The 245,248-nt window shown below is 40.1% G+C and overlaps 5 protein-coding genes across 15 annotated transcripts; 3 read left to right on the forward strand and 2 right to left on the reverse strand.

Annotated features, from left to right (window-relative positions):
• Positions 1-1,425: 1,425 nt before the first annotated feature.
• GAR1 (GAR1 ribonucleoprotein) lies at positions 1,426-10,639 on the reverse strand. Of its 5 annotated transcripts, none has more exons than XM_057706255.1 (7): positions 10,435-10,639; positions 9,977-10,109; positions 8,217-8,371; positions 7,720-7,779; positions 3,864-4,002; positions 2,100-2,165; positions 1,426-1,749 (listed from the first exon to the last, which is right to left on the reverse strand). In XM_057706255.1, the coding sequence occupies exons 2-7, from the start codon at positions 10,095-10,097 to the stop codon at positions 1,736-1,738; spliced, it is 555 nt and encodes a 184-aa protein (XP_057562238.1). In that variant the 5' UTR covers positions 10,098-10,109; positions 10,435-10,639; the 3' UTR covers positions 1,426-1,735. The 5 variants fall into 5 exon arrangements, with proteins under 5 accessions (XP_057562238.1, XP_057562233.1, XP_057562234.1 ...); XM_057706250.1 differs by having other exon boundaries at positions 9,848-10,109; positions 10,435-10,637; XM_057706251.1 differs by having other exon boundaries at positions 9,848-10,109; positions 10,329-10,466.
• Positions 10,302-77,220, forward strand: CFI (complement factor I). 4 transcript variants are annotated; one of them, XM_057706245.1, is made up of 18 exons: positions 10,302-10,320; positions 18,338-18,565; positions 22,376-22,537; positions 23,228-23,457; positions 37,525-37,572; positions 44,224-44,503; positions 46,041-46,194; positions 49,737-49,903; positions 50,776-50,889; positions 51,033-51,143; positions 54,259-54,282; positions 54,439-54,459; positions 57,723-57,758; positions 59,617-59,720; positions 59,955-60,058; positions 64,838-65,115; positions 75,370-75,474; positions 76,818-77,220. In XM_057706245.1, the coding sequence occupies exons 4-18, from the start codon at positions 23,401-23,403 to the stop codon at positions 77,033-77,035; spliced, it is 1,821 nt and encodes a 606-aa protein (XP_057562228.1). In that variant the 5' UTR covers positions 10,302-10,320; positions 18,338-18,565; positions 22,376-22,537; positions 23,228-23,400; the 3' UTR covers positions 77,036-77,220. The 4 variants fall into 4 exon arrangements, with proteins under 4 accessions (XP_057562228.1, XP_057562224.1, XP_057562226.1 ...); XM_057706241.1 differs by lacking the exon at positions 10,302-10,320 and adding an exon at positions 10,693-11,021; XM_057706243.1 differs by lacking the exon at positions 10,302-10,320 and adding an exon at positions 10,693-11,009 and having other exon boundaries at positions 11,772-18,565.
• Positions 77,221-87,059: 9,839 nt separating this feature from the next.
• Positions 87,060-109,902, forward strand: PLA2G12A (phospholipase A2 group XIIA). 2 transcript variants are annotated; one of them, XM_057706256.1, is made up of 4 exons: positions 87,060-87,496; positions 105,570-105,646; positions 107,001-107,166; positions 109,371-109,902. In XM_057706256.1, exons 1-4 carry the CDS (start codon positions 87,280-87,282, stop codon positions 109,487-109,489), a joined length of 579 nt encoding a protein of 192 aa, XP_057562239.1. In that variant the 5' UTR covers positions 87,060-87,279; the 3' UTR covers positions 109,490-109,902. The 2 variants fall into 2 exon arrangements, with proteins under 2 accessions (XP_057562239.1, XP_057562240.1); XM_057706257.1 differs by lacking the exon at positions 87,060-87,496 and adding an exon at positions 90,499-90,959.
• A 5,346-nt stretch (positions 109,903-115,248) lies between these two features.
• Positions 115,249-130,238, forward strand: CASP6 (caspase 6). The gene is made up of 7 exons (XM_057706249.1): positions 115,249-115,370; positions 120,595-120,637; positions 122,466-122,612; positions 123,019-123,095; positions 125,245-125,420; positions 128,795-128,954; positions 129,618-130,238. The coding sequence occupies exons 1-7, from the start codon at positions 115,331-115,333 to the stop codon at positions 129,854-129,856; spliced, it is 882 nt and encodes a 293-aa protein (XP_057562232.1). The 5' UTR covers positions 115,249-115,330; the 3' UTR covers positions 129,857-130,238.
• Positions 130,239-131,165: 927 nt separating this feature from the next.
• MCUB (mitochondrial calcium uniporter dominant negative subunit beta) lies at positions 131,166-228,248 on the reverse strand. 3 transcript variants are annotated; one of them, XM_057706247.1, is made up of 9 exons: positions 228,041-228,222; positions 153,802-153,877; positions 153,089-153,259; positions 149,159-149,263; positions 137,481-137,641; positions 135,368-135,571; positions 134,662-134,778; positions 133,211-133,304; positions 131,166-133,089 (listed from the first exon to the last, which is right to left on the reverse strand). In XM_057706247.1, exons 1-8 carry the CDS (start codon positions 228,134-228,136, stop codon positions 133,227-133,229), a joined length of 1,008 nt encoding a protein of 335 aa, XP_057562230.1. In that variant the 5' UTR covers positions 228,137-228,222; the 3' UTR covers positions 131,166-133,089; positions 133,211-133,226. The 3 variants fall into 3 exon arrangements, with proteins under 3 accessions (XP_057562230.1, XP_057562231.1, XP_057562229.1); XM_057706248.1 differs by lacking the exon at positions 131,166-133,089 and adding an exon at positions 159,307-159,422 and having other exon boundaries at positions 133,093-133,304; positions 228,041-228,175; XM_057706246.1 differs by lacking the exon at positions 131,166-133,089 and having other exon boundaries at positions 133,093-133,304; positions 228,041-228,248.
• Between the last annotated feature and the right edge of the window lie 17,000 nt (positions 228,249-245,248).

Genomic DNA, 245,248 nt, shown 5'->3' on the forward strand with positions numbered 1-245,248 from the left:
ATCATCAAAGTATCTTTTACAGAGCAGCTCAGTGATACCACATTATCAAATGCATTAATGTTAGGCTCCCTAAACATATGAACTTGATTCAAAACCAAATGCCCAGGGGAACTTCCCTGGCAGTCCAGGGGGCACAGGTTCGATCCCCGGTTAGGGAACTAGGATCCCATATGCTGCACGGTACAGCCTGGGGTGAGGGGGGAAATGCCCCAAAGGAAACCCAGGAAGAACTATTATAAGGAAGAAAAGAGAAAAATAAGATACGGAAATAAAGGTTTAAAGATGGCTAATGACCAAAAGATATACCTAAGGTAAAAAGTAAAATCTCAAGTGATTTGTCTACTGACCTATACATTACTTCCATAAGCCATTTGAGACTTGTTAAATGTTAAAAAAACAAAAAGCATAGGAACTCGGCACTATTATTTGTCCTTGGGACAATACCATAGTCACTCTAGTGTTTGCTATGTCTTTTACAGACCAAGAGTCAAAACCCTGGCCCTAACTCTCAATGAAAGTTTCAACCCAAGGATTCTATATCAAATAGCCTCCTTTCCCAAGTTGTAAAAGCATAACTGCTTCTCCCTGTGAAAATTTTCAACATGTTTGTTCATCATATATACTTATGGCTTACATACTTATTGATCCTAGTACAACTCCTTTAATCAAAAAAGAGCAGTAAAACCCAAAATATCGATTTAGGCAGTATTAGGTAAAGCATGCTAGAAAACTTCAAAAAGATATGGCAACATCACTCCCTCTGAGAATGAGCACATGTGAGGGGGGGAAATTAACAGCAGGGGAAATTATCCTATATTATAGTACTCTAACTTGCTGTCATGACTACATCTTGATACTATAATAGCAATGAGGACCAAAACCAATTTCACTTGTAATGTCCCCACCCACGAATCTGAACATGCAGCAGGCAATCAAATCTTTATTTATGCTCAATAATATCTTAAACCTTGAGTCCCTTAAAAAAAGGAACATAAAAGCATTCAGTAAAAATTTCAACATTCCATCTATGTTGGATGAGAAAAATTAAACATTTCTTCAGAAATGTCTTGAACTTCTAGTTCTCAACTTGAACAGAGCTGTTTCATCTTTAATAGATTCATAACAGTATTAAAATTTTCTAATCAATTATTTATTACAATTAGAGAAGCTGCCTTATTAACTTTGATTTATGTATTAACACACAAAAGGGAAAAATATAATAATGGGTGGTGATGTTCTTATATACAAAAGGCAAACATTTTGAAAGCAAGTGTTAATTTATAAAGAATGTTTGAAGTACTGCTCTACTAGCCTATTTTTTTAAAAGATCAGTTACATATGTAAACATCCTTTTTCTCTATCTTAAATCTACTGGGTTGTCCCTTTTAACTCAAATAGCTCTCGTTTAATAAACACAGCTCTAAATAACTTAAAGGAATACAACAATTTATTTTAAAAATTCGAATATGCTTCAAATGAAAGCTGCCCCTTTATTAAACACCCACAAGTTCCAAACATTGTACAAAACATTAAAAACACTTGTTCATACTCTTTTAGAGCAAAATTGCCTGTTCTGCTGCACTCGTTTTTGCATGATGTTGACATTTTAGCGCCACTGTCATAAAATGACCATTTCTTCAAGATGTGCTCAAGAAACAAATTTCTGATCCATAGCAGTAGATCATGAGGTTAATGCAGAAGTCAACTGGTGAAGTTTCTCTGTCAACTGTTACAGTTAATGTCCTCTTCCTGATTAAGAGAAAACGCAAGTATTAAGCATATAGAAAAATGAATTTTTAATAACACTATTACCCAAAACTCAAGTTTAAAATCAGTTCTTGTAAGGTTTAGCAAAAGAACTTCACCAAATTTAACTGTCATTTATATTACACCTGTTTGTTTTTCAAATTAATACTACAGCAAAGTAAAGTAGAAGCAGGTGAAAAAATTCAAAGGGAAGAGTGATATAAAGTGAAACTATATTCAGCTAAAGCGAAGAACACCAGTGTTCTATATACTTGCTGACAAACAGAAATAAAAGTTGATAGACAATACCATTTCTAAAAATGCAGTCATTTAAAGTTTTTTTTTCCACTCACCTCTGAAACCACCACCTCCTCTTCCTCCTCTGAAACCTCCACCTCCTCTTCCACCTCTAAAACCACCTAAAAATAAAGGAAACAATCATTAAATAACCGTAACCTATCATATTTTGATAAGCCTATAAATATCAATACAATTCTTGCAATTATAAAGAATATACAGAGATTCACATATTTTATCTTACAGATTTTTTTTAAGATAAAAATGGAGAAACTGTAGTAGTTTACCAATCCAGAAGCAGGCTAAAATACTAGGTTACAATTTTTTTTTTTTTTTTTTTTTTTTGGGCACACGGGCTTAGTTGCTCCGCGGCATGTGGGATCTTCCTGAAGCTGGTATCGAACCCGTGACCTCTGCATTGGCAGGCGGATTCTTAACCACTGCGCCACCTAGGAAGCCCTAGGTTACAATTTTTTAAACAAGTTTTCTGTTTTAATAAATCAGAAAAGCTTGTTACTTTAAAGTTCAATTTAGCCCTACTGTTAAATGCAAGAGTACTTCAATTTTTGCTTATAGTATATACTTTTTTAATTGAACTAAGGCTCTTTAATCTAAGAACAAAGGGTGGCAGGTATGGGTGGTTTGGCTCTGGGGATACTTCCATAAACACAACGTTTAAGGTTAACGGAGCTGCAAACAGACCAACAATGATGTTCACATGCTGATGGGCCTTTACATTTAAAAATTTTAAAGCATTTTTTCTACTATCCAACACGTTTGGCTTCCTATTGCAGTCTCTACTTTTACTCATTTTAGGGGCTAACTCTGTAAAGAATGGTGAAATATAAAAAGAGAAATTATAAAATGAGGGAACAAACACATACTTCCAAAATGCTGATATAAAAAAAAATTAAGATTTTAAGAAAACAGTATTGTGAATGCTTTGAAATGTTATATACAATACTGAATATAGAATGGGAGTGAAGGGATCTCCATTCATCAAATTCTCAAAGGTGTACTTCCAAACATACTTAAGAAAGAAATATGTTAATATCTCTTAAGAGATTATCGCCATGCTACCTGGACCCCACAAAGGCACATTTACCAAGTGAAATGATAATTGAGGGGCAAAAGGAAAACAGAATTCTCTCTTTTCTGATGCATAACAGAAGCTGTCCAACCCCACTTTGCAGCTCCTCTTCCTCACCACTTTGGCTCTGCCCATCATCCTGTCACCCACCCGCCACATCATTCACCGATCTAAGCATAGCCAATGCTGCATCCCACTTCATCCCCAGCCCTGCTCATCATCCAGCTGCCCACAATGATGAATGTACCAGAGCTGTGGGGAAACATATATATCAAAAAATTGAAATCAAAGCAATGAATTTTTGGTAATAGTCTTTGATATAACATCAGAAGATATGGGTTTTACTTCTGAGCTGCAAATTGTTTGATTAGGGCAAATTCACTTTTGTAAGCCCCCATTTCCTCATTCATAAAATAAGGATATCACCCTCTTTCACAAGGTTTTGCTAAATATTACAAGAACATACTTGGATATTAAAAGAATATATGACCAGCTCCTGGCATATAATCACCACTCAATGATAGTAACTAAAAAATTATAATTAAGATAATCCTACACTTTGTAGAAACTAAGCATCATTACTATGGTAACCTGCCAAAATGTGAAAATAGTTTTACTAAAAAAATATAACCATAAGGGAGCTTTACCTATATACAAAATTAAATCGTACTACGTAAGTTGGCTGTGACTTCGAAATCTCATTAGATATTTTCCCCCACGGGTAACTTACCACCTCTACCACCTCTGCCACCTCCGCCTCTTCCTCCTCCTCGACCTCCCCTGCCACCGCCTCTTGGAGGTCCCTTCTCCCCTGGAGGTCGAGGTAGAAACCTCTGTAATGGCAACAGCTTATATGGGTCTATATAAAACTGGAAGTGTAACAGAAACAATTAGTGTGATGAGCTGGGGGTAGTATAGTATAATCATTAAGAACCTACACACTAGACTCAAAACTGTTCAAACCCCAACTCTACTACTTAGTACTGTGTAGCCCTGGGCAAGGAATTAATTTCTTTGTGCCTCGGTCTTCTGATCTGTAAGACGAAGATAAGGTACCTACCTCACACATTCCCTGTGAGGGTCAAGAGTAATGTAAGAATACATAAAGCACTTAAGTAAAGCATGACATGCTACCTATTTCAAGACTTCAATAAAGGATCAAATCAATAACTATTTACTGAATATACTACATAATGGAGATGTGGAAACTAAACCCACACCATATTGAGCATTAAAGAGGTTATTTTTCACGACAATGAAATATAGTGGGGTATATTTCACAAAACACACTTGGGGCTTCAAAAAAAAAAAAACTATGGTGTATTACTTATAACAAGATGTCTGAATCCCTCTATCATCGCCTTATCACTCTTCTTCCCTTCACAAATATGTCCCTCAAAAATACTCTCCAGCTCTGCATTGTCCAACATGGCAGCCATTAGCCACATGTGACTATTTACATTTAAATTAATCGACAATTAAAAGTTCATTTCCTGAGTCACACTGGTCACATTTCAGATACTCAATAGCTACAAATGGCTAGGAGCTATTGTATTGGGCAGGAATTTCCACCATCACAGAAATTTCCATTAGACAGCAGTGGTCTAGAGACTATAATAATAATCTAGACTAGATAAGGAGGGCCTGAACCTGAACAGTGGATCTTAAAATAGGAGCAGTAGAATGTACAATCCAGCACATACAATAAAAAAACAGTAAATAACAAAGCCTCAAATAAATAGTACTGTGGGAAAAGGCAGGCATCCAAATCAAATTTAAGTGACTATTACAGACAAATTCTTTTTTTCAGGTCACCAAATGAGAAGCCTGGCTCACAGGCCCACCTGTAGTAGCACAATTTCCCAGTGGGTACTTAGCAGGGCTTCTACAGCCAGCAGCCATATGCCAGCAACAAGGCATTGTCCCCATCTCATTTCCTATTCCAACTTGGCTTCTGGACCAACCACTCCATGGCAGGCTGCATGATCTGTTGATTTCCAAGTTGCTAAATCCAATAAACGCTTTGGCAGTTGAGTACTTCCTCTTGGAAACATTCTGTTCTCTTGACTTTGGTGATACCACTTTTATGAAATTCTCCTGGTTTGCTGCCTCCTTTACTGGCAATTACCTCTCAGTCACCACTAACAGACATATAAATTTAGGAGGTGCCCCAAAGCTCTTTTCTTCTCACTTTTTCTTCCTACACTGTATCGTATACTGTCTATGCAATGACAATTTCCCAAATCTAATGCTAGTCCAGACTCTTCCTTTCAGCTCCTAACTATGTGAACATCTCACAAGGGCTGCAAACTCATCACGTCCAAAAGTGAACTCATTATCTCCCCCCAATCCCCTCTTCTCCAATGTTGCCCATTTCAGCGAATGGTGACACCATCCACGAAGGTGTTGAAATTAGACATGTGAAAGATGGTGATATTTTTTACTTCGCCAGCTAATCAATTACCAAGACCTATTGATTCTACTTCCTGTATCTCTCATAAAACCATCCACTTTTCTCCATTTCCACTGTTACTACCCTAGTGCAAAAATATCTCTTTCAGGACTAAAGCAACAGCATCCAACCACTCCCCTTCAGACACAGTACTGACCTCTTTCCAGGATGCCCTTTTATTTTTCTAGTGCTCTCTTTTAAGTATAAATTTAACCATATATATCCTGACAGTTAAAAGCAAAATTAAAACTAAAGTCTAAATTCTTTCCCATGACCTGAAAGCCTTAAGTAATCTAGCCCCTGCCTACCTCTCTAGTCATTAATTCACAACTTTCCCCACTCCTCCTAAATGTTCTAGGTCCAAGCTATACCTCTGCCGTTTTCAGATCCTTAAAGTGGCTTACTATCACACTTGCACATGCTGTTTTCCCTACTTCCAATGCACTTCCTCCTCCTCTGTGACTAGAGCAGTGGTTCCCAAGTGCTAGCCTAACCTTCATCAAAATCATTCAGGAGCTTTCCTTTTTAAAACTGAACCCTCCAAAGGAAACTATAAGGGAAATGAAAAGACAACCCTCAGAATGGGAGAAAATATTTGCAAATGAATCAATAGACAAAGGATTAATCTCCAAAATATATAAACAGTTCATCCAGCTCAATATCAAAAAAACAAACAACCCAATCAAAAAATGGACAGAAGACCTAAATAGGCATTTCTCCAAAAAAGACATATGGATGGCCAAGGGGCACATGAAAAGCTGCTCAACATCACTAATTATTAGAGAAATGCAAATCAAAACTACAATGAGGTATCACCTCACGCTGGTTAGTTTGGGCATCATCAGAAAATTTACAAACAGTAAATGCTGGAGAGGGTGTGGAGAAAAGGGAACCCTCTTGCACTGTTGGTGGGAATGTAAATTGATACAGCCACTATGGAGAACAGTATGGAGGTTCCTTGCAAAACTAAAAGTAGAATTACCATATGACCCAGCAATCCCACTCCTGGGCATATACCCAGAGAACATTGTAATTCAAAAAGACACATGCACTCCAATGTTCACTGCAGCACTATTTACAATAGCCAGGACATGGAGGCAACCTAAATGTCCATCAACAGATGAATGGATAAAGAAGATGTGGTAAATATATACAATGGAATACTACTCAGCTGTACAAAGGAACAAAATTGGGACATCTGTAGAGTCATGGATGGACCTAGAGACGGTCATACAGAGTGAAGTGAGTCAGAAAGAGAAAAACAAATATCATATATTAACACACATATGCAGAATATAGAAAAATGATACAAATCAACCGGTTTGCAAGGCAGAAATATAGACACAGATGTAGAGAACAAACATATGGACACAAAGTGGGGACAGCAGGGGTTTTTGGGGGGGGGGGGGATGAACTGGGAGACTGGAATTGCCATACATACATTACTAATGAGAAAAAAAATGTCTAAATGTATGCTTTAAATATATGCAGTTTATTGTATGTCAATTGTATCTCAATAAAAGTTCTTAAAGAAAAAAAAAAAAACTGAATCCTCGTCCCTACCTAAGACCTACTCAGTCAAACTTCTAGGAGTGGGACCTAGAAATACATCTTCTTAAAAGCTCCCCCAGATAATTCTGATGTGCAACCAGGTTTGAGAGTCACTTGTCGTCAACTTTCAGGTCTCAGCTTCAAGCTCACATTCTCAGCAAGCCAACACACTAAATTTGGTCTCATTACTAACATTCTCATACCAACCTGTATTACTCCTTTACAGCACACATCACGATCTTACTGAAGTATCTGTGAAATCATTTAGTATCTGCCTTCTCCCAAATAGCTTGATAATTTAATGTTATATTTAGAAAGCTTTTCAGTAAGTTTTACAGAAAATAAAAAGTCTTCTAGCAGTTACAGAATTGCTAATATGAGCAAGGATTACTTTCTGAAAACCCGAATTAAATACATTACTTTTAAAGATAAGTAAGTTCAGCGTCTGAAGTACAGAATGTCTCAGTTTAAGAGCTTCACTAGTGATACCCTGGGAAAGTCTCAAGTGCCTTAAGTAAAACTGTCCTAAGGTAGGTCATTCATTTACAAAACCAAGGTTCTAGGTATTAAAAGCTTGACTCACCTTCTGTAGTTTTTTAAAGGAAGATGCCTTCATGTTCTCTGACAATTTAACTGAAAAATACTATTAATTTTATTAAGGAATAAGCAATTAAAATCAAAGATAATCTTCTGAATTCACGTGGTTTTAAAAATAACAAGGTTAGAATATACAGAAATATTTAAGAAAAGTAAGAAATGAGTTTCCAAACAGAAGTTTTTATTTTAAAACTTCCAATTCCACCAAACTATTGCAGTGGCATCATCATATCCAAAGCAAGCACATCAACCTTGTGGCACTGATCCAAGTGGCAATCATTTCTAAAACCTTTCAAAATGGAAGTCACACTTATAAGGCCTATCTTTTCAATATATGTGGAAATACATTTCCCTCTCTTGATCCTCCTTTATGGTCCATCTTAGCAATCAATACTCCATCCACTTTAACTAAGCAGCAAGTTTAGTATAATCAATACTTAACTTTTCAATGAGATTGCTACACCTTCCAATCAAAAAGGATACAAAATCTCTAAGTTGTCCAAATATTTCATCCACTTTTCCAATTTGTTCTTTGTTTTCTAAATAAACTGGAGCATTGAAATAAGGCACCTTATTTTCATCTGTGGTACATTTACAAACTATGTCATCTTCACAGGGGTGCAGGAACTCTCCTAATACTGATATAAGACACAAAAATGTTAAAATATAAAACAATTTCAAATGATATTGACCAACCTCTTCTGGAAGCTTTCCCCTTGGCTGCCTGCGATTTCACCATATCTGTTCTGAGGCAGAAAAGCCTTCCTGGGTTAGTATACCAACTCCACAAAACACTAGTTATGTGACCTGGGGTACGGCTCTCACCTTCTCTGTGCTTCAGTGTCTTCATTGTTAATGTAGAGCTAACAACAATACGGACACCTAATACATAGTATTGTGAGGATTAAGTGCAATAATAAATGCCAAGTGCCTAAAAAGACCACTCGACCTACAATAAGTTATTTTATTATAATTATAATAACTGTTATTACTTGATTAAACACTATGCTTCATTCTATTGTCTCTTCTTCCTTCTCCCCATCCCTAACTCTAGGTCAGTCTTTGTTGTTCTCCTGCCCTTTCTTTCTCCCCTTTCGTAACTCCCCACTCCCACCTCTTCACCAATGACTCTTTGATCTTATCCAAGAAGCATGGAATCTTAAAATAACCACCTTTATACTAACTTACTCACCCCAAACTAAAATACTCATTGTACTCCTGCAAAACCAATTCTCAATTCCTATTACCCAAGCTCAAAACCTGGAACCCTTTATTCCCAGTATCAGCCAAGTTCTACTAGGTTTGTTTCCATTGAAATATCTCTCCGGTCTAATCCTTCTTTTTTTCCTCACTTTCACAATGCTCTCAAGGTGTCATGTATGGACTGTTATGGGGCTAGGACCTCTGACTCTAGCCACTGACATCCTCAATCTTCTGTACTGATCCAACCTGCTCTTTATATCAGACCCTGTTCATCCTTTCTCTTCTTTGATGTAGGCTTCTATTGTCAAACCTTGTCTCACTTTCCATGACTTCCATCCTACCTCTTTGATAATTACCCCAAAACTGCTCTAATTAGGTCTTTTTCTTGACTTCCCCTCTGCAGTTTCCCTTTTGAGCAAGTTTTTTACTCACTTCACTTACTTATGAGTAGCAATTAAAAGCAAGGACTTTGGAGTCAGGAAATTTGGCTTTGTTATCTCAAATATATCACTTACTGATCACTTAACCACTATGGCCCTAGCAAAGAAACTTAACTCTGAATCACAGTTTTCTTATTTGTAAAATGAGGACAGTAGAAGTAAGCACACAATATTACCTATTTACATCCTTTCAGTTCAAACTTAAGGTCCATCTCCAAGACGCATTCTAAGTGCCCTTCAGCTTTCTTATCTTCCTCTTACAGACTACTGCACCATTATAAGTCAGTTTACAGCGTCTCGGTAGGCTTGACTCCCCAACGAAACAGCAACCTCTGTATGAGGGAGAGCTGCTGGACCTTTCAACACCTGACTCCCAGTAAAGCTTACTAATAACACAAGCCCACAACCTCCATCCTCCGACCCCATTCCACCCTCGCCCCCAAGTAGGCCAAGCTTTGAAGCCCTACATACAAACTACTTGTTCTGGAGGTCCTTGGTCTTGGCCCTTGTTAAAGCCTCCGCGGCCGCCCCCTCGTCCAAATCCTCCTCTGCCGCCGCCGCCGCCTCTGAAATTACCGCCTCCTCCACCTCGGAAATTACCGCCGCCTCCACCTCGGAAATTACCGCCGCCTCCACCTCGGAAGTGGTTGCTGCTGCCGCCGCCGCGACCGAAGCCGCCACCTCGATTAAAGCCTCCGCGACCTCCGCCTCGAAAAGACATGCTCGCTCCTACCTGGTTAAAAAAAACAGTGCGGGCCTTTCAGCCACTGCGGCCTCTGGGTAAACCACTTAGGCCAGAAACCATAAAAGCGGACAACAATAACGGTAGCAACCCTGTCACCTCACCCATGGCCAGGCGGCCAGCGAAGAGCCCGAACGGTGAGCGTCACCTCCCCATAGGCCTGTGAGCGCCGACCGACCACTCGCCAGCCCCGTCGCCCCCGGTGGGTACCTCCTCCCCCAGCAGGCTGCGAGGTCCTCAGCCGCATTCCCCTCCTCCCTCCGCTTGGTTGCACGTCCAGCCTTCTCAGACTGCCCGGCCCCCTCCTGCCACTCACCGGCGCCACGTGCACCCCAGGCCGGGGTACACACACGCACCCGCCCGGTACTTCCGCCGCACACGAGCCTCTTCGGCCACCGTACCGGCACAAAACGGAGGCGTTGGAGGGAGCCAACTAGGAACTCGAATAAATGGTTTAGGAAACCAGCCAGTCACCCGCGGAACCAGGGACTCTGTCACCTATCCAAAGCAGCCTTCAGCGCTGGAAAAGTATCAGTAATACCTAACGTCAACCGCTACTTTACGACAGTCAGGTCTCCTTGCCTACAGCGAGCAGAGGAAGTGACGTACACGAGCGGCGTCCTTTGCGGCAGGACGTTGCAGGAAGTGCCGTCCTGCGGCGTTTCCCGTGGCGATGGTCGGCGTCGGGGACCGCCTCTCTCTCCCAGCGGCCAGGCATGTTCCTGATGGGAGCTGTCCTCTCACGCGGCACTGCGGTCCCGTCGCTCGTGAGTTGGTGGCGGCTCCAACTATGCTGCCCAAGCCTCTGAGGAGGTTTGAGCCGTGCTCTGCCCGGAGGTGGATCTGGCCGCGTCGGAACCCAGTGGAAGGGCTTGTCTGCGTGTTTCTTCCGTATCTTTTGAAGTACGCACGGTAGTGGGCAGTACTGTGCCCGTCGTTTTGTCCTGTGGTGTCAGGAATGGAAGAGGGGAAAAAAAAAAAAAGTGTGTTTCTGTGAACTTTTAAAGAAACTTATTTTAAAGCCAGACCATATTTTTTATAAATTTATTTATTTATTTATTTAATTGTCTGTGTTGGGTTTTCGTTGCTGCACACGGGCTTTATCTAGTTGCGGTGAGCGGGGGCTACTCATTGCGGTGGCCTCGCTTGTTGCAGAGCATAGGCTGTAGGCACATGGGCTTCAGTAGTTGTGGCACATGGGCTCAATAGTTGTGGCTCACGGGCTTTAGAGTGCAGGCTCAACAGTTGTGGCGCAAGGGCTTAGTTGCTCCGTGGCATGTGGTACCTTCGTGGGGCAGGGATCGAACCCGTGTCCCCTGCATTGGCAGGTGGATTCTTACCCACTATGCCACCTAGGAAGTCCCAAAGCCAGACCATATTTTTATCTTTTATACCAGATAGTTTATTCCTTTGTCAAGTATGTATTGAGCCCGGACAGGACAGTGTCTCTGCTACAAGCCCCTCCCCTTCTGTCTTTAAGTCCTTGATTTGTTAAATTTGATTGGTCTCTTTTCACTTGAATCTTCTGAGACCTCACCTTGATATTTAATACAGTCATCCTCATCTTTGAAAGAAGGTGGGGATTGGTATATTTTTTTAGAGGGTTATTTAAATACTGGAAGAATTTCGTAAACTTAACTATGGGAATATTAGGAATCACAATATGTCTTTTACACTGAAGTAGAAGCTTCTTGAGAAAACACCAGTCACATATATAAAAGAAATTTGGTAAATGAATTTTTATTCAGATTTGATAAATGCACTTTAAATTCTATACATCATGCAGAGGTAGAATTATTCATAACTGCTCTGCTCTATTTTGCTCTGTTTATGTTGTGTTTTATCTCCATTTGGTGTGCCAGTATTATCTACAACTCAGTGTGATGAAACCATTGAAATTTTATGGGACCTTCAAGATTACGTGGTGCCCCTTTATTTTACACGTAAAGAACTGACAGAGAAGCAAAGTAACTTCTGCAGCTAGTTTGAGGGACAAAGGGGAACCATGGATTCTCACAGTCCTCAGTCCTTTGCTGTACCACCACCCCCAATCTTAGTCCGTCCTCTTTCAAAATTATTGATCATTCCAGTTCTCTGTCCTCATGGTAGCATCATACTCTTGGTTTCTGAATCTTTGCTCTCAAACCTTTGAGCACTCTCCTCTGTCATCATTGTCACCATCCCCACCCAACCTTGGTGGCAGTCTCTTTTATCTAAAGCTATCAATTTCTGTTCATGCCATCTAAAGTAGCTTTGTACTGTCGTTACAGGCCTCCTGTTGCCACTACTACACTTTCCTTTGTTATTCATACCCTAAATCACACAATATACAACAACTCAAAAGTCTAGAAATAATTACAGTGAACTACAACATCCTCACATTCTGAGCATCTTTGTTATATCAAAATAAATGCTTCTGGGCTTTTCCTCCTCCCACCTGTACTGCATGTGATGACATACTGAACTTATTATAGCCATCCTCAGGATCCCAAATAGTTCTCCATTTCCTTTAGCAACAAGTCTAAAGTAAAATCTTTCCATTGACTACGGCTTCCATGTAATTAATTTTATTTCCCTCCAGTGCTATACACCATTTCTCTGCCCCATCAGGCCAAAATCATTGCCTTGCTTCTCTTTCTCTGCCATTGGCAATCACTTCCTTCTTGGAAAAGCTCCATTTCCCATCCATTAACCAGCCTTTTTCTATCTTTCTACCCTGGAAGAACCATTGAAGTCATTTTTATGTCTCAGAAAACCCTAAATAATATAAATATATATATATATATCTCCATCCTAGTAAGTTAACATGATCAGTAGCTTATAGACATGTAGACATAGTAGTCCAATAATAATTGTCAGTGCTCTTTTTTTCCAATTGTTGTGAAATACACATAGCAGACTCTACCACATTAATCATTTTGAAGTGTATCCATGGTTCACATTGTGCAACTCAGTGCTGTTTTGAGTAGAGAATGGTGTTTTTCTATGAATCTGGGTTTTCTTGTCCAACTTATTAGCCTGCTCTGTGTAGTTTCCCCCTTCTCACAAAGGATCTCAATTCTTTTTTTAAATTTTTTTATCGAAGTAGAGTTGCTGTACAATATTATATGTTACAGGTGTACAATATAGTTATTCATAATTTTTAAATGTTACACTCCATTTTTGTTATTTTAAAATAGGATATCAATTCTGATGCAGATTAAGTGGGAGAGGAAACTTCCATTATTCATTTAATTTAGTAGATTGCAAATTGATTTTAATGAATATTAATCTCTTTTTATAGGCCTGTGTGTGCATAAAAGTGGGGTTTTTTTTGAAACTAAAGAAGATAATGAAATTTACCTGTTTAGTATGAAATCTTTGTCTTTTGCTATGTGTATGGTCAATTCTGAGTCATTCTTGAAACTTGCATACACAGATTTCATTTTCAGCTGAAATAAGATTGTTTTGGTCACTGTTTTTAAGCTCAAAGAAAAAGCTTGCTCATACAAGTAAGAAGTTGGAAAGTAGAGTAAATGTTTATTACTTTCACGTGAATGGCAGGGTGCTCTTTCACAAAAATCCAGAAGTTGTAGAAGAGCAGATCAGTAAATTTCATCTTATGTTTATAATCATAGTCTTAGAAACTCTCCCTCTTCTCTCAAAGTCAGGTGCGCAGGTTGAGAAGCAGATTCAGAGAAAGGAGCCCTCATTTGGTCATTTACTTGTTAAAGGGGAGGGAAAATATGGTTCAGTTTTGTTCTGGATTCCCCCCAGGTGGTTTGGTCTCAACTTGAGACTTCCTCACTCTCAAGTGCAAGCAGCAGTAGAAACATTTTAAGATTTCTTTTTGCCGTATGTTTTTTCCAAAGATTCAGTTTCCATTTAAAACCAAGAATCTTGTCACTTGAAATCAAGATATTTTCTCCAGGCCCTAGTATACCCACAGTTCACTTTTCAGCTCAAACATCCTGTTAAGAACCGAAATCAATATTAGTTTCTCTTACTGTGTAACAAATTACCCCCAAACTTAGTGACTTAATGTAATAAACATTATCTTGAATAATTTCCATAAGTCAGAAATTCAGGAGCAACTTAGCTAGTTGGTTCTGGCTCTGGGTTTCATGACATAGCAGTCATGATGTAGATGGAGGCTGCCATCATCTAAAGGCACGACTGGGGTTGGAGGATTAATTTCTGAGGTGGCTAACTCACATGACTAGCAAACTAATGCTCTCTTGTCAAGAGGACTCAGTTCCATGTTCTTGGGTATACTGGCCTTTGATAAGTTTAATCATTCTTATATCATCATCCAGAATTTTCTTCATTTCAGCTCCAGAAGTTTTCTGACACCAGCACCTCCTTAGGAGGAAAGCAGTGTGTTGTGAATACATCAGAATTTTCCCTTTTATGAAAGTGAACCATCTCGGAACAATGCTGAAATCACTGATGGGGCACCATCAGTGCAGCTGCCAACACATTTCTTCCAAGATGTACCTTTTGCTTCCAATATGAAGACAAGACAGTAAATGTATCTTGGCCTTTGCTTGTTTTGGGCAGCATTTTATAGAAGAAAAATTTCACCACAATTTACATATCTTACAAGTGCTATCATGTGACGTTTGTTGTTGAAATCTATTGATCCATCAGTCTGGATAAAAGTTTTTTGGTTTATTATATAAAATCTCTTTAGCGTCATGTGACTTGTCATCAATTACATGAATTTATCAAACTTTGAGAGTGAAACCTTTTTAGTTTCTCAAATAATATCTTATCCTGACATTTTACTCTCTCTAAGTTTACATACTAGAATTGTGAGGGTCTTCCCAACTCTGGGGCTTTTTTTCCTTTTTTAGTCAAAAAGTTCTGCCACTTAATAACGTGACTTTTTTTAAACAAGTTTTTTACTCTGGGATTCCAAAGGCCATTTGAAATTATTTGCTTCCTTTCTGTGATTTATGTGTCTTTTCAATTTTGCTGGAGCCATTGCTGCACTTATTTGTAAGTTGTGATTCTTTATCACTATCAGAATTAATTAGGCCTAGAGTTCTCTTTCATCTCCCACTTCGTCTTCAAAAATCACCACATTGAACTCTTAAGTCATGTTTGTAAAACAGGTGTTAATAAACTGTAAAACAAGCAAACTAAACAAGGAAATCACAAAAGAAAAATGAAATCTTTATAATACACTTTTAACATACAAGCTCCAGCCATACAATACATTTGATTGACATGACTCTTAAGTCCCTTATTCTTTACCAGTTATCTCTCCCTATTTTCTTTCATGGCATCTATTGTTGAAGGAACTGAGTTTTTTATCTTGTAGATTTCCCATCTTCTTGGTCATATAAACCATATTTTTCTGTTCTCTGTGTTTGCTGTAAACTGGTAATTGCCTGGTAGTGAGATATGGAGACTCGATTATGTTCAGGTTCAATTTTTTGTTTCAAGAACACTTCTCACAGCATCACACAAGGAGGCACATGACATCTGGTTGTTTCTCTTTTGGTAATGTTAAGATTGATCAGTGGGATCAGTATATCACCCTGATCCATCTGTGAGAAAGTTCCCTGCCCACTTCTCGCCTGATGGATTTAGCAGCTATCAGTGATCCTCACCTAGATTCATCTATTCATGAGGAATTGCAAAATGGTGACATGCTAATTTTATCATTCCTTCAGCAATTATTAGCTGAAATAAAGAACTTTCCTTCATTATTTTTAATATTTATTTTTACCTAAATCCTTTGTTATCATCATCCTTTTTAATGCTTAAATTGTTTCTTTGGCTTGTGAGAGCCCCTTCAAGTTTGGTCCTATGTCTGTTAATACCACTCACTAGCCTCTGATAGCTTCCTTGCTCTCTGACACCAGATGTATCTGACATATCTTCTACATTTCCTACCCCAACTCTTTCTTCAAGGAGCCCTTGTTTCTTTTAGTAGGAAAGGGTATGGAAAGAACGCAGTCTGGCACTAAGGGGTGCTCATTGCTTTCGGATTATCCTGACTTTGCCTTATTGGACAGAGACAGGAGGTACATATTTTTAGAAAGAAAAAAAAAATATGATTTGTACTGATATGTCCAAAGTTAAGACTACAGGGTTTTTGCTTCTTTTGAATTTAAACGTGTGCCTCTCCTACCCTGAAATTATGACATTAACATAATTACTTATTTACTTGAGCCTATATACATATGTATGTGTGTATGCATAAAAAGTTGTCAAATAAGTATCATTGTTATTATTAACAGACTACTGAATCCTATTTAAGATTTTGTTCGTATCATTTTGCTGATATTTTGTTTAGGACTTTTGCACCTATAGTCATAAATGAGGTTGGTCTCTCTTTCTTTTTATTGTGCTCTACAAACTGGTTATGTAGATTCTGACTACAGAGAACTGTGTGGATGATTGTGTAGGAGAAGGTGGGGTGGGATGTGAGGCCTTGGGAGATTGCCTTTACTTTTTTTTTTTTAATTTTATTTATTTATTTATTTAATTGGCTGTGTTGGGTCTTTTTTGCTGTGCGCAGGCTTTCTTTTAGTTGTGGTGAGTGGGGGCTACTCTTCATTGTGGCCTGCAGACTCCTCTTTGCCGTGGCGTCTCTTGTTGCAGGAGCACGGGCTCTAGGCGCGTGGGCTTCAGTAGTTGTAGCACATGGGCTCAATAGTTGTGGCTCACGGGCTCTAAAGCGCAGGCTCAATAGTTGTGGCGCACGGGCTTAGTTGCCCCACAGAAGGAGCAGGGATGGAACCCGTGTCCCCTGCATTGGCAGGCAGATTCTTAACCACTGCGCCACCTAGGAAGCCCTATAGCTTGCTTTTTAAGTGCAGAGATTCCCTAAACCCCATGAAGTTGTACCTGGAATGGTTCTCTGCTTCTCTTGCCACAGTGTTCACACCAGGGGCACTAGGTTAGAACATGTACTGCAGGGAGCCTTTTGTAGGGTTTATCCTGGAGCAAATGCTGAAGTAGGTTTCCCGAAGAATGGGGAACTGGCTTAACTGTTTTGCTCTTTATTTAATTGATCACCTAGTCTATCACTTCTCCCAGATACTGCTGTTTTTATTTACTTTGTAGTCTCCCTTATTCTGGATACAATTGTCACTTGTATCAGTTTAGCATTTCTTAAAACTCCTTTAAATTTTGCAGTTAATCTCTTCCTCTCTGTTTTATGTCTTCCAGTAAATCTTCACTGTTTGTATTCTGTTGATGGACTCCCTCTTCATTTTCCAATGGTGCAATGGAATTATTTTTATTTTTATATTTATTTTCACTGAGATGTTGGAAGGAAAGAGATATAAACTATATAGAATATCAGACATTGTGAGCTATTAATTACATTTTCTATTTGCTAATTGCTGACAAATAGGAAAAGTCATTTTCTTATGTTGATTTTGTATCCAGTGGCTTTAATAAACTTTGACTTTAGGTCTGATAGTTTCAGTTCATTTTACCTAAGTAAACAATCATTTCATCTATAAATAATGGCAATTTTGTCTCTTCCACCCCAATATTTATAAATTTTTTCGTGTTTATTGCCTCCAATAATAACAATAATATTGAAATATAGCATCCTTGCTTTTCCCAACTCTAGTGGGTTTGGCTCTAGTGTTTCACCAGTGTATATGGTGTTTACTGTTGGTTTCTACCCTTTATAAGGTTAATGACCTTTGCTCTATTCCTAGATTGCTCACTTTTTTTAAAACTAAGAAGTGGTATTAAACTCATATCGAATACCTTTTCTGTTTCTTGTGATATACAGATTCTCTTATTTAATCTATGATTTTAATTAAAGATTCTAATATACTGAATCACACTAATAGATATCCTAATGTTGAACACTCCTGTATTTCCCACTTGGTCCCCACTTGGTCATGATATGTTATTCTTTTACTATATTGTGGTTTATGGTATATGGGTTGCTAACATTTACTTAGGATTATTGCATGGATATTAATTAAGATTAGCTTATAGATTTCTTTCAGAGGCTTATATCCAGTTTTGGATGAGTATATTAGAGTATGGCTAATAAGTTGGAGAGCTTTTTATCTTTTTTTGTATTCTGGAAAAAGTTTAAATAACAGAATGATCTTTCTTAAGAGTTGGTAAAACTTAGTATCTTTGGGGGTTTAAAATCTTAACTTTTCCATTTCTTCTTAGCTATTAATTTATTTGAATTTTCTGTCTCTTCCTGAGTCAATTCCAATAATTCTATTTTCTTTGAAATTTTCTTCCAGATCTTCAGATGATTTGATGAATTGCACAGATTGTATCACTTAGGGTTCCACTGACAAGCCACCAAACCAATTCTGGCTAACTTTAGTAAAAGAAAATTCATTTGGAAAATAATAGGACGTTCACAGTACTGGCAGGTGACTAAGCACCTAGGCTTAAGAACTAAGAATACTTAACAAGGCCAAAAGGAATCATAAGAAGCTTATCTTATAGCTGAAACAGTCTGACCGGTACGCTGCTGCTGCAATAGATAATTCACAACTGTTTCTTTTGTTCTCTTATCACTTAACTCAAGAATCAAACACCAGAGAGAGAGAGAAGCTCTTTGATCAGTCCCTGGGCTATGAAAAAGGAATGGGAAGAGGTTCGATGTGGATTTCTCAACTTCCATTTGGAAAGCAGTTACCTGGAATTACTCTCCCACCAAAACAACTCATAATAGAAGAAAGATAATTCCACACAGAAAATTGGGAACCTGTTATGAAGGATAATGGATATTGGCAGCCCCATAAAAATGTCCACTTCAGTAGCCTTCCTCTAAAATTGTTTTACTCTCTTTTTAAAAACTATTTCTCAAAATGACTCGTTATTTATCGTCTACTACTTTTTTACTTTCTGGTTTATTTACTATTGCTTATGTCTTTACTAGTTCCTTTCCATCATTTTGATTCTTTTTGTTATTTTTTAATAGTATTCTTAGTTCATTTTTTCAATGCTTTTTTTGTTATAAAATTTTTAATATGATATGGATATATAAATGTCTTTTTGTTTTCTTCTATTCTTTCTAAGCTTAGACGTTCCACCCCATATAAGGTTTAATATCTGTTTCAATAAAATTTCTTTTAGAGATAAGAACTTTGATTCTAGTTTTAGCACTATTATAAAGGATATCAATAAGAATTTGGTCAGGAAAACCAAAACCACTATAATTATTTTAAGCAGAAAAGAATATCAGAAACAGTTTGCATTCATGTGGGATAAACAACAGTACACATTTTATAATTTTTTCATAGGTCTTATCTCCCAACTTCTGCCATAATAAAGTCTGGAGAGATCTGGGTGTCATATGGACTTCCTGTAAAACATTACATTGTTTTATTACATTGATGGTATTACCTTAATCAGGGCAGATAAGCAAGACGTGGCTAACATGCTGAAAGCCTTGATTAGACACACATGCTCCAGAGGCAATAAATCCTGGCATATCAGTAAAATTTTAGGAAAAGAGTGCTCAGAAATATTCCAGAACATCTTCTCTAAAGTAAAAGACAAATTATTTTGTCTTGTACTTCATTTCACAAAGAAGGAGGCACAAAATTTAGTGAGCCTTTTTGAAGATGTTCCCTTTGGGAACTATTTGATTTCTGGACAGATAATTCACACTGAAGAATACTACTTTGGCTACCAGCACAGGAAAGAGTTCTGCAGTAATCCAGAAGACCCTGTGGTGTTGGAGATATCAGTGGTGGGAAAAAACATTGCAGAGTGTTTGAGGAAGACTCAGTGGGAGAACTACCAATACAAGACCCTGGGGTTCTAGAGCAAGGCCGTGCTACCTACAGAAGAGAATTATATTCTTTTTGAGAAACAACCTATGCACTACTGAACCCTGGTAAATGTGGAACAACCAAACATGACACTGTGTCACCGTGTGGCAGAAATACCCTTTATGAGCTGGGTCCTAACAGACCCATGAAGTACAAGGTTGAGCAGGCCTAGCAAAAACGTAAGATAAAAGTGTTACATCTGGAACCAAATACAAACAGGAGCAAAGGGCACAAGCAAAGTATATGAGCAGATGGCCCAGATTCCCCCTTTTCCCCTAAATCCAAACTGTTGCACCTGTGTTCCTCCCTCAGCTCACACCTGTGGCTCTATGGGGACTCTGGTATGAACAGCTGAAGGAGGAGGGAAAAGTTTGGGTTTGGTTCACAGATGGGTAGGCTCAGTATGTAGGTACATCTCGAAAATAGCAGCTTCATTACAGCCATACTTAGTAATGGTTTTGAAAGACAGTGGTGAAAGAAAGTCATCCCAATGGGTAGAGCTTCAGGTAGCACACCTGGCTATCCACTTTGTGTGAAAAAATAAGTGGCCTATGGTCAGACCATATATGGAAACACAGGCAGTACTAATTGCCTGATCATATTTTTTTCCTAGAATGAAAAATATTCAAAGATTAAGAACAAAAAGGTCTGGAAGAGTAGAAACATGCGGATGTACATATAGGAGTGGGGATGAAGTGTAAAAATCTTTGTATCACATGTTAACGCCCACCAGAGAACAACCACCAGAGAAAAGAAATAATCAACAAAATGACTCAGCCAATTTCAGTCATCAGTCACCTCAGTACTAGCACAATGGGCACAAGAATAAAGTGGCCGTGGTGGTAGAGATGGAAGCTACCCAGGAGGCCAATATCATGGACCCTGAACGTTTCTTTAGCTACTGCCATCAACAAATGTCCAATCTGATAGCGACAGAGACCAATGCTGAGCCCCCAAGATGGCACATCTCATCAAGGATACCAGCTAGCCACTTGGTGGTAAATTGACACATTCAGATCTTTCAATCTTAAAAGGACCAGTGGTACATTCTCACAAGAATAGACATAAATGGCAGGTAAGGATGTACCTTTTCTGCCTGCGTGGTCTCAGGACCATGAGCCAAAGGATTACATAGCATTTAATCCTCCAACAGGGGATCCCATATAGCATCCTGCCAGACAAGGGGACCTACTTTATAGCAAAGGAGGTGTGAGTTTGGGCCTGTGACCGTGCAGTGCACTGGTTCTATCACATACTGTACCACTGTGAAGCTGGCAGACTTATGGAGCATTGGAGTAGCCTGCTGAATGCCAAGCTGAGGTGCTACCTAAAGGCAACACTGTGAGGACTGGGTGCTATCCTCCAGGAAGTAGTATATGCATTGAATCAAAGGACCTTCATATAGCATTGTATCCCCAACAGAGAAAAGACACAGGTCTGGGAGCCAAGGAACAGAAGCAGGAAAGACCATACTTAACAGCACTTCGATGACCAACTGGCGGCTTTATGCTTCCTGTCCCCATACTTTGTACTCTGAGGTCTGTTTCTCAAAGGAAGCACACGTTTGTCCTGGGGCACAACAGGAATCCCACTGAATTATAAGCTAAGCCTTCTGCCTGGTGCACACTGAATTGCTTGTGTCTAGGGACCAGCAGGGAAGAGGAGTCACCATCTTGACAGGAGTAACTGACCCTGATTATTCAGAGGAAGTAAGGCTGCTGTTATACAGTGAGGGTAGGGAGAAATGTGTATGCAACCATATGAGCTACTTAGGTGGCTCTTATGACAGTAAAGGGATAGAAACAGCAACTATGGTCTGAGAAGGGAGTGGTAATCAGGGGCTTAGATAACTCCTGGAAGAGGTTGTGGGTCATGCCACCAGGTTAGCCACTGAGGCCAGCAGAGGTGGAAACTCAGGGTGAAGGGAATCAAGAATGGATAGGAAGGAGGCAGAGGATGAGTTTCAACTGCAGCCCCAAGATCAACTGCAAGGGGAAGGACTACAGTTCCCTCCCTTCCCCCTCTCCACAACCTCCCCCTCCTAAATAATCTCACAGGAAGCGAAGCCCACTGCAATTTTGAAGTAGCTACCCTTGAGGTATATATGGAAAGTAGATCTAAAAGTTGCAAATGGTAGACTGTGAAAGACAGGGAGATGAGTTTCCCAGATCCCCCTTCAAGTAAGGACTGGCTGCCTGGATATGAAGAGTGTGGTCAGTGGACCCTTCCATCTGACAGCAACTAACTGTCAGATCCTTCGGGGTCTGCCTCAGTGACAGAGACCTGCCTCACCTAAGGGTAGGCATTTCCTGGGCAACCCTCACCAGGTGACTGAGCAAGATAGGCAGGATCCAGCCATTTCTGCATGACCCTGGGCCACTGTGACTTGTCACTCTCACTCCAGATCCCCCATGAGCTGGCCAAGGCCTTGTCAAACCCACATTGCAGTCTGATTTTCTGTTCATTCCAGCTTCTCCTCCCCTCCTTTCCTAGGAGCTGATTCCTGATAAGTATCTTGCACCCCAAACTCTGTCTCACATCTGCTTCAAGGAGAATCCAAACTGTGACAGCATTTCTGCTTAGAGAAAATAATTTGATCAAGCAGAGCGAGCTTTGACCGCGCAACAGGCCATGAATCAGAGATGAGGTGTTGAGGTAAGGAATACGACTTTAGTCTCTCCTAAAAACCATCTTATCGGGGTCTGGTTGCCAGTTTGTGTTATAGAATCGGAGAGGCTGTGAGGAAGTAAAGTGAAAGAGCAGAATAGAAAGGGAGAGGATGTGAGGAAGTAAAGTTAAAGGGCCATCAGTCTTGCAGAAGATCTGGAATGACCAGCCTTAGCGAGGGGATATGTTAATTTCAGCCATTCACACAGGTGGGTGGGGCAGATTGTCTGCCTGTAAGCTGAACAGAGGGACCTTAGTTTAACATTCAGGCAGAGGGGCCGTGTTCCCTGAGGCAGGCCATCATGTATGATTATAATAACAAAAGCAACAAAAAGCAAAGATTAAAGTCAAGGAAACAAGTCTAACTGAGGAGTCCAAATAGCTCTTCCTGGTTACAATCAGAGGAGAGCCTGTGAACGATAAAGGAACCGTTTTGGTGAGGATTTTTAATGTATCAGCATAACCTTCAATATGATGACTTCTTACCATTTCCTAGTTTTCGTCCTTACAGAAAAATATATAATTCTATTTTACCAAAACATAAGAAATTTCTTCTAGTGGTTTCTGTCTTCTCTAGAAAACAGAACGGGGCATTGTTCAGTATCAAGTTGGGGCATTAGTTTTCTCTGCAGGAAACACAGTCCCTCAGCTATTTACTGAGGTCTTTTTTCGTTTCAGTTACCGTAAAACTCTGGAATTTTGCCAAATTCTTCACGAGTTCAAAAGTACAAAGCTCTTTAGGAGGCTTGCTCTTTTTAAATATTTTTTCAGAGGTTAAAAATTAAATTTCAAAAGACTATCTGGGGTGCAGAAGAGTCCATGGTGAGACACAGACCCTGATTGTCTCCAACATGAAGCTTGCTCGTGCTATTCTGTTACTTTTGTGCTTCTACCTAAGTTTTTGTGAGGTAAGTAATTCAATATTTATGCAAACTATTTTAAGTAGATATTTCAAATTCTATAAAAATACAGAAAACATCTTAAGGATATTATTTTGACTTAAAGATTTCATAGTTCAGTTGCCAACAATGTCAGTATCTAGTCAGTAACAAAGATTTTATGTTAATATCTTAATGAAAGAGCTTTAAGAAATTGCTTTTTTAATATGCTGTTATCTGTGCATAGAAATTGAACTGAATGAAGATTTTACTAATGTAGATCTATAATTTTCAGTAATTATTAAATCAGTAAACATTTATCAAGCTTCCTCTATCTATATGCAAAGTATAGTGCTGGGCAAATGGCAATACTGAGCTCTTCCTTCAGTAACCTTTTGGTACAGTTGTACAGAGATGATACAAATATGCCAATGAGGAAATAATAGGCAAAATTTAAATGATATTTGAAAACACAAGAGAAGGAACTGTTAATTGCCAAAAAGTGGTACAAATATTATCTGCCAAGGGACTTTAATGAGAGGAAAAATTCCTTCCTGCTGGGAGTTTGGGGAGAGTTTATGGGTCAAGTGGGGTTTGAGCTAGACCTATAATTCTGGGTTAGATTTGATCAGTGGAGAGAAAGAGGAAGTGATTTTTTTCAGCCTGAAAAAGCAGCAAGTGATATGGCAGAAAGATAGCAAAGCACTGGGCTCTTCCAGATGAATAAACCCATTTGATCAGAACAGAGACTTTGTTGGCAACTCAAGGAGTTAAACCCGAAATGACAGACTGTAGCTAGTCTGCAAGCTGGTCTATTAAGGTTAGAAATGTTTGACATTTTAGATACTTATTGATGATTGCCTGCTTTTGTGATCAAAGAGTTTTGAAACAGTTCCAAAATTTGTTTTGTTTTAATGCCTATTTATAGCAGCAAATATTTAAAGAAAACTATCCAAGAAATCAGACTTCTATGCTTTGTTTCTTGTAACTTCTAAAATATATATGCCATGTTTATAATACAGAACAAATGGAAGTAAAGTAAGTGCTTGTTGATTAAAATCAGTTAAATTATTGTAGTCTATATAAGTGAACTACCATGTAGCCATTGCAACTGTGCTTTTATATTTATTGAAATAAAAAAGCCCTCACTAAAAATCTTATTTTTGTTAAAGAGAAAAATACACACACATGCACACACAAATACACGTCTATAACTGCTCATATAAATGGCAATTTAAAAGTTCATGAGGGGTGTATATCAAATAGATAACAGTTGGTATCTCTGAGTAATAGGATTACTGGTGATTTTTATTTTATGTTTTATGCATTTATAAATTTTCAGGGTTCAGAAATTCTGTTTTATTCATTTTTCATTTTTCTTTTTTAAATGCCAAATAAATGTTTATTACATTATAACAAGAAAAATTTGTTTTTTGAAAAAAAGATATTTCAGCCACATTTTGGAATCCTGGAACAAAAACAGAATAAAAAAACAAAACTGAAAGTAGCAGTTTTCACTTACACAGAGGAAAAAAGCCTCTTTTACTGAACAATCATCCAACAATAAAATTGTCTTCATTCCTTTAAGAAACAGCGTTTTGAGAAGAGTTAATATCACATTTGTGAAAATTCTAGAACTTCTTAAAATATTAGATTACGAAAGAAAATGGAATGATTTTTTATCCCACCTGTTGAGAAATAACCATTTTAAAATGGAGGTTACCATAGAGACAACATAAATGTGTTCAAAGAAGTTTTAAAATATATCTACATTTCAACATGAAATAAAATATGTACAACTGGGAGAAACTTCCGTCATTTGGAAAGCTGGGAGCAAATTTCCTTCTAGGGAATAAGGAGTCCCACTCCCTTTTTATATCAAAACATTCTGATGGACTGGTTTGGAGGTGGAGAATGTCAATGATGGGGTGGGCTGGCAGTGGCATAGACAAGTTGTTCTGAATAGTGAAATGAGAATTCTGGTTTTGCTGAACCTACCCAGACAAAGAGGTAAAGGGACTTAGGAAAGGATGGGAGAGAAACTCAGAGCACAGAGGGAGTGGCTTCTGTATCAATAACCAAGGGATATTAAAGAACAGGGAAGCCAAATATTTCAGTCAATATGGTTACCTACTGTGATAGTACTGTGCTGTGACATAATCCCTGACTGAAACCTTACATTTTTATTTTACCCTAAAAGCATATTACAAACCTTGGCTTATATGGGTAATATTTTGGAAGGAAAGAAGTAGGATGTTGTTCAGCAGAGTGACAAGATGCTGGAAAGAGAATATGCACAGGAGGCAGTACGCAATGCAGAGAGTGATGCCAGCAAGCATGGCAAAGGAGGCAAATCCAAACACTTGTCCCTCCACAAAGAAACAGAACAATCAAGCAAACTTTCATAACCAACTTTGTCAAAACTCCAGTTATCAAAGGCTTATAGTACCCAAGTGAATGCTGAGTGAAGGAAAAAGGCAACTTAAAAATGGTAGGAAAACTGTGGCATTTATACTAGTCCTTACCCCATCCTGTCCCCAGCTCAGTGGCAGTTTTGAAGATGGCAATCCACATTCCCAGTGTGGAACTCTAGTGCCTAGCTCTGAAAGGAGCAGAGCAGATGTTATTTAAAAGAATTGTGTTTGTCTGTTCTACCTGGGGGTTACTTGAAAGACTGACACAATGTACTTGTCTTTGTTTCATCTAACTTGGAGCTCAGAGTGGTAAGGCAGCAGACATTCCTCAAAAACATTGTAAAGCAAGCAAACAACCTGCAACCATCTGGGATAAAAGATTACAGTTGAGACATACAATAGAGTACTGAAGCTGTTTGGAAGGAAAAGTTAGAGTTTCAATGGGAAGTTAGGGCATTCAGAAGTCTCTGTGTGATGGGTGATGACTTAGAGGGCTGGGATAGGGAGGGTGGGAAGGAGTCAAGGGAGAGGATATGGGGATATGTGTATAAGTACAGCTGATTCACTTTGTTGTACAGCAAAAACTGGCACAACAGTGTAAAGGAATTATATTCCAATAAAGGGCTTAAAAAAAAAAAAGTCCCTGTGTATACTGGGGGATTTAGAAAGCAACACACATGTCCAGGGCAGGTTGCAGCTCAGAAAACACCCAAGAAGACCCTAAGCCTATACTTTCAGGCTCAGTGCAAGTATGAAGTAAAGGCTAAGACAGAACTGTAAATGGCCTGGCTAAGCACTGAAGGAGTGCCCCAGCAGAGAGCCAGTTTGCAAACCTGGGAGAGGTTTTTCTGTTGTTCTCAATTTGAGGAGTTCCTATTCTTTTCTTTCTTTCTTCTTTTCTTTTCTTTCTTTCTTTCTTTTTTTCTTTCTTTCTTCCTTCCTTCCTTTTTCTTTCTTTCTTTCTTTCTTTCTTTCTTTCTTTCTTTCTTTCTTTCTTTCTTTCTTTCTTTCTTTCTTTTTCTTTCTTTCTCTCTTTCTTTCTCTCTTTCTTTCTTTCTCTTTCTCTTTTTCTTCCTTCTCTCTCCCTTTCCCTTTCTCTTTCTCTCTTTCTGGTTCCTTGTGTTTAAGGAAATCCTTGTCTAAACCCTAGCTGATTGGGAGCTTGAGATTGCCATATATACATTACTAATAAGAAAAAAAATCAAATTGTGCACTTTAAATATATGCAGTTTATGTCAATTATATCTTAATAAAAGTTCTAAAAAAATTAAAATAAAATAAAATAAACCCTAGCTGAATGCAAGGTAAGGAACCAAGACTTCAGGGACCACACATGACCAAAAAACAAACTTTACAAAACAGTTTAGAAAAATTAGTGAACAAACAGCTACAGTCTACAGAAAGCAAGGGAAGCAAACTCTGAGAAGGAGAAAGAATTTGATTTCAAGAATTACTACATTATAATATTCAAAATATCCAGTCTTCAACCAAAAATTATGAAGTATGCAATGAAACAAAATATGGTGCATTCACAGGAGAAATTAAAAGAAATTATTTCTGAGGAGGAACAGACTTCGAACTCACCAGACAAAGACTTTAAGTCAACCATATTAAGTATGTTCAAAGAGCTAAAGGAAGCCAGGAGGATGATGTATGAACAAATAGAGAGTTATCCATGAAGAGACAGAAATTATAAAAGGAATTAGACTGAAAAGTATAACAAAGAACTCACTAGAGGGTTTTAATAGCAGATTTGAGCAGGCAGAAGAGTAAGTGAATTTGAAGATTGGTCAATTAAATTATCCAATCTGAGGAGCAGAAAGAATAAAGAATAAAAATTAACAGAGCCTGAGACCTGTATGACACCATCAATATATACAAAACAGAAATCTCAGAAGAAGAGAGAAAGGGTCAGAGAATATCTGAAGAAATAGTAGCCAAAAAACTTCTTAAATTTGATAACAGATAATAAATCTACAGATTCAGGATGTTTACTGGTCCCCAAAAAGATAATGCAAAGAAATCCACACTAATTATAATGAAGTTATTAAAAGCCAAGAAGCAAAACAGAAAATCTTGAAAGCAGCAAGAGAAAAGCAACTCATCATAGACAAAGGATCCTCAGTAAGATCAGCAGCATCTTTCTCAGCAATAACCATAGAGCCAGAAGACAATGGGATGACACTTTTTAAGTACTGAAATAAAAGAACTATCAGCCAGGAATTCTATATCTAGCTAAGCTATCCTTTAAAAGTGAAGAAGACAGGACTTCCTAGGTGGTGCAGTGGTGAGGAGCCTGCCTGCCAATGCAAGGGACACAGGTTTGTGCCCTGCCCTGGGAAGATTCCACATGCCACAGAGCAACTAAGCCCGTGCGCCACAACTATTGAGCCTGTGCTCTAGAGCCTGTGAGCCACAACTACTGAGCCCATGTGCCACAACTCTTGAAGCCCATGCGCCTAGGGCCCATGCTCCACAACAAGAGAAGTCACTACAATGAGGAGCCTGTGCATCACAATGAAGAGTAGCCCCCTCTCGCAGCAACTAGAAAAAGCCCGTGTGCAGCAACAAAGACCCAATGCAGCCAATAAATAAAATAAATAAATAAATAAATAAATTTAAAAAAATTAAAAGTGAAGGAGAAATTAAAACATTCTCAGGTAAAGCTGATGAAGTTGCTAGTATACCTGCTCTATAAGAAACACACTACAAGAAGAAAAAAGAAGGAAAAAGGGAGGGAGGGAGGGAGGAAGGAAGGAAAGGAAAAGAAAAGGAAGAAAGAAAGAGAAAGAAAAAAGAAAGAAAGGAAGGAAGGAAGAAAGAAAGAAAGAGAGAAAGGAGGAAAGAAAGACTACAAGAAAGGGAGTCCTTCAGGCTGAACACAAGGACACTAGGCAGTAACTTGAAGTCATATGAAGAAATAAAGAACTCCAGTAAAGATAACTACATAGATAAATACAAAAGTCAATGTAATTTTATTTTTGGTTTGTAACTCCTTTTTTTTTTTTTTTTTTTTTTTTTTTTTGGCACACGGGCTTAGTTGCTCCGCGGCATGTGGGATCTTCCTGGAGCTGGGATCGAACCCGTGACCTCTGCATTGGCAGGCGGATTCTTAACCACTGCGCCACCTAGGAAGCCCTGTAACTCCTTTTTATTCCCACATTATTTAAAAGACAAACATATTTAAAAATTATAAATTAACAGGCTCACAGTGTATAAAGATGTAACGTATAACAATAACAGCATAAAAGAGGGGATGGAACTGAACAAGAGCAGAGTTTTTATACACTCTTGAGGCTAGGTTGGTATCAATTCAAACTAGATTGCTATAAATTTAAGAGGTTAAGTATATTCCCCATGGTAACCACAAAGAAAATATTTTTTAATAATCCAAAAAAATGAGAAAAAATCAGAATTGTTCACTACAAAAAGTCAACTAAGCACAAAAGAAGGCAGTAATGGAGGAAATGACAATAAAGGTATAAGACATACAGAAAACAAATGTCAAAAGTGAGGCCATCTTATCAGTAATTAATTTAAATGTAAAAGGATTCAGTTCTCTAATAAATAGGCACAGATTGGTAGCATTGATTATTTTAAATAAAGAAATTATATGCTATCTACTAGACAAATTTGTGATACAAAGACACAAATGGGTTGAAAGTGGAAGGATGGAAAACAATTTTCCACGCAAATAGTAACCAAAAGAGACTTGGAGTGCCACACTAATATCAGACAAAATTGACCTTAATTGTCTCCTGTTACAAGAGGCAAAGAAGACATTAGATATTGATAAAAGAGTTAGTTTGTTAAAAACATGTAATTATAAACATAGACACACCTAAAAATAGACACACCCAAATTCATGATATGACTATTGACATAATTTATGGGAGGAAGAGACAATTCTACAATAATAGTTCAATACCCACTTTTCAAAATGGGTAGAAAATCTAGACAGAAGATCAGTAAGGAAATAGAGGACTTTAATAGCACTATAAGCCAACCTGACCTGACAACTAGGCATGTAGAAGCACTCCTCACAACAACAGCAGAATACACTCTTCTCTCAAGTGCACATGGAACATTTTCCTGGATAGACCATATGGTAGACCACAAAACATATCTCAGTAATTTAAAAATATTGAAATCATATGAAGTAGCTTCTCTAAACACAATGTAATAAAGCTAGAAATCAGTAACAGAAGGAAAACTGGAAAATTACAAATATGTGGAACTTAAACAACATACTCTTAAACAACCAATGGTCAAAGAAGAAATCATAAAGGAAATTAGAAATACTTAGAGATGAATAAAAGCAACGTACAACATTCCAAAACATATAGGATTGGCAAAAGCAGTACTCAGAGAGAAAATTGTAAATGCCTACATTACAAAGGAACAAAAATCTCAATAACTTACCTTTACACCTTGAAGAATTAGAAAAGGAAGAGCAAACTAAATCCAAAGCTAGGAGAAGGAAGAAAATAATAAATATTTGAGTAGAAATTAAAAAATTAAAAAATAGTAAGACAATAAAATCAATTAAACCAAAATTTGGTTCTTTGAAAAGATCAACCAAATTGGCAAACCTTAGCTAGAATGACCAAAAAAGAGAGAAGATTCAAATAAATAAAATCAGAAAGTAGAGACATTATTACTGACTTCATATAAATCAAAAGATTAATAAAAGAATACTATGAATAATTATATGCCAACAAATTAGATAACCTAGATGAATGGACAAATTCTTAGAAACATACAAATTACCAAAACTGACTCAAGAAGAAATAGGAAATCTGAACAGACATGTAACAAGAGATTGAATCAATGATTTAAAAAAAGAAAGAAAACTTCTGTCAAAGAAATGTCCAAAACCAGATAACTTCACTGGTGAATTCTACCAAATAAGAATTAACATGAAATCTCAAACCTTTCACACCCCCACCCCCACAAAAAAAAGGAGAGAATGCTTCCTAAATTATTCTGAGGTCAATGTTACTCTGATAACAAAGTCAAACAAAGATACTATAAGAAAAGGTACAAAGCAGAGATAACAGCTACCTCCCCACCCCCATATTAGAAATTCCAGATATTCCAGTATCCTTCATTCCTGTGTGTAGCTACAGATTTTCATCTAGGATAATTTCCCTTCTGCTTGAAAGACTTTTTTTTTTTTTTAACATTTCTCACAGTGCAGATATGCTGGTGATTAGTTCTTTCCACTCTTGTGTGTCTAAAATATTGTTATTTTGCCATAATTTTCAAATCATATTTTTGCTGGGTATAGAATTATATGTTGATTTTTTTTTCTGGTATTTTTAAAATGTTGCTTCACTGTCTTCTCACTTGCATGAGATCCCTACTGTCACCCTTACCTTTGTTCCTTTGCACATGGGTCTTTTTCTTTGGCTGTTTTGAAGATTTTCTCATCACTGTTATTTGAGCAATTTTTTTAAATTTAAATTTTAATTTTTTAATTAATTAACTTTATTTATTGGCTGCTTTGGGTCTTCATTGCTGCGCACAGGCTTTCTCTAGTTGCAGCAAGCAGGGGCTACTCTTTGTTGCAGTGCACAGGCTTCTCATTATGGTGGCTTCTCTTGTCATGGAGCACAGGCTCTAGGTGCACAGGCTTCAGTAGTTGTGGCACTTGGGCTCAGTAGTTGTGGCTCACGGGCTCTAGGGCCCAGGCTTAGTGGTTGTGGTGCACGGGCTTAATTGCTCCCCAGAATGTGGGATCTTTCCGGACCAGGGATTAAACCCGTGTGCCTTGCATTGGCAGGTGGATTCTTAACCACTGTGCCACCAGGGAAGTCCTATTTGAGCAGTTTGAGATGATATGCCTTGGTGGAATTTCCTTCATGTTTCTTCTGCTTGGGGTTCATTAAGTTTGTTGAATCTGATTTATAATTTTTATCAAATCTGAGAAAATTTCAGCCATTATTTCTTCAAATAACTTTTTTGTTCTCATCTCATTCTCCTCTCCTGTGGAACTCCAATTACACATATACTACATGTATTACACCACTTGAACCTGTCCCACAGCTCACTCATACCCTGCTCTTTTTAAAAAAGTCTCTATTACTTCCACATTTCATTTGGATAGTTTCTATTGATAAATTTTTAGGTTTGCTAATCTTCTGCAATGTCCTATCTGTTGTTAGTTCCATCCAGTGTATTTTTATCTCAGATACTATAGTTTTCATCCTTAGAAGTTCAATTTGGATCTCATATATTTTTCATGTCTCAACTTTGTGAACATATGGAATACAGTTATAATAAATATTATAATATCCTTGCCTGCAAATTCTAACATCCATATTAAGGATTCTGGGTAAATTTCAATCAATTTAATTTTTCTCCTCACTGTGGGTCATATTTTCCTGTATTTTTGCATGGCTGTATTTTTTATTGGATGCCAGCTATTATGAACATTATCCTGTTAGATGCTGGGTGTTTTTGTATTCCTATAAATATTCTTGAGCTTCCTTCTGAGATGCAGTTAAGTTATTTGAAAACAGTTTGATCCTTTCAGGTCTTGCTTTTAAATATTCTTAGGTAGGACCAGAACAGTGCTCAGTGTAGGACTATTGTTTCATACTACTGAGGCAAGATCCTTCTTTGTACTCCTTCCAATGCCCCATGAATAATGAAGTTTTCCAGTCTGAATGTTGAGAACAAAACTATGCACGGCCCCATTTGAGCATGGGCCCTGTTACCTTGAATTCTTTTGGGTGCTTCTTTCCCCAATCTCTGGTAGTTTCTTCATACTCAGATGTTGATAAATACTCAGCTGAACAATTAAAAGGGGATCCTCTACAGAGCTACAAAGCTCTCTTCTATGCTGCTTACTTGTTTCCAGTACTTTATACTGTGAAGTATAGCTGCCTTGGTTTCCCAAGTCTCTCAGCTTTATCTCCTCAACTCAGGGTGTCCCTTGGTCTCAGCTCAAGTTCCCCCTCTCTGCACCACAGTCTGGAAATCACATGAAACAGCTGTAGGGCTCACCTAACTCGGTTGTTTCTCTAGTCTCAGGGATCTCCACCCTGATGTCCAGTGTCTTGAAAAATCATTGTTTCCTATATTTTTTCTATTTCTTGATTGTTTTTGGCTGAATAAGAACTAGGGTAGCTCTGGTATCCTTATAAATCTATCTTGACTAGAAACAGAATTCCTATTTAATTTTTAAAATTTTTTTAATTTTTAATTTTTTTAAAACTTTATTGGAGTATAATTGCTTTACATTATTGTGTTAGTTTCTGCTGTACAACAAAGTGAATCAGCCACATGTATACATATATTCCCATATCCCCTCCCTCTTTAGCCTCCCTCCCAATTTCCCTATCCCACCCCTTTAGGTCTTCACAGAGCATCAAGCTGATCTCCCTGTGCTCTGTAGTAGGTTCCCACTAGCCATCTATTTTACACCTGGTAGTGTGCATATGTCAATGTTACTCTCTCAGTAGTCCCAGCTTCCCCTCCCCCCAGTGTCCTCAAGTCCATTCTCTATGTCTGCATCTCTATTCCTGCCCTACCACTAGGTTCATCAGTGCCATTTGTCTAGATTCCATATATATGTGTTACCATACGGTATTTTTTTAAGCTCTTTATGGGAATATAATTGCTTTACGCTGTTGTGCCAGTTTTTGCTGTACAACAAAGTGAATCAGCTGTATTTATACATATATCTCCATATCCCCTCCCTCCCAAGACTCCTTCCCACCTTCCCTATCCCAGCTCTCTAAGTCATCACCCATCATCGAGTTGATCTCCCTGTGTTATGCAGCAGCTTCCCACTAGCTATCTGTTTTACATTTGGTAGTGTATATATGTCAATGCTACTCTCACTTCATCCCGTCTTCCCCTTTGCTCCCCCCCACCCTTGTCCTCAAGTCCATTCTCTACATCTGCACCTTTATTCTTGCCCTGTCACTAGGTTCATCTGTACCATTTTTTTAGGTTCCATATATATGAGTTAGCGTACGGTATTTGTTTTTCTCTTTCTGATTTACTTCACTCTGTATGACAAGCTCTAGGTCCATCCACCTCACTACAAATAGCTCAATTTCATTTCTTTCTATTAGATGGCACAGTTAACAATTGCTGGGGTTGCTGACGTTGAGTTTTTAAAATACAAATGTAAACTTCATAAAAGCACTTTTTAGAACTTATTCTTTAATAAACATTGTATTCAAAATGGAAGTTAATTCAGCCCACTCTCAGTTCTACCCTGACACAGGTGGTCTCATATGCATTATGCATTGGAATTGTTCAAATTTGCTTTGAGTATAGTTCATCTTCAAACTCTGTGTTCTTATATTTTCCTGGATTTATAATAGATTCAAAATAAAGTGTTATCACAGTGATTGTAAGAATGAAGAAACAAAAAAAGTTGAGTTTTTCAATTTTGCCATTCTAATGGCCATTTAGAATTTTTGTTTTTAAAATATGAAATAGTAAAACATTAAAGGTGTAACTTTTTTTTTGCTAAATGCAAACAGTAGTTCATAAAGGAAATATTTTACCTAATCTGAATAGTATCTTTAAAATGAAATTTATTCTTTTTTATTAATATATTTAATTGTTCCCAAACTGTAATATTATTATTCATTACTGCAGTAGACCTGTGTATAGGTATAATTTTTCCTTTTTCATTAAATATATGAATGTAATTTAAAATACTTACACAGTACTTTTTTCCTTATTTGTACCATACTATGAGTTTTCCTTTTTCCTTTTTTATTTTTCAGTCATGACTTTGTATGTATTTATATATGAAATTTCAGTAAAAGAAAATATTTGCTGTTTAAATTTTTCTCTATAATTTATTATTCATTTCTTTAATGATTTTTGCTGAAAATTTTGTTGTGTAGGGGGGTGGTTTAAAAAGTATCTGTTGTTGGGACTTCCCTGGTGGTGCAGTGGTTAAGAATCCGCCTGCCAATGCAGGGGATATGGGTTCGATCCCTGGTCCTGGAAGATCCCACATGCCACAGAGCAGCTAAGCCCATGTGCCACAACCACGGAGCGTATGCTCTAGAACCCGTGAGCCACAACTATTGAACCCATGTGCCACAGCTATTGAAGCCCACGTGCCTAGAGCCCATGCTCCACAACAAGAGAAGCCACCGGAATAAGTCCGAAAACCACAAGGAAGAGTAACCCCCACTCGCTGCAACTAGAGGAAGCCCATGCCCAGAAAAGAAGACCCAACACAGCCAATTAAAAAAAAAAAAAAAAAAGAATCAGCCTGCCAATGCAGGGGACACAGGTTTGATCCCTGGTTGTCGAAGATCCCACATGCTGTGGAGCAACTAAGCCTGTGCACCACAACTACTGAGCCTGCACTCTAGCGCCCACAAGCCACAACTACTGAGCCCACGTGCAACTGCTGAAGCCTGCACACCTAAAGTCCGTGCTCCACAATAAGAAAAGCCACAGCAATGAGAAGCCTGGGTACCGCAAGGAAGAGTAGCCCCCCGCTCACCGCAACTAGAGAAAGCCCACATGCGGCAACGAAGATCCAACGCAGCCAATAAATACATTAATCAATTAATTAATTAATTAATTTTAAAAATAAAAAAATAAAAAGTATTGGTTTCTTTAACATATAGTGTTCTTACTAAAAACAAGAAAAAAAAAATCCAGCATACAGCAAAAGATATGGTTAGTATGAGGAGAAGTAAATAAAATCTCTCTTAAAGTTTAAGCATATTGAAAGATGTTCAACCTCATTCATTGGGGGAAAAATGCAAATAAAACTATTCTTTGATAACATTTTTATGCATCGAATTGACAAAGATAAAAACGGTTAGTAAGTTATGTGTTCTGTGGTCAAGATTATGGAAAATAGGCCCTGTCATATATTGATGATGGGAATGCAAATTAAAGTAACATTTAGAGAGAGAAATTAGCCAATATCTTTCAATACTAAAACTGCTCATTTCTTTGATTCAGCAGTGTCACTCCAAGATAAGTAAGTACTGACAAATATACTTAGCATATGGTGGAAATGATGTGTATTATATAAGGAGATTCATTACAACACTCTATAATAACAGAACATTGGAAGGAATCTAAATGCCCTTTGTGGGACTAGTTACAGGGCTACTGATTATAAATTGTACTGGTGTTGAAGGGCAGAATTAGAAAGTAAAATATGTGCTCACATATACAGTGATGACCTCGGGAAAGATTTACTAAGAACTATTAAGTGGTTGACTCTGAGGTAGATAGGGCTTGGGTGGGTTAAATGGATAACAGAAAGAGGAAATGTAATTTTTACAAGCACCCTTTTGAACTTGTTTGTAATATTTCCATGTTTTCTATTTTTAAAAAATCAATTAAAAATGAAAAAAACCCAAATTTTCATCCATCTTACATTCATTATAAAAAACAAGACTAAGAACTAGGCCAATGGTTTTTTTTTTTAACTCCCTGAGGCAAAAATGATGGAATTAACCCTAAAACAATATTCCCAGTTTTTTAAAGAAAACAGAGTATAAGAGCCCCTCCTACCTGCACATACCATTCAGCCATTTTCCCACCATTTCCAGCAACAACATACTAGCCCTAGAAAAAAATGCAATATTTATTTAAAAAATAATAAACAACAAAAATAACAAAAGGCCTTATCAAACTTTTTATGTGAACTGGAACAATTCATCATTAGGTATTAATAGAGAAATATACTCTCTCTTTTTCATCTGAATACAATGGCTGCTGATTAAGGAATTGGTTTTACGGATGTTGGGTATGGCTTTATATCAGAAGTAGGTATAATACAAGATGGGTGGATCCAAGGAGAAGAACAAACTGGAGGGAAAAATTACTAGCGAAGACCACAATGAGTAGGAACTGAGGCCATAAGGGTGCCTAAAACTCTTCCAATGGGAAGGTTTCTGATATGGTTGTTAACTTTCAGTATATGAGTTGTTTATTCACTTCTGGAAGAAAGACAAAATTTTACATCGTTTATTCTTTTTGAAACTTTTACATTTTTTTCTCAGTGTTTTCCAGGGAAATCATGATTGTAGTAGTTGGCTAATGCCATAATAATACAATCACCACAAAATCTCAGTGGCATACAAGTTTATTTAATATACTAGTCTGCAGATTAGCTGGGGATAATCTGATCTAAGCTGGGCTCAGCTAGAGTGGTTGTTCGTTGCCATCCTGGCCGTGTTCTTCTCATAGCTATGGCAGAGAAGCAGAAGTACAAACCCAGTTGCACAAGTACTCTCTAAGCATCCCTTATGTCACATCTACTGACTTCCTATTGTCCCAAGCAAGTCACTGGCCAGGCCCAGAGTCTAGAGGTAGGAAAATATACCCTACCCCCAGGAAGAGGGACAACAAAGAACGGGCTGAAGAATAGTAGAATTGGAGCCATATGCAATCTACTACAGTCAGCATCATGTTAGCATTTATATAGGATCTTAAATGTTTATTTGTGCTTTTCCGTGTATTTTGCATTCATCACATCAGCTCTGTGAGGATGTTATTTTTATTCTCCACATTTCATAGAAGAAGAAACAACCAAAAAGGTAAAGTCATTTACCCAAGATCACACAGCTAGTCAGCAGTAGAAGGGGAATTTTCTACTTTTTTACAAAAAGTAGTAGAAGGGGAAAATGGTGGACTTGGTCATAGTTGATCATTCTTTTTCTCTTGTTTATAGGCTTATCGTGAAAAACCAAAAAAGACAACAGTGTGGAGGAATTCAGAGGTAAAGCTATATAGCTGTATACTGGGGTGGAATAGGAGATTGTTTTGTTTCTTTTCTGTTGTCTAACTGTCCATCTAAAATGGCTTCATTAGGGAATTTCCTGGTGGTCCAGTGGTTAGAACTCCATGCTTTCTCTGCTGAGGGTGTGGGTTTAATCCCTGGTGGGGGAACTAAGATCCCGCAAGCCATGTGGTGTGGAAAAAAAAAAGGGCTTCATTGTAGTCCTGCCTAGAATAAAAAGACAAAATTTACATCAAAGTAATTGTTACAGCATCACAAATACCAAAGAAAGGATTAAAAAAAAAAAAAAAGCCCATCTACACAAAGAAAGAAACAACAGCTAAACAAGCTGAATCTTGTTTTGTAGATGACTAGGCTATAGTAGTAATTGCTAAAAATTTTTGCACACATGGACACGGGTATGATCCCTGGTCCGGGAAGATCCCACAGGCCTCAGAGCAACTAAGCCCGTGCACCATAACTACTGAGCCTGTGCTCTAGAGCCCTCGAGCCACAATTACTAAGCCCACACACCTCAACTACTGAAGCCCACTTGCCTAGAGCCCATGCTCCACCATCAGAGAAGCTACCGCAATGAGAAGCCCACACCCTCAACACACCGCAACAAAGAGTAGCCCCCACTCACAGCAACTAGAGAAAGCCTGCGTGCAGCAATGAAGACCCAATGCAGCCAAAAACTAAATTAATTAATAAATTTTAAAAATAACAATAATATATACACTGCTGTACAAATACACTTTAAAAAAACATTTTAAATGCAAATATTTTAATAATAATTTTTACCACTAATCTTTAATGAGATAATGTTATTAAACCCACTTCATTATTTTAAAATTTTTTCATTTTATTTTAATATATTATAAAAGATACCTCACAAAGAGCAACATACACAAATACATGGGAGAGGTTCAATAATGATACAAGATGGAAACCTGTATTTCAATTACTCTCTCTAATATTACTGATTAGGTGACAGGGCTGATAATTTCATATCTGATTAGCTGTCCATTAGTTTGAACCCCATGATGTGGCTGATGAACAGCTTCTCCTATGGCTAGAAGTGTCGACGCTGCCATTTTCTTGTCCATTGGTGTTGCATCTGGCACTATTTTCAATCCGGCATCATTTCACTGTGTGACTCTCTAATCCACTTGTCCATCTGCAAAGATTATTTCAGCTAAAACTAGATCATAGAATCCATAATGTCCCTTAATCAAGCACATGTGTATGATCCTCTGTCTTAAAAACCTTCTCTTGACCCCATATTCCCCTCCAATTATTACTCCATTTCTCTGTATCCCTTTACATCTAAACTCTCAAAAAAAAAAAAAAAAACATTGCTATGCTCAATTTCTCTTTTTTCCATTCTTTCTTGAACCCAGTCAAGCTTGAGTTCCTGCCATTCTACCAAAATAACCTTTGTGAAGATCACCATCTTACTGAAGAAGTATCACATAGCTGCTAGTTAGCCACCTGTATCAGTCAGTATTGGCTGTGCAGCAGTTAGAACCAATCCCCAAAGCTCGGTGGCTTGACACAAGAAAAGTTAATTTTTGCGACGACTGTGGGTCTGGGTGACTCTCCAGTGTACATGTCCTCCATGTGTTGGCCGAGCGCTAGGCTGCTTTGATTCTATGGTTTCTCTGAAACACATGTTCCCATGATCGCTAGGGCAGGGCAAGAGAAAGTTGCATTGTTGAGCACTGGCAATTAAACACTTCTACCTGAAACCAGTACATGTTACTTCAGCTCACATTTCATTGGGCAAAGCAAGTCACCACCATATCCAACCACAATAAGGAAGGCAGTCTTCCCATTTCCTTGAAAGTAGAGTTAAATAAGATTTTAGTAAACAGTATTAATGTTTACCACAAAGATAACCATTAAGAAAATACTTAGAGCCACCACTCCACCTCACACCACCAACTATGCACATCATAGTAGTTTTTATTTCAGATCTGTTATTGTAGGAAGGAAGTGACAAAGTCAATATAATTTCAGTGATGATTTAAATAATTTTGCTTCTGACTAATTTTAACAGCATCCACGCACATTGGAAAGACAAGTGTGCATACATGTATGAGGCACAGCTTATATTCCGTCTACAGCAAAGACTGGTGTACAAATGCACTTACAAACCCCTTTAATAAGGTCCTCAGAGATTATCAGCGCACTGCTTTAGACATTGAGCATCCATGGGTAAATGTGACTCACCCAGCCCCTTCAGAATTCAAGCTTACTGTCATCGCATTTTACACAGTGCATAAACAAACCTTATTTTCACCATTTTCAGCTATTGCCCCACAATAATTTTCTAACTTTCCTTTGATCACTGCCGCCGTCAATAGCCGCTGTGTTGGTGTTAGCCATTACCATCAACCTGAAATTTTAAATGGCAATATTATCATAAAATTGATTCCAACTTATAATAAGAAATTGTAGAAATAGGAAACTTTAATTTTGAAGGCGGTCTTCTCCATCATGCTCTGATTACACCTTCTCATGTCCCCTCCTCAACCTTGTTCCAATAATTTTGCCCCTTGCCTCTTAAAGCTGGAATCTTTCCCATTCTGTTAGATTCCTGACCCTACCCGCCAATCATGATGAAATCTCTCCTACCCTAACAACAAAAATCTCTGTTTACCACGTCCTTTTATGATACTGTCCCAGCCATTTTTTTTCTCCTTCAAAGCCTATAACCCTTAATCTTTTCTGTACTAAAAAGCATGATGATCTTCTTTTTCATTTAATTATTTTTTACTAAATTGATTCAAGTATATAATTTATAAAGGCAAATAATACCATAAGACTTAAAACCATGGTGGTATTAAAAATATTTAACAATTGGTTGGGCATAGGCACTGACCAGGCAGATAAGAGCACTGGCTAATTATCCTCACCTATAACATAAAATACCCTTATCACACATGCCCCTGCTCACCCCTGATTCTCTCTGACTACAGACAACCACTTTCAAATATTTGCTGTTTCTTCTGCTGTTTATATCGGATTCCTGAAAAACATATTCATACAACCATTTCTTTAAACTAATTCTTTGGGTTTTTTTAGCCACTCCATCTTCTTCAGAAGTAGTAGGTACCCCAATTCCTGAGCTGTTCTGGGGTTCTCCAGGGGTAAATTTGCTTTATTCTTATTGACTTCCCTCACTAGTCTTGTTTCAGTTCCCCCGGTCTGCTACATCTGTTACCACCAGCCCATCTGCTTTCCAGCTTCCAACCTTCTGATAACATCCCAAGTTTATAATCCTCTCTCCATTCTCTTTGGCCTTATTAATTATGCCTTTTTCAAAAAGTTATTTTACTCTCATTTTAATGGAACTTGCAATTTTTGTAAAGTCTGTGTTCAGTCTCCCATGTCTGAGCACAAGACCAATCAAAAGAGTTAACTTGTACTTCTGTTTCCATTTCTTCATTTCCCATTCTGGCCTCAACTCACCGAGGTCTGGTTTCTGCCTCTGACATTCTGCTAAAATTGCTGCTTCAAAGGATCCCAGTGGCCTTTGTTCATCACATTCAGTGGCCTTTTTTAAGCCTTCCTCCTCTGAAGCTTTCTGCAGCATTAGACACACAAGCAACACACCTCTGGCTGAAAAGCAAAGTCTCTTGTGCTTATTCCACATCTTCAGCTCCTAAAATGTAAGATTCTCCTCAGTGTTCTATCTTTGTTTTTGTTTTTCACCATTCATTCAATGAATACCAGGTCCACCATGCCCCTGCAGCAAGTCTGTGCTGGGAGGAAGGAGCTTTCACCTGAAACGAAGTTCAGAGTCTAAATGATTACCCAGAAGTGAACATTGTAATTGTTGTTATATATGACTGTTCCTGGGACCAGAAGTCTTTTAATCTTTCACTTTTGCTATAATCTAAGAGTGACTGAAAAGTGGATGACACTTCCCCAAGTTTCTTTCTAAAGATCAAGGAAACATGACACCTAAGAAAGGGATGAAGTTGGGGGAAGAAAATCAAGTTTTTTCTTCTTGCACCCAATTAGAGTATTGTTCTTTCAACAGAAAGATGGTGATACATAAAAGGGTGACAGTCCCAGCTGTCAGAGCACTTAAATTTTGTCAGAGGAAGGTACAGGAGCTGAGTGATTACCAACCTGTCACTCTCTAATAAGTGCTACATAAGAGGCACATGGAACCATGGAATGTACGTAACTAGTAGATTTTATTCTAGATCAATGTGTCAAAAACCAGTGTAGTTAATGACGAATTTGTCAAATTTCCTGGCTATCTGATAAAGTCTATTGAGAAGTGTGTCGGATAGAATGACTTTCACAGCTTTTTGCAGATTTTTATGTGGTTTTTAATTGACTGGTTTTTATTTGTCTTCCTTGCAGCCCTTAAAGATGGTTCAATTTGTTTCTGCCCCAGCTTGCTGTTACTGTAGCTGGAGGGCACTGAGCAAGGTGGGGGCAGGGCAGGGGGTGGGGTGGGCTCTTATTGCTGGAGGCTGGGGAGACTGGACAAAAGAATGCCCATCCTCCAAAGGGGTCCCTAGGGGACAGAGAGCACTGACTTTCCACAGCTGGGTTTTGACCCAGTTGACCTGTTCCCAGTCTTCATTGTATTTCCTCTGGGTTCCCCCAGGTCTAATTGGCCTGTGCCTGCTTGTCTGATCTGATCTCCAGAAAGATCTTCCTCAAATGCAGATTCGCTTCCCTGCTTAAAGTCTCTCAGTGGCTGCCTCGGGACCCGCTCCCTGTTCTTGCTGTTCTTGTTCTCGCAGTCCTGCCTGGAGTGCCTGCCCACCACCCCTGCCAGCGGACACCTCCTCAGCACTCTCAGAACTCAACCCAGACCTCAGCTCTTCTTGGAGATGTTCCCAAGCCTCTTAGTCAGGCCATGGACCCAGAACACTGTCCTAATGGCGTCCCCGGCCCATGTCTACAGGGAAGTTGTCAGTTGGGCTTGCCTGTCTCTCTTCTGGTTGGTGTACCCCTTAGGCAGGGATTTTTATTCCTCTGATCCTGGCCTCAGGCTGTTCCCTGGCACTTACTAACTCTGTCAGTGAATTAACTGATGAATGAGCTAATGATCTCTCTTCCAAGCTTCAGACACACATTTCCCTTTTCTACAAAATATCTCCAAATGTACATCCTTCAGGTACCTCAGAATCAACAGGTTCCAAGCCAAACTCATAATGCTCTACCTTAACTTTTTATCCATATTGATTAATGGCATTATACATCCTTACAATCACTCGGCCTCAAAACCTAATTCTACTGTCAACCGCTACATGCATTAAAATGTCCAATCCTATTGCTTCTGCCTGCTCGAGTGTCCTTCCAAATCATTCTCTTGCTCCGCTCCTGCTGCCTCTTCCTCCCCGGTTTCCTAACCAGTGACCATGCCAATTGAAGCACCCACAAGCCTGTATGCCCATCACCTGGGACCGCTCATGTTTCCCTAAATGCGCTGTACACCATCCCTCCTGTGTTTTGCTATCACCAACCCTCTGCTAACACCTGACCTTCTTTGCCTTGCTCAGATGCTCCATGAGGCTGTTTAAAATGCCCCTGGAGGGACTTCCCTGGCACTCCAGTGGTTAAGACTCTGCACTTCCACTGCAGGGAGGGCACAGGTTCGATCCCTGATCGGGATCCCCGATCCTGCATGCTGCAGGGAGCGGCCAAAAAAATATACCCCCAGAAAGACTTATTCTCTCCCGCTCTGGATCTCCAAGATTACTGTATCTTATTTGGAGGACTGTTATATCACTTACCCCAGTTATTTTGTGTGTTTCTATCTTATTGTCTAGATATCAAGCCCTAGGAAGACAGAGCCCATGTCCTGTGCATCTTAGCGGGATTTTGCACAAAGTAGGAGTTTAGCAAATGGTTTTACATTTATTAATAGAATTAATCAACTTCGTTCCTCAATTCATTCTGTGAGACGATAATTAGCACTCCTTAATTTGCTAGTCCTTAACATGACTGATGAGACTCATTGATTTCTTCAAAGGCAGAATATTATGTTGGCTTTTGGATAATAACAGCTCCCACTGATTTCATGCCTACTACCTGCCAACCATTATACACATTTTACTTCTAATCCTTACAATAACCGTGCAAAATAGAAGGAAACATTTTACAGATGAGAAAACTCATGCTTCATGAGGGTGAGTAACTTGTTCAAGGCCATATAAGTGCCCAAGTTGAGACTAGAAGCTAGGGCTATTTGCCAGACCACATCACCCTCGTCTATATTGTGGGGTATGTGAGTCTGTTTTGTTCCTTTCCTTCATGTACTCATCTTTTTTTTTTAATGTGCCATAATATACTTAAATGATGTCCTGATAACATATGTTTTGACTATTTTTTCATTCTTAATAAACTCCAAGAAGGGGAAGATTTTGATATATAGCATCTAAAGAAGGGTGTATCAACGTATATTCTCATGATTTGAGTTTAAAAATTACCTGTCACACATACCCTTATCAGCACAGAGAATTATCATTGATGGAACATATACTATATGCATTTCTTTCGGAGGGTGATATTGCTCAATCTGAATACCCATGTATCACTGGTTATTTGTAGCTCACGTATGCATCTTTAAAAAGCTTTAATTTTTTGCTGAGTTAATGTTTATTTTGTGCTTTATAGCCCACTTCAACATCAGACACATCTCAAAAGGATCTCGTGGACAAAAAGTGCTTAACTGAAAAATACACACATCTCTCCTGCAATAAAGTCTTCTGCCTACCATGGCAGAAATGCATCGACAGGACCTGTGTTTGCAAACTTCCTTATCAGTGCCCAAAGAATGGTACCAGGGTGTGTTCAATTAACGGGAGAAGCTACCCAACTTACTGTCAGCAAAAGAGTTTTGAATGTCTTCGTCCACAGGCAAAGTTTTTAAAAAGGGGACCATGCACAGGTGAAGGTAGGAAAAGCCTAGTTTATTCTATAAGAAGAAAATTGTCTGCTATATTTTCTATTAGAAAATACTTTTCCTATGAAATGTTATGACAACAACTCAAAATTCTTCTCTAGACCATCAGTGGTAATTGGGGTGATAACTAAAGAAATTAGGGATCATCAGAATCTAGCAAGCCCTTGAGTCTAGCTCATGAGGCCCTGAGGCTGGTCCTTTCCGTCAGTGCCTATGCCACTTCTCCGCTGCCCAGTCCTTCAGAATGATCCCCACTAAAGGGATTATTCCCAGAGCTGTTGAGTTGGTTCAGAACTCAGTGAAAAAGGCTTGAGATTTGTACTGATGTGGAAGCCCTTAGGACTCCTAGCCCCAATAATTTCTTCCAGCATCCATCCCTCCAGCCCCACCCCTTTCCCTAGCCCCAACCCCATCAGCCCTGCTGGTTTAGCTCAGGCCACTGCTGGCCTAGGACATACTCCAACCTAGCAAACTTGGCACATCCGATCAGAGAGCTTGTCATGACTTCATCTAGGTGCCTAATGTAGTGAGGAGGCTGGGACCCGAATATGCAGATTAGTAGAGTGGTTAAGATTTAAGGGTCTGTCAGTCAGATTTAGCTGTAAGCCCCTCCAAGCCCCACCTCAATTATTGACAAACTGTGTGGCCTCTCTGGAATGCAGTTTCCACATCTGTAAAATGTGAGTAATAGTAGTTCCTAACTCATAAGACTCTTGTAAAAATTAAATAAAATGATGTATGTAAAGTTCTGTGAATAGTACACAGAAAGTGCTCTTGAAATTTTAGCTATGACAGCAAACCTTAAGCTCAATATCTTCTGAAATGAATTATCACAGACATTTCATGAATTTACAGAAGAAGACTTAAAACATTCTTTTTAAAGCTACCATGACATACACCAGCACACAGTAACGTAAGTATTTTTGTGTTGCTGGGTTAAGATGTTCAGGTACTGTGAAACAGGAGAAAGAAAGATCCCTAACTGAATCCATCCCTCTTACCCGTTGGAGAGGATGAAAACAAGAGTGGAGATTATTTTGTCAGTGTCAGACTTCTGTTCTCTTGCGACATGAAATGCCTTAAATATATGAGAATACATAAACCTTTCTTACATTTTCATTATTTATTTGGCTTACCTTTAAGAGCATGGATTTTGGGGTCAGATCAATATAGCAAGTTCAGATTCCTGGCTTCGGCCCTTGGGCAAGTAACTTAATCTCATGTATAAAAATGGATAAATTTAGATTCCTTATGTGTAAAAATGGGGATAAATATCACCCCAATTTTCATAAGGTTGCTATGAGGATTTTATGATATATATTTTTTTTTACAACTGGATAGGGTAGCACAGCCACTGACACATAATAAGCCCTCATAAAATGCTTGCTTACCATTATTTGTTAAAATCTTCATGGTGTTCAAGTTAATTAGAAATTATGTATTTCATTACTTTAGAGACTTAATCAAGAGAAGAAAAAGTGAATGCCTGAATATTGCTCTTTTTTTTTTTTTTTTTTTTTTTTTTAAGAACAATTTAGTGTTTTCTTAGAGAATGGAGGAGGAGATTCAGAAGGCATTCTTGGAGTAAAGCTTGTAGACCAAGATGAAAAAATGTTTGTATGTGGAAAAGGCTGGAGCATTACACAGGCCAGCGTGGCCTGCCTTGACCTTGGATTTCAACTGTGAGTACCTGCGTCACTGAATTTTCCCAGGGCTGAATTTAGTATTCCAACTCTTTGTTTTTTGATTACCCTGTCTTTCTGTGCCTCAACCTCCTCAACTGTAACCTGAGAATATTAACTACCTACCTCATAGTGTAGTCATGAGGATAAAATGTGTTCATGCTTGACTAGCACTTAGAACACTGCTGAGCACACAAAGTCTGCTCAGGTATCTGGATGCAAATGCTTTGCTGATCCGTAGACTTGCACATACATTCATTACTGTCTCTGTTCACCTAGGATTATGTCCACTCCTTTGTACCTAATGTTGTTGATATATGCCTTCTCTCTTTTTTTCCTCATTAACCTTGCAGAGATTTGTCTATTTGAGTAGTGTTTTTGATTTTTATATTTGTAAATTTTCTCTTATTTTCATTAACTTTTGCTGTTACCTTTGGCTCTCTCTCTTCTTCTCCCTGTTGCATTTTTTCTAATTCTGTGAGTTAAATGCTTAGTTCATCAGTTTTCAATTTTTCTTATTTTCTAATATAGGCATTTAAGGCACAAATTTCCCTCTAGGTAATGCTTGCATGCCATAACTGTCTATAAGCATCTGCATGCCATAACCCTCTATAAGTGGGTCTTTTATTTATTGTTCAGTTCAAAACATTTTCTGATTTTCAATATAATTTCTTCTTTGACTCATACATAATTTAGAAGTTTCTTTTCTTACATTTCTAATGAATGCATCAGTTGGCTTTTGGTTAACTTTTTTAGATAAATTTCTCATTTAATTGTATTGTGGAGAGAGAATGTCTCCGCATGATAACAATTGTTTAAATATTTTTTGAGACTTGCTTTGTCCTGAGTATATTTTAAATGCTTCATATGCAGGGCTCTGTGTAATAGATGTGTTACCCATTAGAATAAGCAACCATGTTAACTGCTTTATTCAAATATTTTCCCATTTATTTACTTACAAGTTTTCTATGTTTTTATCTTTTGTGTGTCCCTTATAAACAACACATATCTAGATTTTTAAAAAGAACACATTATGACAATAACTGTCTGAAAAGTTTAGTCCATTTACATTATTGTTATTATTTACATTGTTGAACTTATTTTTCCTATGTTGTTTTGGGCTTGTTATTTACCATGCTTTTTCTGTCTTCATGTTTCTTTTTTCATTTCTATTAGGTTAATAAAGCTACTGTTGTTGTTTTCTTAATCTTCTCCTTTTTCTTCCTCTACTTGGTTTGAAAATTATATACATCCTATTTCTATTCCTTTAGTGGTTATCTTTACATTTATACCATGAACCCTTAACTTAGGAAGTCCTTGCCCTCTTCAGGAATAATATCAATACAAAGAAAGTCATTACTGTATCAAGTTTTCAGTATTTTGTTCCACCTTATTTTTATATATTCCTGAAGTTAATTGCTATCATTATATAATAAGCAATTATCATTGCTGTTGTTCAGTCAGTGCTTACTCAGACGTACTTCATGCTTATCAGCTTCTTGTTTAGTTGTTACTTCTTGCATCTCACTTGTTCATTCTGGATTCAATTTTCTTCCTAAACCACATCTGCTAGTAGTTCATTAGTGAGAGTCTCTTGTCATTTAATTGAGCCATAGGGTATTTCTTATTTTTGACAGTTTGTGACCTACAACCTATGATTCAACCTAATGGCAAACTCTCTCACTCTTTGATCTCACTTTGTATCAGCTCATGAACAGACTTCTCTGATTTTAGCCACTGGGTATTTCCCTTAATTCTTTAAGAGCTCATTGAGGGCATTTATCTAGTACTTTTAGATATTTGTAGGTTGAGAGGTCTTTAGATTATTCACCTGTCAGATTGCCCCAAACGGCTCCCATTTGTTCTTATAGTTCAGTGTGGTTTGGCACAGTTTTGTGACCACTGTATCTTCATTATGTATCTGAACCCTTGTTCCCTTTAACTGTTCTCTTTTTCCCTTTCATTGTAATTTATCTGATATTTATATTTCCATTACTGCTTAATTTTTGTTTACATTTGCCTGATGGATCTTCGCTCAACCTCTTATTTTTAACCCATTTTCCCCTTAAACTTCTAGAGAAAAGCAGAGAGCAATTGAATATTCTGGAAGAATAGCTCACCATAACTCATCATCTGTAGGTCACTGAGGTAGACTTTTAGCTACACAAATTCTGAGCAAACTGGGAAGTCCAAGCAATGGCATCTGGATGTCAAAATATCACTTAATACTGTCAAGACTGAATTGAGAGAAAAAAAAAAAAAGACTGAACTGAGGATGTAGCTTAGTGTAAAAGCAGAATGGACCTGCTAGAATTAAGCCAACTTAACCTCCCAGATCCCAGGCAACAATGGGGCTAATTGGGTAAGACTTACAGCATGGGGCAGGTGGAGAGGACCCCAAAAGCAAAAAAAACAGAAGAGCTGGGCTGGGCTTCCTAGGTGGCGCAGTGGTTGAGAATCTGCCTGCCATTGCAGGGGGCACGGGTTCGATCCCTGCCCCAGGAAGATCCCACATGCCGCAGAGCAACTAAGCCCATGTGCCACAACTATTGAGCCTGTGCTTTAGAGCCTGTGAGCCACAAGTATCGAGCCCATGTGCTGCAACTACTGAAGCCCACACGCCTAGAGCCTGTGCTCTGCAACAAGAGAAGCCACGGCAATGAGGAGCCCCCACTCACCACAACTAAAAAGAAAGCCCACGCACAGCAAAAAAGACCCAACACAGCCAATAAAATAAATTTATAAAAAAAAAAAAAAAGAAGAAGAGCTGGGCTGATCTTGCCTGGTTTATATTTACAAAATTCCCTGATAAAATCAATATACTCCCTTCCTGGAGAGATGAGGAGTTAAGCCGTGGAGAGAGGCCAAGAATGACACATCTCAGGTTGGAAAGAAATCAGGAGTGTGGATGAAGAGGCATTCTTCCTTAACAAGAAACAGAGGAAAGGAAATCAGTGTTTGTGGGTGCTTGCCACGTTTTGAACTTTGGCCAGTTTAAATTGTCTTACTTAATCTTCACAAAATTCAATGAAGGGACTTCCTTGGTGACGAAATGGTTAAGAATTCACCTGCCAATGCAGGGGACACGGGTTTTAGCCCTGGTCTGGTAAGATCCCACATGCCGTAGAGCAACTGAGCCTGTGAGCCATAACTACTGAGCCCTCATGCCACAACTACTGAAGCCTGCGTGCCTAGAGCCTGTAATCCACAAGAGAAGCCACCACAATGAGAAGCCTGTGCACCGCAATGGAGAGCCACCACTCACAGCAACTAGAGGAAGCCCGTGTGCAGCAATGAAGACCCAACACAGCCAATAAATAAATAAATAAATAAATAAACATTAAAAAAAAAAAACTCTATGAGGTAGTTATATTCCCTGTTGCAGGTGAAGATATTGAAGCTCAGAGAGTTTAAGCATATTGCCCAATCTATCACCCATATGTAGAAAATAAGAGGAAATTAGTGCTTTACCTCCTACAGTAAAGTTATAAATACAAAGTACTAATTATTCTACCTTAATATTTCATTTATTTGATTTGCAGAGGTGCTCTTGATATTCAGAGAAGAGATCCTCATATAAATTCCACTGAATGTCTACATGTACACTGTCAAGGATTTGAGACCAGTATGGCTGAATGTACTTTTACTAAGGGAATAATGAGCGATTCCGAGGGGTTGGCTGGTGTGGTGTGTTACACAGAGAGCTCAGGTTAGTGGAGTACTTTCCCAATATTTCCCTTTCCTCCGAGGTTGTTTATTTCACACCAAGTCTGTAGTAAACAAACAAATTACAAATACCTTGTTGCCAGTCACACACAATGGCAAAATCATATTTTAGGTTTTAGAGCCAAAATTGGTGCTTTTCCCCTATTGTACCTTTCTGCCATTCAAATATTACTTCTGTCCAGGTTCTTATATGGGAAGTAAAGTTGCTTGACTCCCCTTTGATTCCTTGAATATATGGATTAAAGTGGATATGGCAAACACAAGTCAATAAAATGTTAGAAGAAACTCAGCATCTCCTTTGAGAGGTCAGCTGATTACACATTCCTTTAAAATGGTTAATTGACCACATCTGTGCCTCAGGCAATCACTGCCACTTTTCTCCTTCATCCTGACTTCGGAATATTTTAGCCATGTATATAGTGTTAAAGACCAAAGCCTTTTTTGGTGCTAAAAAAAAAAAGTACCATCAAAATGTAAATGGCACTGCCTAAGTAAGCCTTGGGATGGGAGTGGGGGCTAGTGCAGTAGCATGAAAGGAAAAGGTGAGCACCAGTGTTTGCCAGTGTCAGCAAGGACTCCTGATTCCTGAATCCTTTCCCCCAGTCTCAGCTAGTAGAGACCTCCACAGTAAATGCTGGTTTTCAGAGATTATAAAAGGGCCTCCATAAGCCAGCTTTGGCATTTATTTTCCTTATTAACCATATATACTATGTTAATGCTACTGCCCATACATTTTATATCATTTTTTATTTGGGCCAGACTTTATCTTCATGTACCCATTATTCCAAACACGTGGTAAAGATGTCACCCACAATTCCGTAAATGAATTTCACAAAGTTAATTCCTATTTTACAGTTTCTCCAACAGATGACTCTTTTCAGTGTGTGAATGGAAAACACATTCCTCAGAAGAAGGCTTGTGATGGTGTCAATGATTGTGGAGACCAGAGTGATGAGCTGTGCTGTAAAGGTAAAGATGAATCCAGCCTTTAAATCCCCAAATGCACTCTTCTAAGAAAGTAGAAGCAACTTTACCGTTGAATTAAGATTCCACCTCATTCAATTTTAAGAATGAAAAAAAAAAACACCTCTCTTGTATTTATGTTTGCACAGGGTGCCAAGGTGAAAGTTTTTTCTGTAAATCGGGTGTTTGTATTCCAAAGCAGTATAAGTGCAATGGTGAGGTGGACTGCATTACAGGAGACGATGAAATTGGTTGTGAAGGTAATTTAAAGTTTTGTGGTTACTTTTTTTCATAGTTTGACCCAGGGGTTTTAGCAGGCTTTGTAATTATTTCCTAGATCCAATTTGTCAATAGAGACTGTAAAATGGCAATTTCTTTTTTTTAAATTTTTATTGAAGTATATATAGTTAATTTACAATGTTGTGTTAGTTTCAGGTGTACAGCATAGTCACACACACACATACATATATGTGTGGGGTTTTTTTTTCTCATAAATCTGTTTATTTATTTATTTATTGGCTGTGTTGGGTCTTCGTTGCTGCACATGGGCTTTCTCTAGTTGCAGCTAGGCGGGGGGCTACTCTTCATTGTGGTGTGCAGGCTCCTCATTGCAGTGGCTTCTCTTGTTGTGGAGCACGGGCTCTAGGTGCATGGGCTTCAATAGTTGTGGCTTGTGGGCTCTAGAGTGCAGGTTCAATAGTTGTGGTGCACGGGCTTAGTTGCTCTGTGGCATGTGGGATCTTCCTGGAGCAGGGATCAAACCCGTGTCCCCTGCACTGGCAGGTTGATTCTTAACCACTGCACCAACAGGGAAGCTCTACATGTGTGTTCTTTTTCAGATTCTTTTCCCTTATAGATTATTACAAAATATTGAGTATAGTTCCCTGTGCTATACAGTAGGTCTTTGTTGGTTATCCATTTTATATATAGTAGTATGTATACGTTAACTCCTAATTTATCCCCTCCCTTTTATCTTTAAAAATGGCAATTTCTAATAAAACATTCCTTCTGCATTTATTAACTGGAATTCTGTAGAGAAGAACTATTTTGTTTCCATGAAATGCAGTTCATCACAGAAAGGCAGAATGATATTTAATTCTTTTCCTTTGCTTACCAAGTTTCAGAGCAGTGAATAGGCGCTCTTTGATTTTTGGTGTTCATTGGAAAACCTCCAAAGGCAGAAAATATTTACTAGGTACCTACTGTGTCCCACACAGGCTGACTTCTTGCTCCCATTGATGCTTTCTGAGGAAAAAATCTCCCTAAGTTAATTTATTCATTCATCTACTCAACAGACATTTATTAAGTTCTTACTGTGTGTGCCAGGTCCTGTTCTAGGCGCCAGGGGTACAATGGTGAATAACATTTCAAAATCCCTGCCCCTTCATAGATCTTATATTCTACTGAATATAAGAGAAATAATAAAGAGAAATAAGTAAAAATACATAGTAAAATAATAAGTACTAAGAAAAAAAAATAAAGCAAGACAGGAAGATATCAAATGCCCTGGTGGGGGGAGTAATTTCTGAAATTTTAGATACGGTGGCTTGGGAAGGCTCACTCACTGTTACTTTCAGATAAAGAGCTGAAGGAAAGGATGGAGCCAGACACACAGACATCTGCAGAAGAGTGTTCTAGACAGAGGCACAGCCAGTGCAGTGCTCCTAAGACAGGACCATTCCAGCATGTTTGAGGGCCAAGGAGAAGAAGGCTAGCGTGATGGATGTTCCAGGTGGGGGTAGTGAGAGTTTAAAAAACAAGCAGTAACAGAGGTTGGAGAGGTGCTTGGGTGGGGAGATCAGGGCAGATCAAGGGAGGCCTGTTAGTGAGTGAAACAGAGACTCTAAGCAGAGGAACAGTGTGATCTGACTTTTTAAATCAAGATTACTCAGGCTGCTGGGTGGGAAATAGGCTGTGCGAGGGCGAGGGGAGAAGTAAGGCAACCAGGGAGGAAGCTACTGCAGCAATCCAGGGACGAGATGGTGGTGAGTGGGGTAATGACTGGGCGGGAATGGAAATGATGAGAATCAGTCAGATTCTGGACGTATTTTGAAACTAGAGCCACAGGGATTTTCTGATAGATTGGATGGGGGTGTGAGGACAAATGAGCAGTCCAGGATGGCTCCAGGGGTTTTGGCCTAAGAATAGAAAGGCTGAAGCCACACTCCTCCCAGTACTCTGACTTTTGCCAGTGAAGCCTGATAGCTTCCCCCACCCACAGTTTTACTGAGATATAATTGACATACAACACTACAAGTTTAAGGTTACAGCGTGGGCTTGACACATATATTACAATAAGTTTAGTTACCACAGTAAGTTTAGTTAATATCCATCACCTCATATAGTTACAATTTATTTTCCTTGTGTTGAGAACTTTCAGGATTTACTCTCTAAGCAACTTTCAAGCTGTGCATTACAGCCCCAGTGCTTGTATATCTTATAACTGGAAGTTTGTACCTTTTGACCACCTTCACCTGTTCCCTACCTTCACCCAGCCCCCCACCCCCCCAACCTCTGCCTCTAGTAGCTGCAAATCGGGTCTCTTTCTATGAGTTTGGATTTTTTAGATGCCATCTATAAGTGAAACCATACAGTATTTGTCTCTCTCTGAAGCTCTACAGTTTGATTTCACTGCTTCAGTATAATAATGTTTTGGATTTCTTCTCCACTCCTCCTCTTCTTTCCCCTCTCCCTCCCTCTCCTCCTCCTCAGAATTTGTTAGTTTGCAAGGGAGTAACTACAGCATAAAGCTTACTTTCAGTATTAATTTCTTGAATCCAGATCAAAAATACATTTAGTCAACTGTCATTGTTACTTCAGTTTATCTGTCTTTAGAGTGAGCTCTGCTTTGTATTCTAACAATTCTAATTTTTCCCTCTCTAAGAAAGAGCAAGTGGGAGCAGAGATGTGAAATAAACACATTAATATATTCATTGATCTCTCCTTTCAGCAAACAGATCAGAATCACTAAACCAAGGGAGGTTTGGAGTATACCTTAATTTCATTTATCCTTTATTAATATAAGTTAAAAAGAGTAAATAAATTTTGTTTAACTATATAATAAGTCTGCTATTGGATATGTATTCAAATATATCTAAAATGCGAATCTCTTTTTAAAACTTGAGTTAAAACGATTTCCTTGCTGTGGTGAAATTGGTGTGTGTTTAAATGTAAGATGAAACATTTGTTAGGCTGTATTAAAAATCAAAGTATTTGGTTGTGTACATAAAAATGGCATACTGTGGCTCCCTTTTATCTTTTTGTAAATATTAATTTAAATTGTTATGCTATTACTGAAATATTAATGATTCGTGTATATTTAATTCAAGTGAAAATGATCTCTTTGCTACAGTGACTTTTTTGTTTTGTTTTTAGGAACTGGAAATCCTGAAATTAAAGGTAAACCTATTTTTATAATAGAAAATTTATATTGCACAATTGAAAACAAGAATACGGTGTTCTAGCTTGAAATAGTATGTTCGTTTGTTTGTTTTTTCCAAATAAAAATTATCCTTTGCTGTGGTAACTTTTTTGTTTTTGTTTTTGTTTTTTCAGACACTTTACACATGGCTCAAGGTAAAAATTTTATTAAATTCTCGGGATATTGCAGAATTGAAACAAAACATAAGTACTGCTGTTATCTTACATTTTAAGGTAACTACAACTGAGGATGATATGACCAGTTTTAACATTTGTTTAGGCACAGAGGTCTCTTTCCGCAGTGCGGTAAACTTTCATTCTCACACCCCACGTTCACAGCCTGCTAACCAAAACACCACCCAAGGTGCATTCCCTGCACATTTCACCTCTGCCAAATACCCTCCTCTTCCTTTACTTTTTCTTCAAAGCCAAGGCAGCTCCTGAAGAAATTGTCACCAGAGGAAAGAGAACATCTTTTCACGACAGGCGTTTTCTTATTTACTTTGTAACAGATATCCCCAAATCCTCCAGCTCTTCAGGGTCATCCTTTTCTTCATTATTCATGTAAAATGACTACTGGAAGTTTATGGTCCTCCTCAGGATTTCTCAGGATTCCTGGGTGACTTTTATACGCTCAGGATCACCCCGTTCTAAATGGCTAATTTCAGCTATTTCTTCACATTCCCTCCCTTTTGTCATTTTGCCCTCTAAGGCTGCTGTCCATTTTGTTTTGTTTTGTTTCTGTTTGTTTGTTTCCTCTTCTTTATTCCTTTCCCCTTCCCTCCCTCTTGTCCTTCCTTCCTTCCTATTTTCAGACCTCAGGAGCAAAGAGATGTTAATGATATTCCTCAGCTCACTGCACAGGATCATCTCTGGTCCAGGAAAGGCCCCTCCCTTGCTTTATTTATTCTCCTTTATTCATATACCTTAGTCCCCTTCCCCATAAGCAACCACCTTAATGTGATTTAATGTGTATGTCTTTTTGTTCATATATTGATACATTCTTTTTTTTTAATTAATTTATTTATTTATGGCTGCGTTGGGTCTTCATTGCTGCGCCCGGGCTTTCTCTAGTTGTGGTGAGCGGGGGCTACTCTTCGTTGCAGTGCAAGGGCTTCTCAGTGCAGTGGCTTCTCTTGCTGCGGAGCACGGGCTCTAGGCACGCGGGCTTCAGTAATTGCAGCGCATGGGCTCAGTAGCTGTGGCACACGGGCTTAGTTGCTCCGCAGCATGTGGGATCTCCCAGACCAGGGCTCAAACCCACGTCCCCTGCATTGGCAGCCTTATTCTTAACACTGTGCCACCAGAGAAGTCCCTATTGATACATTCTTATCCAGTGTGTATTGTTATCTTGTGAGCATACATTTGTAATTCATATAGTATTGTGTTCTAGATCTTATATTTCCTTTTTATCTTTTCACAAAACATTACGTTTTTAAGATCTGTCCATGTTGCCATGTTTCCATCTAATCTGTTGCTTCTAACTACCACATAATAAAACACTCTGTGGTGTTCATCTTTCACAAGTTACTCTCTACCTTCTCAGTAATGGACTCTCAGCCCACACTCACTGCAACGAATATCCTCTCCTTAAGGATGTGTGGAAGGATTTCTTTGAGACATCTAGCTGGGCCAGGACTTATTGGGTCTTGGGGTATGCCTCTACTTAATTAGACAAACTAGTGCCTGCATGTTCTCTGGCAGAGCTGTCCTCACCTCCATCAACACCACCCGAGGGCTCACCTCAACCCCACTTACATTTAGTGCTATGCAACTTTCTGATTTTGCTAGTCTCATACCCTCAAGTGACATGGCATTGTTTACAAATTTGAATTTTTGTCGTAACCAATGCTTTTGGGTTTCTCTTCATATGGATACTAACTTTTTGAGTTTCTACTTCCTTGTCCTTCTTCTGTCCTTTTGCCAGTTCACATCTTATGCCTCATTTAATATTGGGACTGCAGTCTTCTTTCTCATCACATTCTAGATATTAATCCATTTTCAGTTTTAGACATGCAAATACCTTCTTCCATTCTGTCACCCATCTATTAACTTTAGCCATAGTGAACTTTATTGAATAGAAGTCTTTAATCTTTGAATTTTTAAATCTTTATCTAATCAAAGTTATTGACTGTTTTTCTTATGGTCTGTGCTTTTGGAGCTTTGCGTTGCTCTTCTAATATCCAGGATATCTCAGCTACACTGAGCTTTCCCCATCTTCCTTTGTTGAGCATTTAATATGAAGTCTTCTCTTTGGTTCACGTTGTTGCTTTTGTGAAAGCTCTGAGCAGAAAATAACCTAGGTGGGTAGCATAATAGATACACGTATGTCTCTCCCAAAAAGAACTTGGGAAATCCAGTGATAAGACACAGGATTGCTGCAGCAAAGTAACATTGCCCCTCTGGGTTGCAACCTCATCCCAGACAGAGCAACACATTGTGGGAATTCACCTGTGGATCCTCAGGTCCAAGAACTCATGATCCGGACCTTGACTGAAATGTACTAGGACAACAGAGTGAAGTTGGAATCATCCCATATAACTTCAAGCAAAAGTCTGAGAAAGGAAGAAGAGAGAATCCGTTTCTGTTTTTGTTTTTGTTTAACTTTTGACTTCTGCATCCCAGATGACTAATAATAACTATGCCTAATACTGAAACTAGTTAAATATTGCATGACCCCTGTGAAGAGGTGCCTTATTAGACACAAAATGAGAAGACCCTTTTTAATGTCAGCTCAGAACTATTTTGGTCAGTGTCTGTAACTGCTCCCTACTGAATATAAAGACTTTGTGAATGCAGAGTTGAAAGAGAAGCTTTTCTTCTCTGAACCGGGCATGTCGTCTGCTCTAAACACAGAAATCTGCAGCCCCGTGAGTCTCACTTGTACCAACAGCCACCTCTAGTTTGTGCCTGAAAATTTTCTTACATAGTTCCTCTTGAGCCTTCATAATTACCTAGCTTTAGAAAGGAAATAAGATGATTTTGTACTGTCCTTCTTTAAAAAAAAAAATGTATTTATTTACTTATTGGCTGTGTGGGTCTTCGTTACTGCACATGGGCTTTCTCTAGTTGTGCCGAGCGGGGGGCTGCTCTTTGTTGTGGTGCGCGGGCTCCTCATTGCCATGGCTTTTCTTATTGTGGAGCACGGGCTCTAGGTGCGTGGGCTCAATAGTTGTGGCACACGAGCTTAGTTGCTCCGCAGCATGTGGGATCTTCCTAGAGCAGGGCTCAAACCCGTGTCCCCTGCATTGGCAGGCGGATTCTTTAACCACTGCGCCACCAGGGAAGCCCTGTACTGTCCTTTTTAAAGGTAGAACAAGGTTTAGACAGAAAATGATTATCAAAGTTTGTATGATGTTAATGATTTAATTCTTACTATAAATACAACTGTAAACATTGGAACCTTTGTTTGATTACAGAAGAAACAGAGGTGTTGACTGCTGATATGGATGCAGGTAAGTTAACAGTATTCTCTTCTACTAGTGCATCACTGCTTAAATTTGCTTTTCAGTTCATGTGTGTGTATGTGAGATGTGTGCAAGTATGCAATATAGTTGATTCAAGTGGCAATTACCTTTGATATCAATTTAAACAGAAAAAAATAACATTACTACTTTCCATGTCATTTTTACGAAAAACAAGCATAAACACTTCTTGAGAACTGTTTTTAAAATGGGTTAACATGTAAGGCTAATTTTGAAATGAAAATACCACTCTAGTCCTACAAAAGGTTTTTCCATTTGTTATGAGCTTTGTCAGGTCAGTTTTGTCAAAAACAACCAGATTTCAAGTGTGACCCAGGACATACGTTTTGAAATAGAAAAATAATAGATGTTAATGAACCTGCTCTTTTGCAATATTTTAAACGATGATTAACAGGAGATCTGTGAAGATCTGTCACTGAGAGCCAAATTTAATTAAAGTATTACGTTTCTGGGAAGACAGTAATTGATAAGAGCTTTCAAGTCAGACTGACTAGCATTAAATCCTGACTCAGTTATTTGTTACTTGTGTGACCTTAGGTGAGTAAGAAGCTCAAATACAAATTGGGAATGACATATCTCCCTATTTTAGGAGGATTGAAAACTGAAGTCCATGTAGGACTCCCTTCTAATTGCCAGGCCCAAAAACTAATCAACAGTTTTTTAAAAATCAGGTAATGAGTGAAAGATTTAGATCTCAAAGCTGCCAACATCAGCCAGAGGGATTTCCAAAAAAGGCCCTTTATTTTCTACTTAAGGTAACATTAATTTTCAGATACTACCCAAGCTGGTTTCACAGTCCTCAATAGATGGGGTCTCTCTTCTTTCAAAGGTCCAAGCAGAAATTTAAAATTTATCATCACACTCTTTCCTGAACCCAGTTCTTAGAGTGGGGAGGACACCCCACAAAATCTTTTTATCCACATTTTTTCACAACTTCTCTCCCTTGAGGACCTAGCTCCTTCTTATACATTCAAAGTAATTGAGAGTGATATTAATTTTCTTTTCTCATTCGGGATTAAGAAGCAAGTTTGCAAAATTTTTCATGACAGGATAAAATAGAGCCAGAGAATAAGAGCATTTTATACTTTACTGTCTTCCTTTGTCATGAATTCTCTTGCAAATTCATGTCTTAAGCCGTGCTCTACTATGTCTCCCAGTGACAAATGTGCCTTGTCTGAGTGCTCACAGAGGAAATATCATCGCAGGTCAAGTGGCTAAAAACACAGCCCCCCTCCCAGCCCAGTGATCCTGGATTGTCCAGGGGTTCCTGGCACATTACCTCTCAGGGTTAATTTGATGATTAAATGATATAAACTATACACAAAGTTCTTAGCATGGGGCCTGGCACATAGAAAGTACTCAACATTAACATCATTCATGTTAATATTAATATTATTGAAAAGAGTCCCATATAAACAGCCTCTAGAAAGTAAAAACTCTGAAAGTGAGAAGCTGGAGTTCTGCCTGTGACCCCCATCCTGGGGTGTCACCCCCATCCTGAGCTGTCACGGTAGTAATGCCTGGGCATGTGGCTTGGCTTCTCTTGTCTTCCAGAGGCTGGAAAATGTTTAACCCCTCAGGCAGCCTCTTTGTGCCAACTAGCCCACCTTAGGCAGACCTTCAGAGAATCAAGCCAATTTTAATATTAAGCCAGAATTTTTAAACAAGGTGAATAGCATAGTTTAGCATCCAAAATAACTTACTGATGAATCTGGCCTTTTCATATTAGTTGTGACCCTGCTGTTTTTATGGCATAGATAATCAAGAAGTTTGCCCAAAAGGTAATGGTTTCAAAATCATAATGATACGATCTCTTCCTTTCTTAAAGAAAGAAAATGGATAAAGTCGTTTTTCCCTAAACTATCCTGTGGAGTTAAAGACAACACCCACATTCGAAGGAAACGAGTCGTAGGAGGAACACCGGCAAAAATGGTAAACCCGCAAAATTCTTAGCATGGGGCCTAGAGCATAGAAAGTACTCAACACTAACATCACTCATGTTAATATTAATATTATTGAATGTCACTTCCCAGGAGCAACCCAAGTTTGGGGAAAAAAGGGGGGCGGGGAATATGGTAATTATAAGAGGCTGAGAGTCTTGCAATGGAAACATCTTCGAGCCACCTGTCTGGTAGGATGGCAGTGACCGCACCAATGTCTTTACAGGGAGACTTCCCATGGCAGGTGGCAATTAAGGAAGGTGAGAAAATCAACTGCGGAGGAATTTATATCGGTGGCTGTTGGATTCTGACTGCTGCACATTGTGTCAGGTAAAAACCAAAAGTCTCCAGGGGGTTTTGGATTTCCTGAAACCATGAAATTCGGTCATAGAGATTGTGGCAGGTAATAAATAAAAACGTATGTAAGAAAAATCATCAAGTTCCACTCCGTTATCTGCTAAACACCCTCTGATGTTCATGGTGGGGATCCCAGAGACCAACTCCCCAGAGTCTATTGTGTTCCCTACAGAACAAATTGTTGATCCCAGCTGGCAAGGACAGATCACACCTGTAGCCACCAAGTTATTTCACTTGGGTCATTTGCATGGATCAAGGTCAGCTTGGAGGACAGAGTTTAGAATTCTGGTCTCAGTTATGACCTTTAGAATGAATGAAACACCACTTAATTGAGCACCCCTTATAGACCAAATACTGTGCCCAGCACTTTCATTTATCTTATTTTTTAATATAACATTTTATTTATTTATTTACTTTTATTTATTTATGTATTTATTTGGCTGCATTGGATCTTTGTTGCTGCATGCAGCCTTTCTCTATTTGTGGTGAACAGGGGCTACTCCTTGTTGCAGTGCACAGGCTTCTCTTGTTGCAGCGCATGGGCTCTGTGGAGTGTGGGCTTCAGTAGTTGTGGCTCATGGGCTCTAGAGTGCAGGCTCAGTAGTTGCAGTGCATGGGCTTAGTTGCTCCTCAGCATGTGGGATCTTCCCAGACCAGGGCTTGAACCCATGTCCCCTGCATTCACAGGTGGATTCTTAACCACTGTGCTACCAGGAAAGTCCCTCATTTATGTTATTTTGTTTTAATATTCTCAACAGTCCTAAGAGGTAAATATTATTCTTTCCATTTTCTAGATAAGCAGACTGAGACTAGAAGTTATGAGGCTGAGTCAAAAATTATACACACTCTGGCTGTAGAATTTATTTTAATTAGCTTTTAGAAAAGACAAACATCATTTTTTGACATAATCTTGCTTTTTTTTTCTTAAGATTTATTGTTTTATTTATTTATTTATTTTTGGCTGCATTGGGTCTTGGTTGCTGCACGAGGGCTTTCTCTAGTTGTGGCAAGCAGGGTCTACACTTCACTGTGGTGCACAGGCTCCTCATTGTGGTGGCTTCTCTTGTGGAGCATGGGCTCTAGGTGCGTGGGCTTCAGTAGTTGCGGCACAGGGGCTCAATCGTTGTGGCTCACAGGCTCTAGAGTGCAGGCTCAGTAGTTGTGGCACACAGGCTTAGTTGCTCTGTGGCATGTGGGATCTTCCTGGAGCAGGGATCGAACCCGTGTCCCCTGCATTGGCAGGCAGATTCTTAACCACTGTGCCTCCAGGGAAGCCCCGTGATTATCCATTTAATGCTTCCACCTAGGAAGTCCCTCCTTGCTTTTCAATACATGTAGTCCATCTGTGAACAAGCTTTCGTATTCCCTCATTAAAAAATGTTTTAGGCTGAGCTGCGAGCCATGAATGCACCACTGTCTTCACTTCTCCATCAGAAATGAATCTTCGTCCTCATAGGGCTGCTTCCAGGGGAAAGCAGGGGAAAGTCTGATGGAGCAAGATCAGGACTATAGGGAAGATGCTTTAACACCTCAAAACGAAGTTTTTGCAGAGTGTCCACAGTGTGGGCAGAAGGGCATGGATGTGCACATCCTCAGACCACAAAAAACAAATCACTGCACGTTGTTCTTCTTTTGTGCAAATCACAAGTGGGACATCCATTTTTACTAACACCACAGTTACAAGTGAATTGATGTAACACGTTCACACCTGCACAGCAGTGACTGGGGAGACAGTAGCCTTGAATGGAAAGTGCTGATAAGACAGTGTGGCCAACGGAAGTGGTTTGTTTTTTTTTTAAATAATTTTTATTGAGATACAGTTAATATACAATAAACTGCATATATTTAGACTGTATAATTTGGTATCCCAATCTCCCAATTCATTCCCCCCAACCCTCCCTGCTTTCCCCACTTGGTGTCCATGTTTGTTCTCTACATCTGTGTCTCTATTTATGCCTTGCAAACCAGTTGATTTGTACCATTTTTCTATATTCCACATATATATGTTAATATCTGATATTTCCAACAGAAGTTTTAATATAACTAGAGTGCGGATAATTTTTGACTCACTCTCATACATAACTTGGCTGAAGCAACACTACAAGTCAGTTGCAGAACCAGATAAAATCAAGTGCAACATATCTGACAGTAACTTAGATGCAGGCCTTAGAAAATCTGCAGATGACCCAAAGTTGAGAGAGATAGGAAATCTGTTGAGTGACACCCATAAAAATCCTCATGGATTGGAGCAATGCACCAAATCTAATTTCTTCCTTCTAAATGACCCTTTTCTCTTGGTTTCTGTGACACGACACTCTCCCGGTTTTCTACCTACCTCTCTGGCCACACCTTCTCTGCCTTCTTTGCAGCTTCCTCCTCCAGTGACAGCATTATTGCTCAAGTGAAGTAATGGAGTTCTTCAATGTGTATCCTGGCTTCCTCTTCTCCTCTTACTTCTTCTTTCTAAAATTATCTGTACTTTAAAATACCACTGTATGCTGACACAATGGTACCTCCAGCCTAGACCTCTTCTCCAACCCTGACCCTACAATACACTGACTATCTTGGCTACATCAGAAATACATCAAATTTAAAAGGTCTAAGACCCAGCTCATGAGATGCCCCTTCCCCCAAGTATGGTCCCGACCCAGTGTTCCCTATCTCAGCAAAGGACCACACCGTTCATCTAGCTACACAGGGCAGAAATCTAAAAATCATCGCATTTCACTCCCTCAACCCTACCACAGCTCAGCCAGTATATCACTGACTCCAGATGGCATCTTTAATTTCCAGCTATTTAATTCTCAAAACTTCTTTCCGTCTTCACCACTACCCTGCTCCACCTCTCTCCTGGATTATACCAGACGCTTCCTAACTGCCTCACCCACATTCACTTTGCCCAGCCCTGCCCGCATCTCTCCATTGCCTACTGTGCAGCGAGTTGCAGTTCCATACCTGGCTTTGACCGCTTCTCGCTTAACATTCGATGGCTTTGCACTCCCCTTGGGATAAAAAAAACTAAACAAAATGTTTAACACAGCTCACTAGGCCCCCAGTGATGTGACCCCTGCTTACCTTTGCCGATCCCGTCTTGCCCCACAATGTCACCTCTTGCCCCTGTTCCACCTGGTCTGGGCTTCTTTCCGTTATTCAAGTGTATCTTGCTCCCTGCTGCAAAGAGACCTTCACATACAGGTTCCCATGCCTGAAAGCATCTTTCCTACCCTGTTTCCCTAGTTAGCGCTACTCATTATTCAGATCTCACCTCAATCCTCACTTCTTTAGACAATCTTCCCTGACTCCCTAAAGTCTAAGCCCTCCTGATATGTTCTCAGAATCCATGTGCTGTGAGTTCCTCTCACTTTTCACGGTAGAATACACATCTTCATTCATGTGATTATACCTTTTTTTTTTTTGTCTGTCTTGAGTCTTTGTTTCTGCGTATGGGCTCTCTCTAGTTGTGGTGACCCGGGGCTACTCTTTGTTGCGGTGTGCAGGCTTCTTATTGCTGTGGCTTCTCTTGTTGCGGAGCTTGGGCTCTAGGCCCACAGGCTTCAGTAGTTGTGGAGCACAGACTTAGTCATTGTGGCACGCGGGCTGTAGAGCACAGGCTCAGTAGTTGTGGCGCTTGGGCTTAGTTGCTCTGAGGCATGTCGGATCTTCCAGAACCAGGGATCGAACCCATGTCCCCTGCATTGGCAGGTGAATTCTTAACCACTGTGCCACCAGGGAAGCCCTGTGATTGTCAGTTTAATGCTGCATCCTTCCCTAGACCCTGAGCTCCGTGAAGGCAGGAGCTATTTCTGATTTTGCTCACTTCTGCATCCCAGTGGCTAGCACAGTGCCTGGTAATAGTAGTTGCACACTAAATATTTGTTAAGTAAATTGAATGGATCAACAGTTAACCTTTAAACCATACTCCTGAAAAACAACCAAAATTAATATGAAACACAGCATTCTTGGAACTCTAAGTTTAAATAAAAGCATCCTAAACAATTCATTAGCTCCAAGAACGTCACTGTTTAACTGTAAGGTGATTCCCTGAGAAAGTGATAGTAGACACCCAATTTGCTGGAAACCACGAGGTGAAAATTGATAGGAAAATGGAGTGAGGCATGAGAACAGGCAATATTTAGCCCATTCAACATTTCAACCAAATTTTAAAACAGCTGCAGTGTTTCAGATATGATACTCAACACAGGCATCTATCCATAGATGAATAAGATCCCATCTTTGACTTCAAGTAGTACAGTCAGACAGGAAGAAAGGCTTGTGAGCAAATAAATACAATGCAAAGTTAGGATGAAGTCAGTTCTAAAGGTCAAAATGTTGATTGCTGAGGTCTTCACCCTGGGACTCTCTGGGGTTCTATGCTCTGACTCCCCATTTCCTCAAGCACATTTCTTGCTAGATGCTCTCTGGTCTCTGCTTAAACATCTCCAGTGCTGGTGCTCTTACTTCAGAGGCTGCCAGCTCATTCTATTTCTGGCATATCTGGTAGTTAATGAGATCTTTATGTCCCTAATATTGATCAGTTAGATGAACTATTCCTCTCTTCATTTACCCACTGACTTTAATTCTCTCCTAAGAAAATTTAATTGGACTGCTTCATGACAGCAAGGATTAAAAAAAAAATCTGGGAAAATGAAAAAGCTCCTTAAAAAGGGAGAATTTAAAGATGAAGTATCAGAAGTCCAATTTATACTTGTTTTTTTCTCAGTATATTTATTTCCCTTTTCCTTTCTGTTGCAGAGTCAGCAAAATGCGCCGTTACCAAATATGGACATCATTTACAAACTTGATAAAACCTGACTCTCAGATAGTTGTTCAGTACATAAATCGAATTATTATCCATGAAAAGTACAATGGAGGCACCTACCAAAATGATATAGCTTTGATTGAAATGAAGAAACACGCAAACCGAAAAGAATGTGTGTTGCCTCATTCTGTCCCTGCCTGTGTTCCCTGGTCTTCATATCTATTTCAACCTAAGGACAAATGCATCGTTTCTGGCTGGGGTAGAGAAAAAGGTATGTTCTACAGTTTGTTAATCAGAATCCAGGGTTGAAAAATGAATAGGAATAGAAATGCATAGGAGCTAACCTCCTAGGGTTCAGAGAGAAACATTGCATCAAATCCAGAAAAGTGAGTGTCCAGCCAAGGCCAGCTCATGGGCATAGGACCTGTGTGGTTGCCCAGCACCCCAGGCTCTGGGCACCGAAGCGCCTGTGCTTGGTATACTGCTCTGCTGTCACCATCATGAAATTCTTAATAATTTTTGCAGGGGCCCCACTTCACATTTTCAATTTTCACTTGGTTCTGCAAATCATGTAATTGATCCTGACCTAGAGTTTCAAAGGATACCTATACTCTGTGATACTGAAACATACATTGTGGGGATAACCATTCACCAAGAAAAAATATAGAGACGGGGGAACATACAGCATGGGCTTTTTGGATTTGTTGGAATGATATGGATGAAAGATAAAAAGGCTTTCAAAGATATAGTCATAATACATCCCGGGTCAGTGATCCCATAGCCCTTCAGCTCTCTCCTCTGCCCTCCCCTAGTCTCCATGCCTCACACCCCCACATCCCACAAGGAGAAAGAGAACGCAAAGAATTCATTCTTTGAGCTTCTAAGAAGACTTGAAGTGTCTTCATTCACATGAATAAGAGATGTAGACACTTAGGGACAAATCATTAGAAAGACATGCTAAGTTGGACAGAGATTAGAATTAATTTAGGCAATGCATTTCCCTTCATCTTGAAGTTTGCCTAGAAATTTAGCTTCCTTTTGACCTTTTAAACTCTCTTTGTAAATAACTTCACTGCTTTGGTCTAAAAGACTCCTATTCTAACACATTCTTTATAATTGCCATATTGAAAACTATAAAATATGCATGTAAATGAACCTGGATTTGTGGTATGTTTGAATACCCAAGACTTACAAAATACTAACGTTTTATCAGTAATGAATTCATCCAGAAAGTATTATGTCTTTATATTTGTTCTGTTTTTTTTTAAATTTTTTTTTATTGGAGTATAGTTGATTTACAATGTTGTGTTAGTTTCTGCCATACAGCAAAGTGAATGTTAAACATATACATATGCATATATCCACTCGTTTTTAGATACTATTCCCATATAGGTCATTACAGAGTATTGAATAGAGTTCCCTGTGCTATACAGTAGGTTCTTGTTAGTTATCTATTTTATTATATCGTAGTGTGTATATGTCATTCCAATCTCCCGATTTATCCCTCCCCTCACTCTCCCCTTGGTAACCGTAAATTTGTTTTCTACATCTGTGACTCAGTTTCTGTTTTGTAAATAGGTTCATTTGTACCATTTTTCAGATTCCACATATAAGCGATATCATATTTGTCTTTCTCTGTCTGACTTACTATTCATGTTGCTGCAAATGGCAGTCTTTCTTTCTTTCTTATGGCTGAATAATATTCCATTGTATATATGTACCACATCTTCTTTATCCATTCCTCTATCAATGGACGTTTAGGTTGCTTCCATGCCCTGGCTATTGTAAATAGTGCTGCAATGAGCACTGGGGTGCATGTATCCTTTCAAATTACGGTTTTCTCCAGATATATGCCTAGGAGTGCGATTTCTGGATCATATGGTAGTTCTATTTTTAGTTTTTTAAGGAATCCCTGTACTGTTCTCCATAGTGGCTGTACCAATTTTTATTCCCACCAAGAGTGTAGGAAGTCTCCCTTTTCTCCACACCCTCTCCAGCATTTATTGTTTGTAGATTCTTTGATGATGGCCATTCTGACTGGTATGAGGTGATACCTCATTGTAGTTTTGATTAGCATTTCTCTAATAATTGGTGATGTTGAGCATCCTTTTTTTTTTAATTTAATTTTTATTTTTTTTAAGCTCTCTATTGGAATATACTTGCTTTACACTCTTGTACCAGCTTATGAGGTACAGCAAAGTGAATCAGCTGTATTTATACACATATCCCCATATCCCCTCCCTCCCGCTACTCCCCCCCACCCTCCCTGTCACGGCCCTCTAAGGCATCACCCATCATCGAGTTGATCTCCCTTTGCTATACAGCAACTTCCCATTAGCTATCTATTTTACAGTTGGTAGTGTATATATGTCTATGCTACTCTCTCACTTCGTCCCAGCTGCCCCTTCACCCCCGCCCCCCCAACCCCATGTCCTCCAGTCCATTCTCTGCATCTGCATCCTTATTCTTGTCCTGTCACTGGGTTCATCAGTACCATTTTTTAAATTTTTTTAGATTCCGTATATATGAGTTAGCATACAGTATTTGTTTTTCTCTTTCTGGCTTACTTCACTCTGTATGACAGACTCTAGGTCTATCCAATTCATTACATATAGCTCCATCTCATTCCTTTCTATACCTGAGTAATATTCCACTGTATATATATGCCACATCTTCTTTATCCATTCATCTGTTGATGGGCATTTAGGTTGCTTCCATGTCTTGGCTATTGTAAACAGTGCTGCAATAAACATTATGGTACGTGTTTCTTTTTGGATTATGGTTTTCTCTGGGTATATGCCCAGTAGTGGGATTACTGGATCAAATGATAGTTCTATTTTTAGGAACCTCCAAACTGTTTTCCATAATGGCTGTACCAGATTACATTCCCACCAACAGTGCAGGAGAGTTCCCTTTTCTCCATACCCTCTCCAACATTTATTGTTTCTAGATGTTTTGATGATGGCCATTCTGACTGGTGTGAGGTGATACCTCATTGTGACTTTGACTTGCATTTCTCTAATAATTAGTGATGTTCAGCATCTTTTCATGTGTTTGTTGGCCATCTGTATGTCTTCTTTGGAGAAATGTCTGTTTAGGTCTTCCGCCCATTTGTGGATTGGGTTATTTGCTTTTTTGATATTAAGCTGCATGAGCTGCTTGTATATTTTGGATATTAATCCTCTGTCCGTTGCTTCGTTGGCAAGTATTTTCTCCCATTCTGAGGGTTGTCTTCTTGTCTTGTTTATGGTTTCTTTCGCTGTGCAAAAGCTTTTAAGTTTCATGAGGTCCCATTTGTTTATTCTTGATTTTATTTCCATGATTCTAGGAGGTGGGTCAAAAAGGATCTTGCTTTGATGGATGTCATAGAGTGTTCTGCCTATGTTTTCCTCTAGGAGTTTTATAGTGTCTGGCCTTACATGTAGGTCTTTAATCCATTTGGAGTTTATTTTTGTGTATGGTGTTAGGAAGTGTTCTAATTTCATTCTTTGACATGTTGCTGTCCAATTTTCCCAGCACCACTTATTGAAGAGGCTGTCTTTTTTCCATTGTATATTCTTGCCTCCTTTGTCAAAGATGAGGTGCCCATATGTGCGTGGGTTTACCTCTGGGTTCTCTATTCTGTTCCATTGATCTTCCTTTCTATTTTTGTGCCAGTACCATACTGTCTTGATCACTGTGGCCTTGTAGTATAGTTTGAAGTCAGGAAGCCTAATTCCACCAACTCCATCTTTCCTTCTCAAGATTGCTTTGGCTATTCGGGATCTTTTGTGTTTTCATACAAATCGTAAGATTTCTTGCTCTAGTTCTGTGAAAAATGCCATTGGTAATTTGATGGGGATTGCATTGAATCTGTAAATTGCTTTGGGTAGTACAGTCATTTTCACAATGCTGATTCTTCCAATCCAAGAACATGGTATGTCCCTCCATCTGTTTGTGTTGTCTTTGATTTCTTTCATCAGTGTCTTATAGTTTTCTGCATACAGGTCTTTTGCCTCCTTAGACAGGTTTATTCCGGTATTTTATTTTTGTTGCAATGGTAAATGGCAGAGTTTCCTTACTTTCTTTTTCTGCTCTTTCATTGTTAGTGTATAGGAATACAAGAGATTTCTGTGCATTAATTTTGTATCCTGCTACATTACTAAATTCATCGATTGGTGCTTGCAGTTTTCTGGTAGAGTCTTTAGGGTTTTCTATGTATAATATCATGTCATCTGCAAAGAGTGACAATTTTCCTTCTTCTTTTCCAATTTGGATTCCTTTTATTTCTTTTTCTTCTCTGATTGCTGTGGCTCAAACTTCCAAAACTATGTTGAATAATATTGGTGAGAGTGGACACCCTTGTCTTGTTCCTGTTCTTAGAGGGAATGCTTTCAGTTTTTCACCATTTAGAACAATGTTGGCTTTTGGTTTCTCATCTATGGCTTTTATTATGTTGAGGTAATTTCCTTCTATGCCCATTTTCTGGAGAGTTCTTATCATAAATGGATGTTGAATTTTGTCAAAAGCTTTTTCTGCATCTATTGAGATTATCATATGGTTTTTATCCTTCAATTTGTTAATATGATGTGTCACATTGATTGATTTGTGTATATTGAAGAATCCTTGCATTCCAGGGATAAACCCCACTTGATCATCGTGTATGATCTTTTTAATGTGCTGTTGGATCATGTTAGCTAGTATTTTGTTGAGGATTTTTGCATCTATATTCATTAGTGATATTGGCCTGTAATTTTCTATTTTGTGACATCTTTGCCTGGCTTTGGTATCAGGGTGATGGTGGCCTTGTAGAATGAGTTTGAGAGTGTTCCTCCTTCTGCTATATTTTGGAGGAGTTTGAGAAGGATAGGTGTTAGCTCTTCTCGAAATGTTTGATAGAATTCGCCTGTGAAGCCATCTGGTCCTGGGCTTTTGTGTGTTGGGAGATTTTTAATCACAGTCTCAATTTCAGTGCTTGTGATTGGTCTGTTCATATTTTCTATTTCTTCCTGGTTCAGTCTTGGAAGATTGTACTTTTCCAAGAATGTATCCATTTCTTCCAGGTTATCCAATTTATTGGTTTATTGTTGCTTGTAGTAGTCTCTCATGATCTTTTGTATTTCTATAGTGTCGGTTGTTACTTCTCCTTTTTCATTTCTAATTCTGTTGATTTGTGTCTTCTCCCTTTTTTCCCTGATGAGTCTGGCTAATGGTTTATCAATTTTGTTTATCTTCTCAAAGAACGAGCTTTTAGTTTCATTAATCTTTGCTATTGTTTCCTTCCTTTCTTTTTCATTTATTTGTGATCTGATCTTTATGATTTCTTTCCTTCTGCTCACTTTAGGGTTTCTTTGTTCTTCTTTCTCTAATTGTTTTAGGTGTAAGGTTAGGTTGTTTATTTGATATTTTTCTTATTTCATAAGGTAGGACTGTATTGCTATAAACTTCCCTCTTAGAACTGCTTTTGCTGCATCCCATAGGTTTGGGGTTGTTGTGTTTTCATTGTCGTTTGTTTCTAGATATTTTTTGATTTCCTCTTTGATTTCTTTAATGATTTCTTTAATGATTTCTTAGTTGTTTAATAGCGTATTGTTTAGCTTCCATGTGTTTGTATTTTTTGCAGTTTTTTTCCTGTAATTGATATCTAGTCTCATGGTGTCGTGGTCAGAGAAGATGCTTGATATGATTTCAGTTTTCTTGAATTTACCGAGGCTTGATTTGTGACCCAAGATGTGATCTATCCTGGAAAATGTTTCGTGTGCACTTGAGAAGAAAGTGTAGTCTGTCGTTTTTGGATGGAATGTCCTATAAATATCAATTAAGTCGAGATGGTCTAATGTGTCCTTTAAAGCTCGTGTGTCCTTATTTATTTTCTGTTTGGATGATCTGTCCATTGATGTAAGTGGGGTGTTCAAGTCTCCTCCTATTATTGTGTTACTGTCGATTTCACCTTTTATGGCTGTTAGCATTTGCCTTATGTATTGAGGTGCTCCTATGTTGGGTGCATAGATTTTTACAATTGTGATAGGTTCTTCTTGGATGGATCCCTTGATCATTATGTAGTGTCCTTCCTTGTCTCTTGTAATAGTCTTTAAAGTCTAATTTGTCTGATATGAGTATGGCTATTCCAGGTTTCTTTTGACTTCCATTTTCATGGAATATCTTTTTCCATCCCTTTACTTTCAGTCTATATGTATTCCTTGGTCTGAAGTGGGTTTCTTGTAGGTAGCATATAGAAGGGTCTTGTTTTTGTATCCATTCAGCCAGTCTGTGTCTTTTGGTTGGAGCATTTAATCCATTTACATTTAAGGTGATTATTGACGTGTGTTCCTATTACCATTTTCTTAATTGTTTTGGGTTTGTATTTGTAGGTGTTTTCCTTCTCTTGTGTTTCCTACTTAGAGAAGTTCCTTTAGCACTTGTAGTAAGGCTGGTTTGGTGGTGCTGAATTCTCTTAACTTTTGCTTGTCTGTAAAGCTTTTGATTTCTCCGCTGAATCTGAATGAGATTCTTGCTGGGTAGAGTATTCTTGGCTGTAGGTTTCTCTCTTTCAGGACTTTCAGTATATCCTGCCATTCCCTTCTGGCCTGCAGAGTTTCTGCAGAAAGATCAGCTGTTATCCTGATGGGTTTTCCCTTATATGTTATTTGTTGCTTTTCTCTTGCTGCTTTTAATATTTTTTCTTTGTGTTTAATTGTTGTTTGTTTGATTAATATGTGCCTCGGTGTATTTCTCCTTGGGTTTATTCTGTATGGGAGTCTCTGCGCTTCTTGGACTTGGTTAATTTTTTCCTTTCCCATGTTGGGGAAGTTTTCCACTATAAACTCTTCAAATATTTTCTCAGACCCTTTCTTTTTTTCTTCTTCTGGGATGCCTATGATTCGAATGTTGGTGCGCTTAATGTTGTCACCAAGGTCTCTGAGACTGTCTTCCATTCTTTTTATCCTTTTTTCTTTTTCCTGCTCTGTGGCAGTTATTTCCCCCATTCTATCTTCTAACTTACTTATTCGTTCTTCTGCCTCAGTTATTCTGCTGTTTATACCATCTAGAGTATTTTTAATTTCAGTTATTTTGTTGTCCATTATTGTTTGTTTGTTCTTTAGTTCTTCTGAGTCCTTATTAACTGTTTCTTGTATTTTCTGTATTTTGTTATTGAGATTTTGTATCATCATTACTCTGAATTCTTTTTCAGGCAATTTTCCTATTTCCTCTTCATTTATTTGGTCTTGTGGGTTTTTTTCCTGCTCCTTTGCCTGCATGGTGTTTCTTTGTTTTCTCATAGTAGTCCAAGCTTCAGAGGTTGCTTGTCCCAGCAATAATGGGGTTTAAAGAAGACTGTCGAAGCCCCAGACTAATGGCAGAGTGTTGAGTCAAACAAATACTAAGTCAAGGAAACACATACATGTATAAGACACACAAATACTGAATCCAATAGAACATAAGGCACTAGAAAGACCTGACAGAAGAACCATAGTATGCTATCAGACAATCAAAGAGAAAACCAACAGAAATTCAGAACCAAAACAGAACAAACCAAAAGCAAAAACAAACAAACAAAGAAGTAACACCACATACACACAAACACAAATCCAGGGAGATACTGAAAGCTAGGATCAAATATAATAAAGAGCTAAAGTACCACCAGACAGACTGAAGATTCTCAGAATCAAGTCAGACAATTATACTTAGAACTAAGATAAAGACAAAAACCTAATAATAAATACCAAAGCAATGTGTCATCTGGAGAATAATGCAAGGAAACAGAGCAGACCGATAATATTGCTTATAAGTATATTAAGATAAAATAAACTAAAAAAGGATAGAAGACAGGGCAACCGAAGAGCGTAGTGTGACTGGAAATATGAAAAGAAAAATAAAGTAGAAATGTATAAAAGATAGAGATGAAAAGAAGGTAGGAGAGATACAGTCAGCACTACAAAAAATTTATTTATTTTGGCTGCACCTTGCAGCTTGTGGGATCTTAGTTCCCCAACCAGGGATTAAACCCAGGCCCTCAGTAGTGAGAGGGTGGAGTCCTAGCCACTGGACAGCCAGAGAATTCCCTGTTCTGTTTTTTTTTAAACTTTTATTATGTACACTCACATGTAATCACAAAAGTAGAGATAAAAGTATAATAAACCTAGTTTTCATCATGCAGTTTTTACAGTATCAGCATTCTACCATTCTTGTTTTAGCTCCCTGAATTGACCACAATCACAATAGTATAATTAGGAAAGTTTATTCATAAAGGAGTTAGTAGCATACATATTTACCAGGTAAGGACTTAAAAAAAAAAAAACAATACTGCAACACCCTTTATACCCAGCAGAATAAAAATGATTCTGTAATACCGTCTAATTACCAGCTGTTTTGAATATGCCTTAATTATTTACAAAATATTTTTATAATCATTTCTAAATTATTTTACATTTACAAATGTACAGTCATTTGTACAGTCATTTTACAATCGCAGTTATCTCCATTGGGATGCACACAAAGTCCACACATTGCATTCAGTGGCTATTTGTCTTAAATCTCTTTTAATCTAGAACAGTTACTTCTTCCTTTCATTTAAAGCGTATTTATTTTAAATGAAACTGGGTCATTCTTATTTTAGAATTTCCACACCTTGAATTTGGATGATTGTATGCTTGATGTGGCATTTAACATGTGCTTCTATTCCATGTATTTTCTATAAACTAGTAGATATATTCTTATGCATTGGTTTATTTATTAATCAAATATAATTCAACACATTTATTGAGCCTTTACTGTGAGTGCAAGATAGTAATGCTAAAGTGCTAAGATCTCACTGATGAAAAATATGGACCCAGCCAACAAACAAGAGGTGCCAAGGCTACAAAGTGGGATGACAAAGGCCAGCTCTCAAGGCACTTAGAGTACAGAGGCGCCATCAAATGTGAATGCCACCACCAGACAGCAGAAGTGACAGAGGCTTCAAGAAGCAGACAAAACTAGAGTTCAGGGGAGGAAGCAATCTCCTGAGCCTTAAAAATCACTTACATGGTACAAGAGCTCCCAGTTTTTAAAGGCCTATCCTGAGTTAGGGGAAATAATAAATTACTAATTTTTGAAAAGCTCTTATTCTGAATAAGGTGGTCACCATAAGACAAATTTGAAGTAGGACTTGAAGGAGAAAAAATAAACTCTTTCCTGATTTGTTGCATACGTTGGTGGATTTGTTTCTCCCTCTCCTTCCCAGAAGAGAAGAATATTAATCCTACATTTAACTGCTGTGTGCTCAGTACACTGCTAGGGTCTGTGGGGGTGTCCTCTCAGAATAAGCCAGAGGTCTCTGTCCCCAGGTAGTTTATAGATTAATTGAGAAGCCAAGTCATTTGGCATAAAATGTTCAGTGTGTAATTGAATTACTGAGTTCATGCATTAATTACATAAATATTTATTAAGTCACTGTTTTGTGCTACCCCAAGGCTGGGTGTTGGTGCAGCAGTGAAGGAATCAGGCCTAGCCCCTGCCCTCCTAGAGCACGTAAACATATCTGCAAGCTGGGAAAAAGGAAGAGGGGAGACGGGGCAAAAATTCACTCTTTATACCTGAGTCATCTCACCCCGTGTTCTTAGGTTTTCTTATCTTCCCTGGACTGTCAATCAGCAACAACACCTAGTCCTTCTCTCTTTTTAGACCAAGTTCAAGTCCCAAATCTGTGACTTAAATGGAAAGGAAATCCTAAATCCTCTTTCAATCACTTTCAAATCATTTAGGAGATAGAGTTCCTCACAGACACAAAAATACATAGATACTGATGACTTCATATGTATTTTCTTCATTTTAAATTCTTATATTAAAGAGTTGTTTTCCCAACAAATATCGTATATTAACACATATATGCGGACTATAGAAAAATGGTATAAAGCAACCGGTTTGCAAGGCAGAAATAGACACAGATGTAGAGAACAAACATATGGACACCAAGTGGGGAAATCGGGGGAGGTTGGGGTGGGATGAACTGGGAGATTGGGATTGCCATATATACATTACTAATAAGAAAAAAATATCAAATTCTACACTTTCAATATATGCAGTTTATTGTATGTCAATTGTATCTTAATAAAGGTTCTTAAAGAAAAATTTTTTAAAATTTAAAAAATAAAAAAAATAAAAAGTTATTTTCCCTCTAACAAGCACTTTCAAGGAAATCAGGGACTATAAGAAGACAGGAGCTATTTATGTGAGCTGATAACAGACTTCCAGCCAACCGCTACCCCCGCCAAGGGACTCAGCGATCAGTGCAGAAGGAGTCTGTCCTCTTCATCTCAGAGTACCCAGGCCAGATGTTCAATGATGCCCCTTGACTATTTTTAGAAAGACAATTATAGAAACTGGGAATACCATCAGTGTATGACTAAATTTGCTGATGAATTATCCTCAAAAGTTTACATATATATTAAAGAATATATATATTCTTATATGTTCCTAATGGTGTACTAAATTATGAAAGTAAATACTTATTTAGATTTCTCATTTGTAACTTCTAAATGTCTGTTTGTTTTCTCACTTTATTTAGATAACCAGAAAGTCTATTCACTTAAGTGGGGTGAAGTTCACCTGGTAGAAAACTGCTCTAAGTTCTACCCAGATCGCTACTTTGAAAAAGAAATGGTGTGTGCAGGTAAGCACTGAGGGGCTTCTCGTAGATGTCTCTACATCCCTTACCAAACATGTTTTTCTTCCCCACTGAGTCACCCCCTTTTTCTGGGCCTCCAACCCTTTCCTTTGGCCTCTGGCTATTGCATCATCAAACTTTTTCAGTCCCTTTCCCTCAGCACAAGTTCCTGCAATCTAATACCAAGAGGAAAAATCTTCCTTAAGCCATTATCCAGCAGTCTAGCAAGGTGATTAAGAGCACAGACTCTGGAAACAGACTGCCTGGGTTTACATTCTGGTTTTTACCAATTACTACTGGTGTGACCTTGAGCAAGTTTCCTCATCTGCAGCATTGGTGATTTTAATAGATGAAGGAAGTGAGATGCAGAGCAGTTATATAAGTTGCCCAAGTCTTACAAGACAACAAGTGGTGTATTTGGGATCAAAACCCAGACTTCTAAGTAAAAATCCAAATGATCTCATTTCAGATGCAACCAGTTGGAAGTAAGTTCTCCCTCCTCAGAAATCCCTTTGTGCTTCTCACGATCCCTTCAACTCTCTCCTTTAACATCACAGGGGTACTACTGCCACTACCTAAAACAACTACAGCAGTCCCTACTTTTGGTGGCGACTCAAAGGCAAGGCACCAGCCAGGGTAGTGCATTTAGGACACTTTATTGAAACCACTTATAAATAGTGGATTATAGAAAAAGGCAGAGTTATTGACATCCTGTAACTTCTTGGATACAGTGATTTAAAATCTTAGCAAGTCATAAGAGAGAGAAAGTAAACAGACCATTCTGTGTGCCCTCCCATCTTAAAATGGAGTTCAGGATTACAGAGGACAAAAGGAGAGAAGAGCACAAAACCTACCAGGGGGCCATAGCACAGTTAAGAGGACAAACTCTGAGGTCTGGCTGCCTGGGTTCAAGTCCAGGCTCTGCCACTTATTAGCTGTATGACCTTAAACAAGGTAGTTAACCTCTCTGTGCCTTAGTCTCATCTTAAAATGGGGATCATAATGATACGTTTCTTATAGGGTTGTGGTGAAGATGAAAACAATGAATGACAAACACATATTAAGCACTCAATGCTGTCTCATCATAGTATACACTTCCACAAAGTAGAGGAAGCAGGAAGAGCACTGGCTACACTTGGAGAATGAGTAGAAGACAGTATTTTCCCAACCTGCATCTCTACAAGTCCGTGGGCCCGCTCTGTGACAATGTGTGTGTGTTATTGCCTGTTAGGAAAGTGTAAGAAAGTCAGTGTCGATGTAGGCATTGGTGGAAGATACAGGAAGTTGTCATGGCAGCCTTGACAAATAGAAGTAAATGCGTGATTTTCTTTTTCCTTTGTCTTTCTCAGGTACAGATGATGGTTCTATTGATGCCTGTAAAGGGGACTCTGGAGGCCCCTTAATCTGTCAGGACGCCAACAATGTGACTTATGTTTGGGGTGTTGTGAGTTGGGGTGAAAACTGCGGACAATCAGAGTTCCCAGGCGTTTACACCAGAGTGGCCAATTATTTTGACTGGATTAGTCTTCACGTAGGAAGGTCTCTTATTTCTCAGCACAACATATAAAACTGTGATCTCTCTCTTCTTTCTACTCTTTTTCTCTCAGGACTCACATTTTAATTGAAATGATACTGCATGATTAGTACTTCTTCAAGGAAAAAAAATAAAGGCAATCTTATTGAATATTTTTTAAAGGTCTCTACAAAATTTATGCCATTTTGGAATTCTGTACAATTCTCAAATAAATATTCTAGTCAAGCATACATATTTTATTTGTTAGAAAATGTGATTAAATGATCTCTTCATACAGGAGTGCTGTATTGATTGTACTAAAGGTTTAGCTAGTTGGATTGGATTCACATAAGCCTGGTTCAAACCCCAACTCTACCACCTACTCATTGCTTAGCCCTGGTCAATTTACTAACTTTTTTATGTCTCATTTTCCACTTTTAAAATGAAAACTGGAATTTTGAGAAAATGAAACTACATACTAAAGTAAAATGTTTGGCATAATACCTGTCACAGGGAAATAACAGACCTCAGAGCTCCTGTCCCATTTTTCTGCTTCTTTAAGGATTCAAAGTTCTTGAAAACTTTTAGTTCCTCATTTCACAAGTTCTCCTCATTTCTTTAAACCTCCCACAGATACCATAACACAACCACTGACCTCCTTGGTGTCAAACTTCAGTCAAGTAACTATTCTCACCTCCTCCCCATGCCCACCAGCCGCAGTAGGTAGTCAGCCCCTCAGAGCATCACACTCTGTGAGCTGCTGCCTCCCGGGCTACTGGTCTCAGCTTCCTTCCCAGCCTCTTCCTTCTGGTCACTTCTCTCACTTTGTGTCATCTAGATTCAGCTTAAATCCCACCACAGTCCAGGGGCCCAGAAATCCATGTCTCCAGCCCTGACATCTCCTAGAGCTCCAGATGGTACTTCCCTGAGCACTTAACATCTCCTCTGGATATCCAATAGCATTTCAGAGAAATAAGGTCAACCTCAAAGTCTGCCCCTTCTTAAACGTGCCCCCCTGTCCTTAGTAAATCCCCTATGGCCCCAACATACAGTGGGCACCCAGTCTCTGTCTATCACATGAGCCTACACTGTCATCACCCCAGCATATTCTGCTTTCGTTTGTCTACCTCTTCCCCATGGTGCTCACCCACCCACCACCCTGCTGCCCCCACTGCACTGTAAGACACAGGAAAAGAAAGATTTTTGTCCTCCTTTCATCAGCATCCCTAGCACTTTGTTCATAAAAGGTGCTCACTGCTTTTATTATTTTTTTTAAAGCACAGCTATCATCCTGAAGTCAGAGGTATATTTTTCACATAAACATTACCTTTAAAACCTGGGGTCCAGATTTTAAAGGTAATGAGGTTTGACACCAAGGAGGTCAGTTCTGGATATGGCCCAATTGTTTTAATAACACTAATACCCATTTCTACATATATTCCAAAATCAGTTACTGCCCAGATTTTTTTCCTTTTCAAAAATTTTAGTAAAATATACATAAAATTTTTTTTAGTATTTTAACCATTGTGAGCTGTGCAGTTCAGTTCAAGTCACATTTTTATGCAACCATCTCCAGAAATCTTTTATCTTCCCAAACTGAAACTCCCGAAACGTTAAGCAGTGACTCCTCCTCCCCTCTCATGCTGCCCATTTTTAACTCCTTTTGTCATTGAATGCGGGAGAGTATTTGGTTACTTATAGCTGTGAGAGAAAGAACCCCAAAGTAAGTGATTAAGATAACAGTTGTTTATGATTTTGCTTTTGCACCTGGGGATTGACTGCACTACCTGGACAGTTCTTCCGTCCTCTCATACAGCTGCCGTCAGAGAGCGGGGGTGGTGGGGGCAGGAGGGGGAGCCAAGGGTCACTCTCAGGCTTCTTCACTCACGGCTCGTGTCTGCTGCCTGGGCTGGGAGACTCAATAGCTGGGGTCCTCAGGCATCGCTCTCTATGTGGTCTTTCCACATGGGCTTTCAACATGGTGACTTGGAGGTGCCAGACTTCTTACATAACAGCTGACAAGTGTCCCAGGAAAACTTGCAGAACATGCACTGGCTTTTTAAACCTAGCCTGGAAAGTCATTTAACCTCACTTCCATCACAGAAACCTGACCAGGTTCAAGGGGAAAAAATATAATCCATCTCTTGATGGGAGGGGTGTCAAAGAATTTGTGGTATGTTTCAAAAGCACCACCTTGTCCAGACCTAGCAAACCTGGAGCATATGACACTTTAGCAGGTATCTGTTTATGAGCAAAAAGAGAAGACTACTAAGGGCTGCAAGCTGGGAAACCCAGCATATGGGCACCCTTAACTGATCTAGGAGGGAGTAGCATCATGGCCCTTCAAAGGACCAGTCTGCCCAGTGACCCGAAACCTGAGGCTTCCCGGCAGAGTGAATCGGGGTGGGGCATGAAGAGTGAAGAGCCAGCTTCTCCATAGCGACCCTGTGTGGCAGAGACCAAGAACAGCAAAAGTGGGATGACCTGACTTCAGGGCTCCCCCGGTTCAGAGGTCTGTGTGAGGGCTCCTGGTTGCACACCACAAAAGCCAATAGAATTGGCTTAATGGAAGAAAAAAAAAAAAAAAGATTTATTCAAATATATCATGCAGTTCACAGAATCTCCTGTAAAGCCAGAAAGTTGGAGGCTACAAAGACCACCGTAGGACTACTCATCAGAGATGCCCACTGCCACTAGCTTGGATCCCAGGCTCTGTGCACAGGCTGTACTGCAGAGGCTGGGCAGTGGACACTACTGCCTCACTCTATGCCATCACTGCTTCTGTGAGTTAGCATGGTTTCCCTGAAGGCGGTCAACGAACAGAGGTCACTGAATGTGGAGCTCTGCTATCACCTCATTTAACCCTGGTCTCAGAACTTACCATCTTATGAGGGAGATGGGAAAATAAATTATAAAGCTGCGTGTTGCCAGGTACAATGGCAAGGAAACCTCATAGAAGAATCATAAATCAGCCTTAAGAGTCCAAGAAGGCTTCCCCAGAGGTGAGCTTAATCTGAATTATGGAAGAACTTTCTAGGCAGATGCAAATGCAAAGGCCCTGTGGCATGAGAAGCCAAAGTCAACATCAAGGGGATGGAGAGCAATTCAGTGTGACTGGAGCCCAGGGTGCAACTAAGGAGCTGGAGAGGCAGGAAAGGCCAAATTAGGGAGGGCCTTGAGCTGAAGAGTTGGCACCAATGAAACACTTTGGCAAGTTCATGCTGGAGACATTGAGGAAGATATATTGGAGGGAGTGAAATGAGGTAGGGAAGAGAGTTAAGAAATTATTGGATAATCCAAGTGAAAAATGATGAATGTGGAAACCAAAGCAGGGTGCTTATAAAGAGAATGGGACTAATTCTACATATGTTAAGGAGTGAAACAGATGACATCTGGGGACAGAGGAGATAGGGCACTAGGCAGAGGGATAGAGTCTAGGATAATTCCCAGGTTTTCTCTTGGATAATGGGGTGATCGGTGTTGCCACTGATTGAAGAAATAAAAGGAAGAAAGGAAGAGAAGTAGGTTTAGTTAGTTAGGGATATTTTTGAAGCTGTGCTGTGTATAGGATCTCAGGGAAGATAATTAGTAGGAAATATAAAGTTCAAAATCAAGCAGAGGTTTTGAAAGTAGCCAGAAACCCTACCAAGAGAAACCACACACCTGAATTTATCCTGATGGTCTAAAACCTGCGATTTCATCTTCTCCAGTGCTTCCTCTTTGTGTGCCAAGTTATCATACGTTCTAGCCACAAAGGTCACTTGAAAACCTCTCTCCCTGACTGCTATGGTCTGAGTGTTTGTGACCCCCTGTGAAAATTAATGAAGGAAAACCTTACTAAAATGGAGATGAGAGGTCAGAAGGGGAAGCTCTCATGCACATACCACTCCAAATATCAGTTCATAGCACAGAGCCCAACAGGAAGAGACTACTTTGCATTCCCAGCAGGAAGTGACACCAGGACTTTACTACCACCAGCAGGAAGAAAAAAGATTCTCTCCTTGCCTGGCAACAGCTCAGCCAATGAGAGAGTGTCACAAATTGGCCAATGAAAAGACACTATACTTTGAGTTCCCAGTTTTCTCCAATGGACTTTTTATTTATAACAGCCCCTCCCAACTTCCCCTTCTCCTCTATAAAAGTTTCCTGTTTTTTGTTTGCATGTGGACTTGCATGTGGTTTGCCATAGTTGCATGTCTTGAATTGTAATTCTCTGCTGCTCCAGAATAAACCTGTTTTGCTGAGAAGGAAGGAAGGAAGGAAGGAAGGAAGGAAGGAAGGAAAGAAAGAAAGGAAGAAAGGGAAAGAAAAAAAGGAAGGAAGAAAGAAAGCAAAGAAAGAAAAAGAAAAACTGGCTGTTTTATTGTTTTAGGTTAACCTCTCCAAATTTATATGTTGAAATCCTAATGCCCAGTGTGATGGTATTAGGAAGTAGGGTCTTTGGGAGATGTTTAGGTCATTAGGTTGAAACCCTCATGAATGAGATTAGCATTGTTGTAAAAGAGACCCCAGAGATTTCATACCTCTTCCATCATGTGAGGACATAGCAAAAAGTCAGCAGTCTGCAACCCTGAAGAGAGCTTTCTCCAGAACCCCACCAGGTTGGCACCTGATCTTGAACTTCCAGCCTCCATAACTGCGAGAAATAAACCTCCATTGTTTATAAGCCACTATGGTATTTTGTTACAGCATCCCAAACGGACTAAGACACTGATCAAGTTTGCCTGATGGTAGATCTCCCCAAGCAAAGAGCCATTACCTTCAACATATCATGGAACCAACTCTTGTTCATAGATCTGATACAGCCATTTCTTGTCCTTCACCTCATTCCCAGCTTGAAAGCTATGCAGCCATTGATTTTTTTTTTTTTTCTTTTTAAAAGGCAGAGGCTGGAACCTAGCACTTATTTCCCCTTAATCTGAACCTCTTTTAGAAACTAACCTTCCGGCTTACACTGGGCAAAGATTGATCATTATGGCTGGAATTGTTTTACCACATGTCATTTATTTTCATCACAATAACGCTGCTGAGGCCATTTAATGAGATGAAAAGACTAAAAAATAGAAACTGCCCTTGATCATTTGCATTTTGTTGATTTTGCGTTATTTCACACAACACAAAGGATTGCATAATATCTTAGTTTCCAAACATTCTGAGTTAATACGTTACATTAAACCCAATAAATTTTGCATTCTTATCTCATTAATACCAGCATATTCCATGATGTCCATGTCCAATGAAGAGACCATCAGGGCTTTTTAGAAAGGGTATCTGACTGATTATCCTTATAACTATACAGGGAAGCTCTCTATAGAAAATACAGCCTAGCTCTTCCCATTCCAAGACATTTAATCATGCAGACAAGTCAGCACAAAAACAGCATATTTTATATTTTCATAATTTGTTTTGATAATTTTGACTATAATTTCTTTCCTCAGTTCCTCTTCCTGTTTTTCCTTCCTTGGACTACAATTGTGTTTTGTCCCCAGTACTCCACAGTCATGTCTTTTATGAAGTTCACCTATAACCTCCATGCTATTTATTTTTTTCCCGAAGATTCACTTTTATTTATTTATGTATTTACTTATTTATTGGCTGCACTGGGTCTTTGTTGCTGCGCGGGTTTTCTGTAGTTGCGGAGAGTGGGAGCTACTCTTCGTAGCATGGGCTCTAGGCACGTGGGCTTCAGTAGTTGCAATGCATGGGCTCAGCAGTTGTGGCACATGGGCTTGGTTGGTCTGTGGCATGTGGGATTCTCCCAGATCAGGCTCAAACCCGTGTCCCCTGCATTGGCAGGCGGATTCTCAACCACTGTGCCACCAGGGAAGCCCCAACCTCCATGTTATTAAATCCGGCGATCAATATCCTGGCCTCACCTTCCTCCACAGCGGCTGGACTGATGGTCCTAGCTTTCTTAGACACAGGAATGCAGCACTCTCCTGTTGCACTTGGCTGCTCCTTCTTAGTCTCCTTTACTGGTGCTTAGTTACCTGACCTCCCATGACTTAGACCCTGTTCTGGTTCTCTTTATATGCTCACTTTTTAGAGGATCTCATCTAGTCCCGTGGCTTAAAAGCCATTTCTATGCTGATGACTTCCACGTTTATTTCCAGCTCTTATCTCACTTCTAAACTACAAATTCAGAATGAGCTTCTCAAACATGGTATGTCTGAAATTAATTTTCTAAATTTTCCCTGAAATCTGCTTCTTCTGCAGTCCTCCCTGTTTTAGCTGGTAAGAACTCTCTGTTTTTTCCAACTGTTTAAGTTAAAATCTCAGTGTCATCCTTGAGTCTTCTTTCTCCCTTCACAGCATATTCAATCCATCAGTATTGGCTCTACCTGTTGGCTCTACCATCAAGTTACATCGAGAACGTTCCTCTTTTCACACGTTCACTGCTTCCTTCTTGGGCCAAGCCATAATAATATCTTACCTAGTTTATAACATCCTAACTGGCTTCCTCATTTCAGCCTCTGTCCATTCACAGTCAACGTGTAAATACAGACAATCTAGCCATTTGCTAGCAGGAAAGACTTGGAAGCTATGGGTTTGCAACAAATAGTGTCTGTCACGATAATAATGGGTTTTGTTGATAAGATGAAAGTGCCCTGTGAAGAAGGCTCTTTTCAAACATTTTGTGCTATTTGGAAGAAAAGATGGAAGTGGATCATCTAGGATTTATGTGATATGGTCAATCAGGGCTGGCTTCATGGGCAAGCATCTTGTGCTGATGCACAAGGCCCTGAAATGAGAAGGGTTCCAAGAAATTGAGTTACTTGTAATGAGGTGGATGGACCTAGAGTCTGTCATATAGAGTGAAGTCAGAAAGAGAAAAACAAATACCGTGTGCTAATGCATATATATGGAATCTAGAAAAATGGTACTGATGAACCTAGTGGCAGGGCAAGAATAAAGACGCAGACATAGAGAATGGACTTGACACAGGATGGGGTGTGAAAGAGAGGCTGGAAGGTAGGGAGAGAGTAGCACTGACATATATATACTACCAAATGTAAAACAGATAGCTAGCAGGAAGCTGCCGCATAGCACAGGGAGATCAGCTCGGTGCTTTGTGACAATCTAATGGGGTGGGATAGGGAGGGTTGGAGGGAGGCTCCAGAGGGAGGGGATGTGGGGATATATGTATACATACAGCTGATTCACTTTGTCATACAGCAGAAACTAACACAGCATTGTAAAGCAGTTATACTCCAATAAAGATGTATAAAAACAAACCAAAAAGAAGGGTTCCAGGGGCTTCCTAGGTGGCGCAGTGGTTAAGAATCCGCCTGACAATGCAGAGGTCACGGGATTGACTCCAGCTCCAGGAAGATCCCACATGCCGCGGAGCAACTAAGCCCGTGTGCCAAAAAAAAAAAGAAGGGTTCCAGACTTGCTTTAATATCTCCTGTTATCACCTTGAAATTAATAATTTTTGAACAAGGAGCCCTGCATTTTTATTTTGTGCTGAGCCCTGCAAATTATGTAGCTGGTCCTGTGGTCAATGCCATACCCTGGTATCTGACAGCAGGAATTAAGAGGAAAAAGTAAATCCTGGAATCACTACAGCAGAACAAATATCTAATGATTGACTATGAAAAGAATGTGAAAATAAAACTTAGAATCTTGTTTTCCGGATAGATGGCAGTGATTTCCATGAAGAACACAGTAGAAAAGGAGATTTGTTTGAGAGAAAAAGAGAAGATCTCTATCAGCCAAAGGAACTGGAGTTTGAGAATTTAATTCCTAAGGAAAGATGAGACAAAGAAGACTAAATCTGAATCCTCAGAGCTGACGCTGTATTTGGGGTATAAGAAATTAGATGAGATCACCAAGGCATAAGTGTATACAGAAAAGGTATAAAAGAGAGACTTGGTGTGTCTATAGCAGGGCTGGAACCATGTAACATTACTATATAGTATTCTGTCTTTTTTTGTGAAGATTTATTCCCATACCAGTGAGTTTCTCTGAAAGAACCAAGCCAGTGTTCTGGTGGTGGAGCTAGGTGGGACCTCAGAGCTAATGTAGTACAACATTCTCACTTTACAGATGAGAGGTACAAACTACTATGTATAAAATAAGCTACAAGGATATATTGTACAACACAGGGAATGCAGCCAATAATTTACAATAACTATAAATGTAGTATAACCTTTAAAAATTGTGAATCACTATGTTGTATACCTAAAACTTATATAATATTGTACACCAACTATACCTTAAATTTTTTTTAATTAAATACAGGAGAAAATAGACTTCTGCTCTTAATTTAATTCCTGACTCATTGTCAAGATTCATACTGGAAGTCCCAGTTTTTCTGCACCAAAAAAGAGTAACTCCTCATTTAAAAACGTTTCATTTTTTTATTAAATCTGGGTGGGAAGTACAAAATTGTTTATGTTATGCTTTATGCTTTTTCGTGTCATTTATTTCATAATAAATATTTTTGAAATTTTTACAACCAAAAAAAAAAAAAATCAAAGCTCCAGAAAGCTAAAAAAAAAAAACAAATTATATGTTTCCTTTTCCCAACTGTTGAAATGTGCTGTCCAAAATTTAAGAAAAAAAATCTTTGACATCTTGTGATGGCAGAAAGAGGCCTTGGGAATTCCCTGGCAGTCCAGTGGTTAGGACTCACCGCTCTCACTGCCAGAGCCCCAGGTCTGATCCCTGGTGGGGTAACTAAGATGCCTAAAGCCACCTTGATTTGACTGGATACTGTCACATGATCGCTCTGTGGGCACCTCAATTTCTTTATTGTAAAAAGGATACCGCTGAAGCACATTTCTCCTCTTCCAGCACTGCGGCTGATCAAAGCCCAAGAGTGCCTGGCTGAGCATCTGAAGGCAGACTTGAGGCAGGGCAGCTCTCCACTAACCCAGCCTGGGGTTGGGCTCATCCGTCTGGCAGGAGGGACGCCCTTTTCTGTTTCTAATTAGACCGAAGGCTGTATTCCTGTAAAGCCGTATTTTGAGTGTGAGAGGTAGACTCCGTGAAGTGCCTGGCACAGAGTAAGCTCTAAACAAAAGAGAGATATAATTCTTATGGCTCTGCACTGCACATTTATTATAAACTCATGAAGCTTGTAACAAACACAAAACGCCAAACTAGAATTTATTGGTAATTCTAATAGAAAGGACACATCTTTTCTCAACACTTGCAATATTGCCCCGAATCTTACAAGTTCTTGGAAACTGCCGGGATAGTAAGATAACTAGATATTTATAGCTCTGGTAAAAATTACCGCAATTGTTATTTAAGGATTCTGCGCCGAGCTGGGAAAAAATACAGGGAAACGTCACTGGAGCTATCAAGTTACAAAATATCTTGAACAGGAAAACTGTGCTTTCCTTTTTTTTTTTTTTTTTTTTTTTAAACTGCGTTGAAGTGTAGAGTAAGGCTTCTTCCTTACCAGGGAAGAAAACTCATGGTTTTTTATCGTCAGACCCTTTTCTTCTTCCAAAATTTCTAAGCCAGCATCTAGCTCTGCCTTTGTCAGACAGGCACCATCACGGCCTTGGGTTAACATGTTCAGTCCCGATATCTCAACCACGGCCACCGTGGTTCAAGAGGAGGTGAGATGCGCATCCGGCCCACGTATCACGCAGAATCACGGTTTCAAACCTCACAGCGCTCTCCTCAAGGGACTACGGGGGCTCATTTCCCTGACGTTGTCTACACCCTGAAAAGCTTGTCTCTCGGGGTGGCTGGGCTGCACCCCCACAGGTCAGAGGAGGTCACGGGGTTCGCCACTTGGCTGCACCCTTACAGCTACCCAGGGAGTTTTCAAAAAATACTGATGCCCACTCGACACCGGGACGAACTTAATTAGCCTGCCTGGGGTATGGCACCTGACATGGGTATTTCGTTAGTTCAACCAAGCCCTCAGGCAGCACTAACACGACGGCCAGGTGGGACGGGCACGGGGGCGCGCCGCGACGCCCACGCGGGTGGGAGGGCGCCGCGGCCACTCTGCGCTCCCGCCTCCCCCTCCTCCTCTGACGCACCACGCTCGGCGCAGGCGCACAGGGGCCGCGGCCCGCCCAGGTGAGCGCGTGAGCCTCGCCCGCGTCTGCGCTGCGGCCCAGTCTCCCCGCGGGAGCTCGTTGCCGGCGGCGAGGGCCCGCCTCCCAGCCGGGCGGGAGGCGCGGGCATGGAGCCGGCCGCCGCCGCCGCCGCCGCCGCCCCCGAGCCGCGCGCCCGCGCCGCTGCCAAGGGCGCCTGAGGGCTCCGTGGGGGTGCGCCCGTCGCGCGGCTCCGGGGACCCGTGCGGCCTAGCACGGCCCGGCGCTGCGCGAATGGCCTCGCTCCCGCGGCCCGCGCTCGCCGTCCTCCTCCTCCTCCTCCTCGTCCTGACCGCTGCCGTCGGGTGCCAGGAGCAGGCCCAGACCACCGACTGGAGGGCCACCCTGAAGACCATCCGGAACGGCGTCCACAAGATAGACACGTACCTGAACGCCGCCTTGGACCTCCTGGGAGGCGAGGACGGGCTCTGCCAGTATAAGTGCAGTGACGGTGAGGGGGACCCCAGGCCCTCAGGGGCCTGTGCGTTCAGGGCTGTTGGGGGGACCGAGGTCGTGGAAGGTGTGCGAGGCCAGGCAGACCCTGACGGCGTCCTCTGCCCCTGGAAAAGCGTAACCACCGCTAGAATCTTGTCATTCCTGGGCGTGACAAACCTGCTGACGAGCTCACACCACTAGAATGTGAGAGAGCGCCTGAGAGTGTATACTCTCCCTTCTGTTTTCGTTGCTTCTGATTTTTTTTTTTCTTTTTCTTTCTTTTTTGTGTGCAGTTGCATGAAAGTTGCCTAAGAACTTAGTGGCGTGCGCATCATGGGGATGGAGTGAAACAGACTGATTTTAGCGCCTTTAAATGAGTCAGCTGAACAGGCAAAACATACCAACCATTTTAAAGTCATGCTGTTTGCACTTTCTCAAGAGTTGGTTTAAATGTTTTTCTGCAAAGCTACAGAAAATAAACTGCGACCTTTGTACAGACTTTTGGTGTACTTTATTGTTGAGAAAGAGTTCTGATGAATCTCTTCTAGAAAACGATTCTGCCAATACTTGACAGGAATCTTTCCTTAGATAGCGGTGACGCTGCCTCCTCATTGTTGGCTACTGTTAATTTTATTCTTTTGATTTACTTTTTCATATTTTTAAACTTTAATTCTATTTGAATCTGAAGACTTCTTTGGCGACATTGTTGATAATAACTATTTCAGGCAGAGATCTTTCTTTTGAAGCCCTTGACTTTTCTTGAATGCTTAAATGTTGTAATAGTTCAGACAAAGTATTTGGGCTTCTTTTTCGAAATGCAGAATGCTAAGATAGTAATTGGGAGATCATGTTCCCAATAAAAGTAGACAGGTTTTGGGCCTAGTTGATTTAATGCTTGGCAGCTCGAAATATGATAGGGAACTCAGTGACTTTAGTAGTAAAGCTGGACTGTACGTGGGTGAATTTGAAAGGGACCTTAGTCGTGTGAAAACATGATGCAACAAGCGGTCATGATTTCTAGTTTTCTGTTAATGGAGGTAAAGAATGAACTATATTTTGTATGCTATGAACTGCTAAATATCATTCCTTCTTAAATGTATGCCTCAGTGCTACCATTAGTATTCAATTGGGAAGGATGTTTTTGTCCTTGTAGAGCTTGTTAGGAAGAATAAGTAATTTGAAGATGAAGTGGTTGCCTTTCCTGAGGCACATGTCATAGTTTTACTTAGTCATCCCCATTCATTAAACAAATATTTGAGTGCCTGTATGTGTCAGGTGTTCTACCAATGGGAGATTTGGCAGTGAAGAAAACTGACAGAATTCCTGTGCATGGAGCTTATATTCTGGTGGGGAGAGACAGTAAACTAAAGAAAATAAGCTGAATCTGTAGTGTGTGTAGGTCTGAAGTGTGCCAATGCTTCCAGAACGGGCAGTGGTGGTGTTGGGAGGCAGTTAGTTTACTCTTTTAAATAGGTTCAGGGAAGGCCTCACTGATGAGAGAATATTTGAGAAGAAATCTGAAATGGTGAAGGTGACACTGCGATGATCTAGGTAAAGAACAATCCAGGCAGAAGGAACAGCAAGCATAAAGGACCAGCGTTGAAAGGCCAGTCAAGGATGACTCTGAAGGTTTTGGCCTGAGCCAAAGGAAGGATGTAGTTGCCGTTTACTGAGATAGGAAAGACTTGAAAGGATCAGACTTCATAAATTTATTATGACTCAAGGGTTCTAGAGTTTAGTTATTTTGTTTATTACATTTAAAATAAAGTATCTCTGAAGTTAAATGGATACTATTATTAAAAATATTATTTTGGTCTTTCCTTTTACTTAATCCTCTTCTCTTCCACAAGCCTCACTAAATTTACCATTGAAGTTTAGAGCAAGGTCTCTAGCATAAAAAACACAAATGAACTTGAGAATTTAGGACATGGTATGCTTCAGTGAAAATCTTTTTGTATCCTAGTAAGTACTATCTGCTTATAGGACTGTGGCTCCAAGTCACCATGTTGATAATTCCAACATAATGAAAATTGTTCTTTAATTGCTGTTACTTGAGAAGTCTCCCAGGAACAGTTTCATCCTTTCCTATATTTTGGAATGTGAGTGACCAAATCAGAACCAAACAGAAACAGGCAAATCTCAAAACTAGAGGAGCATGGTGGTTAAAGGGTGTTTAATAGTTGCAATAAAGAGGTCAAGGGGGCCTTAAAAAAAAGACTTAATGGGGGGAGAGGTGTTGGATTAAAGGGCACAGATTTGTTGCTTTCAGTTATCTTTGCTCTGTCGAAGGACCAGCATTATGGAGACTTGCTCCTTCTGGCAATCCTCCCTAGGGTGGGAATAAGGCTTTATGGAAAGTGAAATAAAGTTACTTAGGGGAGCAAATTTAATGGTCACTATTTTTTTCTTAACTTTTTTCTCTCTGACAGCAGAGAAGATTGAGGGAGATAAATTTCCAATTTCCTTTGAAAAACAGAAAACAAAATTGGCTTGTAAAAGGTTTTTAGAATTATGAATAAGTCATTAATTCATTCAGTGATTGATGTCTTAACAGGATCCCTTTGGCTATTGTGCTGAGAATAAAAAGGGTCAAGGGAGGTGGGCAAGCAAGAATGGAAGCAGAGTGGCAGGTGCAAAAATTCAGACCAAAAATGGTGGTAGTCTTGCTCAGGTTGGTGAGAAGTGGTTGGATTTTGGATATATTTTGAAGGAACAGCCTAGAAGATTTACTAGTGGCTTAGAAGGAGGGTGTGAGTAGAATAAAAAAGGATTCCAAAATTTTTAGCCTGAATAATTGTAAGAATGATGTTGCCATTAACTGAAAGGTGGGGGGAGATCATGGAAAAAATACTTTTCAGTTCATTAGGAAAAATAATAGCATATTTGTATGCTTTTGAGAATGTTTCAGTAGAGAGTAAAAACACTAATGAGGGAGAGAGGAAGAAGAATTATTGGAGTCATGTCCTTAGGTAAGTGAGAGGAATGAATTCTAGTACATAAACAGATTGGCCAAGAGCAGAGATAGACTATCCCTGTTAATAGCAACAAAGGTAGAGGATATAGGCATAGTTGCCAGTTAGGTGGGAGATGTTCAAGTTATCTTCTCATTGACTTGATTTTCTCAGTGAAGTAGGAATCGAGGTCATCAGCTGAGTGAGAAGGTGGGAATGGAAGTGTTGGAGACTGAGGAAAATAGGAAAGTGAATGTACTAGAAAAATAAAGTAGCGTAAGGGTTCTTTGGAGGTTAATAGTCAGGAATTTATTCACTCTTTTTTTTTTCTTTTTTAGGCGCACGGGCTTAGTTGCTCCATGGCATATGGAATCTTCCCAGGGCAGGGCTCGAACCCGTGTCCCCTGCATTGGCAGGCAGATTCTTTACCACTACGCCACCTAGGAAGTCCAATAGTCAGGAATTTAAAGTTTCAGGTGTTTGGGAAAGCAGGTTGGAATTCTGTGCTGTTTCCTACAAAACACAGTGGTAAGATCTTTCTGTGACCCAACAGCCTTCCCCTTAATGCTTCAGATGAAAGAAATTGGTTTGTTGAAAGTATTTACACCAAATTAAGAAAAATACATAGAAAAGAACTATCATTGTCTCAGTCCAGGAGAATCTTTAGATTTCAGCTGCCCATACAGATGATAAAATATAAAGCATCAAGATAAGAGCTGTTGCATAGTCAAAAAGTGAGATCAATGAATAGTATTTCCATGTAGTTGTATGCAATGGATTTGGTTTTTGTTTTGTTTTGTTTGCGCCCTGATGTCCTGAGGGATCTTTAGTTCCCCAAGCAGGGATTGAACCCATGCCCCTTGGAGTGGAAGCACGGAGTCTTAACTACTGGACTGCCAGGGAAGTCCCTGGTTTGTTTTGAAAACTCTTATTCCTATCTCATTTTTTTCCCTTAGCTTTCTGTACGAAAAAGCTAAGAAATTGTAATTTGTAATTTCTGCTTACAAATTTTAGGGGACAGTGACCCCAACACATCATGGATTTTTGGTTTGACTCTGATGTTTCTCCTACTATTGAGTTTTTGCTTGCTTTGTGTATTAGTCTGCTCAGGTTGCTATAACACAATACTACAGACTAGGTGATGTAAACAAGAGGAATTTATTTCTTACAGTTCTGAAGGCTAGAAAGTCCAAGGTCAGGGTTTAGCCAGTACTTTTCTGTGGTGAGGGCTCGCTTCTTGGCTTGCAGACAGCTGCCTTCTTGCATGGTGGGTGTAGGGGGTGCAGGGAAAATATAAATTCTCTGGTGCATCTTCATATAAGGGTACTAATCCCATCACGAGGGCCCTACCCTTGTGACCTCATCTAAACCTAATTACCTCCCAAAGGCCCTGTTACCAAATACATTGAGAGTTAGGGCTTTAGCATATGATTTTGGGAGGCACACAGTTCAGTTCATAGCACTTAGTAAAAACTGGCACCAGTAGAAATGCTAAATATTTTTAATGATCAGCAGCTTATAACACTTTTCATAACACCATTTAAAATGAAATGAATACAGTTGTAATCGTGGTGTCCATATCAACCTTTTTTCTTTTTTTTAATTCTTCTCTTTATTTTTTATTTTCTTTTTAATTTTTATTTTATATCGCAGTATAGTTGATTTACAATGTTGTGTTTCTGGTGTACAGCAAAGTGATTGAGTTATACATATACATATATCTATTCTTTCTCAGATTCTTTTCCCATATAGATTATTACAGAATATTGAGTGGAGTTCCCTGTGCTGTACAGTCCTTGTTGTTTATCTATTTTATGTATAATAGTGTGTATATGTTAATCCCAACCTCCTAATTTATCCTCACTCCCCACCTTTCCCCTTTGGTAACCATAAGTTTGTTTTCTAAGTCTGTGAGTCTGTAAATAAGTTCATTTGTATCATTATTTTTTAGATTTCAAATATAAGTGATATGATATTTGTCTTTCTCTGTCTGATTTATGTACTTAGTATGATAATCTCTAGGTCCATCCATGTAGCTGCAAATGGCATTATTTCATTCTTTTTTATGGCTGATATTCCATTGTATATGTGTAGCACATCTTCTTTATCCATTCATCTGTCCATGAACATTTAGGTTGCTTCCATGTCTTGACTGTTGTAAATAGTGATGCAGTGAACATTGGGGTGCATGTATCTTTTCAAAGTATGGTTTTCTTCATATATATGCCTAGAAATGGGACTGCTGGATCATATGGTAGCTCTGTTTTCAGTTTTTTTAAAGAACCTCCTCCGTACTATTCTCCATAGTGGCTGTATTGATGTACAGTCCCACCACAGTGTAGGAGGGTTCCCTTTTCTCCACATCCTCTCCAGCATTTATTGTTTATAGACTTTTTGATGATGGCCATTCTGACCAGTATGAGGTGATACATCATTGTAGTTTTGATTTGCATTTTTCTAATAATTAGCAATGTTGAGCATCTTTTCATGTGCTTTTTGAAGAAATGTCTATTTAGACCTTCTGCCCATTTTTTGATTGGGTTATTTGTTATTTTTATATTGAGCTAGATGAGCTGTTTGTATGTTATGGAGATTAATCCCTTGCTGTTGAATCATTTGCAAATATTTTCTCCCATTCTGTGGTTTGTCTTTTTGTTTTGTTTATGGTTTCCTTTGCTGTGCAAAAGCTTTTGAGTTTAATTAGGTCCCATTTGTTTATTTTTGTTTTTGTTTTCATTACTCTAGGAGGTGGATACAAAAAGATATTGCTGCAATTTATGGCAAAGAGTGTTCTGCCAGTGTTTTCCTCTAGGAGTTTTATAGTATCCAGGCTTACATTTAGGTCTTTAATCTATTTTGAGTTTATTTTTCTATATGGTGTTAGAGAATGTTCTAATTTCATTCTTTTACATGTAGCTGTCCAGTTTTCCCAGCACCACTTATTGAAGAGACTGTCTTTTCTCCATTGTATATTCTTGCCTCCTTTGTCATAGATTAATTGACCACAGGTGCATAGGTTTATTTGTGGGCTTTCTCTCCTGTTCCATTGATTTATAAGTCTTTGTGCCAGTACCATACTGTAGCTTTATAGTATAGTCTGAAGTCAGGGAGCCTGATTCCTCCAGCTCTGTTTTTCTTTCTCAGTTGTGCTTTGGCTATTCAGTCTTTTGTGTTTCCATACAAATTTTAGAATTTTGTGTTCTAGTTGTGTGAAGAATGTCATTGGTAACTTGTTAGGGATTGCCTTGAATCTGTAGATTACCTTGGGTAGTACAGTCATTTTGATAATATTGATTCTTTCAGTCTGAGAACATTGTATATCTTCCCATCTGTTTGTGTCATCTTCAGTTTCTTTCATCAGCATCTTACAGTTTTCAGAGTATAGATCTTTTTCCTCCCTAGATAGGTTTATTCCTAGGTATTTTATTCTTTTTGTTGCAATGGTAAATGGGATTGTTTCCTTCATTTCTCTTCCTGATCTTTCGTTGTTAGTGTATAGAAATGCAACAGATTTCTGTGTATTAATTTTGTATCCTGCAATTTTACCAGACTCATTGATGAGCTCTAGTAGTTTTCTGATATCATCTTTAGGATTTTCTATGTATACTATCATGTCATCTGCAAACAGTGATGGTTTTACCTCTTTTCCAATTTGGATTCCTGTTATTTCTTTTTATTCTCTGATTGCTGTGAATAGGACTTCCAAAACTATGTTGAATAAAAGTGGCAAGAGTGGACATCCTTCTCTTGTTCCTGATTATAGAGGAAATACTTTGAGCTTTTCACCATTGAGTATGATGTCAGCTGTGGATTTGTCATATATGGCCTTTATTATGTTGAGGTATGTTCCCTCTGTGCCCACTTTCTAGAGAGCTTTTATCATAAATGGGTGTTGGATTTTGTCAAAAGCATTTTCTGCATCTATTGAGATGATCATATGATTTTTATTCTTCAATTCGTTAATGTGGTGTAACACATTTTTTGATTTGCAGATATTAAAAAATCCTTGCATGCCTGGGATAAATCCTGCTTGATCATGGTGTATGATCCTTTGAATGTATTGTTGGATTTGGTTTGCTAGTGTACTGTTGAGGATTTTTGGGTCCATGTTCATCAGTGATATTGGCTTGTTATTTTCTTTCTTTGGTATCTTTGTCTGGTTTTGGTATCAGAGTGATGGTGGCCTCAGAATGAGTTTAGAAGTGCTTCTTCCTCTGCGATTTTTTGAAATAGTTTCAGAAGGATAGGTGTTAACTCTTTAAATGTTTGATAGAATTTGCATGTGAAGCCATCTGGTCCTAGGCTTTTGTTTGTTGGAAGTTTTGAAATCACAGTTTCAATTTCAGTGCTTGTGATTGGCCTATTTGTATTTTCTATTTCTTCCTGGTTCAGTTTTGGGAGATTGTACCTTTCTAAGAATTTGTCCATTTCTTCTAGGTTGTCCATTTTATTGGCGTATAGTTGCTTGTAGTAGTCTTTTGTGATCCTTTGTATTTCTGTGGTGTCAGTTGTAACTTCTTTTTCATTTTTAATTTTATTGATTTGAACCCTCTCCCTTTTTTTCTTGATGAGTCTGGCTAAAGGTTTATCAGTTTTGTTTATCCTCTCAAAGAACCAGCCTTTAGTTTCATTGATCTTTTCTATTGTTTTCTTTATCTCTATTTCATTTATTTCTGCTCTAATCTTTATTATTTCTTTCCTTCTGCTAACTTTGCATCTTGTTTGTTCTTTCTCTGGTTGCTTTAGGTGTAAGGTTAGGTTGTTTATTTGTGATTTTTCTTGTTTCTGCGGTAAGACTGTATTGCTATAAACGTCCCTCTTAGAACTGCTTTTGCTGTGTCCTATAGATTTTAGACTGTGGTGTTTTCGTTTTCATTTGTCTCTAGGTATTGTTGATTTCCTCTTTGATTTCTTCAGTGATCCATTGGTTGTTTAGTAGCATATTGTTTAGCCTCCACGTGTTTGTGTTTTTTACAGTTATTTTTTCCTTGTAGTTGATTTTTAATCCCATGGTGTTGTGGTCAGAAAAGATGCTTGGTGTGATTTTGGTTTTCTTCAATTTACTGAGGCTTGCTTCATGGCCCACCATGTGATCTATCCTGGAGAATGTTCCGTGTGCACTTGAAAGGAATATATATTCTGCTGCTTTTGGACGGATGCTCCAGAAATATCAATTAAGTCCATCTGGTCTAATATTTCATTTAAGGCCTGTGTTTCCTTATTGACTTACTGTCTGGATGATCTGTCCATTGATGTAAGTGGGGTGTTAGAGTCCCCCATTATTATTGCATTACTGTTTATTTCTTCTTTTATGGTTGTTAGCATTTCCCTTATATATTGGGGTGCTCCTATGTTGGGTGCATATATATTTATAATTGTTATATCTTCTTGGATTGATCCCTTGATCATTATGTAGTGTCCTTCTTTGTCTCTTGTATCAGTCTTTATTCTAAAGTCTATTTTGTCTGATATGAGTGTTGCTGTTCCCACTTTCCTTTGATTTTCCATTTGCATGGAATACCTTTTTCCATCCCCTCACTTACAGTCTGTATGTGTCCCTAGCTCTGCAGTGCGTCTCTTGTAGATAGCATGTATATGGGTCTTGTTTTTGTATTTGTTCAGCCAGTCTGTGTCTTTTTGTTGGAGCATTTAATCCATTTGCATTTAAGGTAATTATCGATATGTATGTTCTTATTGCCATTTTGTTAATTGTTTTGGGTTTGTTTTTGTAGGTCTTTTTTTCTTCCCTTCCTCTTTTGTCCTCCTCTCTTGTGACTTGATGACTATCTTAGAGTTGTGTTTGGATTCTTTTTGTGTCTGTGCGTGTGTTATCTGTTGTAGGTTTTTAGTTTGCACTTACCTTGAGGTTTTGCTATAGCAATCTATTAAGTTGGCAGTCTCTTAATTTCAAGTGCATTTCCAGTATCCTGCACTTGTACTCTCCTTTTCTCACGATTGCTGGCTTTGATATCATATTTGTATGTGAATTATTTCCTGCCATTACTGTATGTTTGCCTTTACTGGTGAGCTTTCCCACTTGTAATTTTCTAGTTTCTAGTTGTGGCCTTTTCCTTTCCACCTAGAGAATTTCCTTTAGCTTTGTTGTAAAGCTGGTTTGGTTGGTGCTGAATTCTCTTAGCTTTTGCTTGTCTGTAAAGCTTTTGATTTCTCCTTCGAATCTGAATGAGAGCCTTGCTAGGTAGAGTATTCTTGGTTGTAGGTTTTTCCCTCTCATCACTTTAGATATATCCTGCCACTCCCTTCTGGCCTGCAGGGTTTCTGCTGAAAATATCAGCTTATAACCTTATGGGGATTCCCTTGTATGTTATTTGCTGCTTTTTCCTTGTTGCTCTTAATATTTTCTCTTTGTCTTTAATATATGTCAATTTGATTAACATGTGTCTCAGTGTATTCCTCCTTGGGTGATCCTGTACCTTCCTAGACTTGGGAAACTGTTTCCTATTCCATGTTAGGGAAGCTTTCAGCTATTATCTCTTCAAATATATTCTCAGGCCCTTTCTCTTTCTCTTCTCCTTCTGGAACCCCTATAATAATGTAAATGTTGGTGCATTTAGTGTTGTCCCAGAAGGCTCTGAGACTGTCTTCATTTCTTTTCATTCTTTTTTCTTTATTCTGTTCCATGGCAGTGATTTCAGCCACTCTGTCTTCCAGCTCATCTGTTTTTCTGCTTCATTTGTTCTGCTATTGATCCCTTCTAGTGTAGTTTTCATTTCATTTACTGTATTGTTGGACTCTGTTTGTTCCTTAAATCTTCTAGGTCTTTGTTAAACATTTCTTTTGTCTTCTTGATCTGTGGCTGCATTCTTTTTTCTGAGACCATGGATCATCTTTATTATCATTACTCTGAATTCTTTTTCAGGTAGAATGCTTATCTCTACTTCATTTAGTTGTTCTTTGGGGATTTTATCTTGTTCTGTTGTCCTCTGCCATCTCATTTTGTCTAACTTTCTGTGTTTGCGGTCCCACAGGCTGCAGGATTGTAGTTCCTCTTGCTTCTGGTGTCTACCGCCTGGTGGGTGAGGCTGGTCTAAGAGGCTTGTGCAGGCTTCCTGGTGGGAGGGACTGGTGCCTGCCCACTGGTGGGTGGCGCTGGGTCTTGTTCCTCTGGTGGGCAGGGCCATGTCAGGTGGTGTGTTTAGAGGTGGCTGTGGGCTCAGGAACACTTTTAAGTAGCCTTTCTGCTGATTGGTGGGGCTTTGTTCCTTCCCTGTTTGTTGTTTGGCCTGAGACTTCTCAGCACTGGAGTCTACAGGCTGTTGGTTGGGGGCCAGGTCTTGGCATCAAAATAGTGGTCTCCACGATAGCTCTTGCCAATGAGTACTTTCCAGTACCTCTGCCACTGGTGTCCTTGTCCCTGCAATGAGCCATAAGTGCCCCCTGCCTCCCCAGGAGACCCTCCAAGACCAGCAGGTAAGTGTGGTCCTGTGAAGTCACTGCTTTTTCCCCTGGGTCTCAGTGCACCCAAAGCCTGTGTGCACCCTCCAAGAGTGACATTTCTGTTTTCCCGTGTCCTGTTGATTTCCTGCAATCATGGCTCCCTGGCCTTCAAAGCACAAAGCCCAGGGGTTCATTCTCCTGATGCCAAACCCCCGGACTGGGGAGGCTGACGTGGGGCTCAGAACTCTCACTCCTGTGGGAGGACCTCTGTGATATAATTATTTTCCAGTTTGTTGGTCACCTATGTGGCAGGTATGGGATTCGACTGTATCACTAATGCACCTTCCTACCATCTTGTTGTGGTTTTGTCTTTGGGAGTAGAATATCATTTTTGGTAGGTGCCAGCCCTTTTTTGTTGATGGTTGTTTAGCAGTTAGTTGTGATTTTGGTGTTTGCATGAGAGGAGGTGAACTCAGATCCTTTTACTCCGCCACCTTGTCCTCACCTCTCTCAATCTACTTCATATCAACTTAATCTTTAATAAACAACCTTCTATGTAAGTTGCTTGGAAATAATTATTTGAACATAAAGGTGAATTTAGAACTTTAAAACACTTAAAAATGTTTCAGGAAACTAGTTACTTCCATTTTCTGTTTTGGGTTTTTTTTAGGTTTTTGGGGGGTTTTGTTTGTTTTGGTTTTGTTTTGTGTTTTGCTGTGGATAAAGAATATTTTCATTTCAGCAAGGAATGTTTCTCATTTTTCCTTCTGATAATTTCCTGGGCACCCACTTTGTGCCAGGCCTCTAGGTGAGCAAGAGAAAATTGCTGTCTTGATAGAAACTGACTAATTATGTTAATTTGGTTAATAAATGTTAAAAGAATGAAACCAACCAAGGGTATATGAAATGGATATATAAGGGAAGGGGCACTATCTTAAGAGTGAGCAAGAAAGTCCTCTCTGAGAAACTGCCGTTAGCAGGTTCCTTCAAAAGAAACAAAAAAGAAACACATGCCCCCTTTTCCACTTACACTGAGGAGCTGATTTTACCAGCACTTATTTCATGGTGTTATTGTCCAGTATTTCATGTACAGTAGATCTTGGTTCTTTATTACTCCATTTTATCAACGTCCCTCTTAGGACAGTTTTAAGCATTAGCCCTGTTTGAGATGACTACTTCTTCCATCCTCATGCCTCTGTTTTCATTTTTGCTAGCTGATTTTCTCTGTACTATCTTCCTTCCTCTTTATTCTCCTATAGTGGGCATGTTTTGTTTTGTTTTCTCTGACTTCATTTGCTTCTAATCATTCTCCCATTCAAAGGTAATTATCTTTTTCAAAATGAGATAATGTCTGTATATATTAATACACATGCACACATGTATGTATCACTAACATTGTATACATCAGAATGTTCAGAAATGTTTTTATAGACTCAAAATCAAAGAAAAGTGCATGAGTTTATATAAAAAACAAGGAAGGGAAAATAGAAGTGCTACTGTTGTATGAATATATGACATTGAGAGAAATAACTCTCTTGTTAAAAAAAAAAAGCAGATTAGAAATCCACGTGCCTTTAAAACTCTGGGCGGGGGGGCAATCAAGATGGTGGAGTAGGAGGACATGCGCTCACTCCCTCTTGCAAGAGCACCGGAATTACGACTAACTGCTGAACAGTCATCGACAGAAAGACACTGGAAGTCACCAAAAAACACACCCCACATCCAGAGACAAAGGAGAAGCCGCAGTGAAATGGTAAGAGGGGCACAGTCGCGTTAAACTCAAATCCCATAAATGCTGGATGGGTGACTCACAAGCTGGAGAACAGTTATACCGCAGAAGTACACCCACTAAAGTGAGGGTTCTGAGCCCCATGTCAGGCTTCCTAACCTGGGGGTCCAGCAACGGGAGGAGGAATCCCCAGAGAATCAGACTTTGAAAGCCAGTGGGATTTGATTGCAGGACCTCCACAGGACTGGGGGAAACAGAGACTCCACTCTTGGAGGGCACACAAAAAAGTGTGCTCACCAGGACCCCGGGGGAAGGAGCAGTGACTGCATAGCAGACTGAACCAGACCTACCTGCTGGTGTTGGAGGTTGTCTGCAGAGGTGGGGGGCAGCTGTGGCTCACCAAGGAGACGGGGGCACTGGCGGCAGGGGTTCTGGGGAGTGCTCATTGGTGTGAGCCCTCCCAGAGTCCGCCATTAGCCCCACCAAAGAACCTGTAAGCTCTAGTGCTGGGTGGTGTCAGGCCAAACAACCAGCAACATGGGAACACAGCTCCGCCCACTAAACCAGATTAAAGTTTTACAGGGCTCCGCCCACCCAGCCCAACCCACCATCAGTTCCTCCCATCAGGAAGCACCCAGGAGCCTCCTAGATAGCTTCCTCCACAAGAGGGCAGATAGCAGAATCAAACAGTATCAGCAGTATTTCATCTTGTGGAACTGAAAACCACAGCCATAGAAAGATAGAGAAAATGAAAAGGTAGAAGACTTTGTACCAGATGAAGGGACAGGATAAAACACCAGAAAAACAACTAAATGAAGAGGAGATAGGCACCCTTCCAGAAAAAGAATTCAGAATAATGATGGTGAAGATTACCCAGGACTTTGAAAAAAGACTGCATGCAAAGATAAAAAAGTTGCAAGAAAAGTTTACCGAAGACCTAGAAGAATTAAAGAACAAACAGAGATATGCAACACAATAACTGAAATGAAAAATACACTAAAAGGAACCAATAGCAGATTTACTGAGGCAGAAGGGCGAATAAGTGATCTGGAAGACAGAGTGGTGAAAATCACTGATGTGGAAAAGAATAAAGAAAAAAGAATGAAAAGAACCAAAGACAGTCTGAGAGACCTCTGGGACAACGTTAAACGCGCCAACCTTCACATTATAGGGGTCCCAGAAGGAGAAGAGAAAGAAAGGACCCAAGAAAATATTGGAAGAGATTATAGTTGAAAACTTTCCTAACATGGGAAAGGAAATAGCTAGCCAAGTGCAGGATGCACAGAGAATCCCAGGCAGGATAAACCCAAGGAGAAACACGCCAAGACATATAGTAGTCAAATTGACACAAATTAAAGACAGAAAAATTATTAAAAGCAACAAGGGAAAAATGACAAATAACATACAAGGGAACTCCCATAAGGTTAACAGCTGATTTCTCAGCAGAAACTCTGCAAGCCAGAAGGGAGTGGCACGATATATTTCAAGTGATGAAAGGGAATAACCTACAACCAAGAATACTCTACCCAGCAAGGATCTCATTCAGATTCCATGGAGAAATCAAAACCTTTACAAACAAGCAACAGCTAAGAGAATTCAGCACCACCAAACCAACCCTACAACAAATGCTAAAGGAAATTCTCTAAGTGGGAAACATAAAGAGAAGAAAAGGACCTACAAAAACATAAAACTCTAGGCCCGGGGCTTCCTAGGTGGCGCAGTGGTTGAGAATCCTCCTACCAGTGCAGGGGATGCAGGTTCAATCCCTGCTCCAGGAAGATCCCACGTGCCGTGGGGCAACTAAGCCTGTGCACCACAACTATTGAGCCTGCACTTTAGAGCCCGTGAGCCACAACTATTGAGCACATGTGCTGCAACTACTGAAGCCCACGCGCCTAGAGCCTGTGCTCCACAACAGGAGAAGCCACAGCAATGAGGAGCCTGCACACCACAACGAAGAGTAGCCGCCACTCACCGCAACTAAAAAGAAAGCCCGCGCACAGCAAAAAAGACCCAACACAGCCAATAAAATTAATTAATTAATTAAAAAAAAAAAAACCCTTGACAAGAGAGAACTTCATGATAAAGATTCAGGGAGCTAGAATGGCTTCCCCAAGGGCATAATGCTGATCCAGCCTTCCTCCCTTTCAGTGAAGAGATTTCTAGTGTGGTTGGGTAGATCAGATGCCTGTCGCTCATGGTACTCCAATGAGAAGTGTAGGCTGGATAAAATTTGATTTAGGTGAAACCACAGTTGGCTAAGTGGTCTATCCAAAGGGTTGGGTTAATGATATCATGGCTTCTTGTAGAGAGGGCTCATCTGTAGCAGCGTGTTACAGACCTTTGTCCTGGTTAATATCTGTACCTCAGGTTTGTGAATATCTGGGTATAACAAGTAACATTGGATGAATACCTGTAGGTTTAAAATCTGCTGAACAGTCCTGAATGATGAACTAAAACTAACAAGATAGAGTTTTATAAGCTAGTATTTTAGGCTCAAAAATTAAATAGCGGAAGTGCTGAGCCTCTAGCAGTAGATGTTAAAAAGTTCATTTTAGAAAAAACAGGTGGTTTTTTCTACTGTATTCTGCTGTATTTTAGCACTGAGACATAGCTGAAACATGTACTGGCTTAGACTGTATTAGTACAAGTAGTTTATCCAGCTCAAAATAGGCCCATCATTCCTAATGGTGTTCAGTTTGGGGTGCCACATTCTGGATGTGAGAAACTAGAAGTAATCAGTCTTTGGAGGCTGATGAATGCTCATCAAGCTCAAAAGAGACTGAAGGGTAAACAGCATTACCAATTTATCTATTTATAATGAGTACTATAACTGCCGTGGAGATTAGCCTTCCAAGTCTTGTGCTCATTCATTCATTTATCAACAAATATTTACTGAGAACCTAACCATGTGCCAGATACTGTTCTATGTGTTGGGGGTACAAAACAGACAAAAATTCCTGTCCTCCAAGAGTTTGCAGTTTAGTATGGGGTAGTGATGTAATATGTTAGAAGGTCATATGTGCTGCAGATGGTATGGTCAGAAAATGCCTTGAACGTGAAGAACATGAAGAAGTATGTAGATATCAGGAGGAATCATATCCACCAAGAGGAACAGCACGTTCAGTGGCACGAAGGCAAGAGCAGACCTAGAGTGTCTGTGGCCCAACAAAGAGGTCAGACGTGATAGAATGGAGTGAGGAAGAAAGGAAGAGGAGAGAGAACAATGAGGAGATGAGGTCAGAGAAGCCGTGGGGTGGGGGTGGGGGGCAGATTATATAGGGCTTACAGGCACTGAAAGGACTTTGGCTTTTATTCTGAATAGAATGGGAAGCCATTGGAGGGTTTTTGGCAGAGGAAAGACTTAGTCTGACATATATTTTAATAGGATCACTTAGGTTCACTTTTGAGATTGGACTATAGCTGGAGGTGGTTTTGGGTAGGGAATCCAAAGTCAGGAGACTAGTTAGGTTATGGCAATAATCCATGGTGGTTTGGAGCAGGTTGGTAGCAGTAGAGGTGGTGAGAAGTGGTTAAATTTTGAGTATTTTAAAGGTAGAGTGAACAGAACATGCTGTTGAATTGGATGTGCTGTGTGAACTGGATATAAGAAAATGAGAGAATTAAAGATGGCTGAGGTTTTTTCCCTGAGCATCTGGGAGGATGGAGGTTCTACATTAAGTCCCCTATATATGAACCTTCAAGTTGCAGACTTCCTAAGATGCAAACGTGTGTTCGCATGTTCCGTCACATAAGTTAGTTCACGTGTCTGGCGTACGTTGTCACACATGTGCATCCTCTATAAGTCGTTGCTGCCACAAAGGTTACAGAAGCAGCCATTCAGAATGCAATCCAGTGTTACCGTCTCGTCTATCATGAGAGGAAAAGAGCTATTACCCAGACATCACTGGATTGTTTTTTCAAGAGGGGAGATAGAATTGAATCCAGCAAGGAACCAGAACCTGTGCCATCCACATCAGGCGTGAGTGAAACTGCACCTTGCCCTCCGTCTCCTGTTACTGACCGTCCTTCAGCTCTGCCATCTCCCACCTCCTCTCCCTCCTCCAGTCAGTAACTCTCCTTGCCTGTTCACTCAGTGCCAGCCCCTGTAAGCCAGCTGTTGTACTGTACTACTGTTCTTTTCAAGGTACTGTACTGTAAGATTAAAAGTGTTTATTTTTGTGTGTTTATTTGTTTTTTATGTACTATTTGTGGGAAAAGTATTATAAACCTATTACAGTGCAGTACTATATAGCCGATTGTGTTAGTTTGGTACCTAGGCTAACTTTATTGGACTTATGAACAAATTGGAGTTACAAACGTGCTCTCAGAATGGAACTTGTTTGTATGTAGGGGACTTACAGTATTACCTGAGAAGAGGGAACCGTGGATGGAGCAGGTTTGGGGGTGAATGGCAGGAGGTACATCTTAAGTTTGAGGTATCCATTAGGCATCCAAGTAGTTAGGATATCCTCTCTCTGTGGGCCCTTTGAAGTGGAATGCCAAATCATAAAGAGTTTTCTTAAGAATGAAGGACTAAAAGCAGGAGTGGAAGGATCACAGTGACTCATCAGTGATAGCCTGAAGCATCTACCTTCATCTTCCAAGGGCCCAGAAACGACCCTCCTCTTGGACAGTGCTAGAGAAACTTTTGTCATTGGCTTTCTTTTTCTCTAGGTCCATCATAACCATTCCCTTTTGTACACGTTGTTTTTCAGACTGGGTGGAGCTTTATATCTTCCTTGAGGCTTTACTTGGTCACCTTAGTTGAGCATGTGAGTCTTGGCAGCTCACTGAAACCATTTTTAGTTCATTGCTTTGAGAGGGTTACTTACTTTGATGGCTGATTACTGGAAGGGTTGTTTTTTTTCCTCCTCACTTTACTTTTGGAGGGTAAACTTATCTTTAGGTCTCCTAGTAATAAATGTTAATTGCATGAAAGCTGGTGAAATACTTTGTGTTTCTCCTAAGTATTCAACTGTGGGGTTGCATTTGGAGTAACTGGGATATTTTGTTTGTAGAAGTAAAGATAAATGGTAGCCCCAGATATTTGAAAGGATTATCATGTAAAATAGGGAAGTGGATGGTTTTGTGTTCCCAAGGAGGCAGAGGATTTACATGAAAAAGAGAAGAAAGAACTCAACTGTTAGTGCCTGTCCACAATGGAATAGGCTGTTTCTTGACACTGTAGGATTGTGGGAAATATTCAAAAACTTCCCTATATTGAAGTGATTTCTCTATTACAAGAGGAGAGATTTCTGAATTATCTTCCAACATTTAAGACTGCTTTGATCGTGTTTTCTTTATCTTACTGAACTGTTGGTGCTCTTAAAGAGAGTATAACTGGAATGATAGTTTATTAAGCTGTCTTTATCCCTTGCCTTTTTTCTTCTGTGACAGAGGAATATATTTGTGAAATGGTTGGTTGGAATCAGGGTTAGAACATGTGGTCCTGTATTGTCTTATAATGATATTAAAGTAATTAAATGATCCAGTGACCTTGTCTTCCTTAGCTTTAATGGTTATTGAGGTTTGTGTGCAATGGAGCTTTGGCTGAGGTTGGGAAGATACAGTTCTTGCCGTATAGATTTTAAATGAAAAATGTAAAAAAATGTACAGGAAAATAGAGTGGATTTATCTTTCATATATATGGACCTAGTCTGGCATGTAACCTCTGAAATTGACAGAAGTCCAGAACAGGGATTTATATGTTTGTATGGTGTAGGTTTACAAGTATAATTACATTTTATGAACCACTATAACATTTTGTGAACTATCATGTCTATGTGCACATGTATACATTTGTGCATATTTTGCTTCAGGAGAAGTAAAGATAATTTGGTAGACAAATTAGCATTTTTAATGCTCATCTGAATAAACACATATTCACTTGTGTCAGCATCCTAAATACTAAATATTTCCAAGGCTAGTCTAGCACGTTGTAGACCTTTTTGTGTATGTATTTTCTAACATATTTGAAAATTAATTATGATACCATTTATATTTTATAGGATCTAAGCCTTTTCCACGTTATGGATATAAACCCTCCCCGCCGAATGGATGTGGCTCCCCACTGTTTGGTGTGCATGTAAATATTATTTTTTATTTGATAAGTTTTTATGATTGGTAGGCTATGTAATACTCCTGGTAAACCATCAGTGTGTTCTCTGGTTCACAAATAATTCTGCTTGTTGCAATAGTGATCAAGTTTCTTACATTCTTTTATAGCTAAAATACATTTAATAAATCCTAATGAAACTAAATGGAGTAAAAGTCACATTTTATTTTTTAATCTTGTAGATGTTAATACCATTTAAATGATGTTCCATGTCACAAACATGACTGAGAAGTTTGGAATATAGAAGTAACACAGGATGAAAAAGTATAGGAAAGCATAATATTTTCTATATTAAAACTGGGCTAAGTGGGATAACTGTGTGTTTGTTGTAGGGGAAGCTGAATCTGAGCCAGTTTTATGGGGAAAAGATGCTTTATGAAAGTGATTCCTATACTGATGAACCTAGTGGCAGGACAAGAATAAAGACGCAGATGTAGAGGATGGACTTGAGGACGGGGGTGGGGGAGGGTGGAAGGGGAAGCTGGGACGAAGTGAGAGAGTAGCATTGACATTATATACACCACCAAATATAAAATAGCTAGTGGGAAGCTGCTGCATAACATAGGGAGATCAACTCGATGCTTTGTGATGACCTAGAGGGGTGGGATAGGGAGGAAGGGAGGGAGGCTCAAGAGGGAAGGGATATGGGGATATGTGTAAATACAGCTGATTTGCTTTGTTGTACAGCGGAAACTGCACAAAGTTGTAAAGCAATTATACTCGAGCAAAGATCTGTGGGAAAAAAAAGTGATTCCTAGACACAAGGGTTTTGCATATAAAGTTACTTGAAATAAAGATAATCACACACTCAAAGGGATAATATCTTTAGGGAATGGATGAACAGTTAAAGATTAAACCATAATCTTGGAGCTTAGAAGTTATTAGTGACATTTCATATAAAGTACATTTTATTGAAGGAGGAGGCACAAAATATACTTTGGAATATCCAAAAATCTTACTTGCATAGCTCCTACAGAAGATCTTCTAAAGCTCTTAGCTTTATCTTTCTGTTTTTAAAACTATGTTTCGTGTTTTGGACAGTTGGAAGTTGCATTTGCTGCAAGCAGATGACTGCAAATTCTCTAACATTGCAGGATAGGGAGCTTTGAGGCCTGGCTGAGAAGGAGAGGACAGCATAACATGGGTGGGTGCAAGTGAGAATAATGGAGAGATATTTAACCTGGAAAGCATTTGGAGGTAGATACAGATTTTGGAAATTATCTGTATAGCAGTGTTGTCTTTGATTTCTAAGTCTCTCTGAATGTACTGCTTCAGAGAAGGTTTGAATTTCATCAACAATAATCCATCCCAATGTCTCTTTCAGCTTAACATCGGCATTCCTTCCTTGACGAAGTGCTGCAACCAACACGACAGGTGCTATGAGACCTGCGGCAAAAGCAAAAATGACTGTGATGAGGGGTTTCAGTATTGTCTCTCCAAGATCTGCCGAGATGTGCAGAAAACACTAGGGCTAGCTCAGCATGTGCAGGGTAAGGCTGATTCGGTGGGATGGGGATGAATGCAGTTTGTAAAGTTTTACTAGATGCTTTGTGTGTTAGTACAAGATTTACCAATAGAAATCTTTCACTGTGTATTACCTTATCTACGGTGACACAGCCCCTTCAATTTTCTGAGATGAGTCAACGGTTTTGTCATCTAAAGTGATTTACAGTCACAGAAGCAAGAGGTGGTAGGAAATCTTGGGAGGAGGGTGTGTGAGGTAGAGAAGAATTCATCCACGATCTTGTGCCCTGTAGTATAGTTCTAATTATCCAGAGCCTAAAGCTTGAGACTCTGGATGCAGTGAAGTGCAGAATATAGCACATTGGATTCAGAGTAGGAAGTTCTAGAAGATTTGAGTCTTAAATCTGTCTCTTCATATGTATCTGTGTTAGGACGGTCCTCAAAACAACCCCCAGGTTCACTGATTGGCTAAGAGGACTCACAGGGCTCAGCATATCGTCATACTCATGGTGGTGACTGTTGCAGTGAAGGGATACAAAGCAAAGTCAGCAAAGATAATAGGAGTTTCAGTGTCCTCATTTATAGAATGAGAACGAGAATACCCATCTCCGAGAGTTGTTGTAAGGGTAAAATGAAGTATTTGTAGAAATACATATTGCTGTACAAATACTAGTAGTTAACAAGCTTTCTTTCCTGTCAAGCCAAAGAATGTACCATACACTGAAATCAGAAGAGGAAGGCCAATAAGGGGCAGGAAAGGAAACTACCATTTTTAATCACTTTCCATAAGATACTGTGTTAGACTCTCTCCTTTTCCCTTTCCCCTACTGTCTATAAAAGCCTTCCACTTTGTATAATTCCTTGGAGTTTTTCTCTACTTGCTAGATGGGATGCTGCCCGATTCATGAATTGTTCAATAAAGCCAATTAGATCTTAAAAAAAAAATACTGTGCTAGATACTTGAGACATGTTTTCACTGATGTTTGTAGAAGCTCAGAGCACTAGTTGGCCTTTGCCCCTTTTTAAAGGAAGGAAACTGAGGTTCAGCAACAGGTAGCTTGTCCCAAGTTGCATAATTCTGACTCTAAAACTTGTATTCTGTCTACTCCAGTATTACCCAAATAGTCTCATATTATAGGTGTTATTCTGAAATGCTAGTAATAACTAGGAAGTAATAACAAGGAGGAAATCTCTGCTCTAGGTGAAGCTTGAACTCACAACTTCTGTATCCCTTTGAATGCTTTTGGCTAAGGTAAACTAGTTGTCCAGGTGAAGCACAGATAGATGTGTTTCCTGTTATCTGACCTAAGGATATACTAATGTTGCTAAATGATGAAAGGAACTACCTTGCATTCTCCTGTTTAGTAATCATAAGCTTTACACGTCTGTAGTTGGTTGTTTTCCTTAATGGCACAGCCTTTTGGAAAACTGAAAACGCCAAGATGTTCTAATGAAAAGTTTCTTTCTTAACATGAATATTGGAAACTAGAAGTATTTGGATAACTAAAAGCCACTTTGTGTCATGTCCCTGTAAGTATAATACATTAAGATGATCTTACCTGGGTATTCCAGGTTTCTTAGAATAAGAAAAGTTAAATCTATTATCTTTTTTATAGTCTTTCAAAAAAATTAAGAAACCCCACCAGAGGAAAAACACCTTTGATCCCTGTGTCTCCCCTCCCAAGCCAGATTTGAATATTGGTCAGAGAAAGAGCCTGGGGTCCATTTAATACTTTAAGCATCTTCAATGATATGTGATCATTAAAAGCTATTGGCAAGCAGTGTCAGCTAAAAAAAAAAAAAAAAAGCTGTTGGCTATACTTAAATGTTTTGAGGTTTCTCTGTTTTTAACCTTCATTTTTTCTGCACCTAAAAGTCCTTCCTTAAAGTGCAAACTTAGGAGTGTTATCAGGCATCTCTATTAGTGATATTTTTCAGATAAAAGAAAAATTAACAGTGATGAACTGATCAGTGCTATTGAGAGAGACTTATTTGTCTAGTACAAAAAGTTGGGTTGAACAGGTACATGCAAAGAAAAAGTAGATACAGGTAGAGAGGCTGAAATGGAAAGTCTTTGTGTATACATGCTACTAGTTTGCAAGGGTTTGGGACAACTTTTACCTGAAATAGGTTTAAGTGCCCAGTAAGGCTGTGTCTGACACTGTGCTGAAACATGTAATATATGTGAAGAGAGAGAGCCCAGCAGTAATGGCACTTTCTTGCTTTGCAGCGTGTGAAACCACTGTGGAGCTCTTGTTTGACAGTGTTATACATTTAGGCTGTAAGCCGTACCTGGACAGTCAACGAGCCGCGTGTAGGTGCCGCTATGAAGGAAAAACCGATCTTTAAAGAAGATGCTGACAGGTGGCGACAACCGATGAGGACAGAAGAACATAACCTTTGACAAAGAGCAAATGTTTTTACCCATAAAGCTGCCTTATTTTTGTGAAAGGATTATTTTAAGACTTTATTTTGACATTAAAACTTCAAACTAAAGAAACAAATGCAGGTTCTCTTCCTGGGTGATGCTGCCTCAGTGTGTCACACTGTCTTGACCAGCCACAGAAGGAGGCGCATGTTAAGGGGAGAAGTTTTTAAAAGAAAGTCTAACTCAATTTTCACAACTGTATTTACCAAAAAATAAGGTCAAATGTAAAATTCATTATAAAGTATGTTCAACATTATCTTATTTGGAAATATGGGGAAATCTTCACTTAGAAGTATGTTTGTTTACTGTAAAATTTAAAATATACACTTATGCCCCAAAAGATGTGACTTCATTTTTGCTCTTTTAATTAACACATAATATACAGTTTTTCCATAGGTCACTGAGCATATGAATAAGCCACATTGCTATGAATGACAGGACTAGTTATAAGGACAAGGACCATCTGTTTCTCTCATAAAATTGGAACCATCCTCTGGGACCTCTTAAGAAGCGAAACTAGGATATGTAGGTATTAATATGTGCCTAGAAGGTGATATGAACAAAATTCAGAAACCTAGTCATTCCCATTTTATGAACAACTCATGACAAATGTCATATGTTGCTATTACCTTTGCTTAAGTTGGAGAAAAGATGGATTCAGTGAGACAAATGAAGAGTTGTTTAACATACACATCAGAGCATTATATGCTGTCATGCTTTGGTGTTTACTCCCTAATACTTGCTCTTCATGGTAGATTCTGGGATATTTTTAAAAGACTATAAACCTTTTACTAATAGTGGCCTTAATAAAAATTGTTCTTGATACTGTTAGGTTTTTTTTTTTTTTTAAGTCTTTAACTGTGGAATCAAAAGGGATGGAAAAGCAAGATCCAAAGAACCATATCTTTTTTAGAAAATTATTAACAGATGTTTAAGAGCAAATCCAAGACCTTCAGCTGCCTCCGAAAATGTCTGGGAGGATTGGAAGCTTTTCAGTCCCTTGGAAAGCTCAGCTGTGTTCCTCCGCCATTCCCTGGTTACCACTGGTGCTGACTTCAGCCCAGGATCCCTCAGCTTGTTTATCTTTTGGGTAACCTATGGCCAAAGTTATTAAGATAAACTGCTTGGAAAGTCAGAGAAGGCGCCAGGAGAAGTGGTTCTTTTTAAATCAATACGCACAGAATTGGGAAGAATGAAAAATATGTTCTGAAAAAGGGGCCACATTCCTAACCTTGAATATATGTTATTGCTGAGAACCTGATGGCTGAGACGGTGGCAGCTATTCTGCTAGTAGACATCTCCTCTATTAGACAAGGAAAGTGGATCCCTCAGGGCTAAGTAAGCAAACTGGGCTCCAGTTGCAATACTTGACCAGATAACTTTTAATTTATAATAAATTCGTGGATTTTCTTGGCAGCATTGGCTTTCTGAAGAGGACAAAGTCAATGTCTTTGTAAAATATTTAATTCATGGTCATAAATTATGCACAAAACTCAGTAGAAGCCGTTTTTATGTTCAAATTTTTAAAAACTTATCTAGGAATAATTTTAGATTTACAGAAGAGTTGCAAAGATAGGATAGAGGCATCTTGTGTACTCCTTACCCCTAGTGTTCATGTTTTACATAACCATGAAGCGTTTGTTAAGAGGCCAACATTGGTAATTACTATCAGTGAAACTCTAGACTTTATTTGGATTGCACTAGTTTTTCCATTAATGTCATTTTTCTTTTCCAGGATCCACTTTAGGATACACCATGTCTAATTAGCCTCTAGTCTGTGACAGTTCCTCCGTCTTTCCTTGTTTTCCATAACCTTGACAGTTTTGAGGAGTACTGGTCAGGTGTCTTGTAGAATGTCCCTCCATTTGGGTTAGTCTTATGTTTTCCTCATGTTTGGACTAGGGTTATGGATTTTTAGGAAGAAAACCAAGAGGTGTGTGGTTCTTCTCATCAAATCATATCAGTAATTGATTGCTATCAACTTAATGGTTGTGTTAACTGTAGACATGCAGTTGAGGTAATATCTGTTAGTTTCCTCCACTGTAAAGTTACTGTTTTCCCTTCCCGTGCTTCTGTTCTTTGGAAACCAGTCACCAAGTCCAGTCTATGGGAGGTAGGGGGTGGGCAAGATTATATTCCACCTCCTGGCAGGGGAGTCTATCTGGATGTAGTACTTGAAATTCTTGTCATCCCACCCATTTTTTATTCAATTATTTGTATCATTATGGACTCATGCCTATTTCTTCTGTACTGTGGGTAATATTTACAAATTGTTCTAGCTTGGCTGTTGGGAGTTATGTCAGGCTGACTCTGTGTGTCTTTGACCTGCACCATCCTTTTAACTTTTGAGCATCTCCATACTTTCTGGCTATAAAGTAGGAAAGTTGCTTCAGGCTCATCTTATATATTCCCAGCCCCAGCCCTAGAATTAGCCTCTTTTCAAAGGTTCCTTTTATTGAAGAATGCTTTCCAATGGAACTTAGAAACCAAGATCTGGACACTGGATAGCTTGTTTCTACTGGGGTGTCACTGCTTCTAGACCCTCCCAGCAAACAGAGCTAGGAAATATGTGTATATTAACCCATGTATATGTACATATCTGTATTTATGTGTGTATGTATATATTAAGCTGAATATAAGTTTGTACTGTCTTCGCTTGAATTGTGTATGACAGGGCATATATTTAAGCTTGAAAGCTGGTATCTTCCTTATCCACAGAATAAATTAATAAGAAAAACTAACAAAACCACCCCCCAAAAATCTAGCTTTTAGCAGCAATTTGCAAGATGTATATTGATATTTTTAAATAATAAAACTATTGCCTTCAAATAATGCCTTTTTTAAAGTCTTTTGACACACCTCTTCCAGGGACAGAAATGGCTGCATTCATTTCATAGGTGGAGGAACGGAGGCACAAAGAAGTTGTAATGAGGACAGAATTGAAATATGAGGGCAAAAGCAAATTAAACACATCTTCCTGAGCAGGCTTTCCTTCAGTGACCCCCTAGACTAGTCTAGACTAGTGGTACTAATTAAAAAGTTGTTTTGCTAACTTATAACTACTTCTCCCTAAAATGAAAAAGTTATATCTCTGTCAGTATTTATAGAAGTACACTATTGTCAGGAGGTCAGAATGATCATTATTTTATCCTGGTACAAAACAGGAATAACACCTAACAAAGTGAAGACAATGGAATCTTCCTCTAAAAACAACTCTTTTTAGTAGACTGACTTTAGTAACTTTGGGGAGTAAGTCTCCTTTGCTGACAAGTTTACAAACATGTCTTTGTTGGCTCTCAAGTTTTCTTAAGTGTAGGAATCAGAATTACAGAAATCTGTATTTCTATGATTTATATAGGAGAAAACAAGGTTTAGTGGGGTAAACATGGAACAGGGGGTGGGGTGGGAAGGAAGCCAAAATTTAAGTTTTAGAATTATCTCTGAATTTAATTTTATTCCATATATTTCATTCCTTTGATAGGTAACAGTTGGCCAAGGGCTTCAGTTTCAGTAAATTCCATGAAAGTGACTATTCATTATGGCAAGAATCAAGCCATCCTGTCCATTAACTTTTGGTCTTTAGTATATCTTAATTATTTTAATAATATGGAATTGCTTTAGGTTCTTTTATTCTTAAGAAGGTAGGATTGCTTGGTAGGATTCTAATTAGTCTATGGCTCAAACGTGAGCCTGCAGCAGAATCACTGGAGGGCTTGTTAAAATGCGCTACTGGACCCCACCCCCAGTTTCTCATCCAGTAGGTTTGATTGTGTAGGTCCCAAGAGTGCATTTCTATTACATTCCCAGATGATGTTGATATTGCTGGTTCAGAGACCACGGTTTGAGAACTGGGCTAGGTAATCTTAAGTAGCTAAAAATCATACATACGTAACAGGTACTGAAAACTTCACTGTGGGCTAGGTGTACTATTCTAGGAGTTTGGCAGTTCCTGTGTCAACTATTGAGTAAATTTGGTCCCTGTTTTACAGAGAAGAATTTGAAGCTGGGAAAGGTTAAACTGCTTTACTTGCCCATCCTCTCACAGCCAATAAAATGGTGGAGCCAGGATTAGAACCTAGGCAGTATGTTTCCCAATTCCAGGCATTTAACCCTTTTTTACTGGGGGGATCGCTATTGCTTTAAAAAGCTAAAATTTAGCATCTATAATTGTGAAATAAATATCCTAATGCTTTGTATTTATGTGTCTTAAGGTAGACAAAATCTTTAAAATATATACCCACATATGGTACAAAAGTAGAATATTCTGAGATAAGCAGGACACTTAGGGGGAAAAAATAAATTTCTTTCATCTGCTCCTTTCAGATAAATGGAAGGTCAGCCAAATGAAGTTACATTTCTATATAAGGAGTGTTTTCAGGACTCAAGCAGAGGAGACCCTGAAAGACTAGGCAGAAAGACAGGAAGCTCTGGTGGTCAGATAACTCATTCAAACTGGGTAAAGTCCAGAGTGCAAATGCTGAAACCTTGAATCTCATTCAGTGGATAAATATTTGAGCACCTCCTACACACTAAGCAACTGCTTGGTAACCGGGAAACCAAAAGAAGGCCAATTTTGCTTTCAGTAAGCTTCAGACGGTGGCAATAAAAATTTATTGAGCTCTTCACAAGCCAGGTCCTGTTCTGAAAACAGTAATTTAACTCAATTGTCACAGCCACCATATGAGGAAGATACTGATATTCCATGTCTTCACTGCAGAAGGAACAAAGATAGTGATTTCTGAAATATTTTATGCTTACACTGAACTGAACAGTAAATGGCGTGGGGTGAGTAAAATCCTTTGATTTCACATTCTATTCAATGACCAAGCAAGGCTTGAACCACAAGCCCATGTAGGCAAAGTTAGATTTTACTTTTCTCTCCCCAGTAAAAGGGTAAAATTTATAGAAGATGGGACCCTTACACTTACTTTAATGTATTAGAAATGGTGCCTTAACACATTCCGCCCCCCCCCCCCACCCCGTCTGATGTCGGACACTTTTTAAATGCCAAGACCCAGAGAAATTGGAAAGATGAGGCCACCTTTTCTTCCAATTTCAGAGTTGTTCGTTGAAGCAAATTTACACAATAGTCAACTACTCGAAGAGGAGCTCAATTAAATGCAACAAACACGCCCTGGCTCAATACAAGCCATAATCTATAGACCCCAGAGTCCGTCTCCTAATTTCTGCATGATTCCTTCCCCGAATTAACTCTGCTTACAAAAGCCAGACTTGAGAATCCGGGAGTTGCATCTAGTTTACTTCGGGCCGAATCGGCTAGGCAGACAAAGAACGTTTTATCGTATCGTAAATTCTTGCAAATCCTATAAAACACCTCGCCCTGGAGAAAGGGCTAGCAGGGAAACGAGAAAACACAGCCGTACACCTTAGAGCGAGCGAGGAGGAGCAGACCCTGGGGCGGGGCCGGAGCAGGCTCGCAGCTCGGCGCAGGTGATGTGCGGTTGCCTGGAGCCTCCGCTCCACCCCGCCCCGGGACCGCGGGGCCGCGCTCGGGATAGGAACCGACATCCCCCGAGGGCCGGGGGCTGCTCTCCAAGGCGCCAGGCGGACGAGAGCGCGTCGCCTGCCCCGCCCGGGCGCTCTGGCCTCGGCGAACCCCGAGGGAGGGGAAGCGGCCTTGGGCGGCGGGCAGGGAGCCAGGGCGTGGGGGCGGGGGCGGGGGCGGAGGAGGGGGCGGGGGCTGCGGCCCGGCTGCAGGAAGCGGCGGCCGCCCGGGCGTCCGTGCAGCGCGCTCGGCAGCGATGAGCTCGGCGCCGCGGCTCCGCGGGGCTCGCGGTGCAGGTAGGTAGGCGGCGGGGGGCGAGCGGGGACGCGGGCCCCTCCGTTTCTGCTCGGCGGCCGGAGGCAGTTGAGGGTCTTGCAGGGAAGCGCTCAGGTCCGCTGGGCGCAGCGTAGCTTCTGGACTCAGAAACACAACCCGGGAACCTCGCCGCCGCCTCCTCGCGGTGCCCCGTGGCGGCGCCGGGCGCTTTTGTCCTCCCGGCCGTCGGGGCTTGTTTAAACTTTAACTGCGCCCGGTCAGAAGAAGAGTTAACTTTTGGAGGTTGGATCGCGTGTTGTTTCCTCACTTCTAAGGAAAAAGAAGTGGGTGCCGGTAGGAACAGTGGAGCGTGCCCGGGCCGCGGGAGTGCCCGCCCTGAACCCGGAGGCGAAAGCCAGGCCTCGGCGGCCGCACGGCCCCCGGGGCTCTCCCGCATCCAGGAAACCGGCAGTTGTTTGTAAATTTAAGTTAAAGCCACAAGAACTTTTCCCTACAAAATAATCAACTGCTAAACGCATGCTTTAGAAAGTGTTTTCCTGTCACTTATTAATTATATTACCGATAAGGCTTAGAAACTCTGAGCCTGGCCATAGTAAAAAAAAAAAACAAGAGAGAAAGAAAGAAAAAAAGGTTGGGGGGCGGGGGATTTGAAGCGCTGGTAGTCAGTCGATGCAGAGTGCCTTTCTTGCAGAGCTTTTTATTCTTTGCTGCACAGAACAAGCCTTGCCCCAGAGGCAAGTTGTAAAAGTCACCATTGTTGTTCAGGAAGTGGCATTACCCTGACGGACAGTGTGAGGTCCAGTGGCCATTTCCCTTTTGGAACTCGTGGTGAGGGGTGGGAAGCCAGGGCAGGGGTCCAGGATGCTTGAGGGACCGCTAGTCACCGCATGTCCCCCACCATTCTTTTTAAGTCTGCCTTCCTTTTCCTGCTTGCTTTTCCATCTCCACCCCACCCCTTTTCCAATGTGTTCCAGGCCTGACATGAGTCACTCAATGTAAGATTGTTAAACCAATTGTTGATAAGGGAGTAGGGGTAGGTTGTCACAGATACTGCCGTGAATGAAGATGACAACAGTAGACACGGAAGAAATTGGGAGAAATGAACACTTAGAAAGGTTTTTGGTCTCTGGTGGGAGCGGTTTTAACATGGTGACAGGGAGTGCAGGGACTTTGGAATCTACAGGGTCTTTCAGCACCAACTCCAGGGCCCTGACCTTGGACAAGCCTTTTGCGCTTTCTCTGTCTCACAGGGCCTGTGGAGCAGAGTGAGATAAAGTTATCTAAAGTGCCAGGCGATCAACAAATGGTCGTTGGAGGTATTCACAGATTAAGGTGTGGAGGAAAAAGGCATGGTGGAATGGTTGATTGGTTTTGTACAAATTAAAGTGATTTAAGGAGCAAAGAGGTGGTGGTTGCATTATGGTGGAGAGGAAACTTGCTTAAATCAGAGTCAAGAAGGGAGAAGAGGTCAAGAGTCAGGTTTAATGGTGGACCCATGTTTGATGAGCAGATTGCAGGTGAACAGGAATTTGTAAATCTGTTACGTAGGGTATATTCCTCATTAAGATTTTCTCCATGTCAACAAAGCCAGTTTGTTTGTATTCACGCAGTACCATGATACTCGTTAAAGTGCACCCTTCCTGAAAGCTGGTCTGCTGGGTACATACAGTTTCAAGTGACTGGGACAGAGTCACAGTGTATGGTCTCTGGAAGCTGGGTAAAACTGACCAACTCCAGGAAGGTACTGGAACCTCGGTTCTAATGTCTGTCTCCGTGGCTTTCTCTTCTGATTCAACAAACTGCTAGAACAGAATGGCAGCTGGACGTGGTCAGTAATGGGTATTGCAGGATACGGGGTGCCTGTGTATCGCAGAGTGAAGGTTAGAGCCTGTGAGGATCAGAACTAAAGTTTTCACAGCCCAGTTTCTTTCTCCAGCTATCACGTTAACAATGACAAAAAAAAAAACTTTTCATCTTGAGCTACTTAAAACTGGCTGTCTTTCCTAAATCTATATGCTGAGGGTGATATTTGAGGTGACCCAAATACACAATATAAATTACAGCCAGCCCAGGCAGAACTGGGAAGCTCCTGCCTCAAACCATGAAAAAGGAACTTTAAAGACCCAGTGCAGTGTACACCTCCAGTGCTCTCACCCTCAAGAACTTGAATGAGTTTGGTGACCGGCCACTTGGCACAGCTTCCTCCAGGGACACTGCAAGCGGCCTTAGGCTCACCAGCCAACAAGGCGCCAAAGCTGGGAGAGGTGAGCTGCCGGGTCTGCTGCTACTCTGGGCATCACAGAAGAGAGGGGAGTCTTAATAGGAAGTGTCCCCCCTAGAGCAGTGCGGAGTAGCAAGTATCCCAGGAGCACAGTGTGTGGAGTAGGGAGTATTCTGGGTATGGCTGTTTGTGGAGTGGGAAGAGTAGGTCGTGTACTCAGTGGAGCAGTGTGCGGGGTAGGAAGTGTCGCAGGTGAGCACTGGGTGCGGGAGGGCAGTGTCCCTGGGTGCAGCACTGTTGAGTCGGCGGTATCCAGGTAAAGAGGTCTGTGTTCAGGAACTGTCCTCCGGTGGAGCGCTGTCGTAGTAAGAGGTATTTCACACAGAGCAGTGTGCAGAGTAGGGGTGTCCCCGGAGAACCCTGTGGAGCAGGGAGATCCCAGGTAGAGCAGTGTGTGGAGTAGGAAAGGTGGGATGTAACCTCGGGTGAGCAGTGAGTGGAGCAGAAGTATCACTCGTGGGAAGTGTGCGAGAAGGAAGTGTCCTCCGTAGAGCAGTGTGTGGAGTAGAGAATCCTGGGTAAAGTAGTTTGTAGAGTAAGAGTAGGACGTATCCAGGGTAGAGCCGTGTGTGATGGGGAGTGACCTGGTAAAGTAGTGTGTGGAGTAGGATGTGTCCTGGGTAGAGCACTGTGTGGGTGGTACCAGCTACCCTTGGCAGATCAGTGTGTAGAGGAGGAAGTACCCAGGGTAGAGCGTGGTGTGAGATAGGATGTGTCCTGGGTAGAGCAGTGTGTGGGGCGGGAAGGATACCCTGAAGCAGTGTGTAGACGAGGAAGCATCCTGGTCTTTCGCTGTGTGGAGTAGGAAGTATTCCGAGTAGAGCAGTTTCTGGATTGTAAGAATCCCAGGTAGAATAGGGTGTGTAGGAGGAGGTATCCTGGGCATAGCAGTGTGGAATCGGGACGTATCCCCCTTCGAGCTGTGTGTTCACTGGGTCAGCATCCCAAGGAGAGGCGTGTCTTACTAGGAAGCATCAGCTGTACAGCAGTGTGTAGAGCAGAAAGTGTCCCTAGTAGAGCAGTGTGTGTAGGAGGTGTCCTGGTAGACTGGTGTGTGGTGTAGGACGTATTCTGGGTAGAGGAGTTTGTGGAGTAGGAAGTATCCCTGTAGAGCACTGCATGTGGTAGGAAGTATCCCCCGTATCGAGTGTGCGGGGTAGAAAGTGTTCTAGTAGAAAAGTGTGTGGAGTAAGTCCTGTCCCTGGGAGGACAGTGTGTGCAGCAGGAAGTATCCCTGGTATCAGTGTGTGGAGTAGGAAGTACCCTGGTGGAACAGTGTATGAGGTACCACGTAACCTTAGTAGTGGGTGGAGTTGGCGGGATCCCTTTTAGATCACTGTGTGAAGTGGGAATCCCCCAGCAGAGCAGTTGTACAGTAGGGAGGTGCCCCTGGATAGAGGAGTGCATGGTAGGATGTACCCCCAGCAGCGCAGGAACACGAAGTTTCCACGGTAGAGCAGGATGTGGAGTAGCACGGAAACCGTGGGAGAGGGGAAGATGCATTAGGGAGGCTGCTTTTGACTCCTAATCTTTGGTTTGAGTAAGAACTTACTTTGTTGAAAATGCACATTGTCACCTTTCCCAGGATTCTGATTCTGTAAATCTGGGTTAGGATCCAAAAATCTGCATTTTATCACCCATGCCAGGAATTGACGCAAAAGGTTAAGAAAAACTGATTGGGGTCTATTGGACAGGAGAAGGGGAATGCTTGCAAGGGGTCTTGGTTGGAACGCTGGGTGCATTCCAGGAGGAACAGGCCGAGAGTGATTGGTAAAGGGGCCGAGAGTGATTGGTAAAGGGCCCTAGAGTTGAATTCCCCGTCTCACCTCATTCTCCCTCCCTGGCTGGACTTTTGTCAGTGAGGAGACGTGAGGTTACAACAATCAGGCTTCAGGGAGAGACTCCAAGGAGAGAAGGGAACACCACCCTCTTGACTAGGAGATGATGGGTAGGAGCCTGCCCTTAGCACCCGTCACGCTTCCTTTAAAGACCGCAACTGAGAGGTGCATCTTGCTATACTGTTGATATTTATTTATTACCTTCTCTCCCCTCCCCTCTTAAGCTCTTAATTTTATCAGGTAAAAACAGATTTATGAGCGTATGGGCCCTTCTTACAGACGACGCCAGACTGACTGCTATCCAGGACAGACACCACTGGCCACATGTGGTTATTTAAATTAAAATTAATTAAAGTAACTGATTTCCTCAGTTACACTAGCCACATTTCAAGTGCTCAAGACCACGTGTGGCCAGTGGCTGCCCTACGGGACAGCTCAGGTATAGGGACTTCTATCGTTGCAGAAAGCTCTGTTGCACAGCACTGTTCCTGGGAGGAGAGAGGGATTCAGTGAGAGGTTGTTTTGGGGGTGGGGAAGTCTCATCGTGGGTCAGGAGCAGCCGGTCCCCCTGATAGGGTCATACGTGCACGTGGCATTCAGGAGATCAAAATCTTGAGCCTTTTGCCCCTTCCCGTCCTCCACCAAAACGTCTACCTCTTCCAGGTAGTAGGGGAATCTGTGTTAACCACACTGTGTTCAGTTCTCTTGCTTGAATTAATCCCTTCTCTGTTTCAGAGAATATTTGCAAAAACATTTTCTGCAGAAAGCAATTTCATATTTCATTCGAGTTCCGTAATCACAGAGCTATGTTTGTTACTTTAGGCATATTTTGCAACGAATGCATTTGAGTCATATTTTCTCCATTTCTATTTATAATCTTTATTTTGCGGGTAAGAGTTGGGGGTGAGAAAGAATTGAGCTCTTAATCTATAGTATTTGTTTTTGATGAATAGCACGTTCCCTTCCTTCTCCCTTCCCCTTTCTCACATACCTTGACCTTTAAACTAACCAAGACAGAAAGGGCTTAGAGTGTAGGAGTCAAGGCAGCTGGGAGTTCCTGATGTGTTTTGTGACCCTTAAGTCAAAAAGTATATTAACAAAACCCAACTTTTTTTTTTTTAATAGGTGAAGAACAAAACATGACAGAAACAGATGCCTTCCCTAGGAGGTAAAAATGTGCTCTGTTCCAATAAAGGCCTTTTCCTTTGGTGGTCATGAGCAGTCTGCAGAAATCAAAGCAAGAAAGGGACCTGGGAGCTAGAAAGGAGAACTGAGACGGTCAGGTTTTAGCATTTGGAGGGTTGGTTTGTAGACGTGCAGGTTATCTGCTGCCCCTGGTTGTGAAGGGCCCTAGGCTGAGGTTCAGAGTATGAACAGTTGGGAAGGCATGGGCCCTGGGGCTGGGCCTGGGCAGACAATTGTCCTTGGTCGCTGGCTCCTGGAGACCTGGGGGAAAGACACCCATGCCGAGGGATTGGGGGTTGGGGGAGGGGGTTGCTCAGGATGGCCGCTGTTTACCTGTTGGTACAGAAATACTGTGTTGGCCAAAAAGTTGCTTCGGTTTTTTTTTCCGTAAGATGGCTCTAGTAGCACTTAGTTGTCTTTAACTTTATTTGAAACAATTTTGTTAGATTGTATTGTGACAGCTGTCATACCAGCATGCATTTAAACAAAAAACTTATCAAAATTGGTGAATTTTTGTGTAGCCATTTTAATATTGAAGATGGAAGAAAAGAAGCAACATTTCCGACATATTATGCTTTATTTCAAGAAAGGTTAAAAAAGCAACCGAAACGCAAAAAAAAAAGATCTGTGCAGTGTATGGGGAAGGTGCTGTGACTGAACATGTCGAAGTGGTTTTCAAAGTTTCAAGCCAGAGATTTCTCACTGCACCATGCTTCATGGTCTGGGGACCAGCTGAAGTTGATAGCAATCAAATCGAGACATTGAGAACAATCAGTGTTATACCACGCGGGAGACAGCCCCCATACTCAAAATATCCAACTCAAGCGTTATAAGTCATTTGCTCCAGCTTGGTTATGTGAATCGCTTTGATGTTTGGGTTCCACATAAATTAAGTGAAAAAAAACCTTCTTGACCATATTTCCGCATGCGATTCTCTACTTACACGTAATGAAAATGTTCCATTTTTAAAACAAATTGTGACGGGGGATGAAAAGTGGATGCTGTACAATAATGTGGAGTAGAAGAGATCGTGGGGCAAGTGAAATGAACCACCACCAACCACACCAAAGGCCGGTCTTCATCCAAAGAAGGTGATGTTGTGTCTGTGGTGGGATTGGAAGGGAGCCCTTTATTTTGAGCCCCTTCTGGAAAACCAAAGCGATTAATTCCAGCAAGTACTGCTCCCAGTTAGACCAAATGAAAGCAGCACTTGACAAAAAGCATCCGGAATTAGTCGACAGAAAATGCATAATTTTCCATCAGGATAATGCAAAACTGCATGTTTTTTTTTTTTTTGATGACTAGGCAAAAACTGTGACAACTTGGCTGGGAAGTTCTGATTCATCCACTGTATTCACCAGACATTGCACCTTCAGATTTCCATTTATTTCGGTCTTTACAAAATTCTCTTAATGGAAAAAATTTCAGTTCCCTGGAAGACCTTAAAAGGCACCTGCAACAGTTCTTTGCTCAAAAAGATAAAAAGTTTTGGGAAGATGGAATTGAAGTTACCTGAAAAATGGCAGAAGGTAGTGGAACAAAACAGTGAATACGTTGTTCAATAAAGTCCTTGGTGAAAATGGAAAATGTGTCTTTTTACTTAAACACCAAAGGAACTTTTTGGCCAACCCAGTATTTCAGAACTTTCCAGTATGGCTGGGGGGCTTTCCCGAGGCACGTCAGTGGTCTTTCCACCTGGCAGAGGAGGAAGCAGCAGACCTCTGTCTACTCTATATGTTGACCTTGGGCTTGGGGGAGCTCATTATTTAATATGATCTAGAGTGATTGTTTTTTAAACTTTTCATAAACAGAGAAGTGTTTGATCCGGCAGAAACATACAAAATGGACCACAAGAGGAGAGGAATTGCTTTAATCTTCAACCATGAGAGGTTCTTCTGGCACTTAACCCTGCCGGAGAGGCGGGGCACCAGCGCCGACAGAGACAATCTTAAGCGCAGGTAGTGTGGTTTTATCTGCATGTCAAGATGGTGAGATATTTAAGTGATAACTACTTATCAGAACTTGTCCACACGGATGAAATAACAGAGCAAGAGTACTGGAACATGAACATCACTTGGGCAAAGCCTCCCTTAAGAACTTGCCTGAATTTTCCCCAGTCCTGTTCTTTGCATTGTTATAAATATATCTGCATGGTAGATGGCAATATTCTAACTTCAGCCAGTTATCATGAATAAATCCCTTCCTGCTGTGGGTGATCAAGGAAAACCATCTTCGGATTTGATTTTTCTTTCTCTAAAGGAAAGTCAATTTATACGTCACAAAAATGGGTATAGATTCCTCAGATAATTAGAGGTATGTGACAGCTTTGAAGAACTCATAAGCTAACATCTAATTTATCTCCAGGTTTTCAGATCTAGGATTTGAAGTGAAATGCTTTGATGATCTTAAAGCAGAGGAACTACTGCTCAAAATTCATGAGGGTAAGTATCAAGTTTTCCTATTCATATTCCTCTGATGGGATTGAGAGGTTTTTAATTGTCCTATGTGTAAAGACACGTCCAAATAATTAACCGTGTTGTAAAAAAGGCTTGTCCATTAGTTTAGCATGGGTCATGGTTTTTGGTTGTGCCTCTGATTGTGTTACCCACCAGATTTAGAGACCTTTGCAAAGTATTATGCCCCCAAAGTTACAGTCTATATATCATTAGTTACAGTCTATTACTCTAGAAATGAATGAAATGATCTTTTCATTTGGCAATTAAAAGCTTAAAATGCAAATACTACAGATGCTGAGCAGTCATTTTTCAATTGACTCCTTTCATACCCAGGCTTTTTACTGGCTTCAAAATACTGTTGATTTACATACATTATCTCTTAACTTCTATATCATTATGTAGTAGGGAAGTTAACAACTTATGTTTATAATAATCACTGCATGTCATGGATTTTTAAGTAATTTGTCAACGGACTATTATAACATTTACATAATGAAACTTTCTTCAGAGCTCTTTTTTAAAAAATTGAGGTGTAATTGACATATAACATTAGTTTCAGGTATACAGCATAATGATTTGATGTTTGTATACATTGGGAAACAACCACCACAATAAATCCAGTTACCATCTGTCACCATATGTACTCACAAAGACTGTTTTCTTGTGATGAGGACTTTTAAGATTTACTCTTAGCAGTTTTCAAATATGAGTACAGTATTGTTAACTGCAGTCCTCATGCTGTACATTATATCCCCATGACTTATTTATTTTATAACTGGAAGTTTATACCTTTTGACCCCCTTCACCCATTTTGCCACACACCCCTCCCTTCCCCCCCACCCCAGCAGCCACCAGTCTGTTCTTTGCATCTTTGAGCTTGGTTTTGTTTGCTTGCTTGCTGGTTTTTTAGATTCCACAAAGGGTGAGATCATGTCTTTCTCTGACTTACTTCTCTTAGCATAATGCCCTCAGGGTTCATCCATGTTGTTACAAATGGCAAGATTTCTTTTTTCAATGGCTGAATGGTAATCCATTGTATATACATACATTTTCTTTATCCATTCATCCATTAATGGACATTTAGATTGTTTCCATATCTTGGCTGTTGTAATAATGCTGCAACGAATATGAAGGTTCGTGTATCTTTTCAAATTAGCATTTTCGTTGTCTTCGGAAAAATACCCAGAAGTGGAAGTGCAGGATATAGTAATTCTGTTTTTAATTTTATGAGGAACCTTATACCAGAGTTCTTCTTTAATCTGTAAATAATTTCAACTGGCTGCTTACCAGGTTTTCTACTTTGCTTGCTCCTCAGCTCTGGAGGACATCAGTCTCCTGTCTTAATACTCTTTCAGATTGGGATTGCCATACATACATTACTAATAAGAAAAAAATACCAAATTGTACACTTTAAAAAAATACTCTTTCGCATATATATACTACCAACCGTAAAATAGTCAGTGGGAAGTTGTTGTATAACAAAGGGAGTCCAACTCGAGGATGGAATATGCCTTAGAGGACTGGGGCAGGGAGGGGGGGGGGACTCGAGGGGGGGGAGTCAAGGAAGGGAGGGAATACGGGGATATGTGTATAAAAACAGATGATTGAACCTGGTGTACCCCCCCAAAAAAAAAAAAAAATACTCTTTCGGAAGCTCGAGCACTGCAGACGTATAGTGAAGGTGCTGCATTCCTTGGAGGTGTGGCAACACATAGGGAGGTGTTACATAGTAGTTTCTGGGTCTCCCCAGTCTGCTCTAAGAAGGTCTCTGCTGATTCAAAGAAACTTGCCCTGCCAAAATGACTTCGATTTTTTAAGGTGGGTCCCCGTAATAATCCCTTTAGGTTTTCCATGTCATTATTTTGTGTTTTAGAAAAGCTAACAAAATCTGCTCAGCTCTATTACTTTGAACTGTTAATAATTTGGATTTTAAGAAAATCAGGTATACTATGGTATACATTATTGCTTGATTAAGTACTAAAATAAGTTTTTCATTAGACATTTTATATTTCTTATAATTACAAATCCCCCCCATTGTATGTAACTTTATTCTAATATTAGTAAATTAAATTTTTAGATGTAGATAATAAGCACTTTATTTTCATTTCTAAATAACTTTTGGGGGCCTTCACAGCATCAAGCAGCAGCCACGTAGACGCCGACTGCTTTCTGTGTGTTTTCCTGAGTCATGGTGAAGGCAACCACATCTACGCGTATGATGCCAAAATTGAAATTCAGACACTGACTGGCTTGTTCAAAGGAGACAAGTGTCAGAGCCTGGTTGGAAAACCCAAGATATTTATCATTCAGGTAAGACTGAGAATGTCATAGTCTTAATTATAAAGGCCATAGTTCTGTACATGTGATTAGAAAGAACTAAAGCTGATTTCGGAAGTAACTTTCTCCAGTAATCAGAAAGGCCCTTTTTGAATCCTAGCCAGTCAGAGTCACAGTTTGAGCTGTTAATAATTCTTTCCTTTTCTTTTTTTTTAATTTTTTAAAATTAATTAATTTATTTTATTGGCTGTGTTGGGTCTTTTTTGCTGTGCGCAGGCTTTCTTTTTAATTGCGGTGAGTGGGGGCTAGCCTTCGTTGTGGTGCGCAGGCTCCTCATTGCCGTAGCTTCTTTTGTTGTGGAGCATGGGCTCGAGATGCATGGGCTTCAGTAGTTGCAGCACATGGGCTCAATAGTTGTGGCGCACGGGCTTAGTTGCTCCGCGGCATGTGGGATCTTCCTGGAGCGGGGATCAAACCCATGTCCCCTGCATTGGCAGGTGGATTCTCAACCACTGCGCCACCTAGGAAGCCCCAGTAATTCTTTCTTAACATAAAGATCCTCAGTAGCTTTATTCCTTGGATCGACATCGGGAATGACTCAGAGTAATGAATGTGCTCTTCCCAGGCCCAGTCCAGTGTCAAGGCAGAGCCGCTGGACGAGTGTCTGCTGATGGATGAAGGCAGTGCAGGGCCCCTTGTTCAGACCAGGTTCAGTGAGGTTTGGGGGCTGGAGAGCATGCTAGCCAGTGGGAAGAATGTGGGCATAAAGACTTCTAGTCCTAGCTTGCTTCGTCCTTTCACGTTTTCCCTAAAGCCAAGATGTGGTTACCCGCTGCCAACCTGTTATTAGGGATAAAAACATTTGGGGGCTTGAATAACATCATTTGGTACCTCAGTAAGGATTCTGGACAAGAAAGAGAATTCCTGATGTTCCAGTGCTGCAGTCCTCTGTTTGCATGATCAGCATGGAGGCCACACTTCACACCCTGACATAGCCTTGAGGAAGGGAGTAGGGGGCGCTATTAAAAAAAAAAACGTCAAGGATGACTCCCGGTTTCTTGTTTGGACAGCTGCACTGGGGTGTCTGTGGGACATGTCGTTGGAGGTGCAGGTCTAGAACTTGAGCTAAGCAAGCTGGGTGAGAGAAATAAGTTTGGAAGCAATGAGGGGTGGATAGTACTGGAAGGCGTGGGAGTAGAAGAGTTTCCCCACGTCAAGTGTAGCCTGGAAAATGTGTAGAGGGAATTCCCTGGGGGCCCAGTGGTTAGGACTCAGCGCTCTCGCTGCCAGGGCCCCGGGTTCAATCCCTGGTCGGGAAACTAAGATCCCGCAAACTGCCTGGCCAAAACTGAGTGTAGAACAGAACAGGGACACTGAAGAGGAATGAGCAGAGGAAGGATACTGAGGAGGATGGTTCAGAAAACTAGGAGAGAGATCATGAACAAGAATGCCCGGTGAGGGCTCATGAAAAAGGGAGTGGCCAGCACGGTCACACAGGAGAACTGGAAATAACTCCAGGGCCACAAAGGAGGAAACTGTTTTGCCAGGTTTTTTATTTCTCTATGCCTCAGAATCTTCATCTGCGACACAGGGATAAAATGGCACTGCCTCATGGGGCGGTTGAGAGGATAAAACGACCCAGCCTAACAAGTGAAAAGCACTTCCAACAGTGCCTCGCACACAGCAGGCCCCCGTAAAGGCCGCCTCTTACTCTCGCAGCAGTTGGCCTGGCAAGTGGTGGCATTGAGTTCCACGTGTTCTACGTTCCACTTAGGACCATGGAAAATAAGGTCTGAAAATAAGCCTGATGGTACTACATAAGATCAAAATCTCCCTGTAAAAACAGGATATTGGGGATCTTCTATTTATCTGATAACTCTGAAATCCATCAGAACTGTTTCTTTTAAAGCTTATAATTCTTCAACCATTTCAGCACTGATGAATGCATTTATAATACTACAGCAGAATCTTGTTAGAGCACTGTATGAAGTGTACTAGGGCCAGAACAAAGTACAGGCATACCTCGCTTCATTGCATTTTACAGATAGTTTTTTGTTTTTTTTTTTTAACAAACTGAAGCTTTGTGGCAACCCTGTGTTGATGCCATTTTCCCAACAGTGTTGGCTCACTTCGCTTCTGTGTCACGTGTTGGTAATTTTCATGATATTTCAAACTTTTCCATGATGATGCTCTGTGGTTTTGACATTACTATTGCCGAAAGATTATGACTAGCTGAAGACACAGGTGATGGTTAGCATTTTTTAGCCATAAAGTATTTCTTATTTAAAGTCTGCACATTTTTTTAGACATCATGCCATTACACACTTAACAGACTACAGGAGAGTGTAAACATAACTTGTATATGCACTGGGAAACCAAAAAATTCATGTGACTCACTTTAGTGTGATACTCGACGTATTGCTGTGGTCTGGAACCAAAACTGCAGTACCCCTGAGGTCTGCCTGTACACAAATTGGGTGGCTTAGATGACAGAAGTTTATGCTTTTGCAGTTCTGGAAGTTAGACGTCTGAGATCAAGGTGTCAGCAGGGTTGATTTCTTCTGAGGCCTCTCCCCTTGGCTGGGAGGTGGCTTCTGTTCACATGGTCTTTCCTCTGTGCATGCCTGTGTCCTGGTCTCTCTTTATAAGGATACTGGTCAGAGTGGGTGAGGGCCCACCAACAGGACCTCATTTTACCTTAATTACCTCTTTAAAGGTCATATCGCCAAATATAGTTACATTGGAAATACTGGGGATTATATACTATATATTAAAGTCCTCAAGATATAAGTGGGGGGGGGGAGGCAAAATGCAGCCCGTAATAGTTATTTAAGAAATGAGTGTTAGCCTTTGTGTGGGTCAGAATTAGTAAGAATTTGAGCCCTCACTTTAAAGTAGGAGCCAAAGGCAGGAGGCACATTAATAGGTGGTCCTCTCAGGTCATGTGGTGTCATCTTCACCGTTAACTTCTGGCAGTAGCTTGGCAAGGAAAACCCGATCTGGGAATATAAGCCAAATCTGATTAAATAGAAACACCTGGGCAAACACTATAGCTTTGAAAAGAACGGGTGACTCCTGGTGCTACAGTGATGGTGTGGGTAATCCACAAGAAGCTTTAAAATCACAGGTGCTTTCCCCTGTACAGCCTACCGTTCAGTCAACATAATTGGGTGTCGGGTTGAGGATGCCAGTTTTTTTAAAACATTATAAGAAAACAGAAGTAGGAAAAAAACTGTCAGCTCTGGCCTGCTCTAAACCTGAATGCATTGTTTCCCAAGTGCCTTTTTTATAAAGTGACTTGTGTGGATGTTGCTCTGAAGGCGTACTGAATTACACCTCCACTGTGAACATGAAGCACTGGGAAGAACAGGTAAGTAAAGGGGGAGGTTTTCCTCCTTGTCTTGTAGGCGTGTCGGGGAAACCAGCACGATGTGCCAGTCATCCCTCTGGATGTAGTGGATCATCAGACAGACAAGCTGGATGTCAACCTAACGCAGGTGGACGCGGCCTCAGTTTACACACTTCCTGCTGGAGCAGACTTCCTCATGTGTTACTCTGTGGCAGAAGGTGTGTGTGGGTGTTTAATACCAGCATATAATTGGCTTTCTTGGCTAAGTTCCTTGTCAGGTTTTCACCTTGGCTTGATTTAGGTGAGGTCTTTCTAATGGGACGTGTGATTGGGCCGTGACGTTCACAGGCTTAATGGACTTCTTTGTGCCTTGTGATCAGAGTGATATTTAAAAGTGTAAAATACCTTATAGAAAAAGCCTTCCTGAAAACTATGTTAAATAAAGCTACAAGGCTAATTATATTGAATATTAGCAGCAGAACGTCAGTTACTTTTGGTGATACTGTTTTTGTGGTAACACTCATAGAAAACAGCATTGAAAAATATTTTGATGACCATTGTTCTCTGCTCTTGCAGTAAATAATTTTGTGTTTTTCTTTTTTCTAATCACTTGTGTCAAAAATCATTGCCTGGTTACTACTATCTTGGGAATTTTTAGGAAATGGAGACAATTACATAGCATTAACCCCATTTTTATAGAACTGTATGGAATTAATCTTTTTTCCCACATGAGAATAGTCAATGGAGAGAACTTTTAAAACTGTATCATGGATACATCTTAGTCTTCTCCAAGGATTTTTGAGAACTCAGACTTTTTAAAGGTGTTTTTCGGTCACAGTAAATGACCAGAAAACTTCAGTGGCTTCGCCTGTCTTTTTTAGGTTATTATTCTCACCGGGAAACTGTGAATGGCTCATGGTACATTCAAGATTTGTGCGAGATGCTGGGAAAATTTGGTTCCTCCTTAGAGTTCACAGAACTCCTCACGCTGGTGAATAGGAAAGTTTCTCAGCGCCGAGTGGACATCTGCAGAGACCCAAGTGCAATTGGAAAGAAGCAGGTTCCCTGCTTTGCTTCAATGCTAACTAAAAAGCTGCATTTCTTTCCAAAATCTAAGTGATAGGTGCTATTTTGTTTTCTGTATCTGTGTTTTTATATAACGAAGTATCACTAGGTTGAAGCAGTTTAAATGATACAGCAAGTTTAAATGTTTTAAAGCTTTAATGAGAACTTTAAAAAAAATAGTCCATATTGGACATGGTGAAGGGGTTTGATATATGTAGAAATTAAATCCTCAGGGAATTCCTATAAATAAAAATCCACAAGCATCTGTAATACTTGACTTTTGGAGTAAATTGCAAGGTTACTCAAAATATCTGACTGATTTAACTTGTATTTTGACTTTTTATAAAACTTTATAATGTTTTTAACAGGTTTTGAAACCTGAGAGTTTGTTTTCCTTTAATAGTTGCCATTCATTTTTATTAAATTTTTCTAACTCACATTCATTTGTGTAATTTATAGATGACTTGTTTTACTTGGTCATATACATTAATCTACATATGAATTATGACTTTCCGTATAGGACTCTAACTCTCACTTTTTTAAAAAATGATCCTTCAAGAACTATTACATGGCATTCTGAGGAAGAAGTACGAAACACAGTTAATTCTTAGTCCATAGAGGCTACACACTTGGAAAGTTTGATTCTGTCAGTGTCTTGCATGTTGGTTACTATACACTGTCTGGCAGTCCCACTCACACACCATCATCATGTCCATGGAATAATAGATGTTACTTTTTTTTTTTTTCCTGGCTGTGCCACGTGGCGTGCGAGATCTTAGTTCCCCGACCAGTGAATGAATGCTTGCCCCTGCAGTGGAAGCTCGGAGTCTTAACCACTGGACCACCAGGGAAGTCCCAGAGGTTACTTTTAAGATTCAGTTCTTACAAAAATGATATGTAAAATTTGAGTAATATGTTTTGTTAGTAACCTGCCGGAGGCTGAAGATGATTAAAAGTTTGGGCTTTGATAACACACCTGTGAGTTGCTAGTTCAGAAGCAGTGGTTTGCCTGTGCTGTTTCAGTTGTGGTTCAAAGCACATGCCAACTCTATGCTAAGGTCAGTGGGACATTTATACCTTTTTCTGGGGTCATGACAGGGACTTCTCTGTCAGCTGAACATTTTATCTCTCCTTAACCCCCGACCCAGAGGTGCTGCCGACTCTTCTTGCAAGAGCAAATGACTACAGAAACTCTCCTCAGTTCATCCAGTGAACACAGGCCCCGCCCTCTAGGCAAAGATTATACAGCTCTGGTTACCTAAGAGAAATTAGCTGATGTTATTAAAAAGCTCCAAAACCCCACCCCCCCACACACATTTTTTTTTCTCCCCTTGACTGTGATCAGTCAGAGGGTTTATCTGAATAAAATCCTCTGGTTCAGATGCCGTGACATTGGTACCTACATATCTGGGCATCAAAATGACATCAAATTAGAGCTGTGGAAGCAACAGGGACACAGCTAAATTTTGTTTATGACAGTTGTCTCAAGATAAAACAATCCTGTAATAATATTAACATAATTTATTTGGATTCATTTAGTTTTAGTTCCAGTCTGTTTAACTTACAACTTGGAACTTGAGTGGAAAGATCATACTCTATTTCTGTTAATAACTGATCTCTAAAGGTTTAACATAAATGACATGTCTCATTTGAGAAACTACAGTTTAAGTAGTAAAAAAGGTCAGAGTGTCCTGCCTCAGATCACTGAGCTGTCACCCCCTGGGTACTCAGAAATCAGTTTCACCTGTCATAAAGTAAGTACGGTGTGACCTACATACAGTTCCTTCTCTGAAGAATTAAACTTTATTTTAAAATCTTTGTAAAGTGGGAAGATACAAGTCAAAGGGAGCTATCTTTACTAAGAATTAATTTATTTTTCACATGACATTTTCTGAAGCCCTAAAAACAGTCTTTCACATTCTAGTTCAGAGGTCAGTAAACTTTTTCTGTAAAGAGCCAGAGAGTAACTGTGTTGGGCTTTGCAAGCCATGCTGTCTCTGCTGCAGTCAGCCCTGCTGTTACAGTGCGAGAATCTCCACACTCAGTGTGTGTATCAGTGGGCATAGCTGTGTTCCAGTAAAGCTTTATTTACAAAAACAGGCATAGGTATTCGTTTGCCAATCCCTGCTCTAGTCTGCCCCCTCTTCCCAGGTTTTTCTTCAGAGTGTTTGAGAATTCAGAAGCCATCCTTTATACTTTCTTGTCTCAGCTTTTTCCCAGCACTATACCTGAAAATTCTACAGACCTTAAACCTGTCTTTCTTGGGTACCTCGTAGGAGCCAGGCACTTAGGATGGATGCATCAGTGAATAAAGCAAACGGCATTCCTGTTCTTTCATTATTATTAACAGTCTTGTCTCTTCCTTGGAATAGAGTTCTTCAAAAGCGGAACATATCCTAAGGGTTTGTCATAATACTTAACCTGGTCATATTCATTATAAAAACATTAGTTCATATTCTTAGCTTGTTCATAAAACACACTAATATGTGGCTAATTCAGAATCTCCGGGTTTTGGAGATACTGATACAAACCAACAGGTGATCACTGTGTACTGTTCTAGTTAAGGTGTAGGAAGTCTGAATCTAATTTGATCAAAAGATACACCCTGAAAACACTGGTATTTTTTTTTTCAAGCAAATCTCTTAATATCAGGGTGTCATCATTACTCTTTCTGTCCCATAGTCAAACACGGAAAAGGTGATATCCTGGATGATGGATTAAATACCATTAGTTGCACATTTATAAAGATTTATGATCTACTGTGAGTAGATGCTTCAGTCTTTTCTAACTGTGTGCAGTGGGGCAAATTAACCTCTCTGAACCTCAGTTTCCTTATTATTAAATTGGGATTAAAAACAATTATCTCCTAAGATTACAGGATTACAAATAATATATATGTGAAGTTCCTAGAACACTACTTGACAACAAATGGTAAATAGTATCTAAGTAAATACTATTTAAGATGAAACATTTCAGATGACATTTTATAATTACTTTTAACTATATTTAATGATAAAAATCTTCCAACTACTGTGAATTTAAAAAGAAATTAATGACCAGATGATTCGAAATGAAGCCTAAGAACCAAAGTGAAACCAAGCACACTGACCATTTCACCTGCGCACGGGAATGAACACAGGACAGGCTGACAAAGCTTCTTCAGTGCTGAACTGTAACAGCAGCAGCTTTGATTTTGATGGACACATCCAAGCTCCTTCCAGCAGTAAACCTCAACAAGCCGTGAAAATCCACAAACCGAAAATCTCAAGTGAGAACATCAAAGAATACCTGTGTTTAACAAGCATTTTTTTTTATTAATGAGATTGAAACAAATTCAAATGAATTATGGGACTCAAAGTTTTAGTTGCTAAGTTGCAAAATAAACACATAATGGAAAAAATTCACTGACATTTAAAAATGTAAGATTACTTCTTTTCATCAAATTCCTCTACTTGCGTCTGCAAATACAGAGAGTGGCGCACCCGTCTCAGGGCTTCGGTAGCCTGTCCATGGGAAGAAGAGGCACTGATCAGAGAGGACCACAAGCGTATCAGATTACTATTCTCAAGGAATTCTATACCTTTACAGTCTTCTTAAATTAATACATAGATCTAAAACTATGAGTGGCAACTGCCTACAATGTTTCAATTTACGTAGATCCTTTTGTAAAAGATGAGTTTAGAGTCTCTAGTACATCCTTACAGTTCTTGTTATGTTAGTTTTCCCCTTCACAATGATTTTGCCAGCTTATTAAAAAACAAACAAAAAACATTACTCTGACCTATCAGTTTCCCTTTCTTTCTCAACTTCATTACCTTTAAAAAAAAAAATCTTTACAGGGTGCTACTCTAAATAAATCTCCAATGCCTAGTACTATAAACTAGTTGGAAGAACATTTCTTAGCCTTCTTGGATCAGATCATTTAAATGTAAGAGTATCCACTAAATTTTTTTCTTAAAGCATCATATATTCCCGAAGTAATGATTATATGGAATTTAAACATTTTTAAAGGCATATCTTTATCTCCAATGTTTGGAGTACAAATTCTTGTTATATCTTTCCTTTTTTTAAATTTGAGGGATGGGTAGTTTAGACGGTACAGGTAATAAAAGACATGATGATACTGGCTATTAAATGATCACGCACTGAGCAACAGAAGGTATTTTTACCAAAACTTTTGTCTTATAAAATTACGAAGAAAAATTTAAAAAGCTAATGTGTCCACTAGGAGGGCAGAGATAAAAGCTGCCTAGGAAACGGGTTATACGGAAGTGCTCCAGAGCACAGGATCCAGAGTCAAACTTTGGCCTCATACCCTGGTTTCCCCACTTTCTAACAGTGTATATACCTCTGTCTTCTCATCTGAAAGAAGGAAAAGGTGAAGGGCGGACTGCCATGTTGATTCTATTTTTTAAGGAGAAGAAACTTGTAAAAGCCTTTAGAGAGCTTAAAATTGTTTACCAGAGTGCTCCCCTTTCTAAAATTCTACTTTCTTTTATGTTCTTAATAGTTACAGAATCTGCAGTTGAGCTTGATACTGGACTTTTTTCTTTAAAAACACATATTCACTTAGAAGTAGATTTCTACTGAAAACTATTACGTTACTATCTCAAAGTCATCTAAGACATTTTCCATATACATTTAAAGCTATCCCCATGTAGAATACAGATGACAAAAATAAAACTAGGAAATTAGTATCAGGACATGTCAGCTATTTCACTGAACAAACCACAATACAGAGAAGCCTATGTAGGACCAAGATTTAACCTTGAGGATGAGCCACCGATTGAATTTCCCTGACTCTAAATTCTGGATCCCAAACAAGACCGGCTATAAGATGTTGTATTTGCAGTAAGGTACCTTAGCAAGATCTTCTTTTAACTTGTTGTACTGCACCACATCAAAATGCTGTTGCTTTGATTTCTTATGGAAGAAGTGAAGAAACTGCCTACTCCTAGCAGCTGGGTAAGTATAATCCTAAAAACAAAACACACAAAAAAAACAGAACACACCATGCTTTAAGTGAACATAAGACCTCTGTAAGAAAGACACTTGCCTTTGCAACAACAAAGCAAAGGAAGGCAGATGAATAAAATATTTGCAGTGGCCCTCAGAGCCAGCATAAGGCAACACAAGTAAAACATTTAGTCTCATCTGAGATCAGCTGCTCCTTCCAAAAGCAAGCGAGCTGGGAGAAATCACACACGTACGGAGAAAAAGGAAAATGGAGATTTAATCATGAGATAAAGCTAAAGTTATTGGGTGGTTTGCAATACAAATTCAATTTTATTTATAAACACGACACAGAGTACACAAATTTGATGTGTTTTTCTCCATGGAGGAATTTGTTAAGTTGTACTATTTATTTCTCTATAGAGGTTATAGACAGTTTCTCTGTGCTGTATATAAATCTCCATCCTCTGGAAAACAAAATTTAACAGCTGATAAAAACCCAGATAGCAGTAATTCAGTAACTAAAAAGGTTTCATTGCTCATTACTTAACTTGGATAAGGACTTATTTACAAAAGATGTTATGAATTACCATTTTCTTAACAAACTACTCACCTGTCGGGTGACTATAAAGTATGCAAAAAAGACCATGGAATTTGCAAATGTGATGAAGTACGTAACTGGTTCCATGATATCCCAGGAGTACACCCACCAAGTGAGCCAGGCCAATGCCCCGCCCTGAATGGACAGCAGCGCTAACCCAGCCCACAGGAGTCCGTTGGTTTTGACTTCTGAGCGAGCTTCAATTCTAGCTTTCATCTGAGGAAAATAAGAGTGACCGTTAGTTCAGTTTACAGTACACTGATTAAAAAAAAAAAAAAAAGGCAGAAAAGGAAGAAAAGTAAAGTAATGCACATCTGCATTTTTAAAGAGGTCTGATTTATGAAAAAGTAGAATTTATAAAACATATACATTCATGGGACTTCACTGGTAGCGCAGTGGTTAAGAATCTGCCTACCAATGCAGGGGACACGGGTTCCATTCCTGGTCAGGGAAGATCCCACATGCCTCTCGGAGCAACTAGGCCTGTGTGCCACAACTACTGAGCCCTCATGCCTAGAGCCCATGCTCCGCAACAAGAATCCACTGCAATGAGAAGCGTGCACACTGAAACAAACAGTAGCCCCCTGCTTGCCGCAATTAGAGAAAGCCCGCGCATAGCAATGAAGACTCAATGCAGCCAAAAAAATTTAAAAATTTAAAAAATAAAAATAAAACATACATTCATGAGTGATCACCTATTTCCAAATCAATTCATTAATAAACCAGTTTTTAAATTATAAAGGTAATAAAGGTACCTGCCCATGGAAAAAAATTTAAATAGTATATAAGGGTATACAATGAAAAACTCAGAAGTCATCCTCTGAAAGCTAACTAAAAATTACATGCCTATTTTCTTTGACTTAGCAATTTCACTCCTGGGAATTCATCCTACAGGTACACTTGCACACATGTGATTCATTATAGGTTCATTCTTTAGAGTAAAAGACCAAAAATAACCCATCTTTTCATCAAGGTATCATGCAGCTGTAGCAAGGAGGCTCTCTATGTACCAATACAGAGATCCTTCCAGGATATACTGTTACTGCAAAAAGGTGAGTATAGGGTATAATAGCATATACCCTTTCCGGGAAAAGGGAACAAAATAATAATATATTTGTAATCGTTTGCACATAGATAAAGAAAATCTGAAATGATTCACAGGTTTATGGATATGCTACTTGGGAGGACAGTAGGAGGAAAACTTTCCACTGGCCACCTTTTTAGGTTTCTAAATCTTCACACAAGTAAATATCACCAACTTTATAAAAAGGAAAGAAAAAATTAAAATGTACAATCCAACAAATAAAAAAGTCCCTCTCTCTGGCATACCCTAAGTATCAAAAGTTTCTTTTAACAACAAGGTCCTACTGTATAGCACAGGGAACTATATTCAATATTCTGTGATAAACCATAATGGAAGAGAATATAAAAAATGTGTGTGTGTATATATATGTATAATTAACTCACTCTGCTGCATAGAATTTACACAACTATACTTTAATAAAACAACAAAAAAGTTTCTTTTACCTCCAGAAACTTCTTATTCAGACACAAAAATGCACATACACCTATCCATTTTTAAAAATCGCGAGTGGGGTCAGGGGTTTTAAAAATGCCTTTTTTCCCTTAGACTCTTGCCCCTCCTCCCCAGAAGTTTGGTTTTCTTCCTTCCTCCACCACTGGTTAACTTCAGGTGTCAGGAAGCCACTACTCACTTTCCAGTTGGGGTCCTGTTGAGCAGAAGTGGGAGCCGTGGGCCTATTCTCTAAAAAAGAAAGTGTGGCAGTGCTAGTGCACCCCTGCTCATCTCATACGCAGTTACAGAGACACTGTGGCCAATCCATGGAGGGGACACACAGCACAGAGTTTAAGACCGCACCCTGCGGTCAGACCACCGGAGTTCAAGTTCTGGCTCTACCACGTACGAGCTATGTACCTTTGCTGTCTTAGTTTTCTCATCTGAAGAATGAGGACAACAACAGTACCAAACTCATAAGCTCCTTGTGAGGATGAAAGGAGAAAACAAGCCTATGTAAGGCATTCAGAAAAACGCTCACATGGGGCAATAATACAAATAAATATTGGGTATCATTTGCTAACAGACTCAAAGGCGACGTTTCCGAACCTGTTCGAGGGGCTGCAGCTGTCCCTTCAGGTGGTGAATTTCCTCCAGCAGATGGTGCTCTCTCTTTTTCTGAAACTCTTCTAAATGCAAGGCTGTGAACAGTCTGTGAATCAAGGATTTCATGCTTTCCATCTCAGTAGTGTGCTCACTACTCAGTTTTTCTGAGAATAGAAGACATCAGGGAAACATAAGGTAGTCACCACAGCTTTTCCTCCAGGCTTTGTAAGTCCAGGCAGCCAAATCTGAGTGCCCGTGGCTGGCCGCGCCCCACTCCTCAGGGGGCATTTAGTATCGGCCTTTATTCCTGTCTCAGGTGACTCCATTCATCTCTCTCTGGGATAATAAACAACCAGACAGTAGGTTTACAATTCCTTATGTTCGTCCTCACTTCGGCAGCACATACATGAAAAAGTTCATTATATGTTTGTCTTTTTTTCTTTTGTAACATGTCTAGCGCTGTTTCTTTTAAAAAAGGAAAAGTAATGCAGGAATAGGAAGCACCCACCTACCAGAACCCACGTGAATACCTCACCTGAGTTTGCAACACATGAGTTTCCAGGTTATACCTGAGTTAACCTAAGATCCTTCTTCATCCGCAGCTATCTATCCAAAATCATTTCAGGAACCACTGGGGAGGGAAGCTGGTGCACAAACATGCAAACAAAAGTATAATATACATTTGAAAAGCAATTCACGTGTAAGTCTTTCTCAACAAGGTCTAGATCTGAAGGGAAGTTCGTATCAACAAGAAAGGGAATCACGGTTTCTGAGCTTTTTAACACAAAGTTCTTTTGATTACGGACTTCTCTCATCCTTCCACTTCAGGGCATCTATAGAGCTACATAAAACCAGGCTGTAACGATGCCTTCCTGAGGGTCATAACTGTCCCCCACCACTGTAAGAGAATTTGAGGTAGGGGGACGAGGTGAGGGAAGGCTAGACAGACCTTCCTGCCAGGCAGCGGAAACAACTGCAGACAAGGGAGATTTATGATCCCGCTGTCAGTATTATCCCAGTGGCTTTGCAGTCTGCGTCAGCGGTCCTGAAGTTAACTTTCTTCTATCTCCACCCACTTCTTCAAGACTTTACTGTGGTCTTTAATCCCTTCCACATCCTAGGCTAAAGCTGCCACGAAGAGGTAGATACTAGAAGTTCCCTTCTAGCCTTCTGAGATTTGCAGAACAGTCAGAGCCCTTTTGCTTTGATGAAAAAAAAAGTATTGATACATAAAAGGTCTACATACAGAAAAACGGTAGAGATGGAGCATGATTTTTGTCCAAAGCTGTGGAACATAACAAAGATAAACAAAGCCAGACACTAGTTCAAGCGAGAAGGATAGATTTTATTCAGTAACTACTATACTAGGGAAGGAGGTCCAGCACGAACTTCTGTTTGTGCAGAGGTGGAGGGGAGTTTTCAGGGCAGGAGGAGAACATCAAGGGGCTTCAGCAGAAACAGGCAAACAGGGAAGTGGAAATTTACAAAAAGTGGGAATGGAAATTGCTTAATGTGACCAGGCCATTTGGGTCTGTTAACTGGCACTTGTCCAGAAGAGGTAGATCAAGCAGAACAATGAGGTGCCCTGAAAATGTTTATTTCCACTTATTCCCTCAAATGCTAAATGGGAAGTAGAAGACCTTCCAGAGTGTTGGGAACTCACTGGACACGAAATTTCTATCTCAACATGGGTTTCATGCAATAGGAATTTGCAATTTCTTCCATCCTTCTGTCTCTGGGGTTAAACACTGTCCTGCTTTTAAAAAAGAATCAAGAATAGAAGAATGTTCATAATTGTTGAAATGATGGATTCGTTTTAATTTCTTGATACTTAGTCTGTGTTTGAAAATTCCATAAAATATTCAAACATACAATTTAAAAAAATTTAATATTTTTCTTCAAGGGATCTTCAGAGAAATGGCTGATATCAGCGCTAGAGCACAAGATCAGCCTGGATCATCCAGTTACACCAGAAAGTAAGAAAATGCTTCAAATGAAAATGGGGGACAAGTCACAAGGACATGGGAGCCAACGGTGTTCAAATTGTACCAGACATGCTTATCGGGAGCCCCTGAGGCTGGCTCCTGTCTCCTTGTGACTTACTCCCTTTTTTTGTTAGCATTTCTTTATCTTCTTTCTTTTTCTTTTATTGAAGTATAGTTGACTTACAATCTTATATTAGTTTCAGGTGTATAGCATAGTGATTCAGTACTTTGACATATTTAACTCCATTAAAAGTTATTTCAAAATAATGGCTATAATTTCCTGTGCTGTGTAATACATCCTTGTTGCTTGTTTTATACATAGTAGTTTGTATCTCTTAATCCGCTGTCCCTACCTTGCCTCTCCCCCTCTTCTTTCTTCCCAACTGGTAACCACTAGTTTGTGTTCTATACCTGTGACTCTGTTTCTGTTTTGCTATATACATTCATTTGTTTTATTTTTTAGAGTCCACATACAAGTGATATCATACAGTATTTTCTTTGATTAAGCATAACATTTTCTAGGTCCATCCATGTTGCTGCAAATGGCAGAATTTCATCCTTTTTTATGGCTGAATAATATTCTAGAGTGGGTGTGTGTATACATACCACATCTTCTTAAGCCAATCATCTGTTGATGGACACTTGGGTTGCTTCTATATCTTGACTATTGTAAACAGTGCTGCTATGAGCACTGGGGTGCATGTATCTTTTCAAATTAGTGTTTTCATTTTTTCCATATGCATACCAGGAGTGGAACTGCTTGATCATAAGGTAGTCCTGTTTTTAGTTTTTTCGAGGAAGCTCCCACATTCCCACCTACAGTGTACAAGTGTTTCCTTTTCTCCACATCCTCGCCAACATTTGTTATTTGCAGACGTTTTGATGATAGCCACTCTCACAGGTGTGAGGTGGTATCTCACTGCTAATTATTATAGAAATGCAAATCAAAACAATGTTGAGCATCTTTTCCATGAGCCTGTTAGCTATCTGTATGTCTTCTTCGGCAAAATGTCTGTTCAGGTCTTCCACTCATTTTCCATTTGCATGAAATATTTTTTTCCATCCCCTCACTTTCATTCTGTGTGCGTCTTTAGCTCTGAAGTGAGCCTCTTGTAGGCAGCATACAGAAGGTTCTTGTTTTTTTATCCAATCAGCTGTTCCTACGTCTTTTGAGTGGAGCATTTAGTTCACTGACGTTTAAAGTAATTATTGATAGGCATGTACTTACTGGCATTTTATTACTTGTTCTCCAGTGGTTTTTCCAGTTCTTCTCTGTTTTATTTCCTTTATCTAAATCGCCTCCTCCCATCCCTCCCCATCCCCGTGGCATCTATTGATGGTTCTTGCCTGAATTTGGCTGCAATATAATAACTTTTCAATTACAGCCGCCCTCCCACACCTACCAATCAGAATTTGGCATTCCACCTATAAACACGAACCTTCCCTTATTTACTGATTTCTTTATCTCATCATCTATCTATTAAGGCACAGACTCAGTATTACTTCCTCCTACCCCCAACAGTCCACAATCACAGCTTACTGAGAACAGAAACCTCTGGAGCCAATACTGGTAGGACACTAAACTATAATTGTTGAATTGCTGGAGGCTCAGTGCTGACTAATTTGAGAAATAAAAACACTCACACATTCATGAGTTTTACCTCCAGAAGTCCCACCAGGTTCTCACAGTGAAGGTCAGGGATCACAGAAAAACACCTCCCTGCTTCCAGCAGAGAGAGGAGGAAAGTAAGCATTTTGAAATAGCCCTGAGCATTACTTTCTCCATACCAAGGAAATTACAGTCGACCCTCGAACAATGTGGGGGTTGGGGCACTGACCCCCATGCAGTCAAAACTCCACATGTAACTATAGTTGGCCCTCTTTATCCATGATCCATGGAATCAACCAACTGTGGACCATGTAGTACTGCAGTATTTATTGAAACAAATCTGCATGTAGGTGGACCCATGCAGTTCAAACCTATGTTGTTCAAGGGTCAACTGTACTTTACCAGAACCTAATTTGGCCTTGAGAAAGGGCAATTAGCCAACTCCAGGCTCCTCTAGCCTTCCATACAGAGGAGGGGGGAAAAAAAAGGCTAAGAAACTCTCCTGAAGGTTACAGCACAGTAATCCTGGCCCAATAAAAACCTTGAGATTTAATCACAAGATTTCTCCTCCCAACACCTTAACACCACCTCAACAGGGCTCCAGTTCTGTGCAAGACACAGACTCTAATCAAGAAAGAATTTCTAGGGAAACTCAAACACAACAGGGGAGAGAAAAACAGGGATGCCAGAAGAAACTGAAGCCTCTGGTACCTACAGCTATAGCAGACAGTAAACAGCCAAACTCCTAGTCAGATACACATAAAGTCTCACATTAGGGACGTTCCTGGTGGCATGGTGGTTAAGAATCCGCCTGCCAATGCAGGGGACATGGGTTCAAGCCCTGCTCCAGGAAGATTCCACATGCTGTGGAGCAACTAAGCCCATGTGCCACAACTATTGAGCCTGCACTCTAGAGCCCATGAGCCACAACTATTGAGCCTGTGTGCTGCAACTACTGAAGCCCACGTGCCTAGAGCCTGTGCTTCGCAATAAAAGAACCTATCTCAATGAGGAGCCTGTGCACCACAATGAAGAGTAGCCTCCGCTCACCACAACTAGAGAAAGCCCGCAGGCAGCAACGAAGACCCAACACAGCCAATAAATAAATAAAATAAACAAAATTTATTTCAAAAAAAAATCTCACGTTAAAGACCTACTTGCTTCAGTTTCTATTTTTAATACCATGTCCAGCTTTGAACAAAAAATTACAAGGCAAGAAAAAAAGGCTAAAAAAAAACAAAGCAAGCATCAGAATCAGAATCAGATATAGCAGTGATTTTGGAATTTTCAGACCAGGAAATTAAGGCAAATATGATTAAAACGGTAAGGGCTGTGATGGAAAAAGTAGACAACATGCAAGAATAGATGAGTGATGTAAGCAGAGAGATGAACATTATAATGAAGCATCCAAAAGAATTGCCAGAAATCAAAAACACTGTACTAGAAAGGAAGAATGCCTTTGACAGGCTCACCAGTAAACTAGACACATGGGAGGAAAGAATCAGTGAGCTTGAGGATATGTTTATAGAAACCTCAAACTGAAAGGCAAAGAGAAAAAAGAATGGGAAAAAAAGAAACTAAATGTCTAAGAACTAGAGAATAATTACAAAAGGTATAAAATGCATAATGGGAATGCCAGAAGAAGAAGAGAGAGAAAGGAACAGAGGAAATATTTAAAGTAATGATGGCTGAGAATTTTCCAAAAGTTTATTGCTATTGGTTAAAATGACAGCTTGAGATGAAAAAGAAAGCTCTCCTTAAAAAGAAAAGTTAAGACTCTGGTTTCTGGTCTGACATGTAAGGAGCTTGAAAGTTGTCACTCCATCCTAACAGCAAGTAAGAAGCTGAACAAACTGAAAATCAACTCTCTCCTTAGATTGGTGAGAAAACTGAGGTCACGGCAAACTGCTACACACAAAAGCAGAGAGACTGACAGGCGAACACAGGGAATCACAACTTACTAGAGCAGAAACCTTCAGGGAACCAGGGAACTGTAACTGACCAATTTACTGGAGGTTTGGTGTGGACAACTCTGAGTTAAAAAATCCAGAGGGACCCAGTTTTAGGGGGGCATGCCCACTCTTCTGTGAGTTTTACCTCCAGGAGTTCTACCAGGTTCTCATAGTGAAGATCAGAGAAAAATACCCTGTGCTTCCAGCCGGGGGAGGAGAGAAGTAGCCGTTTTCAAACACACCAGAGCATTTTGTTCTTAGCAGGACCGCCCTCAGAGAAATGATTGTAGGATTTTAAAGGATTCTAACTGACCTGGGGGAAGGGAAATACCCAATTCCAGCACCCTCTAGCCACCCTGTCCTACCTAAGGCTGGGATTAAACTGAGATAGATGTGAAGTTCACAGTCCAGGAGCACAGGTTCATTAAAGGCTGAGAGACCTGATCACAGGACTGTAGAACACTTCTCCTCCCCAGCACTTTACAATCATATTAAAGGCTTGTTTACCACAGTTCCCTTTACCCAGTATATATGCCTTATAATTCTTTGTTGAAAGCTGGACACTGTATACAGGATACCCAAGAACTGTGGGAGACTAGAAAAACTGTAACATACACATGGGAATACCAGAAGAAGAAAGAGAAAGGAACAGATGAAATATTTGAAGCAATAACAACTGAGAACTGCCCCCAAATTAATGTCAGACACCAAACTACAAATAGATCTGGGAAGCTCAGAGAATATCAAGCAGGATAAAATGTCCCCCAAATCCCTACACCTAGGCATATCATATTCAAACTGCAGAAAATCAGTGATAAAGAAAAAAAAAAAAGTCTTGAAAGAAGCCAGAGGGGCAAAACACATTACCTACAGAGAAGCAGAGATAAAAATTATATCTGATTTCTCCTCAGGAACTACACAAGCAAGAAGGGAGTACAATGAAATATTTAGCGTTGAGAGAAAAAAAAAACACCAACCTAGAATGCTATATCTTGCAAAATTATCCTTCAAAAGTAAAGGAGAAAGGAAGATTTTCCCAACCAAACAAAAAGTGGGAGAATTTGTTGCCAGTATACTTGCCTTGCAAGCAATGTTAAAACTTCTTAAGAAAAGGAAAATTAAAAAAAATAAATAAAAATAAAAAAAGAAAAGGAAAATTATATAGATCAGAAACGTAGATCTACAAAAGGAATGGAATTCTACACTAAAGAAAGAACAGGAAAGACAAAATTAAAATGTATTTTTCTTTTTCTTTATTCTTAATTGATGTAACAGAACAGTTTGTTCAAAATCATAATAGCAAAAATGTATTCAATGGTTATAGCCTATGTAAGTGAAATTAATGACAAGAGATGGGAGGGAAGAATTAGTAATACATAGTTATTATAAGGTACTTGCAATGCCCATGGAACAGTATATACAGTGTTATTTGAAAGTGGACCTGGATTAGTTATAAATGTATATTGCAAAATCTAGAGCAACCACAAAAAAAAGTAAAAAAGAAGTATTAGTAAAATGCTAAGAAAGAAAAGAAAATGGAATCATAAAAAGCTCAATTAAAACCACAAAAGGCAGAGAAGAGTGGAGGACAGTTAGGAACAAAGAACAAGTACAACAAATAGAGAACAGTAACAGATATGGTAGATATTAATCAAATTATAGCAATAATCATTTTTAAATATCAATGCTCTAAAAACATCAATTGAAAGAGACTGTCAGAGTGGAACAAAAAACAAGACCCAACTATAGGTTATCTACAAGAAACTCTCTTTAAATATAAAGACACATACGGATTAAAAGTAAAGAGAGGGAGAAAGATATACCATATATTAACACTAACCAAAAGAAAGCTGGGGGAATTAACTATGTATGGTGATGGATATTAACTAGATTTATTGTGCAATATATATAGATCATTTTGCAATATATACAGATATCAAATCATTATGTTGCACATCCAAGGCGAATGTTATATGTCATTTATATCTAAATTTAAGAAAGACAGCTATACCAATTTCAGACAGAGCAGACTTCAGAGTAAGGAAGGTTATCATGGATAAAGAAGGGCATTCCATAGTGATAAAAGAGTCAATTCTCCAAGAAGATATACCAATCCTGATACCAAAACCAGACAAAAACATTACAAGAAAAAAAATTTCAGACCAATATCTCCCTTGAACATAAATGTAAAATTCCTTAATAAAATATTAGCAAATTGAATCTAACAATGTATTAAAAGAATTATACACCATGGTCAAGTGGAATTTATCACAGGCATGCAAGGCCAACTCAACACTTAAAAATCAATTAATGCAGTTCATCACATTAACAAGAAAAATCATATGCTCATATCTATAGATGCAGAAAAGCGCTTGATAAAATCCAATACCCATTCATGATGAAAACCCTCAGCAAACTAGGAATAGAGAGGAACTTCCGTCAACTTGATAAAAACATCTAACGTCATATTTAGTGGTGAGAAACTTGAAGCCTTCCTGCTAAGACCAGGAAAAGGGCAAGGTGTCTCCTCCCATCACTCTTCAAAATCATACTGCAAGTCCTAGCTAATGCAATAAGATAAGGAAATAAAAGATAATACATTGTGAAGGAAGAAATAAAATTGTCTTTCTTCATAGATGACATGATTGTCTATACAGAAAATCTGAAAATTGGCAAAAAAAATTGTTGGAACTAATGAGCAATTATAGCAAAGTCATAAGACACAAGGTTAACACATAAAAGTCAACTGCTTTATTATATAACAGTAATGAACAAGCAGAATTTGAAATTAAAAACACACTACCATTTACATCAGCACCTAAAAATGTAAATATTTAGGCATAAATCTAACAAAATATGTACAAGGTCTCTATGAGGAAAACTATAAAACTCTGATAAAAGGTATCAAAGAAGAACTAATAGATAGAGATATTCCTTGTTCATGGATAAAAGGACTCAATATTGTCTAGATATCAGTTCTCTCCAACTTTATCTATAGATTCAACATAATCTCGATCAAGAGTCTAGCAATATTTTGTGGATATCAACAAACTCATTCTAAAGTTTATATGGAGTGTCAAAAGACCCAGAATAGCCAACTCAGTATTGAAGAAAAATAAAGTCAGAGGACTGACACTATCCAACTTCAAGTCTTACTATAAAGCTACAGCATCAACAGTGTGGTATTGGTGAAAGAACACACAAACAGATCAACAGAACAGGATAGAGAGCCCAGAAACAAACCTGTATGAATACAGTCAACCCATCTTCGACCAAGGAGCAAAGGCATACAGTGGAGCAAAGATAGTGTTATCAACAAATGGTCCTAGAAGAACTGAACATTCCTATGCAAAAAAAAAAAAAAAGAAAAGGAAAAAGAAAGAAAGAAAAAGAAATCTAGACTCAGACTTTATACCCTTCACAAACATTAATTCAAAATGGATCATAGACTTAAATGTAAAATCCAAAACTGTAAAAAATGCTAGAACATAAGAGAAACCTTAGATGACTTTGGGTTTGGCGATGACTTTTTAGATAAACACCAAAAGCGCAATCCATGAAAGAAATAATTGATGAGCTAGGCTTCATTAAAATTAAAAACTGCTCCTCTGCAAAAGACAATGCCAACCAAATGAGAAAACAGAGCGGGAGAAAATATTTGCAAGAGAGAGATCTGATAATGAGCTGTTATCCAAAATATACAAAGAAATCTTAAGCCAACGATAAGAAAATTAACAACCTGCTTAAAAAACAGGCCAAAGACTTGAACAGACACCTCACCAAACAAGATATGTAGATGGCAAGTAAGCATTTGAAATATGTTATTACATATTTTAATTGAAAATTAAAACAATGAACTGCTACTACTTTACAACTATTAGAATGGCCAAAATCCAAGACACTGACAACACTAACTGCTGGCAAAGATGTAGAGCAACAGGAACTCTCACTGACTGCTGATGGGAAGACAAAAAGGTACTGCTTCTTTGGAAGAAAAGTCTGCCAGTTTCTTACACAATTAAGTATACTCTCATTATAAGATCTAGCAGGACTTACCTGGTGGCGCAGTGGTTAAGAATCTGCCTGCCAATGCAGGGTACACGGGTTCAAGCCCTGCTTTGGGAAGATTCCACATGCCACGGAGCAACTAAGCCTGTGCGCCACAATTACTGAGCCTGTGCTCTAGAGGCTGTGAGCCACAACTATTGAAGCCCACGCACCTAGAGCCCGTGCTCCGCAACAAGAGAAGCCACTGTAATGAGGAGACCGTGCACCACAACTCTCAGCAACTAGAGAAAGCCCGTGTGCAGCAACAAAGACCCAATGCAGCCAACAAAAATAAATAAATAATAAATAAATTTATAAAAAAAAAAGATCTAGCAATCATGCTCCTTGGCATTTACCTAAATGAACTGAAAAATTATGTCCATATAAAAACCTGCACACACATTTATAGCCATTTTATTTGTAATGATCAAGACTTGGAAACATCCAAGATGCCCCTCAGTAGGTGAACAGATACATAACCTGTGATACATCCAGGCAATGGAATGTAATTCAGCACTCAAAAGAAATGAACTATGAAGCCATGAAAAGACACAAAGAAGTAATGAGGTGGACAGACCTAGAGTCTCTCATACAGAGTGAAGCAAGCCAGAAAGAGAAAAACAAATACTGTATGCTAACTCATACATATGGAATCCAAAAAAAAAAAAAAAATGGTACTGATGAACCCAGTGACAGGGCAAGAATAAGGATGCAGATGCAGAGAATGGACTGAAGGACACGGGGTTGGGGGGCGGGCGGCAAAGGGGAAGCTGGGACAAAGTGAGAGAGTAGTATAGACATATATATACTACCAACTGTAAAATAGATAGCTAGTGGGAAGTTGCTGTGTAACAAAGGGAGATCAACTCGATGATGGGTGATGCCTTAGAGGGCCAGGACAGGGAGGGCGGGAGAGACTTGTGGGAGGGAGGGGATAAGGGGATATGTGTATAAATACAGCTGATTCACTTTGGTGTACCTCAAAAGCTGGTACAAAAGTGTAAAGCAATTATATTCCAAAAAAGAGTTAAAAAAAAAAAAAAAAAGACACAAAAAAAACTTAAATGCATACTACTCAGTGAAAGAAGCCAGTCTGAAAAAAGCTACATATTGTACCAATTTCAACTATAAAACATTCTGGAAAGACAAAGCTATGGAGACAGTAAAAAGATTAGTGGTTGCCAGAGATGAAGAAGCAGAGCACAGAGGATTTGGGGGCAGTGGAATTACTCTGTATGAAACAACAATGGTGAATACGTCATTATACAGTTATCAAAACCCATAAAATGGAGGGGAGGGATAAATTTGGAACTGGGATTAACATATACACACTACTATATGTGAAACAGATAATCAACAAGGACCTATTGTATAGCACAGAGAACTATATTCAATATTTTGTAATAACCTATATTGGAAAAGAATCTGAAAAAATACACACACACATAACTGAATCACTTTGCTGAACCCATGAAACATTGTAAATCAACTATAGTTCAATAATAAAATAAAATAAAACCTTAAAAAACACCCATAAAATGTACAACACCAAAAGCGAACCTTAATGCAAGTATGGACTTTGAGTGAGAACAACCTGTCACTGTAGGTTCATGGATTATAGAAGATGTTCCACTCCGGGGCTTGAGAGTGGGGGAGACTGTGGGGAGGGGCAGAGTGTATGGGAACTCTGTCCTCTGCTCAACCTTGCTGTGAACCTGAAACTGCCCTAAAAAAAAACAAAGCCTACTTTAAAAAAAAAAAAAGAGAGAGTTAGGAGCTGTACAACAGTATACAACTGAGTTCATGATTTTCAGGTCCACTTCTTCTTAACCCAATAATGTCAGATTAAGCATTCAGGATCATAAAATGAAGTCTTAAAAGTCTAAAAAGAGGATATGAGACTAAAAGCCCTGACAGACAACTTCTACCGATCATTTCTATCCTTGCTAGGAAACCTTAAACATTGGTTCTCCAAAGCCTTCTTGGTCATTTAGTTAATTAAAAAGATTCTCAAGACAAGCTTGTTCCCTGAAAAAGGCCCACAGCGAAAGGGAAATGTTAAGATAGTTGCATATCTGTGTTTCTTACCTTTTTTAGGGCACTGTACATCATATGTTATTTTATTCATGACAAGTTTAAAATCATTCATTAGCAAAATTTCCATCAAGGTTGAAGCTGCAAATTCACTGCCATCTGAAAATGCAAACACATGTCCTTGTTTTAGAAGAGTAAGAACCATTTCTCAACACGTGGAAAAATATTTACTAATCCAGGTCTTTACAATACAGTAGCAGACATTTGCCTTTGGGGGCGCGCCCCAATACTGTTCCCACGAGAGGAAGCCTCCCTTGTCACTCTACTGTCCACGACGCTGAACCAAGAAGAAAAGGCAGGCGCCCCCTCTCCCACTCTGTCAGCGGGGCTGGGATCCAGACCGAGGTCCCTGGTGAGACCACCTGCAGACAGCCACGCAAAGATTCAGGGGAGGCGGGAACTCTTCCCAGCAAGGCCAGAGCCCTGGAGGTGGCGGCCGGGGGGTGGAGGTGTGAGCAGCAAAGCCCATCAGGCCATTCCCAGCCTAACCTCTGAACTCAGGCCCTTCTTCAGCTCCTGCCCTCTTCTGAGCCTGGCTTTCCCTCGGTTCCAATCACAGCGCCTGCGGACCCGCTCCCCTGCTTAGCCAGAGTCCATTTCTACGGCTGAGAGCCAAACCCCACTGCTTTGTGGAGGCATGCAGGTAGTAACATTTTTAAAAAGGCTGCCTTTCTCTTATTTTTAACTACTAAAGGGGACTGATCTGTGTTCATTAAAACTTGGTAGCCCAGCAGCACCTCAAACCACCACCACGCAGGGTTCCTTCCCTTTTCTAACTTAGCAAAGATGAGAAGAGGCAAAACTGCAAGCAGGTGCAGGATGGCAGGCACAGTAAGGCACATAATTAAACCTAAGGGGTAAATCTGCACTTTGTGGTATATTTCACAGTGGTGGAGAGAGGTAGGAGAGATTCGAATAGTAATTTCAAATATCCTAGGAACATTTCAGAAAAAAAAAAAAAGAAAATCTCCAGGAAAATGTCAAAGTCAGTGTGCTTTTACACAGCGTCTTTTTTTTTTTTTGACACACAACAAACTGCATATATTTAAAGTGCAAATTTGATTTTTTTTTTCTTATTAGTAATGTATATATGGCAATCCCCATCTCCCAATTCATCCCACCCCAACACGCCCCCATCCCCCCGCCCCGCTTTCCCCAGTTGAGGCACAGCTTCTTATATAGCCTAGCTTTTGCTGTTATATTTTTTTAACTTTAATGTAATCCAGGTGTTAAGATTCAAACTCACTGAACAATAAGCAAAACACTGGCGCTGGTAGGGGTTTCTCTATCATTATTCTTTCAGAACGGTCTACGTATAAGTACGTGATATAAAGTCCAGGATGTATATTTTCGCCTGGCCTGGCATTTGCGTGGCTGCATGCAACCAGAACGACTTCAGCTACACTAATAAGCATGACGACAGGCATACCGCTAGTAAAATCAGGAAGAACCTGGCTGCCTGCCTCCTGTCTGGCTCTCAGCAGTTCTTTTGTTCCAGAAGGCAGCAAGTGAAGGCTGCACCTGGGTCTGTTCCTAGAGTTTGGCTGTTTGGGTTCCTGTTCATCAGCTGGGGTGAGCTCATCTTCCCAGGAACTGCCAAATAATTCAGCCCACACTATGGGCAAAACTGTGACAAGCTTAGAACACTCTTTTCAAGCCCAAATTAAAGGCAGGCAAATTCCACCCACAGAGCCTCTTTTGACAAAGATCAGCAACACGCAGACTCCTTTTATCTGACTTTGCAAGTGTCATTTAAAAATTTACATTTACATGACTTCAAACCCGCTCCTCACAATATTATTATAAAAAGAAATCAAGTGACTATGATTTCTCAGCTGAGGTACTACGTTATGCTTTATACTAGTATAAGAACAGCAAGAGACGGATGTGAAACACTTTTAAGGAGCTGGGATGAGGCAGTGATGAATTCTTCACTTATCCTTGGGCAGGTACTGATATGAATCCCAACAAAGTGTTTTCACTCAGTCCAAAGAGCCCCTTTACTCTAAGATTTCTAGTGTTCTCCTTCGTGCTTTACGTTTCAAAGCTACTCAAATTATTTTTTTTTAGAAACAAGCAGGGTACACATCAATGTTTTAACCTAATTTCATTCATTCAACAAGCACGTCGTGAGCGCGTACTCCAGGCAAGCCCTGTGTGCAGTGCCCTTCTGAGTTCTGGGTTCACATCTGCCTGCTTTGAGGAAGGCAGACCCTACCCTGTAGGGAAGGCCCAGGGGGTTCGGTGTTCCTGTGACTGGCGGGGGGGAACGTCGGTCCAGCCAGGGAGGTAGTATTAGGCCATTGTGGCCATAGGACTAAAACCTTATTTCTCTGATCCTGGTTTTACCAGGAAGAAACTCCCCTTCCCTTCCGGTTAAATCCAAAGTCCTTCCAATAACCCACAACAAGGCTTTCCCTAATCAGCGCTTCCCCTCCTACTTGTACCCAGCTCCCTCCCTTTTCAGTTGAGGGTGGAGCTGGCTCCCACCTCAGGGCCTCTGCCTGGAGAGCTCTTCTCCCGTCTGCATCTTCTCTGTCTCTTCCAGGTCTTCACTCAAATGTGACCTAAGTGAGCACCTCCCACCAACACACACACTCCCACCCCACCATCACTCTGCTTTATTTCTCACTGTAACACATTGTCTAACATATTATATATTTTATTTCTTTACCTTGTTTCTTTCTCCTCTTAAAATCTAAGCTCCATAAGATCAGGAGTTTTAATCTTAATTGTTCTTTGTTCTATCTCTAGCATCTAGAACAGCGCCTGGCATATGTTAGTGTGAAAAAATTAATACACAGAAACCTCAATTAAATAGAGTCTGGAGACCGGAAGGGGGAACTCTCACACCCTGTAAGGACAGCAGAGCTCAACAGGAAGAAGAAAAACTCTTCTCTTTTCCCAGCAAGGACTCGGCTAATGAAAAGCCAGGGACTCTGCTACAGCCCTCACCACTTCCTTTTCCTCTAGAAAAGCCGTCTCCTTCCCTGTCCTGCAAGTCCACACATGGCTCGCCACGGTTGTACACCCTGAATTGGAATTCTCTGCTGATTTGCAATAAATCCATCTTTGCTGCAGTCTGTTTGTTTCAGGTCAACATTTGTTAGGTGCTCAGTATTTGCTGAGTAAATAAATTCTTTAACCTCTATTTTTCCAACTTCTATGTCTATCTCTTTGCTAGTTCTGAACTCGGATAGGAAAGAAGAATGTGAATTTCCTTTTCAAAACTGCAAGAGTAGTCATTAACTTTTAAATAAGTTTATTCTAAGCATGTAATACGACAATAAAATAACAGTGCATTCATTTATTTATATTTGCAGTAGCCTCTGTATATTGGACTGGGGTAAAGAAGTTTTTATTCTCTTTAAGGGGCAGTAGGACCTGCTTTTATGTCCTCAGACAATGAAAACATAAAAGCTATATCCTAAATTTTAAATGTCTATGTGATTAAGTACCTCTGCTGATATTAAACTATATATATATCACACGCATAATAGTTTCCTGAGAACTCATTCTGTCAAAAAACACACTAGACCATAATTGCTTTATAACAAAGATTAATGAACTATTTGTGTATTTTAATTATTCACTGGCTATTTCAATCATTGAGCCTGCATTTCATTTTCTAATTATTCAAATTTCTTACAGAAAATTAGACACTAATGTCTGTGTCCTTAAAATTTTCTCAGAGAAAAATCTGGGGACTAAGTTTATGAAATAAGTAGCTAAAACATGCATTAAACTTATTCCATTTCTTTTCTTTCAATAGAGTTGATTTTTTTTTAGATTACTGATGTGCAAAAATGAAGGACTCAGTAAAGGCCAGCCATTTATTATATAAAGAATCAATTTTCCAGAAAAGTAAAGAACCAAAACAAAGGTTCAGAAAAAAAGACAAAGTTGAAAAAAACATATATATACCTGCTGTGAAGATGGCAGCCGTTCTGATACCTTTATCTTCATTTTGCAGGTCCTGAAGGAATGAACCAACTGTTGATAACATTGGCTTGACTACAAATTGACAGCGCTCTTTTCTGGATGGCAAAGTAAGTGTTATCAAGGGAAGGCCATGTTTATAATTAACTGTGATTTCTGTTAAGAAGAAAAAAAAAGATGATAATAGAGGATGGGTAAAATTTACTTTAAAAATAACTTTTAAATTATTATTAAAAAAATTATTAACTACAAAAATTCTAGAAGGAATGCCTAACTTTCTAGAAAAGTAAAGGAATTCATAACCCTCTGAATTCCTAAAATAATTCGCGTCATTCCTATAATGCCTTCATTATACTAGTTTGCATATTCCCCACCATTCTATAACATTTTTATTAAGCAGGTAGCACACTCTATTATAATTACCTGCTTCGAGTCTTACCGGGTAAAAATTTACTGAGGGCAGAAACTGCTTCTAAGTCATCACTAACTCCTTGGATTGCTGGGGTGGGAGTGTGCCAAAAGACACCAGAGATCTTACTGGAGCAGAAAAAGAAGGAACGGAACTCTGATGGTGGGGTGGGAGTGGGAGGGGCAATACACAAAAAGTCTGTTTTGCTCAAAACTCACACTTCTCACTTTATTTGGAAGAATGGAGATAAATTAGCACGGGGAATCGAAGACGTGATGAGAAAACTTACCATCAGATGGCACCACTGTACTATAAAGATGTGATTGATAGACTTGCAGATTTCCACACAGTTTCACACACAAAACCTGTAAGAAAAAAAACGATATTTTTCGTCCTTTTAGAAAAAGTGGCAAAGCTGAAATAAGTGTCTGTACTAGAAGACCGCTTTAACATGATAGGAAAAGCATAACGAAAAGTTTACCCCACACATATCCAGGTAAGCCCTTAGAGAAGCTCACTAGACCTCTCTGAGCTGTCCCATATGGGAGCCACTGGTCACATATGGACATTTAACGTTAAAGCAATTAAAATTAAGCAACACTAAAAGTTCGGTTTCTCACAGTCAGTCACCTTTGCCACATTTCAACTGCTCTACAGCTCTGGGTCTTGTAACTACTGTATTGGATAGTGCAGAAATAGATCATTTCCATCATCACAGAAAGTTCTACTGGACAGCACTGCTGGGTCTAAAACATCTGAATGGCTACCTTACTACGGGACATCTTTTCAGGGTTTGTAATGGTGTCTGTGTTTACAACAATATTGGTGCTTTAGATACTTACTTAGTGGTGACAAAGACTTCGTTCTCGACCAAACTTTAGTCAAGGTCCTCTAAGCCTGACTAAACCCCATCCTTGTGCACGTCCTCCAGGAACCCAGTTTCAGCAAGAATGTTGTGAAGTTAGTTCAGCCAGAACGCCCCCCCACCCCCCTCACCCAGCAACCCTTAGCATCTGATCAAATTCCTCTTCCTCCACCATTCACCAGGTATTACCTGATCACCCTAGTCAGTCTTCAACAAGAATCCTGCTAGGTCAGGTTAGCAAAGAATTACCCCATCCTCTTAGTAATTTCCCACCCACCGCTCCCCACCCCCACTCCTCCAACTCTGCTCCTTGGATATAAATCCCCACTTTTCCCTGTTGTGAAAGGAATGAGCCCAATCTCTCTCCTCTACTACAAAACCCCCTTGTAGCAGCCCCCCTGAATAAACTCTACCTTACATTCCTTTACAAGTGTCATGAATAACTTTTTCTTTAACAGTGCTTCGGTGTGTATACTTCCAGACTTTTCTGCATATACTGCCACCTTTACATGTGAGTTAAATTTTATGCTAGTGTATATAATGCTAAAGACAGTTTATAAGTCAAGTTCCTAGATGCCAAAGATGATAATTCCTGCTCATAAAGTACTTATCATTTTAATGTGCTGTTGAAGTTTCTGTACTATTATTGAAGAAATCACTTTAGAGGCAACCACCTGACAACCAGGAAATGTTGAAAGAAAGCAGAGTGGCCAGGGAAAAATATCAAAGCTTTCTCAAGCTTTTGCGTACCTAAAAATCACCTGGATACTACAATACTGTCCGTTGCTAAATAGACAGGGCTTGTTAAAAACACAGATTCCTGGACTCCACCCCCAGAGATTTTTGGTCTAGTACGTCTGAGGTAGGGGTAAGAGAATTTGCATTTTTAATAAGCTCCAGGGTTATACCTAAGTTACAGGTGTGAAGGTCATACTTTTGAGTAGCTGGGTTCTAGCAGACCCTTTGTGGCCTTCAGGGCACTATTTCTAAAGTTTCTGCATAGAATCATTTTGAACTCCAAATTTTAGTGCTGGGACAAGGGTTATTACTGCCTTCAAATGATATTCAGTATCAAGTCAAAAGACGACTCGGGCTTCTCTTTTATCACATCTTTTTCCTAAATACAATTCTAATCACTTCACACCCTGCTTAAACCCCCAGAGACTTCAACATTTCATATAAAGTAGAAAGAACAGTGACCCCAGAGTTGAAAAGACTGGGATTCTGAGCTCAATTTAGCTACTTAATAGCGTGAGATCACAGATAAGTCATAGGACTGTGTTTTTGTTCTCTGAAGGGTTGGGTGGGGATAACAACACCTATCTTGTGGAGCAGATATAAGATTAAGTAAAACAAAGTGTCAAGCAAGTGTAAGATATGGTCTATGAGCCTCCCATGAGCAGTACAGGCCGCCTCCCCTCTAGAGCTCCATCACTTACTGTTCTCTTACAGCAGGAACCGAGGCCCCAGCCGGACGAGCTGTGTGCCGTCCACATTAAAGTGCCTCCTTTATCCACTTCTGCCTAACAAACCCTGTCATTCCCTCCAGGCCCAACTCAACGGCCATCGCCTCTCTAAGTCTTCCTGCAGGGTCGTGATGGTTGAGTGGGAAGAGCACAGGCTTTGCCATCAGAACCAAGCTGGAATCCCAGCTTCAACATATCCCAGCTGCCATGACCTCTGACAGGCAGGGGAGGGCTTGGGAAGAAATGGGTTGTGAGAAAAATGAGGGGACAGTTTGGAAGAAAGGAAGGAAGGAAGAAAGAAAAAAAGAAAAAGAAACCCAGGGCGATAGTCAGAAGAAGGAAAATATCGTTCATATGAGAAAGAGCTATTTGAGCTTCAAAGTAAAAGGGAGGCAGAAAGGAGATGTATAACGATCACATGTTGGGGCCAATTCACAAATCAGATTGCTTTGAGAGCTTTGTCGTATTTTATACTACATATTATTATTATTACTAAAACAAAGATGTAATTCACATTCAAGATGGTGTAAGTTAACACTTAAGTGACAACTCTGCTCCATGTTCAAAAACAACATCTGTACCTCCCTGTACCAAAACCAAGAGAGAAATGATGCGATAAGCAAGGCTCAAGCAAGTAGACAGTCTGCTAAGGTTCTGGGTCCTGCAGGAAAAGTGATTCAATGGAAAATGATATATTGTTTACAGCACATTTTGGGGGGGCAGTGGGGTGAGGGGATCATTTTATTTATTTTTCTTTTTTTTAATCAACATATATTTTTATTGTAGTTGACTTACAACGTTGTGTTAGTTTCTGCTGTACAGCAAAGTGATTCAGTTATACATATATATGCATTCCTCTTTTAAAAAGTTCTTTTCCATTATGGTATAGCATAGGATACTGAATATCGTTCCCTGTGCTATACAGCAGGACCTTGTTGTTTAGCCATTCCACGTATAAAAGCTTACATCTGCTAACCCCAATCTCCCACTCCACCCCTCCCCCAACCCCCTCAGAAACCACCAGTCTATTCTCTATGTCCATGATTCTGTTTCTGTTTCATAGATAGGTTCATTCCACATATAAGTGATATCATATGATATTTGTCTTTCTCTTTTTGACTTACTTCACTTAGTATGATAATCTCTAGTCCCATTCATGTTTCTGTAAGTGGCATTATTTCATTTTTTATGGCTAAGTAGTATTCCATTGTACATATGTACCGCATCTTCTTTATCCATTCATTGTCAATGGACATTTAGGTTGTTTCCGTGTCTTTGCTATTATGAATAGTGCTGCTATGAACATAGGGGTGCATGTATCTTTTTGAATTATAGTTTCATCTGGATATATGCCCAGGAGTGGGACTGCTGGATCATATGGTAATTCTATTTTTAGTTTTCTGAGGAACCTCCACACTGTCTTCCATAATGGCTGCACCAACTTACATTCCCATCAACAGTGTAGGAGGGTTCCCTTTTCTCCACACCCTCTCTGGCATTTGTTATTTGTAGACTTTTTTTTTATGGAAAGGCATTTTATTTTAAAGATAGTAGTGTGTACATGTCAGTCCCAAACTCCCATCTATCCCTCCTCCCCCCCCACCCCCCCCAGAACCATTAAATTCATTCTCTAAGTCTGTGAGTCTCTTTCTGTTTTGTAAATAAGTTCATTTGTATCTTTTCTTTTTTTAGATTCCAAATATAAGCAATATCATATGATATTTGTCTCTCTCTGTCTGACTTCATTTAGTATGATAATCTCCAGGTCCATCCATTTTGCTGCAAATGGCATTATTCCATTCTCTTTGATGGCTCAGTAATATTCCATTGTATATAGGTGCCACATCTTCTTTATCCACTCATCTGGTAATGGACATTTAGGTTGCTTCTATGTCTTGGCTATTGTAAAGAGTGCTACAATGAACACTGGGGTGCATGTATCCTTTTGAACCATGTTTTTCTCTGGATATATACCCAGGAGTGGGACTGCTGGATCATATGGTAGTTGTATTTTTAGTTTTTTAAGGAACCTCCATAAGACTCTCCATAGTTGTACCAATTTACATTCCCACCAACAGTGTAGGGGGGTTCCCTTTTCTCCACACCCTCTCCAGCATTTATTGTTTGCAGCTTTTTTTGAGGATGGCCATTCTGACTGCTATGAGGTTATATCTTATTATAGTTTTGCTTTGCATTTCTCTAATAATTAGTGATGTTGAGCATCTTTTCATGCGCCTCCTTGGCCATCTGTATGTCTTCTTTGGAGAAACGTTTGAGTAATATTCCACTGTATATATGTACCACATCCTCTTTATCCATTCATCTGTCGACGGACATTCAGGTAGTTTCCATGTCTTGACTACTGTAAATAGGGAACAGCGCACTTTTTCAAGTCATCACATTTTAGCCCTGTTCACTGGTTAGAAGCCATTTTGGAACTATTTGTAAACTATAGTAATTGATAGGTATGTAAATTTTGTCTAATCTGGTAGTGATCTAATTGACTCCTGACTCCCCCACACCACCCAAACACCAGTTTTATCTCTACCTGCAATTCATCTTAACATTCTTTTTTCCATATAAATTTGTACTGTTTTGATTTTTCCTTTTAACTGGATATAACATCTGCCTGGTTCCTTTATATCATAAGAGTAAAATAAATCCTTTAATGCATGTTCATTCTTATAACTGTATGAGAGTCATATTTTTACCTTTTCCCCAAAATTATCTTTTAATAGTCCAGAACAGAATAAGTAACTGACAGTTTGACCCTTTTGGGGTAGGAGAGACTAAAGCAGCCTATGGCAAGATCAAGCCAAGCTTTCCAGTGATTAGATGCTGTGGTATCTCCAATATCACTGCAACCTCCCAGGATAGGGACCTTAAGGTGGCCAATTTAAGAACCAATTCTGAGCTCTGGCCACAAAAGCCCAGTTGGAGGCAATATAAAATTACTAGCCAGAAAGGGGTGAGTACAGAATGAAAGATAAATTCCTACTTAGAGTCTGCAATCCAGAATTTTACTATATGAGAAATTAAATGTTAAGAAGGAACTAACAAATTTATTTAGAAGATTAATTCCATTTAAGGAAAATAAAAATAAGAGTCATATCCAAAACTGACTTTAACACAAATTATATTTAGAGTCTTCAAAGAGATAAAGAGGAGAATTAGCTTCCAGAAAAATCAATAAGAAATTATGCTACTAAACTGGTAGAAATAAAACAAAAATTAGTAACCTGGATCATTAAGGAAAAAATTTCTAGTAATTAGGGATTTCTAGAAATGGAAAAAAAAAATCTATATACATGTAAAAAAAACCCTCAGCTTAACGAAGCAGATAAATCCTAGACTAGACAGAATCAACAGAAAAGAAAATTAGTGAATTAGACAATATTTCACCCAGGTACAATGCAGAAAGATTCAGAAACTTTAAACCTTTAAAAAGCAATTAATCTCATACCTTGCTGGCAAGAATGTAAAATGGTACAACCATTTTGGAAAACTTTCAGCAGTTTCTTATAAAGTTAAACACACACACTTCCACGTGACCCAGCAATTCCACTCCTAGCTGTTTACCTAAGAGAAATGAAAACTTATGTTCATACAACTGTACAGTGCTCTTTCATTTGCTCCCTCTAGAGCACATACGCCCGGCTTACTACTGCAGTCTGAGCACCTGAAATAGTATAGTACCTGACAAAATATAGGGGCTCAATAAATACGGGGTAAATGAATGTACGAATATCTTCAAGGTGCTAGGGGAAAATAACTATCAATCTAAAATATTATATTCAGGAACATTACTTAAGGTTGCAGGAAATGAAGAGATTTTTCAGATGTACAGAGACCATCGTTTCTTTCCCACACATCTTTGCTAAGGAACTTCCTACAGAGAAGGGAACTAAACCCAGCTGCAGGAGAATATGGTTATGGGCTGTACTGTGCCCTCACCTCCCCACCAAATGCATATGCTGAAGTCCTAACCCCCAGGACCTCAGCATGTGACTGTATTTTAAAGAGGTAATTAAGTTAAAATGAGGTCAGGAGTGTGGGCCCTACTCCAGTGTGACTGGTGTCCTTACAAGAGGAGGAGGTTTGGACCCAGATATGTGCACACACAGAGGAAGACCCCAAGAGGACACAATGAGAAGGTGGCTGTCTGCAAGCCAAGGGGAGGGGCCTCAGAAGAAACCAACCCTGCTGACACCTTCACCTCAGACTTCAGACTTCCAGAACTGTGAGAAAATCAATCTACTGTTTAAGCCACTGACTCTGAGGAACTCTCTTGTGGAAGCCCTACGAAACCAATACAAGAGCAAAGCTGTAAAATATGTTGGTAAATAAACTACTTACTGTAAGAAATTTTAAACCATTTTTTTGTGTTAAAATGAGTGGAAAGATAAACAAGATCTGGCATGCTAGATTCAGTGGATTCTCAGCACATGTGAAGACCCTCATCACATTCAGAAGGAGGGCAAAGACGGGGAGAAACCTAAGACTTTCTTAGGACAGTTATCATTGAGTATGTGTATGTTAAACACTTAAAGGAAACCATTCCATCTACAGGTTCTCAGCGGTAGAAAAGAAAAAAAGAATAGAACAAACTTTTTCAAGGAAAGTTGAAAAAATGCTCTCAAACCCCTCCTCTCCCTTCTGTCTCTGCCTCCAATGACCTAGTTCAGATCCTCGCCCAGATCACTGTAACAGCTTCCTAACTGGCCTCTCTCACCAATCCATCCCAGATCAAGATCTACTCCAGTTTTCTAAAATCACATAAAGTCCAACTATGTCTAGACTTAAAAACCTCTATTTGTTCTCTATTGCAAAGGGAAACAACTCCACAGAACACCTGCCATGAGCTGATTCCTACCCACTTCTGTAGCCTCACCTGTCATCACTAGCACCGCCCACCTCCCAGCCCTCTATTTCAGATCCGCGGAGCCTACTGTCGTTTCTCCAATGTGGCACACTGTTCGTGCTTCCGCGCCTTTGCACGTATTCCCATTCCTGTCTGGAAAGCCCTGCCCGGTGTACCCACCTTGTATGGTCCACTCTTACTCTTAACACTCGTATCTTCCCACCACAAAACCTATAAAAGCCATCTGGACCCACCATCGCTTCCTTCCCTCCTTCTGCAGGCCCATCCCTCCTCAGGTGTTCTCCACCTTACACATCGCAAAGTTTTCTCAGAATCCTAACTCCCTCTTAATCACTGCCTCTCTCACCCTACATGTTCACTGTATCAGCAAACATGCTCTAATCTGTCTCGTCTTTAAAAAGGTCCAAACCTTCCATTAACCACACATCCCTGCAGCTATTGGCCCATGCGTATGTTCTCCTTAGCCAAACTTTTCATTTTGTCTACACTGGTTCATCCTCAACTCCCATTCACTTTTTTTTTAATACTTTATTTTTTTCTTCCAGTTTTATTGAGATATAATTAACATACAGCACTGTAAAAGTTTAAGGTTCCCAATCACTCAAACACGCTACCAACAGAAGGGGGAGAGGCAAGATAGGAGTAACAGCCTATCTTAAGACGTATGAACTACCATGTATAAAATGAATAAGCTACAAGGATATATTGTACCGCACAGGAAATACAGCCAATATTTGATAATAACTATAAGCAGAGTATACCCTTTAAAAATTGTGAATCACTATGTTGTACAATTGAGACTTACATAATACTGTACATCAACTATACCTCAATAAAAAACCCAACATACTACCAACTGGCTTCTGCCTCCAGCCCCTCAACTGTGTAGCCAGACCCCGCCTGAGGTCCAGACTAGGACATCCAAATACTTGACTAACATCTCCCTTACATAATCACATACATCTGAAAGTGAATTTATCCAGAACAAAACTCCTGACTTCCCTCCGAAACCTCTTCCTTTGGTTCACCTTTCCCTGCAATACGTGATCCCTCATCTCCCTGGCTGCTCAAGTCAAGCCCAGGAGTCATTCTTGAGTCCATCAATTCCATCCACCCATCCATTCTACCTACATAGTTCATCCATTTCTCTCCATTTTTGTTTGTTTGTTTTTTTTTATAGTTGTGGCGCACGGGCTTAGCTGCTCCATGGCATGTGGAATCTTCCCAGGGCAGGGCTCGAACCCGTGTCCCCTGCATTGGCAGGCGGACTCTTTACCACTGTGCCACCTAGGAAGTCCTCCATTTTTATTGTTAATCCTCTGGTCCAGGCCACCATTATCTACTGCACCAGTTTCCAAACTTGTTTATTTGTTTCTATCCTTGCTCTTCTCCATGCTACCCTCCTCAAAGCATCAAAAGTGATCTTAAGGTGTAAACAGCGACATCACATTCCTCTGCTTAAAATTCTTCAATGGATTGCACTCACACTTAAACAAAATAAAAGCTTATCAGGGCCAATGAGATGCCACGTGACTTAGACACGGCTTGTCTCACCAGTTTCATCTCATACCCCGCTTTCCTTATTCTGATCCTACTGGTCATCCCTCAAGTCCTAGAACGTGGTGAGTTTCTCAGATCTCAGGGGCATAGCACACCGTTCTGCCTAGAATGCTCTTCTCCCCCATTTTGTATAACTAAATGTTTTACACGCAGTATCTTAATTGATCTTAATGGCAACTGTATGAGATACATACGATTACTTCCCATCTTTTTTTCCATTCAAGTGTATTTATTGATCACTTATCACTTAACTTAGCATTGATAAAATAGGAAGTCATTGGAGAACTGCAGCTGGTAAACGAGAGCCTGTGGGGCTAATCCAACAGGGCTCTGTCCCCCCCCCTTTTTTTTTTTTGGATCTGTTTCAGAACAATAAAATTGAGCAGAGAATACAGAGGTTTCAAATACTCTTGGCCTTTCCCCAGTATCAATATCCAGCACCAGAGTGGTATATTTGTTACAACCCATGAACTATATTGATATACCTTTATTACGCAAAGTTTATAGTTTATATTAGGGTTCACTCTTGGTGTTGTACATTCCATGAGTTTTGACACACGTACGACTTGCATACACCATTGTAGTATCACATAGAATGGCTTCACGGCCCTAAAAATCCTCTGCTCTGCCCATTCATCTCATCCCTCTCTCCTCTCTAACCCCTGGCCACCACAGATCCTTTTACTGTCTCCACAGTTTTGCCTTTTCCAGAATGTCATATAGTTGGAATCATATAGTACAAGGGTGAGTCAAAAATTATCTGCACTCTGGCTGTAGAATTTACTTTAATTAACTTTTAGAAAAGACAAATACATCATTTTTCGACATAATCTCCTTGCTTTTCAATATACCTTGTCCATCTGTCAACAAGCTTTCATATTCGTATTTCGTAAAAAACTGCTGCAAGCCACAAATGCACTGCTGTTTTCACTTCTTCCTCGTAAGGCTGCTTTCAGGGGACCAACAGGTGAAAGTCCAATGGAGCAAGATCAGGACTATAGGGAGGATGCTTTAATACCTCAAAATGAAGCAATCCACGACAGGCTTAGGTTTCAAAAAGTTTGTGCGAGATGGGTACTGAAACAACTCACAGAAGACCATAAACAGAGCGTTTGGATACCTGCAAACAAAATTTGGACCAATACTCTAGGGAAGGCGAAAGTTTCTTAAAGAGAATCATTACTGGTGGAGAGACATGGATTCATCACTATGAGCCTAAGAGCAACCAGCAGAGTATGGAATGGAAATATCCTCAGTCGCTGACCAAGAAAAAGTTCAAAAGTCAACCATGAGCTGGAAAATGGATGCTTACAGTTTTCTGGGATTTTCAAGGACCAGTATTGGAACATTATCAGGGAAAATGTTCAACAATCAACAGTGCTCGTTACAGTGAGATGCTTATTGAAGAGCTGAAGCCTAAACTTCAGATAAAATGCAGAGGACTGCTATCCAAGGGCGCTGTGATCTCGCGTGACAATGCACGTCCACACACTTCTGCCCACACTGTTCACACTCTGCAAAAACTTCATTTTGAGTAAGCACATTAGTCTAGTATCTTCTCTCTGGGTTGTAATCCTCCTTTAGAATTTTGCTCTCAAAAGCATTTCTTTGTTGAATGAAGGAGGAAAGATGGAGAGAAGGAAAGAAGGAAGGGAGGGAGGGAGGGATACATATACACACAGAATATAATTTCAGGGGTCCTGCTGAGGTCAGTCTAGAGAACGAAGGATGACTGGCTTAAATGTAAGTGTTTAAAAGGATATAAATGTGGCCTGGCTGAGACTCTACAGTCAATAGGTGAAAATTATTATTGATTACTAGCCAAGTGCTGTATGCATTACTCCTGTTTCTTTTTGTTTCAATCATGTTGCATATTAACTTCTCTTCTTGGTCTGCCCAGATCAAAAAGAAAAATTTATTTTAACAGTGATGATTCATGTAGTACCTGAAAGAGACTGGAGTATTAAGATAACTGCCTAGTGTGTGCTACAAAATGCAATTTTTGTTGGGCAGATTTAAAATATAAATCTAGAGACAAGTCAGAAGAGTACATCAAAAGAGAATTGCTATATAGCAGTTTGATTTTTGTTTTTGTCCAGAGAAGCAAAAAGAAATCGTGAAAGCTTGGGGCTCAGTGTGATGGTCTACAAAAAATCATGATGCACCACAGGGTGGAAAACTAATGAACCGAAGGATAAGCTTCAAAGCAAAACAATTATGTAATCAAGGAGTTTATCTTGCTTGCTTCACACATTCCACAGAACTCCACCATAGGTGGTACATAAAATATGGTTTAAAATGATTGAGTTTCATTCTTTTTTTATGCTTATATTTTACCCATTTCCTTGTTCAACATTTCTTCTGCATTCTTATTCCTTCCACGTTAAATTTTGCTCACTAGAACTCTGCTTAGTGCTTTCACTGAGAGCCTATGTAGGAGTAGTAAACCCTCAGTCTATGTTATAAATTCAATTTCTATCCTTTTCCTTTTGAGTTTAATCTGTTTACATTTATTGTTACTTCAGATAAATTTGGATATGTCATCTTATTTTGTTCTTTCTATTTATCCTGATTTTCTTTTGCTTCCTTCTTCTTTCTTACCTTCTAATAATTTAACTGTTTCTTTAGACTCCTTTATCTCTCTCTATTGGATTGGAAGTATATGGGTATTTTTGGTTTTTTTTTTCTCTTTATCCTTTTAGGGTTTGCCCTTTACATTCTGAGACATTCTTACTTGGCTTAGAGTGTAAAGTTAATTTCTCTGCCCTGTGGCTGAACAACAGCAGGATCTTAGACAGTATCAATCACAATTAAGAAGGAATTATTTTGACCTTATTTTTTTAGAACCCCCCCCCCCAAACTGGCATGTTGTTTTATACAGTGATTGTTTTTTATACAGCAATTGTTTCTTACATTCATCTGTAAGTTTTCCAACTATTTTGCTCTCCATTTCTTCTTATATCCTGTTTGCTTATGTGTTCAATTTCATGTTTCCTGAGAACTTTCAGTAAGAATCTTTCAATCTCTCAAACTTAATGCTGTTGAAAATGACAGTTTACTGAATATGAAATTCCAGGTTGTTACTTCCGCTCAGAACTTTGAAGATATTCCTTCGCCTTCCAGCCTCTATTAACACATCTTGTGTAAATGTAAGACTTTCTGTAAGATTTTGTTCCATCTTTCTGCTTCTGGGGTTCCACATTTCCCCAAAGTGTGTCAGGTACAGCTCTAATTTCACTTTCCTGCTTGGGACTCATTTTATTTCATTTAAAGATTCACTCTGAGAAGGGTCCTCATGGGGAGAGGAGTGGCCCGAGGTGGAGCGTCTGAATCCAAGTGTGGCTGGAGGGCATCCACCCAGAGGGGCAACTGGCATGGGGGTGTCGGAGCCCAAGCATGGTGAGGAGGGTGTCCACATAGTGGAAGGGGCATTAGTGTGGGGTAGCAGAGCCCGAATGGGGGTGAAGAGGGCATCCCCATGGAAGGTAGGCTCAGAACAAGGTGTTGGAGCCCAAACTGGGTGAAGAAGGCATCTGTGCAGGGAAACGACGGACGTCAGAGATGAGAGGCTGTCACACACCAGAAAGCTAAGCAAATAAGCAAATATATCAAGAAAAATGGAAGTCAGGTTTATTCTGTCAAAGAAGGGAGCTACACTATAGAAAGGGAGAAAACCGGAACACACTCTGTAGTACTGGAATGAAACTGCAAGTATTGGTATGAATTCATGGTTTCTAATATATAAAAATATAAATAAAACCAACAAAATGTTGAACTTCAAAGAATATTGAATGTAGATGTGTATATAAATGTAAAAGATTTAAATTTTATGTATTTATATTTTCCTATAAAAATATATAAAACATTTTCTTGAAGGGGACTGTGAACATTAACATTCCCAATAATGAGCACATCTGGCATCCAGGTCTTGACTTCTAAATACCATTCTTACCCAAAAGGAGCCAGAGCTCCCTGGAGAAATGGCTAATTCCAGGGCTGGGGCATGGAAAGGACAAGATGGGCTGGGAAAGCAAAGAAGTGCCCAATGAATGACGGGAGACATCGCAAAAGGACGCACCAGTCAGCTTGAAGGGAGTCTCAGTGATCAAACCTGGAACGATTTGGGCATTAACACAAATAATAACAGTAACAGATGACAATTCATTAAAAAACCGGGAAACCACGAGCCCGCTCTGACATAATTAAGTAAATAAATGAATTTAAAGTCTGATAAAGAACAAGATGTTTATGTGTATAAAAACAGATGATTGAACTTGGCGTACCCCCCAAAAACAAACAAACAAACAAAAGAACAAGATGTTTACATAGTTTTAATATGCTTCCACACAAAAGCATGAATACCAAAGGAAAAGCAGTAACTGCAAGGGGAAGAAGTCTGGCAGACACCACCTCAATCAAGCCATCAAAGTGCATCTCCTCAGTCACGGGGCAAACTGACATCATGCAGTGACAAAGAATACGTGCAACACCTCTGTGATATTCTCAACAAAGGTGTATAATCTGAATCAAACCCCAAGGAAACACCAGACAGACGCAAATAGAGACATTCTACAAAATAACTGTAACCTTCAAAAGAGTCAACGTTGTTGAAAGTCAAGGAAAGAAGGTGATACTGTCCCAGGTTGGAGATAAGACAACTAGATACAACTGTGATTCTGAAGTTTTTGCAATACAGAACATTACTGGGGTCTAAGAATTAGATAGTGGTAATGTAAGTTTTCTGATTTTGATGGTCATTTATGGTTAAGTTGAAGAATGTTCTTGCCCTTGAGAGGGAATGACATTGTGCCAACAACTTATCCTCCAACTGTCCAGAAACAAAGCGTTCATACAACTTTTCTATAAGTTTGCAATTGTTTCAAAATAAAACAGTGCTGAAAACAACAGGTTTAGGTTTAGGGGCTTCCTTGGTGGCGCAGTGGTTAAGAATCCGCCTGCCAATCCAGGGGACGTGGGTTCGAGCCCTGGTCCGGGAAGATCCCACATGCCGCGGAGCAACTAAGCCCGTGCACCACAACTACTGAGCCTGCGCTCTAGAGTGTGTGAGCCACAACTACTGAGCCCATGCACTGCAACTACTGAAGCCCGCACTCTGCAGCAGGGGAGGCCACCGCAATGAGAAGCCTGCGCACCACAGCGGATAGTAGCCTCCGCTCGCCGCAGCTAGAGAAAGCCCGTGTGCAGCAGTGACGACCCAATGCAGCCAAAAAATAAATAATAAATCTTAAAAAAAAAAAAAATACGTTTAGACAAACACAAAGATTACCATTTATAGAGAGAAGTGACCTCTTAACAAGGTGTCAAACATTTAAAAAAATGTTTTTTGCGTGCCAGTAGGAAACTATGGCTACTGAGGGAATTGAAATTTTTTTGAGGGGGCTTGTCTTTTTTTTTTAATTAATTTATTTTATTGGCCGTGTTGGGTCTTCATTGCTGCAGACGGGCTTTCTCTAGTTGTGGCGAGCGGGCCTACTCTTTGTTGTGGTGCGCAGGCTCCTCATTGTGGTGGCCTCTCTTGTTGTGGAGCACGGGCTCTAGGCACATGGGCTTCAGTAGTTGCGGCACATGAGCTCAGTAGTTGTGGCTCATGGGCTTAGTTGCTCTGCGGCATGTGGGATCTTCCTGGAGCAGGGATTGAACCCATGTTCCCTGCATTGGCAGGCAGATTCTCAACTACTGCGTCACCTAAGAAGTCCTGAAAATTTTTTTTAATTAAAAGATTAAAAAAAAAAAAAAACAACAAGCACAGAAACTCATGTACCCTTTACAAGTTCTTATTTAGGAACTCTTAAGACTCTTGGCATTCTTCTGACATATGTCAGTAAAGCTTAAGGAGAAACTATCCTATTTATCCTTTGACAACCCTTGCTTAGAAAGATTATTAAAAGACCATTCTGAAAACCTTACATAAATCCACCACACATGCAGAATTTAATTATTTCAAGACTGACTCACCGAAACTCAGCTCCTCCTTTCAATTTACATCCCACCTATGAGAAGTCTATCAGTCACTGTACTAATCCAGTCACATTCCCAGGACAGCTTCAGTTATTTATAAAATAAACTGGCTTATACTGTTAAATTTGAACAATACTGCTTCTCTTGGATGTTAACAAATGATCAATTATTTCAGTATTAAAGTCTAGTAGAGAGTATATCACAACAACCCCACTACATGCCATTTCACTAAAAATACGTCAGGGAGTGTGACTGGAGGAAAAATCAGTTTAAAAAAAAATTCACTGCTTTCATTCCTTTGAAGTATCAATAGCAGCTTCTTGTGCTCCAGTCTTTCAGTTAAAAAATAAAAGTTCACTGTTTTCATCCCTTTAAGATAGCAATAGCAGCTTTTTGTGCTCTAACCTTATATTCTAGATGCATTAAGAAAATGCAAGTACCAAGAAGTAGAAAATATGGCTTAAAAAGAAGTCTAGTGGGCTTCCTAGGTGGCGCAGTGGTTAAGAATCCGCCTGCTAATGCAGAGGTCATGGGTTCGATCCCAGCTCCAGGAAGATCCCACATGCCGCGGAGCAACTAAGCCCGTGTGCCAAAAAAAAAAAAAAAAAAGAAGTCTAGCTCATTGGAAAAGGAAAAAGATGCAGCAGCCTGACTTCAAATAGAAAACAACTTTCTGACGTGGGGTGAAGAAGAGCTACTGATGTACAATGGACAACAGCAGGAACTAGCCTAATTTGCATAATGAATATAAATCAGAAGAGCAGTTTATATTTAAACTTCTTAGCTGAAAGGCAACAGTGATACATTGATACAGAAAAATAAAATCAGAGCACTTCCAAATATAAGCCTTTTTAGGAGGACTTTAATTACTCTGCTATAAAAGCACGCCATGTGACATTAGTCTCAGTATGAGGCTTTCAACAATAATGTGCTACAATTTGCCCTTTCCACATCCACAAGTGTAAACTCCATTATTATTGCTTTTTTAGCGATGACTCAGTTGTATCCCATATATATCATTAGATTGTGTAATTTACTTTAAAAAGATTTAAGATGATAGCTGGAAACTGGATAAGAAAAAGCAACAGACTCGGCTCCTGACATTTGGCTGTTCAAAACTATCAAATGGTGAGTTATTATCACCTTTAAAGATATTCAAAATAATGTGGCTCAAGGTCTAAAAACGACTGCAAAAATGCAGTCATAATATTTTACCAACTCGATGTAATTATTCTCTATTTTTCCCAAACTAAAAATATTTATTTAGATACATATGATCTAATATGCATATACTTAGACATACATGTATATATTTATGTATATTTATATCTTATATGTGTAATATGTATATATTTATATACATATTACAATGAATACATATACACACATATTTGTTTATAGTCACAACTTTATATATTGCAAAAGTACTTGAAGATCTATGACAAAAGTGGTAGTTTCATACTGGGAAACGAATGGGCGCTATATAAAGGGAACATATCAGGATTTCTTTAGCAAGTACAGAGTTCCAGGCTATGACACACTCTGCTGTGGGGGAACGTGGAAGTGACTGCTCCCCTGAGTGACAGAAGCTATGCAGCAGATCTCTTTTCACCGGAGATCTGGATGTACAGGAAACTGATAAATGAACCTGCAGTATATAATGCCTGAAAATACAAAGCCTTCCAGTCAACAGTTAATTCAACAAATATTTCCTGAGCATCTGCTATGTGCTGAGTGACCAGACTCTTTCAAAACTTCTGCACCAATCCAGCCATCCTTCCCTGCCTTCTTAGTGTTACCAGAATGAAGTCTTTCTGTGTTCCCCCTTAGGCTAACACATTTCCCCTGAGCTCAGGATTCCATCCCTCCTGCTACACTAGAGACCTCACTTTTCTGAATATTTTCCCAATTAGATCTTTCTCATCAGCAGGTAAGCCTGCTCAAGCCTCTCCGATCTTCTATCTTCCCTCCATCTCCACCCCCCTTTTCCCTTCTTGGCTAAGCGACTCGAAAGGGCGGGTCACATTTGCTGTCTTACTTCTTTTAGCTTTCACTCATTCTTTACCTACTGCAACCTGGCTTTTGTCTCATCATTTCACTGAAATTACTCTCAGAAGGCTACCGCTCTCCTTGTCTCTGAAACAAATGAAAACTCCTTAGTCACTGACGGCGCAGACGCAATCATCGCTCCTGATCACTCTTCTTGAAATATTCTCTTCTTTGGCTTCCGTGATACCATGTTCCCTTGGATCTCTGGTCACATGTTCTCAGTCAGCATCCTTTAGAGAGTCCTCATCTTGTCATCCTTTAAATGTTGGTGTTTCCCAGAGTTCCACTATATGCTACCCTCTCTGACCTCACTATGAATTCTCTTTGGGGGATCTCCACCTAGTCACTACGTTATTTTCCTGACGACTCAAAATTGTATGTAACCCCAATTCAGAGCCTCTCTATGTGCATCTAATTTGTATACATGATGAAATCTTTTAGTATATCTATCTAGCTTATACAATCTCCCATTTTCTAAAAACTGCCTCTAATTCTATCTAGAGCGTAGCAATGATAAGACCCCTAAAACCAGGGCTGTATTATGTGACCCCCAGTCCCTTCACCACAACTGAATGGACTTCTGCTCCAAGTTGGGCTGATCAGATTCCCAAGCCAGGAAGCTGACTGAGGCTAAATCTGTGTTCAAACTAGAATTCTCAAACACTGCTGGTTGACTGTGTAAACTCTGAAAACTGGCAGTATCTCCAAATACATACATACCTAATGGCCCAGCAATTCCACTCCTAGATATAAACCAAGAGAAATAATCACATATGTGCTCAAAACACAAACATAAGACCATTCACAGAAGCACTCTCTGTAATAAGCAAACACTGGAAACTGCAGAAACCATCATCAGTACAATCAGTAAGTGGAGGTATATTCCCCAGGTGGAATATTGCAGCAATGCAACAACATGATGAATCTCACAAATGTACCAAGCAAAACAGTACAAAAGAGTATATGCTCTAAGATTCCATTTATATAAATTTCAAAAACAGGCAAAATAATCCATGGTGTTAGAAGGCAGGATGGTGGTTATACTTCATGGTTTAGGCAGTGACTAAAAGGGAGCTTAAGGGGGCTCCTAGGGAGCTGGTAATAGTCTGTTTCTTGATCTGTTTTTTTTTAAATTAATTAACTAATTTATTGGCTGGGTTGGGTCTTCATTGCTGCATGCGGGCTTTCTCTAGTTACAGAGAGAGGAGGCTACTCTTCATTGCAGTGCGCTGGCTTCTCACTGTGGTGGCTTCTCTTGCTGCAGAGCATGTGGGCTTCAGTAGTTGTGGCACGTGGGCTCAATAGCTGTGGCTCGCAGGCTCTAGAGCACAGGCTCAGTAGTTGTGGCGCACGGGCTTAGTTGCTCCACGGCATGTGGGATCTTCTCGGACCAGGGCTCGAACCCGTGTCCCCTGCATTGGCAGGCAGATTTTTTTTTTTAAGAAGTTTTACTGAGATACAGTTGACATACAATAAACTGCATATATTTAGAGTGTACAGTTTGGTATTTTTTTTCTCATCAGTAATGTATATATGGCAATTCCAATCTCCCAATGGACTCCCCCCCAACTCTCCTCACTTTCCCCACTTGGTGTTGTCCATATGTTTGTTCTCTACATCTGTGTCTCTATTTCTTGGAAGGCGGATTCTTAACCACTGTGCCACCAGGTAAGCCCCATGATCTGGTTTTAACAGCATGGATATGTTCACTCTGTGAAAATGCACTTAACTTACGCACAATGTTCTTCCTATACATGTTATTCTTCAAGATTCTCAGCTAAGTCTGAACTGGACTCCTGAACTGGACTCCTGAACTGAGATTTAAATTCTCCTTTGTGATGATTCTTTACAATAACAGATTTAGTACAGGAATAGTGAGAATAAGTACACTAATGGAGAGAACAAAGTATATAATACAGCCCCAGAGAAAGAAATCATTTAAGAAGAAAAACTTTACATGGGAGGTGCCTTTCAGATAAGAACATTTACCATGTTTTTGCTCCTTATCTAAGCTAATTATTGTCCAGAATTATCTCAAAGGAAGAGAATCAAGATCTGAGAGGTCTGGCCAAATGGAGCTAATCAAGTCATTTTCCTGGCTTTGATGCCGGTTATCTGAGTTGATAGAAGGCTGAGGGCCATGGGGTAGCACAGCTGGCCAACTCCACTCAAGTCCTGCACACCAACACACAAAATACTTTCAATCTATTCTGCTACAGGCATATTTAATGACATGGTTTCCTTTTAAAATCCCTTGTAAAATATTATGTTCTATTCAAATAAATGCAATACAAAAGACTTCAACTGAAAGCCAGGATGATTTAAACTTTAACAGGTATTTCTTTGCTTCTGTCATTTCTAATGTTATGAATCTATAATTGTATGTTTCATTTTGGACTCCTTCCTACGATACAATGTATGTATTTCTATCTTATGGCTGCCTCTTACAGCTCTACTTTCTAACCTCACATCTTACAGCCTCCATCACAGTCTCACAGCCATTAGCTTGGAGTATCAGCCTTAGGGCCTGACACTCACTTGGCCACCACAACCTGACACCTATCAAGATGGTGCTGAAATAGAAATTGGCAATGACAGAACACTCCAAGGGGATAAAAAATAAAAACCAACTAAAAATATCATCACTACTCAGTCAGTCACCCCTGAAAATAACTATACAGCAGAACACATCTTATGGCAAAATGCTCTTTTAGGTCTACTGGCATCCAATAATTTATTTTAGAAAAGAAAGAAAACAAAAAGGAAACTGACACGAAGGTCTAATTAAATATAGAAAAGATGATCATTTTTTTAAGGTGGTTCAGTGAAACCATAACATGCAAACCAATGACAATTAATCCCAATACATAACATCAGAGTGGGTATGAGTCTAGGACCATAGTAGGGACAGGACCCTGTCTGTGCCCTCAAGAAGCCAGCCCTCTGGCTGTGAAGACAACATAACCTCAGAAGGAAAACAAAAGTGCGTGACTGGTGGCTAAGGAGCATGGGGCAGATTACACGTGCAACAGTCTTTGCAGAGGAGAAAAACATTCACTGCATATGCTGGGCCTAGAAGACAGGCAGATGTGTAAAGGAGGAAAGGTCTGGGGGAAGGTATCTGCGCGCACCATCAGCAGAGGCAAGAGATGGGAAGCGTCACTCACACAGTGAGGGGACGGGGAACGGAGAACTGATGGGTTTGATGCGGCAAAAGATGAAATAACGTATTTAATAAAATAGAACTGGGTTTAATTTTGATCTATTATAGGTCAAAACCAGCATTTTTTTAACAACAGAAATTCACTAGTTCAGTACGTAGAAGCTCGTTAGATTTCTTACATTTTGAATTTAGCAAGATGCAGTGAAAGTTGATTCAAATGCAATATAAGGTTAAAAGGCTTGTAAAGGAAAGAACGGTTTAAAAAAATTCTCTCAGAAACTATGTAATCTATTAAGGAGACAGAGGGTGATGAAGCAAGAAAGTAATGTAGAGGCATCAACTCACTAAGGCTTTTATCCTGTGGTTCTCTCACTGATTCACTCTAGCTATGTTCTCTTGGGCAAATCCCAAAACTTCTTCAAGACCTGTTCAAGGGTGTAGTTAATAAGTTAAACTAGGCAAGTGGTTTCAAGTTTTTTTTTAATGTGAAACCCTTGAACGTCCAAACCTATTCCCACCCAGGAGGAATATATAAAATAGACACATGAGAAACTGCTCCGTGACAGTGACCAGCCCGAGTGACCTAACCATCCTGTAACTCTCCCTACCCATCCCACCACTTTGCCACCCTGTAATACGTAGCCCCAGAGATATTTTCCAAACCCGAAGGTCCCTCTGGAACATAAATCATAAGTCTCCAGACGACACATTTCCAAAGGCCTTTCTAGTTTAAGATGCGGGGGGGGAGGTGTTCCTCTTATCAAATGCAATTACAACTAGTAGTTAGTTGGTAGAGAGAAAATATGCAAAATAATACAAACATACCTTAAACATATTAATTTCAACCCAAACCAAATGTTCAATCGTTTGCCAATATTTTGTTGTAAGGTTAAAGTCTTTCTTTGAAAGGGAATCCATTGATTGCTGTAAACCATATCCGTAAGGTACCATCTGACACCTCCAGTTTCTGTTTCTTTCGAGAAAGCCCTTTAAGACCCCTCAGAAGCAATTTGAGTTTAGAGTTTTTCTAGATTTTCATGATTTTTGTTCCTAGGCTTTCACTGTTGGCTTGCCCACATCTAATTCAACAACAGATTTCAGTAACTCACATTCATCAAACTGTCCAGTCTTTCACTTAATTTCCATAAAGATAAGCCTTATAGTCATATTTCTTTGGTTTAAATTATAAAACTACAATAACAAATACAACTAATACAAACATGCTTGGGAACCAACAGCTAATTCTTGGTAAGTCTGCAATTCAATTGACAGGAACAGTCTTAAGAATTCAGCATGCCTGTATCTTTTACAGAAGGAAGGAAGAAGTGTAAGTGGGATTTGGTTGTGAGGAATTTGATTAAATGGGTAACACAGAGCATTTTTACTGTGCATAATTCTCTCTAAATTAAGCATTTTAGAAGCTGCTGTTTATATGTAATTGTGTATTAATTACACACTTCATTAATTGAATTTCTAAACAAGAAGCTGGGTTTGCAAGATTCTCTATTTGTCAACGCTATTAACTTAGCCTCACTGAATACACTTAAAAACAACTACATGAAAAGTCTTGTCGTAGCCAGCTTCCAAAATGGTCCTCAATAATCCACACATCCTAGCATTCACACCCTGGTGTAATGCCCTCCTGCACTGAATTAGGGCTGACCTGTGTGGCCAGCGTAATACCACAGAAGAGACAGTGGGTGAATTCTGAGGCTATGTCATTAAAGGCATTGTAGCTTCTGCTTGGTCTCTTGGATCACTCTCTCTGGGAGAAGACAGCAGCATGCTACGCGAAGATTCAAGACACCCAGTGGAGAGGCCAACGTGAAAAGGAACTGAGGCCTCCAGCCAACAGCCAGCCATGTGAGCTTTCAGGAGGAGATACTGAGCCAGAACCACCCAGCCAAGCTGCTCCTCAATTCCTGCCACACAGAAAACAGGAAAGTTAATGAATTATTTTTGTTGTTTTAAGCTACTTAGTTTTGGGGTGAACTGTTATGCAAGTCTATGATAAATCTAAAATTCTCACTGTTTTAGGTTAAACTTCTCTAGCTTAGAAAAGTGAGAACCTATTCACACTCCAAACTTAAGGGTCAGCAAACTATGGTCCATGAGCCTTTTTTTTTTATTTTATTTTTTTAAATTTTAGAGGTTGTTTTAAAAAAAAAAAAAATGAAAAAGAATGTACAACACCACATGTGGCCCACAAAGTCTGAAATATTTACTATCTGGCCTTTTACCCAAAAAGAGTGCTGACCTCTGCTCTAAACTCCAATAATGGAGGGAGGTTGGAGGGAGGTACTGTTTCAAGTTCATCCTCGACATTCTAGAGGGCTTTAATAATAGTCACCTAGGCTGAGGAAGAATGGAGGACTCAGGAGGGAAGCTTCTCTCCCCAAGGCTGCGCTTCAGACACCTTCAAAGAGGCTGTGGCTATTGGCTACATGAGAAACATGCAGCTGCTGGTGACACAGAAACTTCCAGGAGAGCACCAGCCAGAGCTGGGCTACGCAAGGGGCCTGCCATTTGTCAAGACCAGCTCTCTCAGTGGGAAGAACACAGCCTTGGAAACAGCTGGAGCTGCTGAAGAAACAGCTGGCAGGTGGGGAGAGAAAGGCTCTAGGGTGTTGCTTAAATTGGCCTAAGAGGACCCCTAAGCTCTTACACTGAAGAACGGAGATTCAGACCTGGGAAGGGAAGTACAGCTGACCCTTGGACAACACATATGGGGGGTTAAGGGACCCCTCTGCACAGAAGAAAATCCACACATAACTTATAGTCAGCCCTCCACATCATTCTCAGGTCCTCCGCACCTGTGGAGTCTACCAACTGCAGATCATATAATACTGTAGTATTGACTACTGAAAAGCATCCACATATAACTGGACCCACACAGTTCAAACCCGTTGTTCAAGGGTCTACCTGTACTTCCTGCTACCCTCACCTTGTGTTGGGCTGCACCCCGCAGATCTACAAGACTTGCACTTGCTCAGCTTTAAGACCAAAAAAAAAGAGCCCAGAGTCAGAGACGTCAACGGTTTAATGGATGGTGGCGCTTCATGTCTGGAGCAAGGTCCTAGAGCGACACCCCACCGTGCGTAGCCTATGGCAGGCAGGACATGGCAGCAGTCCTCACTCCCAAGGGAAGGGGAGATTGCCAGTTATAGGGGGAATCGGCGTCGGGTTGGCTCAATGGTTACCAGGGAAACCAGCAGAGGGGCACACCCCTCACCACCCCTTCGATAATAAAGATTGCCCGCTGGAGCCTAGGGCAAGTATGTAGGAAGGTCAGCCATGTGAGTAGGGGGTAAGTGAGGCAGGCACTGGTCAAGCAGAGGGAGCGAGAGAGCAGCCATCTGGAGTGGCCTGACCACACATTTTGCAGCGTCTCTCCAGTCCCTCCACTGACAGAGCCTAACACCGCGCCAGCTGGCACAAGGGGAAGGTTTACAGGGTCCAATTCCAGTATCACAAAGCAAAGAAGGGGAGATTTGAAGCTGAGGGATAATAAGTTGATAACTGACACCATACTCCCTCTTTTTTCTGATCCACTTTGTCTTGCCCTTTTTTTTTTTAAAGGAAAAACATGTAAGCATGTGTGGTGAGAGTCAATATTTATCACTGTATTTAGTAAACAAGCAACAGGCACTCAACTTCATTCTATCATGTAACTTATTTTCACCGTTAAGAAGACCTCTCATGAATTGAAGGAGTTTCACATTCCTATCTAGTTATCCAATGTTGGGGGCAAAAAAAAAAAAGTGTGATAGCTTGAAAAACAGATTACTAAGTCCCAAAGCATAAGAGATTGGGTAATACTCAAACTAGACATGTGTTCCCTATCATCAAAAGCTACAAGTCAACTGCCTGTGTGTGGCATGGTGGTAGATACTACACCAAACAGAACTATAGAGACTGGATGTGTACTCAGTTGTTTCCTGAGCAGAAATTACTTATACAACTTGCTTCCTCTGAAAGAATATTCTCTATAGCAAATTACCCTAGCTTGGTCACATCTGTGATGCTGCTAAGCTCACCCAGAGATTGAATATTTAGTCAGGAAAGATGAAGATGAGAACAAACTATTACATAAAGAATTAAAAGGAATACTAAACGTTCTGAAATCTGTGAAATGGCAAAGCTCAGGAACTCTTCAAATAACAAGTCAGCTCATATAACAGGAGAGTCCAGGGAAGGCCGTTCATATAATTCAGGGGAAAAAGAGGATAACTTTTGCAGCTAAAAATACCCATTTAGAAGAAAACTCTTAGAGGATTCTTTTTAGCCAATAAAAGAAAAAAAGAAGCCATATTTCTCAAATCAAATTCCTAGTAAACTGAAACCATGCACCTCAGATTGGGACTTGAACCCAGCCAAAACCCAAGATCTTCCAACTGAGATCACACAGCTGGTTTCAGGACTTAATGAAGTGCAGGTTCTTGATGTCTCATCACAGAAAGAATTCAGTGAGAGACAAAGTGATAGGTAAGAAGTTTATTTAGAGATTTATTTAGAGAGAAACACATTCTGCAGACAGAGTGTGGGCCACCTCAGAAGGTGAGAAAGGCACCAGGGTATGGGGGTTGTCAGTGTTTGTCAGGGTGGGGAATTTCACAGGCTAATGAGTGGGCAGAGCATTCCAGTACTTGGCCACGCCCACTGTGTGATCCTCACGGTCAGCCTTGGAAATGTCATGGCGCCTGGAAGTTGACTTGTCTGCCATCTTGGACCCATTTGGTTCTAATCAGTTTATGTTATGTCCTCAGGATATGTCATTCTCTCAAAGGTTGTGCCCTGCCCCCTTTCCTCCTATTTCAAAACCATCTAGCTTGGAGAAATGCTCTAGCTTCAGCTCTTAGAAGTTCTCAAGAGGATGGACTGAATTTTAACTTAGGGAGATCAAGAAGGAAATTAGATCTAGGTTTCTCTGAGATCCTACCAACCGGGACCCACAAAGAACTCTTCTCCAGCAACAAGTCCCAAACTGCTGCTCCAAGGAGTCACACCTTGTTGCTCACAGTTTCCTCTGCCTTAAATGACCTCCTCCTCAACTCTATCCTTAAAATTCTAGCCAAGAAGCCAAACAAGAGTGCAAAGGTTGGAGCCAGACTGAATTCGAGTCCTGGTTCTATCTGCAGGACCCAGGGTTCCTCACTTTCCTCTTCCTCAAGAAAATTCCAATTTAGCAGAAGGACAGAAATTATTTTCTCTCCCACATAAGCCCCTGCTGACTCTTCGCATCTCAGTAAATGCTATCCCCATCCACTCAGCTGCTCAAAATCCAGGAGTCCTTCTTCATTGCCCTTTCTTTTCACACATACCATCCCTCAGCAAGTGCTATCCGCTCTACTTCCAAGACAAACTCCAAACTGATCAAGTTCTTCCTATTTTCCCTGTTGCCAACCTTCTCCAAGCCACCAGCACCTCTCCATGGCTCCCCTAAGTACCTCTTAACTGGTTTCCTGGCTTCTACTCTTGCCCTCTTCAATCTGTTCTCCATAGAAGAGCCAAAAATCTTCTAAAAGCATAAATTAAATCTTGTTACTGCCTTGCTAAGAGCTCAGTAGCCCACCCATTGCACTTAGAATAAAAAAATCTGAATTCCTCCCTGGTCTGGCCTCTGTCTACCTCTCTGACCTCCTCTATCTCTCCTCCCTTCGCTCTCTCCTCTCTGGGCACAGCAGCCTCCTCTCTGTTCCTGATATTCATCAATTTCGTTCTTGCTCCGAGACTCGGCACCTGCTGCTTCCTCTGCCTGGAACACCCTTCCATCCTGTCTGTGCACCACTGACCCCTATCATTCAGCTCTCACTCAAATGCTGCCTCCTCAAGTGGACTTCCCACCACCCTGCCCAATGCTGCTCCCACTGCAGGACTCCTCGTCCCTCACCTCCCCGTTTTAACTTCTTCCTAATTCTTATCTCAACCTGCAATTAAATCAGTTATGTGTCCACTTTTCATTGATCTCTCCCCACAAAAACTTCAAGAGAACAAGGATCTTGACTCTTATGTCCTCTTGTCAAGGAGCCATATTTTGGGGTCACGAATCCTAAACCCCATCAAAAGCTATTCACTTCCTAAATTACTTAATGATTCCATTTGAGGAGGCAAAGCCCAGACCCTTTACTTCCCCTAAATCATGCAGCACATCATCTTATATTCAAATAATTATTGAGGCGAATTTAACTCTTCCCCAATACGCTTAGGCTTTGTCAATTACACTAAACATTTCAATGAAAAATTAAACTTCTTTCATCATTCTTTCCAAAATGCTCCCAGATACATGCCAGTAAACACTGGTCATCTTCTACTGGTCACAGAAAAACTTAAAGGATTAAAAATCGTACTGATGAACTCAGTGACAAGAACAAGGACGCAGGTGCAGAGAATGGACTGGAGAACTCAAGGTTTGGGAGGGGGCGGGGGGTGAAGGGAAAGCTGAGATGAAGCGAGAGAGTAGCACAGACATATGTATACTACCAACTGTAAAATAGATAGCCAGTGGGAAGTTGTTGTATAACAAAGGGAGTTCAACTCGAGGATGGAAGATGCCTTAGAGGACTGGGACGGTGAGGGTGGGGGGGACTCGAGGGAAGGTGGGGGGGAGTCAAGAGAGGGAGGGAATACGGGGATATGTGTATAAAAACAGATGATTGAACTTGGTGTACCCCCCAAAAAATAATAAATAAATAAATAAAATTAAAAAAAAAAAGATTTACTTGGGGATAAACTTAGTAGCTTCTGAGGAAATTTTTTAAAATCTCAAAAAACTAAATGTAGAAATAATGAAAATAATGGTCAGAAGCTTAGAATTGAAAGCTGTGATGCATTTGGAGCTGTTAATTTTATTAGAAATTTTTTAAAAACCACAAAAAAACTAATCTCCCTAGCAAAAGTGCATAATGGAATCATTTATCCATTACTCTAACATGTAATATTAGCATTATTTTTCACATATTCATCTCCACGATTCTTCCTCTTCTCATCTCTACCCTTCAATGTTTAACAAATATCCACAAATAAAAAATCTATTGTGGGATGGAGAAAAAAAAAAAAAGGAGCCTGTTTTAACCATACTGTAATAAAACACAGCAAATACACCTCAGCTCATTCAGTTCAATCCTGCAAGTATGAATGTTATCCAGGCTTCCTTAAAATAGAATTCTTCTTAGAAACACAAACAATTAACAGCAAATTCCTAACCCTTCTGCCAGCTCCCATTTATCTTGAAACCCAGCTTTAACTTCCAAAAGCTGTAGACAACAGCATCCAGCCTTTTAAAATTTTAGCTGTTTCTCTGAAGCCCAAACCTAGCTTACAAAATGAAAACAAACTAGGCACAACGCTCAGACACCACCCTGAGAGCATAATTAAGTCTAAACAGCTGAACTGGTAGCTATGCGCTTGTTTGGTAAGTAACATAACGTCACTTATGTATTACAGCCATGATTTCTTAAAGACAATATTGGGCATTAAGATCAAAGTTCATATTACTTTAAAAAAACAGGTGACCATTTAATGATACTTAAGTATGGTGTAAGCATTTTCCCAGAGAAACTTGGTATCTGCTCTACCTTCTTATTTCAGGGGTTTCTCATCTCTGCTCCATATATGTTTATCCCAAACTACTTGAAAATGTTCATACATGGAGGAAAGACTGGATTTCTGAAACAGGCTGGACTGAAATGAATAACAGCTGGAGCACCAATCCTGATTCTGGGACAAAATCCATGACTCTGACAAGCCACCTAACCTCAATTTATTCATCTGAAAAAGATGGAAACGGGAGGAGGTGATTTCTACATTACGACCATCTTTGAAATTCTGTCCTTGTGAAAAGTCAAAACTAATCACAACTGTTAATATTACAAAGAGATGCAGAAAACACAAATGTCAATCAATAAAACCATTACTTGCTAAAAAAAGAGATGTAGGTTCTCACAAGGCAACTGGGACGGCAGATGGGGCGGGGCGGGGGGGATGAAAAACATGTTGGGTGCCTACTGGAGATCTAGCTTCAAAGTTACTCTGGTTTTGTCTCTGAAGTAAACTGCAGAAAAATCAGACTGCTGCTAACTGCCTGTTTCGGGCTGGTCAGAAATAAATCCTCGGTCATTTGTGTAATCAGGTGCAGGGACTGGCACGCAGTAAGTCTTGAAAAACATCTGTTAAATGAATACATTTATTCATTTAAATTTGGACAAACATATACGTGGTTTTGCTTCTTACCTCAAAAGCCTAAGTTTTACAAATTAAAATGAAAAAAAATTCAAAAACACTTCAAATGTTATATAGAGGAGACACAGTTGAGCAGCTGTCCTGTCTAGAGTGCTTTTCCAATGGCCAGACTCTTTGGCCTTTTTAGCTGACCAGGGCTGCAGACCTGAGCCGGGCCACCACCTTCTCTTGGGAATGTGAAAACCTGAATAAGCAGGAAGTGACCAAGGCTGTTGGAGCATCATATAGAGGTGCCCTGGAGAGACAGATGATTTCCTGATGCAGAGTTCACGGACTTGCTCTGGTTCCTGTCCCTTCAGAAGACAGGTAGCCGACAGGTATCCAGCTATTCCTTCGAGAAGCGACTAAAATGTTCTTTCAATAGATTTCTTATTGTTTAAGAAAGTCAGAGTTGGATTCTGTTGTTTTCACCAAGATTAACTGTAATTAATATAGGAAAGGTACAGGACAATACAAATATGCTATATTGCTTTAGCTGTAACATTACTGTTGAGAACGGAGCTACCATCTACTGAAAATCTATATACAGCACAGTTACATGATTTAATCCTCAAGTAAACCCCATGAGGTAGGTGTTCTTCTTCCTGTTTCCCTAATGGGACTCTAGGGTTAAGTAGCTTGCAGGGCCCAAATCACAGAGTCCAAGTTCACATGCAGGCTGGTCTGACTTCAAAGTCACCAGACCACATTGCCTTTAATGTTATCATTTTTATTTTCAAAACCTCCTGGCTTTCAAAGGGCTCTTCATAAATCTGAGTATTCAGAATTATAATTACTTATCCATGTGGCAACTGATATATCACTTATGTAACAGAGCCATGATTCTGAATATTAAATTTTTGAATGTTAAATTTACTAAATCTGTTCTTTAAAGCCTTTGTACTCTTCTTCAAAGTAGTTTCTTTTTAAAAGGAAAAAAAATTGTGATAAAAATTTTTTCTTGTAAATCTCTGCTAGAAAAACCTTCACAGTTTATATATTTTCTGTAAGAAATTTCTAGAAGGAATTTGGGATGGGTGAGAACTGCAAAATTAGGAAGGAAGTGAGGTAGAGAGAATCCAGTGCTGAGTACCAGTGCTGACAAGTTAGTATTGGTAGAGTCTCAGACATCTACGCTACATTTGGGGTGCTGCCTCAGAATGTAGGACACTGGCGAACAGGAACTCGAATCTAGGACACTCGTTTTTAATTGAAATAACAGAAAAGATTAAAACTCAATCCCTTCTGAGCTATAACACTGAGGACCAATGCATTCTGGAAGGACCATGAAGAAAATAACTAGGGCAGATAGCCTAAATGAAGATATTTCTGACTCTACCCCCTGGAAAAGTTGTATTCCATTCAGAAGGACGAGGTGCCTTATCTCACCCTGCATCCTCTTTCCCTTTGGCCCAAAACCATTTAGTGAGCACTTATCATATTTGCTATACACTGTACCAGATCCTGGAAATATACTGGTAAATAAGATACAATCCCTACACCTCGAGACAGGTGAGTAAACAAACAGTGGTAATGCTGTGTGATAAGGTCTAGGATGGGTTAGGGTGCTCTCAGTCCATCCACAGAGACACCTATATAATTTAATCTTGAAGTAATCAGAGCATATTTTAACAAAATTAGATACTTGGTTTTTTAAATGCCTCAGATGGTCCTCAATTTTACATCACACTGACATTTCTATTAAAAAGAAAACACCCTTGAAGTCACACAATTACTTTCCAAAATCCTAAAGATCCTTTAAGATCTTTCCTAGTAAGTTTTAACTTTTTAGTTGCCATCCATTCAAAACTCTTTGCCAATAAATAATTTGGTTACTTTACATATTTTATCCCAAATTTCAGAAACATTAGCTTTTATATTCTTTGTTCCATCTTTTTGTTTAAAATAAACAGACATGTATTATTCCATGTCACCACTGGGTGTGGGAAGGGAGAGGGAATGTGGAGAATGGATTCTTTAAGTTGCTCACAATAAGCACATACTCCTTTCGTAAGTGACAAACACACATATTTATTAATAATACCACAAAATCCACAGTTTTACGTTCACATTTTCTATGGATCGACTTCAGAGGTGCAAGTACACTAAAGTTGTTTCATCATGTTTTTTTTTTTTTTGAGATTAAAAACTATTTTTGTTGGGGAATACTGATTCATATCAGACTATTTCATTGTGATTTAATTATTGTTGGGTAATAACTCTGGTAGTGACATTATAATTTTGTAAGTTGGCATTAAGCAGAAACAAATATAAAGCTGCTGTATTTTATGTACTCTGTCCCTTACTTTATTATAGTATTTTCTATAAAATCTTGAGGGACAAAATTTGCTTCTATGTGCAGCTACTACAGTACACTGTGTTCCTTTCTCTCAGGGTATTATAATTCAATACTGCCAACTCAGATTCACATATTTTTTCTTCTAAGCATTTCAAAGTGTTAGACAGCCTTCACTCCATCTATGGTGCAACATTTCTGCGTGGTATATTAGAAATAACTAGGGTAATCACTACCTTCTCTCAAATGTGTAGGATAAAGATGGAGAAGGAGTACATAAACTCTGAGCCTTCAATTGTACAATTTATAACCAAAACCACTCTTCCTGGTCTCTTAATCTTTCCTCTTCAACCCATTCTTTCTTTCCAATCAATCTGGTCTATTAACAGTTATGGAAAATCAAAGAAAAAAATTCAACCAAACTGGTGAGGGTTACTACAGTTTACAGGTAGAAGATGTCGATGCTGTGGCCCCTTGAGCAAATTACCTAGTCCCTCTGCGCCTCAGTCTCATCACCTGTAAGTGGGGATCAAGCTGCCTCTTTACCACCTGGAGGTGCTTAACAGCACAGAGGAAGAGGTCTGTGAATTTATCAAGCATCATAAAGACAATGTGTTATTAATATAATAAATGCTCTTTACTTTTTTTTGCTTGTTTAAAAATATTTATTATATCAACATACAATTTGAAGTATGGTATTCTGTATATAGGAAAAGCATCCCATAGTAAAGTAAAATTTTGAAATCAACTCGAAAAAGATATCTAGCACAAACATGGCCAGAAATATTCTAATGAACATTGATGGCTATTACAACCAAATACCAGAAATAAGCTAAACGCACTATGCCGTGCACCCATACCAGGGCCTGATTTTTGGTTAATTGCTCTTTATTCTTAATCAACCCCCTATCTCTTTATATCAATAACAAAGAGAAAAAAACCACACAAATTATTGCCATCAAATCACTGGTGCATAGAATCGGTTATGATAAAAACTGAACATTAATGTATGCACGTGTGAGATTACAACAGCTGGCATTTGGGAGGCTCTCAACAAACATTCCTTTCTTTACCTCATATTCTTGTTATATCTAATAAGTTACTTGAAGTTGCTTCATAAGTAGCTATTTAGGGTACATGAACAATAAATTATAGCAGTGAACAGGACCAACTAAAATCCCTCTATGGTATAACCTTTGAATAATTAGGCTAGAAAAGGAAGATAATTGTGGTGCAATAACTTCTAATTAGTACTGTTCAGTGATGAACTGTTTCCTGCCCACAATGTGCAATAAAGAAAGAAATCAGTAAAATACAAGGGCGGGCCTCACCTCTGTTCTGTCACTGGGGCTGGTGAGCCAGAAGGAGTCGCTGTGGGGTTCTAGAATTGAAAGCGACCTCCGTGTTGGAGGTTATCAAGGCACCTGCCTGGCATCTGCAGGGCTTGTGCACAAAAAGTGGAGGAACAGAAGGCTTGGTAGGCAGTGTGCCTCTAACGCTGTTCTCAGGGACATCATGTCCACCCCAAAGGCCTCAGAAACTGATGAGAAAGGATAAAGTATTTAAAGGCAGACAGGAATGAGCATCCAAACTGGCACTCAACAGCCACGTTAATGGGTACATTAACTTCTCTAAATCTCCAGTGTGCTCATCTACACAACGGAGATCACAGTGCTACCTCTCAGAGGTCACATAAGCATTAAAGTTGAGCAGGTGTGTAAAGTACCTTAGCAGTCAGTGAGTGCAACAACATCGCTATTATTCTATTATTATGATTATTCCAATTTCTCAGGCAGAAGCAACATGACCCCAAAACACAATTATAGACTAACTCCACTGATAACCTAAAAGCTTTGTTAATTTCTAGAAAAACAGCAGAACACAGAAAGAGTCAACATTCAACAATGGAATAAGACCAACTGGGATGGCTGGCATATCAGACACCAGTTTGGGGAGGGTAGTAAGAGCATCCTCTAAGAAGCTTATAATGAAGTTGACAATTTTCTTTGCTGCATGTAAGTCATAAGCAAGAAAGAGCCTATGGAAAAAGACCGTTACCTTAAGTACATTTTAGACAATGTAACTATTTAAAGACTAATGATATTACTAGAAAATATCATGACCCTCAGTCAGGTCATGATATTTTATTTCTCTTACAGTTCCTACTTGACTTTGGCCCAGTGGTTCTGTATCTTTGCTAACCATAATTTGTAACTAAGCTGTTTCCTCACTTGCCGTTTGGTTAGGTAAAAATGCAATATATTAACTTAATAAGAAACATAGTAACCAAAAAAGTTAATTATTATATGAGTCTTATCTTGGGTTTCTCCGAAAGTAGAGCCTAAGACAAGGATGTGGGTGCAGTCATGTATTTTGGAGGTGATCCTATGGAACAAGAGTGAGAGATGGGAGGCATGAGACAGGGAGGGATGAAGAGGCAAATCTACGAGTATTTCCAAGGTCACTGTAGAGGCCACAGGAGATGTGCCAGTACCCACAAGAAGCATTTTGTTTATTTTTTTAAGAATTTTGTTGAGATATAATTGACATACAATAAACTGCATATATTTATAATGTATAATTTGATACATATATTTTTCTTATTAGTAATGTATATATGGCTGCCCCAATCTCCCAGTTCATCCCACCCCAACCTCCCCACATGAGAAGCATTTAAAATATCTCCCACGACTGTCAATCTGGAAGACAGGAGGCTGGAGCATTGACTCAGTCTGGTTGAGGGCTGCCTCCTGGAGGGAGGGGAAGGGACACTAACTCCACTGCCCTTCCAGGCGGCACTTGCAGAAAGACAGGGTGTACGTGAGTATTTCACTGCAGGTGAAATACCTGCAGTGGAAGGTGAGTCTGAACTTGCAAGACACCATCCATCACAGCCACAACTAAATCAGAGGTGGACAACGTGGATGAGGAGGAGGACAAGGGGAGTCCGCTAGACATAAAATACCAAGAAGCTACATGTGAAAACAAGACTTCCCAGGCTTTTCCAAGGAATAAAGGGAAGTTACTCTTATTTTGACCTTCCCCAAACAGTTTTGAGAGCATCGTTACCTAAAGTAGGTATAAGAGATAGATCAAGTAGGAAAATAAAAGCTTTGCATATTCCTTATTGTGGGCTTACATGTCTAATTAGATTTTATCTCCACAGGGGTTAACTGCAATATTATTTACAACAACAACAACAACAAAACCCAAAAAACAAAAAACTTGAAGCAACCCAACTATCCAATAATAATGGAAGGGTTAAATAAATTATGAATCTATAAAACACTATTATTATGCATCCATTAAAACTGTTTTCAAGAAAGTATTAACCAGGACATCCCTGGTTGCGCAGCGGTTAAGAATCTGCCTGTCAATGCAGGGGACACGGGTTCAAGTCCTGGGCAAGGAAGATCCCACATGCAGCGGAGCAACTAAGCCCGTGCACCATAACAACTGAGCCTGTGCTCTAGAGCCCTCGAGTCACAACTACTGAGCCCACGTGCTGCAACTACTGAAGTCCGCGAGACTAGAGCCCGTGCTCCACAACAAAAGATGCCACTGCACTGAGAAGCCGCAACGAAGAATAGCCCCTGCTCGCCACACCTAGCAAAAGCCTGCACACAGCAACGAAGACCCAACACAGCCAAAAATAAATAAATAAAATAATAAATTTTTTTTAAAAAAGTATTAACCACACGAGGAAAGATTCATGATAATGATATCTAAAAGAATCAGATCCAAAACTATATATGATGTTCATGCATTTATATAAAAGTATAAACAGGGGGTCTTCAAATTTTTCGTATTTCAAAACCAGCTCCTTCATAACTATACATTTTTCACTTCCTTTACACCAAATTTGGGCTCCAGTGCATCAGCTAACCAACTGTGGCTTGTTGCCCCCCTGCCACCCCAAGCACATGTGAAAAGCTGTGGGGAGCCTTTCTCAGCTGCCGTATTGACTGGCAGGTGCTACAAACATGATAGAGAAGCCCGGAGACGCTCAACATTCTGCAATAAACAAAAGAGAAGAAAAAACCTGCTTTGCCAAAGCACCAACAGTAAAAATCATGAGCTAAGGGATAAACACTTAGAATGAGCCTATGCCAGACAACAGCTCGGTTTTGCAAGCATCTGCGCCAGAAAGCTGGGGCAAATTTGGACTACAATTTGCATATATCACTATTATTTTATAAAACTGAGTGGAGACAGGTACCTCAAAATGCTAATACGAGTGTCACGAAGCAGAGAGACTACAACAACGTGGTGGAGACCAAGAAGGAAATCAAGAGAGGTGCAAAGAGTGGTGACTTTTTAATATGAAATTTCATATTTAGGCTTCTGCCAACTGAATATGCATATATTCAGTTGTAAAGCAAAAGAACGAAATTAAACCCCATGTTCCAAATATGGAAATCCATAATCACAAATTGTGTCCAGAAGATGAGGTATCATTTGCAATTTTATAACGTTCTTACTTTCTTGGAAGAGAACAAATCCACATAAAGTATATTATGCACTATTTGTACTTTTGACTTCAGTATATGTTTTTAAGAACATATATGCAAAACGACTGTATACAGAGAAAGGCTGTAAGGAAAATATCAAAATATTAGTATGGTTATTATTAGTGGTCAAATTATCAGAGGTTTTCATTTTCTTCTTTACTGAAATTTTAAATGAAAGACATAAGTCTGCAATGCCCTCAAGAAAATCCAAAAGTCAGCAAAACAGGCTAAGTTACACATGTTTAAGGTGAGTATCAGGTCCAAATGAAAGCAAAATAAAGCCAAGTATGCTTGGTGAAAGGAAGCACAACAAGATTCAGAGCTGGGCTACGTCCCCATAGCTGGCAGTAAGTGGCTCAGACCATGGAAAATACAGCCCCACTGTGCTTTCTCTACTAGAAGTAAGGTACTATCAAAACTCACCGGCAAAACTTTTAAGATCCATACAAGCAAAAGGTACATTAGTCAGGATAATACACATAATAAAGACCTAAAGTCTGTTCTACTACTAAGATAAAGCAGTAAAAATAATACAAAATTCTCTAGCAGGAGGTAGTTACAACTAAAGCAAAGCTGATTGCTAGGAAAGGAAGTAAGTTAATTAGAAAAGTAATTTAGAAATATGCACGAAAGGGGAAAAACAAGTATCAAAATATTCATTTATTCATTTATCAAATGTTTGCTGAGTGAGTACCCCAAAGCACCATGCATCCATCAGTCCTCATTTTACCTGTATCCTCTTTGAACTTAAAGTTTTGGTCTATGCCCTCCCTGTGGTAATCTGTTTCATAAGTTACTACTCACTGTGTTGGAGGTACTTCCTTTTCTTGCCCGAAGTAGACACGATGGTGCACAAGTGATGACACCTGTCGCTCACTGAGCTCGGGAACCAATGTGAAAGACAGGTGTCGTTAGTCAAGAGTGTCCTCTCCCTCAGCACTGCATATAGTGACCCTTCTCAGAAGTGCCCTTGGAAGATAAAAAGAGTCTTTCACAGATAAAGGAAGATTCTTCTTCTTTGAGGAGTATACTTGTCCTAAAACCAGCTTTTTAAAATTACATCTTTGACAAATATCATGATATCGTGTATATGTGGAATCTAAAAAAATGGTACAGATGAACTTATTTACAAAACAGAAATAGAGTCACAGATGTAGAAAACAAACTTACGGTTGCTGGAGGGGGAAGCAGGGGAAGGGATAAATTAGAAGATTTGGATTAACATATATACACTATTATATATAAAGCAGATAACTAATAAGGACCTACTGTACAGCACAGAGAACTCTACTCAATACTCTGTAATAACCTGTATGGGAAAAGAATCTGTAAAAGAGTGGATATATGTATATGTATAACTGAATCACTTTGCTGTACACCTGAAACTAACACAACATTGTAAATCAACTATAGTAAAAAAGAAAAATACATTTGTTTTAATATGTTGAGACCTAGCAAATAAATTTGTATCTATGACAATCATGTTGTTCAGGATTTTATACACAACCAGCATCTTCAAGTCTCTTCTTTTGGGCTGGCAAGAATCCCCATAAGAGGCTCTTCTAATCGGCATGGAGGAGGTAATCCTGGGGGCTGCTGGCTTTCTGCGATATGGCTAAAGAAAGATGGCCAGAGTGTCAGGACGTGAATCTTCACTCCATCCTCCCGTTTTCCAGAGTATACCAGTTTTCCACCGTGCCTCATGTCCCCAAGCCCAAAGAAATACAACTGTGGGCTTCCTTCCAGATAGGAAAGAGGGCACTTGCCCAGCTGTACAGAGCAGAAAGACAGTCTGGGGTCTCGTATACCTTCCTAAACAGATTTTCAACCAATCCTCAAGTGTAGAGCCCACCATATTTCTGGAAGTACTTGTTCCATCAAACCCTAAAGTGAAAGGGTATGGAGTGGTCATTTCTTGCCTTTCCCCACTGCTGCTCACGATAAGCTTTCTGGACTATCAGTTGGGATTCAACTAAAGACGTAAACCACTGTGAACGTGTGTGTGAGCACAGAGAGATCTGTTATAGAGATCTGGCCTTGGGCAACTGTAGGAGCTGGTTCAGAGGTTTCTATAAGGGTGTCATCTTCATATCTGATTCTAAAGCCGAAGTCCACAGGGCAGGCAGGCAGCAGGAAAGGAAAATGGGTGCAAAGTTGGGGAGAGAAAAGCCAAAAACTACAGCACAACCTGGAGGCCACGAGGACAGACTGAAATCTGTGTCAGTTCCTGCTGCCTCTGACCTTGGTGACAAGGATTCTCGGCAGCAGCCGGGGCCCTTCCTCAGACAGGGAAACACACGTCTGGCCCAGGAGTTAGAGACGCCGAGGAGGATCCAGGAGAGGGTGAGCAGGTGCAGGCCCAGCCGCTGCTTCACGCTAACGCGGTGTCATCAGCTCAGCAACAGAGTGTGCTGGGGCGTAGGCAGTGTGTGCACGGAGCTGTCCTCGAAGGCGTGGACCGGATCCGGGCGACACAGTGCTGGACTTCGAGCCGATGCTGTAATGGGATGAGGCTTGGGGGGCCCTGCGTAGGGTTATGAACGTACGTTTGCACGCTGGAGGAACGGGCTGTTGTATGTGGTTTTCAGATACAGCCCTCTAACATGAGGACTCCCCTCACTGTGGGGGTGGAGGTACAAACCTACCCGTGAGACAAAACAGTACACAGCTGCATGGAACTAAACACACAAATGAGGGCAAGGAAAACTGGGAAACGTGGAAAAGACTGGTGGGTTCTATCATTGTTCACGTCAACATCCTGGCTGGCTATGCTATGACACTACTTTTGTAAAATACGACCTTCGGAGGAAAACGGGTAACGTGTATACCAGATCTCTCTGTATTATTTCTTACAACTGCCTGTGACTCTGCAATGATCTCAATAAATATATCAATTAAAAAACAGGGACTTCTCTGGTGGCACAGTGGTTAAGAATCTGCCTGCCAATGCAGGGGACACAGGTTCGATTCCTGGTCCCAGAAGATCCCACATGCTGTGGAACAACTAAGCCCGAGCGCCACAACTACCGAGCCTGTGTGCCACAACTACTGAAGCCCGAGCACCTAGAGCCTGTGCTCCCCAAGAGAAGCCACAGCAATGAGAAGCCTGTGCACCACAACAAAGAGTAGCCCCCGCTCTCCACAACTTGAGAAAGCCCACGCACAGCAACAAAGACCCAACACAGCCAACAAATTAATTAATTTAAAAAAAAAATGAAAGACAAAGGCAGCCCTCTGATATCCCATTCCTGGGAACCCCTCTCCCACCCCACATAATCCCTTCCTCTTGAGTGTGAGAGGGACCCAGCGACGTGCTTCTAACAAATGTAATTAGCAAAAGTGGTGGGATGTTACTTCCATGATGAGGTTTCAAAAGACTGACTTCTGTCCTCTGGACAAGCTTTGCGACCCCTCAGCCTGCATACTCTGATGAAGCAAGCTGAGTGTGGGAGAAGCCCACGTGGCGAGGAACTGAGGGTAACCTCTGGCCCAGAGCCCGCGAGAAATGAAGCCCACAGCTCATTCCCCTGGTGAGGAACCAGATTCTACCAACAACCATGGAGTGAGCTTAGAAGCCCCGAGGTGACTACAGCGCCAGCAGACACCGGACTTCAGCCTGAGACAGAGACTGAAACATGCCTGGATTCCTGACCCACAGAGACGGGGAGTTAAACATGCGCTGCTTTAAGCCACTAACTTTTGACATATTTTGTTATGTGGCAATAGATAACCAATACAGGCTTCTTGTTTTTTGTCCCTCTGCTTTCTAGCTCCAATGGTGCTGCTTCCTCATGTCCCAATGTCTTTATCCTTGTGGGCTTATATGTCTTTTATTCCTGTATTCTTCCTTTCTTAAGGTTTCAGGAAGGAAACCATTACGTATTTGCTGAACCTGCCATTTCTCACTGAAAGTCACTCAAATCTTCTGTTACCGATTGTGTTCCCCACCCTCCCACCACAAATTCATATGTCAAAGCCCTGACCCCAGATGCGATGGTATTAGGAGGTGGGGCCATTAGCTTCAGATGAGATCTTGAGGGTGGAGTCCCCATGATGCGATCAGTGACCTTAGAAGAAGAGGAAGAGACACCAGAGCTTTCTCTCTCCACCACACGAGGACATGGTGAGAAGCAGCTGTCGGCTACCCAGGGAGACGGTTCTCACCAGGAACCACATCTGCCAGCACCTTGATCTTGGACTTCCCAGCCTTCAGGACTGTGAGAAATAAATGTCTGTTGTTTAGACTACCCAGTCAGTGGTACTGTGTTATAGCAGCCTGAAATGACTAACACACCATGAGACCAACAAAATTGAGGAAAAAAACAAGCAGTTTTTTTAAATGAGTCATTTTACTCTAAAATTTTCACATCATGCATCTAGTCCAGAAGATGAGACTTCTGTTACAAAATGACCCTTTTCATTTTAATCACTTTATCAATGTAGCATAATCAGAGGGCTTTATTTTCTTATAGTTTTAGCTAGCAGTGGAATTTAAAATGCCCCAGTTTGCCATCTGCTTCATTTTCACCAGCATGAGCAATACCAATCAAAAGAAACAGCCTTCAAACATCAGCCCTTTTTTTTTTTTTTTTTTTTTCAAAGAAAAAGAAATACACGCCTAGACTATGGGTTCTATTTGAATCACAGTGAGATCTGGCCCTAATTTCTAGAAATCTGCACTCATATGATATAGAAGCAACTGAATCACTCCTTGCACTTCTCTATTAAGTTTCTATTTTTTTTTTTTTAAAAAAGGGAGAATGTCAGAATTGTGTAAGTACCCTTGGTGGTTGGGGAGATAAAACTTCCCTGGATTTCTCAGCGCTCCTGTAAAACAGCCCAGCCTCCCGAGACACAGAAATATACAATATAAAGATAGTGGATGCTTCCACGTCCCTTAGATGCATTTTACTTTTCACATACCCTAAGGATCAGACCTATAGCCATCTGTCTAGTTAATTGCTCTGATCTGAAAGGGATGATAAAACTTCTCTTATCTCCACAAGAAGCCAAATGGTGACAGCCCAGACTAGGCCCACGGGCTGAGTTCCCAAAGTGCCAGGAAGACTGGAGAGCTATCTCCACATAGCTCTGGCTATCTCTCCAGGTATTTACAGTAGCCCAGGCCTTGGAGACATCTCCTGTCCTAAGAACCTTCAGGAATGCTTAACCTGCCTTCACAGAGATAAATTTACATTCTAAAAGGTTAGGGTTAGAACCCAGGACCCTTTCCATCCTATCTCACAGGAGCAAAGGTTTCCCTCCCTCTTTTTAGGAAGGGAGGGGAGCGACTGCCTCTAAATGAAGAAAATACACTGTTCTATGTCCCTCATCAGTGGGGTGAAACCTGCCACCTATAGAGAAATTCCACGAGCTTTCATGTGTTGCCTGTGGGCCCAGGTATATGGGACCAACACTGCAACGGTATTCTGGATGTGGATCTGGTTGTATCAATAAAGAACTCTTTTCTCTGACCCAGATGCCCCATCTTTTTACAGTATTCACACTCACACACACACACACACACACACACACACACACACACATCAATCACATAGCTACACCGATAGGCTAGCATCTCAAACCCTTCACAGTTCTTAACAAAACAGTCTGGATGAGCAGACCTAAGAGCAAACAAGCAAGTGAGAAAAGGAACATCGACTAGGAAGCAATTTTAGACTTATTTTAGATTTAAGTCTTACAGAAAAAGCCTACTCAGAGGTGAGAGACTCGTACAGGATCATGGAATTAAAAGATACAATAAAAACATGTCTAAAAACCTCCCAAGATCCCCAATGGAGGGGCCGTGGGCCTCTCAATTCTAGCCCATCCTAAGTAGATCTTGCTCTCCAAGCTAAGTTCAGGAATCAGGGGTTTTCCCGGCCCCCTCTCAGGCCAACTCCAACCACTAGCTAGTAGGGCCCCAAGGAAGTCCAAGTACATGACGCAATGTTTCAGCCCCAAAGAGCTGAGCGCTTTTAAGTGTGTGGGCTCCCCCAAGCATCAGATGGATGACTGTGTTGGACTGATCTTTAAAATAGCTTTTTTTTAAGCTCTTTATTGGAGTATAATTGCTTTACACTGTTGTGCCCGTTTTTGCTGTACACCAAAGTGAATCAGCTGTATGTATACACATATCCCCATACCACCTCCCTCCCGCGACTCCCTCCCACCCTCCCTATCCCGGCCCTCTAAGTCATCACCCATCATCGAGCTGATCTCCCTGTGTTATGCAGCAGCTTCCCACTAGCTCTCTATTCTACATTTGGTCGTGTATATATGTCAATGCTACTCTCTCACTTCATCCCAGCTTCCCCTCCACCCCCCCCCCAACCCCGTGTTCTCAAGTCCGTTCTCTACATCTGCATCTTTATTTTTGCCCTGTCACTGGGTTCATGAGTACCATTTTTTTAGATTCCATATACATGAGTTAGCATACGGTATTTGTTTAAAAGAGCTTTTAATCTGAGTCGACCATTTTACTACAATAGCACCAAAAAAGTAGAAGGAAAATGTAGGCTACTCCTGGCATCTGGATGAGAGTTGGAATTTACTACAGGCATTGAGCACTAGTAAGGTAAGGCAAACACTGCATCTGAGCTGCAAAGGCTCAGACGCTAGGGCACCTAATTCCATCCCTTCTCTTTCAGACACGGGCACCAGGGCCCAAAAGGTAAAAGGACTGCTAAGGTCATACAGGTAGTGGCAGAACTACTTGCAGAACTAGAACCCAGGTCTCTTGAATCACGGTAAAGTACTTTTGCTGTTTAATCACTAAAAATCTGCATTTCCTATAGCGGAAATGGGTTGTTCATCACAGCCTGGAACATACGTCCTAAGCCTTTGTTTGTCCAATGAGCAACCTTCTGATTGCTGGCATCTCCAAGGTACCTCAATACAAGGAAAACACCATCCCACATCTGACATACAACATTTCTAACCACCAATTCATGTTCACATGGTTTTAATAAGAGGTCTAAATTTGGCCAGCACAGCTCCGTCCTTACTGGGGATGGGGCAGCCCAGTGAACCAATAAAACCAAGATTTTAGAATCCAAGAGGCCACTCAGAGGATGCAGCAGAGAAGAACATTCTAAGTTAGAGCCGCCTCCAAGGACCTTCTGGACAGCCTTCCCTCAACACAAATGCAGTATAAGGACCTTAGAGACTCTAAACACATGCTTTGGGGTTAACAATACTTAACTCTAGAAATAAGAGTAAAGGTTGCAGAGCTGTTTCCAGTAGTTCTGATGTTTTCCATAGCTCCCAAGACAACTTCTCTCATATAAGACATACAGCCAAAAGAGATCCAAGAGGATCAAACAACACTGGGAGGGATGGAATGGGGTTTTGAATGGAAATGAGGTATTACAAGTTTCACCTGATTTGACATTCAATCTCCAGGAAAGCTCAGCACTTAGGTAAAGCTTCAAATTCCACTGTAAGCCACGATATCCAATTCTGTTCTTAGACCGCAGGGCTTCATTAAATATCCAGTATTAAGAATACCTTCTACCTTCTCCACTTTCACCTTTTTTCTCCAAATGAAGTGATAGCTGGTTGGGTTTGTTTTTGTTTTAACATATTACATGTCAAGGACATTCAATGCCTTTTCGTCCAAAAGTTAAAATTTAAGAATTCTTCAGAGATGATAAATGTCCACCCTATTTATTCTGATACAATGCTTGGCTGATGTAGAATGGCTGACTGACTATATTCTGAACAGCTGAATACAGACTGGTCTATTGAAATGCGTTCCCAATTTACTCCTTTTGATGCCAATTCAGGGAACTAAACAAAACTAACCACCTGACTATGGAAAGCCAACTGCAAATAAAAGGAATTCAATGAGAGAAGTCTCAGTTTTAAGTTCTTAAACAAATCCTTTTTAATCAGTTCTCACTGGTAACACGAAAAATCAAGGGCCCAGATCAAAAGTAAAAGGGAAGTTGACCCAATGTTCCTGAGATTGAGACTCACTCCAGAAGAGCCTCGTTCATAGTCACTGCAATAGCGGGTCCTCCCCATTGTCCCTTTGTCCCAAGTTGGGACACTGCTGCTGGTCGCCTCCTTCCATCCACACTGCAGGCTGAGCTGCCCTGTCTTTGTGAGGTGTCCTCTCCAGGGGCTAGTGAAGGGGCTGCCTCTCCCCACCCCCCTCTCTCTTTTTTTTTTTTTTCATTTGTTTGGCCATGTTGCATGGCATGTGGGATCTTAGTTCCCTGACCAGGGATCGAACCCGCACCTTCTGCATTGAAAGCACAGAGTCTTAACCCCTGGACCACCAGGGAAGTCCCTCTGTCCCTCTTTTTAATGCCAGTGTCTAGTGACCCGACGAAACACCCCACAGTGCCCCTCACAGCGCTCCTGGAAAGCTGAGGGACAGGCCACCAGGTAGACTGCTGCGACCTTCCTGAAGAACACATGCAAACGGGAACCCACTGTAACCCTCACAACAGAATCGCACTTTTCAGCAACCTGCAGAGAATCTATGAAGCGATTTTTAAGGCAGATATTTACTGAGTGCGCAAAATCCACACCGACGGCACACCGTGGTAAATGCCCTGTTGCAGAAATTCTCAGAGATCTGCTGAATTTAGAAGCGGCAGCCTGCAAGGCAGCAGCTGTCATTACATGTAAATGGAAGAGGTAAGGCTACACCTCTTCCCTCAGGCTTTTCTCCTCCTGTGAGCCGAGCAACACTTGGCCAATAACTGTGTCTGGGGGATAAGTCAAGTGGACAGGTGCTTTTGGAGGGCTGACAGCAGCCCCTGGACTGACTACCCTGTTCAAAAGACAGAGAGGCAGCACCAGGGAAATTTGCACAGACTTAAACTCTGCCTCCCTGACTGCATCTCTCTGGTAAAATGCTAGGGAGATCTTTGAGTTAAATGATCTAGAAAATATATTTACTGTCTTATATTACTGAAAGTGATCGTTACAGAAAAATTCAAAATGGCTAAAACCTCTAATGTGGCATCATTAGCTCACATTATGACTCGAGCCAAAGTAGGAGATATAAGTGTATATGACACTGACAATCTTGAGATAATCAAGTTCTCAATTATAGGGGCTGTTTACAAATAAGTCTTTTCCATCTTTCTGAATAAGAACCTTCACGTTGGTGTTCTAAATAAATTCTGCTAACAACTATTATTTCATGCTTTGGACACTTTATCTGATTATTATTACATGCAGACACAGAAAAGAATGGGACACATGTACTTCTCAGAAGGCCCAGAATTGACCTCAAATAATCATTGAGTCTCTTTACATACACTTGAAAGGCAAGAGGGCTGCACCAGGCGTGTCTTCAAGTTCCAAGAGTTGCTTTACCCAACACTGTGACAAAACTGGAAACAAAGAGTGTTTGGAATCTTTCCCGCAGTTTGCTTTTCAACAAAAGACTGGACTACAGTGCTTCTTTCTTTCTTTTTTTGCACAGCTTGTGGGATCTTCGTTCCCCAACCAGGGACTGAACCCAGGCCCTTGGCAATGAGAGTGTGGAGTCCTAACCACTTGGGCCGCCAGGGAGTTCCGGGGACCAGAGTGTCTCTTAACACTCTAGTGATTCCCCGCACACTCCCCAGTCTTTAGCGAAAGCTCCTGTTTTTCCTTAATTATGTAGAAAAATGTTGATTGACATGAAGTAAAATGTGTGTGTTCATACTTGCATACACATACGTGCTCTAGCCTTGACGTGAATATTGGCACTTTCAGCACTGAAAGAAACATTAGTCTGTTGTCTGGAAAAAATGAAGAAAACATTAAACCATGAGTGGAGTCGCCCAAGTAAGTGCCTAAAAAGGACTGAATTTATAACACAGAACAAACCTTAATGTTTTTTTCCTGGCTCGCTTACTTTCAATATCTCCATGTGTACATTACTGCTTTTAAATTCTTCCCGTGACTGATGGAGAAAAAGCACAAGGCAACGTTCTGCTGTGATGGAAATATTCTACAGCTTTATAGAGGGATAGGTTACACAGGTCTATGCCCTGTCAAAATGCATAAGTTGTGCACACACAGGACGTGTGTATTTTTCACTGCATGTAAATTTTACCTAAAACCATAATCCAAAAAGAAATATGTATCGCAATGTTCACTGCAGCACTATTTACAACAGCCAGGACATGGAAGCAACTTAAATGCCCATCAACTGATGAATGCATAAAGATGTGGCACATCTATACAAAGGAATATTTCTCAGCCATAAAAATGAAATTGAGTTATCTGTAGTGAGGTGGATGGACCTAGAGTCTGTCATACAGAGCTAAGTAAGCCAGAAAGAGAAAAACAAATACCGTATGCTAACTCACATATATGGAATCTTGCCCAGTGACAGGGCAAGAATAAAGATGCAGATGTAGAGAACGGACTTGAGGACACGGGGTGGGGACAAAGGGGAAGCTGCGATGAAGTGAGAGAGTAGCACTGACATATATACACTACCAAATGTAAAATAGATAGCTAGTGGGAAGCTGCTGTATAACACAGGGAGATCAGCTCGATGATGGGTGATGACTTAGAGGGCCAGGATAGGGAGGGTGGGAGGGAGTCGCAGGAGGGAGGGGATATGGGGATATATGTATACATACAGCTGATTCACTTTGCTGTACAGCAACAACTGGCACAACAGTGTAAAGCAATTATATTCCAATAAAGAGCTGAAAAAAAAAAAGAACTATAAACAGATATTGAACTCTCGCGAGTAAGTTTTTTAAGCAGTGGCACAGAATGCTTATTTTAAAACTTCTATTTTATGTGTTTTCAATGCTGGAACAAATTACTAAATAAACTGAAATATTGCAGAAAGATTACTCACTGTTAGATATGCAACCTTTGGTGTTAGATTGCAATTGCTGTTATCAAATATGAACTCATGGTATATATGTGTGTGTGTTATATAAAATATACACAGTATGTGTGTGTGTATAAAATATACAAAAATTATATTTATTTATTTATTTATTTTTCTTAGTAGCTTGGTCTTTGACTGGTAGCAAGGAACACACATAGCCACCAGATCCTGGTTTTTACGTTACCATTAGCCACTAAAAGAAACCTAGATTCTTTGGAGAAAAAGCTAAGTCCAAGGTTACGGCAGCAAAAAACACAAAATGAGCCTAGAACATCACACTCTTTGCACCACAAAGTAAGGGAGCACTCAGAGAATGTGAGAACTCACCAATTAAACAGAAAAGTTCCCCGAGCTAATGGACACAGTTTCCAGATTCAAAGGGGCTACCAAGAGCCAGCGCAATGATGAAGATACCTGCCACAGGCCCAACTTTATGAAATTTCTGAACATCAAATTTCTTTGTAGGGCAAAGAAAAAGCTCTATAAGCTTGCAGAAATTTAAAAAAAAAAAGTTGCATACTAAGAACCAAGAAGCAGATTGGCACTGGATTTAACACTGGAAGCTAAAATATAATGGAGACATGCCTCCAAAATTCCGAGGAAAATGCTTTTCTATCCAGAGTTCAATACACAGTCAATGCAAGCAAACTACTCAATGTAAAGTCTTTAAAACACTCATCACGCATGGAAGTACCCCTCCCCCCAAGTCCACTGGAAGAGCTGCTCTACCAAATTGACTGAAGAAACCAAGAAAGCTCCTCAGGGATCAGGATCCGACATGTGAGAGGACGATGGCAAAGAGAGATCAGAAGGGGCAGCTGCAGGGAGAAGCCTCCAGAAAGAACTCCTCGGGAAGACACAACTGAAAGCATTTCTCACTTTCAACGTATTGAGAGGAGATTTACCCAGCCGAAGGCAGGTCTGAGACTGAATTACTGAGTAGCAGGAAGAAAATTCAGTGCAAGCGTATGTGCATGCTTGGATATAGACCAACAATTTTTAACTTCGGGCAAGACAAATCTTGGACAGAAAAGGAAAAGGAAGCCCTGAACACTGAGCTAAGATTATAACTTTATAGAGAGAACGGGAGACAGAAGTACGGGGCCAAAGGGAAGACAGCTGAATCCTCACCTTCCGCAGAAGTCAACAGAAAATGCCTAAAACTGAAACACCAAAGGACAGCAATATAAGCATAGCATTTAGAGCCATGATGGTAAATAAAACCTACCAGCTAAAGAGAGTAAGTGCCTGCTTTTAGGAAATGATGTTTTTCACAGCAAACTGGAAAACTATTGGACTCCTAATGATTGCATGTATGAATCCAATAAAAATAAAAACAATTTTAAAAATTCAATTTTTTTTCCTTTACTTTTTCATAGCCTTTCCAATAAAAAAGAAGTTCAAATTTAAAATCCCATAAAACAGCCAGATAAGATGGAAACTGCATTAGATGTAGTTTTCACTATTTTAAGTAAACAGTATCTTAAAACTGGATTAGAAAGGACATCAAACTATAAGCAAACAAAAGCAAAAGGAAGCCAGGAATAGAGCTACAACAGCATCATAAGCACCTTACTGCTCATAAAATACTTCCAAACTTACCCCTATTCCTAAAAATACCCAAAGGTGGAGAAACTGGAGATCAGAAGGTTACTAACTTACTCTAAGAATTAAAACAGACATATGATATTACTCTTAGCATAATTCTAACAGCCTTCCAGTAGAAAATTTTCAAAGAATATTCCCTCCTCATAAAATAGCAAAAACAAAACAGATAACTGATAAGAATCTATTGAAGAGAAGTCTCCCTAGTTATGTAGGGAGCCTACGGGCAGATGACTCCTCAATGGTAAATTGTTTTGGATCTGTAGTAACTAGAAACAAAAACTGTTCCTAACATTCTCAAGATAAAGCAGCTCTGAATACAGGTTGTGTCTAAGAAAGAAATAGTAGGATTCCTATACGATCAGACAGAAGGACAAAAGTCAGACAGGGAAGTAATGTGTACTGCGCACCCACAATGTGCCAGGTACTATTCCAGGCCCTGGGGATACGAAAGGGACCCGATCCCTGCCCTCATAAAACCTACTGAGCAGCAGGGCTGAAAGAAAGAAAAATACCATGAGAAATGGGATTAAAGTTCACCCAGGAATTAATCTTAAACTACACCAGTGAAAAGGCAAGTCCATAAAAGAAAATCTGTCTATACCCTGGTTTCCATATCCCAGAGCAGGAGGTAGTGACTGAAATGAAGCTTATTTGTAGAACGCTGCCCACGATGCCTAAACCGAAGGGCTCGCTCTACTGCTCTGAACAAAAGCAAGCGGGATGAAAGCTAAGGCATCCAGCACGGCACCCAGGTCTGCAGAGTGGGGGGAAAACACTTCCGGAAGCTCCAAGTCCTTAAATGTTATTCCTACAGAATAACTAAGAACCAAGAAGACAGACCACAGACAGATGGCTTTGAAAGTTATTCCTGCAGGGGGAGATAAATGCCAGCGTGTAGATACCGAGTTAGACCAAGGAGTCAAACCCCTCTGCCCTGCCTTCTGACAAACAGGCTTCTCTGGAACATCAGCCCTACTCATCCACACAAGGCAGGACTTGTTACGCCAGGCATGGACTTCACCTTGAAGCAAAAGGAGTGGCTAAAGACCATAAACTTTAGGCTCCACCTTCCAAAGAAATTTATGAGAGCAACAGTGGTTGACATTTGGAGGACTACTAGAAGAACGCCAACATGGCTATGGAAAAATAACTTCCAAAAGCACAATATATTCACTTTAAAGAAGACTGGCACTTAAATCCTGGGAACCACATTAGTCTGTTAGCCTATTCACTACATCTTTCTGCTTTTTTTACTCAGGCACTATTACTATCAATCAATGGTTTTCCAAGCATGTTTCAAGAAATCTGCAGAGGTGCCCCACACACCTGGAGGGATGACCAGATGGAAAGACCAGACAGATCAGAGTCTGGAACCCCAATGCCATTCACCACAGGTGTCCATTTCATCTGTTTTATATTTGAGGTTTCAGAAACAGACTCACAGACACAGAGAACAGACTTGTGGTTGCCAAGGGGGAGAGGGTGGGGGAGAGATAGACTGGGAGTTTGGGATTAGTAGATGCAAACTATTATACAGAGAAAGGATAAACAGCAAAGTCCTACGTATAGCACAGGGAACTATATTCTCCTGTGATAAACTATAATGGAAAAGAATACAAAAAAGTGTGTGTGTGTATATATATATATATATATATATATATATATATATATATATATATATATATATAAAATGAATCACTTTGCTGTACAGTAGAAATTAACACATTGTAAATCAACTATACTTCCATAAAATAAAGTGAAAAAATACATATTTGGGGTTTCTTCCAAACACAGCCCTTGAAAACAAGATACTTAAATTTTAAAATCTTTTAATTCAAGGTTGTTTATACCTTGTTAGATTCCTGATGGTTTACCAGGTAGCTACAAATAAACAAGGGGAACAAATGGATTGGTAAGAATAAAATACGTCTAAAAATGAACTAATTTTAAAAATGTTAAAATGCAACTTAAAAAGTCATGTTTTAAAATGAACAGGGAGTTCCCTGGTGGTCTAGTGGTCAGGATTGGGCACTTTCACTGCCAGGGCCTGGGTTCAATCCCTGGTTGGGGAACTAAGATCCTGAAAGCCTCATGGCATGGCTAAAAATAATAATTTAAAAAACTAAAAAATAAATTAAAAAATAAAAAGAACAAATGTAAAAGGGCACTTTTTAAGCTAATCAGAAAGTCAAATGTGAAATGCTAAGAAAGAAAGTATCTGGACCAAGAGGTCCTTCTAGTTTAATGTTTTCCCTGCATTATCTAAACCAGTTCAGAGTATCACCTTTTAGAAAAACATAAATTCACTCAAGGATGTAAGGAATTTTATATGAGAACATGAAATGCTGCTGAGAACCGTTATGGTTCAGGTGAATTATGGAATATTATGCAGCCTTTAAAAATTATGTTTATTAAGAGTTTTACTAATATACCAATAACTGCACAAATCTTTTTACAAATTTTATTACTTTGGTATAGTTTAAAATGAAATTTATCAATATTTTCACATATCTCATTTTTAAGATTTTAAATATTCTCCTATATTTTCTTCTAGTACTTCCAAAGTTTCTTACATTGAATTTTTTTAATTTATTTATTTATTTTATTGGCTGTGTTGGGTCTTTTTTGCTGTGCACGGACCTTCTTTTAGCTGAGGTAAGTGGGGACTACTCTTCATTGTGGCGCATGGGCTCCTCATTGCCATGGCTTCTCTTATTGCAGAGCACGAGCTGTAGGCATGTGGGCTTCAGTAGTTGCAGCACATGGGCTCAGTAGTTGTGGCGCACGGGCTTGGTTGCTCCACAGCATGTGGGATCTTCCTGGAGCAGGGATCGAACCTGTGTCCCCTGCATTGGCAAGCAGATTCTTAACCACTGTGCCACCCAGGAAGCCCTCACATTGAATTTTTCAAATCATATGAAGTCTATCTTGTGAATGTACTAAGAACAAACTTACACTTCTTTATTTCTCCAAATGGATACTCAATCATCCTCAAATCATTGACTGAATAATGTACCCTTCTCTTACTGGTCTGAAATGCCACTTTCATAATATACTAAATTCCCATTAGTATACAGTCTGTTTCTTTACTCATTCTTCTATTCTCTCATCCATTTAATTCCTGAATGGATACTACACTATCTAAGTTATGACAGTCTTAGATGACATCTGTGAGGACAAGTCCCTCTCATTTTTCTTTTCTTTTTTTTTTTTTAATTTTATTTATTTATTATTTTTTGGGGGGTACACCAAGTTCAATCAACTGTTTTTATACACATATCCCCGTATTTCCTCCCTTCCATGACTCCACCCCCTCGAGTCCCCCCCACCCTCCCCATCCCAGTCCTCTAAGGCATCTTCCATCCTCAAGTTGGACTCCCTTTGTTATACAACAACTTCCCACTGACTATCTGTTTTACAGTTGGTAGTATATATATGTCTGTGCTACTCTCTTGCTTCGTCTCAGCTTCCCCTTCACCCCCCGCCCCCTCCCAAACCTCGAGTTCTCCAGTCCATTCTCTGTATCTGCATCCTTGTTCTTGTCACTGAGTTCATCAGTACCATTTTTAGATTCCGTATATGTGAGTTAGCATACAATATTTGTCTTTCTCTTTCTGACTTACTTCACTCTGTATGACAGACTGTAGTTCTATCCACCTCATTACATATAGCTCCATCTCATCCCTTTTTATAGCTGAGTAATATTCCATTGTATATATATGCCACATCTTCTGTATCCATTCATTTGTTCATGGGCATTTAGGTTGCTTCCATGTCCTGGCTATTGTAAAGAGTGCTGCAATAAACATTATGGTACAAGTTTCTTTTGGGATTATGGTTTTCTTTGGGTATATGCCCAGGAGTGGGATTACTGGATCATATGGTAGTTCTATTTGCAGTTTTTTTAAGGAACCTCCAAATTGTTTTCCACAGTGGCTGTACCAACTCACGTTCCCACCAACAGTGCAGGAGAGTTCCCTTTTCTCCACACCCTCTCCAACATTTGTTGTTTCCAGATTTTGTGATGATGGCCATTCTGACTGGTGTGAGGTGATACCTCATTGTGGCTTTGACTTGCATTTCTCTGATGATTAGTGATGTTGAGCATCTTTTCATGTGATTGTTGGCCATCTGTATGTCTTCTTTGGAGAAATGTCTATTTAGGTCTTCTGCCCATTTGTGGATTGGGTTATTTGCTTTTTTGGTATTAAGCTGCATGAGCTGCTTGTATATTGTGGGGGTTAATCCTTTGTCTGTTGTTTCATAGGCAATTATTTTTTCCCATTCTGAGGGTTGCCTTTTAGTCTTGTTTATGGTTTCTTTCGCTGTGCAAAAGCTTTTAAGTTTCATGAGGTCCCATTTGTTTATTCTTGATTTTATTTCCATGATTCTAGGAGGTGGGTCAAAAAGGATCTTGCTTTGATGGATGTCATAGAGTGTTCTGCCTATGTTTTCCTCTAGGAGTTTTATAGTGTCTGGCCTTCCATGTAGGTCTTTAATCCATTTGGAGTTTCTTTTTGTGTATGGTGTTAGGAAGTGTTCTAATTTCATTCTTTTACATGTTGCTGTCCAATTTTCCCAGCACCACTTATTGAAGAGGCTTTTTTCCATTGTATATTCTTGCCTCCTTTGTCTCATTTTTCTTTTCTTAACTTTGTCTATTCTATTTTTTTCCAAACGAATTTCAACATGAGTTCATCAGGTTCCATGAAAATCTTATTGCACTGACATTACAGGTTGATTTGTCAATCATTATTTATGAAACCATTCAGTTCCCACAAAACACAGAATTATCAAAAATGACAATCTAAAACAGGTGTTAAAAAACAAAAGCCAAGAAATTGGTGATGTTTGGCCAAGGAAAGCTGTCACAGTGAAAGCTTGGCCCCTGTCTTTGATAGACATGGCAGGAGAAAAGGTCCGACTGACTTACTGCACTCTTATCACCCAACAGAAAAGGAACCAGTTTGCCAGGAAAGGAATTTCTGCTAGTCTTGAACTAGCAAATGTAACCCTTCATAATGGATATAAATAGCAGACAGAATCCTCAATTTGGGGGTGGAGGTAAAACAAAATTTTCTTTCACTTGGCCATTGCCAGTATCAAATGTTACTAAAAGCTGATGATAAAAAACTCAACAGAAAACACAGAAATGTCAGTTTAGCCACCACGGAGTAAAACAACTGAATTCACTGACTCAACACCGTGTTCATTCTCACTGCAGTCACACACAGTTTCTAGGCTGCTGCCCAAGGAAAAAGAATGAGTTACCTCACGGTTTGCGTCACCACAGCAAGACAACAAACTCACATCTATCGGCTGCAAAATCTCACTCTCCCTTTGATATATCACCTGTATGCACGAATATTTTTAAAGATGAGAAATAGGTGATACATTTTTCAAGATGTAGTCTTACCAGTTCCACCACAATTCTACCCGGCCCTTCAGCTGGGACGTTAAGGTGAAAGTTGTGATTTGGCTTCTACAGCTGTAAGGTGAAGGTTACTGCCACATTCAGTTTTAAAAAACTAACTTCTTACATGACAAATGAACCTTTTTTAGATCTGTCCCTTAGATACTGGATGTAGCTCTTCAAAGTTTCTGTATTTTAGATCATATTACAGCCATTAACCACTTAGGATTTTGCTTTGAATTATTTCAAATATATCCACTGAAATAGCTAGTAAGTTTTCATTTCTACTGTGATCATTTTTCCAGTACAACAAAGGCAGCAAAGCTACTACTTACAATGTCTGAAAAAAGAAATAAATACTTCTGAATTTAATTCATTTATAAAGCTTTCAGCATAGGCTTATATGTGTTTTTATATGTGCCTAGGTCTTAGAAAAAGAGTATGATTCTCAATAATGATGCAATACTTAAAACACAGCATTACAGTCATTTAGTCACTGTTTTTTACTAAAATCTAGAGCTCTACCTTTTCAGAGAATACTCTGAGTTCCATAAACTTTTGTTTCAAGGTTGCTGTGAAAGTATAATCTTCAAAAAAAAGTTTTTTGCTGTTACAGGGATTTGGTTATTTCTCCTCCCATCTAACTGTCATTTTCAATCAGACTTCAAAGATTTTTGTTTTGACTCAATCTCTGGATAAACTCAGTTTTTTCTTTGTGTTTTTTGTTTCTTAAATTTTTAACAGCTTTATTGAGGTTTAATTTACATGCCGTAAAATTCGTTAACTTCAAGTATGAAACAACCAATGACCTGCAGTAAATTTATAAAATTGTGAAACCATAAGCTGGATAAACGTAAAGTTGACTATAACACATAACTCTCTTCTATACGGCAGTGGTCAGGATTTTTGCACTGACTCATAAATTGCCTATGAATGAGTTTAAAAGTCAGCTTCCCTTCTTCAGATACATTTATGGCCATTTATCAGAAAAGCATCATAAACTGACCTCTCCACAAGGTCTATGATAAGATGTCACCACTTAGATGTGTGCCCTGGAGTAATACAAAGCCTGCACAACTCTACATGGTGATCCTGCTTTTCTTTAAATGTGAGGTTAAATCAGAGTCCCAACAAAGAAAATATGCTATGGAGGAAAAACAGAAATCAACCCCCACACTTGGAGTTTCTAATCCAGAATTATCCACTTCAAAGTACAAAAGTATCACACATGGTCCCTGATCTCAGAGAATGTCTAGTCTAATTGAATTAACAAGTACAAAACATGGGGAAAATCAACCTACTGTATAATAGAATCAGTGATGATACACACAGTGGAATCAACCATCAGTGGCAAGCCACCAAGGAGAGCTAAGACATGTGAAAGAGAACAGAACATTGGAGGCAGGACTCCAATGGGTAGGACCTGGCTATGCAAATAGAAGGAAATGGATATGAATATCGGGGTACTTTCAAACATCAAGCTCCTTTTTCTTGCTACTTGTGTTATTCATTTTGATCATCCAGGAATTAAGAAAATTTCCTCTTTAGGGGTAATGTGGGGTCTGCCCAAGTCTGGTTTATTATTTTTGTGCTCCAAAAGAGAGGAGAAAACTGGGGCAGTATAGTTTACTGAAAGTACATGTGGGATTCATCATCAGAGGACCTGGATTTAAGTTTTGGCTCCACCACTGACTGCGTGAATAATTTAATGAACCTTTCTGGGCCTCAGTGTTCTCATTTATAAAACAGTAATACCTGTATGACAAGGCTGTATAGAAGTTACATGAGATCATGTGTACAGAAAATGCCTTTTAAACTTTCAGGTACTAAGATATTCTTAGTGAGTTACCAAATTTTCACCCATCAACTGTCTTGAAATTCAGATTTAAGAACTATATTACTATGCATTATTTCATGAGCGTTTAAGAGAATAAGTTGAAAATGTGAGACACTGGACTACTTTCTTTGTGGAGGGGAGAGAGAGAGATTGACTGATTTTAGGTGACAGGAGATGGCTATGTATTAGTTTAATTATAATTTTGCTATAATCTTGCTATAAAATATGATGCTAAAATTGTCTTTTGCATTTCTTGCCCAATATTCTCGGACTGTCTGAAGTCACACGTGACAGACTGACTCTGCAAAGAATTAAAATCTCTTTTAATTAATTGATGTCAATTAATTTTCTCTTTTGAAATCCAACTGCTTTTTTGGGAGAAAAAGTTTCTTTGGAATTTTATTCCATAATTTATTTACTTATTTAGAAACATTTTTAAAAGGTTTTTAGGAAACTTTATACTTTTATCATAAATTTTCATGTGAAACTGGTACAGCGAGGTCATCTTTGCGGTACACTTTAAAATTTAATCCCATAGCTCTTACAGAACTCAAGTATCCATTTCAGACTATGAAACGATCAACTTTTAGTGGGGTTGAGAGCTCTTCTTCAAATGAATCTGCATACTCAAAGCCTGAAGAGATATCATTTTATCTTTTTTTTTTTCAAAGTAAGAGAGACGATACGGCAACCATAAAGCAGACTAGCTGTTGGGAGCGGAGACCTAAGAGGGGCCAGGGTTTGTGCCTTAGCTGCTTCCTTAGATGATCCGTAAATGGGGGGGCGGGTAATCTGGACACCCACCTCCAAGACTTTGGTGAGAGATCTGTGAGATAACGCAGGGAGAGAGCTGACGACAATGTCTAGCCCCTGCTCTGTCTGCGCGAGCATCACATACAGTATGAATCAAACAAAAGCTGTGCTGCCTTCCGTTGCAGCTGGTGTCAAAGAGGGAAAACAATACCTAGAGGCTTGCCTTTGAAAAAATTAGCTTCTTCATTAAAAATGAGTTAATAAAGCACCTGAAATCTTTTTTTTAAATTAATTAATTTATTTATTTTATTGGCTGTGTTGGGTCTTTTTTGCTGTGCGTGGGCTTTCTTTTTAGTTGCGGTGAGTGGGGGCTACTCTTCGTTGTGGTGAGTGGGCTTCTCATTGCCGTGGCTTCTCTTGTTGTGGAGCACAGGCTCTAGGCGCGTGGGCTTCAGTAGTTGCAGCATGTGGGCTCAAGAGTTGTGGCTCACGGGCTCTAAAGCGCAGGCTCAGCAGTTGTGGCGCACGGGCTTAGTTGCTCCGCGGCACGTGGTATCTTCCCAGAGCAGGGATCGAATCCATGTTCCCTGCGTTGGCAGGCGGATTCTCAACCACTGTGCCACCTAGGAAGCCCCTAAAGCACCTGAAATCTTAAGATGGACCAGTAAGACTGAGAATTTTGTAACTTCAGTTTTAATGAATGTTAACATTTAAAGGAACAATAACAAAATTTCTGAGTGACTATCTGTCCAGGTCCTTCAACTCAGGGCCACTACTACCCTGGAGGTGGCCTTGGGTCCACGTCACCCCAACCCCTCAGGGTTACTGCACCATATCTGGAGGTTCGCCTATACCCACAACTCTGTGAAAAGTCCTTTGTGTAAAAACTCTCCTCTAATTACCCTTATCTGACTGAGCCATCTGTTTCCTGTGGGGACTCTGAATGATACAATCGCTTCACACTCTAACAGCCCAGAAGAGTTCCCACATCCGGATGTGCTTTATGCTTTGAGTATTATCTTTGTTTTTCTTTGCTATTTGTTATTTTTGTATTTTTTGACTATCAGTGATGTTTGCTATGTTTCATATGTTTATTAGGCATTTAAAATTTCCTTTTTCTAGCCAATAAATAAATAAATAAATAAACAGGACTTCCTAGGTGGCGCAGTAGTTAAGAATCTGCCTGCCTATGCAGGGCACACGGGTTCGATCCCTGCTCCAGGAAGTTCCCACAGGCCGTGGACCAACTAATAGGTCCGTGCACCACAACTACTAAGCCTGCACTCCAGAGCCCATGAGCCACAACTATTGAGACCATGTGCCGCAATTACTGAAGCCCAGGTGCCTGGAGCCCGTGATCCGCAACAAGAGAAGCCACGGCAATGAGGAGCCCACGCACCACAATGAAGAGTAGCCGCTGCTTGCCACAACGAGAGAAAGCCCGTGTGCAACCATGAAGACCCAACACAGCCAATACATAAAATAAAATAAAATTTCCTTTTTATGAAAATCACTTAGGCCCTTTGCCCATTTCTCTACCAAGATCTTAGGTTTTTTTTTTTTTTTAATAAGTTTGAATGATCTTCAAATATATTTGTCATTTGGATGAAAGGAATAAACATGTACTTGACTTAGCTTAATCAAGAATGGGAGTTTAAGGACAGAGGGATATCCCTCATGGAGTCTAAATGAAGGATTCAACTGGGCGTTGGGAATGGACTAGAACTAGGGACTGGAGTATCATATTCAGATTGGGAACTCCTCTTGATCCATATTTCATTTCTCCTTTTCTCTGCATATCAGCATCATTCTGCTTTATCACTACAAACTGATCTGCACTGCTTCCTGGTCTGCATGGTAGAAAATGATCACTACCCAATAGCTCCAAGTGTATAACTCCACTATTCAAAAGAGCAGCCAGCAGAGATGGCAAATCCTCTACCCAATTCCAAGTTCCTCAGTCGGGTGACCAGTTGAACGAAAGTCATGTCCTACTAAGATGGCCAATTCTGTTATAATCATGTATTTAAGAGCAAGGAAGTTTCCAGAGAAAGCAAGATGACTAGCAGAGACCACACAGGTGTTTTCTAAAGTTTCAAAACCAAGAGCATTACTACGCTAAAATGCAATAGTAATAGTTTTAATGGTCACTGCTATGCCTGTGAAGACCTTTTCTAAGATCTAATAGCTTTAAGTAAGCAGGATAATTATATATATTAAGAGATTTCATCCTAATTCAGTTCCAAAGGTACATTCAGGTAATATAATTATTCTGCAAGAGAGGTTAGACTTGGATGTTTCTACATAATTGCAGGCATCACAACAACTATTGATTACAAAACTTAAGTCACTGCACAAATTCAGACTTCACTAATTACATGGAGGCACAATCCCACTAAATAGAATAAGCTAATTAAATGAAACTGCCTGGGTTCATTATGAAGTGAGTTGCATATGTGAAGAAGGGCTACAGCCTGTTAACAGAGCATCCATGCTTAAAGCTCAAATGGACACCAGGTAGGAGCAGCATGCCTGGGTCACTTCCAGGCAAAACCTCACAGCAAACATTCTAAACCTAAACCTCACAGAAAGATTGATAATATCATATAACTAAAAGGCCAAAACACAAACCACCCCAATCAAGTAGTTAATACACTATAAACAATCCAAAGCTTTTTCTTGGTGGGGAAGGCAGACAGGAAGGGGTGGTCACCAAGGGATGTGCAGCAGTGGATCAATTTTTAGCTAGCTGTTTCAGTTGATCAATCCCCAGACTGTAGCAGTTTCTGAGTCCGTGATGACTGTCAAAGGCTGTGAAGCGGAGGGACCTCACAGAGACGAAAGGCACCTCCGAGTTCACCTCAGCTGACCTCCCAACTGACCTGGACCCTACCCAGGTTCCAACCACGCCTACTTAAGCCTACTTCTTGGCTTCTTGATAATACACCCCTTACTATCTACGCAGTCTAACTTCATCATGCACTTATATGAGTCTCACACTGTTTTTTTTTTAATCTCTCTCTGCTTTATCTGTTCTTGTTTGGGTTGGGTTCTCTGTTCCTAGAACAGTCAAGTTCCCTGATTCCTGGTCTAGACCAAAGCACTGTATTCAAAATGACCACTCCTTTACCAGTGCCCCAACCACAGCCTGGCCTCTGTCTCCCATCCCACCTTGGCCTGACCTGTGAGTGCAGCTGCCACTTCCAAGTACTACAAAGGTGCTACCTCATCCCTCCCGTGATGGTTATCAAGTTCCTGCCTGTAAGCTCCAAATTCACCCTTTTTCACTGCTCTGTGAAAATGAATCTGGGTTCTGCAAATATTTTTCCTTTACTGGCTGGCACTCAAGTTTGTCAGTAGGGGGTGCTGAAGAGACACTGAAGGAAGAAAAGGGGATTTGCTTCCTATTTCTGGTGTTCTCACTGATCAGGCTCCTGCATCAGAGAAGGCTCCTATAGCACCAGAGGATCCTCCAGTGCTTCTCTAGCTTCAGCCTGAGTTTGTCTAGTAACCTAAGAGTCCTGTATTTAAGGAGCAGTCTATCCAGTCTCTTCAATAAGGGATGCTGGGAAAACTGGAACATGTAAAAGAACGAAATTAGAACATTTTGTCACTCCATATACAAAAATAAACTCAAAATGGATTAAAGAGCTAAGTGTAAGACCGGAAGCCGTAAAACTCTCAGAAGAAAACATACACAGCACATTCTTTTACATAAATCTTAGCAATATTTTTTGGATCTGTCTCCTCAAGCAGGGAAAACAAAAGCAAAAATAAACAAATGGGACCTAATCAAACATAAAAGCTTTCGCAAAGCAAAGGAAACCATCAACAAAATGAAAAGACAACCTACTGAATTGGAGGAAATATTTGAAAATATGTCTGATAAGGGGTTAATATCCAAAATATACAAAGAGCTCATACAACTCCATATCAAAAAAACAAAAAATCTGATTAAAAAATGAGAAGACCCGAATGGACATTTTTCCAAAGAAGACATACAAATGGCCAACAGGCACAGGAAAAGATGCTCAACATAACTAGTCATCAGAGAAATGAAAATCAAAACCACAGTCAGCTATCATCTCACACCTGTCAGAATGGCTATCATCAAAAAGACAACACATAATTAATGTTGGCGAGGATGTGGAGAAAAGGAAACCCTAGTACACTGTTGGTGGGAATGTAAAACTGTGTACAGCATGGAAAACAGTATGGAGGGTCTTCAAACGATTAAAAATAAAACTATCACATTATCCAGCAATTCCACTCCTGGGTATAAATCAGAAGAATATGAAAACACTAATTCAAAAACATATGCACTCCAATGTTCATAGCAGCATTATTTACAATTGCCAAGACATGGAAGCAACCTAAGAGTCCATCCACAGATGAATGGATAGAGAAGATGCGGCATAAACACACACACACACACAATGGAATATTACTCAACCATAAAGAAAGAATGAACAATTTCCCCTTGCAACAAGATGGATAGACCTGAAGGGTATTATGCTTAGTGAAGTAAGTCAGACAGAGAAAAACAAATACTGTACATTTTCACTTCTATGTGGAATCTAAAAAATAAAACAAACGAATATAACAAAACAGAAACAGACTCGCAGATACAGAGAACAAACCAGTGGTTACCAGTGGGGAGAGGGGTTGGGGGAGGGGCAAGACAACGAAAGCGGATTAAAAGGTACAAACTACTAGGTCTAAAATAAGACACAAAGATGTAAACTACAGCACAGGGAATATATTTTATAAATTTATTTATTTTGTTGGCTGTGTTGGGTCTTTTTCTGCTGTGCACGGGCTTTCTTTAGTTGTGGTGAGTGGGGGCTACTCTTCAGTGTGATGCGTGGGCTCTTCATTGCTGTGGCTTCTCTTGTTGCGGAGCACAGGCTCTAGGTGCGTGGGCTTCAGTAGTCGCATCACATGGGCTCAATAGTTGTGGCACATGGGCTTAGCTGCTCCGCGGCATGTGGGATCTTCCTGGAGCAGAGATTGAACCCGTGTCCCCTGCATTGGCAGGCAGATTCTCAACCACTGCGCCACCTAGGAAGCCCAGGGAATATATTTTATATTCCCAATATTTTATAATAACTTTACATGGACTATAATCTATAAAAATACCAAATCACTATGTTGTGATATAAGATTGTAAATATAAGATTGTATATATCAACTATAAGATTGTAAATCAACTATACTTCAATTTTAAAAAGAGCAGTCTATGCACTGCTGAACAGGCAGAATATATACAGTTTCTTAAACTAAGCTGAACTCTGCCCATCTATTCTGCCCAATCTTAGGAGTGATTTCCTTGCTGTGAAGCAACACAGAGTGACAAATCTTTCACATGATACCTTCTCAGATGTTTGAAAACAGATTTTGCTTCTTCTCTGCCTTCTTTTCACCAGATTAAAAACATCCAGTCCCTTTAATCACCTCCGATACAAATCCTTAACATCTTACCTGCCTTCTGGATGCACCTCCCTCCCACCAGCTTGTCAGCGTCCCTTCTAAAGCACTGCCCAGAAAGCGCTGGGCAAAATAAAAAGCCCCGATGCAGTCTGACAAGCCTGGTCCCCTAAGGCTTGTGGCGATTAAGACTCTGTACCTCCTTCAATCAGTTAGGAGCCATACTAGCATTCTGGAAATTCAACGTTCAGAGGTGGCTTGTGGGTTAACTGAAACTCTCAGATCCTCTGCACACAACTAACTACCAAGCAGGATTTACTTTTCCTATACTTTTTTCCTCCATCAAGAGACTCTGCCTTCTTCTAGCACTACTAAATTGGTTTTTTTCCCTATTGTTCTTAAAGCAATATGCAGATTAATCTGCCACAGTATGGAATGAGAATAAGAAGCCTCCAATAAAAGACAATTCCACATAACCTAGGATAATCTTTTACGTTCGGGTATTGCCAGGTCAGGCCCAGGCACAGTTCAAAATACTGTAATGTGTTCATTTTGGTGATAACATTTCCAATTATATATATTTTATGTTATATATATTACATAACATCATATATGCATACATGTACATATATACACACACATAGCTCTTTGGACAACTCTTTCATTGAAGCCTAATTTAATGTTTCACAGACAATACAGTGTCCAAGTTCAAGGAATGTATAGGAATCTATGACAATCTAGCCATTTCATGATATAAAACAACTATGTTGAAGTGTATGAAAAGCAATGAGAGAGGAAAACATTTCTAATATTCCAAAGTCAACATTACACATTTAAGACTGATCAACAGTGATATCCAAGCCTGACAAATTAAAATTAAAAAGCCTCTGATTAAAAAGAAGTGATTAAGTAAATAATATGTTGAGGAGACATTATACAAGGTCCTATTAATAAATCTCTTTCTGAATATTCCCTGAACTATAGTAGATTAGTCTCAGTATTATGTTATATACTAAGATACATTTTATTATAAGATTCAGCATCCTAAGCATCTACTTAAGATTTCCCTTTTTTTTTTTTAGGCCACATTTATAACAGGCTAGCCTACAAAATGCCATTAAATTCATATACTAGATATGCATGTTACTTCTATAACTTTCACTCTTGCTCCTTTATCTATTAATCACCACAATTCCTCTAAAGGAAGTCCTTCCCTAACACTATATTGTCAGCATCTTCTCTCAACTATACTGCTTTTCCTCCTTATCAGGTGTCATTGCACAAACCTGAATTCTGGCTTCAAATCCTAACTGAACCATTAGAAGTTACTTCTCTCTCTTCCTCAGCTTAGAGTGTACAAGCGAGACTCCACCTTTTCCTATTAAGTTACAGCCCCGAGGGCAGCTTATAATGAAGCCAACGAAGTGTCAAATGTCCCTGTTCCAGCCTAAATTAAAAATGCTGAACTTCCACCACTTCCTTTTTAAGTTTTCCAGGGAAATATAAAGTTTCCCTATAAATATCCACTGCTGAGGAACACAGACAAACGAAGCACAATAGAGCCTTGAAAATTCAGTGCCCACAAAAAGCAAACCTGTCCTGTTTCTGGCCAAGGGGACTGCAGCAGAATAGCTAAATGTCTACTAAAATCCGATCTGCCTTCTTCCACGGTTATCAAGTGTTCACTGGAACGTGGCTCCCAGCCAGCACTACACCTCTCAGGCCCCTTGCAGCTCAGCGTGGCCATCTGACCCATGCAATGAAATATTCAATGGAACACGAGCATAAGCCTTATGTGACTCTCCAGGCCTAGCCCGAAACACCTCGCAAGCCTGAAAAACCCTTCCATGCTCTTTTGAGTTTGGAAGCCACGTGTTGAAGATGGGTCAGCTTAGGGTCCCTGAATGGCTGTGTGGAGCGTATCTCAGAACCATGTCCTGAGAGAGAGAAAACTGACTTAAAAGAATACAGAAGTTCAAGTATTGTTGAGCCTTTTGTTTCAGCACCACAGCTGATGCTCATCAACAGAGATAACAGAAAATTCATTTTTAAAACAAGGTTTGGAGAAAGAGAATGGAGGAAAAACATACATGATGACTGTAAGCTCTAACACTGGGTTCAGGTGAAAGACAAATGGCGCCCACGGTTTAATAATTCCAAAGAGAAGTAACCTACTGGAATCAACGCCTGGGCCAATGCACCGCCTCTTGAGCATTACTCAGCCAGGTCTTCACCTCCACACCTATCACGTCACCTCCCCCACAGACATGCACACTCACCACAGGACTCTGACTCATCCCCTGACTTCAGACAGCAATTCATTATCTCAGTCCCAACCATCCATTCTCTTCCTTCTCTCACGCGCCAGGCACTGTGGCCTCACGGTTAGGCATAATCGTGGAAAACCACTGGAATTCCTACACATCTTCATATCCTTCCTCTTGTTTGTCCAGTGTACCAGTTCCTGTTATTTCAGCTCCAAGTACAGTGACCATGACTTCATGACTGGTCCTAATGTACTCACTCATCTCATCCCACTGTACATACACTGAACTTCTAAATCCAGATTCATCTTCTAGAATAGCATCTCTATTATTACTGCCAAAATCCTGGTATAGAGTCCACAGATCAGGGGCTGACAAACTATGGCCTATGGGCCAAACCTGGCCTATTGCCATTTTTGTAAATAAAATTCACTAGAAAACAGCCATGGCCTGCATGGCAGCTTTTGCACTGCAATGGCAACACTGAGGATCTGTGACAGACCGTAGGCTGCAAAGCCTAAAATGTTTACCATCTGGATCATTACAGGAAAAGTTTACCAACACCTGGTACAGACCAACATCATTTCTCATAAAATCAATGGCAGCTATCTTCTTATACCTCATTTGTTTAGCACCACTACAAGCACCTGTCCTAGCAGAATAAGAAAAACAAAGATACATAAACGTGTGTGTGTGTGTGTGTGTATGACACCCAAGGTATAAAAGATATGGTACTTATTACTCTTCAGGATTTACCCGTGTACAGAGAAAAGGAATATCCATGGGTGGAGGCAGGCATGTTGGTAAAGCTACATACACAAAAAGCCCTAATACAAGGGAGTATACAAGTACCAAATGAGTAGTAAAATGAGTGAACTACAGGCAGGCACAGGAAGGAAAGATGAGGGAAAATATGAGCAGAGGATCTGAATACACATTTTTCCAAAGACGATATACAGATGGCCAATAGGTACACAAAAAGATGCTCAATATTATTAATCATCAGACAAATGAAAATCAAAACCACAATGAGCTATCATCTCATGGATGATGAGTCTGTTAGAATGGCTCCACTCAAAAAGACAAGACGGACTTGAGGACACGGGGTGGAGGGTGAAGGGGAAGCTGGGATGAAGTGAGAGAGTAACACTGACATATATACACTACCAAATGTAAAACAGATAGCTAGTGGGAAGCTGCTGCCTAACACAGGGAGATCAACTCCTATGACGGGTGATGACTTAAAGGATTGGGATAGGGAGGGTGGAAAGGATTCGCGAGAGGGAGGGGATATGGGGATATATGTATAAATACAGCTGATTCACTCTGTTATAGCAAAAACTGGCACAACAGTGTAAAGCAACTGAATTCCGATAAAGGGCTTAAACAAAAAAAAAAGACAAGAAATAACAAGTGTTGGTGAGGATGTAGGGAAAAGGAGCCCTTGCGCACTGTTGGTAGGAATATAAATTGGTGCAGCCACTATGGATGACAGCATGGAGGTACCTCAAAAAATTAAAAACAGAACGACCATATGATCCAGCAATTCCACTCCTGGAAAGTGGAAATGAAAACACTAACTAGAAAAGGTAGCTGTACCCCCATGTTCACTGCAGCATTACTTACAATAGCCAAGACATGAAAATAACCTTAGTGTCCAACAATGGATGAATGGATAAAGACAACGTGGTGCATATATACACAATGGAATGTGATTTGGCCATAAAAAAAGAAAGAAATCCTGCCATTTGAGGGGTGGGTGAAATGGGTGAAGGAGGTCTAAAGGTACAAACTTCTGGTTATAAAATAAATAAGTCCTGGGCATGTAATGTACAGCATGGTGACTACAGTTAATAATACTGCATTATATATTTGAAAGTTACTAAGAGTAAATCCTAAAAATTCTCATCACATGAAAAAAAACTTGTAACTATGCGTGGTGATAGATGTTAACTGGACTTGCTGTGATCTTTTCATCAAATATACAAATATCAAATTCCATTGTACACTTTAATGTAATATTACATGTCAACTATATCTCAATTCCAAAAAAAGAAAGAAAGATGATTTCCATCTCTGGTAATCAAGACAGCTTTTATTTATGGATATGGTGAAGTCGAAGCTGGACTTTTAACTGGGAACAGAACATGTGCATGGCGGGTGGAGATAGCACAAGGTAGACTGCTATGCTTTACAAAACACATTCCATCCATGTATTGGTTGTTTTTCAATTTCAGGTTTCAACCGTGGGTAGTAACCATGCTTTGGGCTTTTGTAGTATTGCTTTCTGAGAGCCGCCAATAGCATTGGTCTCCTCATGTCTCTGGCTCTTCTACTTTTTTCTTTTTCCACTCTTCTGCTTTTATCTCTCCATTCAGAGACTTCTAGTTGGGCTGCTCCTCCACTGGACAAGATAAGGCACAAACTAAGCTGCTGTAACAAAGAGACCTAAAAGCACAATGGACTCAAGTGAGATGTTTGCTTTTCTGGCAGGTAGGCAGTTGGAGGCAAGTAAGAGGACATTAATGCCATCCAGGAATCCAGGTCCCTTCTACCTAGTTATTCCACCACCATCTAGAAGGCTATATGCCTGCACAGGGTCCAGGCTGGCTCACCCCTTCCACATCTACATTCCAGCCCATGGGAGGGAGAAAAAGGTAGAAGAGAGAAATCAGTTTCCTAATTGCAGATGTGAATCAGAAATCACACTTCTTTGCCATGTGGGCTATCTAGAACTTGGTCACATGCTAGCTGCGAAGAAGGCTGAAGAATGTAGCATCCAGGAATGGCCCAGTACACTAGAGCTAGAGTGGCAAGATTAGTTATGCCTGAGGAAATAGGCTAGGAAGTAAGAGGACTTCATGTGTTTTTCAACATAATCCATCCCCAATCTAATTTCTGTAATGCAGCGTTCCCCAAATTGTATCCTGTAGACCACTCTCCTGGGAGAAGTTGTTAGGAATGCTGCGGAGTAACAGAGGTCTGTGATCAACCTCCTTCCTGCTCTCATATGTTCCCAATGCCTATTAGCAAAGGTATGCAGTGAAGGAACACATCTAACTTGGTTTGGCTTAGCCCAGAATTCTTCAAAATTATAAGAACAGGGAATTTGTTCTTCTGCAACATCTATTAACATCTTAGGAATCAATGTCCTACAGGATATCAGTTTGTGACACAGAGTTTAATTTAATAAACATAATTCCTATAAGATTTTCATATGGTGTCTAAAACTCTGAAACAAGTCAAATGAAGGACCACACTTTCCAGAGAATACTTCCTGCAGCCTGATCAGAGTGCTTATCAGACGCCCAGCTCCTCTCAGATTCCATTCCCTGTGCTTGTGCCCTTTCTTCCTACTCCAAATAGGTCTGCGAAACCCTTTTCCTTACCCTGCTCTTAGAGCTTAGTTGAAATCTCACCTCTTTTCAGCTCTTTAATTTCTAATGACGTTTCTTCTCTGAAATCTCTATTTATTGTCTCCGATATTTGACTCTCATGAGCTAACTGGTGAAAGAACACGTATCTCTTTTATGTGTGTATGTGTTGGTACCTTGTCTTCCATGTAACTTTTAAGGATCTTCTCTGCAAGCTTTCAGCGCTAGCATGAAGCACCACAACTCTTCACTGAGATCTCAGGGCTTAGATAAGAGTCAAAACCCACTTTAGAGACAAGGGAAATATGGGCAATTAAAATGCGACAGACCAGGGCTTGGCTCTGAAAGACCGAAAGCCAGAGAAGTGGCACCTACATCTCAGAGCAGACAAAGCTAACACCAGGATGGCGGAAACAGAAGCCAAACCTTCAGCTAAAACACTGTGAGGAATCAAGCCAGAAGCAGCTCTTGGAGCCGGTGAGGGCGCTGGCACAAGCTCAGGTAGCAGCTGGAATCCCCACTGCTATCCTGCTTTCCCACTCTGTCCCAAAAGTCCAGAAATATTGGGACAATGGCATGTATCTTCTAGATTTATCAAAAGTCCCTATTCAAAGGCCTCAGTTTCTAGGCTGTACAAGTAAAAGAGATGAATGACAACCACTACACAGGTTTACCGATCCAGTATTTGAACATTCAACAGTATTCAACACATTTTGCTATGTACCTTGGAGGGACTCCCGTAACCAGCCCCCAAGCACTGGAAGATGAATGTATGATAATCTTACGCTTGGCAATTACATGCTCTAAAGGAGTATGTCCCACTTCCGGAGTGGTAATGGGGGCCTTGTAATAGGGAAGGGTCTGCACGTTTCTTAATACCAAAAATTATATTCCTTTTTGGGGGGGCCATTCCCAAAAGGTTAATTTTATATTTTGCCCAGGAAAATATAAAATTGTATCTTATAAACATTTTTATAATTGATTTTAAAATGACCATTCTAAACTACGTAGGTTTTAGTGATTGAGCTTTTAGTACCAACACTAATAACTTTTGGCAATCACAAAAACAGCACGTCACAAAACAAAAACCACTATGATCTAATACTCTGAGAATCCCAATTAGGAAAGTCCGCGTCCGTAGAGAACAGCGCCACCTTCCCCACATGCAAACATTCATCCTAAATCACCACCGCACTTTCAGAACCAAGAAAACACTTATACACCAGGCTGTCCTTACAGAATTTATGTTTCACTAAATTATATTGATTATGTCCTTTAAAAATCCTGATGCAAAAGCATTATCTGTGACTCCACGGGGAACTCTCAATTATTTTGTTGTAGTAGGGGAAGAGGAAACTGAGACGGTCAGACGTGAAGAGAATATACCATTAAGGAAGTCTATATGATACATAGTTCTTTATCATTCATCCCTTCATTCCTCTACCCAGTAGCATTTATTATGCACCTACTGTGACAGGGCAGAAGCCATCAGCGATCAGGAGAAGTTTGGGATTGACAATGTACGCACTGCTATATTTAAAACAGATCACCAACAAGGACCTACTGTATAGCACAGGGGCTCTGCTCAATATTCTGTAATAACCTAAATGGGAAAAGAATTAGAAAAAGAATAGATCCATGTACATGTAAAACTGAATCACTTTGCTGTATACCTGAAACTAACAACACTGTTAATCAACTATATGCCAATATAAAATAAAAATTAAAAAGCAAACAAAAAGCCAAACGGCTGAGAGAATCCAGGTGGGAAAACTACATGAACCCAAGTAACTATAGTGCAGGGTAGAATGACATACTGCAGGTCCCGTGGGAGTGAAAAGGAAAGTGTAATTAAATCTGCTGGCAGAGACTTGCAGAGACCACATAAAAACTGGGGTGAGGCAGGGTGGGTGGGTACTGGAACTCAGCCTTGGAGGATGAGAATTCAGGAAGGTGAAGGAAGGAGGGTGATGGGGCAGGGGCGCACTGCCCGCGGAACATCATAACCACCACCAGGGACAAGCCACAAGGAGAGGTATTAAGTGCGTTGTGGCTGGATGTGGGCCTCGTCGGGCATGCAGTAGGAGGTGGGACTGGAGGGATGAAGGCACACGATTTCGGGATCAACTGTAGCTTATGCTTTAAAGCTTGCTTACCTTGGTTTCACTAATAACAAACCCACAATAGCATATTTTCAAGGTCAAAAGAAACCATACTTTCTCCAGAAAAGCAGAAATTGCTTCATGATAAATTATCTGAAACATTCCCAAAGCAGAGTTGCAGAAATGAGTTATCAGACTATAAAACGTCACAACAAATATCCTCTAGCAAGGGCTTAGAGAGCCAATGCTATGCCAATCTGTTTGCACATATTTTCTAAAACAAATTTTTCTTCAGGTTTATGGTCACATTACTGTCACTCTAATAAAAATGTGCGCTTGTATTCCAGCTGCATTACTGGCAGAAAAAAAACCAGTTATTCATCAACAGCTTTTAAAATCCTCTCTTCAAATATCCCACTCATCTACGAGGGAAACATATACCAAAACAAACAAAACATTTGACAAAAGAGACAGCCACACATGAACACAACACACACACCACACACAGTCAGAAAAGCTACAAGGATTCGTCAAGAAGAACAACTACTTCTTTCCTCCAAACAGGTTCAGGGCATTTATTTTTACTGTTATGTCTAAGAGGTTTAAAATAAGTGAATTCATCCTCCAGTCCCAGAAATGTGATTTGAGCCATGCATTCATTATAAAAACACTCCTACTACAACAGAATAATTGAGAGTTCCCAGCGGAGTTAAATACATTAGGATTACCACCTGTGTCCACAGCAGTTTTATAAACCAAACCATCCATTCGATCAGGCAAATATCAGAAGAACCTCAGGTAGAAACCAGACTCATGGTGTGACCCTTGCCAATCATGAACACTTTTCCCTCCCTTAAGTTTGCCACAATAAAACTTTGCACACCTGTCAGTTTCTTGATAAGAGGTTCAATGTTTTATGTCACTCCTTGTTTCTGCTCACAGGCCACAGCAATTTCAACTCTCGCTCCATCTCTCACATCTCTTTTCACTGCTCCTGATTTCTTGCCCTCAAATCTATTCACAGAAGTTATCTTCAATGGACTTTGTTGATGGTGCAGATTTCACACATCATTTCTCATCAGTATGGTGAATCCTAGATAGAGCTCTAATTGTTCACAAAAGAGCTGCCAAACAAAAGCCGGGACTGCGTGCTTTTTATTCCCATAAAGTAAGGTAAAAAACGATGTAAAATCAAATAACATCATGTGTGAGTTAAATAGGAAACTCCAAATAAACTCAGAAGAGTTGACCCAAACTCTATTTTTCCCCAGGTGAGGCTAGTGGAGGTAGCAAGGAACTAGGAATATTTGGGACAGGTGAGGGTGGTAAGAAGCAAAAAGGTGAGAGGAAACAACCTCCGCACCACCACCTCTCTTTAGGAGACAACCATATTTGTCAATTATATTGCAATTAAAACAAAAAGAGAGCCACAGCATCAAAAGTAGATCCTTATGGCCACTCAGTACAATGCAATCAATATGTGTGCTGCACCTTCTATGGGCGAAGCACCGAGGCGACTGTGAACAAGGAGGAGACTGGTTTGCCATGCTTCCGCCATTAACTACTTAGAACATGCTTGTTCAAACACCAAAGAGCTGATTTTTGAAATTTAAGAAAACCTTTTCTATACACCACTCTTCCCCATTAAACGATGATTACAGAAAAATGGGTGAGGATATGAATGGAGCGAAAAATGAAGGCGAAGAGGATGAAACTATGAGTATGGTAAATACGTAAAAGGCTTGTCACAAGGTCTTTCACATTTGTTAGAAGGTGGGTTGAAAATCCGACCCTACGTTTTCTGGCAGCCAATGCACAGAGAGAACACTCCTGGCTATACACTTCACTGTCTGCATAATAAACCCCAAACTGGCTCAGGAGAAACCCAGTTCTAAGACTAGACAGCAGTTTCTGCCGTGGGTCCTTGTAAAGAGCACCTCTTAACTGACTACCAAGTTTCATACAGGCCTGTTTCTGAAAAGGTCTGCCAATGAGCAAAGTTCAGTAAAACATTTGGGTGGGGCATCCCATACCACGCAGTCTAAATACCTAACTCAGAGAACAGAGCTAGTATTTGTTTTAAAACCCAGGCAAATTAATACTGTGGTAAGTTAAATGGAATCAAAAATTACATACTTCTAGAATATAGCTAAGATAAGGCTATTTTATTATCTTTTGGTTTACAGCCTGTAGGGTAGGCCAAGATATCTGTTATATAATATAATGGTTTTAGGATTCTAATGCTAGATTCTCTTGAATAAGCAACAATTCACAGTTGAAATCGCTGGCAATGACAGAATTACATATTAGAGCAAGACAATTCATAATTCCTAAGAGAATACTATCATGCCATCCTCACCACATGTCAAATAAATTCCAATTTCTTTTCAAAGGGGAAAATAGTTATTACAATCATTAGTTAAAACTGCCACTTTACTGTCTGCCTAAGATATAGAGGATTTCCAATAACACAAACATTCTGACACTGACAATATTTTATTCAACAGTACATTTACAACCCGCAGTAAAATAACAAAATGGCAATTCTAGAGATGAAAAGGGCTTTTGAGACCACTTACACAAATCTTGCTTTGAAAAAGGAGTCAACAGGCTCAAAGTAGACTGAATGACTTGGCTAAGTTCAGGAGCTAACTGGTGGCAAGGCCGGGTTGGCCCTCAGATGTCCCAATGGCCTAATGCCAACTAATTAGCTGCTCATTTCTAGTCTATGAAGTAAACATGTTTGGTTTACACAGCTAGTAGATTCAGCCTCCGGTTTTCTACTGTAGTTGCACAGGAACTTCATTCAACAAATATCTATCTGCCAAGCTACAAAATGATTTCCCAGCTTACAGCTTGCTGTAAAACAGAATACTGTTAAATTGCAGTAAACAGTAAAATAAAACAAAAAACCAAAAACCCCAGCACTAATACCTAAGTGCTGGGAAGTAGTAATGTTTAACATTTAATAGAAAAACTGGCCTAGAACTACTCTGAGACCAAAGCATCCATGTCTTTTCTGCAGTGTAAGTACAATCACCAACACACAAATCAACCACTGTCCTCAGGAGACAGCTCTGAAACCAGGATTATAGAATACAACACGCCAATTACAAACACACAAGGTAGAATCATAGGAAAGTGTCAAACAAGAATGACATGTTTATTAAATTCAAAAGATGAAAACAACAGCTAAATTAACATTTAGTGGTGGCATTAGAACATGTATATGCTTTGTTTCTAGGAGTTAAAAAACAAAGCACACTCAATACTTAAACTTTTCTGTAAAGTACACCTGATTTTTTAAAAAATTTTAAACATAGCTAATGTAGGGACCCAACTACCGTACTGGCGGCTTGAAATCATATCAGGGAATCTCTCCAATTAAGTAGCAGAAGAACCAAGTTAAGACAGGCACAATTAGGCAAGAGCTTTCTGTTTAGTGATAATTTACCAGGCACCATGATGACTCAAAGCTGCATCCTGGAGAAGAGAAAGGCCAGCAGGAGCCGTGGATTGCCGTGACAACCAGTCAGCCAGAGTGCTGCAGACAAGCAGAGATGCTGCCACTGGAACGTGACCACGGACACCAGGCCATGCCTTGGCCAAAGGTAATACGGCGTGCTCTGTCTCTCTTATGCTTCAGACTAAATGTGTCCTTTAAAAAGTAATTCTGCTATACTAAACATACCCACGTTGACAAACTTTTTTTCTACCAAAAACACTGGCAGTTACCGACCATGTGAAACAAAAATTGTCTATTTTTCAAAATCATTAAATGCTGCTGTATGGTACACTCATACTTTCAGAAAAGGCCAAATATAATTGAGAATGCTTACTTGAGATACTATTAATGACAAGTCCTTTCAAGCTAGGATTTTATGAGCTGTCAGGTCACATATATCACTTCTTTTTTTTCCTGCTGCTTTCAGAGGCTCTAGGGATCTGAATGCATATAGCAAAAATATATAGAAATCATACTTGCCTTCAGCCACAGGACTTTTCATATCAAATAGGGCAATCACAAAACACTGAAACCTTAGAATGAAAGATGTCCCTACAAATGGTTACTACGATTTGCAGAAAACGGTTTAGTAGCCCTAGCTAAAACTCCTAGGTAGCCAGGATATTTGTCAGTTTCTTTATGGTACAGTTTCAAAGAGCATATAGAGAAGCCACACTCAAAGCTTCTCTTTATTCCTTGGGGGTCTTCAATCAGACAAGTAAAATGATGGAAGCATTTCCATTTCTAAAGTTCAGCAAATTGACTTAATAGCATGGATAGTGAAGACTTAAAACAAAAATCTGCAAATTAGGAACAAACACAAGGCTTCTTAAGATGATTACCTGGAGGCAAAGTATTGTCCTAACCACCGCTGCCCTATGATTAAGCCTAATAAGCCCCACTCTATCATTTTTGACCTCTTTTTAAAAGAGCATCCAATTCCTGCAGGGGCATGCAATAGCACTACCCTGGATAGCTTCAGGTGGGAAATATGAAGAAAAGAGCTTAGAGTTGATAATTTGAGAAAGAGCAGCCAGTCTTTGGATCCATAAACATTCTACTTAAAATGTTAAATAGATTTAACAGAAAACTGAATCAAGCACTTAAGTGTAAGTGGTGTATAGCGTGAAGGGTGTTCCTTGTACTGGGTTGTCTTACTGTTTGGTATATCTTTGGCTATAAAGTGCAACATTTATAATAAAAACACAAATTTCACAAAATGAAAAAGAGCCTCTCTCTCCAATTACTCTATTAAGTCTACCCTTTTACATGTTAAGAAGTTTGTCCCTCTCCTAGTTATAAGGAACAAAATGCCCGTCCTCATTCCCTTTCAAACATTCAGTGAAGGAATTTTTAAAATGCATTTAAACATTTCTTTCACCATTCCAAACGTTGAAGCCCTGAGAGCGCTGGAGGAGAAAATAAGAGAAAAAAATGAACAGGAAGTGAAAGTGACAAGATGATGGTAACCACATCGCTTCCTTTCTGCTCTTCTTTCTAAGCGCACAACGGAAAGAAAAAAATAAATCTTTTTCTCGTTAACAATCTGAAACTAATTTATGAGGGTGTGGAGGCGGCGCTGGGAACTAACACTCAAACAACGCCCTCCCCCACCGCACACACCTGGTACCTTAAAGGCTGTCCTTCCTCATCAGGCTCAGAGTCAGGGCTCCTGGGCTCCTGTCAGGCTCCATCACAATCCCAGTTACAATCAGTACTTCCCCCTCCCCATCTTCCTGTGTCTTTTTTAGTGCACATCCTCCCTCCTCCTCCAAGCGACAGCGCCTCGCCGACCACAATACAACTGTGTCAGGCCAGCTGTTACTCACCAGCACACACTCATGATTCACCCGTCTCTCGGGTCTCGGAACAAAACGCGAGTTTTTCTTGCCTCCTTGGAAGGGAGGTGCTCGCGGTTTTCAGGATAGAAATCCCGCTCTCCTACGACCGCGCGCGCTCGGGCCAGTCACTCTGCTCCCGCTCCCGTTCTCTCAGCCCCCTTCGGCCACGCTGGCACCGACGACCGAGCCGACAGCGAAACGGCTCTGAAAACTTCTTCTAGAGCGTGGTCTGGACGCGGGGAAGCCGCCTCCCGGGGTAAGGGTGTTCCCCCCCAGCCCCGGGCCGCGCGGCCCCACGGGCCCCGCCCCGCACCTTACCCGAGGGGACGCGCCGCCGCACGTCCCCGCAGCCCCCGGGGGTGACCCCGGCTCTGGACCCCGGGGCTCCCTTCCGCGGCCCCGGCGCCTCCCTTGGCGGGGCCCTCCCCCGCGCGGAGCCGGGGAGCCACGGCGAAACGCGGAGGGGACGTCGCGGCCGCCGGGCTTCCGCGCCCGCCGAAGTTGCCCCACGCAAAGTTTTCCAGCCGCCTCCCCCGGCGCCGGGCTCGGGCTTACCCGGGGCATCGGCGGCCGCGGAGGCGTCCGGCCACGGGCTCCGGGGGTCGGCGGCAGCCGCGCGCGCCAGGGCCAGGGGCCCCTCCGGAGCAGCATCGCGCCCCACTCAGCGGGCCACCCTGCGGGCCGGGCGCCTGGCAGCCGGCGTTCTCCGTGGGCGCAGCCTCGCCGGGCCCCCGCCTCCCGGCGCAGCGCGGCGCGGGGCGGGCTCAAGGGAGGGTGTGTCCCTCTCCCCTCTTCTCGGCCTCGCGCGCACCCGGGCGCGAGGCTGTTTTCTTTCCGCCGACCAAAATTTCAGAAGGGAGGGGGGAGAGAAAGAGAGCGGCGTCGGGGGAGAACCGCCCCCCGCATCTCGGGTTTCGGGGGGCAGCACGGACGCCAGGCCGGCCTCTCGTCTTCCCGCTGCTGGAGGGAGCGGGAGCGGGCCGCTCGCACCTTGCGGGCTGCTGCTTTCAAAACTGGCGAGTGATTCTGGGTGCTCAGAATCACTGGGGGCCGCGTGCCCCATTCCACCCCTCCGGGCAGGGAGGTAGCGTGGGGTTGGGCGGCGATCTGCAGAGAGGCAGGGCGTCTCTCGGGAAGTTTCCCTCCTGGACTGAGACGAAAGGAGGGAGACAAGCAGGTCCACCAAGGCTCCACCTCTCCGTGGGCTCCGGGCTCGGGCTGCGCGCGGGGCCGGGGGCCCTCTGCTCACTGGTGAGCGCGGTTTCGCTCGCCCCAGGCCTACCTCTGCCGGACGTTTGCGATTCACTAGATGGTGACCCACCCAGAGCTCTTTGGGACGATCCGTCCCACAGCCGAACTGGCTTCTCCTTTGAAGCACGTTTTTAACTGAAGGAACTAAGGAACTGGAACTTCGTCTTCCCACAAGTGGGAAATCGAATGCTTTGTCTTGGAGGCTATTTGTTTGTAAAAACAGACACAAACCACTTAAGAGCAACGTAGTTCAACTTTCACATAGCTTACTTACAACAGAGTTGCTAGATAAAATATAGGATGCCCAGTTAAATTTGATTTTCAGATAAATAACAAATAATTTGTTTTAAGTGTATGTATGTCCCAAATATCGCATGGGTCACACTTATTCTTTCTTTATGAAATATTTGGGACATACTATATTATTTATTATTTATCTGTAATTTAAATTTAACTAGGCATCCTGTATTTTTATTTGCTAAATCTGCAAGAGGCTTGAGTTAATGAATCAAAGCTGGCAAACAACGCAGCAAGTGGCAAGTCTTACCTGATGACCATCTCCTTTCTTTATTGAAAAAAGATGTAACTTTTCACTACCAAATGTACAATAGATAGCTAGTGGGAAGTTCCTGCATAACATAGGGAGATCAACGCCATGATGGGTGATGACTTGGCCAGGGTAGGGAGGGAGGGGAAATGGGGATACATGTACAAATACAGCTGATTCACTTTGGTGTACCTCAGAAACTGGAACAAGAGTGTAAAGCAATTATATTCCAATAAAGAGCTTAAAAAAAAATGTAACTTTCTATGGCAGCAAAAAGTTTGTCACCACTTAAGGCTGATTCACATGTGGTAATGAGCCCACATGGGAAGTAATTACTTTACCTGAGTCCTTTCTTTGTATCTGCTAGTGTTCCAAATGAAAGAGATTTATCTTGTCTACTGTGAATAATGCTGCAATAAACATGGGAGTGCAGGTATCTTTTTGAGACACTTATTTCATTTCTTTTGGATATATATCCAGTAGTGGGATTGCCGGACCTATGGTAGTTCTATTTTATTTTCTAGTTTTATTTTTGAGGAACCATGATACTGCTTTCCATAATGGCTGCACCAATTTACATTCCCACCAACAGTGTACAAGGGTTCCCTTTTCTCCTGTAGCCAAAATATGAAAACAACCTGTGTCCATCAAAGGATGAATGGACAAAGAAAATTATATATAGATGTCGCATATATATACATATAAGATGGGATATGGGATATTATTCACCCATAAAATAGAAAGAAATCCTGCCATTTTGACAATATAGATAAACCTGGAGAACATTATGCTAGGTGAAATACGTCAGACAGAGGAAGACAAATGCTATATGATCTCATTTATACATGGAAACTAAAAAAGTCAAATCCATAGGATCAGAGAGTAGAACAGTGGTTTCCAGGGGCTGGGAGGTGGGGGAAATGGGGAGATGTAGGTCAAAAAGTACAAACTTTCAGTTATAAGTTCTAACAATCTAATGTGCAGCATGGTGACTATAGTTAATAGTACTGTATTATATACTTGAAATTTGCTGAGAGTAGATCTTAACTGGACTCACCACACCAAAAGAAAAAAAGGTAACTCTGTGAGGTGATAGATCTGTTAATCAATTTGATTGTGGTTACCATTCATGGTGTATGCATATATAAAACCATCACATTGTACAATTTAGATATAAACACTTTTTATTTGTCTGTTAATTATACCTCAGTAGAGCTGGGTGGGGTGGGTAGGGGAGAAAGAAGACTTTTATTTGGAAAGAAATGGAGAAGAGGACACGTGTTCAAAATGGACACAGAATCTGCTGCTATATCACTATAATACTCTTTTCCAACGGGTTTTGGGGGGCTACATTCCCTTCAATTGCCTTTGCATGGGACAACAATTTTGTAATACTTTCTATGGAGAGAATAGAAAAGATTAATGTCTTCTCTCTAGCTTGTTGATTTGTTTTTACATATCATTGATAGTTTAGAAAAGTGTCTTTAAGCATTACAACTCACTGTTGGTAAGTCATGTCAATTCTTTTGATTGTTCTTAGATTTGGGAAAACTTCCATCAAGTGTTTTCATACCTGAGCTGTAACATTTGGAAGAATAGTCCACAAACTAGCTTCTGAGTCCATTCATTCAAGCATCATTTCTTTCTGTTTTGGGTTTTTTGTTTATTTGTTTTTCGGTTTTTTAATTTTGTTTATTTTTGCTTGCTTTTTTGGCATCATTTCTTTTTACTAGCCACACACTCAGGTCACTGGGCGCTGCAGAGCACATTCATACTGCAATGCAATCTCTGGCCCTGCACTTTTGTCACAACAGTAAGTGATAGGTATGTTCTTGGAAGCCATTCCTACATAGGCATGGTTAACAGTACTTAATAATACATGGAAATGACCATGAGCCACACACAATTATCCAACTAAACCCAAAATAAATGTATCTCCAACTCAACTTACTTTTTCTTGGATCTTGAAAATGGCCATGGCCACTCAGCCACCTGACACAAGGGGACATGTGACAGAGGGGTGGTTGGAGAGGAAAGAGAGAGCGTTCTTAATTGATTCCAGTTAAAATATTTTACTTTTAGAAATATTACAAAAACATATCACCATGTGAATGCATTGCTAGGGACCACCCCCTCACCAGGTGCCATGAGAAAGGTTTGTGCAAGTGAAGACCCCTGAAGCTTACGCTAAATCAAATTTGCTGACACCTAAGTCTCCAATACGTGCTATTACTATTACTCCAAACCATTCCCTAACACTTAGTGCCTGCCTGTTTTGTAGAACTTATCACACTATTTATTTACACTCATATCTGGCTCTCCAGCTAGATTATAAATGCAGGGACAGGTGCTGTGTCAGAGTGCCTAGCACAAGACCTGCTTTAAATGAGAGACTCAGTCAACAGTGAATAGATGAAACTAAGCTAATGGACAGGAAGAAATATTGCGAGAACAACGTAAAACCGATGTGATGGAGGAAAAGTCCAGAAGCTGTGGCTCCAGATGGGAAGGATAACAATACACAGAGAAGGAAGTGCCATGAGGAGGCTGGAGGGCAAGGATCAGAGAACTCAGGACTAAAGAGATGCACAATAGGTACAGGAAGGGCCTTTAACAACCACCAGTGTGATTCTATTTATATAAGATGTCCAAAAAGGACAAATCTTTAGAGACAGAAAGTAGATTAGTAATTGCCTGGGGCTAGAGGTGGAATTGGAAGTGAGGTAGATGAGCACGAGGAATCTTTTTGGGGTGATGGAAATGTCCTAAATTGATTGGATGATGGTGATTATTGCCTACGTCTGTAAATTTGCTGAAAATCATTTGTACACAGTGAGTGAAATTTGCAGTATGGAAATGACACCAATAAAGCTGTTTAAGAATTCTTTTTCTAAAAAGCGAGAACAGAGATGCAAGTACGAAGAGGCTCTAATACGTAAGTCGTATTAACGAACTAGCTGGGAGTAACTGTTCTGTCTCACCAAGCTTCCCACACGTTGTGGTGAAGTGCGCTGTCCACCAGGGTGACCCACGTGTGCTGAGCCACTGTTTGGACAGGCCAGCCCCAGCAGTCTCTCCATCTGCAGTGTCCAAAGCCCTCTCACTTTGCTCACCTCCCTCATCATCAGAGTGTGTGGCTGGTAAAAAGAAGCAGTATGTGACATGAATGCCCAGAAGCTGGTCTGTGGAACATTCTTCCAAATATTACAGCGCGCACATGAAAAACACGTTAAGAACTGACATGACATTACCAATAGTGAGCTGTAAAGCTTAGAGACACGTTTCTAAACTACAATGATATAAAACAGAACATGCTAGAGAAAACTATCTTTCCTGTTATCTTTTCTATTTTTTCTATAGAAATTATTACAAAATTGTTGCCCCATGAAAAGGCAATTAAAAGGGATGTAGCCAAAAAACTGTTGGGGGAAAAAAGTATTACGGTGATGTGAGGGGCAACTAATTTATTTTAATGTTTTATTTGGGGGGGGTGTGCTTTAAAAATATTTGTTATTTATGACTAATTTTCTCACTCTAAATATTCATTGCCATGCAAATTTGGCATTCCTAATTTTTTATTATTTTTCTTAAAGTAGGTCTCCCAAATTATATAACCTCAGGTTCCACACCCTTGGATCTGCCTCTGTGGGTCAGGCATACACACTTTGTTATCTTGTTTAGTTATTATAAAAACCTTACAAATTAGTGTTATTAGCTCCCTATTACAGATGAAGAAACTAGTAGGTTAAGTAACTTATCTAAGATCAAAAAGTCAGAATTCAAGCCTGGAACTGTGTAACTGTGATCCAAGATTTTTCGACTCCAAGACTCCAAGGTAAACTTGACCTTACATTGCCTGTCTCTTCTGACATCACTTAACCACCTGACCTTCTCATAGGCACAGCTGGGATTAGGGTGCTGTGAAGGGAGGTAAGTCAATTACAGGGTCAAATCTTTCTTTATTTAAAATTTTGATATTCTGTTCATCATAATTTTTTTGCGTTAATTTTGATTTTTAAAAATATTACATGTATATTTTACCTCAATGACTGAGTTTTTTGGTACCCCTTTAAATCTGGTGCCCAAGGCAAGTACCTCAGTTGCCTCACCCTAGTTTTAGCCTGGCATTACATCCTTAATAAGGACGTGAATATCCAGATTTGTGCTTTAACTTCTAATAAAGGTAGCCCCCAAATTTCATCCACTGACTTTCATACAGCTGGCCTTTGCAGACATTACTCATTTATGTCCTCAAACTGTCATTTGAGAACTCAGTTTTTCATAGATATGCTGACCAGTAATGCTACTGGATTATCTACTATTGGTATCGTTGCCTACCACTGGCAAAGGGGCTAGCTTCAGTCAAGGTAGAAGGAAAGTTTATTTATGAAAAATGTTTTATATGTATGTCACCTGGTCTTACTTGTAAAATCATTTCAATTGAGCAACTTCTCATATATCGTCTGCAGATGCCAGCAGCAGTGGATTGCAGAGTGGACAGGCAGACTGGCTGAGGGGTCCCCTTGAGTATCTTACTTGCAGGCCTCCACACTGATTGAATTCTGGTGGTAACTAGAGAAGAATATTACTCTTCCCTATTCTGCCTCCAGGTCCTAGGCCTTCATTTTTAACAATCAGAGTCATAAAGAACTTAGTACCTAAATGAGAATACATATTATTCTCAAACACGTATGAAAGATTCACAATATAATGACCATGTATCAGGCCTCCAAGGAAATCTCAAAAATATTTGTTTAACTTGCTAACATATAAGCTTTATTCATGAAGTGAGAAATTAACAGAAAGGTAAAGCATAGGGGGAAAAGATGGCAGTGGAGTAGAAGGACGTGGAGTGCATCTGTCTCCACAGATGAATCAGGAATACATCAAAAGATGCAATAATTCCCACAGAAAACCAGCTGAACACTAGCAGAAGACCTTGGACACCAGAAAGGACTGCAAAGATCCTGACATAACTGGGTAGGACAGAGGGAAAAAAGAAAAAAAAAGGAAAAAGAGGAGGAGAAGAAAGGAAAGGGATGGGTCCTACACTCTGGGATGGGGGTAGCTGAAACAGAGGAGAGATTGCCAAATTCGGGGAAATCCCCCCTTATCTGATGTGGAAACCCCCTCTCCCATGGGGAATATGATTGGGTCAGAAGGGAGGCATTTGGGACTGTCCAAAGAGGGTGAAGTGGCCAATCTGTGGCAGACGGGAAAGAGTGAGAAACACACAGAGAGTGCGAACCATGGCTCTGCGTGTCCCGGACTGAGATGTGGGTTCACAGCTGTACAGGGGGTCTGGGAGCTGAAATGTGGGAACCAGAGAACTGGTTCAGGATGAGAAACATTGTTGGCTGTGGGAAGATGGACTGAGGGGACAGGAGGGAAGAAATCCGCAGCAGAGAATGCCTACCGTGGAAAGCTGAGTGGCCACGGTGGTGGCACACTAGTGCTGACTCACACGCAGTGGGGAGGAGCCACAGTTGTAGCCTCTCTTTTGGGGCCTGCAAGGAACAAAGAGAGGCTCCCTCTGGGCCTGGCTGTCACAGTGGACAAGGGATAGAAAAAGCCCCCTGGTGGGGGCTGGCCTGGTGTGCCTGCTGCCAAGAACCAGAAGAAGTCTGCAGAGTGGGCCAGCTCTGGAGACACTCCACTTATACCTGAGCTCACTGGCTCAGGGCGTAACAGGTACCACTGCTGTCACCAGGGCTCCTGCGACATAGGAGGGAGATACTGCTGACTCACACGCAGGGGAAGGAGCCACTATTGTACCCTCTCTCTCCCCACACACCGGTGCCTACAGACAAACAATAAAGGAAGATCTGCCAGTCACAGAGTAATACAAAAAGCCCCCAAGAGCTGTCCATCAGGTGCTTTGCACCAGGCACCAGTAAAGAACAACACTAAGGCCAGATTTCTTATACCTGGGGCCACCAGCATCCCTGCACATTCAGTGTCATCCCCTGGGCTCCTGTGATCCAAGTGGGGTGCTACTATTGAGTCACATGCAGGGAGAAGAGCCACTATCAAAGGCCTCTCTCTTCCCAAACACCTGCATCTGCATATGAACAATAAAGGAAGCCCTCACTGAGGGAGACCCGAAGAGCTCCAAGGCAGCCTCAGGAGTAGACTCTGGCAGTTAGACCACATGCAGAAGCAGGGACGAAACCAAAGCTGAACACCAGGGACATGGGGACTAAGGAAGAGGTTCAAAAAATCTTTCCATCAGCTATACATGCTGCAGACTAAATCCTCGTGATCAACTAGTTAGACCCTATCTCTTTGGAATATCTGAGTAGACAATGAATGTTCCCACAAGTGAAAAAGGTCTAGCTCTGGCAGCTGTGGACTGTGGGAGCAAGCACATACAGGAATTGGGCCAGATCAGAACCTAAGTGGACCCTATAGGACCCACAGCAGGTCCAGAGTCCAACCCAGAGGCAGAGGAGGGCCTCTTGGGGAGGCAAAGGTGGCCTGAGGCCCAAGGTGGGGAGAAGGACAGTTACAGCTGAGACCCCAAGGAAACAGAATTATTATTATTAATTCTATTGATCTGATCCATTCTATGGTCAGTTCTAGCTTTTTTTTAATTACGATCTTAGTCCTAAGGGATCGTCACGTTTTATAACATATTTTTTATTCTATTTTTTACTTTTACTTTATTTTTAGCCTGTTTATATATTTCTATTTCTAGCTAGCTTTTTTGTAGTGCTGAGTTTATCTCCCTATCTTCTTTTCTTCTTTTTTTTAAATTAATTAATTAATTAATTAATTTTTATTATATTGGCTGTGTTGGGTCTTCTTTGCTGCGCGTGGGCTTTCTTTAGTTTCAGTGAGTGGGGGCTACTCTTTGTTGTGGTGCACGGGCTCCTCATTGCTGCGGCTTCTCTTGTTGTGGAGCATGGGATCCAGGAGCATGGGCTTCAATAATTGCAGCACATGGGCTCAATAGCTGTGGCTCACGGGCTCTAAAGCACAGGCTCAGTAGTTATGGTGCACCGGCTTAGTTGCTCCGCAGCATGTGGGGTCTTCCTGGAGGAGGGATCAAACCCACGTCCCCTGCATTGGCGGATGGATTCTTAACCACTGTGCCACATAGGAAGCCCCTTCTTTCCTTCTTTATCTTTAATACATTTCTATTTTATTTTAATTTTTTTTTCTTTTTATATTTCCAGACGTACTAACTATACCCTTCTGTTGCTCTGTGTTATATCCCTTTGTATTTTATTTTATCTTATACTTTTAATCAATATTATTGGTCTGCTCGGTTTCCTAGCTTTATTCTTCAGATGACACACTTCTTTGGATTTTGTTATTAAGTTTTGTCTTTATCTGAGGTCTAATTATAATTGATTTCGTTTTGGGGATCTTGAGTCTATCTGGTTGTTCTCTTGCTCTTTGTTATATTTACTCCCTGTTTCTATTTGGTCACTGTTATATTTGGTCCTTGTTTTCACACTTTCCCTGGGGTCTTTTTGTTTGTTTGTTTTTTGGGTTTGTTTGTTTGTTTTTTCTTCCTTTTTCTTTGGTTTTGAATTTTTGTTGGTTTTCTCTTTAATTGTCTGATTGCATTCTGGGGTTCGTCTGTCAGGTTGTTCTAGTGCTTTACGTTCTATTGGGTTCTGTTTTTGTGTTTCTGCTGCATGTACATGTTTCCTTGATTCAGTATTTGTTTGTTTGAATTAACTTTTAACCATTAGTCTGGGGCTTGGATAGTCTTTTTTAATCCCCTTTATTGCCAGGACAAGCACCTCTGGAGTCTGGATTCCTTGACCACAAGTCAAGTCAGAAGCTCTGGGTGGGAGCACCAAGTCCAGGATGCTAGACCACTAAAGAGTCCTCAGCCACAGGAAAGATTAACTGCAGAGAATTCTCACGGAGACCACTATCAGAGTCTAAGACCTGGCTTCACCCGACTGCCTGCAACTGCCAGTGCTGGACACCTTACACCAAACTACAAACAAGACAGGAACGCAAACACACCCATCAGCACATAGACTACCTGAAGCCATATTAAGCTCAGTTACCCTAAAACACACCACCTGACACCGCCCTGCTCATCAGAGGGAAAAGACTCAGATCCACACACCAGAAAGCAGCCACCAGACCCTTCCATCAGGAAGCCTACTGAAGACACTGGACCAACTCCACCACAGGGGGCAGAGAACAGAAATAAGAGGAATTACTATTAGGCAGCATAGGGAAAGGAGACAGCAAATACTATAAATTAGACAAAATGAGAAAACAAAGAAACACCTTGCAGGCAGAGGAGCAAGATAAAAATCCACAGGACCAAATAAATGAAGAGGAAATGGGCAAATTGCCTGAAAAAGAATTCAGAGTAATGATAGTAAAGATGATCCAAAATCTTGAAAACAATACAGAGAAAATACAAGAAATATTTAGTAAGGAGCTAGAAGAACTAAAGAGCAAACAGTAATGAATGACACAATAATTGAAATAAAAAATACTCTAGATGGTATAAACAGAAGAATAACTGAGGCAGAAGAATGAGCAAGTGAGTTGGAAGATAGAAAGGTGGACATAACTGCCAAAGAGCAGGAAAAAGAAAAAAGAACAAAAAGAATGGAAGACAGTCTCAGAGACCTCAGTAACAACATTAAGCACATGAACATTCAAATCATAGGCATCACAGAAGAAGAAGAAGAAAGGGTCTGAGAAAATATTTGAAGAGGTTATAGTGGAAAACTTCCCCAACATAGGAAAGGAAATAGTTAATCAAGTCCAAGAAACACAGAGAGTCCCATACAGAATAAACCCAAGGAGAAACACACCAAGGCACATATTAATCAAACAAACGACAATTAAACACAAAGGGAAAATATTAAAAGCAGCAAGAGAAAAGCAACAAATAACATATAAGGGAAAACCCATAAGGATAACAGCTGATCTTTCTGCAGAAACTCTGCAGGCCAGAAGGGAGTGGCATGATATACTTAAAGTCTTGAAAGGAAAAAACCTACAGCCAAGAATACTCTACCCAGCAAGAATCTCATTCAGATTTAATGGAGAAATCAAAAGCTTTACAGACAAGCAAAAGTTAAGAGAGTTCAGCACCACCAAACCAGCTTTACAATTCCTAAAGGAACTTTTCTAGGCAGGAAACACAAGAGAAGGAAAAGACCTACAAAAACAAACCCAAAACAATTAAGAAAATAGTAATAGGAACATACATGTCAATAATTACCTTAAATGTAAATGGACTAAATGCTGCAACCAAAAGACACAGACTGGCTGAATGGATACAAAACAAGACCCATCTATATGCTGTCTACAAGAAACCCACTTCAGACCTAGGGATACATACAGACTGAAAGTAAGGGGATGGAAAAAGGTATTCCATGCAAATGGAAGTCAAAAGAAAACTGGAGTAGCAACTCATATCAGACACATTAAACTTTAAAGTAAAGACTATCACAAGAGACAAGGAAGGACACTACATAATGATCAAGGGATCAACCCAAGAAGAAATTGTAAATAAATATCTATGCACCCAACATAGGAGCACCTCAATACATAAGGCAAAAGCTAACAGCCATAAAAAGGGAAATCAACAGTAACACAATAATAGTAGGAGATTTTAACACCCCACTCTCACCAATGGACAGATCATCGAAACAGAAAATAAATAAGGACACACAAGCTTTAAATAACACATTAGACTATCTTGACTTAATTGATATTTATAGGACATTCAATCCAAAAGCTACAGAATACAATTTCTTCTCAAGTGCACATGGAACATTCTTCAGGATAGATCACATCTTGGGTCACAAATCAATCCTCAGCAAATTCAAGAAAATTGAAATCATATCAAGCATCTTCTCAAACCACAATGCCATGAGACTAGATATCAATTACAGGAAAAAAACTGTAAAAAATACAAACACATGGTGGCTAAAAAATACGTTATTTAACAACCAAGAAATCACTGATGAAATCAAAGAGGAAATCAAAAAATATCTAGAAACAAATGACAATGAAAACACAATGACCCAAAACCTATGGGATGCAGCAAAAGCAGTTCTAAGAGGGAAGTTTATAGCAATACAGTCCTACCTCAAGAAACAAGAAAAATCTTGAATAAACAACCTAGCCTTACACCTAAAACAATTAGAGAAAGAACAACAACAAAAAAAAACCCCAAAGTGAGCAGAAGGAAAGAAATTATAAAGATCAGATCAGAAATAAATGAAAAAGAAAGGAAGGAAACAATAGCAAAAATCAATAAAACTAAAAGGTGGTTCTTTGAGAAGATAAACAAAATTGATAAACCATTAGCCAGACTCATCAGGAAAAAAAGGAAGAAGATGCAAATCAACAGAATTAGAAATGAAAAAGGAGAAGTAACAACGGACACCTCAGAAATACAAAAGATCATGAGAGACTACTACAAGCAACAATAAACCAATAAATTGGATAACCTGGAAGAAATGGATACATTCTTAGAAAAGTACAATCTTCCAAGACTGAACCAGGAAGAAATAGAAAATATGAACAGACCAATCACAAGCACTGAAATTGAGACTGTGATTAAAAATCTCCCAACAAACAAAAGCCCAGGGCCAGATGGATTCACAGGTGAATGCTATCAAACATTTAGAGAAGAGCTAACACCTATCCTTCTCAAACTCCTCCAAAATATAGTAGAAGGAGGAACATTCCCAAACTCATTCTATGAGGCCACCATCACCCTGATACCAAAACCAGGCAAAGATGTCACAAAATAGAAAATTACAGGCCAATATCACTAATGAATATAGATGCAAAAATCTTCAACAAAATACTAGCTAACAGAATCCAACAGCACATTAAAAAGATCATACACCATGATCAAGTGGGGTTTATCCCTGGAATGCAAGGATTCTTCAATATACGCAAATCAATCAATGTGACACATCATATTAACAAATTGAAGGATAAAAACCATATGATCATCTCAATAGATGCAGAAAAAGCTTTTGACACAATTCAACATCCATTTATAAGAACTCGCCAGAAAATGGGCATAGAAGGAAATTACCTCAACATAATAAAAGTCAGATATGACAAACCAACATCCAACATCCAACATCTTTCTAAATGGTGAAAAACTGGAAGAATTCCCTCTAAGAACAGGAACAAGACAAGTGGGCCCACTCTCACCACTATTATTCAACATAGTTTTGGAAGTTTTAGCCACAGCAATCAGAGAAGAAAATGAAATAAAAGAATACAAATTGGAAAAGAAGTAAAACTGTCACTCTTTGCAGATGACATGATATTATATATAGAACACCCTGGAGAAAAGGGAACTCTCCTGCACTGTTGGTGGGAATGTACATTGGTACAGCCACTATGGAAAACAGTATGGAGGTTCCTTAAAAAAACTAAAAATAGAATTACCATATGATCCAGCAATCCCACTCCTGGGCATTTACCCAGAGAAAACCATAATCCAAAAAGAAACATGTACCACAATGTTCATTGCAGCACTATTTATAATAGCCAGGACATGGAAGCAACCTAAATGCTCATCAACAGATGAATGGATAAAGAAGATGTGGCATGTATATACAATGGAATATTACTCAGGCATAAAAAGGAATGAAACTGAGTTATCTGTAGTGAGGTGGATGGACCTAGAGTCTGTCATACAGAGTGAAGTAAGCCAGAAAGAGAAAAACAAATACCATATGCTAACTCATATATATGGAATCTAAAAGAATGGTACTGATGAACCCAGTGACAGGGCAAGAATAAAGATACAGATGTGGAGATTGGACTTGAGGACATGGGGATGGGGTGAAGGAGAAGCTGGGATGAAGTGAGAGAGTAGCACTGACATATATACACTAGCAAATGTAAAATAGATAGCTGGAAGCTGCTGTATAACATAGGGAGATCAACTCCATGATGGGTGATGACTTACAGGGCTGGGATAGGGAGGGTGGGAGGGAGTCAAGGGAGGGAGGGCATTTGGGGATATATGTATAAATACAGCTGATTCACTTTGTGGTACAGCAGAAACTGGCACAACAGTGTAAAGCAATTATATTCCAATAAAGAAATGTTTAAAAAAAAGGTAAAGCATCACTACCAATGGAATTTGAATTACACACTTTATTATAAATATTCTTGGATTAAGTAGGAAATAAATTGAAATTGAAAACTATTTTAAAACCACATAGCAATGCAAGCACTTGATATTAAAACTTACACTACTCGGGAAAATGTATAGTCTTAAATCCACTTACTAGAAAACAGGAAAGTCTGAAAGTAAACTATGCTTACAATCTAAGAAGCTATAAAAATAACAAAAATAAACCTAAAGGGTGTAGTGGGAAGAGAATGATAGAGGTAAAAGCATAAAATGAATCAAACTTCCTCTACACTTTTTCTAAAGCAACCTCTCCCAAAAATAGAGTAAGTCAATAAAACCGAAAGTATTTTTTTAAGGCACCAAGACTGACGAACTCAAGACAAGAATGATCAAGAAAAAAGAAAGAAGGAATGCATAAACATAATAAAGGATAGAAAAACTAACCCCCGATAACTGCTTATATCAATCAATTTAAAACTATAAAACCAAACTTGGCTCAGCAAAGAGAACCTGAAGAGATCAACAGTCATAGAGTGAAACATTGTTTAATGATCTATCTGGAAAAAAATCCCAAAGCCCAGAGCTCACTGGGCCAGTTCAACCATAACTGCCAGAATAGATAATATCTGTCTTACGAGGGTGAGTCAAAAATTACCTGTACTCTGGCTGTGGAATTTATTTTAATTAACTTTTTTTTAAACTATTTATTTATTTATTTTTGGCTGCATTGAGTCTGTTGCTGCACGAGGGCTTTCTCTAGCTGTGGTGAGCAGGGGCTACTGTTCATTGCGGTTAGTGGGCTTCTCATTGCAGTGGTTTCTTTCATTGTATAGCACAGGCTCTAGGAGGGTGGGCTTCAGTAGTTGTGGCATTTGGGCTCAGTAGTTGTGGCTTGTGGGCTCTAGAGCCCAGGCTCAGCAGTTGTGGCACACAGGCTTAGTTGCTCCAAGACATGTGGGATCTTCCTGGATCAGGGATTGAACCTGTGTCCCCTGCATTGGCAGGTAGATTCTTAACCACTGCACCACCAGGGAAGTCCCTTAATTAACTTTTAGAAAAGACAAATACATCATTTTTCGACATAATCTCCTTGCTTTTCAATACATTTTGTCCATCTGTCAACAAGCTTTCATATTCCCTCATTAAAAAATGTTTCAGGCTGAGCTACAAACCACGAATGCACCTCTGTCTTCACCTCTTCATCAGAAGCGAATCTTCATCCTCGTAGGGCTGCTTTCAGGGGACAAAACAGGTGAAAGTCTGATGGAGCAAGATCAGGACTATAGGGAAGATGTTTTAACACCTCAAAATGAAGTTTTTACAGAGTGTCCACAGTGTGGGCAGAAGTGTACGGACATCCATACCCTCAGACCACAAAAAATGAATCACTCCACACTGCTCCTTTCATGCAGATCGCAAGTGGGGCATCCATTTTTGCTCTCACTGCAGTTACGAATGAACTGATATAATACGTTTACGGCTGCACAGCAGTGACTGGGGAGACAGTAGCCTTGAATGGAAAGTGCTGATATGACAGTGTGGCCAACAGAAGTTTTAATATAACTGGAGTGCAGATAATTTTTGGCTCACCCTCGTAGAAACCTAAACTTTAGCTAACTTACACAAATTATTCCAAAGCTTCAAAGCAGATGGCAGCCTATCCAGTTCACTTAACAAAACTTGCATAATGCTGATATCAAAATTAAACAAGTAAACATAAAAGCAAGCCAGAGACCAATCTTACACAGTAAATAAAACAGATCCTAAATGAAGTGTTAGCAAACGGAACCCAAGAGTATAATAAAAGAACGGTCAAGTAAAAACTAATCCAAGCTGCCAGGGTCAATTCCCAAATTTCACATTCTCTCAGTCCAAACATGTCCCATCTAAACTGTGCTTGGGGGCTGATTTATTCATGAATTGTTCACTGCCTCCACCCTTCCCCCTCTTCAGCCTCCTGCAGTAGGATGGCTGGCTGCCTCCTGTTAGGGTCAGATCACATCACCCCTCTGTTCGAAAGCCCTTTGAAGGTGTCACACCTCTTTCAGAGTGAAACCTGAAGCCTTCACCATAGCCTGTGAGGCTCTAAAAGACAAGCCTGGCCTCGTTACCTCCTCTCCCTGCCTATAGCCCCCACTCTGCTTTATTTTTCTTCTTAGCATTTCATCATCACGTGATATATTGTATATTTATTTTTTATTTGTCTCCCCCAACTAGAATGCAAGCTCCATGATGGAAGGGACTTTGTCTGTTTTGTTTACTGCTCTACACCCGTCACCTAACAGAGCCTGTCACAAAGTAGGTTCTTAAGTATTTGATGAATGAATGAGAGGATGAAAAATAAAACAGGAGTCATACGTTTAAAACTTCAACCACTTTAAGAAGAACAAAATCACTCACACTTCTGGTTATATGTGCACAAGGATGTGTCAGATATTGTTCAAGGCTCTGATGATAGAGTGATGAATGAAAAAGATGAGTTTCCTGCCCACCCAGAACATAGTGGGGAAGTTAACAGAATAAGAAATTAAAGTGGGATAAATGTTATAATAGGAAAAAGACCAGGGCCCCTGGTCCCAATTAGCGGGAAGGTCCAGCTAGGCTTGGGGTGAGGGTCAGGCTGACATCAGCACACACTAATAACGGAAGGAGGAATGGGAACTAGTCAAATGAAGAGGTGAGGATGTGTTTCTAGCAGAGGCACCGGCATGTTCAAAGGCCCAGAGGCGTAAGAACTCATAACTCTCTCCTAATAAAGAGGTTGTCAGGTAGAAAGTTAAAACTTGATATCAACCAAAACTTTGTATAATATTGGGTCTCCGGCGAGCATCAAGTTTTGAAGTCTGGTGGTAGCTGGATGTAATGGACGAAGACTGCCTGCTTCTGTATAATCCAGCAGTGCTGGATGGCCTGAAGCAAGTACGAGCGTGGTTAGTAAATGGATCATAGGAAAAAGGGAGTTAAGGTGGCAGGAGCCAGCACTGAAACGTTTGGTCCTTAGTCTCAAGTGGCGAAGAGTTTCAGTGGAGGTAGAAACGGGTAGGTATGAGGCAGACTGAGACTGGCTATACAAGGGCAAAGAGCAGGCTCAACATGGGAGGATGATTGCTGCTCTTACTGCTGTGCTGTGATTTTGCCAAGACATTGACTGACATTTACTATATGCCAGGTGTTACATGAAAAACTTTATACGCATTCGTTCCACGTAATTCTCACAAGACTCTTACCCACAGAGCTATCATCGCTAGGGATTTCCCTGGTGGTCCAGCGGTTAAGACGCCGTGCTCCCAATGCAGGGGGGCCCGGGTTCCATCCCTGGTCAGGGAACTAAGATCCCACACGCCACAACTAAGCCTGCGTGCTGCAACTACGGAGCCTGTGCACCGCAACGAAAACCCAGCACAGCCAATATAAATAAATACAATTTTTTTAATTAAAAAAAGAATTATCATCTTAGGACCGTTAAGGTTCAGGAAAATGTAGGGACGAGGCCCAGGTCACACAGCTAGCAGAGGGACTAGAGCTCAAATTGTGTTCTGTTTGGCTCTCAAACCCTTACTTTTTTCTTCTAGAGTTGGTCTAATATAACATGACAGATACAGGGCTAGAATTGTTTTTCCTTTTCACGCTCAAATTTGCTCACATTGTACCTCTTAGATCCTTTACCAATTCCTATTTAGCACAGTATAGGATGTTGGTTGGCATTCTTTACCTAGTGGGAGACAGAAATCTTAATTTTTTGAAGAGTTTGAGTCATCCCGTTCTTTTACTGGGTTACTGTGGTATTCCATTAATTTTTTTTTTAAAGCTGACGTTCTATTTTTGTTTTATTGATTTATTTATTGCCTTGAGGCTTGGC

Source organism: Hippopotamus amphibius, chromosome 13 (assembly GCF_030028045.1).
Source record: "Hippopotamus amphibius kiboko isolate mHipAmp2 chromosome 13, mHipAmp2.hap2, whole genome shotgun sequence".
NCBI classification, from domain to species: domain Eukaryota; kingdom Metazoa; phylum Chordata; class Mammalia; order Artiodactyla; family Hippopotamidae; genus Hippopotamus; species Hippopotamus amphibius.

Coding starts and splice junctions, on each gene's coding strand:
- GAR1 (XM_057706250.1), bottom strand. CDS start 10,097: ATGTCTTTTCGAGGCGGAGGTCGCGGAGGCTTTAATCGAGGTGGCGGC. Junction 8,372..9,847: donor ACCTCCAGAACAAGTAGTTT/GTATGTAGGGCT, acceptor GTCTTATATCAG/TATTAGGAGAGTTCCTGCAC. Junction 2,166..3,863: donor TGGCAGAGGTGGTAGAGGTG/GTAAGTTACCCG, acceptor CTTTATTTTTAG/GTGGTTTTAGAGGTGGAAGA.
- CFI (XM_057706245.1), top strand. CDS start 23,401: ATGAAGCTTGCTCGTGCTATTCTGTTACTTTTGTGCTTCTACCTAAGT. Junction 37,573..44,223: donor CAGTGTGGAGGAATTCAGAG/GTAAAGCTATAT, acceptor TGTGCTTTATAG/CCCACTTCAACATCAGACAC. Junction 59,721..59,954: donor GAGGAACACCGGCAAAAATG/GTAAACCCGCAA, acceptor ATGTCTTTACAG/GGAGACTTCCCATGGCAGGT.
- PLA2G12A (XM_057706256.1), top strand. CDS start 87,280: ATGGCCTCGCTCCCGCGGCCCGCGCTCGCCGTCCTCCTCCTCCTCCTC. Junction 87,497..105,569: donor CCAGTATAAGTGCAGTGACG/GTGAGGGGGACC, acceptor TATATTTTATAG/GATCTAAGCCTTTTCCACGT. Junction 107,167..109,370: donor GCTAGCTCAGCATGTGCAGG/GTAAGGCTGATT, acceptor CTTGCTTTGCAG/CGTGTGAAACCACTGTGGAG.
- CASP6 (XM_057706249.1), top strand. CDS start 115,331: ATGAGCTCGGCGCCGCGGCTCCGCGGGGCTCGCGGTGCAG. Junction 120,638..122,465: donor ACAGATGCCTTCCCTAGGAG/GTAAAAATGTGC, acceptor TTTCATAAACAG/AGAAGTGTTTGATCCGGCAG. Junction 125,421..128,794: donor CCAAGATATTTATCATTCAG/GTAAGACTGAGA, acceptor CTTGTCTTGTAG/GCGTGTCGGGGAAACCAGCA.
- MCUB (XM_057706247.1), bottom strand. CDS start 228,136: ATGCTGCTCCGGAGGGGCCCCTGGCCCTGGCGCGCGCGGCTGCCGCCG. Junction 149,264..153,088: donor GGCTGCCATCTTCACAGCAG/GTATATATATGT, acceptor TTGCATTTTCAG/ATGGCAGTGAATTTGCAGCT. Junction 137,642..149,158: donor TGTACAGTGCCCTAAAAAAG/GTAAGAAACACA, acceptor TTCTATTCTCAG/AAAAACTGAGTAGTGAGCAC.